Source organism: Hippichthys cyanospilos, chromosome 21 (genome assembly GCF_059441005.1).
Source record: "Hippichthys cyanospilos isolate Australia breed blue-spotted pipefish chromosome 21, RoL_Hcya_1.0, whole genome shotgun sequence".
In the NCBI taxonomy this organism is placed as follows: Eukaryota; Metazoa; Chordata; class Actinopteri; order Syngnathiformes; family Syngnathidae; genus Hippichthys; species Hippichthys cyanospilos.
The window spans coordinates 7,795,804-8,010,210 of NC_142389.1; the positions used below are offsets into that span (position 1 = coordinate 7,795,804).

Here is a 214,407-nt window from a genome sequence, read left to right on the forward strand (position 1 = left end):
ATATAGCTATTATACTGTGTAGTGTATGTAAGTAAAATATTGATTCTATTGTGTAATGATAATAGTACTAATACTACAACTACTATTACTACTACTTTAACAACTACAGCAACTAATAATAAAAATGATAATAAATTTCTCACATAATAAGAAAATGGCAAGCGTACACAAAGTGTAAGAGTAATATTCATTATGCAATATACATATTGTAAATTTTAGTGGCACAACGAGAAGATTTAGGTGCACACCATGTAAATTGACTTGCAACTGTGAAATGTTCGATTCGTGAATAATAATAATAATAATAATAATAATAATAATAATAATAATAATAATAATAATAATAAACAGTAGACTTTTTACACCAACAAGATTTTGGGAGCAGATCAGAAACAACAGTCAGCAAATTTAAAAATAACCAAAAACCAATACAATCACAAGATGTTGCATTATCTATTTTAATCAATTCTTTATTTACTGCATATAATTGTACTTATACTGTTTATGGAGTTTCAACAACATATTTTAAATAAAGCCTTATTGTCATTGATTGACATTGAACAGTCACTATTGTAATGTATGTATTGCAAGGTGAAATGTTTCCCCTCAAAACATTTATATTACATAATTGAACCAATCAATGTCATTGACTGTGTTACAGCCAATCACCAAGCTTATACATCGTGCCAAATATCGCCTGATCATGATCAAGCCGATCAGATCGTTATAAAGTCTAATAACGGTAATAAAAAAAATAATTAAAAATATAATAACAATCATAATAATATTTAGGGATGTTCAATACCACTTTTTTCAGACCGATACCAGTACTCACCTGTTGAGTAGTCATTGACACAATTGTACTAAGCACCAATGCCATTAATACTTCTGCTGTACAATATTTAGCATTTTAATGAGAAAAAACAATTAAAAAAATATAGCATTTTCTTAAAATTTCCAAAAATGGCAATTTTGTTTTCTTCTTATTTGTAATTCCTATTTAATGAATGTAAAACTGCTCAGCAAGAGCCACGTACTAGGACTGTCTGTCATCGCGAATACCAATACATTGAATACATTCGCCCATCTCTAATAATAATACTCATCATCATAAGACAACTATATTGATATAGAATAAGAATAGAAAACATTCATGATAATAATAAAGACATCATTATTAAAGCCTACAAGCATCAGAGGCATTCAAATGACATTTCTGAACTTCTACTCAGGTCAGATGTCAGTAACCTATATGACAAAAGTTTGAATAAAAGGACTAAGTTTGAAGATTATATTTAATGGTGTGTATTTCAAAGGTCACCTTAGTGAGCTTATGTTGTTTCAACATGACAATTACTGAAACTGTCAACTTGTAAACAAAGGCCTCCATTTCCACTGGCCTGCATGCAGGTGGCAGCCCGGCCAACAAAAGCTACTCTGGAATTTGACTTTGTCAACAAAATAAGGGAGACCTTTCCTTGTCTGATACGCGAAGGGGATGCTGAAAATTCCTTATCATTTCTTCTACCAAGTTCCGCTCAAACGCTATCCTTGACCTAATCATGTTTAAAAATGAAAAACAATTAGGCCAGAAGGTCAAATGGTATTGCGCATTGTTTTAATATCAACGTAATAGAAGTAATGCTACTGTCTTGGATAGGCAGTAAATCAATTGCAGATAAAGGAAGTCCTTCAGGAAGCTGGGAAATTCCTGCTATATTCCTTTGAATTCAAGAAAGGTATATCTGATAGTGGCTACTGTTTTGTCATCACTATGACTCAGCTTATTCCCTGTAGATTTTGACTCACGTTTATTGATATTCAACACAGAATAGTTGAAGTTTTTTCCCTGAGTTACATTGACTTGGTTACATTTACTTGAGTGACGTTATTTTTGTGTACGCTTCACTTGTATTTTTAACAAAAAGCCTTTCCTGTGACTTGCTGTCTTGCATGATACGTTTTTGGTTTGTCAGTGAGAGTTGTGTCACAGGAATCCATTCCACCAATCGATCTAAGTTTTAATTGCTTGGCTATTCTACTTCATTTGCATATTTGTGGTCAATTTACATTGCCTAATGTCTCAGAGAGTTGCTCTAACTACCAAAAACAAATTCATTTTTGGACAGTGAAGATAATTCAGATTCTAAATGCAAATTCCAAAGTGATATTGTTGGATAGCTTTTTAATGTGTCTATTCTTATTTTGTATCTATTTTTAAGACCATGTGTTACTCACATTTTTATTTTACTTGAGTCAAATTACTGCAATCTTAAGAAAGGAATTCTTACTGGAGTAAAACTGATTATCCACATCATATTCTGCATTTTGATGAAGGTCAGCATCAACCTTTTCCAGCCTTTTTTTAGCTTTTGTTTATGCATAATTGATTTCTCATTCAAATCAATGAGTGGCAACATTGCACAAAACAAGCCAGATTTCTGCATAAGTTCCTATTTTGTTCATCTCAAAACTTAGCCTAGTGTCAAAACACAACAGATCAGGTTACTGGTTGAGGCATAACCTCAAAGGTTCAAACAAACGCCTGATTACCTCTGACCCCAGACGCACATTTTTCTCTGCTCGTCTTAGGACAGGTTAACAACGAGTTTACTCATAAACTATCAACAGAGGTGCCGTGCGAATAGTTTCCCTTGAAGTCTTTGCCAACCAGTATGATGAAAGAGAACACCAGCATGGAATTGTGCTGCTCTCTCTGCATGGCGGGATTTTTTAATTTTTTTTTTTTAACTTTTGTTCAATGTAGGGCTCACTGTCTCAATGGAAATATCAGGGTCATCTATCTATCTATCTATCTATCTATCTATCTATCTATCTATCTATCTATCTATCTATCTATCTATCTATCTATCTATCTATCTATCTATCTATCTATCTATCTATCTATCTATCTATCTATCTATCTGTCTGTCTGTCTCTCTGTCTGTCTGTCTGTCTGTCTGTCTATCTATCTATCTATCTATCTATCTATCTATCTATCTATCTATCTATCTATCTATCTATCTATCAGGTGTATATCAGGGATATTGGTTTCGGGTTATCGACAAAGGTATGATTTTTTTTCTCAGAAAAACCTATTTTTTGATAAAAATAGATAAATAAATACAATAGAATAATAAGAAAAAATTATAACATATAATATACAATCAAAATAATCATAATAAAAAATAAAAAACAATAACATCCTCCTTCAGGTAATTCTTCTGTGTCATTCAATGTGTTTATCTATCTGTTCTGCCTTCTTGGAAATCATGAATGAACTAAATGCCCGAGCAGGAAAAGGTGCTATGTAAATATTGTAATAAAATTTATATGACAGTATTTCACCATTTGTACTTATCTCTGACCAGATCAATGCACATGCATTTCACCAGGAAACAAATATTCAAATAATGACTGGGGAGGGGTGGGGGGTGGGGGGTGGGGGGTAGTGTGTTTGTCTTTTGGAACTTTGCAGTGCAATATTGGATTTCTGGAAAGTTCTGGATTTTTCCTGAACTGTATCAACCCAACCACAAAATTGATTTTGATTTTCAAGTTGTGAGAAATGAATTGTATGGTTCCACTTTGAAACGTACAGTAGTACTGTATGGATGAGAAATCGCAAGGAAAAAGTGCATGTAAGGTTCATAGCCAAAACTATTTTCCCATAGGAGTGAAGGGACTGGTAGTCCAATCTATTAATGGACAACTAATTGATTAATAAATTCCTCCATAGTTATTTTTGATAATTGCTTAATCGTTTAGATCAAATGCTCCATTTACTAAAAAAAAATCGCATACTTGTCAGATTTTACTCAAAAAACATTCTAAAATTTCTGCTGTTTCTCTTTGTTTCTCTCATTTTTGCCTATTTTTCGATGAACGAAATTAGTAACTGAACGAAAATAAATTAAAATTTTCTGCTATGTTAATTTACAGAATGTCCTCTTTTTTAACTAAGGAGTGGAAAAGATCACTTTGTGTGTGGTTGACATGAGAGGACATCATAAAAAGATGTCATCGGGGATACTAATGTTCTTTATAACATGAATGGCCAGAGAAAAGGTTTGGGTAGCGCTAAATGATCATTAAGATGAGATTAATTAAACCATAAAGATCATGGTTAGTCTGAATGTTCAAAATTGGTTCACTTTTAAAAAAAAATATCTCTCCTTAAAAGAGTTAAAACCTAAAAATATTATTTTATGTAATTCATCAATTAACAAATGTTTTATTCAGATGTCCATGTGTATTTTTTTTTATTATTATTATTCAGCCAGGAAGCTTTTAAATAGCTCTAATTTGAGATGAAATCAAAACATATTCGCATATAAAATAGGGAGGCAAGTGACACACAAGTTTTATATATTATAAAACGTGACATGGCATTGAATGTTGAGATTTCTTTAAGAAACTGGATTGTAGTGGCTACAACCTTTCATTTTTACAAACTAAACTACAAGTATGTTACAAAAATAGACATGCATCAAATCCACCACTACCATTAGAAACAAAGAGAATTCAGATGTGTAGGCAACTTCAAAGTCCCATTTAAAATACCAATTGAAGTTATATAGTAACAACTATAACAAAGTAAAAGAGGCAGATAAAGCATGTATGGCAATAAAGGAGTGATGAGGGTGCCGAATCCATTGAATAAAGTGGACGAACTAGCTGAGCCAGGAAGAAAGTAGGAGGAGACAGACAAGCATCAAGATGGGCTGAGCCTCACCTGTTGTAAAAAAAAAAAAAAAAGTTGTATCTTTAACTGACTGCTGAGCCACAGGAGACGGCCACCGTGCTCCTGTCAGATAGAGATGTGGACATAGGCTTGAGCAAAGCGAAAGACAGCTGAACTTCAGACAGGAGAGAAGAATAGAGAGAAACTGCTCCATTCGCCAAACAATAAAAACAGAATGGCAACTGTCCGGCGGATAACACTTTTACTTTGCATGTTACTGATGGTTTCCCAAGGACGGAGCCTGCTAAGAGTGGCCCGTTCTGAAAATGATGGACGTGAGACTGAGACAAGCAGTGATCATGGGACGACCGCCTCCGATCCTCACACGGAGACCGACAGTGTGACGGAGTCTGGTCATGATGTGACGGGGGACACTCATGGGGAGGGTGGTCATGGAGGTGAGCCTATCACGACACTCCCCATCGTGTCCTGGAAGTGGAGCCATGTCTCTGTACCATACTTGGTGGCTCTGTGGATTCTGGTCTCCTGGATCTGTAAACTCAGTGAGTCACTTTACATTTTGATTGTGTGATGTAGAAGGTAACACAGATTTTTGTGGCCCTTCATCGATGTGACTGATTCATGTTTGTGGTAAAAAACAATAAAAAACATAAAAAAATACAAAATAAAACATCGATAAGCATTTTTGCTGTTTTCTGACACGACCTGGAACAAATGGATAATTGAATCATAATATCTTTATTTTTGCACATTTTCTGCACTGTCAATTTGAAACCATGTTGTTTTAACAAAAGAAAGAAAATTAAAACTTTATTTGGCCCTAAATCGTTGAATAAACAGATGTGTCAATACTTTGTGGAAAATATTGCAGTTGTTGTAAAATGTGTTTCATGGCGATTAAAAATGGAAAGTTTTGAGGTTCATAAATTAAAACCGTTTGACAGTACAAAATAAATACTTGTGATCAAATTTTAAATGTTTTGATAACATAAAATAAATTAGTAGCTACCTTGGATTAAAAAAACAAAGTTGATTTTTTTGCATGCAAAGTTATCGAGATGGATATACTGTACATACACATCACTTTTATTACGCACTGTACTTTACTGTACTTTACTGTACTTTACTGTAGTTCAGTACCTTTATTGCTACATAACTAATTCAATGCTTGCTTAGTTAAAATAATATATTACTTCTATAGCAGTTAGGAGAGCCTAGTAAAAATTGATCTTTGACGTCAATAGTCGGCAATGGCACTGAATGACTGTACAGTGTGTGAGAATTTTTTCTACATCAGCCATTACATACAGAAAAAAAAGCATATTGATTGGACTATAGCTTTGTTTTCAGGGTTGTTGTTGCCACTTTGACTCTTAATTTTACGAAATCGAATAATTGTCTGACAGTATCAGTAGGAGATGCATATACTACCATTTTTTTGTTCAATACTACAATTAAGTGTATTTACACATACATTACAGTAGATGGCAGTAGCACTCTTATCGTCAGAGTGCGTAGGTGTAGGTTTGATGAAAGTTGATCCATATTTGTTTTTCCCCATTTTGTTCTATTTAACATTAACTCATTAAATTCCAAAGAAATATTTATATGTTTTTACTGTATTTTTTTTCTCCAAAATCAAGGATGGGGGGGACTAACTCAAAAGAATTGAGAAGCACCGGTTTAAGTGTTTCTTTGGTGCAGTGACAGCACATATATCGCATTGATCGAGTCGAATGATACCATTTCGTCTGGAGCCAAGGTAAAAACGCTGAAAGGAAATGCAATCAACATCAAAGAAAGGGTTAGACGACACAATTGTTTAGTTTAAGTAGTTGTGCTAGTAACAATATTAAAGAACTGTGATTTAAGAGATCAAATTTGATGGTTATCTTGGCCCAAAATAAGGATTTTGGGCGTCTTGGATAAGGGACATTTGGAAAATTAAGACGACCTGAAATTTCAGACCTTGTCAAAGACTATTTGCACCCTTGTGATCAGTCATTATTTTTGTATACACACACCAACACAGAAAGCACTGTGGACACTATAAATGACTTGCGTGTGTGTCCATGTTTGTGTTCATGACACACTTCATGACTCGCTTCCTGATACATAAATAAGGGAATGCGGTCTTCTTTAATGAAGTCTTTGTACAAGTTAATTATGGCAATGTTATTCTGTGTATGGAAAAAGATACAGTAAGATGATCCAGCATGGAATTGTCACAAGTTGCAACATACACTGTTATGATATTTTTAGATTTAGAGCGAAGTGAGTCATTATTTCCACCTTTCAAACTATATATACATATATATGTGTGTGTGGCGGATCGGCTCAGTGGATGAGTGGTTTGCACGTCTGCCTCATAGTTCCAGCTGGCTTCGGCCTTCCTGTGTGGAGTTTGCATGTTCTCCCCGAGCCCACGCAGGTTCTCTCCAGGCACCCTGGCTTTTTCCCACATGCCAAATACATAGATGGCAGGTGTTTTGGACACACTAAATTGTCCTTAGGTGTGATTGATTGGGTGTGAGAATGTTTTTTTTTTCTTGTCTCCATGTGCAGGTGAGACTGCACGTTTTATTACAGTTTAATGAAGCGAATCCGCATTTAAACACCTTATCTTCCAAGACAAGAAACTACTGTATATGATTAAGTATCATAAAGGCAAACAACAACCAAATGAGCACACCCACACTGCTGACTTTAAGATACTCTTCCTCATGGGCTGAAACCCACATATTGACATCAATTTTCCCAAGTTCATTTCCTGCTCAGAGATTTTAACAATGTTTGCTTTCTTTGGATCTTCACATTGCAGTCAAGTCACGTTAGGTTATGTGTCAGGAAGTTATTTTTTAGATTGGTTTATTATATAGATAATTACTTCCTTACCGTTAAACGAGAGCATTTAAAGTCATTAATATGAAAAAAAAAATCTGTGATGCTTTTATCTGATTAGTACTGTATGTAATAAAGAAATGTGTCACGTTTGTTTCTGAAAGCCTCCTGAACTATGTTCTACTCACCCACTAACCCATTGTCTCTCTTGGAGTGCAACTGCCAAAATGCCAAATGAGTCTTTCGGCTTTCTGTAGCAACCAAGTGCCTATTTTGTTTTGCCTATTTGTGTTTCCAACATTTAAAGATGTTTTCTACATCAGCAGTTCTGTGTGAGGGTTCGTGAAGGCACCTACATGACCTACATGAGATTTTTAAAGGGTTTGTCATGACAAGAACAGTACATTTTTCTTTTTGAATTCAGAGCAAATTAATTGGAACATAAAGCAATCTGTCAAGTTTTTTTTTTCATCCCAAAATAGTTTGTGCCGGTGATGGGATAATTGGCTCAAATATTTCACAGAGAGTAAAGCATCCACATTTAAATGACTTAAACGACAGTTCCCAGCAGGCTGCACTTAAACTTCAATGCGAGCAATTGTTACACAGTAGGCCTGGGCAACACGGACTGAAATCTAAAAATCTCAATTTTCTCCAATCATTCTGTACAATTATGATTTTGATTGGTTTCTAAAGGAGGGTCTCAACATGGCTGGTACTTTAAGAGTTATTTATAGACAAATTATTAACTTTCCATTGCTAAAAATGGCTAATAAATCAGGCAATCCCATCAAATACCACAATTAAGTTGTTAGTATCTATTATAAACATATTTTGTAAACCACCCATCTGGCATTTTGCCACTTTTGCAAAATCTCATTAGCTTCACTCTTCCAACTATTTAAAATTACTCATAAACCGGATTTTGTCTATTTATTGCCCTGGCCTCTTATGCGGCCAAATAACCTTTATCTAAAATGTACACCCCAGCCCCGTTTATGTCTAGTCGTTTTAAAATGATTGATATGACATAGATATATTGATGAGGTTGATGTTTGAGTGTGCAGCCATTAGAAAACAACATACACACTACAATTAATGAGTCAAAGGTCACCAAGGGTGCAATTTAAACACTTCTTTATATAATGCTGACATTCCAGTCAGAACCATAGTAGTTAACAGTATTACTGTATACCTCTCTTGCTTTGCATAAATGTATAACCTAATATATATATATATATATATATATATATATATATATATATATATATATATATATATATATATATATATATATATATATATATATTTTTTTTTTTTTTTTTTTTTTTTTTTTAATTTATTTATATGTAATACTACGAGTCTTAACTTTAGTTGCACACCTGTGGGAGAGCTCACATGTCAAACTAGCAGAGCTTACTAACAAGGCTTTTGTGCCTTGTTCGGCTCAAACAGGATGGAACAGTTAGTCAAATAAAAACTCCAGTCATTCAGTCGCGACTTGAAAGAATCAGCACTTTGTGAATTAATAGACTAGGAGCTCGTACAGGATGTAAAGAAAAATGCAATGAGCAGGTTATATGCTCTAGATTAGCGTTGGCTAATCTAGAACAAAGCATGTTCTGCTTTCTGTCCATAAACCTATGTAGTCAGTTAGTGTTCTTTTTTTTTTTTTTTTTTTAACAAAGAACAGAGGTCACAGTTTCATATGGATCATGTTCAGATTATGCATACTTACTTTACTGTACATACCGGCAAGTGCGTACCATGTAGTATCATAAACCAGTGTGTCTCACAAAAACTAATTGTGGTATGCAAGCTTTTTTTGGTGCTATGAAAAATAATGACTCAATTAAATCCGACATTTAAATCTTGAAATAGAATTAAATGTGTCAGAAGAGCTGATCCTGGGAACGGTATTTTATTTGTGGCCTCGAAACATATGACTTTTGATAAATATTTTAGGAAAAAAAGTTGGCTTAATGATGCAACCCTAAGGTGGTGCAAAAGTTTAGAAACATTGGAAAATATCTTGTTCGACACAATATCTTGTTTGACATATTTCATTAGGGGGAAACTCCTCCAAATTGTCTTGTTGCGTTACCTTTTTAGCATTAAATGTTTAAAATCGTTTTTATAGATTCATCTTAGATTCTCATGGGTCCAACAGTCCCTACACACCATGCTATAGCGACAAATCATTAGTATTTCTTTTAAGTTTAATACTATTTTGGAACACAGTATATCGATTTTTAAACATTTTTAATTCCAGTTTCAGGTTTACCTGAGTGTAGTCTTGTTTTAATTCTGATCTCCATGTCTGTCTTTCTATATGCTTTTTATTTTTTATTTTTTATTCATGCTAATTATAGGAATTTAATAATATCATGACATGATTAAGAACACAAATTAAAAAAGTTTAATTTGAAAAAAAAAAGTCATGTTATTAAAAAGACCAAAGACTATAATATTTTAGGAATTTTAAAGTACTTGGTATTGGTATTATAGACAATACCAACACCGATATTTACTCAGTATCACTCGATACCAAATCCTCAAGTACTGAACAGCTCATGCAAGCCGGTCTTCCAAATAGCATTTATTTTTCCCATTGTTTGGAAAAATAAATGAAGAAAGCTGTAACTCAAGATTATGCAACAGCGGTGTCAATCATTACTTAACCCAAAGCTGCAAGATGAAGCAGTAAAAATGAAGCCAAACACCTCCAGAGCTATTCATTGAACATCCATCAAATTGCTGGTAACATCTTACTTATTACTTAATCTTCCACTCTGTGAGTGTCATGTGTACATGTGACATAAGAGAAATGAATTGTGGGTGTTTGAAATGTGACTGAATAACCGGGCATCTTTTCTGGACATCCGTGACGCTCCATTTAATTCAACCTTGGTCTCAGAGGAGATACTGTACATATAAAAAGGCCGAGTCTGGTGTTCTGCTCACTTCATTGCTTGACCACACAAAGTGTTGGTCCCAAGACACATTTCCAGAAAAATACCAATGCAAAGTCAATAGGAGCCAGTGTAAAGACAAAGTAAACAAGAGTGAGTAAGAAGGAAGAACTTTATCTCATCAAGTAACCAGGAAAAACAAATGTGACGGACTGACTCCACTTCTCGTTTACCTTCTTCACATCACTGGACTTTATTTTCGTTTGAGACCGATCATTTGTGATTTTTTTTCCTCTCCGATGGAACAACGTGGATACGTGCACATTTGGCTTCTAGGGGCAATACTGTTGATTTGTTTCATCCCCGGGGTGGCAGTGGAGAATGGGGACCATCAAAATTCCAGACCTGACGTGAATGATCACGGCCATGCTTCAAGCATCACCGGGATACCCATCGTGACTTTTAAGTGGCATCACGTAGAGGCTCCCTATCTGATTGCGTTATGGGTCTTGGTGGCTTTTTTGTCAAAAATGGGTATGTAAAAAACATTTGTTACATTGATGTCAAATCCAGACTGGTAGATCATACCTACTTGTTTAATCCAATGAGGAAAAACTCAAGGGAAGACACACAAATTCATTTTTGTTATTCTAATATGGATCAGTGATTCAGGACCTTTTCTCAATGATGACACCCCTATGATTTTTTTTTCTGCCTTGTAGCCCCTAACCAAAATATTTTGGGGTTAAACAAAACGAAACAAAAATAGTGGTATAGTGGTATCTCTAAGTGGATTTAATTCAGGAATTTCACAGGAAGTGTAATATCATCTGCTTTATCTTTTTGGCTCATCTGCCACTAATAACAATGCACATCTGTATGAAACCTAACAACATAAAGGCATACAATTTTTCGCAACTGAGTCGCAAAACATGCAATAAGTTGCTTCATGGTCCAGTTAATTTGCTCTTAATTTGAAAAGAAAATTATACTGTTCAAATTATGGTATTAAAAACCATTACTTTAGATTTGCTCAAACCCTATTTAAATCTCACATACCCCATTAAGTGCCTTGGCGTACCCAAGTAAAGTTGCATCATTAGTGAAATTGGATTTTTTTTTTTAAATGCATACAAAGTTTTGCATATGAGTCACAATACAGTAATGCATTTCAGCCACAAGTTGTTTGATGTTACAATTAATTTGCTCTTAGTTGGAAAAGAAAAAAAAAGGAATGTGTCATGTCACAGCATTAAATTTCATTTGCTGACGTCTGCGCTGTTGAAATTTCACATACTCCCGGACGTATCTTCACGTACCCCCAATATTATTTGTAACCCCATTTGAGAACTGCTGCTCAAGATGATGCAAGATTTTAAACTCAGAGTTACATTGTTGTCTCTCCTGTTTTTGACATACAACCCTCACACACACTTAAGACAAGAAGCTAGTTTATTTTACTCAAAGTGTAAATTCTGATTCGTGAACAATAGCACCCTTTAAACAACTCTGAAGGTTTGGAAGAGGCATAAACTCCGATTGAAATTCCGTTTTTTTAGTGCAGTTACATCATGCAACTATATGATTAAACAGGTATTATGTCATTTTGTTTCTACTGGTAGCTATGAGATAAAAAAAAAAAAAGAAAAGAAATCCATAAAGATGAATGCAAATGCAACCCTACAAATCATCCCCACTGACATAAATCAACTTTATGAAAGTGGCTTTTTCACTGGTTCACTGGGCTTGATTATTAAGCTGTAAAGTCAAGTGACCTTAACAAGACGCCTGTTTAGTTATGCAAAGATTTCTGGGCATTCATCAACACATACCCACAATGGTTAATTATATGCCAAGGAAAAAAATATTCAACGGTTGATCATTTGCAAATTTTGCAACTACATTTGAGGTTTAGTTTTATAACTTAGCTATTATGCTGGGTTCACTGGATCTGAAAAAAATGTGAATCAAATACTGTTTTGTTTTATTTATGGCAGATTGCATTACTTTACTGTGTGTGTGTGTATATATATATATATATATATATATATATATATATATATATATATATATATATATATATATATATATATATATATATATATATATATATATATATATATATATATATATATATATATATATATATATATATATATATATATATATATATATAGGTAAATAGATATATATGTATATACAGTATATGTATTATGTAACTTAGTGAAAACAAGGGGTAGGACCTGACAAGTTCTTGAACTTCATCCTACTCCTTTTGAACATGTAAACTACTAAACTGTTACAGTATATCTATTGTTTACTTTTTTTCAACCTCTAATTTTTTTTTAATTTGTATTGTGTTTACATGTTCAATAAATCAAATCAAATAAATCGGTTAAAAAGCCTGGTCCAAGACTATGCTTTAAAATCCAAACGTTGATTTGAATTAAGATTTTAAATAATTCCGCTCTCACATGTCTTTGTTCCAACAGTAATTGAGGCCAATCATCATGTGACTAACATAATCCCAGAGAGCGCCCTGCTCATTTGCTTTGGCTTCATCCTCGGAGGCATAATTTGGGGTGCGGATAAGGTGCAAACCTTCAAGTTGACCCCAACCGTTTTCTTCTTCTACCTGCTACCTCAAATCATTCTGGATGCGGGCTACTTCATGCCAAACAAGTTGTTCTTCAGCAACATGGGGACCATCCTGGTCTATGCTATTATTGGGACCTGCTGGAACGCTGCTACTGTGGGGCTCTCCTTGTGGGGATGTCACCAAGGAGGTGCCATGGGTAAGAAGGGAATCACTATCATATTTATTTAATATGTATGTTAAAAGCACACAAGGACTGTTAACCTTGTATACTATAATGAAATCTGGGATATAAACACATACTGTAACTGCAAAGAGTTATTAAGATATTGCGTGTCTAAGCATTGATTGCAAAAAAAAAAGAAGAAGAAGAAGAAAAGGTCGATAGAATGACCTTATTAACAAATTTCATTGAATTAAAAAAATAAAAAACAAACAAAATTTAAAAAAAACATGAAAAATCTGCAAAATGTGAGTTGGTTAAGTCTTTAAAATAAAATTATGTATTTCATTGGGCATGATAAGTATGGTGAAACGTGATATCACAAAACGAAGACCGGTTCGTTTTGGTTTTTTGTTTAAACATTTTCAACTGTAATTTCTCTTGTCGAACATTAGGTGGCACCCACGTAGAGATGTATAGAATTAGTTGTCAAAAAGATAAAAAAAAATCTGTACTGATGTGATCTCTTAGGGATCTGCTACGCTGTAAATCCGTGAGAAAATAAACACAAGACTAATTATTTAGAACAAGACAATGACCAAACTAGCTGTAAATCCGTGAGAAAATAAACACAAGACTAATTATTTAGAACAAGACAATGACCAAACTAGTGGAGTCAAACTAGTCAAACTAGACAATTTGAGAAACCCTTTGTCGCGATCGAATGTTTCCAACTGCTGGGTGCAATGAAGCGAGATCCTAATGCTATCTGCAAGCTAGCGTATGCGAATTTTAAATAAGCCCTAACTTGTTCTCTGCTCAAAAATTTTCATGAGTTTTACTTGTTTTGTCAATGCTAAAACTAGTGCTATTGATTTAGAACATAAATAACATATTTAATTGTTTAATACGTAATGATTAAGAATAAATGGCCAAAGACGCATTCTTCATGAAATTGACCAATCTATTGGCGCAACCATATTTAAAATACATATTATATATACAAACCCACTGTACATATATATTCAGATCAAAGTTCTAACTTTAGTCTAATGAATAACTCATAATTGAGAGCAAGCACTGCCTAAAGTCCAACTGAAATTAAAAACATCGTTTTGTAACGGCAGTTACAATCTGTATTTTAACCTTTGCAGGTGACCTGAACATCGGCCTCTTGCAGTACCTTCTGTTCGGAAGTCTGATCGCAGCAGTGGACCCGGTAGCTGTCCTTGCGGTGTTTGAACAGGTCCATGTCAATGAAGTCCTCTTCATCTTGGTGTTTGGAGAATCACTCCTCAACGATGGCGTGACAGTGGTTAGTATACTCCTTTCTAGCGTGACTGTTGTTTTGGAACAACAACAGAAAAACACAATTTTGTCCACTTGTATTTATATGCTGCGTGAATTGCTGCGTGAAAAAGTAACAAATTTTTTGGTCTGCCAGCACAAATATTATCATGAACTCAATGAACCATTCCAATATGGCTTATGAACCTACAACAGTAGAAATTGCCCTCAATAAAATCATAAAGGAACTCAGTCAGCATCTCTGCTCTTAACTCTCAGCCGTTAATCGTTTGGCACATTGTGCTGTTTTTGGGCAGATGAGTTTATAACCTTCAATGACTTTAATTCTAAAAAATGTGGTGTGCCACAGGGCTCTATGCTTTTGACCTTGTTCTTGCTTGGCCAAAAAATTTGCTCTGTAGCTTTATTTGGCTCTAGGAAACCACATGATTTCCTCAACAACCAAAAAAGAATGACTCTCTCTTTACTTTAGGTGCTTTTCAATGTATTCGATTCATTTGTCTCCTTGGGCGGATCCCAAATTGATGCTGTGGAGATAATCAAAGGAATAAGTAAGGAGTCTTTATAAAATAGTATGTGAGAATAACATGAAAAACAGTAATTGAAAAATGTTCACTCTTTTTTTCCAGTTTCCTTCTTTGTGGTAGCATTCGGCGGCTCCCTACTCGGCATGGTGTTTGGTTTGCTACTGTCTCTTCTGACCAGATGCACTAAAAACGTTCAGATCATAGAGGCAGGCTTCATCTTCGTTTTGGGGTACCTCTCCTACCTCACTGCTGAGATGCTCTCCCTTTCTGCCATTCTTGCGTAAGTGTTCTTGGAAGAACATTCGCACTTTTTTAAAGGTCCCTAAATAATGTTTTGAATTTCTAATGTCTTTTTTCATTGTAGGATTGTCTTCTGTGGCGTCAGCTGCCAAAAGTACATCAATGCAAACATGGATGAAAGATCCGTCACCACAGTCAAATATGCCATGAAAGTGCTCGCCAATGGCTCAGAAACCATCATTTTCGTTTTCCTCGGAATCTCTGCCGTCGATAAGACGTTATGGGTGTGGAACACGGGCTTTGTTCTCCTTACGCTTCTCTTCATCTTTGTGTATCGCTTCATCGGTGAGATTTTGGTGTTTTTTTTAAAAGAAACTGCTAAACGTGAAGGCGATAGCTCAAGACTTCCTATGCTATATGCAACAGGTGTTTTCTTACTAACATGGATTATGAACAAATTCCGGCTGGTGCCCTTGGAGGTCATTGATCAGATTATCATGAGCTACGGTGGCCTGCGAGGGGCGGTAGCCTATGGCCTGGCGGTGATGCTGGATGGGAGCAAGATTGAGGAAAAGAATCTAATGGTCTCCACAACTCTGATTGTAGTTTATTTCACTGTCATCCTTCAGGTAATTGTTTTTACATCCACAAAAAGAATTTTGCCAGACTTATTATTTCTTTTTTTTTTTTTTTGCACTTGACAACGCTATTGTTCTATTTTCGGTTTGCAGGGGGTAACTATGAAACCTCTAGTCACTTGGCTCAAAGTAAAGAGAGCTGCAGTGTGTGATATCACACTTATCGAAAAAGTCCAGAACAAGGTGATTTTGAGAATTCATCAACTTTTGAAGCCTTTGTTGAAATGATCCTTCGAGACTTACAGAATTCTGTTTCCAGGTCTTTGATCATATGCTCGTCGCCATCGAAGATATATCCGGGCAAATTGGACACAACTACATGAGAGACAAGTATGGCAACGCTTTTAGGATTTGACATTTGACCTGTTTGAATGTGGTTACAATGTTGTTGCTTTCTGTGAAGGTGGTGTCACTTTGAGGAGAAATGGATGTCCAGAATTTTTATGAAGCCGTCCGCAAGGAAGAATCGTGACTATGTCTTCAAAGTTTTCCATCAGCTGAACCTTAAGGATGCTATGAGCTATGTGGCTGAGGTGGGTGACCTCGACATCATCCATTCCTTGTTGTTGCATATTATAAATACAATTAGATTTATAAATATTGCGTTTTTCCATCACAACATTAGAGGTTAAATATCTCAAGTAAGTACAGTGGCCCAGAAGTGCAAATCATAAAAACAAATAACCAAACAAACACAAAACTGTAATGAAAAAAAAGCAAAAATATCCTGCAAGACATGAACAAAAAACAAACAAAAATAATCACAAACAAAAACCAAAAACACATTACAAAAAATAAAACACATCAGCAAATTTAAGAATAACAAAAAAACAAACAAAATAAAATTGTGTTTCATCTTACGTAATGCGTTTTTGTTTGTGATTCATTTTCTTTTGTTTGCTTTTTTTAATTTTGATTCGCTGTTGTTCAATCATTTTCAATCATTTTTTGTAATGTGGGCTTGTTTTTATTTGCAATTCACTTCATTTATTTGCTTTTGCGTATTTTTTATTTGCTCGTGTCGTTTTTTATCACGTGTTTTTGCTGCCTTTATTTTTTAAATGGTTGAAGATATATTTTTTTAAGTTTAGAAAAACCTAAAAACAAGTAGAAAATTGTTAAGTAAAAGTAAAGTAAAATCCTGGAAAAGGAAGCTGTCTTAACTGTTCTCTTGGAAACAAACTATGTTCATTAATTAAGTCCAATTAAGTGGCAAACCTCATGTCATTTTCAAGTTAAGCAGGAATCACTTGTAATCGACCTTGTAAGGAAGTAATCCGTAAAGTAACAGTTACTTTTTCAAGGCAACATAAGTGATGAGTAACATTAAAAAGAATGCTTATGCTGTTTACGCAGGGTGAACGCAGGGGGTCACTTGAGTTCATCCGCAACGAATCGGCATTTGTGGACTTCAAGAAAAAGTATGGTGAAAAATTCTCTGAGGCGATGCCAGACATCATGGCTGACATGGCCGATGACCATGGTTCAATGTCCGCCATGAGGTGAGCAGGACCATATCCAGGTCTCCAAATAAAGAAACATCAATACTCTTGAACGTAAAAAGACCTAACTGTTACGGTTGTACCTCAATAGACGAGACCCTGTGCCGTCAGTGAGCTTGGAAATGCATGAACAGACCATACAAGGAGCGAGGGCAGCAGAGGACATCAACAGCCACCATCTCCTGCAGCAACATCTGTACAAAGGCAGGAAACAGGTAAGTTCTGTTTTATACTCAAAACAGCACAAATCAAGCTTTCCTGTTGCTGGCATTGGTTGAAATCCTCATATCTCATATCATTTTTTTCAGGAGACCCCAAGAATAGATAACTTGTTATTGTTAGCAATTTTCAATGCCATTAGATAAGTCAATAATTTGTCAAATAAAATAAAATAACACCCACATGTGTGAAGTGAGCAATAATAACGTTTTTGAGTAAAAAAGAAGAAAGAAATTAAGAAATCTAAATGTAACTTACAGTATGAGGCTTCAACTCAATGCCAGTCATTTGGAGAAGGATGCTTGGAAAGAGTTACTAACATCCATTTTCAAACTCCTAGCATCGGCACAGGTACAGCCGTAGTCATTTTGAGGTCAATAAAGATGAGAACGAGGTGCAGGAGATCTTCCAGCGAACCATGAGAAATCGTTTGGAGTCCTTCAAGTCAGCGAAGATGGGGGTGGCTCCGCCAAAGACCATAACCAAGCATCAAAAGAAAGACCAGCAGCAAAAGGTCAGATAGGATTGTGTCATTCAGTTCTAAGCTTGTTTTTACTATTTGCTAAACATTGCCATCAAAGAATTAAATTCTATTGCTGATTAAAGATGCAAAGAAATTGCTTCTCAGTTATACTGTCACTGCACGACACAAAACGAGTCTCCAATAGCTGCCAATTTGAGAACACATGCATGGTGCATTCAAATGCAATCTGACCTTTCAAAATCAGACAGAGCAATAGGCAATCAATGCTTAAACATTAATAACCGTCTTCCTAATAATGTTAGGTACATACATTTGCGTAAAATTATACACACTATCATTATTTCATTAAAACCTTGCTTCAGGTCCCATGGATTAACCCAAAACAAATAATGAGAGCCACAAAATTTGAAAATTGCTCCTGAAATTAAGTCAATGATTTACAAAATTGCTCTGCAACAAATAAACAAACTGCAAACAAACTGAGACTACTTAAACTGTCTCATCACTATTTGCATGTAAATACCTCTTTTTTCTATATTGCAGATGTCAACCAGAAAATCAATAGATAAAAGTAAAAGCTACCATTCTGGTGATGAAGGTTCGTATCACTATCACTCAACATAAAAAACCCTATGCAACATGATTTGTACGTATATCCTCATGATTCTGTATTTGTGACATCATTTGTTCTAGATTTTGAGTTCTCAGAGGGAGATAGCGCGTCTGGCTATGAAGCATCAGGAGACTCACTCACCATGAGAGTCACCTATAGAGTGGGAGGTAAAATTAAAACCATCAGCTATTTTTTGTTTGCTCATTTGCAGATTTGTAATTTTTTTTTTCCATTTACAGCCGGAATTGAAAATCCAGCCTTCATGCCAGAGCTGGACTCTACGGCTCCGTTGCAGATCCCACCGTGGTTAGCGGAAGCCGGGCTCGAAAACAACATGGTGGCCCCCTCGCAGAGGGCCCAAGTGAGGCTGCCGTGGACACCCAGTAACTTGCGGCGCCTTGCCCCGCTACGCATCAGTACTCGTTCCACCGACTCCTTCATGCAAGCGGACGCACCTGCAACACGAGAGGGAGACGAAGATGATTTTCCAATACCATTAACGCCGCCTCCGCCACCACCGCCGCCGCCACCGCCGCCGTCTGACAGAAACAGGCGTCACATGTAATCTCTTCAACTCCTTTAACTTGGCTGCCAAAGACACAGAACATTACCTCAGACTTTGCACTGTCTCCTCTGGAAATATTGTCATGGGAATGTGTGTGTGTTTTTTTTGTTTGTTTTTGTTTTGTTTTTTGTGAGATTAGTTAAATCCAACCACTTAATAACATTTCTACTCATAATACTGGGACCCATAGCTCCATCTTCACCATTGTATAAACAAACAGAAGCGATGTATGCTATTTTCCTAACATGTTGAACATTATAGTATACAGTTTATAGTATCAGGTACAAAATGCACACAAGGCACCAAGGCCATTTTCCAAGGTAGGAAATATGTACAGCTTTTTATTTATAAAGATAATCCATTCAATAAGTGATGTGAAGGATGCAGTGTAGCATTTTTTTTTATCTTAATTGTCTTTCCACACACTAGCCCTTGAGAGAAAACATGCATAGCTAAACAACTAGCTGCCTTAATGATTAAGTAATGTATTTATTTACAAATAAATAAAAGTTGTTTGTGTTTTCGTTCATTGGGAACAATAATCCCAAATATTTGAATTTGCAGCAGGTGTTATTTACTTGCTATTATTAGTACTTTGACCAGTTCAAATGGACTGTTTTGAGATGGATGTAGAGTTTTGAAATTAAAAAGAGAAAAAAAAGTGGATGTTTTTTTTTTGTTTTCTCACATATCCATTTGTCTACACTCGCACTAACTTTTTGAAATCAAGGACCCCTTTTTGGAAATCAAGTTTTCCAAGGACCCCAATTAAAAATGATTGCAGAAACAAAACAAAATATATATATATATATATATATATATATATATATATATATATATATATATATATATATATATATATATATATATATATATATATATATATATATATATATATATATATATATATATGATTATTGATGTCAGGTAATGTTAGTCCAGCAGAGAAGGCTTTTCTGTCCCTCACGGCCCACCATACACACACACACACACACACACACACACACACACACAGATAATAATTTGAAGGAAACATAAGTGCCCTTTTTGTTCACCAACATCTTCAATTTGACAACAACCATACTGAAGTTTACTAAATAAAAATTACAAATTGCACACCTTCTCGTAATAAACTGGGCCAATCTCAACAAATATGTGTTACTTTTCAGCCATACTGAAATTAACAAACTAAAAAACTGCATGCCTCCGCATAACAAACTGAGTCAATTTCCTCCTCGCAGATTGCTGCCAAATATTTAATGACCAAGCTCTTTGACGAAGACATGGATTATCGGGTTGTATGACAAATAAAAAATAATTACATTTTTAAAAAATATATTGAACTGGTTAAATTGATTGCTCTATTGATGGTCATGAATACTTTCCCAAGTAAATATAAAATCAAATGAAATTAACACAAAATTATATGGGTTTTTTTATAATTAATAACTCAAATGATGAAATGGACCCTCTGCAGTCAGGCACGGACCCCACTTTCAGAACCACTGCTCAATACTACTTTGTAGTTTACATAATAATGAAACAAGAGTGCTTAATTGTTGACAAACAGAAAACCGAAGGGAAGGGGGAAAGCTGCATTCTTGAGACTAACATCTCCATGTAACGCTAAGAGTACAATTTAGAACGGTTTATTTATTTATTTATGGGCCACCTATTGTCCAAGGGAATCAATTTGAAAGTTGTTAGTGCGATATTTTGAGGGTAGCCTCTGGGAAGTGATTACGTCCCAAAAAGTACAATCGGGTCAGCTTTGACTGTTTTGAAACAATAAATAAAAACTATTTTAGACTTAGGAATGAACACGCAAAAAAAAAACCATGATATGCAAATTTTGTTACACGATACGTAAACACAATTGTCAACGTGTCAAAAAACAAATAAATCACCACTAGGAGGCATCAGAGGATTCTAATTACCAGAAGACGACTGCTGTCGTATGAAAAACAATCACTTTTACTTATGTAAAATTACTAATTCCCGTGATTACAGAGGAGCCTAAAAATACATTTTTCCGTGAAATGAACAAATTTAAAAATAACCCGTTCGTTCGCTACACCGCGTTCTTGAATCAGTACGCGGTGGTAACACAATTACGTCACCACACGAACATTAAAGCATCTTTCTGTGCAAAAGGAATACGTGATTATACTCTCAGACATTTATTACATTTTCTTACTACAACGGATACAAGTTCACAGATGGCGGAATAAAGATGAAAACAAGAAGGGGTGCAAATAAAAGTAAAAAGGAAGAACGTGGAAGAAGCCGGATAACGTTTTAATTTATTAACTGATTCCGTAGATTTGTGGTTCAAAGACACCGAAGTCTGTTTCTTTATGTTTTATTGCTGTTGTGCGTTTTTGCGTCCCTGTATTGGACTGATGAAATGCAACCATGTGGATTTGCATTTATTTGGCTCCTCTGCTCGATGTTGCTGATTTTTTGGGTTCTTGGACCCGCGGGCGCGAGTGAGGATGAAACCGCAATGAATCAAAATTCTAAAGGCCAAGCAAGTGGGAATGGCAGCAAGGTGGTCATTGTGAACGTTCGGTGGAAACATGTGGAGGGACCTTATCTGGTCGCACTTGGGGTACTCGTGGCATTCTTGTCCAAATTGTGTAAGTAAAAATTCTGTAATACATTTATTGACATTTCTTTTATGATCTGTGATACTTCTCTTGCTTAACCCTTACGGAAACAATGGCAAAACCTTTCTGTATAGACAGAGTTTTGATCAATATTGCCTTGATTAATCTGTCACATCTTCCTTAAAAGGTCCAAAACAAAATTTGTTGACGTCTCAAAAATATATCACCATGCAAAAAAAAAAAAGGAAAAAAAGCAGCATTAATTGGAATGAAAAAAAAATGGAATAGTTTGTGCACAATAATGTAATTACTTGTTTATTGTTTGATTAATTGCTCTTTCTGGTGTGTTTGGCCACCTCCCAAGTGGTGTAACAGTCATGTAAACATAAACAAAGAAGTTTCTCACCTACTTTAAATGACTTGGTAAGCTAATGATACTGGCTAGAACACATGTCAAACTCAAGGCCCAGAGGTCAGATTTGGCCCGCCGAATATTTTTTGTGGCCCGCAAAATACTAATTACACTGTAAAAATTTTACTGTGATTTCACATAAAATTATTGGATAGGTTTAGCATTTCTTTCACAGTAATGATTACAGAAATATACTGGGAAGGCATTTACAATCTACTGCAATATCCCAGTGGCAAGATTACAATTTGTTGTTGTAAAAGCACAACTATGCTGTGACTTCACAGGAAAATATTGTTATTTTAGTACTGTAAAGGATATTTACAACTTTTCGCATCACTTTTACATTGTGTTTACAGTACCTTACTGTGGTTTTACGATGTGTACTGTGAAAGTAATGCAAATGAAGACTCCCTTACTGTAAATTTACATTTATTTTACATAATTCCCCCACCAACACACAGCTCAATCAATGGTATACAATGATAAATGACACTTTTATCCTGACAAAAATACCAAATTCGTGCGTTATTTTTCAGCTTTTACACAGTTAAACAGTTTTTAGAGGCCTCTTGTTTCAAAATGTGTAAATGCGTGACGATCATACTTCAAATTTATTTGACTTCAGTCACAACAGCCCTCTGAAATTAACTATAACTACAAGAACTACAATAACTACAAAAAAAAAAAGAGTTTGACAACCCTGGGCAGAAACAACGGCACTGGTCTGTGGATCAACTGGTACCGGGCCGCATGGGCCGCACCTGAAATAATGTTTTGGAACTAATTTAGTTTAACAGTCATAGGTGTCGGACTCCAGTCCTCGAGGGCAGGTATCCTGAATGTTTTCAGTTTTTTTCTGCCCAATACACCTGATTAAAATGATTAGCTAATCAAAAAGCTCTGTATGAGCTTGAAAATGATCCTAATCATTTGAATCAAGTGTGTTTAAAATAGAAGGTTAAAAAACATGCAGGACATCGGCCCTTAAGGACTGGAGTTCGACACTTCTGGTTCATTTGTGCTCTGTTTGGATTCTTTGTTTTTTGGCGCCACCTCTGGCCACTGTTGATATTACATTTTGTATTGAGAAGGATGGTGTGGTTTTGAGAGGAGTCAGTTGGTGACCCACACGTTGTTTTGTCTCTGTCCCACAACTGTAAGTTGTAATTTCTTTGTAAAAATGTTGATGTATGATTAATATGTCCAAAATGTGTTTTCTTTGGTGAACCAACAACTTGTGACTGGATAAAATGTTAGCTAATAATAGTTCTTATCTCCATCATGTTATATAGTGCTGCCCTCTATGCGTTTAGCTCGTTTGGATTTTCATTTCTGCCAGGTATTTTTTAAGCTTTACAATCAAAATCTGTTTCTCCACAGTGATCGAGGCTAACCATCATGTGACCTACATCGTCCCAGAGAGCGCCCTTCTCATTTGCTTCGGCTTAGTACTGGGTTTCATAATATGGGGCGCAAACAAAGTGCACCTCTTCAGCCTGACCCCGACCATATTCTTCTTATACTTGCTTCCTCAAATCATCCTGGATGCAGGCTACTTTATGCCAAACAAGCTGTTCTTCAGAAACATCGGAACCATTCTGGTCTATGCAGTCATCGGGACCTTGTGGAATACTGTCAGTTTGGGGTTAACCCTGTGGGGCTGTCAGACGGGAGGAGCCATGGGTAAGAGTGGCATGTTAGTAGGTTTACGGGCAAGGCTGGACCGTACATGGCCTTGAAGCGCACAACAAATAGATACACAAAAAGGGAAAACAAAAAAGCAAACTGACGAGGCAAAAGAAAAAACACAAGTTAAAAAAACATTCATTTTTCAATTTTTTGGGTGATTTATTCCCACTTTTTTTGGTGATTTTTTTTAGTTTAATGTGTTTCATCTTTTGTCATGTGTTTGTATGATTAACTCCATTTTGTTGGCTTAATTTTGCGTATGATTTTGTTTTGTCCTATGTAATCTTTTTTTGTTGGTGATATATTTTTTTTTCAGATTTTTAGTTTGTTGATGTTATTTTTCGTAATGTTTTGTTTTTGTCTATTTTGTTTTGTTTTGGGGTGATTTTTGATTTGTTGTTTTATCTTGTATTGTGTTTTTGCCTTTTTGTTTACACATTTTTTGTTTAGTTTCTTTGTTTTTGTGTTTTGCACTCAGGGCCACCGTAGAATTGGTTCAGTAAAATGAAGGAAGATGCCAATTAAGTAGCGCTGCAGTGACCCGAATTATATCCGTGACAAAAACTTGTCATAAAAGTTTTTAAGTTTTCAGTTCACAGTGTTGTCCACCTCAGTAACTTAGACAAAATTGAATTTCAAACCAAAATATGTCTCTCCTGTCTTTTTTTCTGCAGGTGATTTGAAGATGGATTTGCTGAATTACTTGTTGTTCAGCTGTGTGATTGCTGCTGTGGACCCAGTGGCTGTTTTTTCGGTATTTGAAGAAATCCACGTCAATGAGGTCCTTTTTATTCTGGTGTTTGGAGAATCCCTCCTCAACGATGGTGTGACAGTGGTTCGTATACATACTGTACTTTGTGAGGTTACTTCAGATATTTGTCATGCTTCAGTTGTTAATATGTTGTCCTTCTTTTCAAATTTGAAAAAAAAAAACATCGACATATGTTGATGAATGACAGTAATTTGTATGACTGGGTTTGATGTGTTGTGTATTATCACATATGGTCGTACTGTATTAGTGCTAGCACCAATTTTACACAAATGACCAAAAAAAAAAAAAAAGGTGTGTACCATATTAGATTTACCATATAATGACATGTTCCGCTTGTGTTGTTTATTGCAGATGCTTTTCAATGTTATTGAGTCATTTATCCCTAATGAAAAAGGCTACATTGATATTACTGATATATTACGTGGAATAGGTAAGGAGTGAAAATCATTGTCTGAAACAGCAAAACATAACTCTGCATGAAACAATGTTAGACTTTTTTTCTTGTGTCCAGCCTCCTTTATAGTGGTGGCAGTTGGTGGCTCGCTCCTCGGTGTCGTGTTTGGTTTGATCCTTTCTCTTCTGACCAGATACACAAGAAGCATTCAGATCATTGAGCCAGGCTTCATATTTGTGGTGGGGTACCTCTCCTACCTCACTGCTGATATGTTGTCCCTTTCTGCCATTCTTTCGTGAGTCCTTAAGCCTGTTTTATTTATTACATATCTAACTGAAAGTCATCTATTTTATTGTTATAGTTTCCTAAAAGACCCCATTATTTGGGAAGGCAACGCCAAAAAAATTCTTTGCAGTGTTTTACAGAGGTGCAGAGCAATGACTGTTGTGTGTGCCTATGCGTCAGAGCATCTACTCTTTTTGGATTTCTTGGAGGGTGTGCTCAACTTGACTACTTCTTTAAAGGGACAACGTGTAAGATTTAGACCGTTTTCATTACGCACAGCAGGAGGTGCTGCATTTACCTTTGCCCGTACCTATAACAAACATGGCAGCCTCCGGAGAAGTGCCACCCCCAAGTAATATAATTTAATGGTTACTAGGCCTACGATTATATTTAAAACATACTGTCGGTTGTTAAGAAAACATTGATTTGCAAGTTTTTGAAATTTATAATCATTTCATTTATTACTTTTGAATAAAAAATGGTCTAAAACTTAGTGTCCCTTTAAAGGACAATGAGTGAAGATTGCGAAGTTTTTCTTGAGAGCACTAGAACTCCTTTACAAAGTAGTAGGGTCATTACAAAGTGATTATATACTGGACGCACAGCAGTTAATACAATTCTGACTGTGCAGTTTGAATCACACGCCATGTGAATAGGGATTTCACGGCTGCTTCAGAGTGCATTAGCACTCCCTGTTGGTGAAATGTGGCTTCTGTTAGCTCCAGAGCGTCAAAATCCCTCAGCATTGCTCGTCAATGAAAATTGGCATTTTAACAGATTGTATGAAATCTTTGCTCCATGCCCCTTTATTCTTGTGTATAATTGTGGATATCTTAAAGGGCCTGGATTGTGCTGTTTTCTACAGTTAACTATCAGTATATCGATTAATATATATCACGTATGTTATAAAGGCGTTTTACATTTTCATAAACTAGAATCTTGTGTGAACTGGTGCTGCTTGCGACAGCAAGTAGCAAACCAGATTTGCCCAATAAAGACGATCATTGTTCCGCCTCCAAAAGCCAAGAAGGCAAAAATGACTGCTGGCATGGTTTCTCCGACAGAAAGTTTCCATTACATCTTATAAACTTGCGCTAATAAACCAGTGCAACCAAAATACAATTGCATAGCATTTTTCCTGATGAAGCATATACAGTATAGTTTCCTTACGAGTAAAAAACCAATACCTCTCACCTAGTGGCTGCTGGCGCCCTTTTATAGATCTCCAAGTGCTCTGCTGACTGCTAGGCGAATGTGAGCATGTATTTAGTCTGTTCTATTAGTTAGTTCAATTTGTATTATGTTTAAATGAAGTACACATTCCCCTTTTTCTTGTTTTGTTTTTCCACTGTAGGGCAGTGTGTTGTGGCGTGTCTTGCAAAAAGTACATCAATGCAAACATGGATGAAAGATCCGTCACCACTGTCAGATATGCAATGAAGGTGCTCGCCAATGGTTCGGAAACCATCATATTTGTTTTCCTCGGCATCTCGGCCGTCGATAAGACGTTATGGGCTTGGAACACAGGATTTGTCCTTTTCACGCTCATCTTCATCATTATTTATCGCTTCATTGGTGAGATTTGATCAGGTTTTAGGGGAAATTAATACAATGTGATGACATTTTTTTTTTTACTAGACGTAGCAGATTTGTGTTTGCTGTGTACAACAGGGGTCTTTTTCCTAACTTGGATCATGAACAGATTCCGGCTGATTCACCTGGAAGTCATCGACCAGATTATTATGAGCTACGGAGGCCTGCGGGGGGCAGTAGCCTACGGCCTGGCGATGATGCTGGATGAGAACAAGATTAAGGAGAGGAAATTAATGATCTCCACAACACTGATTGTAGTTTATTTTACTGTCATCATTCAGGTACATTATTATTTGTTGAGAGAATCTTATTTGATGTGGCTCAGTATTTACATATACTGTTTGCAGGGACTGACACTGAAACCGCTTATCACTTGCCTGAAAGTAAAAAGGGCTACAGATTGTGAGCACACGCTCATAGAAACAGTGCAGAACAAGGTGATGTTTAAAAAAAAATGCTTCGCATGTATACGTCTCTATAACAACAGATTATCTGCACCGTCCTTGTCTGATTCAATTAGGTCTTCGAGCACATGCTTGTTGCAATTGAAGATATAGCTGGACAATATGGTGCTAACTACATGATGGACAAGTATGTGAAATCATTTTTTCAAAATTGAAACTGCATGGTTTTAATGGAACTGTAAGCATTACTTGGTGTGCAGGTGGAATCATTTTGAAGAGAAGTGGGTGGCACCAATTTTGATGAAGCCATCGGCAAGGAAAAATCAGGACTATGTCTTTAAAGTTTTTCATCGGCTCAACCTCAAGGATGCAATGAGCTACGTGGCTGAGGTTGGTGCTGCTCGCTAGTGTTTTCTCATAATTTTGGCGGTGATGCACCTAATGTGAAATATATTTTTATACCAATGCATCCCTGCCTAGTGCAATGCGATTTTGAAAGAAAAGCAAAAAACAAAACTGAAAAATGTCTCTCTCATCTGTGCCTGATTTGTTATTCTTTGGAACTACATGTGTAGTGGTAGCTCATATTGCATTTTTTGCCTAAAGCCTATTCGTGATTTTTTTTTCATGGCAAAATACAGTCTGTATTTTCAATAGTTTGGAATGCAGTCATAGCATAACAACATAATAGACATTAAGATAAAAAGCAAAGTAAAAAAAAAATCCTTCATGATGCTTTAAGTGATAACTGAATTTGTCTGCAGGGTGAACGCAGCGGCTCTTTGGGACTGATCCGGAATCAATCCGGAGTTATTGAACTGGAGAAAAGATTTGCACAGAAGTCGTCTAAAGTGATGGCCGACATCATGGCCAACATAGGAGAAGATGGAGGTGCAGTGTCCACTCTAGGGTGAGTCAAAACTTGAACACAAAATACCAACTGAGTCAAAAAAGAAAAGCTATCTTCCCAAAAATAATGCTATTGTGATTGACCCTGATAATGACTAATTCTACACTATTAACGTCAGGGTAATTTCCAGTTAATTGCATTTTAGCATACTTAGCTTAAATTCTCCACTTTACCTAAGTAGAAGAGAACCTTGGCCTTCAGTGAGCTTGGAAATGCATGAGGGTGCGAAGCAAACAGAAGACATCAGTCACCACCTGCTGCAACAACATTTGTATAAAGGCAGGAAACAGGTAGCATAGTTTGTTATATGCTAATTAGAAACCATACAAAAATGCAGAATGATAATTGATTTGATGATAATGCATTTTCTGTGTCCCAGCACCGGCATAGATATAGCAGAAGCTATATTGAGGTCAACAAAGACAAAAAAGAGGCACAGGAGATCTTTCAGAGGACAATGAGAAATCGTTTGGAATCTTTTAAGTCTGCAAAGATGGGTGCTGCTCCTAAGGCAAATGCAAAGCACTCCAAAAAATTCCAAGATCCTAAGGTAAATCTTTTTTGGAAGGGGGTGTCACTACATGACTTTCGCAATGAAATGTTAGGATTTTTAATACCAATAGAATAGAGCAAGTTAAAGTCAATGAATTGGGACATTGTCATCATAAAATATGGGCTTGAATGTAATCGTTAGCTTCCTCTTGCAGATGTCAAGTGGCAAACTTTACCGTTATGCTAACGAAGGTAAGAAGGTATGTAACTAATTTGATGTATACACTTCAGTATGACATTCATATTTCTTTTCCAGACCCTGATATAGCTGAGGACGACAGTACTTCCAGCTATGAGGCATCAGAAGATTCACTGACCATGAAGGTCCTCCGTCAAGCAGAGGGTAAAATCACACCGTCAGGTCATCCCAGAAGTACCCAAACACTCATTCATATGGAATGTTTGAGAAAGCCATATTATCCTGGACATGAAAAGCACAGTCTTCACGCATGGTTGTTTCTTGGCCATATTTGGCAGTACTCAAGCACCGCTCAGTTATATCCCAGTACCCTTATTTCAGGTGGCTCCGGCCTTCCTGTGTGAAGTTTGCACGTTCTCCCCAAACCCACGTAGCTTCTCTCCGGGCACTTTGGCTTCCTCCCACACTCCAAAAACATGCATAGCAGGTGTATCGGACATACTAAACTGTCCTTGTGTGAATGGTTGTTCATCTCTGTTGTGATTGGCTGGCAACCAGTTCAGGGTGTCCCCTGTCTACTGTCCGAAGCCAGCTGGGATAGGCACCAGCACTTTTGTGACCCTTGTGAAGATAAGCGGCTCTAGAAAATGGATGGATATTTTTATTATCCATACAGTTGTGTCTATACAGGGGTTGTGGACCTCTGGAGGAAGAAATAGTCTCTGCAATGGGGATCCTCAAACAACTAAACAAACGTTTAGTTGGATCCTTTTGTTGGATAGTAAAAGTCCCAAAAAATTGACAAGTGTAACATACAGTACTTGTGAAACTCAAAATGTAACAAAATGACAGCAACTTTTGCTACCTCTAACAGCATTTTTTCCATTTAGCTGAAAATGAGAAGCCAATTTACACTTTGGAAATGGAGGCTGCAGAATCAACACTGACCCCACCGTGGTTGTCAGGGACAGACGCTGACGGCAACACGGCAGCGCCCTCAGAGAGGGCTCGGGAAAGATTACCGCGTACACCCAGCAGCATGCGCCGTTCACCTGACACAGACTCCAACATGCAGGCTGATCAACCAATTATGGAAGACAGTAGCGAGGAAGGAGAGGGTTCGCCACCAGGAACACCACCGCCACCGCCGCCGACATCACCACCACCTTCTGAGTGATAGTGGTTAGCGTGGCTTGTTGACTTTTTTAACTCATTGGCCATCTGGCTTGTGGTTTCCAAGACTTATTTGCCACTTAGCATTTTCAATCGTCTCAATTCTGTGGTTATGGGCAGCCAACTTCCACATTTGGTAAAACACAACGCTCAAGCAAACTACATACAATGGTGTTATTCTTCTACCTCACAGCAAATGAGGCTTAAGAGGAGATCACAATAAATGCAATCCGACAAATGAGTTTTTTCTCTTCATTAGTATAATATCACTCTATGTATGTTGATGCAGTTGGGTGTCAGTACCAACAGGCAAGTGCAGTCAAACATTTATAAATAAAGTAAACTTCACAAAGCAGATTTATTAAAACGGTATGCTAAAAACATTTATACATCCAACAGACCATGAATAATCATAATAAAACGTTTCCATGCACACGTTTGTTACAACTTATGGTTGATTGATAACCACAGTGCGCCTTTTACCTTCAAATTTGTTTGAAATACTCATTTTTTGTTCCATTGCGCAATTTTGTATACAAAATTCATAATCGTTGAAGCAACTCAAATGAGAAAACGTACCATATTTCCGTAAAAATAAATTACTTGGGCCTAAGAAAGAAAAAAAAAAAAACCACCAAAATGATGATTGCTGTTTTTTCTTTAACAATTGTGCCTGTCATACAATTGAAAAACAACCACATTAAAAAATGTAGGAATTTTCCGATTGCAGTGATTCCCTAAAATGCTTCTGCAATAAAACATTACTTACAAACATTATGATTACGTTCACCAAAGCTATTCTTTAAGCTTATTCTTTAAAGTGCCTAATTTGCAGATAAAATTGCCTTAAATTTTACACCCCAAAAATTATTTTGTCAGTTTTATGTTATTTCACTGATCATTATTGGCTTTCATTAACAGAGGAGAACCATGGTGTGCATATATTATCTATAAACACATTTCTTCATAAGTAGTCCATTCCTGACATTTCTAGGTGCTTTGTAATGTAGTCCAATATAATTCTTTCATTTCCAGGATCCTTGAGGTAAAAATGAGATCCATCAAGCATCCTGATGATGAAATCTCCAGTTGTGATGTCTTTCCACGCTGTTGACAAATGATGCAAATAGATGCAAATACAGAAAGCTTGCATCCCATGATTGCATAGCTTTGTTTCAATTGACTAGATTTATTGGTAAACTAAGACTTAAAATTTCTGACTACATAAGCACTTTGAGTAGAGGTAATATTAGCTTTTCAACACTTGGGTGTATGGAAAAATACAATGGATTCTCATCACCCATGAAAGACATAATCACTGCTGTAGTTTTTGCTATAATAATCATCAGAGTACTGACCTTGTAAATCATGAGGAATATCATCCTTCCCGTCAAAGCATGAGACTGGGCAGGAGAGTAATGGGCTTGATGGCTTGTTACACCTGCAGATAAAACAAAACAAAAAATAAAACAAAACAGTTGTTATAGGAAAGTACAGCACTGGTATATTAACTTTTGAGATTTTTTTTTGTCAGTAACATTTGTGAGCCCACTTGTAGTTCTCAACAACATGGAGGTCAGCTTTAAGCGCAGGAAGAAAGTGTTTGAGAACTTCTGGGTTGGCCAGGATCTCAGGTGGGGTCCCTCCGATGGAAATCAGCCACTTGAGAAAGTCATCATCTGTTAAGTCACTTCTCTTTGGGGCTTGGATGCGAGTCTCGGACTATAAAGACACAATGACAAGACTAAATCTGACAAATAGCTATAAATATTTGACAAGAATAATCCAACAAAATGACGGCAGCATTCCTTGCGAATTAAATTCAATCGATATTAAATGTTTTGTTTTAATCCCACCAGGGGAAAGTCAACTTTTTTTTTCTATGATTTTTAAAAGTGTGATCAATTTGCATATGTAATTCAGGAAAATAAAAATATACTGTAGTGCCAAGCATAATTTCATCTAATTTTCACTTACATAAGGTGCAGATGCACCAGACAGGAAAATGTGAACTGGCTCAATGTTGTGGAGTTTCTTCAGAGCATCAGCAACAGCATAGCTTGTATAAGCACCAAAACTAAGGTAAATCAGAAGGATAAACAAGGTAGTATGAGTATATACAGTGAATTTAGGAAAAGACTAAATATAAAAATGCAAATTGTTTAATTTTCTTACCTGTGGCCAAAGAGAGCAAATGGCTTCTCTTTGAGTACTGGCAAGAGCAAATGAAGAACCTCATCTACAATCTGCTGCATGTTCTCAAAGAAAGGTTCTTTTGCCCGACTTTCTCGTCCAGGAAGTTTGACAGCAAACACTGAAAACAAAAGATAATTTCGGTAGAGGTATAAAAACTACAGCCCAAGGCAATTTGCTGCCAACACCCATATTTTTAGAGGCCTGAGGCACACACACTACTGCACAGTATCAATATTAACGAGATTATCCTTACTTTTTCAGATGTTGGCAAAGCAGAACAAAGAAATGTGTTCTCATGAATTATTTTTTTACCCCCACCAATTACACATTATTAAAAAATACTGTAGGAATAAACTGTCACAATGCATGCACGAATAAAGAAAAATAATTTCGTTCCTTTGCTTTGTTTTACATCTAACTACACGATTCTGTTGCTGCACAGTTCAGAGGTCGATCAATCACCATGCTGTTTTTTTTTTTAAATACCGTATAAATAACTATTATAAAACAATATACCGTAACTGATTCTCACACTGTATGTTTCCGATAGAATGACTTTGAACGCTGTGACCGAATCGGGGAGCTTGGCCTTAACACTTGCGTATTTGGTATCAAAGGACACTGACAATAATTGCTGTGGTTACCTTCTATGGAGCTGTTAAGGACGCACCCCCAGCGAGCATAATGTATGGAGCCTCCACCCGCCCAAGGGAAGCAGATCAACCTGGCAACAGCATCTGGCCTTTTTTTGAAACAATTGATTAACTTTTCCATTTTGGCTCTTAAAAGGATTAAGACTCACAAGTGATTTGTGCCTGTGTTGGCTTAGCATGCAGGAAAACGGCTGACTCTACAGCACAAACAAAACAAAAGTAGACGCTTGAAAATTGCACTTTAGAGCCGGGTTTTTTTTCTTCTACGCTCGTGTTTTCGGTTGATGTATTGACAAGTAGAGACATCTGTGGTGTGGAGTAAGAATGCCAATGTAGAATAGACTTGGAGTTCTCAAGTCAGGAAAAAGATAATACTACATGGATTAATGCGAATCGAAGTTGTGAAGGGGGAGGTATGAAATTAAAGGCCACATAACTCTAATTTCGAAACTGAAAAAATTGAGAGGAAGTGACGTTTTTCCCCTCAGGTTGGATTTTCCTGACGGGGTTCCCTAAGTGGCAGCGGGAGCCTGAACTTGTGTCAAGTTAGGTGTCTAAATGATATAGAGAAAACGGAAACAGCAGTCTCTTATTTTTGTACTTGACGCAAACTAACCTCTTAATTGTTTTTAACTGAAATATTAATGTTGGGTAAAAATGTTATTAAAAAACTATGTTGTTGTCAAATCATTGTGTGCTACTCCGTAACAAGATAAAACGTTCAGAGTATGACAGTAGTATATAAGTTTGAAGGGTTTTTTCGGAAGTACATTTGACGCTCTATGCTAACTTGGCAGCATGGGTAGACGAGGGCGCCGCATATCCATTTCACACTGGACTGACTGTCGCTGCTGTCGAGGTGTAATTCGGGATAGGGAAACCTTGGTATAGTCTAACATTTTAAAACGGATTTCACGCAACTTAACAGAAGGACGTATTACATTATTGAGTAAGTATTGCTATGTGTGTGCGCTGTCGCGTTGTCATTTCGTCGTTAATGACGATGGCTAAAGCTAACTAATGTTACCCGAATTTGTTGAGTGTTAGCAGCTAACACTCAGCCAGCCATATCGAGCGAACGCCACTTGTCAACGACGCCAATTTGAGAATATTGTCATTCTCCCCTGTCAGTTTGACCCGGAAGAAAATCTAAAGAGGTAAGCCGAGAGATTTGCACGACTCTTGGCTTACTTTGGGAAAGGCAGCCAAGAGAACGACAGACCCAAGTAAACCCACTTTCCCAGCGGCCCGGTTCCGCATCAGCTGGGGCAAACCGGGTGGCAGCGCTTGGAGCTTCCGTGGAAGACGATCTTTGAGCAGTGAGAGTTGGTCTCTGGGTGCCGGGTCATCCGGGGAGAGAACTCATGAATGGAAAGCGGAACAACAGGTGGGTTGCTCTGGTTAAATCTGACAAGCATATTTAGAAATTGTTATATTAAATAATAATCATAGTTAAAAATAATAATAATCATAGTTAAAAATGCATTTAAAATGTTTCGCTTCCAGGTCTAAAACCACTGACATGAAAATTATTCATATCTAATCAGTGTTGCACTTCTTAAAATATAAAAAAAGAAAAGAATTTGCAAATGCACCAGTAGTACTTTAGAAAAGAATTGGATGTCGCTCCAAAAACATTAGATGGATTTTATTCTCTCATTGTGGTAAATATAATAATGCACCTCTGACTTCACACACGCACAAAAAAAAAACCTAGCATCACAACTTGTTTTCAGAAATGTCTTGTCAAAAAGCATTTGCTTTTCAAGGTGAGGTGGCAAGGAGTGTGTCAGGAAAATTAAAACTTAAAAGCCTCACAAAATACAGGTAAATACTCCAGGGCAAGGCTGAATATTTAATCAAATTGAAATTGACATTGCAATGTAGAAGGCAAATTTTCAATTGAAAAATCTGCAATTCAAAAAAAAGTTTTATTTTGGTTGGTCATCGGGTTTCATTTTTTAATGTATATGTAAATATGTGCACATAAATATGTAAAGACAGTCCATAGTAGAGCTGTCAAAATGAAAAAAATGGACAACTAATCGGTTAGCAAATTAATTTGATAAAGTTATCAGTCAAAAATGTTCAAAATCCACAGATTTTGCCACTGAACATTTCAGTGATTGAATCAAGTTAAAAAAAAACGTTGAGTTCAACATTTTCTTGTGTATTGTTATAGTATTGTTTAATTGCTGTTTTTAATAAATAATGAACAGTTATTGGTAAATAATCTGAGAAAAATGCTGTTGTCATACAGTTTAGTGCAAAATAAAATTGTATTCAATTATTTGTATTCAATTACAAAAATATTTGATAGTGACAGCCCTTGTCCACACGTTTACAAATTATTGATTCATGAACATATGATGCAATCTAATCTATGGTTTACTGACTTGTACTGCACATTTGATGGATTTCCACGAGTAGGGCTAACTCGGGGGTAGGTAACCCCATTCCTGGAGAGCCGCGTACTTCCATGTTTTTTATGTCTCGCTCTTACATCACACCTGATTCATATAATCATTTTACCAGCAAACTCTGCAGAAACCTGATAATGATCATATGCAGGGAAAATTTGAATACATGCAGGTTTGCAGTTCTCTGGAACCGGAGTTGCCTACTTCTTGGCTAACCTATATGACAGTTATACAGGGCTGGGCAATATGCCCAAAAAATAAAATCTTAATTTTCTTCAGTCATTCTGGATGATCACAAATAATGCTTGAGTTTGATTTATTAAAAAAAAAAAATGGGGGGGAAACTATTCAGACAATAATGTGCATTGATTTTAAATCCGTTTTAATGTAAACCTTATTCATACCTTGTGCAGAAAAAAATAGTTGTTCATAGCTAGCGCATAACTAGAATAAATGTCACAATTAGTATTGAATTTGTAACTTTTGTGAACCACCCTGCAGCCCACCACTTTTACGAAACATCAATTTCACAATTTAGCAAATTTTCAAATCTCATGTTTGTTAAAAAATATATCTGAAGAATTTTATTTATTGCTCAGCACTTCCATTTTTGTATGATACATCTGACATTGTTGATTGTTAATAGTAAAACAGATTAATGTATTGCTTATGTCTGTTTAAAAATACATCTGAAGAGGCGCTTAAAAAATAATGGCATATTAAATCACAATTGAAGTGTTTGAGGGAAATAAAAATCAGAGTTAGATGATTTTTCTAAATCATAATGACAGTGTGCATCATAGTGACAAATTCTTGGCGTTGCAGACAAGTGCTCTTATGATTACTTCATCAAAACATTATTGAAGTCCTTGCATAGTGTGCAATTTATTACATCCCCTCTAGGGATAAATACAATTTTAATCAAGCCTCTGACTGGTGCTGTTATGTTCCTTTCATGACATCTTTGCTTGTGCATCAATGAGCTCATCTTTCATTTTGCAGAATTCAGTAGTCCACTATTTTGTGTAAGCTGCTCATTTAATTCTCGGGGTTTGGGTTACTTTAAGCAAGCAGGGGTAAGATATGTGAATTATTACTTCTAAGCCTTGCCAATGCTTGACGAAGCATTCACACAACAGTAGCCGACAAGCATTTATTTCATCTTTGTGAGTGAGTGAGTCAATGAGTAAGTGAAACAGTGAGCCGAAACCAGTTTTTCTGCGTCGTTTGTCTAAGGCAGGTGCTGTGAACCCGTCAGGTGGGCCTGAGAGCTTGACTCACTTTGACAGCTGTGTGTGCGTGTTTCTTTTCAGCAACTGCCATAGCAACCCAAACGTATTGAATAATGGTCAGTTAGCCGCTTCCTGCATTAATTACACACCAACTGAGCATGTCAGGTCATCAGTCAATTTCCTTTGTTACCAAAGTGGCACAATTTTTCAGTTATTGGTGTTCTTTACAACAGTTCCGGGCTGATATTGACCTTTATTGGCTTTATTTTGGACAGGGGTCAAGGAAACCTTTTGCGAATTATAAAATGACTGACCAGATTTTTTTTTTTCAGTCTTGTATTGATTGAAACATAGCCTCGTGGATGGCATCAACATTTTTTTTTAATAGCTCTCCATGTGTCTTACGTTGCAGGAGCCGCTAGTGCCCAAGCCCTTTTTTCACTGCCACAACGACCCGGCTATGGCACTGTTGGAAAGCCCATCAAGCTTCTTGCAAACTGTTTCCAAGTTGATATCCCCAAGATCGATGTCTACCTCTATGAAGTCGACATCAAACCTGACAAATGTCCTCGCCGGGTCAACAGGTAACAGCAAAGCTGTTATCCGAATAAATAACTGTACCTTTTTGTCATAAAACATGAATCAATCCGAAAAAATTTTTGGTCTACACAGAGAGGTGGTGGACTCCATGGTTAAGCATTTCAAGGTGACCATCTTTGGTGACCATCTTCCAGTTTATGATGGGAAGAGAAGCCTCTACACAGCTAACCCACTTCCTGTTGCCACTGGTGGGGTAAGAGAAGTCAGCCACAAATTTCCAATAAGATCCAATAAGATCTAAAAAAATGCATTGTCTGCTTGCCAGAATTACACAATAGTTTTATATTTGGAAAAATAAGCTATAACAACTCCTCTTTCTCAGGTTGATTTGGACGTCACCCTCCCAGGTGAAGGTGGCAAGGACCGCCCATTTAAGGTCACAGTGAGGTTCGTATCATTGGTCAGCTGGCATCTGCTGCATGAGGTTCTAATGGGACGTGCCATAACCGAACCATTGGACCTTGAGAAACCCGTCAGCACCAACCCGGTTCATGCTGTTGATGTTGTTCTTCGTCATCTGCCCTCCATGAAGTAAGATCTCATAACTGGAAATTTTTGTAAATAGGGTATGCTTTTATGCTGCGAAAATATTTGAATGATGTGGAAATTCATAATTATGTGGGGGATTTTTTGGGTGATTTGAGTCACATTTCGATGATTTTTGTCAAGCCTTTGAGGTGTCAACATTTTTCGTGAACATTTTCCAACACCACGTCACCAAAAGACAATTATTATTTATTAAAACATAAACACGATGCTTTTATAATTCTTAAGTGTCTATATTGCTCCCCGAAATAGGTTTCAGTTGACACATGCCAACGCTGAATTTTTTGTTTTTGTTTTTCTTTTTTTAATCGATCAGATACACCCCTGTTGGACGATCCTTCTTCTCCTCCCCTGAGGGTTACGACCACCCGCTTGGTGGAGGAAGAGAGGTTTGGTTTGGCTTTCATCAGTCCGTACGGCCAGCGATGTGGAAGATGATGCTCAATATTGATGGTGAAGAAGCACAAAGCTTTTTTTTTCTCATTGTTTTAACCTTTAGAGAACTTTACTTTTTTTAGATAAATTGTGACTGTGAAGGTGATAATGAAATCAAGTGCTGCCTTTTTGAACACGCCGTAGCATGGTTAGAATGTCCTGGTGTAGTCTAAAGGCTTCATTTGCTGATCGTTTCGAGTTTTCTTAGACTCTGTTTAGTTTTGTTTTTTTCCACAAACGTTTCTTTTTTGCAAATCTGTTTTCTAATTAAAATACATAGTTATCATGTGACTTTGTAGACATGAGTTGGTCTCAAGACAAAATAGAATTATATTCAATCATTCTATTGACATTTAGACTGTCTGGTCAGTGTGGAAAAAAGGGTGGGGGGGATATGTGTATTAAATTCAGTGCATTTAAGTCCCACAATCTCTCATGCATTTGACACCTGGATCTTCAGTTAGCTTTACAAAGCTTTAGCCACCTCAGAATAGCGCTACTATCACGATGCAATTATATAAACCTTCAAGGCTACATTACAAATGCACAAAATCAATATATGTCGAATAACATGATAAAACCATAACATTTAATTAAAAAAAAAAACATACTGGGCAATATAGCCCAAATATAACATCTTTTTTTTTTTTGGCAGTCATCCTGTATGATTGTAATTTTAGGCTATTTTAATTGAAGTAATAAACCCAACCATTATTTAAAGGTTTGGTTCATTGTCTTGTTTTGAATCTATTTTATAGTAATAATAATAATTATAAATTTTAACATAAACTTAACATTCATAGCTTGTGCATAACTTGCTTAATACCCACAATTTAGTAACTTTGGTAAACACACCTCGTAAACTAGAACACTGCTCCTTCCGTAAAACCTCAATTTCACAATTTAACTCATTTTCAAATTGACGATTTTTAAAATGAAGAATTAATGAAGAATTGCCCAACTCTACTTAAGAGTATCATAAATGCTAATGTCTTTAAGGACCAGCGCTCAAGGTTGAAATGTGATTGGACCAAAAAAAAAATTCTATTTATTAAATAGAGTAAATTATTGCAATTTCATGGAAACAACTATTAGAATTTTGATTGTAGAGATGGTCTTTAAATTTCAAGTCCACTAATTTTTAAATTACTGTGGCACGCAAATCCAGTTTCCAGTGTTCACAAAATGATCTGCAAATTTTGACTGTTCGTGAGTTGGCCTTAAAAGTTTATCCCGCTTTAGGAGAGCATCAGTGCAACATTTCTTTAAATAAACACTCCTATCTGTGCTCACAACACAGTAAAACTAATTGTGTCCTTGTCCTTTATTTCAGTGTCAGCCACAGCTTTTTATAAAGCCCAGCCGGTCATCCAGTTCATGTGTGAGGTCCTGGACATTCACAACATTGATGAGCAGCCTCGCCCACTCACCGATTCCCACAGGGTCAAATTTACCAAAGAAATCAAAGGTGCTGAACTTTTCCAGTTATGCCATCCGCTTCTTTTTTAAACACAATGTTTTTCATTGTATTTCCAGGTTTGAAGGTAGAAGTGACACACTGCGGGACCATGCGTAGGAAGTACCGAGTTTGCAATGTAACACGGCGGCCTGCAAGCCTCCAAACGTATGATTTGAATTTGGAAACGTACTCCAAATTATTGGATGACCAAACCTAACAAGTCATTGTAACCTTGAAATTCTCAGTTTTCCTTTGCAACTGGAAAACGGCCAGACAGTCGAACGCACAGTGGCGCAGTACTTCAGAGAGAAATACAACCTGCATCTCAAATATTCCCACCTGCCTTGTTTGCAGGTGGGCCAAGAACAGAAACACACCTACCTGCCCCTCGAGGTAATGAACCATCACGCACCCCCTCTGTAAAATAGGGCAGTGTGGGTTGGGACCCTAAAGTAGGTCACAGAGCCATTTTGGGTGGGTTATGGACAGGTAGTAAAAATTTGCACGGATTTCTCATGTTACAGTGGACAAACGAGATTTACGGTAATTGTATTTGCTGTTGTCCCCTCCATCATCAGTTTTCTTAAAAAATACTAAATTTAGTTTGCTATTTTGAGCACTAATAAGAGAATATTTTGTCTGTACTTAATTTGATAGCGAAATGATTTGAAATACTTTAAAAAACATTTTGCCACTTGCTGTAAACTGAGAATAACATCACATGTACCCAGGACTTGGGTTACCACCAGTCACAGTTTAACTTACAAACATCCCATGATCAAAACCCCCAAAAAAAACAAGTGAGGCAGGATTGGTTGTTAACCAAGCCTTGAGCACATGTAATGTTATTTTCAGTCGACAGCAAGCAGAAGAATGTGTTTTTAAATGTAATTTACATGAAAGATATTTTAGATATCATATTAATTAAAGAAAAGGTTTTTTTTTTTTGCTGAAAACCTCTAAATAGGTTTAGTCTTATTTTAAAGTGTTCTGGAAGAGCACTTTAAGATATAGAATTGAAATACAAGTGGTTTTAGTGTTGGCATGATTTGCAAATAATACCTTTTTGATTGGGGCTGAAACCAACAATTATTTTAATAATTGATTGATTTGCTAATTATTTTATGAATAATGAAATGGATTAAAAAAACACCCTTTCATTAAAAAAAATAGACTTCTTTTTTCAACTTGACTGCATAAAATGTGGTTAAAAAGTTTTTACACCTCAAATACAGAGATAGTTGGTAAGATGTCATAAAATTGCTTGCACTGCTTTCCAAAGTAAAAGAAGACTGTTTTAAATGTCTTATTTTGATTCAGCTAATGATAATCTGGCATAAAGAACTAAAGAAATTTAAGATTATTTACTGTTGAGAGGCTGAAATTCTGAGGGTTTCAACAATTTGTTCCCTGAATGATAATGCTAATCAAAAATAATGTATTCAGATGGGTTTTCAATAAATTACTGATTAAATTTCAAACGCATACTCCAATGATCTAAAAATGATAAAAAATCTTATGCATGATCTATTTTCATTCCTATTTATTTATTTTCTTTCCAGGTATGCAACGTTGTTGCTGGTCAGCGCTGCATTAAAAAGCTGACAGATAACCAAACATCCACCATGATAAAGGCAACAGCTCGCTCAGCCCCAGACAGGCAGGAGGAGATCAGCCGGCTGGTAAATATCCCCCACAGATGGACCGCTAAACCCTTTTGTGATTTTTGTTGACTTGGCAAATTCCCTTTCTTCTTAGGTGCGGAGTGCTAATTACGATGCCGACCCATTTGTCCAAGAGTTCCAGTTCCACATACGTGATGAGATGGCTCAGGTGACCGGCCGTGTCCTGCCGGCCCCCATGCTGCAGTATGGCGGCAGGGTGAGCTCCGAACCCTATATGGTACTTACTACACATCATTTGCATGTGTTTTCCCTTCAGTGCACATTTTAGACTAACAATCTGGATTACCCAATACTTGAGTTCTTTTAAGCATGTGCGCTATTTTGAACGAGCTCTTTACCTTTATGTTGAGCTACATTTCCATATTTTACCTTTTCACATGCTTCAATGTCATTATACTTCTTGCCGTACTCTATGCATTTGTGTGCTTGCTCGCCCCAGCAGATCAACCCTGCGCTGTCATTGCAGAACCGCACCGTGGCCACACCCAGTCACGGGGTGTGGGATATGAGAGGCAAGCAATTCCACACCGGAGTGGAGATCAAGATATGGGCCATTGCCTGTTTTGCCACCCAGAGGCAGTGTCGTGAGGAAAATCTAAAGTGAGCTTTTTGGCACCTGTTGATTATCTCAATAATTGTGTGTGGAGTGAAATATTTGGTTTGTTTTTGACTCTAGGAGCTTTACTGATCAGTTGCGGAAAATCTCAAAAGATGCTGGAATGCCAATTCAGGGTCAGCCCTGTTTCTGTAAATACGCCCAAGGGGCTGACAGTGTGGAGCCCATGTTCAGACACCTGAAGAATACCTATCTGGGGTTGCAGCTAATCATCGTAATCCTCCCTGGAAAAACACCTGTCTACGGTACAAAGATGACCATTTCTACACTTGCTGTGTAATAGCTTAAATAATAGAACTCTCGTATAGGTTGTAACGACAAATGATAAATCTTGCACAATAATAGCAAGAGTGTGGTTTTGACCTAACGTCAACATTCTATTTGTCATCCACAGCTGAGGTGAAGCGAGTTGGAGACACCCTCCTTGGCATGGCCACTCAGTGTGTCCAGGTGAAGAACGTTGTCAAGACCTCACCTCAGACATTGTCCAACCTCTGCCTCAAGATCAACGTCAAACTTGGGGGCATTAACAACATTCTTGTTCCTCACCAGCGGTAAAGTATAAATCTGCAGTGTAGCAATTCGTGTCATTTTATACAAGCATTCAAAGAATAAATATATGTGTATGAATTTAAATGGTCTTATTGTGTAACAGACCAATTTGTTATACGAAAATAATAATGTGTCTTCTCATCCACGCAGACCCTCTGTCTTCCAGCAGCCAATCATATTCCTCGGAGCTGATGTCACTCATCCTCCAGCAGGAGATGGGAAGAAGCCATCAATCGCAGCGGTGTGGAAAATAATTTCAACGCAATCCACATTTCTTCGCACACTACTCTTTGTGGAGATTAAAATGACGCACGTTTTGTAATAAATTTCTTCCGCAGGTTGTCGGCAGCATGGACGCTCACCCCAGCAGGTACTGCGCTACTGTCCGAGTCCAGAGGCCCAGGCAGGAGGTCATTCAAGACTTGGCCTCCATGGTGCGAGAGCTCTTGATCCAGTTCTACAAATCGACCCGCTACAAGCCAACAAGAATCATTTTTTACAGGGATGGGGTATCTGAGGGCCAGTTCAGACAGGTAAACAAAATTGTGAATCTGTAATAAATAACTGTAGTTTAGATATTTGAATGATTAAACGTTTTCTATGTAGGTGCTATATTATGAGCTACTAGCTATCAGAGAGGCATGCATCAGTCTGGAGAAGGAATACCAGCCAGGAATTACCTACATTGTTGTACAAAAACGACATCACACACGCCTCTTCTGTGCAGATCGCAATGAGCGGGTGAGTATCTTGTAAAATCACAAACACAGGGTCAAAACATAGAAAAGGATGAGTTTGATTTGTAATTTCTTGACAGGTCGGAAGAAGCGGAAACATTCCCGCAGGCACAACCGTGGACACTGACATTACCCATCCTCACGAGTTTGACTTTTACCTCTGCAGTCACGCTGGAATTCAGGTAAAATTGTGAAAATTGTATTAATTTTCAGAAAAAAGAAAAATATTGCCATCAACATGGAAAAAAAAAACACTTTTAACTGGCAAAATGTCTTAACGCATCATTTGCTATGTAACAGAATCACTTAAGTCAAAGGTAAAAAATATTACATTTAAAATAATATTATAATATTAAATATAATATAAATATTAAAATAATAATATAACACATTGGTGTTTTTTCTTCGGTCTTTTTCATTTTAGTTTTGATTTCTTCACAAATTTGTTCTCTCAGAATTGAATCACTTCAGTGTGAATGTCACCATAGGCGGTGCCAAAATTAAGAACGGTTCCCGTTTGCTATTAACTCGAGTCTCTCACATCACACCCAGGGCACCAGCAGGCCGTCCCACTACCATGTGCTGTGGGATGACAACTGCTTCACTGCCGACGAGTTCCAGCTCCTCACCTACCAGCTGTGCCACACATACGTCCGCTGCACACGCTCCGTCTCCATCCCCGCACCCGCCTACTACGCCCACCTGGTGGCCTTCCGCGCACGCTACCACCTGGTGGACAAAGAACACGACAGGTAAAGGTTCTATACTGCTATTCAAAACAGTAGTTCTGTACTGTATGTTTTCAGTAGTATTCTCATGTAAGTAATTATAAGTGATCATAGTAAAGCTTTAAATGAATAAACCTTAATATGTTTTTGCTAAGCACTTTCTAGTCTCCTTTAAATTTATTGTAACTGATTCCCTAATGAAAATCTATACAAATTATTTATTTATATTGAATGCGTTCAAAGTAGGGCTCAGCAATAAATCAAATTCGATTATTTCGTCTTTAAAAATCAGTGATTTGACAAAGAATCACACCTTTAGATAAATCTTTGATGTATTCATTATTTTGAATCAAATCATAATTATCCAGACCGACAAGAAAAAAATATGAATGTTTTCTTTTTGGAACATATCCTAAAGTTGTTTTTCTTGACGGACTGAAAGTGATAGGAACCAAATACTAGGGAAATGATTTAATGTGATTGGATCATACATTTAATTCAAGGTTAGGTCCGATCATATTTCTGATAACTGGCACTTTGCGTAAAAATCAACTAAAAATGTGAAATATGGCCATTCAAATTTTATTAACCAAACTTTAGACATATTTTTGGTCTGTACAACACCTAGCATCATCTACTAACCAACATGCCTTCTTACAATTTCTTTTTTTTTTTTTTGGAAGTGCGGAGGGCAGCCACATTTCAGGGCAGAGTAACGGCAGGGATCCTCTGGCGCTGGCCAAGGCCGTTCAAATCCACCACGACACTTTGAGGACCATGTACTTCGCCTGAAGCCGCCTGTATGCAAGTGGAAGCCAGCCAGGCATCTCTCCTCCGTTGTGTTTCAGGGTTGGATGATTTTAATTTTTTCAAAGCTCGTTTAGGGCCGTTGCTCAGATTTCACAGTAGCTCGGCATGTACGTCGAAAACAATAGGGAAACCCAAAGCGCCTGATTATGTTCATTTAGGAATACTAAATCCTGTTTTATCATGTTAATGGTTTTACATGTCTTTAATGGCAAGCTGCCTTAATGTGGACGAGAGTCAGCCAGTCAGTTGGATGACAGTTCTTGAAAGTTGACTTATAGCCATCCCGTGATGCCTTACTGTGAAGTGCATAAACATAGACTGTTATTTATCTTGTTGGTCCTCTAGTGTGTGATGTAGAGTACTTGCTAAAAGTATTCATACAGTTTTGGTTCGACATTACCCCAAAGTGGAATCTCCCTAACTTTTTGTGAGCAGTGTGTGCTTTTCCAACCATCCTTTTAAACGAATATTATCCGTTGATCAGCAGAATTCTGGCAAATATGTCTGTCGGGCTTACCTCAGGGTGTCCTTCAGTGCAATAAGGTTCTGTGATGAGCGATGTAGTTTTGCTTTTTGTCTGTTTGGGATCGTGTAGTGGGGGGATGCAAAGTATATGGTGTGTGAAGGGATGCTACTGAAGTGCCTGATCGGATGAGAGTGCAATGTTTGTGTGCAAATAAGGTTTGTGATAAGCATGTCGGTTTGAAACGTTCTCTAAGCCCCACAGCAGAACCACCATAGTCGCCGGAATGACCGGAACACAACTTTAGCTGCTGCTAGTTTAAGAATGATTTGGTATTTTTCTTGAAAATGCATATTATAGACTCTATCGATACAGAGGGACTTGAAACTTATTATATTCACTGCACTTATGGGTCATTTGCCTGCATTTAAAGCATCTTTAGTCATGTAAATAGTTCCCAGTTTCACATGATTGGAGTCCCCTGATGAGACGTGACCACTCGTTGAGTTTACTTGAACAGTCAAAAAAAAAAGCCTTTTAATCATCTTCTTCTTAAGTGGACATCTGCGTTTTTCATCACACAAGTCCAAAGATTGAAGCATATTTATATTTTAAGGTATTCGTGTCAGAGATTTTTTTTTTTTTTTTTTTTTTTTGGAGGGGGGGTATTATTTTAAAAAGTGTAATCAGTCTACACAAAGCACAAAGTGTGATCTGTAGTAAAAAATCTCCATACTCTGGTCGAAGGTTCGTCCTCTGTGCCTTTTTGTGATGGTGCTGAAGATTAAAAAAGAAAAGAAAAGCAGAAAATCACATAAATATCCTCTCCATTTAATCACAACAATACTGTAAGATGTTTTTGTACTTTGTGACTGTGTGCCTCTGTCATATGCCAAGAACAAACAAATTATGCAGAATTGATCTGTTTTGGAGCTGACAGGACCAAATGATATGACGGAAGTGTTCAGTTGGATGGACAATGTCAATCACAACCCACATACATAGCTGCGGCCCTTGTGATAAATGTAGTAGGTCAACACAAACCTCATGCCGTGTGTAGACATGATACTGTATCCCCTCATCAGTTACTGCCTGATTGATGTGCACATTGTTTGGACAGCAATAATAAAGCAGCCATCATGTGTCTGTGAATACACTTTGATTCTTTTCATATGTGATTTTGAGACGTTTACAGTCAAAAGTTTGTCTCACAGCAAAAATGAATATGATACCTGTTGTTGGCTGCACATCAAACGTTTGACAATGTTCCCGTTTTGCTCATCTTTACGCTAGTCAAGACTGTTTTGTCTTAACACTTGCCTGGTCCTAATTTAAGCTTTTTATTTAGTTTTCATATTTAATTTTTGTATTAAATTCTTTGTTCTAAACAAAAAGTGTATTGTTTTGGTGGTGATAACTTGCTAAATGCAATTAAAATGTGCTCTTATGAATGGCCATTGCCTCATTTATTTATTTTTTTCTTCAAACCTGGTGATAAGTCATTTGCAATGCACATGCATGCTATAAATAAAATAACTAATGTCGATTGCTTTCACGTCTGCTGGTGTAATGCTCATAAAGTTTGATATATGACTTGATGGCATATTTGATTGTATTAAAGGGTGTCAGATTATACGTACTATTCATTTATTACTGTAATTGAATGTTACATAAGTAAACTACATCTGGTGAACAAATGTACTCACATTATGAGACGCTTATCTGAAAACAGGTCCATAAATATTGGGACATGGACACAATGCCAATCTTTTTGGCTACAAACATCACGGTGGAAAGGAAATAGATTTACTTTGAATGGATCAGTTATGGGGTTTATTTGTATTAGTTACTTTATTTAATCAGAGTTTATATTTGTAATTTTGCCTTTCTAACGTTCCACACTCCTTTCCCATAGGTGGCGGTAATGCACCTGTGTACACTGCCAAATAAACACTGGAATAAGATTTATTAACGATTTTTAGGGATGTCAATTTTTGACTTATCTGCCCCTCAATCATGAGTCTGGTAGATATAACGTGAGTTTCTTTTTAATTAAAAAAAAGACGTGGACATAAGTTTAAAACATATTAGTAAACTTTAAAAAAAGGAAAGTCCAAAAGAACCCAGATGAGTTGAGGATTTTATTTTATTCTTTCCAACAAATGTCAAGCTAAAGCTAGCATCCCACCGGCTAGCTCCATCCCTGGGGTCAATGCCAAAAGATGAGAACAAATTCAGCTTAGTGAGTACAACTCGTGTATATGTTTGTGTAGATGAGTGTGTATTTCATTAATATTGCATTCGTGGCTCGTGAATTAAATGAGGGGTAAAAAAAAAGCTTGTTTTATTCCAGGTGAGGGGACGGCCAGTTTGCCTTCTACCGACACACGTTAGCGATTTACAATGACAGGAACAGAGCTTGCGAGCATCAAATGAACAAACCAGTTAACAGGTGAGCCCTGACGTCATTCGCCGACCGAGCGCATATCACAAGCAGCTATAAAACCAGAGAAACAAAAATTAAATGTAATCGTAATTTTTATTTGCCACACACATACCCACACCCACACAAAGAGTGAGTCTCTTATTGGAGTAAAGAACAAAATCCCACATACCTCATCAAACAGTATAGGTCAATTTCTTATAAATAGTGTTTTTTACATTTGATCTACAAGTGATTGTGCTGTACAATAATGTGTTTATGAACCAGGTAGTCTCTTGACAAAAAAATTGCACTGATCATATCATATGAGGTAAAATAATATTGATTAAATCAAAACAGCAGTGTTTACAAACATCATATGAACTAATTATATATTCATTCTATTTTTCAAGTCAACAAATAGATTATTATGTAATGAACTATTATTCACATTTCAATAAAACCCAAATATACATTTTAAAGTCACAAACTGTGTCAGTACTGAGTGTACTGTACTGCATGCAGTAAAGTACATACTTTTATCTGTTTACACTGGCACAATGGAAGGTTGCATTTTCTAATTAAAGCCAAGAAATGGCTCGTATAAATATTGTGTGTTCTTTCAAATCACTTCATACTTCATGAGGCTGATGAGTAATGTCTGTATGTACACACTACATGCGGGCTTTGCTTATGAATTGAATTTATTAGATTAGCATTTGTAAACATTGCAGTATCTGCTTCCTGTCTCAAACAGCCCCCGTTTTTCAATTGCTTTGTCCCTTACAAAACTAACTCTCAAGACGACAGCAGCAGGATCGAGGGGATTTTTTAACAACGCATCAGGATGCTTACGTATATGACATGTCGTCCCCGTACTTGCATCATATTCCACAGGTGTGAATGTGAATAATTGTTGCTGACACCCAGTCTCGTGTGTAGTTTTTTTTTAGGTTGAACCTAAATTGAACCATGACCTTCAAAAAGTTAACTTTTGCCATTTGCTACATGTTATGATGCAAGTGTCCAGATGTTTCAGTATTGTTGAAAGATTGTTGTGCATGTCATACTTCGGTACTTTTCAATATTTCATTCTCCACCACTGATTCTAATAATCAGCACATTATTGTTTGAATTTATGACCTGATGAAGGTGCTGATGTTTGAAGAGGGTTTTTTTTTGGTTCTATTCTAGTGTCCCTCCATGATAGGTTAGTGGCATTGCCGTTTAATGTGTAGTGTTCACCACTCTAATTTTTCCCGTTCTGACCTCAAAGCCTTCAAGGCAAAAGTAGTATACAAATAATTCCCTTTTACATATGAATAAAAAAAAAAATCTCAACTTTAAAGCATTTTGTGTTTGACAGAAGTATCTAAATGCAGGATGATAGCATTGCATTATATGTTATTTTGAGTTATTGCAAAAAATTAAATTAATATAACGATAAAAATGAAATTATGTTTATAATTTTGTCAATTGTATTTTACCATTCGCGGTCTGTGTCTTCATTGGGGTCACCATTATGGAGTGATGTGAGCTTGAAGCTGGTCGATGAAGTTAAGAAAACCTCTATGTAACCTTTATGTTTTTCATTGTCATTCTATAAACATTTTTTTCCATTTTTGTTTTAGTTATTTCCTGAGTTTTCATTAAATATAATGTACGTAACACAAGATATTTTAAGACCTTCCTCGGCTGATGCTATTGTCCTCGGCGTTGCAAGCGCAGTTCAGCGGCACCTCAGCATGTGCAGCTTTGCCGCGACATTCTTAAAGCAGTGTTTTAGCATGCTCCTAACGGCGGCCGACGAGAAGTAAAAGATGAACGGATCCAGGCAGGCGTTAAGTGTGCTGGAAAGCAAGGCCACGTTCCTCCAGTCCTCGCTCTCCTGACGCGCGAAGCCCACCACGTGGGAGGCGTTGTAAGGCCCGAAGCAGACGGCGAACACCACCAGGGTGCCGAGGGCCAGTCCGATCGCCCGCAGCCTCCGCCGCCTGCTGATGTTGGGGAGACGTGACAGGATAAGGATGAAGTTCACGTAGCAGAAGCAGCAGATGACAAAGGGGATGCAGAAGAGGACAAAGAAGAGCTCCAGGCGGACCGGCAGCACAATTTTGAGCTCCGCTTCGGTGAATTTCAAGTAGCAGGTCGATGGAGGCTTGGCCGCCTCGTTTTGCCACTGGGCGTATGGCATGATGTAGACAATGCTGAGGTTCAAGGAGGTCACCACCCAGAAGAGCACGCAGGCCGCCACGGCGTAGCGAGGCCTGCGGCACAGGGCGTAGCGGAGTGGGTAGGCCACGCCCAAGTAGCGCTCCACACCCACGGCGGTGAGCAGCAGGGTGCTGTTGTAGATGGTGACGTAGAAGACGAAGCCGGTGAAAGGACAAAGCGGGAAGGGCAGTAACCAGTCCATGTTGTCCGAGGCCTCCTTCATTTTGAAGGGCAGGAACGCCAAGAATATGAGGTCGGAGATGGTGAGGTTGAGGAGGAGGACGTCGATGGGGGCGGCACGGGTGCGCACCTTGTGGTAGAAGGTGCAGAATGCCAGGATGTTGGCAGGGACCCCCATCAAGAAGGTGAAGATGTAGACAGATAGCAGAAGGTGAAGCATGCCCCTCTCTGACACACACTGTTGAGCACAACAACGTGGTCATTTTTGATACAAATACAGCCACATTTAGGTACACTCCACATAATCATAAATTGCATTAATATTATATGCCATAAAAACAAACAATAGTGGCACAATTGCAAATAAATAAAAAAAAATGCAGATGAAAAGAGTCAAACCTCAGCTCCTCTCATTTCATCAGTACAGCACTAATATTAATTCTTTGCAGAGGATAAAAATATATATAACTGCGAATCCTTTAATATTGTCTTCCGGCATATGTTGTGCAATAAGTTGTCAAAAGGTAGCCGGACTACAATATAAATGCTATTTTGCATTGAGCTCGCGAAGTGAAAGGCTAACCTAGTGGCTGTTAAGATTGACTTAACTTGGACTTGCAATGAAAAACTTGAGGGTTCATTTTCAAAAGCATGACCTATTTGCCTATTACCTGTTTTGAAGTTTCATTCTTTGCCACGACACAACGCTCGTTCTTTTACGTTTTTATTCCTCAAGTCTAAGCAAAATAAATCGGCCAAGTGATTGCTCATATTTTGAAAACTTACAGCACTCATATCTCAAAGCAAATACTGCAATGTAATCTAAAGTAATGTTATGATATAAAAGAGGTTTATACTAAATTATATGAAGAGCTTCTTCCCAAAAACGCTTTTCAAACGCAAAAAAAAAACATTTTTGGGAGAGGTGGAGTTATTCATGCGCTTTAACTATTGGAATCAAATGAATTCTAGTTTTATCGCAATACAAATATTATATTAAAATGATGATCTGAATTGAGAATAGACTTTCATGCAGCTCTTGTATGGGAAATTCTACAACATTCTCTTTGGTGATAATTTTAATTATAATAATGATGATGTTAATTAAAAAAATCCAATGCTTTACATAAAATTATGCCTACCTGACTACTGTCAAACATGACGCTTGAGTGTCTCCATCGCTGTGTTCCGAAATCCTGTCAACAGGCTATATCTCCGTCCAACATCATAAGAAACATATCAAGCTCGATATCTCCTATCTCACCTCTGCTGGCGGAAATTTAATAAGCTTTTGGACACCGTATTTATTGCTCGCGCTCTCCAAACATCATCACCTCGCATCCGATTGTCAGCTCACATTGTTACACGGAAATTTGTTGTAATTACTCAAAGTGTCAAAGGTCTCAGCAAAGAAAGTGGAGAAAGGCTGATGCGTCACTCGTATCTGATAAATAGATCCCCCCCCAACACCACCACTGTATTAGCATAATCAAAGCATAATTCCCCAGTTCAGTTAACATAGATTTGCTAAATCAATTTAAAAAATACTATTGTGCTTGTTGAAAATTCATTTTTGTCATTTTTCATTGTTGTTGAAAACACCTTAACCACACATCAACTTTCTTCCTTGAAATAAATATAAATGCTCCACTGCTCCACTCCACCAACAAAAAACACACACGTTTTTTTTTTAATGTTTCTTTTTAATAATTAAAATAGCACTCTTTAACTTTGTAAAAACAATGGCAAGAATGTTCAGGTGTGCGTGGCCTGGCTACCAGGAAAGAGTAAAATACAGTCAGTGCAATTTTAGAACCGTAAATGACTTAACAACCTTTAGTAATGAATGTATACATGAGAAATCTTGCCTGTGGGTATTGATCATTTCTTTGCCTACATATCTGTTGCTACGAATTTGTTGTTGTTTTAATATTTGGCTAGCAAACTTTAATCCAATGTATGTGCTTGTTTTGAAGACACAATATCTAATTCTACTGGTTGCGTGGCAAATAAAAGTGAGTTGAGTTCAATGTCATCGTACAGTGCAAGTCAAAGAAAAAAAATTCAGAAGCCAAATAATGGCTTGCATCCTGAAAATCTCCTAAGTTGCATCACTTGTATGTCAAGTGTCAACTGAGCGGGCCTGTTTGTCTTCTGATAAAAGACAATTTTCCTCCAGGGTCACTTGATGCCTGACTCAGTTTAGGTACGTCCGCCCCGGCTTGGCTCCCCTCGGTCAGGGTAGCGGGCGACCTGACATTAGCCGCAGTATTTGGAGCGGCGCCATGATGGCGAAACCCTCCAGTCCGACTGAATCTGCTTTGGCCGCTACAAATTCTCCCAACTATCCCCCTGGATGCGGCCGGCGACAACATCAACATGACGACGGGCTCCAGGAAAACATTACAGGAGCTGGTCAGCATGGCGTACATTCTCCATTCGACGTTTTCCCCCAACACGAACCCCACCACGTGCGAGGCGTTGTAGGGCGCGTAGCATACCACAAACACAGCAAGCGTGGACAGCGCCACGGCAAGGACTCGCCTTTTCCCCGCCGGCCGTAAATTGGAGTGCCACACCAGGGTGACGCAGCGTAGCGTGCAGAAGGACGACACCGCCAGAGGCAGCAGGAAGAGGACCACGGCCATCTCCAAACGGAGGGGCAGCAACACAGCCAGTTGGGAGGCGTTGAAATGGTCGTAGCACGCCAAAGCGTCGTCCTTGACCGAGACGAAGTTGGCGCCGCCTTCTGCCACGAGCCCAACGCCGAGGTGAAGCAGCACGAAGGCCCACAGTGCTGCGCTGATAAAGCACGAGATCCGAGCCCGGCGGTACCGCTTGTAGACAAGTGGGAAGGCGATGCTGAGGTAGCGTCCCATCGTAACGGCGGTGATGAACAAGCAGCTTCCATAGAGCGACGAGAAGAGGAAGAAACTATAAACGATGCACACAGGAGCCGGTAGCCACCAATCTTGAAGTAAGGTCTCCAAAGCCTTGATGGGCAACCAGGCCACCAGAACCAGGTTGGCCAGGCAGAGATTGAGGGCATAGACCACGTTGGGCGTGGCGCCGTGCTTGCGGGCTTTGCGGACGTACACGGACAGAACCAGCAAATTGGCGGGAAGGCCAAGAAGGAAAGTGAAAGAGTAGACGAAAAGAGCAACGCAGTCCTTGACCGCCATGCGCATCGTGGAGATACTTTGGACGGCACCAGTGAGACCGACTGGAATTCCTGCCAAAATGTGCCATCTGTTAGCTCTATCGCCGTCTTCGTCTCAAAAATCGAGTCCCCATTTTGCGACTGTACTGACTGAGGTACTGGCGACTAAGGCGGTGTGGCATATTGTCATATGCCACATGGGCGTGAGATACTGATCAGAAGATGCATGCACTCATGCAGAAGTATACGGCATTTAGCAGGCACCAGGCTGTCATAATTGCCCTCTCAGTGCAGGGAAAAGCATCTGGACCTTTAGGTGAAATGATTCAGAATAATTGAGGGTTGCGTACGGTCATCTCTGTAAGGCTGAGGTGGTTGAAATGATCTGTAGGGCCATGCGGTAGTCATGAGGGCCGCGGTGGGGCGAAATACTTAAGTACAAATACTTAACGAAAGGCACAAAGACCCTCAGAAGTGAATTCAGATTTTTTTTCTTTTTCTAAATCCATTCTACACTAGGGCTTTCAATTTCATTTTAGTTTAGGGCTACATGCAGGAAAATCTATGGGCAATAGGCAGGGGACAGCCCGTGAATAAAGAAAAGAAAATTAAAGAATGAAATGGTGCTGTAGTGTCCCATTTTGGACACTGGATGGCACCCACGTAATTGACATACATGACAAAGAAGTCTTCAGAAAAAAAAGCGCTGTGCGCTAACCGCTGTGCTATAAATTAGATACTGTAATTAAAAAAAAAAAAAAGACTGATTGTTTATAATACAACTCAGACCAAAGCCGAATGTCTGGGTAAGGCCCAGATGATGACCCCCGTCTCATTGTGATTCTTCTCGGGGCGATGATCCGTAGCATGACAAAGATAGATGCTAATACTAGATGCTAATACTAACGCTAGTATAGTGTTATACTGTCTGTCGCTGAAGCAAACAGCAAGCTATTTCATGCAAATGTGGCAACTGAGCCATAGCATAACGAAGCTAGGTGCTAATGCTAGTGTACTTTTCCACTTTGTCACTGAACCAATCAGCAACCTGTGTCACACGGCGTGGCAGGTGATCAGTTCCTCTTGTAAGTTGCAGTACTCACCTTGGCATTGCTTGTAAAAGTAAGAATTTTTGTCCATTGATTATGGACCGCAGACTAATAGGTCTTTATTATACTAATAGCTGCTCCTTTACATTTTTTTTGTGCTTTCCAAAATCATATTGCGGGTTGGATTGAACCTCCTTGCGGACCGGATTTGACCCACGGGTCGGACATTGGACAACACTCTTCTTAATTCAGTATTTGAAGGCATTTGCTTAAAACGTAGAAAGAATAGGAACATTGAAGCTCTGATTTGTTGAGACATAGGATTAGATTTTAATAACAAGTACATTTCACATATGGCAAAAATATCAGGGGATCCTGACTGTTGTGGCAACACGTGATTTGCTGTGCTTGTTTGCTCGTTTGGTTGAAGAATCCCCACTAAGCCAGGCATTTCAAAATACTATTCAAATGACGATCATCAATTCTTAAAATGTTTTGCCCAGATTCCAGCTTTGCACATCTTGGTATTTTCATGATATGGGTGATGCTTTAAGACTTGGAATGACTTTCATTTTCAATTGTGAATAGATTTTGTGACATTCCAATTCCATTTGAAAAATTTGACCGATACTTTATTTCATTCATAAATGTGTGAAACGTGTTAACACACGTGTGAAACGTGTGCACACACATGTGTGAAAAGTGTGAACACGCATCAAACCCTCTCAATCATTTTGCATAGCCACACCTGAATACATGATTATTACTATTATTCCCCTTGTCTGCCAAATGTGGCTGTGATCACCCCCATAGCGGCGCAGGCCTCCCTGATATTTCAGATCTGCCAGCCCATCAAAGTTAAGTTATTATTACTTGGACCGGCTTGTTTGGTTGCAAACTAGCTTGTGGCCAGCATGTTGTGCTGTTGAATAAAAAGCCCCATGTTACTTGTTTAAGCTTTTGAAGCCTTATTACATGTACTTTTTTTTCTCTTTCAGATTTGGTAAAGATGTTAACGCTGATGTCAAATTTACAAAATATTTTCCATTCATACTTTAAACAGTCTCAACTTGCCACCTCTGACAGGTAAGTAAATGCAAAGGAGGAGGAAACTAGGCCAGGCTTTAAGATAGAGAATGACTTAAGTTGTTTGTAACACGAGGAGCATCTCATGGTTTTATGGTCAAGCGTAAATGGGTGTTTGTGGAAACGAGTGTGACCGAGGCGTGGGTGTGTCAAGTAAAAAGCTTGTGCTGAAATAAATGGAGCAGAAAATATGCTGATTTGTTGTGGAGGATTTTTATTGACGCACAATGGCAGATAAGAATTTTTTTTCCAAGAAAATCCCATTGTGTGTTTAAAAACAACGCTGGTAGTTGCTAGTCCGGTGACCCAAAATTTCCAATTTACAAATTTAATGTGTCAGATTTTCCCTTTAACGGTGTTGGGGCACATTTATAAGGTAACAGAAAATTCAAATGAAATCACAGTTTACACAGAATCACATAAAATAAAGTCTACAGTATCAATTCTTTCACATTTTTTTAATAAACCGTCTTCACAGTCATTTATAACTTTGTTAAATTATGCTCAAGGTTGGTTACATCAGCAACTCTTGATGCCGAGCCTGTTTTACTTTTTTCTTTTTATATCATATACTTACTGTACATATCTGCATATAATTGTTACGTATAGTATAAACGTGGGAGTGGGGATTCACATTATTCTCTTCAGGGTGTAAACAAGCGTCAGATGGTCAAACATAATGACGAAGTCAAACAAAGCCATCAAAGATAACAGTAATCGTAATGGCCTTCAAACAAACGTGAGCCTTGTAAGCACACACTCGGGACGTTGGGAAAAAATATCGCAAACAGGGCGAGAAACAAGTCCGGGTTTAAAAACAATTTCCATAAACATTTGATCACTTCATGTATTTCAAGTATATTGAACAAAGTGTAAGATATCAACAACTCTACAGAATTGATGTATTTTCAAGTTATACTTCATGTTTAGTGTCAGTTCCTTAATACTTGTAGAAAATGAAATATTTGATGTATTTAGCGGAATTTAGGTAAAAATGAATACAATCTTTTCAGGCGTCAAGATGCGTAGTGCTCCTCCCGCTCGAGCTTGTGAGTAGGAGAAGTGGTACCTGGGTGTCGTCTCCGTATAATATGGGGATGAGGCGGTTGCGGATGTTGATGCATCGTTGCTCCAGGGCCAAAGCGTCTCGTTTTCTGGCGTGATCCTGCATCATCTGGTTGTGATGAAACTTAAGTCTCTGTAAGGAGTGCCTGAAGGAAGAAAATTACGAGTTTGGACTAAATACTGTCGGAAACAAATATGTAAATAAACAAATTATAATCCTTATTGGTGGCCACAAACAGAAAAATGGAAAGATGCAGGAGCTACTCCACTAGACCTAAATCCAGCCCTGCACTGAAAAGCAGCCAAATCCCATCTCCACATTCAGACAAGCAGCAAATTGTAATCATCTGACCATTTTTAAAGCAGTTACTTGAGGATCATTAATGTGAGATCTGTGGTTTGCATCTAAAACTGAATTATCTTCATTCACAACAGTTTAGAATAGAAATTGTTGTGAATATTTTTCCATTGTTTTTGCATATTTAGAAAAGCTCTCCAATATATAAAGTATAAACTACATTTTTAGCAGTAGCAGCACCCTTTTCACACCCTCCCATTTTTTTTTCACTTGTTGCCATTTCACACATTCGGTCATTTTTAAAAACGGCCCTCGGGCCATAATGGACACCACTGTCTTAATTTCGTCAAGTCGCTTCAGTTCTTCTGGCTGGACAGCTCCAGTACATTAGATTTTTTAATTTTTTGGGGGGGTTCCAATCAGACTGCAGGCTTTATGTGATGCCATATCACAATCATGAACAGTTGAAAACTAAAAGCTAGGATCCAGGGTGAGCTCCATATTAGAACTCACTGAGCTTCAGCTAGCTTTTCCTTCAGAATGGCAATTGTAGCCTCCAGCTGATTGACTTCATCAACAAGGCAACGTTGCGCCTGGAAACAGGACAGAAAGACAGTTGGAAAAACTATTTTTGTTTATTGAGATGTCCTTTATGTCCACCTCATCTCTGCAGAGGTCCATGCCGGGCCGACAGGTTCTGTTCTCCAGTCTGGTGTGAGCCAGCTTCAGCGGGGCCCATTTTGCCTTTAGATCCGCATCTAACTTGAATATATCATTCTCCATGTGCGCTATTTCGTCTTCAGTCTACAAAAAGAGAGGACATGCATTTTTTTTTTTTTACCCCGCCCAAAATTTCTCATGACTGCATGTGTATACTGCAATCGTACAGTTTTCAGTTGCCACTCAAGCTCACGACAAGCCTGTTGCTCTTCGTGATTGCGCTTCCGCAGTGCAAATTCTGTGGCTCTCTGCTGGGTCTTCAATTCATTTTGCAGCTAGAGGTTAAGAAAACGTGCATAAATGTTGCATGCATGTTGCATACATATAGCATTGCTTCCAAGTTTGATCACACTTACACTGACTCTAGTGAGACTCATGTCCTCCCTCAACTGCTCGGACATCTCCATTGCTTCACGGGCACGAGCCAAATTCAGCTTGGTGAACTGAATCCAATCGTGTGGCGTGCATGAACTTAGAAGTGGAAGTTAAATGATGAGGATTATTTTTGTACTAGTATATGAATCGATGCATGGAGAGCTAGCTAAGTAGTTTGAGGCATAGTCTACACGTAACCGGGGTTCTTGCAAATGAGTGGTAAATGTCTGGTTTGCTGGAAAAACTAGTGCCACCTAGCAGCTTGGCATGTTTGTAAATGAATAAAACTGCATTACGTGGATTTGTATAGCAGCATTTTTTGAAATAAGTAAAGCTAAATAGACGGAATTTTTTTACACACCAAGAGGGGGGAAATTAACTGGGTTTAAGTAGCCCTGGTTGTGTGTAGCCAAGGCCTGAGTGCTGCCCTAGCTGCTAGCTAGCTAGCGACAGACAGACAAATAGACAAGCAGTTTACCCCGCAGGTATTCTTTTTGGGTCTGGCTTCAGAGAGATCTGAGATGATGTTATTGTCAGTTCAAGACAGGTATTGTCGATATCCAGAGTTTCCACCTTGTTCTGGAGGTCAGCAGTCAGCTGCTGTCGGATTTTTTGCAAAATACTACAAACAAAAGGTAAAATGTGAAATATAATGACTGGAGTTCCAAGTCTGCGTTCTTATGTTCTTACCAGATTTGTTCAAACGCCTGGTCTATGAGGTGCTGCAGGGTTTTTTGCACATTTTCAATTACATGCACTTCTTTCTTTAACTCCTTTTCCACCGGGTCGTGGACCAGTTCATATCCTTGTCGCCCCTCCCTCAGGGTCAGGCTTTCTACGCTGACCTCGTGGGGAACAGCTGTGGCAGCCAAGGTCTCTTCCGTTCGGGTTTTTGACTTCCACACCACACAGTCAAGTTAGGGTTACATAGCAGAGGGACATATGGAAAATTGACTTTTGAATTGATTGAATAAACATGGTAATGGGTCTGATGAGTACCTGCCCATTCGTAACATAAAAATCAAAAATTGGTTATCTGGTTTTGAACTCATTTCTTGGACTGGGCTCTATTACTCAGTGGTTAGAGCACATGGTCTTGTAAACCAGGGGTTGTGATTTCAATCCTAATTGGGGGTCTATAAAGCAGTAGATGTTTACTATTTCTAGCGGAGATTACCAGTGTCAGAGCTTCAATCTCATCATCTACTTTCTTCGCACAGCTTACGAGTAGATCCTTACATCTTGAAACCTCCCAGACCCGATCCCTCAGCATGCGCGAGGTATCGCTTTCATCCCATTCTGTCTGTGGGGAAATAGTACATAATAACAACTGAAAACACCAACCCAATTTCTGAAAAGTGCATTTAAAGGCAATTGTGACGTCATCAAGCTCCCACCTTACAGTTGGTTTCATTGCGAAGTGACCTGCTCTCTTGACGGATTACATTGGAAACGTATCGCTCGTGAACCGCAGTGGCAGACAGCTGCTCGTTGTTGTTGCACCACTCTGGCACACCGTAGTGCACAAGGGGCTTCTCCGGATGTTTGGTCATTATCCTGAGTTAATAAATGATATGTAAAGATTTAGTCATCTGGGGTGGAAAAAAGATGTTTTAAATATGTGTTAAAAATCTTACAGTTAGCAGGGAAATATGGATACGTCTTTACATCCAACACTTAAATGCTTGGGTAATATGATACAGGACTTCATATACCATGAATGAAGGGGCTGATATTCAATAATTAATGATGATTAATTATTTAATTGAATTCAAGCACTAGTTTTGCCTCTGCCTGTCAGATATGTGGGCTTTGTGTTTTTTAGTCTCAATGCTTCAATGCGTTTAAGTGAAATCATTATTTTTCATCTTTATTGTAGTTTACAGCTATATACACGTGCCATTTTTACCCTGGTTGGTTATGATGGTTATTTTAGTATATAGTTTTGTCATTTTACAGTGTTCAATTTTTTTTTTAAATAAAATATTTTCATAAAATATTTTCATATGAAATGGAAATTGTAATTTCATAAAATATTTTCATATGAAATGGAAATTGTAATCTCGCAACTAATAAGAAACTTGAAAGACTTTATATTAGGTTTACGACTTGGGGGAAAAAATGCATGGACTGCGCTTTCTAACGTGCGCTTTCTAAAAACAATTTTCCACAAGGTGTCCTCATCCAAAGTCATCGTGTGCGAAAACGATAACGTGATTTTCCCAGCGTGATACAGGCATCAGATTTTCCTATGGGCAGTCCATTTATGCATCAATTGAATCTTAAATCATTTACTCCACACCGGAGTCTTGAAGTTGGGGGTGTAAATTTTCACTATTTGTAGCGTATGACGAATCTGCGCATCCTGTTTGCAAACTGGCATCGCTGATACATTAGTCAGTTTGGTAACCAACTTATAACCAGGTTTTCAACCTAATTTTGATGCATTTCTTTAAGTACACAATGAAACCCAGTTCGCTTTAAGTGTTTTAATTGTGATTAAAAGTAGAAATCTTTCTTTTAATCAGAAATTCGATGTTCGAAGTCGTGACATGCGGTGGTTGAAATGGAACCACGAAAACTTTGCACGCAATCAAATTTGTGCATTTAATTCACATTTTCCTTTAATTACTTTGCTATTCAAAGTGCTTTATTTATTTATTTTCATAGAATTGGACTCACCTTCGTTCCATATTGATCAGCTCGTTGGCTGGTGCTGGTTGTTGCTGCGCGGTTTCCATAGCAACGACTAAGTTCGTCTCTACGCAACAAGGCGACAACTCCGGACTGAAAACACGACACACGTACTTTCCGCAAATAGCACGTAACGGATCTTGACCTGGGGCATTTATTATAACGTGTTGTCAAACGTAAATCTAAAAGACCAAACATTAATTGTATTAAAACTCTTATTCGGTTTGGTTTGTAATACACAACAATGTTAAAAGCAGCTGTTCTTTTATTGACGCATCACAATTTGCTCTGTTTGTAGTCATCATTCCATGCCGTTCAGACAAAATGGCCTTGATCACTCATACCACAAATATCAGTTCATTCATGCCCATAGTTTATTGCCTCGTCTTAGCCACAAAGGTCCCAAACATTGCTGCGTGTTTAGTGAAAGAGGAACACAATTAAAAAAAATGCCCATGAGGCCAAACGTAGGCGGGTCTCCAAATGAGCCCTCACATTCATTAACCTCAGTGACAACAAAAGAAAACTACTGTATACTAACCTACTACTACTTGTGATGCCCAATAAAACTGATCCAAATGATGCACATTTCTCAACTATCTGTCCATTGCATCCCGAGACAAAAATAAAATAAAATCTACATGTAATAATCTGGGAACCAGATGCCAGTGCACTACCCCAATTACCTGAGCTAGGTTTACACCTTATTTAGGTCTTGCGCTAAAATAATATCAACACCGTCAAAACTGTTCAACTGATTAACTGCCAGAAAAGAATAATTAAATGTGTTGACTTTTGACAAGGTTTATAAATTAAAAGGACAAAAGAGTGAGTGGTACTTCCTATTACATTTGGTAGCTTAAAAAACAAACAAAAAATACACCAACAAAGCTGAGAAATGGGGAGGAGTGGCAGGATTTGAAATGACAGTCAAATAAAGCTTTGTGCAAGTGTGGTGGTGCGCCGAGGTCATGCTCCTTGAAGCAGAGGTGAGGGGGGGTTCATTGGGCTACTCAGTAAATATCAGCCATTGACCAGCAGCATATGGAGGAAGAAACTGTCACTCAGTGGTCCTTCAGTAGGCCACTGGCCCACATTATGTTCAATGGGATCCAGATGGAAGTAGTCACCCGCGGTTATTCCTTTCCTGGTATTGTTCAGGTGAGCGGGAATCTGCATGTTTGCAAAACTACATATGTCCAGTACGCTGATCACTGGGGTGTTGAGTCTCCATTGAGTTCCACGCCGTGCTGTTGTAGCTGTGCTCGAAGCAGCGCGTTGTCACTCTTTAGTTCCTCGAGCTGAAAACATAAGAGAGAGATGAGGAAATGAAGACAATTCTGAATAGCATAAATTTTTACTTCAATCAAAAATGGACAACATTTTTGGTCGTCCCTCTTTAAAAGAAAGAAAAACCCATTGTGATCATTAACAATAACCCGAATCTGACTAAAGTAATGAAGAAAAACATACATATGATGTGAATTAACTAAATAAACTCAGACTAGTTTTAAAATGTTGAAAAGCACCATTTCTAAACTGATATGATTATAGTCTACCTGTTGTCTAAGAAGTTCATTATCCAGCTCGACCCGCTCCACTTCTTTGTAGCTCTCCTGCAATCGCTGGTTATTCTGACGAAGCTCTCGGATGTAGTCACAGGCTTTGGACAGGATTCCTCCTTTACTCTGTGGCGTGATTTTTATTCAAATCGACAAGAAACTGAATCAAAATCTGTGTTCTATCGATGTTGCATTTCAGTTTTTATAGTCTTAAGTTTTTTGCCAAGACTTACAGCACCAGTTCTGTTGTCTATGTTGCAGTCAGGGATGATTTTTGAAAGTGTGACAATCCAGTTGTTAATCTTGTCTCTTCTTCTTCTCTCCACTGGAAAAAAACAAACAAAACAAAACAAAAAAATATGTTTATACACTTTTATAAGCTTTGAAAATTGCTAAATTATATTTGCTAAAAATAACTAAGCTTAATTATAATGTAATTTATGGTTACAGGAGTCCTGTGATTGAATAAGTTAAGACAACATTTCAGTAACTTCTCTTTATACCCTCATTGTGTTGTGCTCTTCTTCTTTCATCCCTCGGCGCTCGTGGACCATCCACCTTCCTGTAATGACACATATTTTTGTTGTGGCTCCAATTGAATCCCGGAAAATTAACTACTAGTAACTATAGGAGTAACTTGTACTTAAGTAAACTTTGTAAAATACTTTTTCTATGATCAATGATGATTTAGTTGAAAAAGTATGTTTCTTCCATAAGACAGGCAAGATGATTGCATTTTGTTAGCCTTTAAAATAGGCGTCAAACCAGTCCTTGAGGGCCAGTATCCTGCATGTTTTCAAACCTTATCTCTCAAATACACTTGATTTAAATTATTAGGATCATTTCCAAGCTCCCGTAGAGCTTGCTAATAAAATACTCAATTGAATCAGGTGAGCTGGGGAGAGAAAACCGCAAAACATGCAGTATACCGGCCCTCGAGGACTGGAGTTTGACACCTATGCTTTAGGGGATTTTTAAAAGATCAGACCTTTTTTTTCTAATTAAATACACTATCTTACATTCACTCCAAGAAAAAAAAAAGACCCATTTAAAGAGGACAAATGACAAAAGTAGGATTTTAAATACCACTGCAGGGGGTAACCGAAAATGAAGTTTATGCACTTCAGGGACAAAGAAACACATCACACCTCACAGCACGAATACAGTATTGTGTATATTTGTAAATGAAGGCAGTGACAGTGGGGGGCAAAGGGGGGGTTGCAGCATTGGTTGGAATGTGAAAGTTCTCCTCACCAGTTTGTGCTGCCATGCTGCAACATCTCGCTTTCACCAAGGTCTCTGGGGATGGCAGGTAAGTAGGACAGTGTGGTTTTCAGATGTTTGATCATTTTGTAGGATGGATATTGTGCTGTTGTCGTTTTATCTTGATTTTTACAAACCATGTTTGGATTTTTGCCAGAAAAGGAACAAAAATAATACCTCCTGGGGAGTTTGATGGAAATAATTCGAAAATGTAGGACTCAAGAGTGTTTGTGTGTAAGTGAGGGAGATGGGTGATTAAAAAAAGTGCAAAGAGGCTGTATGTACTCACGCTTGGTAAGTGTGTGTGCGGGGTGCGATGGTCCGTTGAGTTGCTGACTGGAGGACATCAGGGGAAGTCATCATTACATAAAACTGACCTGGATACAAACAATTAAAAAGTTCATTTGTGTTGCTTTAAGAAATATCAGTTTGTTACTACCCAGCATAGAAATTGATGTCAAACACACAAAATGGATCTCTTTAAATTGTCAACAAAGACAACTTCTAAACAAAACTACCTGCACCCTGTGTGATTGTCGGTTCAGAGGTGTTTTGCACCGACACGGCTGTGGCTGTCCCGTCACTAGCAGCAGCAGTGGGAAAGTAGGCAAAACGCGTCTCTCCCCCCACCGACTCTCCGGCAGGACTTCCCCCGTTACTGAAGGGATTCTGAATAACAGCCTGCACGATAAAGAATTAAAGGGAACCAAATTATAAGCCATATTCATGAGTAATTTTCAGTTTTTAATTTTTGTATGTGTTTGATTACTCGAGTTCATGACTTTATAGAAAAAACAAACTTTCAATAAATTCACAGTAATATTTGTTTTCAGCACACACACCTGAGGCGCTCCTGCAAATGCTGCAGTAGAGACGACGCTAACGGCCCCGGTGGCGTCAGAGGATGTGTCAATGATGTCGTCTGTCACCTGAACTACTCGATAGGTCACCTAGAGAGAGAGAGTAGGAACACATAGGCCATTTGAAAACCAAAACAGAAACAAAACAACAAACTGAGCTCACTACTGTTACTGTCCTTACCTGCCCACCACTGTTCTCTGTGCGGAACTGGTATTGGACATTGTGGTCAGAGAACCCAGCCTGTGGAACAGCAGAAATAGTCCCAGTTGATTGCTCCTCTACTTCTGCAAAACGTAAGAAATTGGAAACATGTGAGTCAGTTAAGTAAATGAGCTCATTACATGTATTCAATTATGTGCATTCAGTGCTTTAGCTTTTTATGTCCTTTAGCTAGAATAAAAGTCATAGTTACTGCATTTGGAAAACAATACTCTTGATTGGAAACTGGAAGCAAACTTCCTACCTTCTTGCAACTGCTCAATGTCGTCGGATTCCTGTTTGTCGTGACTGTAAAAAGAAAAGATCAATATAAATAATAACATAATTGTCTGTAAATAAGATGAAATTCGAAACTAGCATCACAAGCTACAAAAAGTGTTGATCAAAGCTTGTTGCAGATGAGTAACGCCACCCGGTGGTTGCATGAGAAAACTACACCACAAAAATAAAGTACATTATCGTACTGTGTTATTGTATAAAATTACGTAAAACAGATGTGACTTAAAATGTGGAAATAATAAACTGTTATCGGCTACCCAAACTCACACGTTGGGGACAATGATTGTAATTAGAGCTGGAACGTCTTCTTGAAATGACCTTAATTCCTCAACAACTACGCTATTTCTCTCTCCAAACAAAGTCTTTACAATCCCCTAAAACGTCCACCCGGTAAAAAAAATAACACAGGTTGCCCCCCCCCCCCTCCCAAAAACAACAACAACAACAAACCCCAACATGCATAAGTTGTTGCCTTGCTTTTGAATTCGGTCTCGCGGTAGCCGTAACGTTGGACATTCGCTAAACACTAAAAACAACAAACGAACAAAATAATAAAATCAAATGCTTACTCGAATATAAAACTGCAACGTTATAAGCGATACGGAGAACTAAATAGACGTCCAAAAACTCCCGACACAAAGCGGGTAAAAGTAAGCTTGTCAAACAGCTTAAAGCTATAAAGAAGAGCCTTTTGCAAAGTCTAAACTATGGCGGCCTTGCTCGCGGGCGGGCCGGTGGAGAGAAACGGCCGATCGAGCCTCACCTCGCCGAGCTGTCTACACTCTGCTCCAGCATATCCATGAAGGCTCGGTCGGCGTGGGCACGAGCGAAGGCAACAACGCGAATCCGCCGAGATGGAGGCTGTGATCACGGGGACAAACACACGGGTCATGTGAGGCAGACAGGCCAGGACACGTGAGGCGCAGAGCGGCCACGGGAGCTAAAATGGAGGCTTCCGCTTCGTCCCTGCTTCTGCTGGTGTGTGTGTGTGTGTTGCGCCAAAACCTCCGAATGGGGCGATTGCTAACGGATCGACCGGGAGCCGTTCACCGCAGCGGGGTGATATTAGTCGGGAACTTAAAGATACTTTACTGCCGCTATTAGGTCTTTTTTTCCAAATATATTGTGCATTTTTTTGTATACGATTTTCTTTTTTTTTCTGGCTAAACTGAGCCGCTGACTGTATATGCAACGTTTCCCCCTGTATACGGTAAAACAAGGAGTGGACTTCTGTAATTTTTTAGCTCAAAACCAAATGAATGAGCGAATATCATCACGTTGTTATTCAAGTTTAAAATCCTAAAGTTAAAGTTTCATATTTTAGTTTGTCTAATTAACGCATGTCGATTTTACGTCTTCACGCTCATGGATAGCTGTGTTAAATAATGCCTGGCGCGTCCAATCAACGTTTACTTCAACTACAGTACTGTATTTAAACTACAACAATTTGGAGCTCATTGCTGTATACAGCAGGGCACTTGTACGGTACAATATTTAAGAAGGATTTGCCCATGTGATCATTGTGATCCAATACAGGTTTTCTCTCAGACCACAACAACTGAAGCAATTCGATGACGTCACCGTTTGAGGTTTCCCAGTCCAGTAAAAGAGTCCTGTACTTTTATTTTTTTTTGTTAGGAAAATTTAATTCTCACAAAGCCAAATTATTTAGTTTTACTCAGTGTTTAAAGATATTTCTGATTGATTCTGGTTATGATATTGAGTCTCTTAGATTTCAAACAACAAAAAGGTAAACAGATTCATAACATTGATTCTAATTTGCTTTGGTCTGTTACTAAATTACATTTATTTAAATGTTACATGTTATTTTTATATGGTGGCAATGTCATACGATCTGGAATGTTTGATTGTTTACATATGTTTTTTTGTTGTTCACTGTTATATTGACCAAGGAATCGTTAAAGAATTGTAAAGAGAAAATGTGTCAACTTAAAAGAAAGAAAAGCACCCTTTAATGCTCTTTGTGTTACAGGAAAAAAAAGTGTATTTGACAAATTTACGGATAATAATGGCAACATTGCATACACATAAACAAAGATAATATGATTGGTAGGACACTACGTTTTTTTTTCAGAAACAAATTTAGACACTAATCTCTCAAAGAAGCATTTTTTTTTAAATCAAAATACAATTGGAATAATTTGTGCTTGTGTTGAGTCCAATATGTTTGTGTAAATTTACTTCAATTTTCAAATGTTTTTTTTCTTTTAATTCAAAAATGTAATGTACTGTATTGTTATTTTATTACTGGAAGTTTTAGTTGTTATATTTTGTATTATTGTAATTGTTACAGTTTTAGTTGTTGAAAACAAACAAAAAAGTTGTTTCAATCTTGCAACAACTGGAGTCTTTATAGCTGCTAAGACCTGAAACAGTAAAAAAAAAAAAAAAAAGCCATTTGATTGCAGTGATTGTGTCAAAAATTGTGTATCAAAATATCAAGTTGAAGTACCATCATTTTATGTTGTGGCCTGTTTATTGTCTTTCTTTTAAAAAATAATTCTAACCACAAGTCAAGCACTGACTGTTTTTCATTTATTATTCCTTTTAGTTTTCCTCCTCTTTATTATTGATATTTTCTAAAGTGATTTTTTTTTGTGGGGGGGGCAATTTATGCATGTGTGTAAATGGCATGAATTCAATGTCACATGCATGTTTGACTGAAGTCAAACCAGCCATTTTACAGTCACTATTATTCAAAATTTGTTAAAATCAATCCACTCATATAAAATAAAGACCAACTATTGAATTGGGAATGACATGAATAGAAACACTGAAAACGTATCGGTTAATTCAGCTGAATTCTGTGGAGGCAGCTCGGGGTTTAGTTTCCCACTCAGTGACAGCAAGAATGTGTTTTTGGAAGTTTGGTTGGATGTGAATGAAGAAAACATGTAATTGATGTAATTGAATGTTTGAAAACTGAACTGAACCGGTATTGATTTGCTCCCCAACAGGCTCAGCCATCTGGTGACAGATACTCAAAATTAACAGCATTGTTCTTTAGATGCAATAATCCCCAGAAGATGTTAAGACATTAAAAAAACAATACAAATAAAGGAACTCCAATCACAAGAAATAGCTGTAGTGGGTGACTCATTTGTTCAGACCGCAGAGCAAAAAAAAGAGATGGAGAGGAACAACCACCTCGAGTGACTGCCAAACTTTTGAGGCCAACCTCTCTCTTCTTCACCCCTCCCATTTCATTCTTTCCTATGGGCACTCAGATATATTCGTACAGTATACGCATAGCAACTGGCTGAACGGTGCTGGTGACCACAAAGGACCCTGGGATCTCTCACTTGCAAATATTCAAAGTTTTCTTTTCTTTGAGAGACTTCAAAGGGGTAAGTTGTTTGCATCTTCAAAGAGCATCTTTGACTTTGATCCTACATAGATCTTGCATTTGGCTCTTTTTTTTTTATACTTTCCAAACCTGCATGCATTCACTTGGTCTTTGGTCAGTCAGCAGGAGCAAGCTTGAAAGATGGCAACACCAAAAAACACTCCCCGAGGCGCAAGCACACCCCTGTCCCCCAACCGCATCACGCGTCTCCAGGAGAAGGAAGATCTCAGCAACCTCAACGACCGTCTGGCCGTTTACATCGACAAGGTCCGATCCCTGGAAGTCGAGAACGCCGGGCTGCGTCTGCGCATCACAGAGTCGGAGACGGAGGTATCGCGGGAGCTGACGGGCCTGAAGGCCGCCTACGAGACAGAGCTGGCGGATGCCCGTAAGACTCTTGACTCGGTGGCCAAGGAGCGTGCACGTCTCCAGTTGGAGGTGGGCAAGCTGAGAGAGGAATTCAAGGAGCTGAAAGCAAGGTAGGGTCCACCATTATATCAAGCACCCTCACATTCATTCCTGTTAATGCGTAAATGCTCAATGCTCACATCTATTACCCATTTACGGCCTTGGACATGAATTAGTTCATAAGTGATGCTCATGTGCATTTTGCTGCAAATAGCTTTCCTGATAGGGCCACACCCCAAGCAAAAGTCTCCTCATGACTAATTGCAGCTCTTCCATTCAGACATCCCGTAGTCACACATCAATGGCCTGATGACTAAGTTCTTCCCTCGTCCCTCCTCCTCCTCCTCATCCTCCAAAGTAATGACACACTCACGATACGTGGCAGCGGTTGGAGGGCCCCGCTTCTTTTACTCTTCCATAAATATTGGCTTGATGGCTTCAGTGTGTTTGGCAGAGACAGGCTGTTGCCATGACAGCATGGCAACCAAACACCAAAAGCCGTGGTTTGTGGTTAGATGGAGAAGACTGGAAACATTGTAGCTCGCAAGTCATGTGCAAGAGTGGAAACACAAAAGTATATCCCCATTTTTTTCCCCTCTCATAGAAAATACTTACTCAAAATAGCACATTTGACTGCGTAGAGGAAATTTTTATGCAACTCCCAGTTCTTTCTAAAGTTTCCGTGATGTACAGCCTTTTTTATTTTTTTCATCCATTTTCCATACTGGAGTACCTCTGCATGCTCGTGTAGAGCTAAGGTTAGTAGATACCTACTGACTTTTAAAGGTGGACTATACAGTTACTTGATCTCCAGATAATTACAGGGCACAGTCCTGTAGGCCTATTGGGAGTATTCAGACCATTCCGGTCTTCGTCCAGCTACTCCGGGAGGATTCCAAGTTGTTCACAGGCTAGCCGAGAGACATGGTCCCTCCAGCGTGTCCTGGGTTGTCCCCGGGGCCTCCTTTCTGTGGGACATGCCCTAACCAGATGCCCCAACCACCTCATCTGGCTCCTTTCAATATCACAACACGAGACCTTCCCTATGATTAGTGAAGCAGTGGGTTAAACCAACTGAAACACTTAAAACGTTTATTAGGGAAAAATCAGCTTTTCAGATGGAATATTATGGCAAGATGAAACACATGATGTTTTTCAAGTGCATGTCTTTATTCTTTGCTTGCCAACAACGAACAAACATTGTTAAAGTCATGTAAGTCCAAGTCATTGCATCAAAGTCAAAGTGTCACAAAGGTTCATTCAAACTCAAGCAAATTGCCTGCTGGGTGCGAGAAATATGGTCCTAATGCCCGTCACAATATTAACCCTTAGGCATTTCACATTAAAGGGAAAGCATTGAAACAAGACACCAGGGAGCTGAAATTTCACCCAGATGGTGACAACAGATCAAAGTTCAACATGGCACGACCACTTTGTTATCACACTACCAGAAGTGTGCCCTCTCTTGGCAAAAAATTATAAAATAAAATACTGTGAGAATGATATGAAAAAAATGAACCCACAATTATCAAAATAACTAGATAGACACACTGGAAATTGCTCTTTTTATTGACTATTTATTTACTAGTACTTGACCTGATCATAATCTCATTTGTGAATTACATTGTTTTTATTCAATTCAATTTGAAAATCGGAAATGGTAGTCCCATTTTAGACTGATACAATAATAAAAGTAAAATTGTTCATCCCTGAATTTTCAGGTCTGAAAATGAGTCATTCGCAGTCATTCTGCTCATTCGCAACCCTTTCCTGTTTCCATCTTTTGATATCGCTGAGAAAATTCACGTCGAATTGTCATTTCAGGAACACAAAAAAAGAATCGGATTTGGCAGGAGCGCTGCAGAGGCTTAAAGACTTGGAGGCCTTGCTGAACTCCAAAGATGCGTCTTTGACTACCGCATTAGGAGAAAAGCGCAGCCTTGAGACTGAAAACAGAGACCTGAAGACGCAGGTTGCCAAGGTAAATTTACACCACGCTCAATTTTTAAAAAGTCAGTGGAAATACATCTGGGAACTTTTTCTTTTTTACCCTTCAACCTCATATGACATAAATTAGACCAAATTTACGGTTATACTGTCATGTAGCTGGACACCAGCCTGGGCGATGCCAGAAAACAACTGCAGGATGAGATGCTGAGGAGGGTGGATGGAGAGAATCGCATTCAGACCCTCAAAGAAGAGCTTGAATTCCAGAAGAACCTGGCCTCTGAGGTCAGACCTCGTTATCATCTCTATCACTTGTTTAATGAAAATAAAGCTGTGCCAGAAACAGAGTGAATCTCATGTAACACTTCCCACGCAGGAGCTGCGTGAGATAAAGCGACGCCATGAGTCTCGCATGGTCGAGTTGGACAACGGCCACCAGCAAGACTTTGAAAGCAAACTGGCTGATGCCTTGATGGAAATGCGAAGCCAGCATGAGCTTCAAGTTAAGCTCTACAAGGAGGAACTGGAGAAGGCCTACAACTCCAAGGTAAACTTTGTGCAAGCGGGAAACGCTTGCAAAATTGTAATTACGTACCTTCTATTACCTTTTTGTGTTCAGCTGGAAGGCGCACGCCAGTCAGCTGACCGAAGCAGCCATCTTGTGGGCGCAGCGCACGAGGAGCTCCAGCAGACACGGGTCCGCCTGGAGTCCATGTCGTCTCAGTTAAGCCAGTTGCAGAAACAGGTGAACTCATAATACTAGTTACATGAAATAATATGAATTTTATATATATATATACATATATATATATTTGGCCAATCAGAATTGACAGTGTGAAATAGTAATTTAAAGTTTAATTGAATGTAAAAGCAACCAGGAAATCATTTTTACAATAATATGTTTTATGGTGCCAATAGGTTAAACATTCATTAATATTACGACAGTGAAATATAAATTCAGCCACAAAATCCACTATTTTTTTTTTCCATCTCAGAGGGGGGCTATTTTGTAACTTGTTTTCAGTTGAAAATAATGACATCACAGTTGCTCAGTGCTCAATGCTCAATCATGGCTCAATTTGTGAATGTCACATGACCAAACTCAGCACTTAGCAACTGTGATATCATTTTCAGTTGATAATCACTGACAAAATGGACAAAAAGTCATATACCATCAACACAATATCAGAAAACCGTTTTTAGACTATAATTGGGGCATATAGTACATGTTATGTGAGGAAATTTTCTGACTTGACTTCAACTCATTCATTGCCAAATGCGACTTTTTCCTCATTTTATTGCTTATTTTTGCAAAGGATTGACTGATGATCATTTTAGCACTGATTATCCGACTCCAATCATTTTCTATTTCTTTGTGTCATATTGACAGGAAAGAACAAATGTTGTGTGGCATGTAACACATGTCATTAAGTGAGTGTTTGGATCTTGTTGCTGTTATGTATTCAGTAACCTTCAAAACAAATGACACACATCAACTTAGCTGTTATTGTTCATCTAGCTGGCAGCCCGTGATGCAAAGGTGAAGGACCTGGAGGAGGCTCTGTCCAGAGAACGAGACACCATGCGTCGCCTCCTTGGAGAGAAAGACCGAGAAATGGCCGAGATCAGGCAGCGAATGCAGCAGCAGCTGGATGAATATCAGGAATTAATGGATGTCAAGCTGGCTCTCGATATGGAGATAGGCGCCTACAGGAAGCTGCTTGAGGGCGAGGAGGAGAGGTCAGCAGACGGTAGACGTACTGCAACTCTGAATTGGAATAGCCATTGATGTCTTCAACTTTGTCTGCAGGCTGCGCCTCTCTCCAAGTCCGCCACCGACGAGGATGGCGGGAAGTCGTTCCTCCACTACATCGACTCATTCCCGATCCTTCAATTGCGGCGCTCAGAATTCCTCCGCCAAGAGGAGGCGTCCCAACGATACGGACAGCGAGGCCTCAAGCTTCGCTGGAGGCGCTTTGGCTCGGACCCGCGTCACTCAGCAGGCCTCCGCCAGCGGGCGTGTCACTGTGGACGAGGTGGACCAGGATGGCAAATATGTCCGACTCAGCAACAAAGCAGATGAGGTCAGGTTATGTGTTTAACTAGTGCGGTGGTTCGAACCTTTTTTCAATGTTACCTCTGTGAAAAGTTGATTAAAATGATGAATGATGTTGAGTCAAATGTGCAAGAAACACAATGAGAAGGCCAACTTCAAAATAAATTTGTGGACATGAATGCATGCTTTTAATTTGAAGTTGCATCAACTTGACTAGTCTTTCGACTACAACTTTTGCTCCCCACTTTCGATACAAACTGAAAATGAAATCTAACAAATGACATACCGACTTACCGGTGTTTAACCGCGGTTTCATGTTCCAAATAATTTGCTCTTAATTTGAAAATATAATAATCCTTGTCTGATTACTTTCCCAAATTCACACTGTTTCATCCTTATTTTGTGTCCGATTTTTGAACTGCACACTCCACTTATGTTTTCCCATTCCTGTTTTAGGATCAGAATTTGGGGAATTGGCAGGTGAAGCGCCAGGTTGGCTCTTCTGCACCGATTGCATTCAAGTTTCCCGCAAAGTTTGTCTTGAAAGCAGGCCAGAGAGTCACGGTATTTGGCAACCTCTTTTAACAACAGATCTCAAATCAGCGCATTGACATGACACAAGGTGCCTAAAACTGCTGTGACCTTTACGTTTGGACCAGATCTGGGCGGCCGGTGCTGGAGGAAACCACAATCCTCCCTCTGACCTGGTCTGGAAAGCCCAGCCCAACTGGGGCACCGGAGACCAGTTCCAGACCACCTTGATTAGCGCTAATGGAGAGGTAATGAATATTTAATGCATCAAAACTTCTAAAAACATCCATATTTATCTTTTAACCTTATTTTACAGGAAATGGCGATGAGGAAAGTCACTCGCACGCATTTGGAAGATGATGATGATGACATGGTAACGTTATAAAAATACTGTATGACAATAAAATTAAAATGTCAGTGACCAAAGCTGCATTATGTGTTAAAAAATGTTCACTTTTAATTTTCAATAAAGTAACAATTAATAAAAAACCTTATCACTGGTATTTGGTCCATTTTCAAGAAGCTAAAAAACGATACGCTTGTTGAGTCATTTATATTGGTCAATAGTTTGAATCGAGTCAGAGTCTGTTGTTTCCGCAGCAGGTGGCTCACAGCACCTGTGGGGACAGCGAGTACAATCTGCGTAGTCGTACAGTTATGTGCGGCACCTGCGGATTTCCCTCAGACAAACCCAACAGCTGCAGCGCCGTGTCTTCGGTGTCCCGCTCGTTCCGCACAGGTGGCATCTCGGAGGGGTTGTTGCCACATTCCTACGTGTTCAGTAGCAGCACACCTCGCAAGGTTGGGCCAATAAAGCAAAACTGCTAAATACAAAAACAAGGAAAAAAAATGAGGAAGCAGAACTACTGCTGTTATACTAATTGAGGTTTTGTTTTTTTTTCCAGAGTGGAACCCGAGTTGAAAGCTGTCCAATAATGTGAGGCCCTGGATATTTGATCTGAACTTCATACCAATTCATTTATATATTTTTAGGTTACGTTTATACAATTTTCTACATATGCAAATTGTTTATGCTTATGTACATAGGCATGCTTATGCAAATTGGTGAGCCATCAGGCAAACAAATATGAACTATAGGTTCATTTAGAACTAGGACAGATTAACATCCCTGTTAAGACATTTTTCCCTTTAAAATTTAAAATGTACTTTTTTTTATTACTGTTTTAGTACTTTTATTATCAGGCAGTTTATAAGTATATTACTTTTTTCACAGCTATTTTGATTCAAATCTGTTCCCTCCATTTGTGAAATGTTCTTTGATAAAAAAAAATAAAGTTATTCTTCTTAGAAATGAATTGCATTTGTCATTTTTTCTCTTTATTCACTTCTTATTGTGCTTGTAAAACTACTGGGGGTCATAGGTAACCTGACCAGCCGTTTTCAGGGCATAGACAATCATTCACACCTATGAACAATGTAGTGTCATCACTTACCCAGCACGCATCTTTTTGGAATGCTGGAGAAAAATAACCAGAAAAACTGGCAGGCACAAGGAGAGCATACAAATTCTGCACAGGAAGGACAGAGCAAAATTTTGAACCCAGAACCTTAGAATTTTATACTCAAATTTGGGAGCTTCGTTCTATTTGTAATATTAATTTTCTTGTTCTAGCCTGAAAGGAAGACAGACGAACCGCTAAACTATGTATTTTATTAAGATAAAATGAAACTCCCAATTTGTTTATTCTTTGATAAATGTGTTCTATACACACACACTCTAAAAATATTTCCCCCAGGAAATTCTCATGTACCACTGCATTATCCTAAATAATGACGATTTCTCACAGGCACTATCTGTACTTGACTTGAATTCAAACGACTTCAAAGCTTTTATTTTGAAATGTACACACCGCCCCCCCTCTTCCTTTCCTGACCCGGAAGTAACTAATTTCCACGGGCGAAAGACTGACAACATCGCCCTGTGTGTTGTCTCTTTTGTAAGTTGAATTAATGCCTGGCCTTCTGTAAAAGTCTTGCATGTTAAACGAAAATTTGACGTGCGATTGGTGAGTTACTAATCTTGATTAATTTCCAGTTGTCATTAGAGGTTGCAACATTATGTTGCGAAGTGTTTTAGCTGTTTCCAGCAACTGCCTTGATTATTTAAATTTCGTATTGACATTCAAACAATATTTTCCAGATGTGGCACATTACTTCTGTAGAAGTAAAAGTACTAGTGTACACATACAATGATGTGTCAATTGTTGGACTTATTTGAAAGTAAAAACAAAAAATATTTACAGAAATGAAAATTAAACACACTGCGAATGGCTCGTGTTGACTCAAGCAAGATATGCTTGATTTAAGTATTTATGCGTCATTACTTTCCACTTTGGAACTAAGCTGTAACACATTGAAGGATATTTGCATTTTCTGTCTCTAAAATGAAGTTTAATGCTGATTGGTGTGATCTGCGATGTTAGTAGTCCGTGACTGCATAGTGGCTGAATCACATTTGATGTGTATAATTGCAGGACCATCTGAATGCTGAGTGTGCGGGCTCTTTTTGGCATCGGCTTCCTGGTGACCTCACGGGCCGCAGCAGTCTTTGCACAAACAGGGAAATGCCCGCTGTCACCTTCGGCTAGCATTCATCACAAGGACTGTTACATTAGCAGACAGGCTTCCGTCATGGACCACAGCATCAAATACCTTGGGTGTGTTTGAGAGAGAAAATTTAATGCAATGTTTTTTAGTTTGTTTTTTTTAAACTTAATTTAGTTGTTCTGTAGGCAAGAGGAAGCCCAGCGCATTGATGAGGAGCTCTTCAGTGAGTACGGTTTCAGTGTGGATCAGCTGATGGAACTCGCAGGCCTCAGTTGTGCTACAGCCATTACAAGGGTAAACCACAATGTCTTTTTCATTCCAGGTTAGTCGTATGATTTTAAAAGGTCCGTTTGGTTTTCAAATGAAGGCATATCCACTAAGTTGTTTGGTGAAGCCTAAACCAACAGTGCTGGTGATATGTGGACCGGGTAACAATGGAGGAGACGGCCTGGTCTGTGCCAGACATCTTAAACTATTTGTAAGTCTCCTTTGTTTGTTTTTGAGGGAGACATTTTTAGACTTCTCATGACATCTTTATTTCAGGGTTACGAGCCTTCCATCCTGTACCCAAAGAGGCCCAACAAACCACTGTTCCAGGGTCTGATCACCCAGTGCCAGAAAATGGAGATCCCATTTCTTACAGAGATGCCTGAGGTTTGTCTGTACTTCAGTCAAAGGTTACCATGCTAAAATCTGACATCTTAATTTGTTTTGTAAGTCCACCGTGGTTGACGAGGCCTTCAATGTGGTCATCGACGCCATCTTCGGCTTCAGCTTTAAGGGGGCGGTGCGAGAGCCTTTCGGTTCTATCATTGATGTCCTGAAGAAGACCACAGTCCCTATTGCTAGCATCGACATCCCTTCAGGTCTGTCCTTATTCTTTTCCTCTGGAATATTATATTCATCTACACTGAGCAGAAATAAAATGCAACACTTTTGTTTTAGCTTCCATTTCCCATGAGATAAACGTAGACAATTACAATGTACACAAAACACGTACCTTAACTTCCAATGATTAATATGAAATGTTTTGGGGAAAAAACACACAGAATAAAGCCATAGTGTGTACTTTATTGTAGAAGGGTTAACTAATTATTAAAGCAAAAGGGGTTAGCTGACACCCTTGACTCGTGCTTATTTTAATATTAAGCCAATTGAGCGCTGTAGTGATGAACTGTGACCAATGGATGGCAGTGTTGCTCACGGTGGAGAATAGAGCCATACATTACCTACAGCACATTACATACTTGTAATTCTAATTAAGGAATGGATATTAATCTTTCATATGATACCACCTTTATTTACATAGACATATCAAATATTCTGTCGACCTTGAAAGATGAGTGAAAATGCTAAAAATCGGCTGGCACTCTAGAGGTTGCCTTTTCCAATAACGATTTGGACTGAAAGAGTTAAGTATTATGTTTATAATCAATTATTTTGTTGAGTATTTTATCGAATAAAAAATGTTTAATTTCCACCCCTGTATTTAAAAACGACATTTCCTCATATAATACTTTTCTCTAAGACATGGCAGAAAACAAAAACAATTTTTTTTTTTGTATTTTTTGAGTGGTGGTTTGGGTCAGAATTCCAAAAAACTGGCATGAATGTGGATCATAATAATTATCGGTTATATTTAGTGTTGGGTAATTGTTTTACCTTTAATCTTAAATGTGCAGTTGCGATTAAAAAAAAAAGAAAAAAAAAAAAGCATGCACCGCTTCCAGTGTTCCAAATTTGTTGTCCAATGAGATTTCAACCACTGTGTTGCCATGTCAGTTCATAATCACTAATATTTTCTGATATAAACTAACATCATTGTCAATATTGACAAGTTTGCCCTTTGGTTTCTTTTAAGGTTGGGATGTGGAGCAGGGGAGCGTGGACGGATTGCAGCCCGACACGCTCATCTCTCTGACCGCTCCCAAAAACTCTGCTACTCTTTTTAAGGGGCGCCATCATTTCCTGGGAGGCCGCTTCGTGCCCCCGGCCCTGGAGAGGAAGTACCAACTTAATCTGCCTCGCTACCCCGACACTGACTGTGTGCTAAAATTAAAAGATTGAATTTTTCCCAATTGCTAGTCATTTTTAGATTGTTTTTGTTTTTTTCTGACTCATCAACCCTGAAGTTGTTCACGTGATCTTAACACGCTTTAACACCCACACATTACCGCTGACTCGTGAATTTTCTCCTTTTTTATTAGTACATTGAAAGTGTCACTGAATGTACCAGCAAGTCAATTGAAAAGACAATCGATCCACATTCTGTTTTATAAATAACAACATACATGTTGGGATTTTTTTTTTTTGTATCTGACACCGTGAGTTAGTAAAAAGCTTTCTCACATAATTTCAACAGTCTTACAGGCAGTGTTGCGCATGTCATATAAAGATACAGAATATCAACATAATACTTAAATGTGAGTTACAGTCTATGATGGCTAATTAATGCATAATGGACTTGAGATGAGGATGCAGTCTGTTCCACTCCCCAAGTTGGTTTCATGCAATTAGCGGGGTGCGCAAAAGAGATGAGTTTGGTCCAGAAGAGAAGCCTGGGGGTAAAAATTGCATTACAATTACAATTGTGCCATATTAGTTTGCATTTAAATACTGGTTGATGGTTGCATGAATTCTCAGTTTGCAGATTTTCTTTCAAATAAAGGCAACGTTTGTGGCGGGACACATTGTAATCAGATTACCTTTGAACCGGCCTTTGCTATTCTCCAACTTGCACATCTGCACAGTTATCTTTACTTTCCGAGGCGATTGCTAAATACTCAGCATTCCTGTAAGGAAATAACAAAGTATGTAGTAATTTAGTTATCACAATGTTAACCATTTAAAAAAGATACTAAACATATGTAGCCTTTTTTTGGTCATGTGACATTCACAAGATGAACTGTAATTGGTTGTTACCTGAACCTTGAACACATGATGTCATTTTTAGTTGACAGCAAGTGGCAAAAAGGTGTTTTAAAGAGATTAATTGTACATTAATAGAACATTTACTTTTGTAATTATAGCTAAAACATCTAAAGTATAGTATTGCTTTTGAGTATATTTATATAGTTTGAGTATATTGTGACATATACATACGCGGCTTCTCTTAACGCTTCCTCCCCGGCCGCTGCTATTTTCCTGTAGCAATATATCATCTCGATGAGGAGCCACACCTGCAGGCCGATGATGGACACGTACATCATGACTTCCGACACGATGGAGGCTGTACCTCTGGTGGCTGCGCGCAGGGATACGAGAAAGGTAGCACGACACAAATTCCACACTTGGCTCCGAATGACTCTTATAACCAGGAACAAGTTTTGCAGAAGATGAGTTCAAATGCAAAATAAAGTACCTTTGATGACTGTAAATCCGTACAGTACAGTATATGAATGAAAGTGCGACTGAATGCAGAAATGTGCATTTCAGCTCTTAATGCCAGGTCGTAATAGTTCAGCATTTCATGCTAACGTTTATCTGCAAGCAATTTCTTCCAGAACTTTGCACTGAAGTGCATACTAGGACACTGTCAGCAATCCTGCAGCGATGCTGACTACACACCCTTTTATGCATTACGGAATGTATACACATGAGATCAATCATATTAGGGTTGAAAGATTCGGGAAAAATATTACAATTAGTGATTTATTTTCCCTCTCTCAATGTTGTGAAACATTTTCCAACTTCTCTTCCTATACATATTTTTTTAAAGGGAAAGTCAACCCCAAGATTTTCTTTTACGCTCATTTTCTGTGAGCCCCCAATAGTCGAAACACAGCAGTTTGATTTTGATAACGTGTTCGTGGATTATGAATTAAGCAGCAAAATTAACCTGTTTTTATTTCTTTCAGGGAGCGGACATTTTGCCACTTGAAAATGACATCATAGTTGCTTAGGGTTCAGGTACGATCGATGACTGCTCACCTGTTTTTCTGAGTTATGTCAATAGTTGAGCAGTTTTTGATGTTATTTTCAGTCAAAATTAACTACGCATTGAAAAACAATAAGTGCTTTTTGCTCAGATAAAAGTCCATCACAGTTCAGCCTGTGCATGTCACATGACCATGCTTAGAAAACAGGTGATACTTAATAGATCGGTACCTGAACCATGAGCAACTATGATGTAGGGCTGCACAATTAATCGAACTTTAATCGCGATCACGATATTAGCTACCACAATTAATTAAGCTGATTGATTGATTTGTTTTAGTTTATTATTATTCTTTGTAATTACCAAGCCTTGAAGCCTTGTTTATATACTGCTTGTTTAAAAAAAAAAAGGGGGGGCAATAAGTAGACATGTTTGACAAGACATGATGAATAATCGTGATTAATAATTGTGATTTCAATGTTGACCAAAATAATCGTGATTATTATTTTGGCCATAATCGTGCAGCTCTGTGTCATTTTCAGTCGACAGCAAGTGGCTCAATGACCTGACCCTGAGGTGGACAAAAACAGTGTTTCTACAAGTCGTGCTACATAGAATAAATAATTGCTTAAACAATTTGGGGCTTGACTTCCTCTTTAACAAACACAAGCAGTAAATTCATCTGCATTACAAAAAGCAACATCAAAATGGTCTTATAGTGTGGGTTAAGCGTATTCCACAATATATGCAATTGAACCCTGTTTTTCATTCACATAGAGTTAATTATATCGGTGCAATAATTAATGGCCAGCTAATCGACAATCAAATGAATTGATCATTATTTTTGATCATCAATGAATCATCGAGAGATCTGATACTCCCCAAATAATCTGAATTTCATCCTATTAACAGTTCACAGACTGATTACCACGAATTGAAATGAAACATTCACAATTATCAGCTTTAATTTTGAGAAAACTATGATCAACTTGACTGTCTATATTCTGCCATGTTTCGAACCAAATCATAGAAAAAAATACATCTATATTAGTTCAGTTTATGTGCTGTATATCGGAGAAACATTTAAACATCATATCCATCGATCCGTCGATTACGACAATAATCGTTAATTGTTTACTTTGTTGTTTTGAGGACACAGCAGATTGTCGTACCTTTCGCCACCACGTTAAGGTGAACCACTTTGCTGATAACTGTGGTATTCTCGTAGTTTTCATAGGTGAGGATGCGGTTGAAGAAGCAACGGTATGTTCCCGAGTCATTGAAGGTGACGTTGAGAATATAAATGGAAGCATCTTGGATGTCGGTGCTCCTCTTGCTTCCGTTCCAATCCAGACGGTCCATGAAAATTTCATTTTCAATAATCGGGCCCATTTCGTTGTAGGTAAAGATCTGATGACAAAGTGACATTCAGGCGGTTCATAACTCCCACCAATCGACTACAGTACACTCACCGGATTTCTAATAAGAGTTCATCACCTGCACAAAGTCGACTTCTCCTCTGGCCTTAAAGTACCATTCAATAGTGGCACTAGCTTTCACTTCACTCCTCATCTTGCAGGAGATGCAGCCCAGTTTGAAGCCTTGGCCCGCCACCGCCTCTGTGTCTGAGTCTACCTCAGCACACGCCCCATCACACTGGCGCACTGTTTGCAGCACAACAATACACATCCATTACTCCTTACATTGAGGTTATTTAAAGCCAAAGTAAAGATAAAACAGAAACTTACCAAACAATGTGCAGGAGAGGAAAAGGAGCAGAATGTGAATTGCAGTCATGTCACAGACTGGAGCTTTTTATTGGAGTGAGGGGCCTCAAAAAGTTAGAAAATTACTTTTACACGCTTAATCTTTTCTTTTCTTTTACTTTATCATTCGACAGTTATCGATCAACATTAATAATGCTGCAGATTTTAAAAGTTGCAGGCCAACAAAGCACAATCTAGCATCATAAATAAATCATAACAGCTACGCATGTATTATAATGTAAAAAACAGGCCAATGTGAGACCCTAATGTGCTTGTAATATCCCAACTGTTTTACTTCTTCGGCTCAATTCAACCGTCTAATTGATTGTAGCATTCATCACCAGTAGTTATTGCTGCTAGCAGACACATTTAAACGCGCTAAATTGTTCAAATTCAATTGGGCTCCTTCTGTTCTTATTTTGAAAATATAATGAAAAAGAAACTATCCGTGTGAGGACTCACAGTGTTCCCCTTCAAATTCTATTAGATTCTCCCTGAGGTATTTAAGATGAAACGCACAGATACATTGTTCCACCTGCCTGGGAATACATGCACTTATCTCTAATGGAATCGAATAATACACAATACATGAATCGGTTTTTATAACCCGCGTAACAATAAATCTACCTTAAACGCACATAACCACGTATGATGGTAATGGACAACATAACTAATAATCAAGCACAAGACGAAAAGTAAACAGCTCTAAAATAGCTGAAAATATGTAATATTTTTTCTCCTACTGTCGTCAATTTTGAGGCCTCCTTGGGATGAAAATTTGCTCCTCTCCTCCACGATGTCAAAGGTGGAATTGCATTCATTTAAGGACTCCTTGGGTGTCAATAGAACGTATTTGTTCGCGCTCGCATAGCAGATTAATCTCCGAAAGCGCAAACAATTCCGGAGAAATAATAAGGGATGCGTCCTGTGCTCCGTGGACCGTTTTTGCTGCGCCACAGAAGCACGCCTGCTTCTCGGCACACAGGATGCCACTGATGCAGTGCGGTAAACGGTCAATGCACTTGCACTGTTGTATTCCACCACGTCTTTACCTGTTTTGTCTGGACGTATCAAAAACGTGTTATTGTTTGTTTCTTTTGCGTATAGTTCATTCAATGTTAAAGATAGCGTTCCAATTTACAGAAAAAGCAATGCTGTGAGCGTGCGGTGTACTGTCTCTTTAAGAAATTTCCATTTGGGCGGGGTTGGTTGGCTCCGTTTCGATCAATTTGTTCCCACCCAAAAATATAAATATAATAAAAATAAAATTATTAACATGAGTTGATTCGTTTGAAAAGGAAAAAGAAAGTGAATTTCATTTTCTGTCATTAAGGTAACGTTTTATAGTCAGCCAGTACACATTTGCACTAACAAGGTATTAGTAACAGGATTTTCAAAACAGGAAATAAATCATTCATGAGCAACTAGGACTTATCATTATTAAACTTAAAGAATCCGAGCCAGATTTGGCCTTCCTTTTCATTTGTTTTACAAATCTGTTGAAAAGGAGCTATAAAAATGATAGCTTTCAATTTTCTTTAGATGAACCCAAAGCAGTAACAAATGCCACTATTATAATGTGTTCATGGCAAAATTCACCTTTCAAACTGCTGCCGTTTCAATTGTCTGCATTCGTTGTGAATAAATAAACAGGACTATTTTTTTGTTCAATATCATGAAGAGTTTCTTTTGCATTCGCAATGTATTCATTGTGAACTCGTGGTTTTTTTTCTCCATAGCCTTTACAAAAACAAAAATCCCACATTTTCAACTTTTCTTTGTAATTGTGCACTCATAATAACCTTTTTCTATTCTATTTGGAAAACGGAAACGTCTGCTCACTTTTAGTGAGTTTCACTAATCTTTATTAGTCTCCAGTTATTGAAGGTTTGACTCATGCTGTAAGCGGTTGACAGAAAGTGCACACCCTCCTAATAATATCTATGTCATCTAAAACTGACTTGTTTTATGATCATTTTGCAATGAGTTTCTTTAAAAAAAAAAAAAATCAGAATTTTACTCGACAAAGAGATTCACAAAATATGAAAATACTTTTGGTATGTTTCACAGAGAGCGCTTAAAGTAACTTGCTCCAGTTTATGATTAAATATATTTTGCTGACTTGTCATAGAGTATTGAGGGGGTACAGGTAGGTTGAACCACAGTATCCTTGTCATTCCAACCATAATGAGAAAAGGATGAATGTAGTAGTCCTGTGTGTGTGTGTGTTTTTGTTTTTTTTTTCTCAGATGAAGGCGTGTCCACTGAGTTGCTTGGTGAAGCCCAAACCCACAGTGCTGGTGATACGCTGACCGGGTGACAATGATGGCAAGGGCCTGACATCCAAGCAGACATCTTAAACTGTTAAGTGTCCTGTGCTCGATTTCTTTCTAGAGGGGGAGACTTTTTTTTTTTTACAACTCCAAGATGCTTCCCTCATGACTTCTTGGCTTTCTCTCAAGAGTTATAAGCCCTCCATTTTTTGTTTAGGGCGTGAACATCCAGTGCCAGAGAATGGAGACCCCCTTTCTTGAGGCCATGCCTGAGGTTTATCACAGCTTTATCTTTTCAAGTCAAGATAATTTTTTACAACCCCAAAGTCCTACTGGCCAATGCAGTATTGAGGAGTAGCTTATATAAATATACAGTATGTCTATGTACTACTTTTTGATGACTTGAAACAATGGCTCATTAATGCATAATGGATTTCTCATACAGGTGCAGCTTTGCTCATGTGCGTTGCAAGCATTTTTTACAGTGTTGGTACCATGCTGTCTCCCTGTGCTTCATATTTGAGGTCTTTATCAAGGAAAGGGAAAGATCAAACAGAAGACTTGAGATGAAGCCGTAAGTTGTTTTTCATGCACTTAATAAGGTGAAGGAGGGAGCTTTGGAGTCCAGATTGGAAGCCTGAAAATGAAAACACAACTTTAGATACAATAACAGAATTTCCCAAAACAATGGACGGGTGTTTCAATCAAGGTTTTAAAATGAACTCATTCACTGCCAATTTCCAACCCTGCTTTACATAACACTAGAAAAATAAATGAGTCAGTATGCAAAGTAAGAAAGTTAGAAAGTAAGTAAATAGGTTAGAAAGTAAGTAAGTAGCTAAGTACGACTCTTAAAAGATACGTAATAATACGTCTTTGGGATTGAATGAATCTCTTTGCTGGCAGAGGAGGGTCAGTTATTTTTTTATCAAATCTTGTTGCTAAAATATTTGAATTTAGCTAATTCAATACAGTGCACTAATATGATACTTTAAAAACTCATTTAATTTGGCTCATCTGACTTTATGATATGTGACTGACACTTATTTTAATAGGTGTGAGTTTCTGACAATCAAGTTTTAAAATAAATGTTGAAAATATTCAACTTTTTAATCATTTTAATCACATTTAATAGTTTTTATTAAAAACAAACTGCACATTCAATACAGGTAACAAGAAAAAAAACTGCAATTTGAAATTTAAACAAAGCATCATGGTCTGAAACTTTATGTCAATAAGTATGCATCCATTGGTCAACAAAGAAGCCTCCTGTAGTCCCAAAGTTTTTGTGAAAAAAAAATTCTGTTGTAAATTGTGATTGTATTGAACATACCTTGGTTATTCTCCGACCTGTGCTCCTGCACAGTTGTCTTTACTTTCTGAGGCTATTGCTAAATATTCAGCATTCCTGGAAGGAACGGGGGAAAAAGAAAAACAATACTCGAATTAAGTTTGTGATTTTTTTGAAATATCTTCTAATGAATACAATATATACATACGCAGCTTCTCTTAAAGCTTCCTCCCCGGCTGCTGCTATTTTCCTGTAGCAGTAGATCATCTCAATAAGGAGCCACACTTGCAGGCCGATGATGGACACATACATCATGACTTCAGACACAATGGAGGCTGTACCTCTGGTGGCTGCGTGTAGGGATGCAAGACAGGTGACACATCACAAAAATTCCAAAAAGACAACCAAACTCCACTATTCCTGACTTTCCGTCGATGCTTAGACTCCAATTGCAGCGCTGGGTGGCGTACCTTTTTCCACCACGGTGAGGTAGACCACTTTGCTGACGACAGTAGTGTACTCGTAGTTTTCATAGCTGAGGATGCGGTTGAAGAAGCAACGATATGTGCCTGAGTCGTTGAAAGTGACGTTGAGAATATATATGGACGCATCTTGAATGTCGTTGCTCCTTTTGCTCCCGTTCCAATCCAGACGGTCCAAGAAGTGCTCGTTTTCGATAGTGGGGCCCATCTCACTGTAGCTGTAGATCTAACGGCGCAGAAATTTTTGGAATCACACATAGGCTCAGTATGCTTTACATTTGAATTACTTTCACTAAAACAAATCCATAAATATGACTTAAATGCAGCCATTTGTCTAGACAACATGTCTTATAATTTTATCAGGCTTTCTTACGCCAACCATAAATAAGATTATTAGCTATAAAAATTGTATAAGTATAACTAAAAAAACGATCCTTTTTAACATTGACAAAAGGAAAAAAACAATATAAAAAAAACTTAACAACCGTTTACTACTTCTTTTTTTTTACAGCATTTATATAGGTTAAAGTTTTGTCTAAGAAAAAAAATGCATCAAACTGCCTGAAAAAAAGATGCTAATCCTAATTTTTTTTCCGGGAGTTATCCACAACGCTCCTGGCATCACCTTGCGTCCTTCCAGTGTGGGCCGCCCCACTTATTCACTGCCAGTTCAGTAAGCGTAGATTTTTGACGTCTAATGCCATCAATCATAAAGATTTAGTTAACAATTAGTGTTTTATTTAGCATTAACAATTACTCTGGTTAGATATTGCCTTCTCCAAGAACATTTAAATAGAAACATATTATGTAATACATATATATGTATATATATATATTATATTATATAATATGATATATATATATATACATATATATGTATTACATAATATGTAATACAAAGTCAAAAATATGAAGGATAGCGGCCCTCCAGGACCAGGTTTGGACACCTCTGCATTAAAGAGTTGCTAAATTTATTTCTTCATTTTCAGCAGTAAAACACTAATCTTTTGTTGATAATTAGTTTGAAAATGATATTAGTTTTCAATTAATTCCTCTAAAAAACATGTTTTTACACTCGCTGTCGACTGAAAATGACATCACAAATTCTTAAGGCTCAAGTAACGACCAATCACGGAACACCTGTTTTCTGGGTTTGTTCACGTGACTTTTGCAAACCGAGCCACGATTCGTCATTACCTCAGCCTTGAGTAAGTGTGATGTCATTTTCAGCGGACCGCTAGCTGCAAACTGTCTTTTTGAAGGTATTAATTGTACATGGAAAATAATGTAGTCATCAAATTAAGTATAGACAAAAAAATACTGCTGAAAATGGCTAGATAAGTAAAGAATATCTTGAACATGTTATTTTTGTCATCACATTCTCCAAAAACATTCAAAGGGACATTTACACACAATGTTAGTGTTCCGTCATTAAGTGCAAAATTAAACAATGATTTATTTTTTTTTTTTTTTTAATAATGAAATATCTATTTCTTGAAAAAAAAAACATCATGGAAACGCAGATGGTTTTAAAATCCCAACAGGGCACTAATATGTAAATCTCAAATATAGACATTACTTTTGAAATCACGTTTCATCAAGGTCTAATCATTTACCTACAGTCATGCTTTACACTGCCCTGCGATTGTCCATTATTTTCCCGGCATGTTATCAAACAGCAAACAGAGGACAGCACACAAGGTCAACACTTCCTGTGTGTCAAAGATATTGATATCTGAGAACTATCATATATCCGGGCTTATTGCATCCATGCGCAAACACAAACAGGCCTCTTTAAAATAAATACGCCCCAACAATGAAGCTTTCCCTCACCTGCACAAAGTCGACCTCTCCTTTGGGCTTGAAGTACCACTCCACAGTGGCGCTGGCTTTGACCTCACTCCTCCTCTTGCAGGAGAGGCAGCCCAGTTTGAAGCCTTGGCCCACCACTGCTTCTGTGTCTGATTCCGGTTCTGCACACGCCCCATCGCACTGTTGCACTGTTTGCATGTTACAACAATGGACTCTGATTGTATCCACATTGCGGTTGTTTAAGAAATATTAATGCCAAAACAAGAAACCAGGGAGAATCTTACCAAGGATTGTGCAGGAGAGGAAAAGAAGTACATGAACAGGAGTCATGTCACAGACTGTAGCTTGAGATTGTAGCGAGGGGTCTCAAAAGGTTCTTTTACACGCCTAATCTATTTCGTTATATGTTTTTTTTTTAATTTTTTTTTATTTTTTTCTTTCAATAATACTGCAGATAATATAAAGGTACGTCAATAAAGTGCATCCGAACAGCTACTCATGCATTGTAATGTGCAAAATATATCTATCAATAGGCCTTTATTTATATATAATCGGTTGTACTTCTTTGGCTCAATTCAACTAGTTTCCTGCTATCTATATTATTTATTGCGATCAATGTGCTGAAGTTTACACGTTTGCTTTTATTTACACTAAGTAGCACGTGTAACATTCCAATCCATGCACTCACAGTGTCGTCCGGTATTTCACCTTGAGATTCTTTTACCTTTGCCCTGAGGTTGTTAAAATGAGATTTGACATCATTTACACCAGCCTGGAAATAGATTAATTTAGCTCTAATGCTGTCAAATTACAGACGTTAAGATATTACGAGTTATTAGTATGAGAAACCGCTGCCAAAAACGGACTATGCATTACGTACTGCCACACTAATCTACGAAAATGAAATGATGCTGAAGATATTCATCTAAATCTATTCGCTTACTAACGTCTTTAAAAGTCTCCTCCGCAGGAAAACGTGACGTCGTCTCCCACGATGGAAAACGTGAAATTTCAGCGATCTGATGAGTCCTTGCGTCTAAGAAATAATTCCCGGTCGCGCTGGTTTTGCAGATCAAACTGCAGGCGCGCACCCAAATCCATCATCCACCAGAGAAGACAAAAAAGCCACAAAAGATGCGTCCTTGGTACAATCACAGTGCCTTATGCTGCGCCACAGCAGCACTTCTGCCTCAGTTGATGCTGCAGATGTACTGCGGTAAAAATGACCGATGCACGTCAACGACAGCAGTTTCTTGTCCTCAAATTTCCACTGCTCATCATTTTCCTTTTCGTCGCCTAATTTAAACTACAAAGTATCTCATTTATGCATTATTTCAATATTACAAGAAAAAATATGATAGTTGTAAAACAGTATTGCGATATTTAGGCGCACTGGCCCTTTAAGAATCTTCTGACTGGACTCGCTGACCCAGTAGCTCCATCCCTTGTCATTCCCGAATGTCATAATGTCGACCTTATTTTCTGTTATCCCCAAACGATTTAAAACAACCCCCCGATTAATTAAAAAATACGATCTTTACTGTATCATAATGTAATGGTTTCGTTCAGTAGCAAGAGAATTGTCTGTGACTAATCTAATCCACGCTATACACATTTACACAAATCTAGCACTCAAATCTAATTTCAAATCGACCTTACTTTCACACAAAAATGAAAATAACTCAAAAAGCGAATTTAGAACCCTGTTGTTATTTTTCTGATTAATTAATTTCAAGGCAGGAAAATTAAAAAAAAAAACACAGATATAGAAAAGCAATATTAAACTGCTACTCTTTCCTTACAAAATTGAGGAGGGAGGACGCATTCAAAACACGCGCCACAACTTTTTCTTTGCATATTCGAATGCCTTAATTGAGAGATAAGCATTTTTGCGCAAAGTCAACTTTGGGTTGATGTGCATCACGTCATCTGACCAGTGGGAGGCAGTAACACACTTGGCAAGTCCAGTCTGCCGAAATAAAAAAGAAGAAGTGGCCCAATGGCTATTGGCTACATCTTGTCGGTCTTGAGTGTGTTTTGTCGGTCTTACGTTTGTTTTTCACCACAACAATAAAAAATAATCCAAGGCGGATAATCTTGCACACCTTTTAAATTGATTCTCGTGAAGATTTTTTTTCCTAAATTGAAACCTAAGGACGTTGAATGTGGTGCTCTTTAGCTAGCCAGTTAGCATCAGTGCACCATCGTCACAAATAAGATACCGTTAATTGCTTGCTTCATTTCTGTATTTTTAAATAACAACGACAAAAAAAAGTACACGACATACCGGTATGCCAAAAGACGCGACGTATTCCAAATAAAGTGCATCTTAAAGATTTTGCACAGGTAAGTGAAAATACCTAAGCAGCTAGCTAGCGTTGATGATAATGAAAAATAATAATAAAATAAAATAGATACGCCAAAGCAACAGGCCACGGCTTATATTAGATTCCAAAACGGCTTTTTGCTCATAGAATTATGTTTTCTAGCCTACTATGCGTATTTACACTTGGTAATCAAAATAACATGCTGTTTAAAAACAGGCGTGTTTTGCAATACGTGTTCTCTACCCATGACAGAGTGGTGAGTGTATCGGTAGTAAACATACGATAGTTTGGAGGTTACTATTCTGCAGAGTCACGTAAGAATATTTGTTGCGTGACAGAGAGATAATAAGGCAGTGTGTTTCATTTATGAACTCAAAAATAAATGCAAATGTGACATAATTAGAGGTTTTGGTCATTACTGAGTATTTCGAATAAGATATATCTCACATTATGCCTCTGTGAATAGTATCGTGTAAGAATGGAGCCAAGCCCCAGCGCTTCAACTGTTCCAGCAGCGTTGACTGTACAGGTGTGTTTCCCATCTGTGCGTGCTGCTGTTCTGGACAACCTGAATCATCAGCGAGAAGAGGGCCGGCTGTGTGACCTCTCTATCCATGTGCAAGGCAAAGTGTTCAAAGCCCACCGATGTGTCCTCGCTGCATCATCACCTTACTTTCATGACCAGGTAAGCCTGACCAAAATCATGTAAACAGTACACGATTACAAAAGATTGTTTATTGCATGTCGCCCAGTTTTTAAGGGATTAAAACTAATGAGACAAATTTGCTTTCATGCTATTCTTTGGGTCACTGTCTATCTGCACTGTGAAGCACTGTCTAAAGTGTTCTGAAGCATTGGTTGATTATGAGAAGATAATTTGCTAAAAATACTTCAGAATTAAATGTGATGCTTTTATCAGCAGTCATAATCACACAAGCCAATGTCACTATTATACTACTTTCCTATTATAGAGAGCTGTTATTGTGGTATGTTTGGTTGTCCCCAAAAGAAAGAAAGAGAACCCTAACCTGTTTTGTTTGCTCTTTAGGTATTATTGAAGAATGTGACAAGCGTTTCCCTCCCGTCAGTCATGGACCCGGTGGCGTTTGAAAGCGTGCTCAGTTCCGCGTACACGGGCCAACTGAGCATCGTTCACCACGACATCGTCAACTACGTCACCGTGGCTAGTTTCCTCCAGATGTGGCACATCGTGGATAAATGCACGGAGATTTTAAAAAGACCCCGGCCCTCTGCGGAAATTACCCCTCCGGATGCCTCGGCGCTTCACGCCGGCAGCGCATCCAGACAGCAGTCACCGAGCAGCACCGACTGTCTGTATCTCGAGAGAGAGGGGCGACGGAAAGAGGCTAAACCTGACGCCTTGCCTCCGTTAGCTACTTGGAGGCGCCCGCAGCAGTTTTCAAGGTGGGGGGGCTCCCGGACCTCCTCGGCGCAGCACTTGGCCGACTCCCAGCTGGATGCCCTCCCATACGCAGAGAGCAATTACGCCTGCTCAGAAGAGACTTGCAAAAGTGACCATTTTGCCCACAATGGTCCCGGTTCGGAGTTATTGAAGCAGAAACCCAGATGTCAGCTTCGGGGAGCTCTGCAGGTTGTTGACAGACAGAACGAAAAGAACACTGGCGCCGAGGGCGGTGAAACACCACAGAGGAAGAAGAATGAGAAGCGAGAGCTGGAGGCGGACGAAGGAGTCGGAGAAGAAGCAGCGGAGAAGAAGGAAGGATTTGTACAAACGGGTCATTGTGGTAAGATTAAACGCATGCTTTTTCAAGCTTTGCTCTTATTTTCCATTAAGTTGAAAAAAAAACAATAACTTGATTTTCTTTTTACTTTGTCTTGTCTTATTTAACTATGCAAGGGAAAAAATAAAAAAAATGTTTTTGTACATATGATTACTGTATACAAAAGCAATTGTTGACGTGATTGTTATGGGAATTTATAGCAAGAAATTTTTAAGCAATTCAGGAAAATCTTCAATATTTTTGCACAACATTTTTTGGTCTTGTTCTTCAATATGTTTATTTGTTTATTTTTAAATTGGCTGCAGGTTGTAATAGTGGTTGGCGCCTTTGCTTCCTGTGTCTGTTGAAACGTCTCTGTGGAGTTTTCCCAATATTACTGCATACTCTGGTTTCCTCACAGCGTAAAATTATGCAACTTAGATGAAAATCCATTAGTGTAAAAAAATGCAATTTGTTTCTCGATTCATTGCATTGTCACTTCAATATTTTCTCATTTGAATTCTTCCTTTGTCCAGGTGACTCGCAACCCATGCTAGTCGATAACGAAGAGTCAAGACGGGCCAAGGTGAGTTTGGTGGACGCGCGAGATAAAGCGCAGCTGCTGTCCAGTGTCCCGCCTTGCCATAAAGCCGAAAGCCCTTTGGGAGAACCCTGCGCCGTTTTAGCCCGAGTGCAGTGGCAAGCAGGTCCCTGGTCTCAACAGGAGTCCAGACCTCAGGAGGGAGAGGCGCTCGGCAAAGATGAGAGCTTTCAGTGCCTCGCAGAGGGTAAATTCAACTCGGAGACGTACGACGAGATCGAAGACGGGACGGGCCAGGTTTCGCAGAGGCCTTTGGTGCCCGCGTCGCCCGATTTCACCATGGCCGCCTCGGAGGCCGGCTGGCCCTCCGCCGGCATGGTGCAGGGCGGCTCCTCGTTGAGCGTCCCCCCCGCTCGCCATCTGCCGCCCCCCTCGGCCAATTTGCCGCCGCCCCCTTCCCCGCCAACACCGTCGTCGTCATCCTCTGTGACCATGGCCAGCGCCCCCTACTCGGGCAAAGTCCACTTCTGCCACTGCGGCAAAGCCTTCACGCTGAAAAGCATGCGCGATCGCCACGTGAAGATGCAGCACCTCAACCTGCGGCCGTTCGGCTGCCCCGTCTGCAACAAGTCCTTCAAGATGAAACATCACCTCACCAAGCACCTGAAGACGCACGGAGGGCTGCGGCCTTATGAGTGCGGCGTGTGCGGGAAGAAGGTCATCTGGAGAGACAGCTTCTTGAGGCACCAAGCCAGATGCGAGAGGATGGCTTCCTCCGACAGCGGCGCCGGCTCGGCTCGGCCCGACATGGACGACGGCTACGCTTACGCCTTCGACGGCGGGGACGCCTTCCTGTCAATGGGAGGACAAGTGAAAGTGGAGGAAGTCGATTTTGATGGGGAAATGGAGGATGGGATGGGTGGCCTCCTAGGAAGTGTGTCTGGGATCGTGGATGAACTAAGAACTCAACATTTGGACATTGGCGGTCACGTTTACAAAGAAGAGGCGGGAGAAAGCTTCAGTGAAGCTAAGTAGTATTACATTACACTGCAAACATAAATAAGGGAGCACTGAAACAACGCTTCTTAGCTTTGGTACCAAAATGATAGTCTCAGAGCCCTACTGAGACCATACGCTGGTGCATTTGGCCCCTGTGGGCAAAGCGGAGCTGTGGACTGGACAGCCCATTCCCCAGACCTAAATCCAATCGAGGACACAGTCTTCAGGGGGTTTGCGTCCTGGGAGGAGATCCTTCATCAGGAGCATGCCAACATTGTAGGGAGGTCATACAGGCTCATGGAGGCCATCCGCAGTACTGACCCCCATTTTGACTTGTTTTAAGGACATGACATCAAAGTTGGATCAGCCAATACAGTGAGTTTTTCCCACTTTCGACCGTGGCTCCAAATGTAGACCTCTTTTGGTTAAATTGGGTTTCCAGAATTAAACAAGAATATCTTATTCATTCAGTTTTGTGTCGTTTTACTTTAGGGTTCCTTTATGTATTTTGTAACAGTGTATATAAATAGGCCTCTATGTAAAATCAATCAAGAATATTTCCTTAAACTGTTTTTTGTAGTTGAAAGTGAAAGGACCACTTATATCTTTGAAACAACAATTGAACCTCAACAAACGAAAGATCACACCTCTGCGCCATTGTGCTGATATTATTTTTGTCTTGCCTTGCAATCAGAAATTTGATTCTGACTATTAAGAGGCAACAGAAAAAACACAAATGAGGCCAAGTGCTTCCTTCAATGTTTTTATTATCAATCTCAAGTTAAAAGATCAAACAAAATGCGTTGTTAATCTTTATTTCAACAAACCATGTAACATATGACATCTGATGCAAAATGTCCTAATGAGACTAGCATTCATGTTTAATATTTCAACACAAATTGTGCAGAAACACGTTTTGACAGACAACGCATGGTGTGCCAAAACTGTGTTTGCAATTCCACCTCGAAATAAAAAGAAAACAAACTTGAAAGTATTCTTGGTTGATTTGACATGCTGACCCTCGAGCACAACTTACGAGAAGACGTTTTGGAGTGGCTTATGGGTATTTTAACGTCTTACATTTTGGGAAAAATACTTTGGATTGTTAAGAATTTTAAGGCACTTAAGTACATTTCTAAAAAGCACTGTTGTTCTTAACGATTCTTCAATCTTTTAAACCGACATTTTGCACACATTATTTGCCTTCCGCTTGCTGTGGAACATAAAATCTAAACAAATGCAACATTGTTTTTCTGTTCAATGCTATTTTGCACTTTGTAAAGTCAAAAATATCTGTGTATATGTATTAAAAAAAAACATTTACAGTGACATAAAATGTCAACTCAGTGGACACTTCATTAGGGACACCTTCATGGTATAGAGCCAATACAAAAGTGGTATCAAATACCGCATACTACCAGAAAAGATTTTAGAAAAGACTTTTTGTGCATTTGGCTGTTCTTGTGTTGCTAAGTAAGGCAATCAAATTGTACCCTGAGTAAAGGCTCTGTTTAATTAAAACCATTTTCAAGTTTATGTTTTGAAATGGGCTCCCATTATATTGTGCCTAATGTAGCCATTGAGTGTGTTAAAAAATGCTCATTCATCTTTACTTCATTCTCTATTCATTGTGTAATTATCCTTTACTGTGCCTTTGCATTAAAATTTACAGTGTAAAATGATTATGCATTGTGTATTTTTAGCATTTCATCAAACGACACACATTTCATCTTGTTTTGATTCCAAACTCAATCTGCCAGATTATAGTGAACGCCAGAAACATGACATTGAATGAAAGTACATTTTTATTTGATTTTTTTTTTTTGTATATTGTGTCGGCGGTTTGGTAACGAATGAGTGAATGTTTGTGTTGAGATTTTAAAAATGTTACTAAATGAAATGACTGGGCAAACAAGACAAAAAAATCACAAATATGTCATGTGTTTTAAAAAAAAAATGATATTCTTCTAACAACAAAATGGTATTATTGCTAGGAAAAGAATTGAACATTTTGCTACACTTTTTGCTTCAGTTCACTGGATATTAAGTTGCTTTTGGTGTGTGTCCTTCTACAAGCAGTAAATACATACAGATATGTAAATATACTGTAGAATATAAACTACTTAATTATTTTCAGTAATATTATCCATTCAAATGTATATTGTTTAAAGAGTTAGGGCACCTATGCTGTTCGTTATCCCGCCTATGGAGTTTCCCATTGTGTGTTAGCATTGAGCTAACTTTAAGGCAAAGTTTCATTGTAGACTTCGTCCCACCATACAGCACTAATGTCAGATTTATATATTGCGGTAATACAATACTCTAAAATGAAAGTATTAATGTAAAAACACTTGTAATACTTAAGAACATTTAATATTATCTTCAGTTTCATTAATTATCAACAGAGAATGGTAAAGTGGTGGTTATATTTCAGTTAGGCCGCACATTCAACCTTTTATAAATATTTGGACAAAAAAGTCAATTTTTAGCAATGTAACATCAGCACATGCCCTTCTCTTCAACTGACACATTAAGCGCATTGAAATTATAATATTCACAACAAAGAAAAACATCAAATTACGTGTCCTTCCTAGTCATTAAACATGTTTTCTTCCACCTAAATCCTTCTTTGAAGCACTTGCAAACAGACCATCGGGTCAACAAACTTTTTCTTTTTTCCGCAAACCACACAAAAAGTTAACATTTCCAAACCCGATAAACTAACAATAAGCATATCACTTACAGTGCAATTAAAAAGGGCGTGTTCACGACATCTATTCACTTTTGACTTGGCTGTACATGATTAATCATTGAAGTGAAACAATTACAATTCTGCCTACGTTTTAACAATATTTTAAGCACACCTTTTGAGTGTTTTTATCGAAAGTCGCGATGCACACAAGACCACTCATACAAAGCCCGACAACACAAGACGGATACAATATAGAAAACATTTACAAACATTAATTTAGCACCATCAGACTATGATAATCAAATCAGGATTTTTACAGTGGAAGATATACTCAAAGCTTTTTTTTTTAACGACCTGAACAGCTATGAAGGACTTGGACGAGATCGTCTCCATCCGTGGATACACACGTCCGAGTGTTAGTATGTTAACACGCAATGGTCGTTTGGTTGTGAGTCTGCCGCGTCCCCGTGTGTTGCTCCCCCGTCATGCTGACCCATCTGCTTTGATTCCATTTTGTGGGCCTCAGAGGAGAGCTCAGAAGATGGTGCTCCAGCGTTTGGGGGGTGGACGGGACTTGGTTTCTCCCTAGGGGACAAGAATGCGTAAAACTGAGTTTCTATCACCTGAGACCACTGGCGGTGATTTAAAGGACTTGTAATGTGAAATCATAAAAATAGTACGTGTTAGAATTACATTAGTGAATAATAAAACATATATGGTAAAGAATATTTAAAAAAAATCCCTTTAAATTAATCATATACATTTTAGCAGTTGACAATATGAATGCAGTTCATATGTTGGCCTTGAGATGGTGCTGGTGTGTCGGTGAGATAGTTTGGGTTCATGCGACGTGCTTCCTGTTTGATGACATTGCTAAAATGTTAATGACATGCTAACAATGCTAACGTCAGACATGACAGCCCAAAGTGGTTTGTTACATATGTGCTTTTATGTGAATATGTACAATGTTAGCCGTAGCTAATATCAATTTTATGTTTGTTAGTGTAAATTGTTGGGGAGGAAGTATGGATAAAATGAGTAAAGATAACAAGTGAAAGACCACAAAAAACTATTGTTTTGTATGTGGGCAAGCCAGTATATTAATGAATCATAAACATGCATCACAAACTAAAAAATCCGGTAGACATCCCGGGTTGTGATAACGTATTACATTACAGTTATGTTGTCGCTGGTGTCTCGTTTCTCATATTCCAACAATGTCGCCTTTCGTATCTTGAATTTTTTTTCGTTACTGAAGAAAATATTTTTCTGCTGAGGCGTTTCGTGAGCTGAATTTTTTGTAACGAGTAAGGAGAGGTATCATTGTACTAGCTGTCTTTTGCTGCTCCAACGTAGCTAGCTTGTTATTTTTTATTTTATTTTTTTTTTTATCAAGTGGCGCACATATCTTGCTGTACCACTTTGGACTCGCATGGTCAGAAAGCTCGACTCTATTATCAGACTTCATTTCCCATGATTCATCAACGCAGAAGCCGGAAAAGTAGTTCTCGTTTCGGTATGATGTTACAAGAAAGTAAACATTCAATTCTATTATATTGGTTCATAGTATAAATTGCTATGACATCTGTTTGATTGACATTATCATGACCATAACAATTGGCTTGCTGGACTAAAAAAAATAAACAAGATGTCGGAATGCGACCTACGTAAAATTGCTGCAAAATAATGGGGTGGGCAAAATCTATTGGGACTTCGGAAACGAGGCACAAAATCAAGACTGTTTTTCATTACAGACAGCAGGAGGTGCTGCATTTACTGTACCATTGTCTGTACTTATAACAAACATGGCCGCCTCCGGAGAAGTGCCACCCCCCCATGTAATGTCATTTAATGATAACTAGACCCACAATTTTATTTAAAACATACCGTTGGTCATTAGGAAGACATTCATTTGCATGTTTTTGAAATTTACAATCATTTAATTTATTCCTTTTGAATGAAAAACGGTCTAATTCTTACACACTGTCCCTTTAAGTGGATAGATTTTCACTGTTTAAATGTGTAAGGATGTGTATGCATAATGAAGATGATAACAATGAAAATGTGGGACAAAGTAGCGCTACATTTTAAGCATTCTTATATAACAGGATTGTTTAAACTTCTCAAGGTTGTCAAGTTAAGAAAACTCTGATTTTCACTTTACAGGCACATTAAAATTTACTGTCAAACACAATGCTGAAAGCCATGAAATTTAGATGTGATTGTCAAAATTGTTCACATTTAGTGGGATTCATCTAAATGGAACAAATGACATGATGATGTTACACATTAGATTGGTAAATGTGCAAAAAAAAAAAAAAAAGTATAATGGCATGATACTGTGACTCGGCAGCCAAAATGAGGGATCATATTTAGCCATTATGTTACTCACAGATTTGGGATGAGAGCGTCACTGGTACAAACAGATTGGAAAGCTTTCATGAGCTTCGCTTTTGAAAATATCGATTTGGAATGCAGATGGGGGGTAAAAATGGAACTGTCAGGAAGTTCTCACCAGGCTGAAGAGTCTGGACAGCGTGCTTTGCTCCCTGCGTCGTCTGACTGGTGACTTTGTGCTTTCTGCACGCGGTGATGAAGCCTAGAAAAAAATGGCGCGTAAGATCCATCTTTCAGTTTGAATTTGATCCATGGAGAACCGATGTGAGATCGTTTTCTTATATTTGTGGTTCAACATTTACCTATTTACATATTTATTTTTGTTGTTGAGGGGCTTTGTCATCTTATGATATTACGAAGCAGAGGAACAAAATCGTGGTGAATTGAAGAGCTTCATTTAGATAAATATAGTGCTTTCCTGCTATTTTGTCGCGGTACTATGTTGACATGCATCGAGGAGTTTCATTTTGTCAAAAATGGTTTTCTTTCGTCAGATGGCAATAATAAGCAATTATTTAGAAGAAAACTTTTAGGGAGCGATATTCACTTACTTTTTCCACTTATTATAAATGTAATATTTGAACACAATTATATTGATACTGTAGCCAAAAGGTGAAGAGACCATTGTGTACATCCACACGTGAAAACAGGAGAATTATCAGCAGCAGTGTGCTGAAACTGTCTTCATGAATTTCTGATGTAAGATGATGTGAAAAATACCAAATGACAACTCAGATGGCCCTAAATGACTCACTGTGAGGAAAAGGAACAATAATAGAGTGATAGTAGGAAAATGTATGATGAAACCAAACAATACTGATGTATCATAATTTCATGATAATAAATAAGTCCATAATTTACTCCCAATAAACACTAATATGGGCTCACAGTGAGACAACAGCAACCTACAAGGAGAAAGAAAACGAATGGAAGGAAGTCAGTCAGTGTCACATCACAAGTACAAGGCGACATCTGACGTGAGAAGATACAAAGAACATGCAGATGGATGGATGAGTCCTCTGAAGTGAGAGAGAAGTGTGAAATTATAGAAGAGAAAAATGACAAGATGTACTGTAGGCCAGCCGACCCTGAGAGAAAATGTTTACCGGTTGTGGTTCATAAAGAGTTGAGCGGTTTCAAAGTCACCCAGAAGCAGATTGTCACTCTGGGTTGGGAGCAAACAAGGGCAAATTAAAATTGCAATTGGAGCACATCCACAAAAAAGACGAAGCTACTGGCATTATTGGTGAGTCGATGAAATATGCTGGAAATTACTTCTACACAATTTGCTTGTGTGAGTTTTCGTGTAATGAGTATTCTGTAATAAAATAAATACGTCAATAATAAAGACAAAATTACATTTTTTGTCAGTTTTAACATCTAAATTGTAGTTTATCGTTTTCAATAACCTTTGATCTTATTTTATATGTCATTTCCAAACTTTTTTTCTATTTTAAGTTTTAGTTATTTTGTTAGGTTTTCGTTAACTTGAATCAGTGCGTGGCTGTTTGTCTGTACTATACTGCCCTCTAGTGGCCATGTCCATTGACTCCAAGCACAAACTGACAAAACTTTATATTTATATTTCATTGCCCTATGTTTTCATAAAATACAACTTCATTGTGTAATTTTCTTCTGCTTTCTTATAGATACAAGAAAATACATGTTGTAGGGAGGAAAGTAAAGTGGCCAAAAGAGATTGGATGTTAGCAACACTCTGCAAACAAAGCATGCATTTGGACAACATAAACATCGCAGTAAATCACGCACACGCAAGAAAAAGTTAATTTTAAGAAAACGACTTTATGTTGACATACCAAGCGAAAGATTTCCCTCCACTGCAAAAAGAGAGCAGTAATATGAGTTGGCAATTTTGAGACAATTCTCCCTCGGATAACAGTAAATCACAATTCCAATCACTGGGATTAGTTTCGGGACGTGACATGAGTCATTTCCTTTTACAGCATGTTTCCCTTTTTTGCTGCCCTGAAAAAGTAAAACTAATGAAATACTGGAAATCTGAGATTATTAATAAAACACAATAAATAATTCACTTACTTTTGATTTAGGACGAGGTGAGGAAACCTGAGAAGTGACCGGAAACGACAACATAACTTAATGACCATTTTAACAATAAAACAATCATTTTCTATTAATATAATACAGCAACCACGTTTACTGAAATATATATACATATTTCAAATGGCATGGTTATTGCATCTTAAATACATGCCGTTCCCCAGGGAGGCCTTGTTTGCCCACTACATTTATATTGTGTCTTAAATATGATCATAAAGTAATGTCTTTAAAAAGATATGCCTCATGCTCATTTTAGCTCTTAATGGAGAAATAAACATACAATGCTGCGGAAGAACTGAACCACGGCATTTTCATTGGTCCTGCGACGGGCAGAGGACTGCTGGGGTGATGCGGCCAGGTGACCCCGGAATGACCCCTGAGGGACGACAATTGTTAGGTGTCATTAAAAGCAGGAATCTTTCAACAAATGAGACTGCATTTGAAAAATATCACGACGATAGGAGTGAAAACTACATTTGACTCTACAATAAAAGGCATATTTCTTGCTTTATTTATTAAAATCTCATGTGCTGTAAGACCTTTAATAAAATATGTCCTGTTTAGGTTTTTATTGATCTGTAAAACTACTGCATCGTGTCTATTTAAAGCTACAGAGAGCAACATATTTGAAACTACTTCCAGTATGAGGCAAGGACAAATGCAATCATCAACAATAATAAAGTGCCTCTTATAAGAAATAATGATAATATTAATACTAAATAATGAGATTATAAGAAAGTCATTATTTCACACTAAAAGTGTAATATTTTGTATTTTGCATTGTTTTACACTTATGATATTCAATTTTTTTATTTTTTTTATCTTCAGTAATTTTAGTTATACATCTTAGAAATTTTAAGTTTTAGTTTTGCTAGTTTCAGATTCACCTTTACCTCGATTGAAATACAAAATACTATAAATAAGTACATGAGATCAACTGTCTATACTGTAAAGACGTGTAATTACGTCTTTGGGATTGAATGTGCCAGTTATTTTCAGACACTCCTATACCCTTATACTCATGAAAAAAAATACTGTAAATAAGTACTTGGGATTGACTGTTTTTGCTGTTTAATGAGTCACTTGTTCAGATGTTTGATCATCCTGTTGTTTTCAAATATGCTCTATAAAAAGGAAAATTTGATTGGTTTAAATCAATCAAATTGGCCATTATTATACAGAGTAGAGTGTGTGTATATATATATATATATATATATATATATATATATATATATATATATATATATATATATATATATATATATATATATATATATATATATATATATATATATATATATATATATATATATATATATATATATATATATATATATATATATATATATATATATATATATATTTGCCATAAGAGCTGTATCAGAAATAGCATTTTAAAAACTATATACAGTATTCATTTGTTGATTTATCGCACCTTGCTCCTTTTCTTTTTGTCCCCTCCAAAAATCTTGCTAAAAGAATCCATGAGTCCCGGGTTGTTCTTCTTCCTGCCAGTCCCCGAGGTGCTTGCGGTAGCCATGCAAGTTGCGCCGAGCCCTGCTGGGGTTCTTCCTCTTCCAAACTGTCGGCAGCCCGCTCAGGCCCAAAGACTGTGGCGCACTGCTTGTTTGTTTGCCGCTCTTCCGAGGTTCTTGAAGGTGTCGCCCAATCAGTCCAGTTGCACTATGGGACATTGGGTGAGGTCCATCGCTGGCACGGTTCCAAGCATTCTTTGGAGCAACAGTGGCTGTGTCAGTCGCCGCCGCCCTCCGTATGGGTCGGGCCATTGTTCCTCTCCCATCTGCCTGCTCGTCCTTGGGGTCAACAGGGCGCATGGGGTTGACCTCAGTTGTCTTATCAGTGAGCTGAATTGGGTTAGGATCAGTGGTGAGATGGCGCCTATCCCGGTTGATATGATTGAGACACGTGGTACATACTTCAAAATTTGGACCGTGATTCGAATAGAAAGCTTTCCTTGTGCGGTATTTGGTCCAATTTGTCGAGCTTTTCGTCAAAGGCATTTCACATCAAAGGGAAAGTATTGAAAGAAGACGCCCTAGAGCTGAAATTTCACCCAGATGGTGACAGAATGTCAAAGTACCAGGAGGGTGCCATCCCTTGGCCAATATTTTGGAAAAATAATCAAAATACTGCATAAGCGTTAACACCATGACAGTAGCAGTACTTTTAGATTAAGAGCAAATGAATTGGAACATAAAGCATCTTATTGCTAAAGTGTATCATAGTGACTTTGAACTTTATTTTGCTAAGTTTTAGACAGTAAGTTTTAGTACTTAGCTATAAAAATAAGTTTATAATGTTACACTATCAATTGGAGTTGCTTAATACAATATGTTTAGAGATATCATGACAAATGTTCTAAAATGCCACAGCATTGTGTTCAGGGAGTACTTAGCTATAAAAATACGTTTACTTACCCCTATATATATGTATGTATATATATATATATATATATATATATATATATATATATATATATATATATATATATATATATATATATATATATATATATATATATATATATATATATATATATATATATATATATATAATTTTAGTTAAAATTGATTTTTTTAATTAAATCTGATAGCTGTATAATAATGATGTATGTATGATATTGACGACAAACTTGCAAGTATTCCCCATATTTGTTTTTCTACATTTGAAGCAGTTTATTATGATGCTGTTGGTTTGCAAGCGTGCATGCTCCAGCAACCGCCAGACAAAGCCGGTTCTGTTGCGGGGGGGTCATTCAACCCGGGGTTCCACCCAAGCAACATCAGAATATTAATATTTTGGAACAGATGACTCTTTTGTTTTTGATGAGGCCTCCTTTTGCTAAATTGGATAACATATCTCAATTAGGATTCATTATTGATGAATATTACACTTGTTTTGCCATTATTTTTTATTTCAGATATCTGTATATTTTATCGATGTTTTTAGATCATCTAAATAAGTTGTTTCTTTGCTTATGTCTATTACAATAAACACGGCGAGAGGATCTTTGAAAATTGATCACATGTTAAATCACAATATTGAGGGGAAACATTTTTTTAAGAAGCAAATACAGACGCAACCCCTCCGCGAAGCTTCACCTCCAATAGTTTCCTGTCCAAACAGTGAAAATGGGGTTAGCCATGTTTGTTCACTCATGTCACACAGTATACAATCCTCCTTGTGTCTGTCCCACTGGCCTGACAGAGGCAGGACACAGGAATGCCCAGAGTGGGTTGACCACATTACCGCTCGTGTCCTCGTGCCTGTAACAGAGACTCGGATTTGTTCCCGAGGCGGGAACGTGGAGGAAGAGGAGCTCCGAGAGGAGGGGGGAAACAATAGTCCCCTTGGAAGACAGATGTGGGACACAAACACGGCCGATATCTTTGAATCCTGGCAGGAATGTGGATCTCCACCGAGACACCCACCCGGACAGGCAGCTGAATATCTGACCCTGGGGAGGGAGAAAAGAATTCTTTCTTGTTCCTACAGGATGCAAACACATGGGATACTTTGGTGTTTTTCATAGTTTTTATTGGACAGGCGTGTTGGCATGGAGAAGGTCTATAAACATCACGTTTACTCAATGCATCTTCTGCAAAAATGACTAATATTAATGCAGTTCACTCACTCCAATGGAGAAGTGAAACTTATGACTCAAAATTGTATTATACTGCCCCTAGTGGTCAAGATAAACACCACGAAACGAACAGACATTAATTAGTTCACTAATTAAGTTTTACATGCTGTCACTTTGCCAGTGATGGGAATGCTAAAAAATGTAATCATGTAATGTCGTCGTCGGGACGGACACTATGTCAAATGTCCATCAAGGTTCCGTCAGCCTGCCACGCCCCTTTTTGCTCACTGAAATATAATTGATCTGACTTGTTTATCTGCTATATTGTTGCATTTTTAACTGTAATCAGCCTGCAGTCAGTGACAATATTCACTTTACAGTACCACCAAGCAGTGGAGCAATTGAGTGAATAAACTGGGTTGGTTCAATTCCCTACTTATCATTCATAGATATAACACAGCTGATTTGACCACAAATTTATTTGCAGTTGCTCCCTTTCTTAGTCCTGCTTTCAGGTTTCTTGCTGATAAGAGCATTCTGGGATGTATTTCAAGTAACCAATGAATGCGGACAAGATTTGCATCCTTTCTCTGATTGGATCTTGGCCAGGAAAAGCAAGTTTTTTAAAATTTCCTAATTAAAGACCTTTTTCATTAAAGTCAACCTCAGCAATACTTTGTTTCACTTGTAGTATAAGTGACATAAAATGTAAACCTTTAGACAAATGTTAATGAAACTGTCTTCTATAGTTGTAGGGCAGGCAGTTATGAGAACCTACATCCACCATTTGAGCGTCACGCAAAGCATAATAATGCTATCCGGTGGACATGATTACTAATTGCACTCTCTTCCCGTATTAAACTTGACGGTATATTATAACCGAGAGTTAAACCCCTTAGCTGACTTTTTTTTTTTTTTTACATTAAAGTTATGCTCCTGTGTTGTTACAATTGCATTGTAACTGTAGAACCACAGACATGGTGTTAACTTTAAGTGTAAGTACTAAAACTGAAAAAATCATTAGTATGAGTTCAGATAGTAGACCAGCACCTGACGAATAATGGACCGTTAAAAAAAAAAAATCAAATGTCGCCCTCTAGTGAAAAATGCCTTAATAAACATTGTTGTTTAAAAGTTTTGAGGGGTAACAATGCCATACTAAACACTATTAAAAATCATAAGAAAACAACTCCTTACTAAATAGAGTCTTTAATGTCACAGACGTCAATTTGAGATGTCAGCTTTGCATGAAACAACAGCTTGGAGAGACATATAAACACCTTTACATATGAAAGTTTGGTCTTTCAGTTGTATGTGGAGGTTTGGCATATTAATTGTATAGGGAATGTGAGCATTAATTTTTGCTTCATATGTCACAGCATTGTAATTGACAAGCCGGGCAGTACTTTTGGGTTAGAAATCCAGTCTTGTTTTGTGGTCAATTCCACACTCGAAACACATTTTTCCACGCCATTGCTTGCCAGAATAAAGTCTCCATATGCTGTATTCTTTCATTGCTATAGATTGTCGAAGTCCACGAAAAATGTCGAGTCAGTTCAACTAATATACACTAAACATTAACAAATATGAGTGTTCGTAATGCAAAAGGCGAAGTTCACGACCGCGTGGAATTGTGGGACATGACCCTAACCCTTTTGGCAGAAAGGTCAAACAAGCATACTGTCTCATATGTTCAGTAAGAGCAGGCTCTTTTTGTGGCAGCGGCATGCAGTGTGGCGACTGTGTGGCAGCTGCCACCGAGAGCCACGGGTAGCCACACTTGATGCCACTAGTAGCCACTCTTTCCGAGGCATTTCCATGTTCGTCTGTGGCTGCTGCCACCGGTAGCCACACTTGATGCCACCAGTAGCCACTCTTTCCGAGGCATTTCCATGTTCGTCTGTGGCTGCTGCAACCGGTAGCCACACTTGATGCCACCAGTAGCCACTCTTTCCGAGGCATTTCCATGTTCGTCTGTGGCTGCTGCAACCGGTAGCCACACTTGTTGCCACTCTTTCTGAGGCATTTCCTTGTTCCCTCTGTGGCTTGGCTTCACCTCCACGTTATTCTTTTTCGTGTTAGACTTGCAATGTATTGTTGTTGGTTTGTATAGTTGCTTTTATTTCACCCATTATTGTGTGGATTCCTCTTTCGTCGTTGCTGCCATTGCATTTTCCTCGGTCTTTTTTTTTTTTTATAAATGTTTCTCTTATTTTCATTTCATGTTTGTTTTTTAGATGTACTGGTATTGTATCTTATTTAGTGTGGACTGTGTTTTCATTTATTCACATTTGTATTATGTTCTATCACGCAATGACCGGAAGAGGCGTCTCCAGAGTTACTACGAGCGATGCAAACGAGTAGTCACGGTCGATGCAAATGAGTAGTCACGGTCGATGCAAATGAGTAGTCACGATCGATGCAAATGAGAAGCCACGAGCTATCCAATGAGCTGCAAGCAATGGCCGACATTTCACCGGCTATCCAATGCGCGGCAGGTAATGGCTGACTGGGCGTCGCTATATTGTAATACGGGGACTCCCCGTCGCCCAGCTGTCCAGTGAGCTGCAAGCAATGGCGGACGGGGCGTCTCCCGACGTGTCTTGAGCATGCAAATGAGTAGGCTGTTACCAGTATGTTGCTCAGTTTGTAAGTTTTTGGTTTGTTTCCCCCTGGCGTTGTTGTTGTTTTTGTTAATTTTTGCATTGTATTGCGTTCTTTTATATTAATAATAATAATTAATTGTGAATGCGTGTTGCTAAACGTCTTAGTTTCAATTAATATGACATTTTGCTATGTCGGCCATTGCTTGCAGCTCATTGGATAGCTCGTGGCGTCTCATTTGCATCGATCGTGACTACTCATTTGCATCGACCGTGACTACTCATTTGCATGGATCGTGACTACTCGTTTGCATCCATCGCGACTCTTTTTTATTATTATTATTAATATAAAAGAATGCAATACAATGCAAAAATTAACAAAAAAAACAACAACGCTAGGGGGACACAACCAAAAACCTTAAAACTGAGCAACATACTGGTAACAGCCTACTCATTTGCATGTTCAAGACACGTCGGGAGACGCCCCGTCCGCCATTGCTTGCAGCTCACTGGACAGCTGGGCGACGGGGAGTCCCCGTATTACAATATAGCGACGCCCAGTCAGCCATTACCTGCCGCGCATTGGATAGCCGGTGAAATGTCGGCCATTGCTTGCAGCTCATTGGATAGCTCGTGGCTTCTCATTTGCATCGATCGTGACTACTCATTTGCATCGACCGTGACTACTCATTTGCATCGACCGTGACTACTCATTTGCATCGACCGTGACTACTCGTTTGCATCGCTCGTAGTAACTCTGGAGACGCCTCTTCCGGTCATTGCGTGATAGAACATAATACAAATGTGAATAAATGAAAACACAGTCCACACTAAATAAGATACAATACCAGTACATCTAAAAAACATACATGAAATGAAAATAAGAGAAACATATTTATAAAAAAAAAAAAGACCGAGGAAAATGCAATGGCAGCAACGACGAAAGAGGAATTCACACAATAATGGGTGAAATAAAAGCAACTATACAAACCAACAACAATACATTGCAAGTCTAACACGAAAAAGAATAACATGGAGGTGAAGCCAAGCCACAGAGGGAACAAGGAAATGCCTCAGAAAGAGTGGCAACAAGTGTGGCTACCGGTTGCAGCAGCCACAGACGAACATGGAAATGCCTCGGAAAGAGTGGCTACTGGTGGCATCAAGTGTGGCTACCGGTGGCAGCAGCCACAGACGAACATGGAAATGCCTCGGAAAGAGTGGCTACTGGTGGCATCAAGTGTGGCTACCGGTGGCAGCAGCCACAGACGAACATGGAAATGCCTCGGAAAGAGTGGCTACTGGTGGCATCAAGTGTGGCTACCCGTGGCTCTCGGTGGCAGCTGCCACACAGTCGCCACACTGCATGCCGCTGCCACAAAAAGAGCCTGCTCTTTCTCCATATGTTGATTGGACAGATATCCCCTGGTGGTTTTCATTTAATTGCGTTCATCTCGGGAAATAACAAACGAGCACTTGTAACATATAACAATACAGTTTCAAAGTGTGTCTTTCATTGTCCCAACATCAATCTTTGGTACTGCCGTCCAAGATCCCCACTTGCGTCTTCCTTTGCGCTTTCCCGACAGGGTCAACGATGACAACCATTCCCCACGCGGCCAAACCTGATCGTTAGAAATAAATAAAAAATAAATCAATTTTAAGCGCATGTTTTCATTTCGTTGACGTTGCGTCCAACTCACTTGCAGCGAAGGTTATCTGAGCGACAGTCCCCATTGAGGTGGGCCCGCCGAGACGCATCACCTTGCGGGCGGCATTGAATACGTATGCTCCGGACAGGATCAGGCCACTGCCGCAGATGAGTCGACAGCTCCAGCAGCTTTTAAAAGTTTGCATAGACTTCGACATTGCCACTTTTTCTCCTCCCTGCGGCGCCTCGGGTGTCGCCATCTTGCTGCGGTATGCGTGTGCTAAAGCTGACAGCTAAGGCGCCTGAGTACGGCTAATGCAGACGACAGTTCTTTGTAAAGTGTGCGCGAAACGTAGAACACGCATTGCATTTATTTATATTTAAAATTGATAGTTCACACCTGTTTTAAAAATAAACTCGAATGGACGTTCTTCACAATGTTAACTCATAGCCGGTGTTGAGTAACCCGGAAGTATTTTTGAAGCTCATATCGAGGCGTGATTCGCTCATTTGAGTGACGTCACGGCGGAAGTCATTAACCTTTTTAATGCTTTAATATAAAATATTACGGCATAATAGTAGAATAACATGATTGAGGCCAAATTCCAAAAAGCGTTCCTGCCGCTGCTAGAACTGTAGCCATAGGTGGCCATTTTACGGTTTAGTAGTTACACTAGTAACTGTATGGAAGAGCTTTAATATACATACATCTACTACACATTTCATTGGCAAGTCGTTTACTTCCGGTTTAAAGTCGAAGCGTTTCCTATCAGACCTTTCCAAAATTAAAGCATGTGTTTACACTAAGAAGTGAAATAGCACCACATAGTCTCACGCACAATTTCAAACATTAACCTTGAATTTCCGAGAGGACTTTTGACCTATAGGCTTGCTTCACACAGCGTTAGTGAGCGTGAAATGAGACAATTGTTAACATGTTGCTGGATGTCGCCCTCTTTTTCGCTTTGGTTTCAATGTCGGGTCAAACCGACATGACTTCGGACTCCACTTACGTCGCTGCGGTCTACGAACACCGCGTGATCCTCAACCCGAACCCCCGTGTGCACCTTTCTCGACGAGATGCCCTCCAACACATGCGTCAGAACCTGGCCGTTTACGAGGAACAAGCCGCCTCGGCTGCCCGACAGGTATCGGGTTTTGTATGAAAAATCATAATTTTATTCTCATATACGTCCACAAAGGGCAGATGAACTCTTATGTATATTTTTTAAAAAGTGCATCCCAATGTTAGTTTTCTGACGATCACTTTGTCTGCTGATAGTTAAAAGTTCAACTTTAACAAAAATGTGCACTTATGTTCACTTTATTTTACCTTGCAGAAATACTTTATACCCTCCTGCAGTGTAAAATATAATAAACTGGTGCATAATAATAAGTGCAGTATAATAAGCAAGCGCTTTTTGCATCAGGGCGCCCAGATCATCGTATTTCCAGAAGATGGTCTTCAGGGTTTCAATTTTACTCGTTCATCCATTTCCGGTTACCTGGAGACTATTCCTGACCCCCAAGAGGAGACGTGGAACCCGTGCACGGAACCGGGAAAATTTAATAATACGGAGGTGCACAAGAGTTTTTTTTTTTCAAAAGAAAATCTGAAAATATCTCCTCAGCATGTTCTTTTCACTTACTAGGTTCAGCAGCAGTTGAGCTGCATGGCACGCCGCCACAACCTTTACGTGGTGGCCAACATGGCTGACATGCAGCCGTGCCCACTTAAGACAGACCCTACGTCTTCGTGTCCCACAGATGGACACTGGCAGTTCAACACCAATGTGGTTTTCAGGTACGACTCATCTACATTTCTCTCTGAACTGCACTTGGTTGAGAGGCTCCAAAATGTTCTCATGCAGGTCTGACGGACTGTTGGTGGCACGCTACCATAAGCAGAATCTTTATTTTGAAAATGCTTTTGACACGCCGCCACAGGCTGAGATCATCAGTTTCGACACGCCCTTTGCTGGGACGTTTGGTCTCATCACCTGCTTTGACATCCTCTTCTATGAGCCCAAAGTTACTCTGCTGGAGAGGGTGAGAAAATCACACTTAATTGGGATCTCTGCAGGTAGCTTTGTTAACCCCTGGGAAAAATTTGGACCCAACTCGGGCTTTTTGATGTTTTTGACATGTGATATCAAAGAAAAAGCATAAAAAACATATTGTCAAAACATGACCATACGTCATCCCTTATAAATGTTTGCCAACGGGAGGTCAAGAGGCACACCGTATAGTTGTCAAATTTAGCCCATGTCAGGCTCATTTACTGCCATTCAAAATTGGAAACAAATTTAAATTTTGGACATATTGAAAACACAATTTTTTTTATCATGCATTTCCCCCGACCTTTGGATTCATCCTTTCAACAGCAACTCGCACAATCTAAATTTTTGTGTTTACACCCCAAAACCACTGAGTAGCGCTAGTGGTCAACTTATGACATTTGCAAACCTTTCAATGACTTTGTTGAGTGGCTTAGCCTGGACTCCCATAATGCAAAAGTCTTCAAAAGTATAATACTCTTATAATGACTTAATAAATACAGTCTTCCTATTTAAATTTGATAAAAATATAAACATACAATGTAGATACTTCTGCTATTATCGCATTTTTGCAACTTTTATACAAAAAGGGGGCATAGCCCCCCCCAAAAAAAATGTATACATGCCTGGATAAGGCGAATGCCACTGAAGATTTCGAGGGGTTTAAAGTAAATATATATTCATATTTGACGTTATTTGAACCCGTTGGCCCCAAGTAGTCGCTGAATTTCACCTTTCAGGGTGTGCGTCAGCTGATCTTCCCCACGGCCTGGATGAACCAGCTGCCCCTCCTGGACACCATCCAGTTCCAGCGGGCCTTCAGCCTGGGCGCCCACGTCACGCTGCTGGCCGCCAACATTCGCAGCGACCAACTCATCATGACAGGAAGTGGCATATACACTCCTTTTGCGGCCACTTACCACCACGCGCGGAGCGAAGACCCCGAGGAGGGCCGCTTGGTGGTGGCCCGGATCCCCGTATTGGGATACGGCCACCAAATCAAGGGCGCCAAATTAGGATACAGTCACCAAGACGACTGTCCTTCCTCTCCCACCTTCACCTCCAGCATGATGCACGATCCTTTTGAATTTGCCCTCCTCAACGGCTCACGAGGTAACTTGAAGGTGTGCCACGGCGCTCTCTGTTGCCGCCTTCAGTTCCAGCGCCCCCCGCAGAGTAACGGTGAGGAGCTCTACGCGCTGGGAGCTTTTGCTGGAACTCACACTGTCAACGGGCGCTATGCTGTGCAGGTATGTTGAAAAAAAAAAAGAAATGAGAAAAATATGGATTCAAGTAAATTAAAAAAAAAAGTTTATATTGACTTAAAAAACAAGTAAACATTGCATTGATCCTCTTAAAACATTTCACAAACTATACTGCACTCTACTACAGTACCAGTCAAAAGTCAGGATTCACCCTCTAATATTTTTTTTTCAGTTTTATGATCATTTCTTGGATTGTAGAATTACAATGACAATGAAAAAAAATATTGATGGAATTATTTGGTTTAAAAAAATGCAAAAAAACAAAAAATAAACAAAGATAAGTTAGCTGTAATTCAGATTCTTCAAAGTGGACACATTTTGCTCGTACAAGAGCTTGTTTACATTAGTGTTTTTTCTGGTCGCCTTTATAATTTGTTTTTTTTTTTTTACAACCTGAAATGACCTCAGTTCACAATTGTGCATTTTCAAATTATTTGCTAGAATTTATGGACGTCTTGATCTGTTGAGTGCATTCAAATGTGAAAGTTTTTCGCATATATATATATATATATATATATATATATATATATATATATATATATATATATATATATATATATATATATATGCACTGTCAAGAGTGAGTTGAGAAGCTTCATACGGTACCTTGTCCCTATCATGTGACAGTATAAATCTTAAAAAAAAAGAACAACTCAAAAGTAATTACTAATTTAAAAAAAAAACAAAAAAAACAAGCCCATATGTTTGAGAAAAAAAAGTCTTCAAACTAGTACATCTTGTGACACTGTCACTGTCATTGATGCCTGTCTGGTAAAAAAAAAAAAAAAAAAAAAAAACCTCTTAATACCATCTAAGATTTCGCCCTTGACATTTCATCTTTGTAGTTCATTGTCCCATACGTGGTTGTGACCCACCAAACTTTGCCGTCAGGTATGCGCGGTGGTCCGTTGCGCCGGTTCCGAGGCCAGCTCCTGCGGACAGGAAGTGGAAGAGGCGGAGACTAAATTCGACTTTGTTCTGGAGGGAGAGTTTGGAAGCGATTACGTGTACCCGTCGGTGCTGGTGAGCCGTTACGTCTTGGAGCAGCCACGACGTGTGGAGAAAAGCACAGACGGAAGAGTGACCGTGAAACATTCCAACACGGAGGGCGGGCTGGTCACGGCGTGCTTGTACGGACGTGTCTATCACCTGGATAACCAATGACCTGCTGCCCCCCACCCAAAAAAAAAATCCTTTGTTAAGAAGTGTCACATTTTCATCATAAAACCTACCTCAAAAATGGTTCGTTTCCAGCCTGACTAATTTTCATCTTTCTGTTGCGCAATTTGCTTTTGCAAAGCCTTCCCTTAGGAAAGAAAATATTAGTATCACCCCCCCCAAACTCACCGCAATGATTATACAGTACATGGGATTATGTATAAATAAAAATGTACACCTCAAGTTTTTTTTTTTTTAACATTAACAAAAGAAAATAAATCAATTTAACCCTTATGCAGCAAACAAAACTGTAGCAAACGTAGTAAGCAAACCTGCTTTATGAGGGAAATTTCTGACCTGCCACTATTTGATATCTTACTGCTACTTATGATCAATATTAGTCAAGCTGATTTCAATACCCATGACCAAGAAGTGTAATCCTCTTTTTCATGAATGGGAAAATAAGAATTATATTAAAATGTACAAAATGGCTACATTCATCTAGCGTACTGGGAAATCAGCACCCCTAAAAGCTGTCACCCTGGAATCGCCTCAAAAAAGTCTTACAAATCATGAAAACAGTGAATAAAAACAAATATCTTTATTTTTTTCTTCATCTTTACAAACATTGCACCAGATACATTTCCTCCCCTGCAGGAAAGGTGCTTATTCCTGAAAAGTCCATAATCACTGACTAGACACTCATGCACTTACGCACTCAAACATGTAGTAGGGCTGCTGATTCCACAACAATCCTTCATAAAAACACATTTGCATTTCACAAACGTTCTGGCCCCTAACCATTTAAAATCAAACAGCTTCAAGAGGAAGTTTAGTGGTTCACAGAGATCAATGGAATATAACCTGGCGTGAAGAAAAGCTTGTCGTCTACCTGGTCCCATTAAATACTAATATACATACACACACACACACACACATACACACAAGTTTTTGTTCCTCATTTGTTCCCCTTCATTAAAACTTATTGAAGTTTTCTAGGCTGGAGTTGTAATAGTGGGACTCGGTACCAATCGCTTGCCACTGTTTAGGATGGAGGATATCTCATGAAAATATGATGTCGTTATTCATGGGGGGAATCAAGTAAGCCTTGCGTTATTTATTATTTAAAGGATTATGAAAAGATACAGACTTGAGTTTTCTATCCCCCCTATTTTGTGTTGACTAAGCGTCAGTGATTAGTTAAGGCTCCTGAGTGACGCACTGGCCTTCAGCGGTCCGGACGAGCGATAGCAGCATCTCAGTAGGTTTCCGAATCCGAGTCGTTGAGTTCTTCGTCGGTGGTGGCGCAGGACAGCGGGCGCTCGGGTCTGCAGTACGACGCGCGGTCGGGCCTCAGAGAGGGAAGGCTTTCAAAAGCCGCGCCCTTGGCGACGTGGTTGGACGCGGGGTGATGGTTGATGACGGTGTGAGGCAGAGAAAAGGCGGGCGGGGTCGCTATGGTGACCATGGGCGAGGCGGGCATCATGGAGTTTAGGATGAGCGCCAGGCAGTCAGCCACGTCGCGGGTGGGGGCGCAGGCCAGAGCGGGCGTGTAGCCTAAAAAAACGGGGGAGGGGGTGAGTGCCCGGGAGAGCCTTTTTCTCTTAAATGCCAACGCTCACCGTTCTCATCCACGGCTTGCACACTGGCTCCTTTTGCCAGAAGTTCCTGGACTACCACCGTCAACCCGTTTTTGGCTGCAACATGGAGCGGCCTGAGGGGAAAATATGGGAGGAGGACTTGATGAGCGGAGAATCTCCCGGCGGGAGTTACCGCGCCGACGTACGTGCGCAGAGAGGCGTTGGTGCAGTTGATGAGATTTTTATCTCGGATCTTCTCCAGGATCAACAAGGCGCACGTCTCGTGACCCTGATGACGCAAAACGGTGTCCAATGAGCGCATGAAATGTTGCTGACGGAATCGGGAAGCCACATTTGAATTTGACAAACGCACAGGGGAGCCACATCATGCATAAATGACATTATTTCATTTATACGTTCATTTTTTAGACTAATGGTTCTGAAATGGGGAAATAATGTAACTCCAGGGGGCACATTTTAAAAAAATGTACTAAGTAGTATCCATGCAAAAATGTTTTTTTTTTTTTTTTTTTTTACTTCCGATTAAAATATGCAAATAGTTCAAGAAAACGAACATGAGTTCATAAAACGAATTTTCTATTGAGCAGTTTTTCAAAGCTGATGGAGTTCCCCACCATTGCTAAATATGACCCAAAAAATTTCTGAATCCCAAGCAGTTAAAAAAAAAAAATGTTACCTTGCTACAAGCTAAGTGTAAAGCCGTGTTCCTATCAGCATCCTGCAGAGTGAAGTCTGCTTTGCTGCTGCTCACCAACACCTCTGCAACAAATCGACGCAGAGTTACATAATGCAGTGCGCAAAGTCAAAACGCTGAAGATCGTGCCTGGACTGACCCACGGCGTTGGTTTGCCCGTTGACAGCTGCCATCATCAGCGGCGTCCGACGTGTGTGCGTGTCCGCAGTGTTGGCCTGGGCTCCGTGACTAAGCAGCAGGGAAATGCATTCCACGCAGTCCGCGAAAGCGGCCGCGTGAAGCGGGGACCTGCATCATTTGCAAACATCCGCATCCATTAGAACAGTGGTCCGCTACTGGAATCGGGTCGCATCGGAAATAATGATGTTTTGGAACTGATTTAGTTTATCCTTTGACAGTTCGTTCATTTGTGCTTTGTCAGGCTTGATCTTTGTTTTGGCGCCGCCTCTGGTCGCTGTTGATATTACACTTTGTAGTGAGGAAGGACGGTGTGGCTTCAATTGAGAGCAGTGTGTGTAGTTGTACTTTCTTTGTAAGAATGTCGTTATTTATGATAATATGCCCAAAATTAGTTTGTTTGTTGATCCGACAATTTGTGACTGTGGATGACATGCTAGCTTATGTTACTTCTCATCTTCAGCATGTTATATTGAGCAGCCTCATATGCCTCTAGCTCGTTAGCATTTTCGTTTGTGCCCACTATTTTCCTTTGGTATATGCTAGCATATGCAAACGTTTTGCATTGATAAGAACTAATTTGCATCGAATTAATGCTTTTACTTACTTAGTGTTCTAATGTTATGTTTTATAGATTTTTGCTGATCATGATTTAGTTAAATTTAAACTGATTAGCAGACTAACACCTTTCTCCTCTAGAAACGTAAGATCTTCTATAAATCTCTCCCCATGAAATTTTGGTGTATGAGACAAATTTGCTGACTGAGTTTTCTGACGTGTACACTAATAACCTGGTATCCAGGACAAGCACAATAGCCTTGAGAATGTTTTAAACAGAGGTAATAATATTATGAAAACTCCTTTCGGGCATTTCATAAAAAAAAAATAAAAAAAAAATAAAAAAAAAAGGCTCAGAAGGAAATGTAGTCCATAATTTGGTGACAATGCAGTACTAGTTTCTTTTGTCTTTAGTTATAAATATCGCAACCAAAGGATTTGGTTGCAAAAAGAAAAGGCCCTAAAATTGAACCTTGGGGAATACCGAAGGAGAGTGCCCAAGACATATTTTTACGTTTTTTTTTTTTTTTTAATGTGTCCTGATATTCAATTCCAGGTAGTTTTTTTTTTTTTTTCCAAAGTTTTCTCACCTGCCCTTGGAATCGGTGGAGTCGATGATGCTTGCGCCGAGGGAATCGATTAACATTTCGGCCACTCCGTCGTTCTCATTCATACTGAAACACGCAACAGTCACCGTCACTCACGCATCGGACCTTCATGCACACAAACCCAAAGATTTGCTTACACTGCACAGTGCAATGGGCTGAATGTGTTGCCTTTCATCTTCCTGAAGACTTCCTGCTCTAACAACAACTCCACACAAGCATCACACCCTGAAAGACAAAAGCAATCAAAGTAAAACTAAGTCAAATGTGAACTCTGCAACTTTCAGCATCAAGTTGAGCTTGAGTACCGCTATAGCAGGCCCAGTGAAGCGGCGTGTAGCCTTTGTTGTCAGTGAGCTGCGAGAGAGCATTTGCGGTGCCGGGCGCTTGCAACATAGCGCCGAGGACGCCCACGCGACCGCAGGCGGACGCCAGATGCAGAGGGGAGAGACCGCGGATGTCCTTCACACCTGCGCTGGCCCCTCGCTGAAGGAGAGCCTCCACGCAGTCCTCCTGGCCCGTCACCGCCTGCGTCCACAGAGTTCAAATGATGAAGCGGCACCTCGGTGATACGTCTTCATATAAAAGCGGCAGCGCGTTATGTTTTAATGATTCCGCAGCCACTAACATGATTCATCTCACCCCTCGGTGAAGGGCCGTCCTGCCCCAGCAGTCTTGAAGCTGCACACTGGCTCCTTGACTGAGCAGTGAATACACACACTCGGCGTGTCCATTCAGCACAGCCAACATCAACGGGGTCCTTCGTTCACACACGCAAAATGATACCATGCCGATTAATTAGGACTCTGGTCAAGGTTTTGGCGTAAATCTTCTACAAAAGAAGGCCGGTTTGAAGAAATCGGTCTTCCTTAACTCACTGCTTGTTGACATCAAGTGCATCCAAATTGATGTGCTGGTCATTGTTGCTCATGAGGAGACGCAGGCACCCTGAGTGGCCATTTTTCACTGGGACACACCCACACACAAATCATCAAAATAAATGAGTGTTAAAAACTAAGTAAAAATATTTCTGCAAACAGTCCATATGTAAGACAAGCTATTTAATAAAATGAATTAAATAAAAATGGATGAATTAATTTAAAAAAAAATAAGGTAAAATACTGTATATACGTAATAAAAATGAAAACAACTGAATCAAAAGAAATGATAATGAAAAATAATCTAATAAATGGTAAGTATATGAGAATTTAAACTATTTTAAATATTTTCTAAGAATTATGTAAGTTTAGCTATTTAATAAATATGTGTAAAATTGTAAGATTAGCTGTGTAATAAACTAAATCGAATAAGCAGAGAAGAAAATGGATAATTTACTTAAATAAAAAAATACAATAATAAAGTTAATATGCAATACAATAAAAAAATCAATCCATAAAAAAGTAAAACAAAAAATATTCATAAGGATAATTAATTTCAGTAAATTTTATTTTAATTAGCAACTAAACGTTTACAACGCACACTAAAGCTATTTAATAATTTATCCTCTAATTGCATTAGAATGCTATTCATCCTTTTGCAAATAAAGTAATAGTCCACCCACATATTAAATTGCTATTCCCAAATATGCAAGATTAGATTAAAATTTCGTTCTTAATCTTAAATGGCATGTCAGTCCTCTGGAGCTATTTTGAAAATCCTGATACGGAGGCATTCAAAAGCAGACTATTTACTTCTTACCTGCAGCATGGAGAGCCGTCAATTTGTGAGAGTAATCGCAGGCCATGGGTGAGGCGCCGCGATGTAACAGCAGGGAGACGCATTCCTGGTGGCCTCTGGAGCAGGCCAGGCTGAGTGGGGTGCGGCCTTGGGGGTTCCGGACGTCCACGTCCGGCATGGAGGACAAGAGGACTTCCAAGGCGCCGCAGTGTCCGTGATAAGCCTGGATCAAAAAAAAGGGCGTGGTCACCCCTTGCCAATTTGGGCCACCCCCACACCTGTGATTTTTCTGCAATATTTAGTACACGTATGCGGTATTCTTAGATTCTTAGATTTAGATATCTGGCGGAGTAACCATTTCATGCACGGATTATGATGACCTGCATTAGGATCACTAAGGATTTTAATATTTGACTCGTCATTGGCTACTGATTCAGAACTGCTCCAGATGATTTACATGCTGCTAAAGATGAATAATAAAATGATAAAGTGCATATTATAGAAGAGCAACTAAGTATGTGTGTGGACATTGTGTTAACAAAGTTACAAAATGATGGGCAGCATTTCACAGTAAAGTTTAGTAAACTGCTTTAGTTTATTTTGTAATAGTCTAGTTATGAATTATACTTTCATTTAAAATGTTTAATTGATTATTTTAGTATTTATTATTTTTCCCAACCATATTTTTATTTACTGTATATTTGTAATTAGTTTTTCTATTATAAATTTATTTTACCATGTATATTTATTTAGTTATTTAATTTTGAATCCGGATGACTATCATTGTTATCAAAATTGTATTTATTATCTATTTTTATGTTTTTAATTTATTAAAAGAAGAAAATTCAAATAACTGGCAAAAATTCAGCTTTTTTTTTTGAAGGAGTGGGTGTCATTATATTTTTCCTAGCCTCTATGATGTTGATGAAAAGAAAAAGGAAATTTGCAAGAATAGTCAGATTTGTATTTTTTTGCCAGTTCTAAAAGCTAATCGAGCTCGCCGGTTGATCGGTCAAGCCCAAGTGAGGACCATAAACATCAAAACTCCTCAAACTCACCGCTAGGTGTAGTGGACTGACTTGCCCGTGGGACTCAGAATCACTCGGGAAGTCTGTTCCGGATGACTCCATTAGCTGCAAAAGACAGATGCAATAATGAAATACGTATAACACAAATCAGATCCAGGATTGCATTCCACTGCTAAGCCGCAACATTGAGCTTTATTTCATTTACATTCACAGTAATTGAAAACCACAACCAAATAGATTTGTCTTGATTAGATTTTGTTCAAGATCGATTCGCAATGCCAAATCTGTCCAACAGAGGGTGCTATTTTTTACATTACTTAAGTGAATCATCTCACCGCATCAAGAGGCGTTTGGCTTGCCATCTAAAAGTAAACAAAAACAAAGCGCATTCATTAATTTTGGACTCAAGACTTTTGAACAATTTGCAGTTTTGATGATTTTACACACCAGCTCCAGAGAAAGCGTGCGGCCATAGGCTGAGGCATAGTGGACTGCACTGTACCCCTGTTGGTCCCTCACTCCCGGCTCAGCATTGTTCCTCAAAAGGTACTCCACGCATCTACGACAATCAGAAACACAAGGATGTTTACTGAGGAATCCGGCACTGAAGGCGGGCGAGGTTTTAGTCGGATAGCGTACTTTCCATCGGTGTCGGCCGCAGCAGCGTAGTGCAGGGGGCCGCAGCCTCTCTGGTCCAGCTCATTGACGCTTGCCCCGGAACCCACCAGGGCAAACACACAGTGGTAATTACAGTTGGCTGATGCATAATGAAGCGGAGTCCTATGGTGGTCAGAAGGATGACATCATTTATATTCTGAGAGAGTTCACACGTCTTCCTTGCGCCATGCATTTATTTAGATTTTTTGTTTGTGCGAATGCGGGTTGTTCTACCTATTTTTTTTTATTACTATTAAATCTTTTCATTATGCCATATTTTGTCATTGAATTTCTTTGACAATTTTTTGATCATTCACACCATTCTAACTTCTTGCTCTGAAAATGAAGGCTACTGTAATTTTTCTCATTATAACTTTCATAGCGCGCCAATAGTTCATCATTTTTCATCCCCAAAATCCCCATTCATTCCCAAAAGGGAAATTCAAAAATTAGTTTCCATTTAAAATTCGAAATTTTTAGCTCAAGTCACTCAATCATGTGATTAAATTTCAAATATTCATAGTGGGAACCAACATTGTGCAAGATATTATCTTTTCAACGCATTCCAACTTTTCATTCAGCTTTCAGCATTCACACGCAACTTCTCCAGGCATTGCTTCATCCAGCTTTTATTGCAATCATGTCCACACAATTTTAGCTGTTAGCTAACCTTCCATAGTTGTCTTTTCTGTTAAAGTCTGCTCCTATGTTTAGCAGCAGATTGAGGCACTCCAGGTTCCTGAACAGTTAAAAAAAAGAACACATTCCATTAAATTAACTCTTATACTTGCTGCAAATAAAATGGTGAAACAAATATGGACTCACCCTCCAGCCGCAGCAGCATGTAGACAGGTCCTTCCGTAATCATCGGGAGTGTCGATGTCAAATCCTGAGACAAATACGCTATCAATGTGCTGTCAACCAGGTGATTAGGGCGCCTGAGAGAGACGTCAATGTTAAAAGTACCTGAGGACAGGAGCTTCCTGCAGCAATCGGGGAAGCCGGTGAGAGCTGCCAGGTGCAGCGGGAACATCCCGTGAATACCCCTCCTGAAGATAGAAAAGGTAGACAAGGCAATTTGTCACAAGGTATGAACGCTAGAAAGACAAGGACACCAGGTGCAATGGCATATTCCTATTTTCTGTTTAGGTAACACTAATAAGACTGATGCAAATGATAAAAACTGAATTTTCTCTCTGCTCTGTAACTCCAGTTTAGAGGTGTAACACTTAATAGATTAATAGACAACTAATCGAGAATCAAATTATTTGATAAACGATGATGATCAATAAGAAACTTAAATTTTGCACATCCTCAATATTTCTTAAAAAGATAGTCTGCTTATTTTGCTACTTTCAGTAATAAAAAGTTAATATTTTGTCCATATTATTATTGTTATTATTTGCAAATAAAATGTATTGTGTTATTTAATCACTGTAGAAAATATTAATTTGTTCCTACAGAAAATGTCTAAATAAGTGGACTTGCTCTAAGACCTTTCATGAAACAGAGTGATTATCATTGCATTGAATCAAAACAAAACGTTTACAAACATCTGCTTTTATTTTGGAAAACTGTCAACATCTCTGTCAGTTTTTTGAGTTTATGGCTTATGCCAGTAACAGTCATAAAAAAATTACGTAATTGCATTGTCTGCAGTCCATCTGAGAAAAAAAAAAACATACTTTTGAACACAGAGATGGCAGTCAAAACAGATTTTTAAACATGCAATTTATCAAGAAACTACTTGACTTTTCTATTACTGACTTGACAAGGCAGGCCCTGTGTTTGACAAGCGCCGTGATGATGAGCTCATGGCCATAGCGAGCGGCGATGTGAAGGGCAGTGTTTCTGTCCCTGTCTACGCAATCAATCTCGGCTCCTGCAAACGCATAAATATGAGATGCGTTTGCTCTCATTACAACACACAAACAATCATTTGGAGTCCATCTTTACCGTTTTGAATGAGGGCCTGAGAGCAGGAGAACCTGCCATGGGTAGCTGCCATATGGAGGGGAGTCTTTCCATCCTTACTCTGTACAAATTGATACAAATTTGAAAGCTGAGCACAGCATCGGTGCTGCAGTACATGTAGAGGTGCAGAGCAAATGGCTTAAGATTTTCTGCTGTAATGGGTTGTAAAAATTAGCCATTGGTGAATATTTCTTTTGCAAGTTTATTCCAGGGACTCGAATCAGCATTAATTTATTTATTTTTATTATATAATGACAGTTATTCTAAGTATTATTATGGTTATTCTTGTTTAATGCATAGAGGGCCTTTTATTCTGTATGAGTTTGAAATGTCTGACTGCATTTGAATGCGCCACACGTCTCATCCAGCTATCTGAGACTTGGATGTGTCAACTAATCAGAACGCAACCAGTGCACTGAGGAAAAACTTCAAAACAAAAGCCTGATAAAGCTGTTGCATTGACATCTATGCATTTTGCAGGGTTTTTATTTTGAAGTTGGCCAATACTGCACATTAGTGGGATGTGATTATAACTCATTGCTTGGCCCCACACTTGCTAGGCCAACCATAAAAAAAATTATCGATAAAAAGTGTATAAGGATACCTAAAACTCTATCCTTTTTAACATTGACAAAACCGATATATAAAACAACTTTCAATAACTCTCAACTATTTTTTACAACATTTATATAGGTTAAAGGTTTGTCTAAGAAGAAAAAAACAAGTGCATCAAAAGTGCCTGCAAAAAAAAAAAAAAAAAAAAAAGATGCCGATCTTTATTTTCTCATAATCACACGTCAAATGACAAAACCAATCCTTTTCCCTGGGGTCATCCGCACCCCCTCCTGTCATTGCCAGAATCCCCTCCCCCCCGTTCCACTATTTGAGGACTGCCTTAATTTGTGGGGGTGCTTGAAATGATTATTCCACCTCGTCCTCAGACAGCGGCCTGAACCTTTCTGATTCTTCCGTATGGATCACCGATTAAGTCTAAAGAAACCTGGCACTCTTGAACACAAACGAGCTGTCGTTTCAAAACCCTTTGGGACCGTCGGCGGGAGCTTGATTCTCAATTTAGCTAGACCACGTGTTTACTAGCGGAGCAAAGTCCAAATGTTACACAGCGATGCAAAACTACGTATTTCAAGCCTTTATGTGTTGGATTTTGAAACCTACCCGCATGTTGATGTGCGCTCCATGGGCCAAGAGTAGTTCTTGGCAAAGTGCCCCTTGGCGTGAGGAGGAGGCAAAATGGAGGGCAGAAAACCCCCTCTCATTCACCTAAGCAAGGAACAATTCAAAAGCCACATTTAGCAGGTTACATTTTGGACACAGACACCCACATGCACCAACCTGGTTGACACTAGCCCCCGCCTTGATGAGCTCACCGACCACGACATCCTGCCCGTTATAACACGCCAAATGGAGTGGAGTGTTGCCGTAGGCATTTACCACGTTCACCTATGAGAAACACATTTGAATACATTTTCTAGGTGGGAACCGCTGCAAGTGCTGACCTGGACCCCCAGACCCAGGAGGTAGTGGACCGTGCTACTCATGCCGCTGGAAGCAGCTGCGTGCAGTGGCGTGTAGGCCTTCTTGTCCTTACAGTCCACCTCGGCTCCACTGCTTACCAGTAACTTAACCACCTCCAGGTGACCTGCAACACATAATTAGTGGACAAAATCTAGGTTGGTTTTTTTTTTCCATTCACAATGTGTATAAAAAGAAGCTTTGAGCTTAAGGATCAAATTTGATTTTTTAAAACTGACAGAAAAAAAAGAGTTCATTTAAAACATCCACCATAAACTGGAGAGGTTTCTCCTCACTGGCTTGCTGGTGCCTATCCCAGCTGTCTTCAAGGGTATTCTTGTTCATGATATATAAACCAAGTATTTATTGAGAGGAATGAAGAAGAAATATTTGATTTAGCTAATTTTAGTGAAAAAAGGATTCATGGAACAATTATTACAGAACTTGCTTATGAGTAAAGGTAAGGATTTTGTTTCGTTTTGTTCATTAGATTTTTTTATATTTCAAATGAATCTTTAGCCATTTTTCAGCAGAATAAGTTAATAAGTTAAAATAAGTTAATACTTTGCCTATACTGTGCTTAATATGGTAAATATTAATATTAAATATTATAATAGCCCAATAAAAATGAATCTTTGACATCAATAATCATCATTAGCAGTGAATGAGTACATATTCTTATGCGAAATGGCAAAGGAAGTAATTTATTTACTGCAAGCAATGATTTTTTTTTAATATATACCAGTGACATATGGAGTATAAAGTGACACGATGAATAATTCACTCTCAGTAAAAATGGATCTTTGATGTCCTTTGCCTTCATTGGCAGTGAAAAATAGTACCTCTAATGTTTGACTTTGAATTTACAGTGTAGCATGGATAAACAATATGTGTTCCAATTGGCACATAATGGTAAAATTGTGTTCCATATTTACTGTAGGAATGGAAATAAACCCAGAACCAAAACAAGATATAAAATGTTATTGGCAAGTGACGCTGTTGTAATCTTACCCATGTAGGCAGCCCAGTGGATAGCCCTCCTATCTTTCTTGTCAAACGCATTGATGTTAGCTCCTCTGGACAGCAGCAGCTTCACCATCTACAACCCGAAAGTAAACAAACGTCGACTTTTGTACACGTATGGAAGTATGAGAAACCAACCTCGAGATGTCCACTGAAGGCAGCGTGGTGCAGAGCAGTGCGTCCTGCTCGGTCAGACACGTTGACATTGCTAAGCAGCGGGACTAACGCCTCGGCGCAACGAACGGCCTTGTTGCTCGCCGCTACGTGAAGCGGCGTCTGCCAGTTCTTGTCCCTGGCGTTGACATCGGCGCTGTGCTTCAGCAGCACGGCCACTGCATCCTGGAAAGTTGAGAGTAAGGATGAAACGAGCCCTCCAGGAATCCCCCCCCCCCAAAAGTGAGGCATTTTATTCTTGACCTGCTTATTATTGTATTACTGTCAAGCCAAGCGCAGCATATGGACATGAATGCATTAGTACGCTTTAATTTTGAAGTTGCTCCCGACTGCCAATATGAAGAACACTGCATTGTTCAGAAATCACGTCAATCGTCAAATCAGGGTGCTAAGAAAAAACAATACATTGATATTGACATACTGCATTCATTGAAATTTAATGTAGGATACTGAAGATAGCTAATAGCTTAATCCCAGTTTTTGAAAGACAATCCGAATCTCCTTCTTGTGACTTTCAACTGAATGTTTAGTAAATGGTTACCTCACTGCATGAAGCCACGGCACGGTGAAGAGGGGTCAACCACTTGTTATCTTTGGCATTAACTCTGGCTCCTTGAAAAAAAAAAAAAAGATATGGCAAGATTAGAACCAATCAAGACAAATAAACCACCTTCATTAACACTCACTTAGCGCTTGCCAAATTAAAATACACATCTGTAGTTATCAATGGTATTGAGTGAGTAAACTGTAAATTATCTGAATGATAAAAGCTCTCAAAAGCTAATTTGATTTAATGATAAGTCAAAGGAGAGGTTCAATGAGCCCATGGTGCCTGGAGGATTTAAAACTCCCTTGATCCTCGTTGACATGGTACTGGAGGTTAAAATAGCCCTGAAACTGCACCTGTTACTTGCTCTTCTTAATACTGAGGAACAGGACAGCACACATGTAGGCACGTGCGCTCACATGCACACATCCTGCTCAAGTGTTGCAGCTGACATACAGAAAACCAAGAAGGATCCTCTCGGATGATTTTGCAAGCACGAGCAACGTCACCGGTTGCTATTGGACACTGTGATATGTCACAAGGCCATGAGTAGACGGCGATGAAGCATGTGATTGTAAATGATGAAAAACAGGACATTCCTCAGAAGAGAGTTGTTAAATTAAGTGGTTTAATCCCATTTCATGGATCATCTTCATGTTGCAGCTGAAGCTCTCAAGGCCAACTGGCAAATCTTAATATTGATAGTTGCTACTTTTGATAGTAGTATTAAACTTCTAGAATAGATACTTCTATTGATTATTGCACCATATAGTCAGATACAATTTAATTTCATTTGAAGTGTGTTACAAAACCCAAACATCCATTATCACACAGGCTAGGGGAAAACATGAAAACTTAACACATGAAAGCCAGAGGGAGGTCGATTTGAATTTGGGTCCCTGAACTGTGAGGGAGACGTGCTAAACACTGCTCTACCGAGCCGCCATATGACAAAAAACATTTTTTCCAATTAGTTTTAAACAGATTGGTTATCTTATTGCCAAAGTAAATCTTGTTTTATTTTGATTAAAGCAAATGTTTTATTTTGATTAAACACAAAATATAGTCAGCTGTTTTTAAAGGATGATAGAAATCCAAATAAATACTGTTGAGAAGCTGCAATTGGCAGGCTTTGAACATTTATAGGTTCAATGCCAGGGATATATTTTATTCATAAATGCAAACACACACACACACAAAGATAAATATATACATATATAAATTCACATGGTAGGTTAAAGCAGGGCCAGAAAATGGCTGACACAGAAAGAAACCAAGGGCCCTAAACAATCACTTGATTATTCAAATTGGTTAGTTGTCAATCGGCCATTTTGACAGGTCGAAACTGAAAAGCACACTTGGAAATACTTTCAATGGGGAATTTACAGTAGTTACCTGAGAGGATGAGCAATTCAATGATCTCAGTGTCACCCAGGTAGGCTGCAGCATGTAATGGTGTCCGCTTTTCACTATCCTGTTACACAAGCCACAGCCAGATTTTTTTTGTTCAGGAAGGAAGCGAAAATATTAAAAACACAATATGATGCGGCGCAGTTCATCGGCGGCTCCTTTGTTGGATCTTATTATACTCTGAAGGTAGACCCAGTGTTCCTAAGCTAGTGTTGAAAATGAACTCTGGCATTGTACACATTTTCAATTCACTTAGTCGATGCTCCCCTCCATCAGCGCACCCTGCCGCAGCACCTCCCCGCTTCTGTATTTCAGTGCAGCAGTGGGCAATCATCAGAGTGGGGCTATAAACAAGTGTCATGTGACGGCAATAGGTGGGGGCCAGTGCTGCTGACTCCAGGAAGAGCCGGCGTGATGACCCCAGCAATACTGACCATCACAGACACAACTAAAGCAGAATTAGGTGGATAATATGTCCTGAGATAATGTCAAGGTTAAACTTGAGAATGTGGTGCTTTTGGCTCTCAGCCAATCAAATTTATTCTCCTTGGATTTCCATGGTGGTTCTGCGATTTTGCTTGCAAACCCAAAAGTGTTACATCATCAAAAATGGAAGTGCAAAAGAGTCAAATAGAGAAAGTATACTTGAAATACCTGAATATTGACATCCTCTTTTTTGAATATAAGTGCGCGAACTTCATCTGGATCCACATTGAAGATGGCTCTGAGCAAGGATGGCTACAACAAGAAGGACATCATTATTTCCTGTTATTGTCGGCATTACTGTTTTCTGTGAGCGTTACATAAGGCATCTATGTGCAAGTACCACAAGAAAATTCCATGTGGTAGGTCACACATTGTTGCGCATGCCAGATTTGTTTATGGCAAAGAAGCAGCTGCAGCTCAGTGTAGTAAACAAAGCTTCTCACGTAGGTTGAAGCTGCGCTCCGCCGCCGCGAGGGGCGAGGTCAACGTGACTTCACAATAAAGTCCATCGCCTCTATTTATGAATCGATTTATGGTACATGTGATGTAATCTTCCCCAAACGGAAAAATGTGGAAAAGCCAAGAGAAGATGCACCGCGGTTGCTTTATGGAGGTAAGCATTTCATGATAAATTAATACCGTGACCCGAAACAAATTATTCATCGAAAAATTATTCGGGCTGTACGAAGGCTTTCACTTTTGAAATTTTCATAAAGGATTATTTCATTGGTTAATTGAATAATCAGATACAATTTCATTTTGCATTAACGTGCAGAGCAAAATCTTATTTTTGCCCAATTTATGTTTATTGACCATTAACTAATTACTTATTAATTTGTTGTGAACAGTAACTAAACAAGAATCAAGCAATGTCACACAAGAGGGATCATATTCAGTAAACCATTTTTTAAACAATTCAGTTACTCATTTGGTCATCAATTATCAAAATAAAAGCATATGTTTACAAATGACTTATTTTGAATTTACACAAAGGACAATCATTTTGTTTTCAAGAAAGACTAGAGAATTCAGATAATTACTGCTGAGAGGCTGAAGTCAGATCATTTGGACAATTATAAGTTAAACAATAGATTTTAACGATTACTGTTATTAAAATAGTTGTCTTTTGATTTGGTAATCAATTACTTGTCGATTGATTTGACAGCTTGAGCAGCAACTAACAATTTTATTGTTAAATATTTTGTTTATTAATCAGATTAAAGTTTCTATTTGCATTTCTTTTAGTCAGAAACAGGACATTATTACAACTTGACAGTGCAACTAGGTTCAGTTACTAGTTTTGGTCCATAAAATATTCAAAAATTTGGCAATTTTTCTTTCTTAAAGACAAAAGCAAATGTTTTGATTCCACACAAAGATAATAAACCCGCTTCCATGGAGTCGTAGAGTACAGAAACAGGAGAATATTTATTGGTGAAAATTACAGTTCCAAGGATGTGCATAATCAGAAATTAATCGATTATCAAAAATGGTAAGTGGACCAATTTGATAAATGATTACATAGTTACATAGTCAACTAATCATAGCAGCTCTGCATATTTTATAAATATAAAAGTACCCATCAGTTTTCTATACTGCTTATTCTCACGACTGTATTGACATTACCTCAACTTACTGAACTATGCAAAAACAAAATTTTAAATGAATTTTACTAAGAAACTAGTTTTATCCCTAGTGATGCTCTGCCAGGCTTCAACTGCACCTGCTTGCTCTAGGGGCATTTTCCCTTCAGTGCTGCAAATGAAATTCTAGCTCAAAGCACGAAATTCTTTGCTTCAAAACCTCTTAACGCTTAGCTTCAGGTTGTTGTCCACCTGCTTTGTGAAATGCATCCAAACAGTTCTGAAAGATTTGTCTGAATATCTGTAGGTATTGCCCCCAAAAAATGCTCATTTGTCCTGTGGCTCATGACAGCAGTCTCATCATAAATAAATACAAGGGAAGCAGTTCCATCAGCATGCCAACACAATGACACCACCAACACCACGCTTCACTGATGAGGGGGTATGTTTTGGATCCTGAGCGGTTCCTCTCCTTTTCCGTACTCGTCATTCTAGTCGTGAGCTCACAGCACATTGACACACTTGCTCTGCCACTGGGGAATCCTGAGCTCTTAAATGAACTTTTCTCCCAATTCAAATCGCACCCCGTCCCGACTAAAAATAAGTAAGGTATTTTGATGACTGTCGCACGCTAGTTCCACAGATGACAAGTGGAACAAAGCTGGTGTGATGATACATACATCCTGTGCATCCTTTCACTTATTAAAAGCACAGTGTATCCTAGATGCATTGCAATTTTTCAAAGCTGGGCTTAGGGGCCACAATGGCTTTGGCTTTAGTGATAATCTCTACAAACCAGCATTCATTAAACTGTTGCTAAAATTAGCATGAGCGGAAGTGCACTCACTATCTTTTTATACAATGGAGTCACACAGCGGGACTACTTATGTAACGTTTTAACTCAGGTGTGACACGCAAGTAGATGTGACATCTCAATTAATATTCCAATCACATATAGATATCTAATCACAGATATGGAAAAAAAAAAAAAGACCAGGCCACCTCACCTTGTCCTCCAGGGCAGCAGCCCTTCTTGGGGCATGATGAGATCTGCGGTCTAGGGTCGATTTGGGCTGAGGAGGTGGGGGTGAAAAGGAGGGCTCATCCTCCTCCACCTCCTCCAGCACCACGATACAAACACGACTAGCCCGCTCCGACCGCATCAGGAAGCAGCCAACGCAAAAAGCACTCCCTCTCTCACACACAAAAAAACACACTGTTCTCTTTTACATATGTGCCAGATGGGGAGCAGAGGGGTCACAAAAAATTCCCACAGACATCGCCACTTCCTTGGAAAGCACCCGCGCACATCTTGACATGAAATTCAAGCACTCCTGGAGCTCTGCAGCACGCCTCCTCTCTTCCTCGCTCTCTGTCGCTGTAAACAGAAGCAGCGGAGACAGCAGGGAATTCCTCTGCGTAATGGTGTCGGCGGGCAGCATGCGGCAGAATGACGGCGCTGCCTAGCGGCCGGCAAAAAGGTGTGGGTCCTCGCTCACAAAAGAGCGCCGGTGCATGTGTGGGGAATATGGGATGCAATGCGCCTTTCGGACAGACTGCTGAAGCCAGCTCTTTCCGGAGACGAGACCAAGGGGGAGAGAGAGGCACTGCGAGGGAAAGTTGGGAGGAGGGGTGGGGGGTAATTGTGGTCTTGTTACCGGTTCTTAAATGGGTATGCCTGGGGGTGTGGGAAATTTGAAAGCAATTCTGTAGGTATCAGTAAGTCTAATTCAATACTTTTGGAATGCCCAATAGTGTCCTTTTCAAATTGATAGCAAATTAATTGGAACATGAAGTAACTTATTGCTAAAACAAACCATAGCAACACATAATTGAAAAAGGTAGAGAGCCACTGACCTAGAGCCCTACAATCACTGTGTATCCAAAATATGAACGGAAAAATGGGGGAGGAGGCCAGTTGAAAGGAACCCAGTTGATTCATTAAACAAATTGTATATAATAACACTGATAAAAATCTAAAGTGTGACCGATTTTATACACTGTCAGTTCTCAAATAGGAGTGGGAGTATCCCTGAGGGTACAATTAACAGGATTTCCACAGGTATGAGCAAATCTAATTTTATGCTTTCAATGCTGTGACAGGAAAGATATATTTTCATTTTCAAATTCACACAATATTATTTGAGACATGAAGCAACTTATTCATATTTGTGAAATTTCTCTTTCGCAAAACCTTAGGGTCCACGGGCTGATTAAAACGGATGATTATGGTCCTTCAAATATCAACTAAAAATAATCGTCCAAATAGCCAACATTTGCCAATGATTTTAACCTGTTACAGTATTTTTATGTCTTCTTACCGCTTGCAGCAATTGTATATAAATAACACTGGTGTCATTATTTACTACACATTAACCCATAGCATAACCTTGTATCCTTCAAAAAAAAAATGAAATTTTATAAGATGACCTGTCATTTAAAAAAAAAAGAAGCTAATTTAACTCAATTTTTTACAAGCAATGATTAGGTGAGCAATGCAAGTAAGTTGTGCAACGATTTGGTATCCAGACCAAAACTTTACACACAACCTAAGGTCCGTTTTGGTTAAAAAAAAAAAAAAAATCATAAAATACACAGTGCAACATACTGTAAGTTATGCCTCAATGTAATAAATATGACACCTACTCAAAAACAACATATGACAATAATTAATGCTATTATAACTTTATTAATTCATTAGTGATTAATACTTGAATTAATTACCCACACAATGCATTTCATGGACCAAAAAAGGAAAGTTGTTTTTTTTTCAACTTTTCTTTTTGGTTCACAAATATATGGTAAACCATTTTTTTACTGTTAAGCCCTGCAATATGTAGGGAATAGGCCGACGTGGCGATTAATCTGTATTTTCTTCTCGCAAAAATTGGCATGGGTGTTAAGAAAAAAAAAAAAAGGACCTATTCAAATCCCAAATCCTATTCAAGTACCGTACTCGACTCCTGCTAAATAGCATAAATCGTCAGCGCTAACGAATCCCAGATCAACGCTGCCTGTGTGTCCTGGTATCCCCTTTGGGTCGTATTATCAGTGGCATTGCTTCAAAAGTCTCCTCATTATGAAAGCGGAACAAACGGGCTCTGTGCGAGACTGCGAGGGCAGCTAACAAGACCAGTCTGTGCGTGTTGTTGTCTGCGTGCGTCACTCCGCCTCATATTCGACACACATCCTGAAAGGAACAAACCTGCCAAGCCGCACGAGCCCATTAACTCAGAGGGGGCGCGGATGAGACAAACAGAGTAGTACCAAATTATGAGTGGAATGGACTCGCCCTCTGGCACTAATAAACATGCGGAGAGGGGAAATGTATACATTGGTACAACTTTTTGGGATGAAATGACCTCCATGCTGACCCTGTGCCAACATGCGCTGTAATGCGATCCCAGCTAAAAGGCTGCCATGTTGCGCAATGTTGAAGACGTACACGCACATTGCAAACTAGAATTACAGCTGTCCGCATCCGCGTTATAATATTTGTAGCCGTAAATATTAAATAATTTAAATCCTTAATCATTGTCCATGATGGAAATTAAAAGCGAATCAACTTTAGATTAATTTTTGGTATATGTAAATGGGAATCGGTTAACTTTTAATTATTTTTGAAATGTGTATTAAATTGATTTCTATAAGGACTGTTTACTAGAGATGTTCAGACCCTGATCACGTAATCGGAAATATATATATCGGTCATATCATTTTTGTCATCATGTTATTGCAGCTTCTCTCTATTGCGGATTTTCTTTCATGACCATACGTTCTTTTTGTATGGGTTTACATCGCTCTTTTTCTTCCTTTTGAGTCAAACGAGTAGAATAAATGTTTTTTTTTTTTTTGCAACATATCTGTTGCAGGTTTATTTCTACTATTTTTCTTGGAATTTTTGGGGGGGTATTTTTCACACCAGACATAAATAACTTATTATGTGTATTTATTTTTTAACATATAAAAAAATAATCTAAAATTGAGTAACGATAATTAAAAAAAACAAGACAATTTGGAAAAACCGTTACTTTTTTTCTGTCCTAATATATTGCCGAAGTATCAAATCGGGACTTGATATAGGCAGATCCTCAATAACAGGTGATCTAGGCCGGGATTCAGGAACAAAAAATGTGATATAGAATGTTTGATTTTTTTTTTTTTTATATCACTCAATAACGATAATTATTAGGGCACTCATTTAATTAATATTTAATTAAAAATATTGCTTGTAATCTGTCACCTCATTTTAAGTGCTGAATCTCATCAACTTTCTTTCTTCTTTTACAAAAATTCAATGTTTTTTTATGCTTTGTCCTTATATAAATTGCTTCAAAACTTGGTGCATGTATAGCATATAAAAGTTGCAAACAAAAAAAGGCAAAAAGTAACTTAAAATTTAAGAATTTACAAGGCGATTAAGTTATTTTATTTTTTTGCACCCCCCCCCCCCCCATGTAAATCTTGCCATTTATACACTGTATAAGGCGCACTGTATTATAAGGCGCACTGTCAGCTTTTGAGAAAATTGAAGGCTTTTAGGTGCACCTTATAGTATAGAAAACACAGTAACCACAACATTAGATTTAAAAAAAAAAAATTGCAATATTCAACCAGTGAAATTGCTCAAAGAACAATAGAGGGTTCTTATGGCTCCAATTGTTCAAAAGCCCACAGATTTCCAACAAAGAATAAATAAGGCTGCGAGTAAATACAGTTTAGTACTAACATAAACAAGATTTGACACTGCGCTAGGAGGCTGTTTGGCTACTCGCCATTGTCAACACAAACCTGATGTGCGGCATGTAACTGACTGCATCAGAGAAGCTCTCCATCCAACTTGAGGCTCCAACCTCAAGGGGACAAACTTATATGTTGCCCTCTAGAGGACAAACATAAACACATTGTGACAGTGGCATTTACCCCTGAGTCAGTTCCTGTCCTTTCAACGTCTATTTCCAGCTCTTTGTCCCGTTTTCTGTCAGTAAACGCCACAGAGAACAATACAGAATGAAGATAGGGATGTTAGTCACGCACTCTTCCGTCTCTGGAGTAAATAGCAGCTGTTTGGATGAAGCGTCACACACGTTTTTCAATCTGATCTACGATAGTAGTCAAAACAAAATCAAATTTTCTCCGACCACTACAAGCTGTCACTAACTTTTAATAACAATCTCAAAAAGATTATACAGTATACACAAAACAACTTGCAAGTTATTTTATAGTATTTAGGCCATGAAGTGTTTGTCATTTAAAACTACAAAGCCGGACACAACATGGCTGATTAGCTAATAATTAATAAACACACTGGCTTGAACTTCAAGGGGATTAACAATATAACACTTGTGTGACAGTTGTTTCTCTGATCTGTTGACAACAGCTGCTGTAAGTAGTGTCTAATGCCCGGGCTAAGCTAGAGATCATTTCTCATTGTATCACAGTGATGGCATAAATCCTCAGTCTGAATTTCTGTTCACTTTTAACTGTCTTTTTTTGTTGTTTTTTATACAAGGCTCTGTATTTTTCCTTAACTGATAACTGAAATGTACAAAATAAAACATTTTAATCGCCTATTAAATACATAGGGTGACTTTTCTGCATATGAGATGGTTTTCACAGTTTCCCAATGTTTTACAGTGTAAAGTATTCTTGTACTTGGAAGAAAAATGCTAAATGAAAAATAAATCTATTTATCCATCCATCCATCCATCCTTTTTGTAACTGACAACATGAAATAATTCTCTTAAATTAGCTCATGACGGGAAATATCTTTGACCTCTGAGTCTTTTACAGCTACTGCATGTTCAGGGGTCAGTGGTGCCCGTGGGCACCAGGTAGCCCCCAAGGATCACATGAGCATCTCGCAAGCCTGTTCTGCAATAGCTTACAAGTGATAGAACGTTGTGAATTTCTAGGAATTTTACAAACATCCATCCATCCATTTTCTATAGCTGCTTAGCCTCACAAGGATCGCAGGCTCGCTGGCGCCTATCTCAACTGGTTTCGGGACACCCTGAACTGGTTGCTAGCCTATCACACAATTATACAAAAATTACATTTATATTACACTTGATTTATAACTTTGCGACAGCTGTTCCCTAATTATTGTGAGAAATCATTAACATGATCGGTGTCTTCACATTACTCAGTACCAAAGAAGTAGCTCTCAATTTCAAAAAGGTTGGTGACCCCTGGCCTACATAGTTCCTGTTGTCACTGTTGGCCCTGTTTTTTCACCTTATAAGACCCCAAGAACTTTCGCGATAAAGTTGTCAACCCATTTTGACCCTATTTCTTTTTGTGTTTTCGCCCCAAACAGTCCTAAGGTTAAAAAAGAGCAAGACCATTTTGACAAATTAGGAAACACGTCATATATGATAGATATCATTTTTTTAAGGTAGGGAGCTCATGTAAGAAGTCAAGAAAAATAAGTCTGTGAAGATACCTAAAAGGACGGTGACCGCATGACTATTTCTATGGATATATCTGCAAAATATAACCATGATTAAGAAGCAATTATTTGCATCTGTGTAAGTCTATCAATGACAAGCAGAAGAGTAAAATATTGCATTGATGGTTAATTGATGATGTCCATGAACCAAGTACAGTACTGTATTTGCAATCCGTTACTTCAAGCCATTGTTAACGTGATCGACCCCCACCCCCAGCTGCCACAAAGATAAGACAGCTAACAAAGTAAAACCCTTGTAGATGGACAGATCAGAAACATACAAAAATAGATAAACGGCATCTTTCTTTGAGCCTTCTTTGGTCGTAAAACTATTGAAATGTTTGCTAAACAACTAGCGTTAAGAAGTTAGCCGGGTGCTATTCCAGCGGTTTTCATTGACAAAAGAACCATCGAAACATAAACCCCCGCAGCATTCGAAATGACTGTAGTGTTTTAAATAAGTTGATAAAGTGAAAAAAAAATAAAAAATTCAATGAGTTTGAAGTGCCACAATGCAACAGGCATCCTAGCGTAAATTCCCTTTTGTTTGTATCCGTTCACTGATTTGTTTACCGTTAGCCGCTAGCTTTTCATGCTAGCTGTCGTCTACTCCCACTGATGGAACATCTGTTTTATGTTTTATGTCTTCTTTTTTAAAGCACTGCCCACATTCGCGTTGCGAGCTGATTCACGTTCGATAATTATATTATTGACCGCAGAAGCCAGTCTGTGAGAAGGCGTTCACTTCCAAAAACCCAAGCTAGGAGGTCTGAACTTCTAAAAGTACAACTAGGCGTGTCGTTCATTTCAAAATAGCAATAACGTGACAGTACCTGGTCTTGGATCTTCATCACAGCCATAATCCCACTGTTAGAGGGAAGGGATCTTGTAAATCTGCCGGGTAATTGCTCAAGACTAACCCGGGGAAAATCTGAATGAACCCAAGCGCCCCTCCACACACACGCCCCCCCAACTTCCTTCCTGCCACGGACTGACCAGAACTCCATGGCACGAGACAAAAAACTTAAGTAGCCTTTCTAAATTTGTAAATGATTTTTTCTTTTTGTTAAAAGTATCTCAAAACTATAAAGCGGACCAGTCGTACGTTTATGATATAAATCAGGAGACTTACTATGTGAAACGCTGAGCTACATTTACACAACAAATTCTAATATTCTAATACTATATATATATATATATATATATATATATATATATATATATATATATATATATATATATATATATATATATATATATATATATATATATATATATATATATATATATATATATGGTCAGCTTCCAGTATTGTTGCACGTTTCATTGGGAATATTTTAAAATAATTACAACTCGACTATTAGATGTTGTTTGTTCAAAATGTAAAACCAGCTGTATACAAGATCAGACAAGATGAAGGCATGCCTAAGACCCACAAAATTGCAAATGCTTGGATGCTTGTTGCAGGGCACCCTGCACACTTGCAAATGCTATTGATTAAATTGTATTTCTTTAGAATTAGGAGTACATTTTCGGCAGCACAGTGAATAGCACATCCACCTCACAGTTCAAAGGTCCCGATTCAAATACACCTGGCGCTGGTCTTCCTGTGTGGAATTTGCATGTTCTCTCCGGGCGCTCCGACTTCCTCCCACACTACAAAAACATGCATGGCAGGTGAATTGGTAAATTTTGTCCCTAGGTGTGATTGTGTGCGTGATTGGTTGTTCTTCTCTATGTGCCCTGCGGTTGGCTGGCAACCATCCCCGACTACTGCCTGAAACCAGCTGGGATAGGCGCCAGCAAGCCTGCGACCCTTGTGAGGATAAGCAGCTCTAGAAACTGGATAGACGGATTTACATTTTCCAATTGTTCTTAAGTCATAATCACAATTCTGACCATTTTATTCATAAAGACTACTTACAGACACAATAAACTATTTCCCAATCCCTGGTAAAATTTAATCACGGGAGAAAAGGTTTTTAAAAAGGTTTATTCTTTATTTATAAGCCAGAAGGTTTATGATGCATGATAAAGTAAATAGTAAGAAATCGTTCTTCACTGTTCCATTTCAAACCAAAGCCATTACAAGTCTTTACCCCCCCAAAATTTGAGTACACAAACACAGTAAGTGAAAAGCATATGTATCATCACTTCCTATTTCAAAAATATGGATTATTTACAATTGAATCTCAAATTCCCAAAAGATAATTGGTTAGCTGGCAACACTAAATTGTCTATTTGCATACAGGTCTGTAAGGTTATGTCATGCGGGATTTTGGTCTAGGTTAAATGATGTGATATTCATAGTGTGTCTTCTGTGAAACCGCCAATGATTTTTCAACCGGGTGACACTGGAAAACACCTTGCCGCACAATCCGCATTTCTTCCTCAGTGTGTGACTCTCCAAATGTCGCACAAAACTCTGCGCGTCCTTCATTCGTCTCCCGCAAATGCCACAAATGGACTTGTTTCTCAAGTGAGTCCAGGCGTGCGATTTCAGAGTGTAGAGGTAATGGAACACCTTTCCGCACACATGACAGGCGTACGCTCCCAAGTCATTCTGAATGGCAGGTTTCAGTTTTCCATTTAATGTTAAAGGCTTATTGCCAGGCTTCTTCTTCCTTTTCCTTGATATGAGCGGTTGCAAACTTACAGAAGGGACTACTACTTCACCGAACTGATGAGCAGTAGTGTCTACGTAGACAAACTTCATATCAGAGTCGGGGCCCATACATGCCTCTAAACCTTGTGGTCCACTATGCACGACCTCTTCGACTGGAAGTACGTGCTTTTGATCCTCTAAGACGAAAATCTGCTGGCCCCAGGTATCAGAAATTGCTGCGACATCCACCTTGGAAATCGTGCTGATTGCTGTCGTTTTTTCTAAAGAAGGAAGCAGAGGAATGGCTTTCATCATTATGCACGGTATCAAAGTTCACAGTATCAAGTTTTTCAATAATTATTTAATCATGTACGATTACCTTGAAATGCAAATCAAATACAAATGACGAAAAAAAAAGGTAATTGCGATCAAAGAAAAACACATGATAAAATGTGGAAAGAAAATCTAACACAAATGAACACAATACAAAAGATGAAACCCCACAGCACCTACTCAAAAAAAAAAAAAAAAGTTTTGAGCACATCTTTACACTCACAATGTCAGAGGATAAGGTACATAATAAACAGTATTTCCTTTTTTTGTAGATACATCTTGCTACATTTTTGTTTGGTGCTATTACGTGCACCTTGCCAAACATGGATGTAGACGTACCTGACTCTTGGGTTGTACGTTTTAATGGAAAACCTGTAAAATAAAAATGTACGTTACAAGTCAATTAAATGAGCAAGTGTTGCTTTCGTATTATTAAAGGCGTAGGCCAGTGAGTTAACCTAAGAAAAAAACATCTCCCAGTTTTCACCAGGACACAAATGATGGCAAGTTTTGTTTTAGTTTTTTTAAAGTACGTTTAACACACAAAAGGCAAAACCTTCATTGAAATAATAAAAATAAACAGTGATTCTAAGTGAGCACACTGCGAAGACTCTTTGTTTTTATATTTTACAGTTCAACTCACTCGCATGCATCTTTGGAATCAAAACTGACTTTCAGATTGAAATTGCTTTTGTTACACCCCTTACGTACCGTGCGTCTTCGAAATGTGTTTCATAAAGTTTATTCGCCGAGTTATAATCCTCTTGCAGTAAGGACAATGCCAATGACTTCTACCCTGGATAAGATCTTTGCATGAACATGCTATGACGAACTTGTCTAAAAAAAAAAAAAAAACATTGGACATCATTTACATATTAACATTGGCACCTTTATGTACAGACATTTCTGTTTTGATGCCTACTTATTGCATTTTCGATGAAATGAACAGCATTAGAATAATGCTTTCTTTGCAAATGCAAACTATGGGCCAGAATGGGCTTCACGCAGAAGGAGCATTGGTCACCTACTGCAGCGTTTAGAAAGTCTGTGTAGGAGGTGAAGGCACCCTCCACATCTGTAAGTAAATACAGATTCGAGTTAATGTACACATTATTGGGAATGAGAAATCGCAATCTCTCAACAATAACTAGAAGTGTTGAGCACATACGTGAATCGCCTGGTACACTTGGGTCAGAACCAGGGCCTGCCGGAGAGAAGAAAGGAAGAAATAAGAATGATTTCAAGGCCTATACACCAGAAATACTACTGTTGCAAAGAGTTATTCAATACATTGCACAGAGGTCAGCGCATCTTCACTTTGGCTCTGAGGATTGATGGTTTGCATCTGGGCTCCTGCATCCGTGAGCGGAGTCTGTACAGACACCTTGTAGAGTGGCAAAGTTTGTAGGTTTTCTGGAAGTACTTCCACTGTTGGCCACACTAAAACAAAAAAAGTATTAGGGTCATTGAAGAATCAAAATGACTGAAGAATCTAAATCATCCTTAGACTAGGAAATTTTCTGCACTTTTTAAAATATCTATCGGTAATAGTTTGTACTCCTGTGTACACCGTTTAAAGTGACTATGTAAGATTTAGACCGTTTTTGATTAAGAATAAATAAATACAATTATACATTCCCAAAACTTACAAATAAATGTGTTCTTAATGACCAACAGTATGTTTTAAATATAATCATAGGTCTAGTTATCATTAAATTACATTACATGGGGGGTGGCACTCCTCCGGAAGTCGCCATGTCAGTTATACCTACAGACAGTCGGAGGAGGAGTATGTATTGCTGCAAAGCTCCCACGGGCCATGCAAAAAATTTGACATACTCCCTTTACAGGTACGTAAATATGTACTGGGTGTATTTTGGCCATGAACAATTAGTTTCATTTAAAAAAGCAGACTTTTACTGAATAATCCCTTAAAAATGTACTTTACAGGTCTTTGTTCAATTATTGGTAGCTTATTCAGCATTTCTTTGTTAGTCAATTCAAAACCTTCCAAACTATGGTAACAAAGTGTGGAAACTGCCACAAGCATGCTGCTGCCACAAAATGGGACAGCTCTTAAAGGGATAATGTGTAAGGTTTGGATCGTTTTTCATTACGGATGGCAGGAAGTACTGCAGGTGCTGCCTTTACCATTGTCTGTGGCCATAACAAACATGTGCCGCCTCTGGAGAAGTGCCACCCCATGCAATATAATTTAATGATAACTAGACCAATGGTTATATTTAAAACATAGTGTTGGTCATTAAGAACACAGTCATTTGCAAGTTTTTGGATGTTACAATCATTTAATTTATTCTTTTTTTATTATTAAAAACTGTTTAAATCTTACACAGTGTCCCTTTAATGGAACAGCAAGTGGTTGAATATTTTGTAATTGTACATGAGTTTGTTTCAATTGTACACAAAAAGCAACTTATATTTATTTCTAAGATTCAAAACATTCATTTTTTACCGGCTGAAAATGACTACAGAAATTTAGGATGCTTTACAGTCTCAGCGTTGTTACCGGTCTCGATTTCTTTTACTGTACTTTGAATTAGCACTCAGGATGCCAAATGGGACCATGCTGCCGCTTAGAGGTTAGTCTTAGTACTACATCAACCATCGCTATGGCGCGTGGTGTGTTGAAGGCTATCTTGACTACGTCAAATGCGGTGAAAATCAAGTCAAATATAAACTTTGTACCTATAAAAAAACGTCCTGTGTACTGTACTTCAAATGGTGTCGAAAGGAACGTGAATCCATACTACCAGTACTTATTCGCTACGGTAAGGCTAAAAAATTCGGGGTAATGCAAACGGCAATCTTTCAAGATGTTGAGCTTGTGTGAGTTTACGTTGGCGCAAATGCACTTCACACGGTCCACGTGCAAAGTTGAACCAACCTTGTTCCGGTGGGAAGTTATCATCTCTGATGTTTACGTGGGGAATCGAACAATGGCGACGGTTTTCTTCCTTCAAGCGGCATGCTTGTTCCTCGTATGTAGTAACCGTTTTTTCGACGGCGCCCAATATTTCAGAAACAACAGACTGAAGTCGTTCGGCGATAAAGGATTTAAGCTCTTCAAGTGGTCCCATCTTTACACTCTTAACGTAGTCGTGAACGTCCATAACGGGAAGTACTCGCTCAATGACGCAGTACTTCCGTTAGCTCCTTTCAAAACAAAAGTAACGAGCGTGACTGGGGTCCTCGGTTTACGGCTTTGTTTACATTTTTTTGTAATATATAGTACGTACACACACACACACACACACACACACACACACACACACACACACACACACACACATAGTACTTAGTCGTAAACGGAGGACCTTATTTTAATAGGGTAGCGTATATTGTACGGTATGACTAAACAGCAGAAACTCAGTTGTATCTAATGATGTATACATATTTACAACATATGTAATTTATTGAAAAGTACTTTCTAAATAAGAACTGAAACAACAACGTGGGTAAGGAGTGCAAGGTGAATAAACTCTTGGTTTCGTCTCACATGATGAGGAAGAGATGTTGCATGTGTATCCACAATCATAGAAATGCTGACCATTTGCTCATCACTGTAACTGAAAATCACAGGCAGTCTGTTAAGACAAAATCATTCCAGTAAATGCATAGTTAATATACACATTGGGACATTTATGAATTATTTTCTTGAAACTCATCCGTATTTTAATTCAGCTACATTCTGTTGTCTATTTGTTGGCTGTTAATGTCAACATATGCAAGATGTGCTGCAGCAAATAATTTTGAATTTGTGCTCCTTACCACTGGCATCTACTGTAGCTGGTGTAGATATGTATATATACACAAATATACATTTTTTTAATTTCTAATGCTTTCTGTGTGCCAATTAGATCCATTTTTATACATCGGGCTTCTTGTGCTCGAGTCGTTGGGGGTTGGAAAACAAAGGGCAATTACAACCTGGACACTAATTGGCTGTCATTGTGTTTGGAATAACTTGATAGAATTCTGTTGTGGGTGAAAGGGCGGAAGGAAGACATACAAATTGAAGCACTTGTGAGAGATATTGGTCCAATGGAAAAATAAAAAAGCTTCGCTCAAGGTAGAGTGATATGCATTGTTTGCACACTGCAAAACGTGCCGGACCAAACACAAGGAAAATATTCTTAAAAATTAGGCAAATGTTCTTGTTTTAAGCAAAAAAAAATCTGGGGTAAGAATTATTTTCCTGCCAAGAACATCTAATTCAAGACTTTTTTCTTAAAGTTTTTGAGAACAATTTGACTTCAAAAAACAGTCAGAAATTCGCAATTTAAGCAAGTTGCAAATTAAATTTAAGCAAATCGTTCACTTCATAAGGTCTAACTTCAAAATAATTCTGTTTTCAATGGACTTGTATTTACATAGGAGTTTTCTAATTCAGTACTCAAAGCGATTTACTCTGACTTTTTATCTTCTGATAACACAACATTCTTATCAACTGGGTGTTCAGTGTCTTGCTCAAGGACACCTCAACAGGGTCACACTGGTGCTGGGATCGAACACACATTCTCTCGGTTGGCAAGTAACCAATAAAAATCTTCTCGATAAATCCTTCAAAATGGAGCCCAAAGCATTTTTTTTTTCTCAAAGCATTATTTTTCCTCCTAGCCTAGATTGAAGTAAACTGTCCTAAAGTACTGTAAAATGGAAGCGATATTTTCTAAATTCTTTATATTACACCCGTGTAAAATTACAATTATAAAACAACCCTAAAAATATTTCAAAATATTTATTAATTAAAGCAAAGATTGCAATGCAGTACATATAAATAACAATAATTTGAATACCTAATTTAACTTAAATTACAAGAAAACATAAGTGTCTTGCTGAAATTGATAACAACGCTTATGAGTCCGCTCTTAAAACGGAAAAAATGCCTTGGTCTTAAGCTGAATATATTGAATATCACCTTTTTATCTTATTATGAGAAAAAATATGAAGGTTTTGAGCAAATAAATCTTAATAAGAAAATGCTGCATTTAACATCTTGAAATACGCAAAAATGAGCAAATATTTCTTATTTTACGCCTTTTTTTTTTTTTTACATTCTTAAAATGGACTTTTTGCAGTGCATGGCTTGCTTCCCGCAGAAGCCACTCAAGTTTAGCCAACCTCTTCAATGCAAAGCACACAGCTATGAATGCAGCCAAAGCTAACGATAGTAACAAAAAAAAAAATGCTAATTTAACGAGCCATAGGAAAGCCAAAACTCAAAAGCAACGGACACTATGGACCATGTTTTATTTTGATATTACTTTCACATCATTTGATAATCATAGAATTTAAATGGTTCCAACTGCATCTGTTAAGGAAAATACGACGACTGAAGCCACTTACTCAACAACACTTATTTTTTAATCACTCACCTACTCGGTGTTAGTGGAGAACGACATTGTTTGATTTGGGACGGTGGGAGGTTGATCGGCAGCTTTTTTAAGCAGCAACGGAGCGTCCATCCAAGATCTGATTTTATCACACTGCTGGTAAGCCAAGTTACAGCGAAACCCTCGAGGACAGCAGTGGGACAAGTCTGAGCAGCACACAGCCTGGAGGACCCCGGGATTATAAACATTAGTGTAACAATTTCAAATGATCGCATTTACTTACATCGGGGTATCCGCAGCAGCTGTACCCATGCTCGGTCTGGCAGCAGGTCGCGTGATCCGAGCAGATGGTTTGGTCAGGACATTTGATGTTACAAGACACCAAGGCCCCCAATGTTAGCCACAAACCCAGCCGCAACATCTGGAGTTTTATTCTAAAACCACTCGTGAGAAAATCTGAAGTTTTAGTCAACAATTTCAGGATGGAAATTTATACCGAGTAGAAAATGAGTTGCCTTTGTCTATTCCCCCAACAGCTTCCTGTATTAGAATAAGCGCACTTCTGTTTATGACAGAATAAATCTCACTTCTCTTCATTCAATCCTGAAACGTTTACACCACACCTACTTCAGATTACAGTCAGGGCTCCGCCCCCAAATGCAGTTAATGACAACGCTTAAAAGTTGCTTAAAAGTTAACAGTCTTCTAAGGTCACAACCACATAGCCTTGACTTAAGTTGAATTGTTTTGTCGTAATTAAAGTTTAGACTATTGTAAAATAGCAAAACATCGTCCCTCGTTTAGGAACACGATGAAAAATGAGACGCAAACATATGATACAATTCTACAAGCACAAAAAATTATCAGTAAATATGGCTGTGACACACATACACTATCACTGTTCTGTAAACAGCAACATTTTTTTGCAGGTAGGTTGTCTGTATAGCAGTTCAGAATTATGAAAATAAATCAGAAAAAGCATTGAGCTAATTGAGCTACTTATATGATAAATCTTTAAAAGGTCCAACCTTAGTTAATTGCAATGATGGTTAAACTGTGACTTTATTATTGAAATCCTCGTTCATACACGTGCACTGTTGTGCAGCGCTGAACAAAAACATGTTTTATCATACAGTTCCAACTTCAATATGAGGCTGGCGTGACATCAAGCGTTCAGCTTGACATGCGGAAGAGAAAGCAGAGAACGTCTAAAAGGTAGAGTTCAGTCACAAGGGAACGTGACTGCTACTGTATGTATAAACAAGGAGTTGGGGGGGGGGTGTTGATTCACCTGATTCATCAAGGCTTCATAACCTCAGCACAGCACTGTAAATTGTCCAACTCTGAGCTGAATGTTTATGATGGTTTAAAAAAAAAAAAAAAAAAGCAGGGTAATGAGAATTCAAGTCACAGTTAATCCAGCTCAGACTCTGACTGAGATGTTGTCCTCCTTTTCTTTTTCCTGTCGTGCTTCTTGTGCCTCTTTTTCCGCTTTTTCTTCGATTTGTCCTGTTGAAAATATGTTTTTTTTTTAAATTTCTTCACTCAGATGAAAACAGAACAAATATGTGTCAATGTGCGGGGACATTTGGTACTGTAATCTTACTGTGATTTTCTCTTTTTCATCACAACTTCTCTTTTTCTTCTTGGTGTCAGCCTGAGAGGAACGGGAGAAACAAAATTTAAATAAAACCCATGGAAACAAAGGAAGTTGTTTAACAAACCCAATGGAAAAAAACCTTCACTTCATTAGAATGGACTTTTTGATGAGAAGCTTCACCAACAGCCCATGAAATGTACTGTTGATTTTACAGTAAGTGGTACCTTGACTTACGAAAATGTTTATCAGTAGTTTAGATAAAAGGGTTACCAAAACTCGCCTTGATATTGCAGAAGTAATTAAATTATATTTCTAGTATGTTTAAACACAAGTGGAGCACACCACTCATGGGAACGAATTCTTAAAACTTGGCAAAAAAACAACTACATTAATGTAGCAAAATGTGCACAATATATTTATGTGTTATACTGCCCTCTGTTGGCCATGGCGCACAAATCAACCTAAGTAGCAAAACACCACATTGGCTTATCAGAAGCGATTTAGTTTTTTAGTCTTAGAAATTGAAACAAAAGGTAAAAATGAACAAAGCTAAAAAGTAAAACAAACACACTTACAAGGCGTGTGTTATGTGAAACTGAATTATTAGTTTGTCAACACTGGTAAATCCCTGGAATGGCTGCCTATCCATCAAATCAGAATAGGCACGATGTTGCATGCCCTAGCCCTGCCCTAGGTTGTCATGGTAACAAGAGCCAGACAGCATTTGATGGGAGAGAACCTGTGCCCCCAAAAAGAAGTGGCTTTTTAGAGTGCGGCAATTCTAGATTAATTGAGTTTTGGGGCAAAATCTTGAGATGTGGACCTTCAATTCTTACCATTCTATCACCATCAGATGTTTTTGGTTCACATTTTTTTTTCTTTGGATGATTTTTGTCAACAACATTTAGCACCTTAATAGAAATTCATAAATGGAAAAAAAACATGCACGACATCCAAGTATCGGTAGGTGCATTCACATTTGAACAAGCTTTAAATCACCTTATTGTTATCACCTTCTTCCTTGATTCTTTTCTTTTTCTTCTTGGGGCAAAAAAAAAAAAAAAAACATTAAGAGTGAATGTTGGGATGTTGACAAAATAACCTCACATCCTTTAATTCTCGAATGAACAAACTTTGCTATTGGAAAAAAAAAAAAGACCTTTCTCTCGGCATCTGAGTCTTCATCTGAGTCATCTGATGCTCTCCTGGCTGATGACCTCTTTCTTTTTCGCTTTTTCTTTACCGTCTTCTTTTCGAGCTGTGCACACACAAATTTGAGTTCAGATGAGCTCGAGTAGCGGGCCCAAAATTCACTAATTTTGGTCTGAGGTGATATGACATTTTTTAAATGGGATTTTTAACTTGAAAGTGCTCGAAAATGCTAAAAGTTACCTCATCTTCAGATTCTGAGGACGAGCTGCTGGAAGAATCAGAACTCGATGAGGAGGAGGAAGAAGATGAAGAATGCTTGAGCAGAACACAACAAAAGCGGGGTTCGTGAGATTTGAACTTGCTTGTTTGAAGAAACAATAACTTGACTAAATAGAACAATCAATGTGGTGAAAACTGGGGGCCAGCCCTCACCCTACTGGCTTTCTTCTTCTTTTCTTTTTTCTGGACACAGATTAAAAGTTCACCATGAGATATGAGGGATATTTAAGTGAGGTGCATTTCTAATGTGTGTATACCACACCTCCTTCTTTTCTTTCTTCTCCTCCTTTTCTCGCTCCACCTTGTTTTTGTCTTTTTCTTTGTCCTTGTCACTTAACATCTTCTCTCGATTCTTTGCCAGCTCTTTCTTCCATCTCTGTGACAGAGGAAAAAATTCAAAAAGAGTGCCTAAGACAAATGATGTATATCCAAGTTCAAGATGCTTATTTTCATTTGCAAATTCATGTTGGTGAACAAGAGCGACATCCGCTTTCGCACCTCATTCATTTTGTCCTCGAAGTCAGCCAGGGCTCGTGAGCCTTTCTTTTTCTTCTCCAGCTGCTCCTTTATTTCTTCCCTGAATAAAAAACAGAACAAATAATTTAGATTTATTGGTTCTCTGTTATAATATGCTCTTAAAAAGAAAATCAAATAATGTGTAGGCCTTTTAAGAGTATTTATTGTTGTAAACTGAATTACATTCTTCAAGTGTTTTGGGATTCTACTTTGTTTTATTGTTAATAATCCATCCATCCAACTTCTAGTGCTGTATTCTGGGGTCGGGTCGCAGGGGCAGCAGCTTCAGCAGGGAAGCCCAGACTTCCCTCTCCCCGGCCATTTTGTCCAGTTCCTCCAGGAGGATCCCCAGATGTTCCCAGGTCAGCCGAGAAACATAGTCCCTCCAGCGTGTCCTGGGTCGTCCCTGGGGCCTCCTCCCTGTGGACATGCCCGGAACACCTCACCAGGGAGGCATCCTAACCAGATACCGGAAGCAACTAAACTGGCTCCTCTCAACGCGGAGGAGCAGCAGCTTGACGCTGAGACCCTCTCGGATGACCAAGCTTCAACCTATCTCTAAGGGAGAGCCCGGAAACCCAGCGGAGGAAATTCATTCCGGCCGTTTGAATCCATTCTTTCGGTCACGACCCTCAGCTCGTGACCATAGGCAAATTGTTAAGAACAATAACAATAATATTAATAATAATGGTGTCAATTCAATATGTTTATTGTCATGTGCACAGTGTAGAAACAAGTTTATTTGTACAATGAAATTCTTACTTTGTCATCCACGTGAATATTGTAAAATAAGTACGACATTAAGACAAAGAGCAAGGTATAAACAACAAATACTAGGTAACAGAGCACAAGTAGGAATTGTGAATGGGTAGATTAAATACAAACGCCTTACAACCCTGCACAGGGCAGGAAAGCTGCCAAAATACGGAATATTTTGCTCTATCTTCCCTCATATGTATACATTTTCTTCGCTCAATCTACTCCTTAATATGCTCAGAATGTAAGTCTTTTCATTCATCAGGAGTTCATTATTACTGCCCTTCTGGCTCTATTTCTCTTTTTTTGTTTTATTGCCTATCTTATTATTTGCTCAATTATGGAATGTAGTCTGCTCGGGCAAGTGAACAGAATAAGAATTATATTGTGTGGACTATGCTTATGACAGTAAAACTCTTGAATCTTCAATAATCCACAGGATACCTTCAGTCATGTGCAAGTGTGCATGAAAATACTGATAACATGCACGTGTGCATGACTAGTTAGGTAAAGGTTTTTATAAGTGGTGTGAAAAGCAGCGGTATAAGTAAATAAGCTACCAAAAAATGACATTGTGTTCTTCCACCATATACCCACCATGTCGGTCGAGGTCTGCCTAAATAATCCTGTATGGTCGGTCCTGAGTTCTGGATCGGCCCCCTGGATCGTGCGGCGGCAATTGGATTTACATAGGCCTGTAATTTCAAACATAACACGCGTTGAACAAATATCGTCGAAAGAAAATATTAAAGAGGATAGGCAGTTGTATAAATCGTTACAGTAGCAATATTCAGACATAAAAAAACATGAATAATGTCATAATCAGTGTAAATATTTTGATTAAATTACTTCTAGACTATAAATATAACACCAACTGACTATACTAAAAGGAGTGGTAAATGAATGTGACACTTGACAGCTCCTACTGCGTTTGTAACCTCTGGCCGAGTAAATCAAGGATCCCGTTTGTTTCCCCGGGAGCGTCGTCAACAATAACACTGCAACAACCAGTACAACAAGCAAAATCGGCATGCCCGCGCCGAATGTTTTTAAACGTGTACACCTTTTAATCGTAGCCACTTGAATCGCATTTTGTACAAAGTGCTCAAGGTATAGCAAAATGATTCAGTTAAAATGAGTAATCTCGTGTTTTAGAAGCTTCTGCAGATACCATAGCATTGCGCGACAAACCGCAATCAACGCACATAATTATAATTCAATGCCACGGTGTGAAATTAATAAGATTACAGCAGCTCATCTTATATGGTAGTGATGTTAAAAATGTGGCTTTTGTTTTATTGACAATTATGTGAGGGCCTATCAGCGCGTCTGAGCTGTACTTGTCAAAGGCTAATTTGTCTCATTCACACAAAAACATAGTTCGGTAACTTACCACTCGATTGTCCCTCTTGCCCATTTTCTCTTAATTACAAGATAGGGATCTCATCAAACTGCAAGAACATTTGTATTTTCTTGTTGATAGTGGCTAATGATAGCCACATCAAAACGCTTTTCTTGCTAGGCGCTTTGTCTCATTCTGGGTATGGAAAAAACGTCGGGCCAAGCTTACTGTGAAGAGCTGCTGCCCCCGACTGGTCATCTATAGATGACACGCAGACTGATGAACTCGGTACCAAACAGTCCCCCCCTTTTTACTGCTTTATTTTTACTACAGAGCTGGCAAACATAGTCGCACAGTGAACTTAATGATTAGAGGTACTTTAAATTTAAAAAAAAATGTATAAGCAAAGCAAATACTTAAAAATACTTTCAAATGCACCACACGTTTGGCAAATTTCAGTTTATTTCAGTAAATTTCAAGTTTATTATTTGTCTGTCACTAATTTGCTAACTTCATTATTTTTCATGTAAAATGATTGTTTTAAAACGTGCCACTTGCTAGCCACCGAACATGACGTCACATTGGCTCAGGTAATAACCAATCACAGCTGAGTCTCCAAATATCACATGATCTGACACTCAGCATTTGGCACAATGTTTTCGAATGTATTTTTAGAATAATCCAAAATAATGAATTCATAAAATTAGTAATGGACAAAATAGTAACATTTTACCGCTAAAATAGATAAATAAGTCATCTCTTGAAATGCAAAAATATAAAAGAATACTTGGACCCCACCTTGAGAACCATTGTCTTACAGTGATGGCATTATTATCTCCCTGCACTTCATAAAAAGTCCTGGTATGCCAGGCTAAAATTAGGAAGTGTTGGTACACAGCTGTACCGCTGTATATCGGTAAAACGGAAAAAATACTTTAGTATAATAAACATTTGTACTGTTATGTTTTATGTGTGTCTTCTGGAGAGTTTATAGGGTAAAACTACATCCTAGCCAGTAGGTTTTCATCACTGTAAACTAAAATTAAGAATAACTAAGTTAAATGGGTGACAGTAATGACTGAAAATGAACTATGGAAATGCCTTCACAGCTCATGACATGTAGTAGTCTTGCACACATTCCGTGTTGAGCAACAACGATATGCAACCAAACCCCTTTTTTGAGGGTGTCCGACACGCCACAGTTTGTAGCTTTTTGCACGTCTTGCTTCCTTTAAAGCTGCTGTGTCATCACCTGTCCGTTTTTGGTCAAACTGAATGACACCCAGACAAGCTAGACCATTTACTTGCATGGTTATATTGTGTGTGTGCATGTGTGTGTGTATATATATATATATATATATATATATATATATATATATATATACATACACACACAATCAATTCCAACAGATTTTTTTCATAAAAAGCGGCTTTTTATTCAGCTGGCGTAAACAACAATAAGACACCAATTCTTGAATCAATTAAAAAAAGACCATGATTGTTTTGTTCCGAGTCCCAATTTGATGTGCTGAAAATGTGACGCGGGAACATGTGAATTGAGTTACGTGATGGATCAAGCTTTATGCTTCAAAACAGCGAAACCTCTAAAAGCACAATAGCGGAATTCAGTTTTATGTTTGAAATGTGATACTGTTACTGGCTAAGAAAAACAATATACAGTGATTGTATCAAACTTTAAAACACTAAAGCAGTCATTACCAAAAGTTCTATCAATCTAAAATATTTTAAGCGTTCATTGCATTGTATGTCAAGACATCAGATGAGTCATTTCCAAAGAGAATGTTCACACAGTGCTTAGTCAAGCTGAAGTTTTGTCGATTATGTTCACCGATTAGCAATAAAATGTTGCTTTTGTGGCAAAACAGTTCATACAGGCAGTTATATTCAGACAGTAATGACTACAGTAACAAAGTGATAACTAGGACTGACAGTAGGATAGGATCAATGGCATGATCGTCGGATAGCTTGAAGAGAACCTGAAGGAGTTGTATTATGGTCAGTTAGTAGCCGGAGGATGTGCAAACTGTGCAAAAGGTTTGGACACCCATACAAAAAAAAAAAACAAAACCTGAGAAAGAATGAGTTTGTATGTTGGAAAGTGTTTGCGTATGTGTGCTAGCAGCACGACCAGTTAAGAAAAAGTACACCAGTGTTAAAGTATGTTACTGTTCTGCGAGAACTACTATATAGAAAAATACATCTCTGCAACTTGCTATTTTTTTCATTGCTGATAAAAAAAAAAAGAACATTGCGGGACATACCTCTAAAATAATGAAAACAAAAATTTAAGATATTTGTGCATTATTTGAAAAAAAAAAAAAGCACCCAAATTTGCAGCCATTCTCAAACTGAAAGAAATTCAACAAGCACCCGCAGAACCCGCCAGACATTTTCAACAAAATGCTCCTGCCATACAACATTCCACTGACCCTCATTATGCTACCTGATCCGCTTTTGTGACATTTCTACAGGCTGACAATGCAAATATCAAACATGTTCTATCATTTCTTCTGCACTACAAACAGTACAATATAGTCATCTAGCCATTTATACATTCCTTACATCGTCAATTCATCCTTACACAGGTTCAGTAATCCTCTATACAGTTGGTGTAAGAATACTGTATGCCCCGGCATCTTAAAAATCAAGTACAAAACTTGATAAAACATGCATATAAGACTTAGCAATAAAATTAAAATTAAATACAGAATATTGGTTGCGTAATTCTATGCCAAATGTACTGTTGATGCGTGCTGGTGGGACGAAAGCCACCTCTTGCAAGCGTGTGCGTTACTGTCACATGAATATAAAAAAAAATAAAGTTTATATGATACCTTGATGGCTGACAATCAGCGCGTCAGAAACATCAAAGGAGTGGCAAGAACTTTTCATTTTCATCATTGCCGCAGCACCAGTATCAGCCCATGATGACGAATGCCTTTAAGTGTGCTTGAGCCCAAAGTTGCAAAGACCATTAGAATCCTGCTACTGGTCTGCAGTTGCTCGGGGTGTCCTCTGGGTGGCAGTATAATGTTTGTAAGGCCTGCAATGACGGCGGCAGTAAATGGCAGTTTGTCATGACTCATTTTGTTTGGCGTCTTTGGGTACATCAGTGCACACTTGACGTGTCCGTAAATGCGGCCCCGCTTGTGCTTCACAAGTCCTTAAAGTAGACGAAAAGATCTGGCATCGAGGCGCCGTTTGCGTGAGAAAGGGCTCAACAATGGTCGCAGTGGCAACTGATTAGTCCCAGTCATAGAAGTGTCTTTGCATTGATAATGTAGTCGATCATCAACATTTTACAACCCAAAAGCAGCAATTTCAATCCATCAGTTCATGGAAAGAGGACAGCGTTTGTGCACATCCTCATTCCTGGCATCACCTCCTTCGGAGTACTCTCCAAGAAGGGGGTTAAGTATACTTTTCCCACCACCTGATTGTTCATGCTTTGTTCTGATATACCGCAATTAATCACAGTGGATTAACGGTGAACGGAAATGCAAAACACAAAATGATACCGGGATTCATCCTCTTTTCTCGATAATGCAGCCAGATTGGTAATTTATGCACATGTATTCACAGGATCGAAAGTTCAACTTGTAAACGAGGAAGCAGCACTTAATTAAAGGTAATGGCAGACTTGTAGCTAAAAAGAAGTTATTTAGGCACAATCATGTTTAAAAGATACTTAGATGAATACATAAAAGCATAACTTTGTGTTTTATATTTCGACTTAATCCACTTTACGCCTATTTTCCCCGCGCTAGGAGACATGGTTTATATGATTGAACAATCAAGCATGATCAAGATGGGTGGGTGAATACTTTTTTTTTCAGACAAAGATGAGGGGCAAGGAGGACTCTCAGGCTGTCCTCTCTTCAATAGTGGGCTTGTTGCTGGGGATAGGCTGTGCCGCATACACGCTGCGACTGAGGCTGTCCACGCTTTGGAAATAAGGGTGGGTAAGTGCAGCAAATGCAGATATCCTCCTGGAGGGATTGAAGGCGAGGAATTGCTGTACAGAGAATAAAAGAAGAAAAAAATTGATATTTGGGAGACTGTTGGCAATGACCGTCCAGTTGATATTGATTGTAAGTCTCTGGCCCCTATAAAATATTATTTTCAGCCAAGTATCCCTAAACCTGCACAAAAGCATTTTTCAATAAAAAATAAATAATCAAATTCATTAAAACTTTGGAGCTACATTTGTGTAGTATTTTATGGAAAATTGCATCTCAATGCACATCTATATAAAACCCAACACATTAAAAGCAATCTTTTGCAAAGGGGATACTAGAACACAACTTAGCAATAAATTGCTTGACGTTCCAACTAATTTGCTCTTAATTTGAAAAGGGAAATGTAACCTTCCTACCACAGTATTAAAAGCATTACATTATGAATAATTGATAACTGCAGAAACCCTGTTAAGGTCTCGTCCTCCCTGAAGCGGCTTCACATACCCCAAATTTGAGAACCACTGGTATAAACGATACGTACCAATAAGAGGGCCCGCCCTTGCTCGTCTATGTCAGGAACCAAGTCTTCTATTGGCTTAGCAGGCTGTGGGGTGAAGGCACTCTGTGGAAGGGCCACCTCCTGGGGCCAGTCTTCTGCTGAAGGTACCCCAACAACACTGTAGGGATGATAAGCATTGCATTCATTCACTCCGTTTGATGCGAGTAGTCAGTCACACTGATACGTAAATACTTACTCGAAAATTTTTCCCAGCTGATCAACATCTGAGTTACCGCGAAATAGAGGTCTGCGAAGGAGAACAAACATTTCAGTGTGATTCGCTACTGCTCAGTGGTGAGTGTTGAGTGCTGGTCCGTGTTCATTCAACTATAATAAACTGGCAAATTCGACAACAAAAAGCACATTTTGCATCGTATTCATGGTTTCTATAATTGCAATGTACTCGTAATGGTGGGATTAAGACATTGATGATTCTTCTCCTTTCGTCTTTTCATTTAAGGGGGCACCACAGCGAATCAATTCCATCCAAGTCTGTCTCGTGGATTCTCGTCTTACACCAACGACCTTCACGTCCTATTTGGCTACATTTATAAACCTAAACCTTTGGCCTAGGAATTCAAAGATCAGCTCTTCTTCTACTTTCATATTCAAAATCTCTACTCTGTACATTTCTCAACCCTCTCAGAATAAAGACCTGGATTACAACAGGTAGATACATCTCCACTGAACCTGACTCAGGTCCTCAATATATCATCTAACTTGAGATATTATCCCAAGCTTTCTTTTCACAAGTGACGACTGTTGTGAGAGCACAGCGTGGAAGGTTGCCCTTCGCTGTCACCCCTATTGATATCCAAGCAAACGTCCACGAGCTGAAGGAGACAAGCCGAGCCGTCTTTCCCTTTTCATAATGTGTCAAAGTCCACCAAAAAAATGAGCCACACAGCACTTTTTGTTGACAACAAAGAGGCAATTAGTCAGAGCATTTTTGTATTGTTCTGGGTAAACGCTCTAAAACGGATGCATTCTATATCAAATTAGTGGTATGTAAAATCATTTTAAGGCTTGCAAATGATGTGATATTACTTTTCGTATTCGAATAAATGTTATTCAAACACAAATATATGGAAAGAATTGATCTGTTTTGAGTTATGCGGTTATAGGTTGACCCCCCTAATATGGAGGTTGAAAATGAGGGTAAAAAAACTCAACTTGTACTCAGAGAAATAAGGTAATTTTCAGTTGACCACTAGTGGCAAAATGGCCGCCACCTGAGATGAATTAAAATGGGTGGATTTGGCATCTTACTCATATTTCTCAAATACAATATTAATAAGAATAAAATGTTACCATACACTAGTGGGGGTGCATAGAAGATATTGCAAAGATGATTTTTGACTTGACTTCCACTTTGAAGATTTAAAAAAAAAAAAAAAAAACAACCTCACACATGCATCTCTATCTCATGCATCGAGCACTGTGAAAGTAGCATTGGAAACACAAGTGAAAAAGGGAGGAGAGCGGCAGCAAGACTGCTGGTGGTTCCTGTGGCTTTGGCCCGTCTTTGGAGACCCGTGGGCGTCCATGCCTGCTTTGGCATCCGCGCAAATTCCAGTAGTCAGCATCAGACCAAGTTTGCCGTCGTTAGCACGGGATGGAAAAAGCCTAAACGTCCCGTGTTTGCATTCGCTCGCTCTCGCTTTCTTCGTGAATGTAAGTCATAAAATAAGAGGGAGCGGCGTGTGAAAGAAACATGTGATTATCCTAAGAGAGAAAGAAGCATGGGAACTAGAACTTCCTGCTGCAGGAAACAAGGAGGTGTTGATGTCAAAGGCTTAATTTTAACAATACCTTTTGTGCCCAACAAATGTGGTACTTCTGAAAATATGTCAACATGTTCTTATATTAGTATGAAACAGAGGAGAGATCTATTCACATCTTAACTGCTTTCTTGTATCTAAGCCTCAAATCAGACGAAAAAGAAAATTGTTTTACTTGTTCTACCGTTCACCTTGGCAAAGTAAGAGCCACGCTTCAAGAAACGTAAGCAGTTAGACCGGGCAGACTTGGAAAAGTACTCGTCACATGAATCAAAGTGTTCATTAAATGAATACAGAATTTGTTGCGGTTATTCCATTAAGCGTAATTAACGGAAGTCTTTTATGTTTTCTTTACACATTTTGAAAGAAAACTAAATGGATACAGGGCTCTAATTAGTTTTAGACCAATATAAAGGGACACAGCCATTTTCTGCAGCAAAATATGATTTTTCCATAATCAATTTGATAACTTCAAAAATTTTCATCTACAAACTTTAAAAACACATATTGAAACTTGCCGTGGGCTGAAAATGACATCATATGTGCTCAGGGCTCAGGCATTATCATATCATTTCATCATGTGTAAAAATATGTTTTTACTAATATTAATTGTAATTGAAGCGCATGGAAAATATAAGAATTAGTCGACGATGCACACCATCAAAAGATGAATGTGCCGAAACTTGAAATGTGTTTTTCTCAAAACTAGGGGATTTAGCAACATTATTTCAACTTCCTCCATTCACATTCCTCATTTATTGGTTCACTAAGGATAAAATTAGAATATATAAATATCAGAATTTTCATTTTCTGAGACCCAAGCCCGATTTTTTGAAAATGAATCACAGTCAGTATAGACAAAATATTAACTACCATTACCGTTATATCGCAAAGATTAATTTCAGCTCTGCTGGTGGCGAATGAGTTAAAGGGATACTAAGTCTATTTAGTCATTTTCATTAAAAAAAAAAAAATCTTTATCTTTACTTAATTTCTTGATAAAATTAGTTGTCATGGACAATTAATACTGTTAAAAACACATTTTGCAGTCCAATCAGAAAAAAAAAAACAGCAAAAATGCATTTGTGTATGTTTTTGGCTGTATTTGCATGTAATAAGCTATTGGACTTGCTTTTCTTCTTAGTATGAGCACTATGTGAGTTAAAAGGTGAGCCTAAAAAAAACAAAACTTAAAAAAAGTTGTTTTTTTCCAGTTTTCTTTCGTTGTTCATTGTGCCAAGTTATTAAAAGTTGTACTATATTAAAACGACAGGGGGAAAGTCATTTTTACATTTGAATTTTAAAAGATATTTATTTATTTGAACAGTTTTATTTCCAAAAAATACATTTCAAAATGAATCTTGCCACTAACGGTTTAGTGAAAATAATATCACAGTAGCTCCCTCGGGTAACAACCAATCACACCTCACCTCTTTTCTGGGTTTGATCATGTATCTTGCAACCTGAGCTGTGATTGGACGATACCTGATCTTTGATCAAATGCGATTTTCAATTGTTAGCAATCGATTAAACGGGTTTTTAAAAAGTATTAATTGCACGTGAAAAATAATTTAGTAATTGAATAAGGTATTGAAAAAAAACTTTACAGCTGCAAATGTCTAAATAGGCATCGCTTTCTGATCATCTCAAACCAGTTTTGAAGATTTACCTACAGCAAAGCCCATCATGCCAAAACAAGTAGGGCTGATAATTCCGAGAGGTCCATTTTTAAACCTGCTGCGGTCTGCTGGTTTGTTAGAGATGGCCACAGGCATTCGCACACACAAGCAAAAGTCCGGTCTGGATTTGTGGACGTCGCGCTCGCGTTGGAATTGTTTCCCTTATGTGAGATTTGCATGTGCATATACTGTACAGTATATACAGTAATACCCCCTCCCCCTTTTATACACACACAGGAATATGCTTGGTTGGGAAAGTCAGCTGAGTCATGCTTCCTTTTGTGCCAATACTTCTCTGTCCCACATTCCATTGCAGCAACCTCTGGAATGCCTGTGTGTGTGTGTGTGCGTGCATATGTGCGTGCATGTACGATTACACGCGAGTGTCAAGTTGGGTGAGAAATAAAAATAAAAAGAACGTTGACGTTGTGATGCACGTCGACGTTGTGATGCATTTTTTTTGCACCCAAAATTAAACAGTAAGACATTCGCTTGTGTACGAGGTGTTGGAGATTTATCAATAGAAAAGCATCTGGCGTAAGAGACTGTGAGAAAGTCAACATGGATGTGAGGCTTCTGCCGGACCATTAACACAACACGCTCGACCTTTTAAGATTAGCGGAATGTCAACAAGCTGGCGCTTTTCTCTCTTTCATTCACTTCCATCTATGACTCACCCCGACACTATCCTAGCCATGCAAATGTAGACATGTATGATATTTGCTCAAACTCCTTTCACAACAATGTAGTCATTAGAAGAGGTACAGGTATTAAACGTTGGTATGTTTGAAGATGAATGGGGAATTTGCCCAGGGGTGATTGCTGATCTTTATGGGTCTTTGCATTTTTACTACTTATATTTGCGTTGCATGGATTGGACATGTCTTGTGTAGAATGTTAAACTGTTCATTTAAAAAAAAAAAAAAAGCTATAAAGCAAGGTTCATTGTAAAGTAATGGATAAAAACCCAGCAGGAGACTTTGAGTTAGAAACTCAGGTGCAACAAATATGTATTTAACCCTTTCACTCCTGTTGGGACAACGCTTTTCGAAAGATGGAAGTGGGTATAGGAATGATAGCAAATAAGATGAAATGGCAACCCAGCGGTTCGTTACGCACCTATCTACTGGCGTTTAGCAACTTTTCCATACACGACAAGCCAGTGCTGGGCCCACTGTCAACAAGGTAGGTTGCATTGTACGATTTCTCGCAAAATAACGATATATGATAATATGTGTGTTACTATAGATTACATTGATTATTATTATTGATTATTTATTTATTTTTATTATAAAAATACTGATGGGACATTAAAATCCCAGGGTGTGTAACCTAATCTGTGGAAGTGGGAATTTTTTAACACATTTTCAAAGCATCCTAGATTTATAAATAAAAATTGGAAGGGTTGAAGATGATGCCAATTTGCAGGTAAAAATACAGATTACAGATTAATTGGGCAATTATTTGTAACAAATGATCATGAATAAAAGAGAACTTGTTTTCTGTCAATGCAGTTCATTAGGTGTCAATTATGTGAGGTCCTCTTGAATGACTTGGATCAACAGTAAAAATACTGTAAAAAAACAAAAAAAACAAACAAACAAAAAACAAACAAAAAAATTTCAATTCCAGAATGCATTGTGTTGCGCAATCAATTAAGATCCGAGGACATTAATTCCTGTCATACACATGTTTGTGTTATTAGTAGTTGAAGGGGTATCATATTAAAACCTCTATTTTCTTAATTTATGTTGCACTATGTATTTTATGTTTTTTTTTTTTAAAGAAACAGTGACTTTGGCTTGTATGTAAAGTAGTGACATCCAAGTCGCTTCTTTGCACAACTTCCATGCATTGTTTACCTAATCTATGCTTGTAAAATTTACGATTTGCTTTGTTTTAAATGATAGGCCCGCAGAATGAGATTATAAAAAAAAAATCATTATATATATTTGAAGATATAAGGTGTAATTGTGTAATGTGTAATTGATGTGTAAATGTGCTTGTATGCAACTGCTGTAAATGATTAAAGCATATAAGGTAAAAATCATTATATATATTTGAAGATATAAGGTGTAATTGTGTAATGTGTAATTGATGTGTAAATGTGCTTGTATGCAACTGCTGTAAATGATTAAAGCATATAAGGTAAAAAGTTAAAATAATTGGTAAATATCTGCCATTTGGCCAATTATTTTGAGCCAATGTATGGAAGCCCATTTTGGCCGATTAATCAATCGAGCCCTAATAAAAGAAACATAAGCAAACACTACGTTAAAAATTATAACAGTTCACCACATTTACGTGCAGTACCGTGTTCAGTGATTTTTTTTTTTTTCTTTTGCAGCACAAAAAAAAAACCCAAAAGGTTCGGGAGTAGTTATTGTAATGGTCTCCAACAACTCTTCTAGAATTAATTTCACATAGTCTTGAGGTCTGCATACTTTCTTATTTTATATGTATGTTCACTGTTCTTCATGTCTATAGCCTTCATTGGCAGTTAATGAGTTCAAATGAACGATGATCAACACAACTAATTCAGATAGAACCTATTCTCATGGTTCATAAAATCTTCTTTGCAGCTCTTTCTTCATAATACCTGTTTGAGCAGTAAAACTCTTTTGGGGCGGGAATACTGAAACAATAGATTTCGCTTCCATTGTTCTGCCGCACTCTTTACAGCGTTGACAAGGTGCCCTTTAATCTCTAACAGGTGGCCTTTTAAAAAGCCACCTTAATTACCTTGAGAGAGAGGGAGTGTGCAAGTGGGTGTGTATGTCTGTCCATTATGGTGCTCTTAGTCCTCAGGCACAGTTGGACAGTAAGTGCTATCAAAAGTGAAGTCACAACCTTTTTTTTTTTTTTTTTCTAAATGGTACACACATATATATATATATATATATATATATATATATATATATATATATATATATATATATATATATATATATAAAATACAATTACTGGACTACTACATGTATAAGCCTAAAAATAATAGAAGCATTTATTCAAAGGTTTTATTTATCTTTAAAAAAACACAATATATTCTGACAAAAATAATGAATGCAGATTTGAAATTAGTTGTAATGCAATTTTAATATTCATAACGTGCACATAAGTTGCTTAAAAGAATAGCCCATTTAATTAACACATTTTTTACTTGCTGCCAATTGAGAATCTGTTGGTTATGTGAATTAAATAGGCTGAATTCAAGTTGTTTGATGGTTTTCTGAGCCTTCAGCAAATCTGATGTCGTTTTCCGTTGACCGCATGTGAATATTTTGTTTTTTAAAGTATAAATTGTAAGTGAAAAATAATCTAGTTATCAAATTAACTCATTTAATCCGAAAGATGTAAATTTAACGTTTAGAGTTCAATTCAATTCAATTTCACATTCACATTCAATTTCAGGTACTTATTTATGTATTTTTTTCAAATATTTTTACTATTCACTGCTAAAAACAGCTAAATAAGCTGGCGATATCTTTATATGCCAGCATTTCGTGGTTAGTACCTATTGTCAACATGTAGTGTAAACCACCCATCACCACCCACCAAATGCTGATTCAACAATAAAATTAATTTGATTCATTGCCCAGCCCAACTTGTAATTATACAGGAATCCTTCTGGCTATGACAACAGTTGCAGTTTAATCAAGAAGGAATACAAAATACCAATGCCTATTTATTGCAGAGGGAACGGCAATGCTTGGTTTTGTTCAGTTAGGCTTCATTGAGATTTCTCTTTCCTGTACATACTTGTTCACAGTTAGCCACATTTCGCTTTTCCACAGACTCATGCACACATTGAGGGTCAGTGTATGTGCGGTGGCTGTGTGAGGACGGTTGGGGAAGGAAGTATAAGACTACTTCTTTTGGCACAATACTTGTCTTATCTATACTCAAGCAGACCATTGCAGTCAGTAGGTTAAACAAATGGCAATCCTTAATACTTTAAACACAGTTAAAATGAATATGGTGATCCTGAAACGCTTTTATGAATGAGAGGAAGCAAAGCGCTTGAATACGTTGTAGGGAAAATTCTGTTTGGGATTGCTTAGGCTTCCGAGTCAGTTAGACCGCAAACTGACAAACACTTACTGTATATCAAGTGGTAGCGTCTTGACTGGTGTGCTGCAACCACAGCGAGTTGCCAGTCATTTCTGGAATGGTTTGATAAGCCAACTGTAATGACGCGAAAGCTCGCTGCTCAAAATGCATCACAATCACTTAGATGTCATATAAGTTTGGGAAACATTACCAATTAGGGGATTTCTATAAAACAACCAACATGATAACGAGAACCGTAATAGCCTAGAAAAAATGTAGAACTTTAATAGTCAACAAGGCTGCAATCATACAACAGAGTATGACTTGACAGAAAATTGAACTAGAATGGCCGTCAGTATATATGCAGACATTCACTGGGGTTTGACTTTTGATTAAAATAGCTAATAAACATTATTCCGATGTTTAAAGTCCGTATGTGCTATGCTAGGTGTTGCTGTTTTGGTTAGCGACCGGGCACATCAGCTAATTTGTCGATGTGAAATGAGGATTATCAACAAGCGACTAACTGGGGCATGGGGTCTATGGGGTCTATTTCAGGGACAACCACTATTTGAGGAAATACTATAACTATGTGACAGCCATTTATAATAATACTTCCTCCCTTTGAGGTTTCGCACCTGGTACACTCCTAATAAGGGAAGTTGAGTTAAAGAAAAAAATAAATTAAAACAATATATTTTTTCTATGCAGCACATCTAGTCTAAACACAGTATTCTGATAAAAGTGTTGCACATGTGAAATACGAATTGAGCAGCAAAAAACACCGTTTTTTTTTTTAACTACTGCACCTCAGGCAGCAGCCATTTTGCCACTTGTTGACTGAAAATGACATCACAGCTGCTAAGGGCTAAGTTACATACCAATCACGGCTCAGGTTGCTAACGTCAAATGACTAAACTCAGAAAACAGGTGGACGATGACTGGTTGCTACCTGAGCAACTGTGATGTCATCGCCTGAGGTGCTTAAAAACAGGTGGATTTTGCAGCGTAATTCCTATTCCACAAATACAATATTAATCAGATTGCCATTTTTAGACGAGTGGGGGCACATATATATGAATATATTCACCTTCTTCTGAACATCTCAGCAAATATGCAGCCGACGCTCCACAGGTCCACTGGGGTAGCGTAACTTGACTGCAGCAGCACCTCTGGGGCTCTGTACCACAGTGTCACCACCTACAACGTTCATGGAGAACATTTGTCAGAATAAAATGAGGTGAAATGCTTTGTGACATACCCAAACATAACAGGGATAAGTACAGGGCTGGGAAAAAGTTGACCAAATTGGGTAAGTAAAATATTCAATTTAAAAAATAATATATATATATATATATATATATATATATATATATATATATATATATATATATATATATATCTCAAAGCTCCAGCACAACCATGTTTCTCCCAACCTTTCTTACATGAACCTTTATTGCAGATGTATGCACTGCAATGCCGATAAGAGAGAAAGCTTCTCTCAAAAACCACAATATTATATGTTTGGGATCATTTCCATTGAAAAGAACAAATAATGAAAATCATGTTCAATTATTGCAAAGTGGAAAAGACATGCCACACCAGTATTTCAGGAAAAAAATAAAATAAAGATGTGCAAAGACTGAATTGCCTGTTTTGGTGCACCACTTAATGGCCGAATGGCTGATAATTGTGTGCTTAAAAACACTAAATGATTTCATTGTTAGCGGGCTTTCATTAAAGACAATATTTGCAGATGGAACTTCGTAAAATGAATCGAAGAACATCCCAAAAAGCACCAGAATTATTCAAGAATATAACCTGCCTCTCCAGTCTACAGTGGTTCGGTTTTAAGTGTTCAAAACCAGTATGAGGAACCAGTATGAGGAAGTTAAGCACAAAACATGTCCAGACTGCTCTAAAGAAGAAAAAGGAGTTATTAACAAAATAAAAGCGAAAAAGGAGTTATTAACAAAATAAAAGCTAATCGGCAGTTCCACTTTGGTAACCGCTAAAGCGCTGATGCTAATTGCAATTGCTAACTGGTTACCATAGACACATTTTCTCTAAAAATTCATATAAGATAATAATTTGTTTTATCCACTCACTTCAACTAACGTTCCACCTAAGTAGATTTATAAATACAAAAAAACAAAACTACCGTTCAACCTCAGTTGTATATTTTAAAAAGAGTGGATTACTTGATTAATTGATAAAATAATTGATAGCAAAAGACATTTTAAAAAGATTTGATGACAGGTCAAAATAATTACATTCAAAATACAATATTGCATTACAGTCACTTTAAGCAAGATTTTCCAGTTCCATTGTGCTTCTCGATTGGAAGTGATGGGTGTGCAGATTCATACCGTGCACAAAAAATAGTGACACAGTTACTAAAAAAAAAAAAAAGTGTCCGGATAAAACCAGTCGTAATGGAATACTTCCAGGTGCTTTCTTCAACACCAGGATTTATCATCAACCTGTTGCTCAGTTTACTTGTGTTATGATTCTTATCAAATCAGGTTTATTTATTTTTGATCATGCCTGTGACCGCTCAGTTTATGGTACAAGTTAGCACACCTGGCAAAACGTAAATCCTTTGGCAAAGCTGATAAGGCCAATCAACCATTTCAGTCACGTTTCTACTTTTGAACTAATACTATTAATAGAGTCGAGTGTTGCATTTTTGCAGATGTGAGACACTCTCATCTCCTGTTTCCTGCTTAGGTGGAAATGAGAAAGGAAGCTGGGGCAAGTTGGCTCTGATGGCTTGGCTTTGAGAGATTAGTAACCAAATTACATATAGCGATGACTTAAAATCTAAACACATCAGTTTATCTTGTGGGACTTTAACATCGTGAACTTAAAAGAATTTGGCTTTTTTGGGAGATTTCATCACAGTTTGTGTACAGACATGTCAAAACAGGTACTCTACTCTAAATTATATTTTTCCCCCCAAACGCCCATTAACTGGCACAACGCAATATTGGATAGAAAAAAAAAATGCTGTGCAATGTTTATTAAATCTAGGAATAACATTTGCGATGATATCTCAGTGTATTTTATTTAGCAACTCCAGAAGATAAATTGTGTAACATCATTTGTTTTGCATAAGGCACATTAGGCACCAGAAAACTGTGCCGCTAGTGACAATGTGACAACAGCTAGTGACAACCTACCAAAATAAAGCCACACAAACTCACTCCAACACAGTTTAGCAATAAGTTGCAGTTAAAAAAAAAAAAAAAAAAGTGCTGTTCCTGTATATATATGCACACACATTATTGACTATGATATGTCCAAATGGTCTATTTCATTTTACTACATTTGCCACTTGCATTTGAATCCACTCAGTGCATCAAGTATGCGGCGCTTGAGATTTATAAGTAGTATGAGCACATGCATGCACGTGGAGCCTTCTAAGAAGAACCACAGACCTGGAGTTTGCAGTATATCCGCTGCAGTGCAGTTCAGTTATTTGAAAACCTAAAATCCAAGCCACAAGTGCAGATACCACTGACATTTATATCACTAAAGTGGGCCCCCCCCACACACACATGAAAAAACACACCGGAAGAAAGATGGGGTGATTGACGCTCACAAGTTCTTGGATGCCATTTTTGTAGCAGGCAATCTATGGTCGAGCGGTCTTTCATTATGCTTCTGAGCTGCATAATAAACCCAGTGTAAAGGTTTCTATTGTCACCGTGCAATTTCTTCAACTTTGACACAAAGTATTACATGAACATTTAAGTAGAAGAGGAAATGTAATTTGACAGTGTTGAAGGCATAACCCAAACCCTTTCACACACCATTTGTCACTTTCAAAAAATGCACATCATTCTCCAATTAGGGCTAATTCTCTAATGATAAACAGATTTTATGGAGAGCTTTTATGGCAGTAAAAGTTCTTGTGTTTTCTGCATCTATTGCATTAATGTCTGAGTCATTTTATAATTTGGTGTTGTGCTCCATGTCTTCCTGTCCTTGATCAGTGAATGTTGCAAGAAAAATAAATACAGGTAGGACATGGGGGACAGGAAAAGGGAAGTCAGTTTTGTTTTTAAGAACTGCTTTCCTAGGCTGTCTAAGGCTGCAATAAGGATTATTTTAATCACCCATCAATCTGATTAACTCATTCACTGCCAGCCATTTTAAAGAATTTTGAGATTTTTAATAGTTTTATGATATTGTTTATGTTTATTGTCAATGGTGATACAGTGAATACAACAAAAATCTACCAAAATCTACCAGATAAAGGCATATATTTTCTGCTTTCTGACATTTTTTTAATATTTTGTAATCAGCAGTCGAAAAAAAAACAAAATTTCTCCCAATGGACTTTAACCTTTTCACTCCCGTTGGCACAATGCGTCCCACAGCTTTAAAAAAAAAAAAAAAAGTTGCAATAACAAGAAATGGCATCCCAGTGGTTCACTAAAGTAAAGTTGTTTCCACTTTTAATTTACGGTGGAGCAGAATCAGATACTCTACTACCCTACTAAATGTAATTGACAACAATAAATGTCAATGGAAGTGAACGAGCTAATCGATGATTAAAATGTTTAAAAAAAACATGTTTGGATTTCCTTCACTTTGCTAAAAAAAATAGGATTTATTTTTAAGAAAAAGCAAACAAAACGTTTTACGGTTTAGTTACTGGTTTGACAGAAAATAGCCGATGTTGATCTTTGGTTTCCAAAATAAAAGCAGATGTTTGTAAACATTTCATTTTAATTAAAAACAATGATAATGAAGGACTCCAGAAATCCGACATTCAGAGCCTGAAATTCTGAGGATTGTGATTACGTTATGTCTCTTAGGGATTAATCGATTATGAAAAAAACAGTTGACGATTAATCATTGCACCTCTCCAGTTGTTAACCCTTCTTTTGGCTGCTTTCTTCCACACGGCAAAGCAACCACCCGACGGAAGTCAGGCAAAACCGAGGAAGAAAAACCTAAAAAGTTAGTCAGTATGTGTGTGGTGTATGAGGCTGACTCTAGATTAAAGGACAACATTCTGAGAATTCCTTTCAGCTGAGAACATCTTCCCCCACACCACCGCTAACACTGTCCTCAGCTCTCACTGCCGAGCTCTCTGCCCCGAAGGACCTCCAGACCTCCGTGGCCGTACGACTTGCAGAACCTGGACCCGCGCCACCGGTGTTGTGCGCTAGCACGGTGGAGGAGGACAATAGGTTGCATGCATGCCAGCGTGTGGGTGTTTGTTAGCGAATGTGGGAGTGGTTGCACGTGACCGCGAGCACCTGCATTAGCCTGGATATGCTTCAGTGCCAAAAGCGTTCGTATGAGCGTGTGTGGCTTCAAATGAAAGTCGGTTATCTAAAACATGTGCCCGAGGCTAATTGCAGTTTATTATCTATCATCCCTGTGGGAAATTTAACATTAAACATACTCAAGATAGTTGATGGAAAGATCAGTTGACTGTGTGTGTGGCAATGACATAGCGATTGATTTATCTTACACTGGTTGTGAATAGAGTGAAATACAGCGTAAAGCCACACTAATGACGAAGGAACTTGATTGAAATCTTGAAATTATTTACTCATTTCTTGCATGAGAAGTGCAGTAGGTTTGCTGTTGTGACGTTTCTCAGCTTGTCCACATTATCAGTCTTAGGTCAGAATGTGATTACATTCCTGAGCGCAATTCAGCACAAATTAAAGTCTCCCGAAGTGAATCTCAGAGGAAAGGGGATAAAAGGTTCAGGGTGTGTAGCCAGGCCACATATGGGAAGAGCAGAGGATATAGAAATAATTACAATATGAGGGAAAATACAGTCTACGGGGTCCGAACGGGCCCCATTCAGTCCCTGTAACGACAATATTTTATGACTCACTCACTACTTTTCCTCTTGTTCTGCAATTTATAGCCACAACAATCGCGCCGCACCTGGCCAAGAAAGGACATAAAAGAGAGATTAAAGGAGTTATTGATATATGGCTAGGGGGAAAAGTGCTAGAGCAGCAGACAAACTGTATACAGTAAAACAGCCTGTTGCCAAAGTATGCACAGCATACAGGAATGCAGCATGGGGCCCTCAGCAAGTGAAACAAAGACAGCACAGTCAGTGGCTCTCTCTCCCCTGTGCTACCACATCCGCACATCATTAGCTGGAAAATTCCAGATATATGCCGTCATTTTTTCTCTAGCCTAGCCCCCCCCCCCCCCCTTTCCTGCTACGGACACCGCTTCCATATTCCGTTGCACTTTTGTGCACATGCACAACTCCCGCTGTTCACAATCCGCACTTGGTGACCTGGAGCAACGCCAAAGACTGACGAGAATTAATATAGTTTTGGCCAAACATCATATCTGTGAGCTCAAGTTATGGGATAGCTCCTTGGCTCCTGGCCACAGTCAAAGCATAGAGGCTTTTCCTTTTTTTTCCCATGTGGAGCTGTTTGAGGAGATATCTAAACAATCCCAGTGTGTGCTACACGTGCTCTCCTGCGTTGACCCCCCCGCCCCCTCAACCCCCGCCTCCCTGGTGCCTGCCTGGTCTTCATTGTTTCCGTTTACAAATAGCAGAAATGCAATGAAGCAAAACAGATCAATTTATAGAATACTGCACCGACCGGTATTATTAAAAAACCGCAGCAGATATTAGTGTCCAAGTTATTCTTCATGTGCTACCGGATATCTGAAATGGCTCATACGGTGGAGATTATAGATTATAACTGTCGATTGTGCTCTTGAAAACACATTTCGAAGAACTGTCCTTCTGTTTTGAGTGCAGGAAAAACATTTAATTTGTTTATATCGCCTGGGATATGCTTCTATTTCTGTAAGGGCAGAAGGGACGCCTTCATTGGGAAAATAGTGCTGAGAAAAAAAAAAGACTGCTTTCACAAGCAGCTATATTTCATGTGAGGAGCAGGATTTTGATGCAGAGGCAAACAGCACATGGAACTGGGAAAGTAGAAAGTCTTTAAACATCAAATTCCAAGAAACCACCAAAACCAAAGTAAACTAGACTTGTAACTTAGACTCGGAAACTAGACTAGAAACTAGGAAAACAGCTTCACATGGCAGTTTGAGCTGAAAATTGAACTTGAAAATCTTCATTCCCATCAGACATCGATCCTAAAGGACATAATAAAGCCGTCTAAAAGATCACAGCACCTGCACGACAACTAAAACATCAAGGATCGAAACAATCACAAGAGTAGATATAGGAGCTAATATGACAAAGGTGATAAATACATCAAAATGACAATGTTGGCTAATACCTTTATGACAAAGGTGAAAAATAAATGTCCTCAACCGCAGCACTATAAGGGTAACTGCAGTCTATTTCCAAGTATACTTTAATGACTATAATATTTTGTTCAGATCCTGCAAAGATCATTTTTATATTATGACAACAGCATGTTTCATGCTCACACCTTTAAAACAAAACCAAAAGTCAAGCAAAGAACCGAAGTTAATACAAAAAAACAAAACATTTGAACATGCCCGTTGATTTGTGTGATCAGAGTTGTTCAACCCAAATTTATCCAGTTATATTTGGTTAGATTTTAATATGCACGTTTTATATAATCACGTAAAAGCTCCATCGTGATCTAGATTAGTGATTCTTTTTCCAATGATGTACCCCCCCGTGGGGATGTCCAGATTGGTATCAGGTGATCGGAAATCAGGCCCGATCACATCATTTTCAAATGACTGTAATCCTGGGTAAAAGATCGAGATTGGGTGATTGGAAAAATTGTCTCTGTACTATACCCGACATGAAAACATGTTCAAAAACAGCGGAAGTAAAAAAGAGCCAGTGGGAGAAATATTTAAATGTAGTAGGCCATACAAAATCAGTCTCAATTGAATATGACTCGGGTGAAAAAAAAAGTGATCTGGACAGCCCTACTCCCTTCAGCCAAGTACCACATTACCGACAAAAAAGCAGTTTTAGATGGGGAAAAAAATGACTTAAAACAAAATGCTGAGCCGTGTTGGAAGTGCATTTGTTGTGCATTTTATTCAGCAACTCCAGAAGACAGCTTGTAACATCATGTGTTTTTTTTCTGGACAAAAAAATCTGTCTGCTAAAAAATGCACATCTGTAGAAAACGACCAAATAAAGCCGTACGTTTTGCAAATGAGTTACTATGCCACCGTTTAGCAATATTTCATTTTCCAATTAATTTGCTATTAATTTGAAAATCTACTGTTAACTTCATGGCATTAAAAGCCTTAGATTAGACTGATTCAAAACACTGATTCAAAATGAAACTAACACTTTTCACTGTTTCACATTTCTTTCCTCTGCAGCATGTCACTTTAACCCATCTGATTTGCCCATCTGCCTGTCACTCAGGGCAGTTCAATGAAGCTGTAGCCAGACTGGGTCATTAAAATGCCATTAACAAAGCAACTGCCCCCCAGGGATGAGCAGAGGCAGCCTAATCGAGGCCTCTGTACCAGCCCAATGGGTGGTCTGGTCTCCCTTGCTCTCTTTCCAGGGAAGGTCAAAATATGCAAAACTTGGTGAAATGCTGATGTGGACGAGGCTGTCAGTCACATTTCAGAGCAACATTTTTGTCACAATAACCAAACGTAGTTGAGACCAGAGCAGCGCTGATGAACATCATGGGCTTTACCGTGTCTTCTTTTAACCAAAGATTCATGTCCACAGTTCGAGATCTTAACTGAGAAACCATTTTTTTCCTCATTTCAAGCAGAGGATCGAAATCACGTTGATGTTACACTAACACACCAAGACAACCAATGATAGAATATGCGACTTAAAGGTTGATTAGCATGAAACACTAATCTGGTAATAAAGAGCACAGTGTAAGTTTCACTTTGTAAGAGTGAGACCGAACGAAGAGTTGGGGGGGGACTTCTTAAAAACCTTATGCAAATGATTACACCAGACATTGTCATTTTCAAAGTGCAAAATGAATCACTGAGAAAGTAGTGTCTTGTTCGAAGTTAAACAGCAGCAGTTCATAGCCCATCTGTCGGCCAATAATAGTGGCATTCAGTGACTAAATAAGTAACTGCTGTTCTGTGTTGGGCAACTGGGAAGATCCTCTCAAAAAAGTGCGTGGTGTTTTGTGCTCATGCAATCTACTGGTCTTGGGGATTTTAGCTCCATGCAATCTACGGCTCTTGGAGTTTTAGCTTCTATTAGCAAAACGGCTCGGTGTGCTTTAAGGAGTTTGGCGGGGGGATTTTAGATACAGTAACATTCATCTTTAACCTAAGACTCGTGCAGCACTCTACCACATAAAGAGCTAAACTCACAGTTGTGTTTTTGTGGCATTTGCTGTATAATCAAGGAAGGAAATGAGTGTGAGTGCGTGTGTGTGCGTACCAGCTCAAAAAGTTAAATGCCTTTGTGCGCATAGATGATCTATGGGTCGCAATATGTGTCAATCACACCTGAAGGTGAATTCCCCTTATTAGAATGCAACCTCAGAAATCGTCCCATTGCCAGTCATAAACTTTTTCAGAAATGAACTGAACAAAACCCCCCAATGTAAAGGACACTTTGTGGAGTATTATGTAAATTTGAAAGTACATATGGTAAAAAAAATTAAATCTTGATCTTCAATAATTTGATGATTGTCATTTTAGTGGGAGAAATTAAACCCACAAATATTATTTTAGAGGTTTTAAAAAAATACTGTGAAAAGTATTAAAAAAAAGATCAGTTTTAATGTAATGTTTTTAGTAGTAAAAGGTTAATATTGTGTCTATAATTTGATGAAAAAAAAAACATTTTTACAATTACTGTCAACTGAAAATGACATCACGTGTGCTCAAGGCTCGGGTAACGACCAATCACGGCTCACCTCTTGGCCATGTGACATTCATAGGCTGAACTCAGCATATGTGATGTCGTTTTCAGTCAGGCAAGTGAAAAAATGTATTGTGTGATTATAAAAATTGTAATCGAATGAGCTCAGTCACTCCTGAAGATGTAATTTTACGTTTTTAAGAGTCTAGACGTGTTAGGGTCAAGAAATGTCTGACACTAAAAGAGTTAGACTATTTTGTATTGGTAAAAATGGCTAAATAAGTGGACCAGCCTTTTAAATGCCACAATTTTGTATTTTGTACCTATTAACATGTCTTGTAAACCACACACCACCATTCTGCCGCTTTTGCAAAATCTCAATTTCATGATTTAGAGAAGTTTCAAATTTTCAATTTTTCAAATCATGAATTAATCAAATACATTTGATTTACGGCCAACACTTTTTGAAAGTCATTTCATAAGACAACATTCCAGTTATATTACAGCATAAAAGATTTCCACACAATTGTCATCCATAAATCTGTGAAAAACAGTCATGAATATTCCACAAAATTTTTCAGATGCCTCGAAAACAGTGCTTTGCAATTATTTTTTGCAAAGCCCCCCGAGGAAAGAGAAAGCGTTTCACCCCGCCCCCCAATTGTCACAGCAACCATAAATAACATTAATATCTATAAAAATTATATAAGTACACCTAAAACTGTATCCTTCTTTTAAAGTTTAAATTAAAGGTTATTTAAAGTTTGATTAAAGCCGGGGGTGTCAAACCTTCGGCTCGCGGGCTGGTTCTGGCTCGCAAATGTGTTTAATTCGGCCCGCGACATCATTTTGAAAAGTATAAAAATGAGCTGAATTTTTTAATACATGAAAAACTTGAAATGTTTTATGATTAATAGTGATGTTGTGCTTTTACTATTGGGACAATAATAAAAAAATACGAATAAACTTGAAGTTGTTGTTTTAAAGGTATATAAATAAATACCATGATTTTATTTAAATAGATTTTCCTCCATGAGGCCCGCAAGCTAAAACGAGTTTGGCACCCCGGGTCTAAGCAGATAAAACCCCAATTTTATTACAATTACACTTGACAAGGTAAAATCAAATCCTTTTCCCTGGACTCAGGGGGTTCCACCCGACTTTTTGAGAAACACTGTCTTAAAATGTCTGCTAGAATTGGCCTGGTCTTTTGAAATACTGACAAAAAGGGAAGCTACATTTAAAAAAAAAGTTGTGTATCTTTTGAAAGCACAGTTAGAAAGTGACTTAAAGAGATCTGAATGCCAAGATGTTTTTAATTATAAGGCTGGTAAGAAAATATCTGTGCGTAATTCTTTAAGGGTTCATCTCTCCTTATTTGAATGATTTCCAAAGAGCCCCTCAGTCTCCATTTTATCTGGTCATCAGAGCCCACAAACTCAGTAGCGAGACATCAAAGTACCGACAACGGGAAAGGGAGGGGTCTCTGTGTCTCCTCATCTGTTCCATCCCTGTCCACTATTGCTACTGAGAGATTCCTGAGAAGGGCCACAGGGGCCCTTGGTTCTCACTTTACATTGAGAAACTAGATCATGTGACCCATCGCAGCAGAACGGCCCACTCGTGTCCCGTGAACGCTCGCTACAACACTTTTTAGCTAACTCCCGCAGGATGGGAACAGATTTGATGGCAGCGTGTGTCTTATTTGCCGCTAGGTTGAAAAAAAAATGAACAAAGATCTCAAATGGCTTTATCTCTTAAATGAAAATTGGACATTATTAGCCGTGAGAGAAGGACTCACCACTGAGGTGAGCGCCATCTGGAAGCTGTAGATGCGGGCGAGACCAAAGTCAGCTAGTTTGATCTGTCCTCCACTGGTGACCAGGATATTCTGGGGTTTGAGGTCACGGTGGACTACACGGTGCGAGTGCAGGAAGTCCAGCCCCTGGAGCAGCTGATACATCATATCCTGTAAAATAACAATCAGTCATTTTTTTGTAAAGAATTACATTTGAAAAGATAAAATCTCTATGGATAAACAGATGAGATTATGATGCCTGAGTAGATTTGTGTTAACAATGGCCTTAGTGACCTTATTTATTTAAATGAGATGGAATTATTTTAGAAACGCTTTTTTCACAATTACAATATGAAACGGATATTCTAGACATAAAGTGGTACCTTGACTTGTGAATTTAAATTTGTCCCATGACCAAGCTCATATCACAATTCATTTTAGCAAATCAGTTTTGCCCATTGAAAAAAATGTAAATGCCATTAATCAATTTCAACCCCTTCATATCAATTTAACCAAATCCAAAACTTTTCCCCCCATATTATCTCCCATGCAACCCCATTAACCAAAAAACGGCATTCCATAAGTGTATAATATGAATAAACTCATTAATCCTCAAAAGATATTCTTATGTTAATTTTAAGAGACAAGACATTCAATCTCATTTACTATGTTTACATTTTTTTCATTTGTTTCAAGTCTACTTGAAAAATTGTGTCCTAACAAAATCATTTTCTTTCGGCATTAAGGTCGATTAATTGAGGGACTGCAGAACTAAGTAATGACTTTAGTACTTACCTAAAACACTTAAGTAATTTAATACTTCAATTACCTTCATTAATAGAGTAAACCATTACTCTATTACTAACTTCATTTAGTACCAGCCATTTTTGACCCTTCTTTAATCAAACGCTTGAAAAAAATATAAACGTATATGAATATTTACCTGCTTTTGAATGTCTTGACTCTTAAAAACATAAAAATATATCTTTGGGATTAAATGAGTTAAGCCACAGTAAACATTTTTACCCATCTCAGGGGGCGGCCATTTTGCGCCTTGTTCTCGACTAAAAATGACATAACAGTTTCTCAGGGGTAAAAACAACCAATCAAGACTCAGCTTGCAAATATCACAATCCCAAACTCAGAAAACATGTGAGCTTTGATTTGTCACGACTTTGCATAGAGAAAGTACAGTATGATGTACTTTTTAGTTGACAGCAAATTGCAAAATGGCCGCCCCTTTAAATTCATAAATAGATGGATGTCGCTCCTTAATTAATATTCCACAACCACAATATTAATCAGACTGCCATTTTAAACTAGAAGGACGAGCAGCATTATTAACTAAAATATAACTTGAAAAACACTTAAATTTGTGGTCAAATTAAAATCCATTTGAGCATGTGTAGCTAATTTTTGCCCAGGGTTTACATAAAACAGTCAATTACCTCTTTCAAAGCCATTGAGGGCAAAAGATCCCATTTTGCATATTGGGCAATAAATATATATATATAAATATATATATACAAACTTTGCTGTGAGTTAATGAGTTAAAAGATCCTTTTAACAATGACATGGCACACTGACAAAGCTGCAATACATCGGCGACAAAAAGCCTGATTGACACTCGCTTCCCTAAAATAGCAGACACCGTTTGGTAGTAAAGGAGTTAACGGAGGAGGTCTGCGTCTTTTCTTGCCGGCTGTGGCAGATGTTTGATAACTGACACACACACAAATGATAGAGGGAGGCCCCGCTCTATACAAGCACGGAGCTCTGTTTCATAGCAGCTGCTCCGCTTGGAGTTAATTGGCGTTCCCTCTCATTTTATGACCACAGGCTGACCTCAGAAATGGCCATAGGCGCTGCATCAATAATGCTTGGGCTAAAGTAAACTAGCGCAAAAAAGACGGCAACTATGCCCAACCAGCTTGGACTTGTTCTTTTCAAACTGAAATGCTCCTAAAACAGGTCTTGCACCTGTAAACAAGTAACGAGCCATTAATAAAGAAAGCCACGGTTTTGGCTCGAGAATAAAGCTCATCCCTAAAGGGCAGAGCTTTGGTTTTGGATCGTTTATGGTATTCAAATAAAAGACCAGCTGACATCTCTGAGTAAAAAAGGACAAGGCTTAGATGTATAATGTGTAGAACGGTGGTTCTTGACCTTTTTTCAATGATTCTGAAATATTATTACAACCAAGTACCGGCAAACTAGTACAAAGCATTTTTGGGTTAAAAAAAAAAAAAAAGACTTTAAGCTGAGTGCTGAATTTTTTTAAAAACTTTGAATACATTTTTAGACCTTTCTCTTTGTGTTTAATTCAGCAACTCCGCAAGATACGTGTAAAGCCATCAGTTTTATTTCTGGCTTGTGTCACTAATGACATTGTATATAAAAGCATATAAAATAAAGGCATATGATGTTTCAATATTGATTTTTAGCAGAAAATTAAGCAGATTTTGATTAACTTATTAATCCTGATCGATTCATTTTAAAAGATTACAAAAAATAAAATAGTATTTGTTTCCCAATGCATTTGAATTGGTATCAATTATATTCACAAATATATTCACAGTTTTCCTATTCACAGGTAGGCCTGGTAACTATATATATATATATATATATATATATATATATATATATATATATATATATATATATATATATATATATATGAAATACATACATACATACACACACATTCAGTATATATTCAAGGATCCAATTGTTATGGTATGGATTATGTGTCATCTTCCTCATATAATACTGTTTCTTCACTCAATCCACTCTGTAATATGCTCATAAGTCTAGGGCTTGTTGGGCCCTAATGTTTGGAAAAGAAAAGGAAAATATAACATAATTTAGCTATGAGTTGCTTCATGTTCCAATTAATTTGCTCTGAATTAAAAAAGAAAAAAGATGCTTTTTTTTTATCACACCATTAAATTAGATTTGTTGATACCGGCAGAAAATCTCTTCAGGTACCCCCAGCAGTACTTACACCTCCGCTTGAGAATCGCTGGTGTACAAAAGACACTTAAAAAAAAAAAAAGACACTTCTTGAGGGGCTCGGTGCGCCTTATCTCAACCCTTACATACACACTCTCTCCTGTAAATACACACATAACCCTTAGCCCACCAGCCTCCCACCGACCCAAAAAAAGTCTCCAGCCAAGACCTCACAAGTGACATGGAGCTGAGCCCACAGCTCTATTCACTGGCTGACCAGCTGGTGAGTGAGTCAAAGAGGCCTGCACACTCAAGCAGAAAACATTAGCAAGCGGCGCGGGGCTGGCTGCTGTGCGACGCAGGGGACTGGGCGCCCCACCGTGTTCTGTGGGCACGAGGAGCCCAGAATTTGTATACACACAAACTGCGCGTCCCCCTGGCCCCGTATTCACGTAAACACAACACTGCTATTTGTGTGCACCTCAGGATGTCGGGGGTTGAAATTTGTGTGTGTAAAGACGTGCGCATGTGAAAATGTTAAGCGTATGTGTGTGGTAGGGGGGGTTTGGGGTCCTGACCAAGGGCAGGCAGGATGCATAAACAGACCTTCCTTTCTACATCTCCATCCAGCCATAACCTAGTGAGGAGGGCAGCAGACAGACAGGGTCATAGAACAGAGGGAGGCAGTTGGTTATTTTATGGGTGTGTGTGAGCGTGTGTGTTCTAATACAATAGCACCCCCCAGTCAGTTCCTCTCTGCTTTAAATAACCATTTCGCCGTGCTTCCTTTCAGCGGGATTTGCTAGTAAACACTAATTACCTCAGAAGTGTGACTCTTGGACAAACACGCAAACAATGATGGGCCACTTGGCCTCAGCACCTTTCTCTGTGATGTATCAATTTCCACTGTCAGACATGGCAAATAAAATCCGCATCAGATGGAAGTGTTGAAAAGTTCAAAATTAGAATTCAACTCCCGTTCATTTTAATCTATTTGTGAGCAAGTCTATACGCCTTGCTAAAGTCTTGGGGCCGACTCGTCTGGGAAGAGACAAGATCACACAAAAAGGCAACAGGTTTGACCCCCCCCCCCAAAAAAAAAAAAAAAAAAACAGGGGCGCACAGAAAAAAAAAGTAGTAAGCCCTCCACAAGATGCAGCCACAACATGGCTTTCTGGGTATGCTTCCTTTTCTGATGCAAATGTCCCAAAGGCAGCCATATTGTTTATTGTAGCCAGGCACAATATGGGACATCTGCCGGTTAGCGTTAGTGTAATTCCCTCCCCATGCTTCATTAACCTCCCCCCTTTATAAGCTCTGAGAATAGAGCTGTGGTAGCCTGGATGATGGCAGCAGAGAAGGGCGGGTGACACCCAAGCGCCGGCCCCGGCCGAGGCGCGCCGAGCCTGGGCTAGCTGGGCCGCTTGATGTCCTTCCAGCTCATTTAATTCTTGGAGGAGGGCCTCTTCCATCAATGAGCATGTGGTGGGTCTTGAGGCCGAGTGGGAGGTGGGGGTAGAGGTGGACGGGCTGGCAAGGAGTGGGGTGCCTTGGTTTTACGCTGGTTTAGTGTCAGCTCCAACTGAGCTTTGTTAACATCTAGGAGATTTCGTGTAATCACAAATGGGCAAAGATGGACCAAATTTGACTCGATTGCATCCAATGAAATTGCTATCGAGTGGGGGCATTTTGGGGGTGAATCACTGGTCAGTGTCCACCGTCCTAGAAATAACAAGGGATGGAGCCGGTGTCATATTGTCAATCCATCATTGTCCTTTTGTCTTGCAATGGTTCAAGCTGTGTGGATGTTAAGGGAAAGCAAAGAGGGGGTGAAAAGGAGCCCCAAACTAACTCAACAGGTGGCTCAACCTCCACAGATATGATGATGGAAAGAAAAGCATTTGGAAAACTTAGAAATTGAGCATACTCATTAACTTTTCACAGTTAAGTTCATACGTCATATAATTTGCTGAACACGCTGAAAAATGTAAGGGTTACATGACTTATTTAGCATTTTTCAACAGTAAAAGGTTATTTTGTCAATAATTAATTTTAGAACTACACTGCTCATTATTTCATATGAAATCAATGGATTTCAAAACATATTTTGATACCTTGCTGTTCAATGAAAATGACTAACTCATCATTCAATACCAAACATACTTTTTTTGCTTTTTTCAAAGTCTAGGCATTTTATCACAGGTACTTCTTAATATTTTTATTTTACTGTTGTTTTTGGCTAAAGTAGGGTATAAAAATGGCTGGTGACTTCAGTAATCAGGTACTAAAATACTCAATTACTTAAAGTAAGTGATGATTATTATTGTTATTATTTTAGTACCAATTATTCAATTACCCAAAGTAATTGATTACTTTCATCAATCGGTACTAAAGTAATAGATTACTTTAGTATGGTCAGGGCTGATGCCAAACAAAGGGCTGGGGATTGAAAGTAAAAATATATTCATATTTGATGACATTGAGACCCTTTTAAAGTCAGCCCAGTCTGGGTGATAAAAAGGCCAGGTTCGTGAAAAATCCCCTTACACTCAGGTGTTAATCAGAATAACGTTTTAAGATTAGTGAAGGCGCATAGAACATGTTCTTGAAAAGAAAACTTTTGAGTTGACTGCACACTTAAAGCAATGAAACGATTACTGACAGCTGTCATAAACCGCCATTGTCGTACAATTTTGAATGACACAAATTATTAGCGCATTACTTATTTACTTTCAATTACCTATATAATTTATTGAATTCAAAAATTGAAAAGAGCCATACGTGTGTGTGAGATAAAGTAAAACAGAGACAAGGAAGAAATTGCAGTGCGAGACGCTACATTGTCTTTAGCTAAACCCCCGATAAATGCCTCAGGTCAGCTCCACCTGTTTCGTCTATGCTTACACAGTTTATCATCAATATCGCAGCTCGACACACAACATTCACACGTATACTTGGCCCTGGGGTGTAAAAAACTACAGATACTCTAGCTTCCTGAAGGTTTCCATTTCAAAACTGACACTTAAACTCACAGGCCAAAAAATGGAGCCATAACTCCCCAGTATTGTACACGTTAAATCACGGGACCTAGGGGTGAAACACGATTAAGAGTTCTTAAAAAAGGAAATGTTTGTGAGAAAGATGAAAAAAAAAAAGGCAGTCACAGAGGAAGGGTTAATGGCGCGTCCAGTTCCGACCTTTGGGCAAATTGTAAGTGAACACTCAGAGGATTTTATCGAGCGTACTGGAGTAACCGATGAAGGGACTTCCTTCGCCTTATAATGGCCCCCACAGTATAAATGTTACATTCAAACGTAAACCTCTCGGGTAAAAAGCCAAAGCCTTTCAAATGGATTGCTTAATTTACGAACTTGTTTTTTGAACAGAGACTCCAATCTCTCAAAGAGAAGGCCAAGGAAAAAAGAAGGAGCCTTTAATTTGGAGCCCGTTTGCCACATGTGCCAGCTTTAAAAACACCCCGGTAGGGAACTACAGTCTGCCCGCCATGGCTTTGGTCAAAAAAGCTCTGTCAGTACTAAACAGACTTGGCTGTGGTCATGCAAGCCACTGGATTAGCAAATATCTCCCTTTCTATCTAAAATAGAAACTGAAATAATAACTCAGAGGTAAACTTGCCCTAATGGTTGACACTTTTATCAGAAAAACTATTGAAAAAAAAAACTTGGGAGGCACTTAGAGTATTTTCGATATACAGTTGACCTACAGGAAATTAAAATTGATTATAGAGTACTCATATACAGTATATATAAAGTGGGTCCCTCACTATAAAGTGGTTCAATTTTAGTGGCCTTGCTGTTTTTGGTGCAATTTTGATTTTTTTTTTAAACATATGTGTATTCCCAGATAGCAAAATATGTTAACTCAATCTTGAATTATGGTCAAAATGGTTGATATTTGGTTAAGGTTGACAAACTGTGAAATACATGTGAGTTACTATTATTAACTACTACTATTATTAATTTCTTATCTATAACGATTTGACATATGTGAGAAAATGTTAATTCCCATCTGAGAAAAGTGAAAAAAGTGTATTGTGAGGGTTTTAAGAGCCTTAAAACATGTATAATAACTGTCAAAACATAAAGATGGCTTCTTTGTGGATTTCGCCCATGGCGGGATATTTTGAGAATGTAACCCTTGTGATAAATGAGGGACCACTGCGTTAACTTTGAAATGTATTGAACATTTCTAAAGGATTTTAAAAAATCTCAGCTAACTAAATTTTATTTAATTCCTGCGGCAGCTGAATGCTGCTAACTTCACAACCACACTTGGAGACACACCAGCACAACGACAGACAAAGATGGGTGTTTTACTTTAAAAAGTTGCTTGACACTTCATTGGAAATAAAAAAAATGTGTACACTTTGCAAAGATAACTGCAAAAATCTATTAGTTGTACATCTTTGGCATGATATCTCACAGCAAAACACACTTAAATGTTCAATAAGAAAAGTATAGGAAAAAATGCCTGGAACAACGTGTCAGATTTGGTTGTATTGTTCAATAGTTGTATTTTACAGGAAAGAAATCGTTTTTTAAACCATTTTTAATGCAATGATCTTACAATGATTCACAGATTTTACTTAAGTAAATATCTCAATAATTCCCTACAATCTAAATATGTTACAAGTTTTGTCGGAACAAGTTGTTGTGAATGTGATTGTGATGAATTTGTTCAAAATAATTGTTTTGATTGGTAAAAAATATTTAAGAACAAAGAAGACCAACCAAAAGATTTTTGCCTAATTATGACTGACCAACTTTTACAAATCTTTGATCAATTATTTTTCCTACCTAAATTTGAACAGTGCACACTACTTTGCTCCTCCTCCTCTTAATCTCTCTCTACATATTTTGGTCTATGAGACAAGTTTGCCTACTTAAACAGCACATTTGTCAGCATGGATTGTTATAATGTGCTCAGTACAACCGGCAACTGTGTCAGGCTGTGAGCATCAGAGCGCAGAATCATTTGCGTCTATCGTGCCAGCCTATATGGAGCACTCAAAGAGTTCCTAGCTAAAGCTATGGATGTGTAATCGATAGTCATTACCTTGATGGTCTCTGGCGGTACGCCGGGGTCAGGGGCTTTCTCTAGGTAGGTAGTCAGGTCTTGATCCACATGCTCAAAGACCAGGGTGAGTTTGGTTTCGCGGTTAGTCCGGGACACTGTGCACACATCAAAGAGCCTGGAAGAGCAGGAAAACAAGCGATCAATACGGCTGATTGTGCTCAGCGTAGAAAAAGCACCCATGATGTTTGACATCACACAGAACGTCAGCAAATCTTGTGAGGCTGAGCTGCAACTGCACAAACGCGTTGGCTTTTTCTTGGGTGTTTTTGGATATCGTGATGGCAAAGAAAAAAAAAAGTGGGAACTAGAAGTGGAACTTACTGCAACATAGGAAAGACTGGCAGCTCAAAACGCCACAGAATTGCTTTGCTAACACCTTCCTGTTTCAGCTCATTCAATGCCCCTTCTTTTAGTGTCATGTTTTTGAGAGGTATGTTCTTTTTTTTCAAACCGTACATAATATAACTTAAAAAAAAACATTTATTGCAATAACTAAACCAGCTCTTAATCCATTTTGAAGCAATGCTGGGCGATAAATCAAAATAATTAGGTTAACCATTCATTCATGAACTAGCTACTTAATAATGGTGTTTAATCTAAATATGTTAAATTAGTTTTAAATCATTTAAAGTCATTATGCAGTACAGTTGTCAAAACAATAATTGTTTTTCTTGAATAAACCCTTGAATAAATGTTTGTGAGTTTATTACTTTATTTTTTAAAATAAATGTTTTTATTTTGTGAATTACTGCAAAGACGTATTCAATATCCTTCGTAATAAGCCCTCGATAATCACTCCCATCACAAAACAGCAACATGTTTGAAAGTGATCATTTAAAAATTAAATAACAGAACAGTGATAATAAGAGCTTCATTTATAAAATATAGTTTTACCCTCCCATGCACTTTAAATACTGTACCTTGAATCTAGTTGCATTCAACTGGCGTGGTTGTGTGTGAGTAATAGCATGAGGGCAGTGGCTAACAGCAGTTTTTGCATGAGTGTGCTCAAGGTGTGTATCTTCTCCTGGATCGCAATAAATGTCTGAAAGGTGCATTGGTGACTCTAGCTCTACTTTATGGGAAGCCATGATAGTAAATATATATATCCTCCCGAGACCCAGCGCATTCATTTGCGTCCACTGCAGTAGAGGTATGTTTTTGTCGTATATTTTTTTTAAATATTCAAGCTACCTTACTAAGTCCTAGTGTGCTCAGTAGAGGACAACGTGGACTTTCTGCGGATTTCTCATGGGTTTGGGTGGCATGCAACTCAATTTGCTGTCTTGCAGTGACAAAATGGACAAATTCAGGATGATATTATAAAAATCAACAAAAATGAATCAAAATATAAGGGCTTTACATAAGGATGAAGGAATTGAATTCAGTGCATAGAATTAATTACATCAAAGTGGGAAATATATGGTCATTTCTAACAAATTGACGCTTGTAAAAAGAAAGAATCTGTCCATCAAAATCGAACAAATCCGAAACATCAGCGGTTAAGGCCTTGCCAAACTCGGCAACAAGCAAAGGCCAGGAATCCAGATTATGTCAGCAACCTGCCAAAGCAGGCTTTGGTGAAAAGCTATAAGAAAAACTATGCAGTGTGTCCTCTTCAAAGAGCTGGGAAACACAAGCAGCATTCCTCGAGTAGCACTATGACAACTCCTGTTGCTCTTTGGCATGTTAAAGGGGGCTGCGGCAAGGGCGTCATCTTCCATCACAGTAGCACTGGAGGCGAAGGGAACCGTAATGGAAAACCGGTGGCCATGATTGGTTACTGGCATCACATGACCTCATAAAGCATAGTCTTTTTAAACCAATATCAAATATTAGCTCAGTGCAAGTGAATGATTAAATATGACATTGCAGACACCAGAAAATGACAAGGAGTATTTAAATCAATCTATGAAATAAAAACATCATGGATGGTGAATCGGAATCATATTTAAATATAATTTCAAGTCCTCGCATGTAGAGAAAAGCCCGAATTCCACTTTGGCTTTCAACGAGGCTTGAGGTGTCCATGCCAACGTTGTTGTAAGAGGAGGACTGAAAACGCAGGAGTCAGTGCTGTGAATGAGAGGTGATTCGTTCAAGGTATTAGTAGTAGTGATGTCAAAGAATTGGATGACGCCCTCCTCTTGAAGCGTCGAGGTTAAACGCCCCTCACAGCTCGATTGTCGGCCTACAATGGGGGCTCTCGGCAGACACTGAACATATGGAATGAATAATGGAGCTCATTACCAACATCCAGGGTTGGTCGGGAGTCTCACACAAGGGGCACAATGCACCCTTCCTGGTTTGTGCTGCTCGCTTATATCCTTTGGCTAAACTGGAGGGGTCCCAGCACCGTTTCCAAAAGCTTTCGATGATAGCAGTTTTCAGACAATTTTCTCATTTATGCACTTAATTAAAACGACCCCGAAACTGTTTTAAAACTAGGCAGGTCTGGAATAAAGTTAAAAATAATCCATTGTAATTTTCAGTCTGCAACGAGGGATTATTGTAACAAGGAAGAATCCGAATGCAGTATTTCTGTCATGTCCGTGGAGGATTTCCCCAATGTGTAATACAGGCACAGATAACTGACTGGTTGATTGTGTGAAACAAAAAAGCCTCAGTAAGGAGTTGACAATGGAATTAATCAAAACCTCAGGGGTGAAGCATGGGACAAATGGAAATGGAAACACACACTAAAGCCAATAATGATTCATATCCTGGTCAAACTTTGTTTTGTTTTTTGAAAGGTTCGTATTATTGGGAAATGGAATGACAAAATAATGCCGCAACAACTGTTAAGATGTTGTGTTTAGCATGTGGTTAGAATACTAATTCAAATTGATGTCATAATCCCTCCGTATTTAGACAGTTTCTTCACTTCTGTCCGTTTTGAATGCCAGGTACAACTAAATGTGTGTTTTTTTTTGGACGAAAGTAGTTGACAACAAAAGCAGAGAACATTTTCTTGATGATAAAGAAGCTCTCACATAGAGAGCTGTAGCATTGTACTATTAAAACATTGCTTTTAGACATTGTTTTCTTTTGCATTGTTAGTCACTTTATATCATTTTCGTGATACCAGAACATGAAATTGAAGAAAACATGATGCTTTCAATTGTAGTGTGTGTATATAATATATACATATATATATATATATATATATATATATAATATATACATATATATATATATATATATATATATATATATATATATATATATATATATATATATATATATGGTTAATGGGATAATTATTTACCCATATCTGCAGCAAAAATGTTAATATTTTCTCTAATTCATTCAATAACTTCCATATTTAATGTACAATTAATAGCTTCAAAAACACATTTTGCCATTTGCCCTCTACAGAAAATGACACCGCATGTATTCAGGGGTCAGGTTACAAACAATTATGGCTCACCTGTTCTCTGGGTTTGATCATGTGATATTTCTAAGATGAGCCATGATTGGTTGTTACCTGAGTCCATGTGATGTCATTTTCAGGCCCCGGCAAGTGGCAAAATGTATTTCTTCTTTTAGAGGTTTTAATTGTTCATGAAAAACAATGCTATCAAATTAGACAAAATAGTATTTTTTCCACTGAAAATAGGTAAATTAGTAACAACTCCCTTTAACCCTTTCACTGCTGATTCTTAAAAAAAAACAAAAACAAAACTATATTACTTGTTTGTACAGGAAGTCTAGCACACTTGGAAAATTAGTTTTAAAAAATCCCACTTGACGTATAATAATTATATAAACGTGCCAGACAAGTGAAAATGACCACCAATATGTAATCTATAGTAACACACATTTATAGCACATATTATCAATATATTTCCGCAGTACTAGATGGTTAATTCACGAGAAATTGCACAATGCAACCTACCTTGTTGACAGTGGGTACAGCACTGGCTTGTCGTGTATGGCAAAGTTTCTAAATGCCAGTAGATAGATGCGTAATGAACCGCTGGGATGCAATTTCATCTTATTTGCAACACTTCTTATACCCACTGCCATTTTTTGAAAAGCTGTGGGACGCATTGTCCCAAAAGGAGTGAAAGGGTTAAAGAGTTATGGCACCACTCCATGATCCAATCTAAGGTGTTTTTCATTGATAGTGGATTAGCAAATATACTCAAAAAAAAGCTAAATTTGATTTGAAATGCACAGCATAATTTTGAAATGCCGTTGACAATCTTTCAATATGAGAGCAGGTTCTTTTTTTTCCATGTCTGTTCAGACCACACAAGCACACCTTTTCTCCCCCACACTTACCTGACAACATTGGGATGCTCAAACGCTTCAAGCTGCCTCAGTACCGCCACCTCCCGGATGGTTGAGAGAGGCATCCCTTCTTCCTCCGTCTGAACCCGAACTCGTTTTAGGGCAACAAATCGTCCGCCGTTCTTCAGATCTCTGGCTTTGTACACTTTTCCGTAAGCGCCTTCTCCAATCTCGGCCACGGGCTCATACTGCGTACCAATCGTTTCTTTGTCCATTTTTGCTTATTTTCTTCCCTCCTCCTCGTCTCTTGTTGAAAATAGTGCGGGGATTCCCAGCAAGGCTGACGAGCCAGACTTTCTCACCAAGACATTTTCACAGGAAAAAGTCGGCACGTGCAATGCCTAAATGACAGAAAGACACGGATGGAGGTGGACACCATCTTTGTCAGAGGTCATCAAAATGTGTCCCAGGTTGCAATCAAAGGACTGTCATCATGTTTTATTCCGATTATCACTACAACAGCCTCCCAAATTGCACTCCTCCTCTTGTTGCGTTTAACAAGTCATGTCCTCCTCCTCTTAAAATAAAGTTAAAACTCAAGGAAAAAAAATGACTTCATTTTCGGCGTTTTTTTAAGCTAGCTCTACGTTAAACATACAGTCTGGTGCGTTCAAAGACTCACCGCACATGCAACTGTTCCAAGACAGACTGTCTTGTGTTTAAGGAAATTGAGCAGAATTTGGAGAGAACAAGCAAAAATAAAAAGCTGACCTTACACGCGAACTCGTTTCAAGGGCTGTAACTACCTGCTTGACCCATGTTCATTTTTAGCAAACTTTGTTTCGTGCTAAAAGTTTGTCACTGAGGCCACGCAAACGTAGCGAGCACGTGGCTGTCTCCTGGCTGCATTGTCTAAACTTCAACAGCTTCAGGTCCTTTTAAAACACTAAAAAACTCGACCTTCACACATCGAATCTCGTATTACCACCTCGGGCATTGCATTTTCGAGGTTTTAATGACATTTCCACTCGCAATATCGGCTACGATCATTTCCACTCAATTTAAATGATTAAAAATTAAAATAAATTCAATCGCGCTGTCAAAATGCTCAATTTTGCCAGCTAAATTTAAACGGACACCAGGGCAACATGATCACATACTTTTGGTAGCAAATTCAACACAACTTTTACTGTTTACCTCGGTTTATGTTGTCAACAATATGTCGCAACGTCGGCATATCCGATAAAGTGAGGAAGCACTGGGGTCTCCGACCCAAAAAAAAAAAGGTGGCTCAAAACGCATCCCTGTCCACTGTCCTCCATGCGGGGGCCACACAGGTAGTTGTCGGACGGTGCATGCTCTAACCCCCCATCCCTCAAACTGCACTAACCCAAGCAGGGACACTCAAACGGGGGGAGGAGGAGGAGGGGGTGGAGGCGGAGGGTTGTTCGAAAGCTACACACACACATTGCCTACAACAACTGGGTGGGTATTGGGGGGGTAGGACAAAGGCAAACGCGTGATACAAGCCCTCCAAAGCCACGCTCCTCTTTAGATTTCCCCCTTTCTCTCCCTCTCTCGCCCCCCCCCCCCCCCCCCCCCTTTCCCCCCCTTCCATATATCCCCCAAACAGGCCCATGCACCAGCAGCCCCGCTCGGCCGTGTGAGCTCCGTCTCCGCCTGGCTTTCCCACGCCGGCTGAATGTGGCCTGACCCCCTTCAGAGAGGTTTGACACGGAGCGGGGACATTTCCGCATTCCTCCCCGACTACAAAGGCACACCGCCTCCTCTTTGCTCTCCCCTCGGCCTCCTCGGTGCTTTACCATTCATAGTGCTCCTCGCGGGCGGGTTTTGTCTCCCGTGTCAAACTCGGGAGCGCAGCAGGGGTCGGGGAGGAGAGAGTGGAGGTTTATTGGATGGACGGCCACACTATCTATCTCCCTCGAGCAGCAACAATGCGCCAGCGGGGGGTGCAAAGTGGAGTGCTCAACCTGGATGGTCCCATAGGGGTCAGGTTCAAGGCCCCGGGCTTGATCTGTGACATGGGGACTACTCTGCTCTGGTGGTCATTTGGACCACAGCACTTCTGCAGCAGGCCTAATATGGACAACAGTAGCCCATGCAGAAGACGTAAAAAAAGTACTCACTCTGTAGCAGTTCTTGATCTGGAGGTACGTGTAAAAGGGTTTCTGCAAGTATCAGCAAATCCAATTTAACGCCTTTGAATGGTGTGACAGGATTTAATTTCGAATTAAGAGCAAAGTAACTGGAAAAAGAAGCCGCCTATTGCTAGTGACTCCATTGCAAAACGCTGCATGAATTTATTTTCTTGTTTTATACGATTCCGCATTGTATTGTAATTCCCCAAATATAAGACAAACTTTTTTCTCCCAAAAATAAAGGCTAAAAGTAAGGGTGCGCCCTATACTTGGCAACATATTATTATTATTGCAGATGTGCATTTCTATATCGGCCGTATTCTTACTGACTTACTTACAGATATGAACACGGGAGATCGTCTTTCTTTTACACAGTAAACATAAAATATACCAGAATTTGACACCCAACTTAAGCACAGATGAATCTTATATTGGGGGCATTACGGTAATTAATTAATTAATTAATTATTCTTTAATTTTAAGTTGACAACTGAATTATTTTCAAGCATGAATAATAAATTTAACAACAATATTTCCACTGACTGGCGACCTCTAATGCTCAGGAAAACGACGGCTCACGTATATTCCAAATTTGATCATGTGACATTCACAAGCTGAACTGCGATTGGTCTGACCTGACCCTTGAGAACAACAAACACAAAAATGTGTTTTTAAATATTTTAGTTATCAAATTGATTACAGGCAATATATTACCATTTTAATGCTGAAAAATAAAAAAATGATTGGGGTTTTGCATGAATCAGTGTGACTCAAATGTAGTTGCAAATTGGTTTTAAAAAATGAATGCTGAATCAGAGGTTTCCAGTATGAGTTCATATGAATCATAGCATATTATCAGGTGTGCTAATGTCACAAGAATGTTAAAATGGCAACCTATGTTGCATATATCATAACATATTGTATGAGTGGGTTGTGCGGTGAGAGCGATACATTTACAGTCATAACTGATCAATATAAAAAATAGTGAATGAGAAGATAACAAATGTTCTCATAAGATTTAGTGAATATTTTTTGTGCGTGATCTATATGGACAAATATTTTCTTCTCATGGGAGACAAAGTTGAGACATGACAAGACCTGATTAATCCGATTATCTCAATGATAATAGCTTTCTACTGGAGTATCAGGTTCATGATCATAAATATTGAAAAGTATTTACGGAATAATACCAGGTATGAGAACCAGAAAAGACACTTCAGGACAAGCAAGCTGCTTGATTGATTTATTATGCTGAGTTATTCTACACATGACTATGTTGCCGCTCAACTTTTTCGGCAAACTAATTTGCATAAAAAAGTAGACAATGTACCAATTACTGTACATGTGAAAATGTAGATTTTTTTTTGTCATCATTGTTTGTGTGAAATTGTCTTTGAAAGCCATCCCCCGGGCTGAATATATTAGCATGATTACTACTTTTCTTGCGCTGCAAAACAAACCAATTATATTCGCTGTGTGTGGTAAAGAGACCTTAAAACATTTATGCAAACACATTCTGAAAGTGAGTGTTGGATATCATTTCCCACATCAACTACCATGACAGTGTTTGACAAAGTCATATATTTTGTATCAACTTTCCACAGTCTGTGTTTATCTTGCGAAAGGGAATCACTTTCTGGAGAAGAGGGAGGAACAAGACAGTCGTTTGGGAGCACACTGTCTTCTTTGTCTTCATCATTCATTTTTGAACTTGTGAAACTTTTGGAATTGCTGATTATACTGTGGATGATATATCATGCCTGGCTAGTTTTAAGTGGCCAAAACAAACCAACCCGCAAATTCAAAGCTAATCCAAAATGTGATCCAAATGTACATAAATCGCCATAACACAACTTGACAGAGCTTGCGATCTGAAAGAAGGGAAAGAAATTCCACTGAAAGTTTGTATGGTTATTCAAAATCCATCAAAATCTCAAACACTCCCATCCACAGTTATGATTCACAATGCAAGTTGCTGCAAGGTCTCATCTGGCAAATCAGCCCTGTTGTGAGAACCTGCCACTGGCGTCCCTCGTGTGGAGGAATGCTGCTTGACAGAGCCACTCCTTTAGATTTGATATAAATGTAATCTTAAAAATGTGCTGTGTGCATGTTTTCAAACAGTCAACATGGTATTAACAATTAATGGATGCATGCTGCATATATATATATATATATATATATATATATATATATATATATATATATATATATATATATATATATATATATATATATATATATATATATATATATATATATATATGCAGCATGCATCCATCAGTCTGTCTGTCTGTCTGTCTGTCTGTCTGTCTGTCTGTCTATCTATCTATCTATCTATCTATCTATCTATCTATCTATCTATCTATCTATCTATCAACTACATAGTTGCAAATGTGCATCTTGCATTGATGTCATTCCTTGAAGCAGTCATCATTCAGAAATAATCCAGGAACCTTTTAAGCCCCGACTTCATCAATCTTGCACAGTTTTTTAAAATTCAAAACAAGTCAAGCCGAGTTTATTTATACAGCTCGCAACCAAATAAACAAGCCCTTAACCCTCTGTCTGGGCAAAGAAAAACTACCCCCCCATCCCCCCGATTAAAAAAAGAAAAACATTTCTTTGAGGGAAATAAAACATACAACAAAAGAGGCTAGGAGCGAAGGGAAGTGGCAATAAAAGAGGCAAAAATCCAAATGTGAAACAACAAAACCCATGAGCGGAATTAATTCTGATGGACTTTACATAAATCACAGGGCGAATTAACATGGTTACCTATTTTCCGAGTTTGGTCTTGTGATGCTTGCAAGCTGGGCCACAATTGTTTGTTACCTTAACCTTGAAATATGACGTCCTTTTCAGGAGAAGGTGAGTGGCAAAATGGCTGTCCCTGAGACAGATAAAAATGAGAGAATGTTGCTGCTTATTTTCCGCAATTCAATATTAATCATTTTAAAGGGCCTAAATTATTGAGTTTTAAGCATTCCACTGTTAAACAAATTACATAGAGATGATGATGGAATCTTACTTTTCGCACATTAAAAATTCAATTCTAACCAGGAAGTAAAATGACTTGGTTACTGAAACCCTACTCTCACTGTGTGGCTTCCGCGCCACCTTGTGGTACTCCAGCCAACCACCAGGACGAAACGACAACAAAAAAGCAACGACTGTATGATGGTCCAGTCGTGTGCTCCCAAACACACATTTCACCACCTTGACATTTTCTACAGTAAAACTTTCTAACTAACGAATAAAATGTTGCAATGTACTCGGCCAATTCGGTGCAAAATCTCTGCTCCCCAACTGTTAAATGAAAACGAAAGTAAAACGTGAACGACTCCTCAGATAAGGTGGGAGTGTGTTTACTCTTGCACAGGTGGTACGAGGGGAGGTCCAGAGGTGGTTCATAATGCCTCAATTTCTATAGCTGCTTCTCCTCAGTGGGTGGGTGGCTTGCTGGTGCCTAACCCAGCTGTCTTTGGGCAGAAGGCAGGGGACAACCTTGAGTGGCTGCCAGCTACCGTAAGGCACACCAAGACAAACAACCATTCCTTCTCCCAATCAAAAATAAGGACAATCGAGGGTCCATTATACCTACCATGCATGTTTTGGGAATGTGAGGAGATGCCAGAGTGCCCTGAGGGAACCCAAGCAGGCACGGGGCAAATATGCAAACTCCGCACAGGGAAGCCGGGGCCAGGATCTAACCCAAGACCACTGAACTATGTGGCACACGTGCTAACCACTCTTCCAAGGTGCCACCTGTCCTAATGCTCGGGCAGGGCGGTGCTCGGAGCGTAGAAAAATCAAGGATGTCTTCAAAATGCACCAATGAAGGAAAATAACACTTTGGGGGTGTTTAGGGTGAGAATTTATTATTGTAACATGGTTAAGATCTTCAAAAAGTTGACTTTCCCTGATCGGGGCCCTCTAACTTCCTCTATTAAAAATGCAACAGCTTTCATTTTCACTAATTTCCAAGAGCAAGTGGACAAAAAGACAGTTAATATGGCTAATACACTATCTTCAGTGTTTGATTGTGTGTGTGTGTGTGTGTGTGTGTGCGTGTGTGTGTGTTCCTGTACAGCTGTACTTGTGAGAACCGATTTGAGTTTTCAACCAATCAAATGAGGACATCTTGGAGAAGTGAAGACATTTAGACCGGTCCTCACCTGTTCAGATCTCTTTTTGAGGGTCAAAACTTGCTTTTAGAGTATAGGTAAAAATGGAGTTATGGTTAGGATTAGGGTAAGGGTTAGGGTTAAGGCAATTATTTCTGTTCAGATCTCTTTTTGAGGGTCAAAACTTGCTTTTAGAGTATAGGTAAAAATGGAGTTATGGTTAGGATTAGGGTAAGGGTTAGGGTTGAGGCAGTCATTTCTGATAGTTATGGTCAGGGGCTAGGAAATGCATTATGTCAATGTATGTCCTCAGAAGTACAGCCATACAAACGTGTGTGTGTGTGTGTGTGTGTGTGTGTGTTTTGTGAGTGTGCCTGTGGCAGCTGCTCATCAGCTCAGCCAAGAGAGAATTACAAGCCTCCCATGGGGGACCAAAGAAGCCAACAAGGGGCAGGTGACTCACAGTCGCTTCCAGATCTCCTTACACACGCGCACACACAAATGCACACACATGCATACAGACGAGATGAGATTGATTGTGAGTCTCCTGGTTGGGGTGAGGTGGGGGTGGGGTGGGGGGGCAATGCAACAGGTAGAGTGAAAAGCTAGTGGACAGCTGTCACATCTGAGGGCGGGATCTACAGTGTGATATTGGAGTCATTTTAAGAATCTAAGAGGATACATTTGACGTGATCAGCAGCCTCGTTTTTTTTGTTGACATCACATGTTCCCAGCCGTGCTTTTTATGTGCCCCCCTCAGTTGATTTCCTATCTTCCGCTTTCTTGTCAAGCCAGACTCGTCTGTATGGCGCACGTAAAGCCTCACCCTTATCCTTGTCCTTCTCGTCTCCCCGGCACAGGCCCCCAGACACAAGCCTCTTTCTGTTGGGCCATCGCTATGACAACCAAGCCACTAGCTTGAGGAGGCGACATAAAAACCTGCTCTTTTGCAGGGACACAGGAACACCTGCCGCCTCCAGAGATGGGGAGGGCTATGGCTGGACACACAAGTGCAGGCTGACACAAACATACAAATCCATGTGGTCACTGAGGTCATACACACACGCGCGCGTTTGTACGGCTATACTTGTGGGGACATACTTTGGCATAATGTATTTCCTAGATCCTAACCATAACTATGACTGCCTAACCCTTACCCTAACCCTAACCATATTCAATTCTTACCTTTGCTCTAAAAGCAAGTTTTGACCCTCAAAAAAAGATCTGCACAAGCGAGGACCAGCCTAAATGTCCTCACTTCTCCACAATGTCTTCATTTGATTGGTAGAAAACTCAATTCGGTTCTCACAAGTATAGCTGTACAGGAACACACACATTCTGTACACGTGCACTACTGTACATGCTCACAAAGTTAAACTGGAGACTTAAACAAGAGAGCAAGACTTTACTTCCTTCTTCTAATTAGCTGGCTGCAGCCATTGAATGATATAATCAGAGGGTGCAGAATATGGCATGAACTAATTATCAAATATAATTCAGGTTGGTCAGGTTTCAGGTTCAGACTTCATTTGCCGAAATAATTGTGGCTTTGCTGCATATAGAAAATTTTAATTGACGATTGTCTGAATTTGAACGAGAGCAAAATATGCACATAGACAAAAAACATGACTGATTCTGAGTTTTAGGTCCTACGATTGGATTCATAAACGATTTTCAATTCAGTATATTTTTTGTTCAAGATGATTTGACTTTTGCTTCAATCTATGGATGTGTAAAAATTGCCGCAATCTAGTTTAGTCTGGGTTTAAAAGTGTTCTTATCTATACATTTTGTTTTTCCGTAATCCTCCAAATATAAGGCGCATCTGAATAAACGAGTAAAATGGATTTCATTTCTGTGTTCTCTTAATTGAATCAGCTGGAGACATCATAACTTTTTTCTCTTGGTTTGACTAATATTCCTGTGTGTGAACAATGATGGATTCGGACATTGGTTCAGTCTGCCCGCTTCTTTTATTGAAAATACTGCCCTAACGACCTCAACTAACACAAGCTGCTGTTTTGAAGGCAATAATATCAGTCGCGAGGAGGAGTAAAGCTAGCTAGCTGGTAGCAACCTTAATCATCTTAGAACTATACTACAGCCATTCCACTCATGTCCATGTATTTTTTGCTGTACTTATTTTTGTTGGCCTCCTTGTCTTTTATATTTTTTTCATTTGTAAAAATTCTATTTTGTGATATTTTTATTTTTAATCTTGATTCTTTTGTGAATCACATTTTTTTGGCAGTCTAATGATTTCATGACAGCAAAGCTACATTTGTGGGGCATCACACATGGTAATCCTTCTGATTTGCTAGCTGTATTGTATATCTTTCTAAATACTCACCAGGTGTGAATAAATACCTGACACATATCTCAGTGTGAAACACTGCAACTACAAACAACAAAATTAGATGCTAATGAACTAAAGCAGTACTTCTCAATGTTTTTTCATTTAAAAAAAAAAGACTTAAAACTGAGTGTTCTGACATCTATGCCTCATTAATTAAACTTTGGAATAACATACTGTATGTAATAGTATCTGTCGATGCGAACCTGAATAAAATTTACCAAAATAGATACATAAATTATATAGCAAAGGAGTCACAATAACTCAATTTATTAAGTTGATTCATATTCTCATTAATTTGCTTTTAATTTGAAAAGACAACTGTACTGCTCCTGTCACGGCATTACCTGCATTTGCAAAAAATAATATTCTCTGTTACTTAAACTGTTTATACATTTAGAGCAAGCCAGCTCTAAATGTGCTTCAATCTGAATGTAAATTGGAATATCTGAGAAAATCCAGATGTCCACTGAGGTTCTGTGTGATCATATGTATGCATGTGTTTCTGAAGTTGCGGTTAGACTGCGCGTCTTTAATTATTTAAACAAAACATGGATCCTGTCTAAGTAAACAATGTGAACTGTTTGACCCCAGAAATGAACAATAATTACATCCCCTCCGGTTGAATACAAAGACCAGATGTTAAATGTGTGTTTGGGCTTTTGTTAAGCGTGAAAACGGAGTTAATCGCATGTCATTCATTACTCAGGGGTCTAAATCTCCCGCATCCCCATTAACTCAATCAACAAGTGTCGGTTTAATAAGCTGAGGCTGCTGGCTGGCGTCCTCCTGTTCCGGGCGGATTTTTCTGGATGGACTGGCAAAAGAACCTTCGGGCCTAGCTGCTGTTCATTAAGAGTATTAATGATTAACTGAGAGTGCTATTGTCCCCTTGGGTCCAGCTGTCCTTCCTCTGCCTGATCCACTTCGATGCCTCTGGGCCGCTGAACTCTATTCATGTGTTTAAGTGACAGCTGCTCCTCACTGCGTGCTGGTTCAATCACCTGCAGAAGCTGGTAAACAATGAAGCAACAAGTGGATGATAGAAAAGATTGGCTCTTTACTATTTAATGAACACCTGGATAATTTTGCATTGCATCACACGATATATGAGAAAATGCGCCCGGGATGACTTAACAGAATGTGGAGAATTATTGTCACATGTATAAAACGAAAAGGGCACATACTATATAATCGGACATTTGTTCTATGTCATTTGATCAGTTCAACAATCCAGAGAAGATTTTTTGAAGGATTTAACTCACAACACGCAATGTGCACCTTTTGATGGGTGAAGAAGTTGCACTCCTTAAATGTGGTGCATTTACAAAAATTTGAGTCAAAAATAAACCAAAATAGGTAAAAAAAAAAAAAAACGAAACAAGAATATGTAACAGAAGCACACATGTCTTTATATATATATATATATGTATATATATATATATATATATATATATATATATATATATATATATATATATATATATATATATATATATATATATATATATATATATATATATATATATATATATATATATGTGTTTTCTTTTTTCTTTTCTTTTCTAATTAAACTTTCATTTTTAGTTCTTATCCATGCTATAATTTATTAAAGCTCTAATTGTAGAGCTTTAATTAGCTTACAATTAAAGTAAACAAAAATGATATAAATCTGGAGATCAAGAAGAATAGAATTAAAGCAGAAATACACTCAGGTACACCAGTAACTGGAATAAAAAAAATTGTAAAAATTAGCTGCCCCCAAATTAACATACTGTATGACAATACTGAAAATACAAATGAATTATATCCATAGCATGGCTGGCCGGCAAGTGCGTCCCATGCGCATGGACTACAAAAAAACCGAGAGAAGGACCTTGAGAAATCATAATAAATAAATAAAAGATCAGCACTAACTTGGTAGTGTTAATATGATACCGATTAGTATCAATTCTATCAAAAGTTGGCTCAATCTGCAAAGCCCTATCTGCAACTGATGTAAACTTTGTTGACTCCTTCAAGGCATTCACCATATATCATAGCCAACCAACCAGTGGATCAATGTGTTTTTATTTACTTCACACCCCTCAGTGATTCCATCAGATGCTTGTGGCCTTACATTAAAAACAAAGAATACCTCTGTCTTATGTTATTGCAGTGTGATATCCTTATCCATTCATCTCTTTTTTTACAGGAACTATGGTATCTCTTATCTGAGCAATGCGCTGGTGGCAACCACCAAGATGCATGTGGGCAGACCTCAAGCTGTGACGTTTGGCCTTGGCAAAGAAGTTGTTGAACACTGGGAATGATGCTGCATTCAATACATTGAACTTTTTTTTCTCGTGTATGCACACGAGCGCCCATACTGGTGATGAAAACCTTTAGCGCCTTTAAAAAAAAAAATCCTTTTTGTGTATAACTTCCATAGCAATGTGTTGTTGTGTTTTATTTGAAGGTGGTTAAATGAGTTTAATGCCCTCTTCTTCTTGCTATTTGTGGCAAGTTCAGTGTTGTTTTCCCTCATCCCGCGTTTTATGATAGTGAGAAGCATAAAGGACAAGCACAGACCTGAGCAAAGGGAGTACTGGTTTTCAGACTCTGATGGCAGTGTGTCTTAGCAGCCAGTTTATTGCAGGCGCGAGCATAGAGGTGGCTGTGTCCATTCAACTCTTTATGCGTGCACGTGCAACCAGCCGCACAAACACATGCCCTCAGACACCAGTCCAGTTTGTGGCATTTGAACTGAGGTAAACATCACATTTTTCAGAGATGTGCGCGTGTTGGGTTTTCAGTTCACGCTGCGATGGAATAAATGTTCATTTTTATTTCTATGCCCGTGGTAAATGTTAACTAAGATTTTCTACACCAGTGGTTTTCACCCTTTTCTCAAAAATGGACCCCCTGTGAAATGTTATTTTCCACAAGTATCCCCTGTGCAAATTATTTTTGGATGAAAAAAAAGTCATAAAACACGGCGAGGTATCCATGCCTAAATTTTATTAACAAAACTACATGTAACATCAACTGTTTTATTGTCTGGCTCATCTATAGGTAAATTGGATCACCAATGACCATCCATATATAACTTAAAGGTAGACAATATTTTGCAAAGGAGTCACTATAGTTCAATTTAGCAACAAGTTGTTTCATCAAATTAATTTGCTCTTAATTTGAAAAGAAAATGATCCTTTTCCTGATTCCTTTCCATACCTAAGTTACCATATCGGCGCATATAAGACAAAATCACACAACATGCCATATAACACAAACTTTTATCTCAGATCTTTTTATTTTTTCTACATAATATTTTTATTATGTTGTTGTTTTTTTTAATACAGCCCTTGATTCACATCTTTTCCAGCTCTATTTCATAGTTGTTCCACAAATTGACAGATAGATAAAAACATTTGTTTTACTGGTGGACTGCCTTCTGGTGACTAGCAAAAAAAACAAACAAACAAAAGCCGCACTGGGCTATAAGCCGCAGGCCTCAAATCATGAGAAAATAGTTGCACTCTATAGTCCGAAAAATATGGTACACATTTTTATCCATGTCAGTGGTCGGCTATTTTGTCTCCTTCTGTGGACTGAAAATGACATCAGTTGGCCAGAGCTCAGGCACCAACCAATTACAGCTTAGCTTGCAAGCATCACATGACAAAACGCAGAAAACAGATGAGCCGTGACTGACCAAATGTGATGTCAACTGTGATCGGGCAATTGTTTAGACCAGGTGTCCTCAACACCTCTTTAGCAAGGGGTGACCAAGTCCAGTCCCCGAAAGCCACAATCCAGCCTGTAATTGATGTTCATTGATCATTCATATGATTAGCTCATTGGTACACTTGGCAGAATCCTGATAGTGACAGTTATTTGAATCAGGTATGTTGGTTGAAGGAGAACATCGAAAACAGGCTGGATTGTGGTTCTCAAGGACCGGATTTGCCCCCCCGCCCCCGCTCTAAAGTACCCTCTTACTCAATTCGTCTGGAGTTGACAAATTTGATATATAAAGGCTTTGCTGTTTCCTCATTTTCTCCACATTTCGCACAGTAAGAAATTGAGTGTTACACCTGTTCTGCGTGAGAACATTTGTTGTTGGACCTCTGAGCCAAAGTAAGTGAACCTCAACACTAATGCATTTTAGCGGTGCCAAAACGTGATGCAGTGACTCGGGTTCGTAATAGACAAAAATTCATAATGTGTGAGCGTAGCCTTGCAGTGTATTGACATTGAAATGTTTGACTGGAGACAGAAGAGGATCTGGGTCATAGACAGAAGGATTTGACATTGGCTTACTTCCTGTCATTGACTGCGGGTCACATGGTGTGAGTGCGTGGGCGCGAGATAATGGAATGCGTTAAAAGGGTTAGGCTCCTTCCAGCAGACACAGTGTCACATGCACACAAACGCGCAACTTACAGCCGAGTTCATGCGTGTGTTCCATTCAAAAGAGAAGTGAAACGAATGTGTGCTTTTGCTTTGACATTCACTGGATATTGACACACACACTTTAACTTGTAAGATTGTTATGAATGAAGTTCAGTTCCTGTTTGGGCACTGGGTTCATGAGAGCAAAGGAGCCGCCTCCTCTTAGCGAGATACAAAGGTTCAACGGTGCGGCGGTCAACAAAGTGTCGTTCCTGTGCAAACTTAAGCATGTACATGCATACACCCACACGTCGCACAACGTGTGCATCCAGCATTCCCAGTTTCCTTCTGTTGTAAATCTTAGCGTGTGAATGGAACTTTGCCATCCAATTAAATCACTCACACACCATGCAAACGTCCCCACCCCTTTTCATTGCTGCCCGGTTACCTCTGTTAAATCTCTCGAGCATGGGAAGCCCAAAATCATTTCGACTTGTAATCAGAAACGTGACATCCGCTTATCAACAACCTCAAAGGAACTGCTGCATGCGCCCGCTTTCACTTTTCACTGAAGAGTAACTACTAATAGGGTGCCTGTGAAGGACTTTGTAAATGTGCTCGTCCTTTTCACTATCAAAGTCCATTTGTTAAAAATATACAGCTGTATTTATCTTCTATATACCAGAGAGAGAAAGATATGTGAGGCTGTATCAGAGTGGGCCAGTGACACCCCATGCGGCCCCACTGTAACGACTGCACCACACACTCACACATATACACGTGCCAATGGTGTGGCCTTGATGTGGGCTGCTGTGCTGTGTCTGCTTTGAGTGCATGCAGATGGACGCCAAAGCTTCCAGTGAGCAGGAATGATGGCAGGGGAAAACAAGAATCCGCAAAAGAGAAAATGGTTTTAGCTGCGAGGATTTGAATGTGATGGAAGACGATTCAAAGTGGATTATTCGATGACGACGGTGATATTTTATAAAGTGGTGCTGATGAATCTTTTTTCATTTTTTATCTCTTCTGACGAGCAAATAGTTGAATGCTACTTTTGTCATGCGGGGAGGTTTGTATCCCTTTGACAGGAGCTAAGTAAATTTTAGAAGGGTGGCAGGAATCCTGCCACACAATAAACTACAAATATGGTGATTGCTATATAGCATATCTCAGTGGTTGTTAACCCTTTTTCAGTGATGTACCCCCTGTGAAATGTCCTTTCAGCCAAGCATCCCTCAACCAGTGCAAAGCCTTTTGGTGTTGAAAAAAAAAAAAAAAAGACTTAAAACATGCCATCAGTGTCTGATTTATTAAACTTTAGACCCGTTCAAACTTTATTTGCATTGCATTTGCATTTATTAGCATTGGTCCACCTGTTCTTAAAAAAAATATATTTTTTTTTTTCAGTGGACATATATATTTATGTATATATATATATATTTATATATGTCCACTGAAAAATATTCAACTTGAAGTGTCCTCTTCTGGGAACAAAATAAATCATTAACTTGACAGGTAACGAGAGGGGGCACCTAACAAGTTGATTTGAGCCATCCTAGTATGAGAAGAATCTGGCTTTTTACAAAAATGAAATTGAATACTGAATAAAATAAAACATGGTTTATGAACATATATTTTCCTGAAACAAATAATTGATTCAATAATTATTTTTAAAGGATTTTTGCATGCATTTGTTTGTTTTATTTAAAATCTTGCATACCCTCTGAAGTTCCTTCAAGTATCCACAAGGGCATTACCCCCATTTTTGCCCCTTTCTTTACAAAGATTACTGCTGAAAGAAAAGAAAATAGGAGTGGACTCGTAAGTAGCTTTTGATGCTCATCTTAGCTATCAAAAATTTGTGTGGTAGTAATGAATAGATAACAACTTGATGGCTCGGAGTTCTATACTGACACACAACAGGCTCAAAAGTATGATCAGGTTCAGACATCAATGGTCCATTACCTTATATCGATTAATTGCGTCATGTTTTTAATTATGTCTCAGTCTCTAAAGACAAAAGGATTGAAATCTTTGTTTGCTGGAGGGATCTGGTTCAATTCTTCAACACTCCTATATGATGATGCCTCGGGCAAGGCGTTGGCCCACTCCCAAGCCACTCAGTTGCGCAACAGATGGTCCCCGGACACTGGATTTTGGGCTGTCGGTTTTAGATTTAATCTAGTCCAGAAATAGTCATTGAAAACTGGGTTGTATTATAATCTGTTCACTATGGTGCTAATTTAGTTTGTTGAAGATTTACTCGATTAATAGAGCTAGTGTTTCCCATTTCTATCAGAAAGAATTGCAGGAGTGAAATGAATGACAACATTTATAAGTTGAGTTCAGAGGTGCGCGGTTTGATTCCTGGTCAGGGCAAACAGTTTAGTTGGGTAAGTAAGGCCTTAAGGGTTAACAAGATCTGCACTAGTAGTTTGGGAACAATTACAAGAATGTGAATCCTTCAATGCCAGAGATGTTTTTTCACGTTTTTTAAAGTCTGGACATTAAATCCCAGATATTTACTGTAAGTATTAAATCGACACTAGGGACATTAATTCTAAAAGATTCTTATGAACAAAATTGATACTCAAGTATCTGGGATTGAATGTCTGGACTCTTAAAAAAACATGAAAATACGTCCCCGGCATCGAATGAGTTAAAGATGTCATTCTAACTACTTGAAGAAGGCAGTTTTTCACTTTTCAAACAAATTTAGACTGTAAACAGATGTCTGTTTAAAGACATATTTTTAACTTCCACTTTTTAACCGGATTCCGACATTTTTTGCACAAACACGTGATGTCTGTTCAATGTATTTTCAACCTTGTCCATTATGTATGCTGAAAGTAGTGAGTACTTTGACCTCATGTAACAGGGCCTTCCTTAGTCAAAGTACCACCGTGCTACAAAATTGCAGAAATAGGGCTGATTGTTGTTACAAAATCCCTTTCATAAAAAAAAGATAGTCCTTGCTAAAGACTTAGAGATATAAATGTGCCAATCACATACGTCCAAAAAAATATTGCACCACAAGGACATGACAGGATGATGAGAATGAAGATGAAGAGCATGAAACTTGCAGTCCACTCAAGACGAGCAGTGGCGAAATGTGGCGGCGGACACGGACTGACAAACTGGAAATGGAAAAAGTGACATTTTCAAGTACTGCAAGAGGGCCCCCGTTTAAGGTTGGGTCGCGTGTGCATGACTCAGCTTTGGCGCCCTGCTTCTTGGAGAGCTGTCACGCCAGGTCACGTTGTTTTACATCTGATAAAATGCACAGACGTTGTGATAATTAGTTTGAGTCCTTTGATGAACAATTGAGCGATTACTACAGTCATAAATAATCAAGACAATTCCAGAGTTTAGGGCGAATTTAGAAATTCGTCCGATACATCATAATGGACCAAAGTATAGATTATTTAAGAGCTATGATAATTGTTGTTCTGCTTTTTTGGCTTGCATTCACCAATACCATAGGGCACAGCATTGGGTTGCGTTTGTGTTCGTCCAAATTTTTCCTTCTTGCGAAATAAGAACATTGTTTTAGTTAGACATTGTGATAGTCATCGAAAAGAGTCCTTCAGGTTCAACTAAGATTAGAAAAACATTTCCTGATTTTATCACGTATCTTCACAAGATCTTCAAATTAAGAGAATGACAAAATAACCCCCAAGATTAACCAGTAAAGCCTTTTTCCTTTTTTTTTTTTTTACAGTCATATGATGCCCACCCCCCTCCTCCTCCACAAAAAAAGCAAATACATCTATAATATGCCTTTTTATATCTAGTCTCAAGGCATCACAAGATCAGGAATTGATGAAATGATAATTTTGTTTTTCCAATTTATCATTGTATCCAAGTGCAAATTGAACCTATTTAGGACAGGATGCATAAAGGTCCTGACTTGAAAAAAAAAAAACAAAAACAAAAAAAAAAACCCTTCACTTTGACGCATAAACCTGTTAGGTTGGCTTGGGAAGTGTACAATGTTATGTAAATAGTTGGCTTGGTCTAAATGTGATGGAAAAACCAACACACCAGAGTGTTGCAATCATGATTTGGTGGCGTTTTGCACACAACGGGAATGATGCAATGACTCCATCTATTGGATAAATAGTAACTCGCACATTAAAAAAAAAAAAAAACAACATTACTTCAGTAATGAAGTAAAAAAAATGAATATGAACATTTTTGTTTTCAGTCTGCACGCTTTAAAAAACACTACTACTATCAGAACTATAATAAGTTTGGCTTGAATAAGAATAAAATTAGGTTTTCCAGAATCGTAACATAAACAATACAACAGCCATTCAGTAGACATGTTATGAGCTGCACATGTAAATTCTTATCAAAAGCATAATTGCAACCAAATTCACGATTGCCGCAGTCTATTAACATTTTGCCCCAAGTATTGTCTAGATTTATTTATACGGTGTGCTCAGAAAGTCAAGTGGGCCACTGAATATTTTTATTTCATTTTTTAAAAATCAATGACCATGTTTCAAGGACTCATTTAATACATTTTAATTGCTCAGACACGAACGTGTATGCAGACACATGAAAGATGTTCGAATCAATTTTTCCGAGTTAATGAAGTGGTACAGTATTTGATTAGCGGTTGACAGTTGGGTTGGGTGTGGTTTTAGCACATTCAGCAGACACTCTTTGGCCACTACCATACTACCATCATAAATATTTAATACCTGGATTTTCTGCCATTTTTACGTGCAATATTCCTATATCCGGTGACAACTGCCAGTTATTAATATGAACTGCATATTTACATTTAAATTGATATAATAAAAGATGCGTAATGCATGATGTTATTTAAAGAAACCCTGAAGGTATATGGAATGCCCTTATTACAACGCCCTCACTATCACTATCATGTTCCTCCTATCAAAACAGTCCCCGTGGAAACCCAGTACTCATAGCAAAAGTTCCGAGCAGGGTGAATTACTTACTACTGACCTTAATTGTAAGACTGTGCTCCCAAACATGCATTTAGGCCACATCTGTATTCAGTCCTTTTAAAACAATAATGTTCAATCGGTGATTTTTAAGAATTCTGATTTACATTTATTTGAATGTATATGTCTGGGTGTATTTTACTCTCACTCCAGTAGGTAGTGTTGTTTTACTACTCTTGCTAGATTAGTTGTTTTACTAATGCTCTGTAAAACACTTTGCAAATATGTTCGTATAAGACACTTTAGCCGTGGCTTCATGTTCCAATTAATCTACTTTTAATTTGAAAAGCCACAACATTTACAGCATTAAATTCGATTTGCTGACACCTGAAGACACCCTGTTGAAATCTCACATACCCCCTGAAGTATCTCTATGGTTGTATCTCTATGGGGTAGTAGAATTTGATTATTGGATTTATTGAATTTTTTTTCATTCAAATTTGGCAATATTGATAACAACGTTCTTATTTGTTTGTGGTGCATCAAAGTTAGACAACATGTTTAATTCCACTTCACAGGAAGTTTAATAATGTCTAAATTATTTTTTAAAACAATGCATGTACAATCAAAAAATGATTTAAGACTGTCCGGAAACCGAGAATAGATAGTTCAAATGACATAAATCCAATAAATTGTACAGTGCTGAAACTGTAAATATTTCTGAGTGTACATTGCAAGTGTGCGGCTGTGTACTGTATAAATCGACACTCCTGATTGTTCATTTTTGCTCCATGGTGCCATCACCAAATGAAGCATTCATTTACACTGCCAACAATGGTTTCATTCATTAGGTAAGTGCCAAGTTTCATCACGTTTTCAATAACCAAGATATCCATCACAATTTACAACAAAAACCGTGCAGATCTTCTCTTCATATCGTTCTTTCTATTGATATTTCTCACTTCCCGGGGGGGTGGAAACTGCATAAAAATGTTGTCAAGCCACATATCTCTTTCAGTTTGATGAAAGCCTGTATCTTGAGGGCAACTTGAAGGTCAGTGACGTAGACACTTGAGCACCGCAGTATAGAAAATCATTTAACAGCGTGACCACTTTATACGATGTAAGAAAACAAACTTCACTTACAAACTTGCAGTCAAACTGCTTTTTCACTTGAACACGCACACACATTAAAGGGTCGATATCAGCAGGTGTTTTTTTTTTTATTTTTTATAAAGATTCGCCTTGTTGTCCCAACTATTAATTTACATGTTCATGTCTCAGTTTCTCGGACGAAATGAAACCCTCATTTTCGGGGAAGCTCGACGTGTATATGTGTGTGGTCTATACTATCCTGTCACCCAGCCAGGTGGACTTCTTCTTCCCCAACCTGATGTCACATGGGAGGGGCCTTGCCACCGAAGCTCGCTCCGCTCATTTTCCTGGCAAATGAAGTCACCACAACAAGTCAGACTTCTCTCCTCCCTCCTCTGTCACCGCTCTACCACCTCCTTCGTTCATCCCTCATTCCTCACAAGTCCCAAGAGGATAAGATGCCATGGAGGCCACGGCGGGAATGGTACTTTATGTCTGCTCGCTTCTGGTCCTCCTAACAGGTGAGCGATGCTGTTGGGATGATGTGATTGATGTAGAATGTTGACATTTAGAAAGTTTTGTTGACTTCTTATTTTTTTCATGAGAAAATACTATGTGAGACATTTGTCTACGACAGTGCGGGCGCAAGTACCCGTGGGGGATCATGAAGGCACCTTAAAGGGTATGTGAGCTCAAAACAGAGTTCCTGAAGATGTCACCAAATCAAAAGTAATGGTTTTTTTTTTCAATGCTGTAACAGAGGCAGTACATTTAGTAAAAAGATTGCTTGGTTCTCAAATGAGGGTATGTGAAGGCATGTCAATGGATTTTAATTGGACAGGAATGGAACATTTTCTTTTCGAATTAAGAGCAAATTAATTGGAAAACAACTTACTCAGCCAGTGACTACTTTGAAAAAACATGTATGCCTTTATTTTGTTACGTTTTATACAGATGTGCATGGTGCATTAGTGAAGCAATGTTTTGGCAGAGGAGTTTGAAATGAAACCGATAATGTTACATGATCTAGCTTCTCGATTTTCTGAGACAAATACACCTAGAGATATCACTACAAGTGTCCATTAGCTTCAAAGTTTAACAACTATAAGAATATAGGAAAAACATTGAGAAACACACTAAAAATGGGATGCTTTCAGATTCTATCAACATGAAAATTCAGCTTTATTTACAAAGGTGTATATTATTCTACATTGTAATATGTTTAAAGTAAAATGTATGGCTGGTATTTACTTTATTTGCACATGTTTCCCGTCATGCTCTCAGTACAACTTTGCCTTTTGCATGAAACAAGCTCAATAATAATAATAATAATAATAATAATAATAATAATAATAATAATAATAATAATAATAATAATAATAATAATAATAATACGTGGAAATAAAAAAGTGAGAAACACATTTCCCAGCGACTCAGTTTCAACCTTACACAAACACACCGACTAAAAAAATGTTAATTGTACCCGGATTTAAAAAAAAAAAAAAAAAAAGACATCCTTAAGGAGATGTGTTGGTCTTATCTCTGAGCAAGATGGTACACTTGCATTTTGACACGCACCGGCTGACTTTATTTAGTATCCAAACAACTTACATGGTTGTGAAGGTGATAAGAGGCAGGTGTGTGTATGTATGGGCCTTCACTAGCTATTGTTTGAAAGTGCATGTGTGCCCCTCCTTACCTTGAAAGTGTGTGTGCATGTGTTTGCGTGCACATGCGAGTGTGTGTGTAGTACAATCTCCACCATCACTGCAGCAGCTATGACCACAACAATGACCACTTTGTTTGGGGAAAACAGTTAAGCAGCGGGCTAGGCACACTTATCCTCATTTTGTCTTTTCAGTGTGTCCCAGCTGGTGTAAACGAAGGCACACGCCTGCGTGTGACACTGCGCGCACACACATGTGCACACAAACTTGCCTGCAGGCTTGGGAGATTTGAACGTGTTACAAGGGTGTGGGTGCTGCATCTATTATTTAGTACATAACGGCCAGCAGAGTAGTTAAGCCTTTGTGATAAGCTGCGTGGAAACATAGGCGTAACATAGGAGGAAGTAGCATTTGGGTAGAAAGGAGTGTGTGTGCGTGCGTACGTGTGTGTGTGTGTGCCTTGGTTTTTGCGATACGGTGTGAAAAAAAATCCCAGGTTTTCCTGTCTTTGTGGGGACTTCTAGCACTTGTTAGGACCGTTTCGGGACACCACGAGTTCAGACCTCTCCTTGAGGGTCAATAATTAGGAGCACGGGTGTCAAACACAAGGCACGGGGGCCAGATCCGGCCCGCCACGTCATTTTATGTGGCCCGCAAAATGCTGATTTGACTTCAAGTTTCTGGATAAAATACCAAACTTTCGTTGTTGTTTTTGATGAAGTCTGAAAAAAGTCTGGAAAAAAAATGTTCCCAATCTGTGTTTTGAACAGCCTCTGATTTGAAAACTATATAAGTGTGTGACGAATAGACTTCAAATTTATTTTGAGACGTCTGACAGAAACAAACACCACAATGTGGCCCATGATAAAAATTAGTTTAACACTCCTGCTTTAGATTCTACAACATAGGTGTCAAATTCTAGTTTCGGGGGCCAGATCTGGCCCGTTACATCATTTCATGTGAAATGACTTCAGGTTTCTGGCTAAAATACTGAACTTGGAAGGTGTCCTAAAAAAAAAAGAGTTCCCAATCTGTCTTTTGAACAGTTTTTACCAGCTTCTGATTTCAAAATTAAGTACGTATGTGACACATACACTTAAAATTTATTTCGGCCCTCTGACAGAAACTATAATAGCAATGTGACCCACGATAAAAATGAGTTTGACGCCCCTGCTTTTGATTATAGGTTTGAGTTGGATTTTGGTAGAGGTTAAACTTGTTCATATGTGAGCTTGCTAACAGAGTGGACATTTTTGGCTAATCTTGGACTTTCATTTCGAACCTTCACTTGGCAACAAGATTTAGTTGGCAAGCTGAGATTGCACTGTTTAAAAATACATTTCAGAACATTTCAACGATAAATGATTGGCCACTTATATCAACTCCTAAGTTTAAATTTTCATCTATATTTTCAGGCAAAGTAAATAAGTTTGATGATGAAGCTCAAGCCACTTTAGAGTGATACTGACCCAACAATAGCTTGATATACCGTACACATAATGTTGCAAGCAGTTTTGTGGAGCAGATTGCCGAAAAGACAAAGAGCATATACGGTATACTGCCATTTTTTTTTTTTTTTTTTTTACTTGTTACTGAAAACTGGGAAAAAGACATTTCGAAGATCCCAAAGTGAGCAAACACAGAGTGTCTCTTTGCAAGTTAGTGCCTCGCAGTACCACCACCCCCTCACATGCTGCTTGCTCTCAGTCTGGCATCCAAACAAAAACAAAACAGAAAAAAAACTACTCCATTACACTTTTCCAACTTACGAGACAAAAAAATGTGCGGAGAAAGCAAGCTGTAGTTGTGAAGTCTTTTGCCAAAGGACACCAGCCAGATTAAATAATACTGTTGCTTATGTAAGACAATAAAACACAAGGAAAAAAAAAACAGGAGACCTATTATTTTAGTCGTATCAAGCGTGCTGAAATCGCGATACATGTACGGTTCGAAACATCAGTTGTTGACATGTTAAGGCGTTAAGCATCGTATTATCTGCAGACAAGCGTCCCTGGCAACTACCCTCAACAGCAGACAGCGAGGTGCTACGGATCAACAGTTATCCTGTGCCTTTAGACGAGCCCCTGTGTTTATTTTGTGCGGCGTTAAGTTGAAAGACAGGTCTTGTCCTCGTCAAACAACAATGGCCGCTGCAGTGAGCTGTGTTAATATTTACTCATTACAGTTTGAGGATCTGGATAACTTGGAGAAAAGGATGCAGATAGTCCAAATAACCTGAGACCGAGTGTATATTTGTTGATAAAAGAGCAATTACAGATGTAACATGAGTCATTTACACTCACTGGAATTTTTGTGATGTATTCCAGTACATCTCCACGGCAGAAAAAAGGGAAATGCAAAATTTTACTTTACAAAGTCGTTAGTGTTCAATTCTAATGAACCCTGTGGGAGAAGTAGTGTACGGTAATGCGGAACTACCCGTTGTTTTATTGTTTCTCTTCATGGTGGAAATAATCATTTCGATAAACGGATGTGTCTGAATGTAACTTCTTCTGTTCAATTCCCTAATTTGAAATACAATACTTTTGTCAAATCGAAAAAATTCCATAGCAGATTTTCTCATTTTGGTCACATGAGCTGAAGCCTGCCCTTGATGATTTTGGCCATGAGGCGGTGTACATCCTGGCTCCTTACTAAGTTTTGTGACTTTATGTGATGACAAGTTTATATACTGTAATATACAAAGCAATGAAATTTTGACTTAAAGGGACAGTGTGTAAGATTTAGGCCGTTTTTCATGATAAAGGAATACATTAAATGAATGTAAATTTCAAAAACTTGCAAATAAATGTGTTCTTAATGACCACCAGTATGTTTTAAATATAATCATAGGTTCAGTTATCATTAAATTATATTACATGAGGGGTTGCACTTCTCCGGAGGCGGCCATGTTTCCTAAAGCTAAGCACAATGGTAAATGCAGTGAAAGTGAAAGGTAGCATACATCCTGGACTTAAACTAAGTCCAATTTTCTTCCTCTATGTCACTCGCAGATGTCAGTTCAAATTTCATCCACGTCCCCTCTTCAACCCGCCACGGCATCGAGGGGAAGTCCCTACGTCTGCCCGTTGAGATGTACTTCCAGTTGGACGAGGCGGAGATTCAGGGAACGTGGTCCCACACCACAACGGGTGGCATCAGGACCACGCTGGTGACATTTACCAAGGAGTCCACCATCACTGACATGATGCACCGCAACCACATCCTTTTCAAAGAGCCCAATATGTCTTTGCTGATACGGAAATTAAACCAGCACGATGAGGGAGATTATCACCTCAACCTCAACATAGAGTTTCTAAACAAATCCGGGCAGGTTTACAAAGAAGAGAGAACAGTGCACGTCACTGTGGATGGTGAGTAAACTCTCGCTTGATTTTTATCATCTCTTGTAGAAATCTCTCAGCACACTTTTCATTTTTCTTCTTAGTTCCCGTGTCCACACCAGTAATTGACAAAATCCCATCTAACGCGGTCGTTGAGGACAAGGCCAACGTTACGTGGAGATGTTCGGTGGAGAGGGGAACACGAGTTGTGTTTCAGTGGTACAGAGACGACAGCCTTTTGGGTGTCAGTGACAGATATCACTTTTCCAAAGACAAGTCCACGCTGCTGATCAGTCCTGTGAAAAAGCAGGACAAGGGAAATTACCGCTGTGTGGCAAGCAACCCCGTCAGCCAGGAGAGATGCAGAAAAGCCGCAGAGCTTACCGTTTACTGTGAGTCGGACGTTCTCCTCAATCTTAACAATTTGACAACTCACAAAAATGTAGGGATATGAAACTTTCTCAGGAAACCACAGTGAATCTAAAATGTACTTTAACCCATTCATTGCCATCACAGTTTAAAAGGTGGTGAATTAATGAATTAGTGAATTAATTACTTCTTCATTTGACCTTATCTAAACTTTTCAGCACACATTCCAATTGTTCAATGTTTTTGGCTATCATCTTTAATCAACTCAGTCAATCCCAAAGATATAATTTTATGTTTTGTTTTTTAAGAGTACAGCCTTTCAATCCCAGGTATTTATTTATTTATATATACATATGTGTTTTTTTTCTCTCATGTGGCTGAGGGAGGGTCTAAAAATGGCTGTTACGAAATCAATTAAGCACTGAAGTAGGCAAGTAACTAAAATAAATCATTACCTTAGATATGTACTGAAAGTAATTTAATACTAAACTAATCAATTAATTTTTGTACTTAAGTACTAAACCTAAATTGGGCTAATAACCCGAAAGTAATTGATCACTTTAATACTCTAGTTTCTGAAGCAAACACTTTAGAACTTAATTACCTCAGGTTATCAATTTTGGACTTATTTCATTGAGTACCAGCCGTTTTCGACTGTCTTTTTGCCGAAGACTTGAAAAAAACAAAAAGAAATGTGGCAAGTTTTGCTGTTACATTTGACCAGCCATACCAAGAAGTTGCTATAAAATAATCGACTCAAGTCAAAAGTCTCCCAAATAAATATTTAAACAAGGGTACAGTATGTATAAAATACTACTCAAGTACTAATCGACTTGTGAGATCTTTTTTACTTTGACTCTTTTGACTTTTTAACCAAATTTTTGTTCTTGCCTAACCAATTTTCGTCCGACAGATGGTCCATACAATTTAGAGGTGAACTCTGATCAAGGCCTGCGCACAGGAGAGGTGTTCACCATCAACCCCGGAGAACCGGTCTCCTTTGACTGCCAGGCCGATTCCAACCCTCCAAACAGCTACGTGTGGATCTCCAAGAGGCGCAACAAGACGCAGGTCATCACCGAGGGCCCGCGATTGGAGATTCTCTCCTACAGACTGGCTCAGGCTGAGGAGTATCTTTGCCGCGCCTTCAACAATGTGACGCAAAAGCAAGATGAGACCCAGTTTACCTTGGTGGTCGCCAGTCTGGGAACAGGTCGGTGGAAAATGTCAGGGATCAATGTTTTGATGATTGCATGAGATTAACACACTGTATGTTTCAGCGCATTATCGCGCCCAAAAATCAGATGAGGTTTTATTACATGCGATGTAGTACAAGCGATTCTGTGCTCAGCGGAGAAGTCAAACCTGATTATGACGACCATGAAACATGAACACCGCATTTTTATCTTTGTTGCTAGGTTTCACTGCCAGGAGTCTGTATTAAAGTTCAGTGTGTGCCTGTGTGGGAAAGTAAACAGAGCATAACAGCTGTTGTATTTGTTGACTGGGTTTTATAGCATGTTGGGATACTGTGTGCCGAATGGTACGTTGATATGTTGTCACGGTGATGTGGGGAAAAGGCTCAGCGATGGCTCCTGCTGATTACTGGTTAGGGTTTAACTAATCTACAGAAGCTGTGGTCACTCGAATTTCTTTTTTGTTTTTCATCAACAACTCACAATGACTAATTACTGAAATTCTGATTACAATTAAGATGGTGTATATACATATATATGTATGTATAATATATGTATATACAGTATGTGTGTGTGTGTGTATATATATATATATATATATATATATATATATATATATATATATATATATATATATATATATATATATATATATATATATATATATATATATATATATATATATATATATATATATATATATATATATATATATATATATATATATATATATATATATAACCTCCTTAAGGTCTTGCCTTTACTTTCCCAGAAGCCAAAGCTCAAACTGTAATTGAAGTTTACGAAAGTAAGAGATTAGTAGATGACGCGTGCCATTGCTAATGACTTTCTTTTTAATCCGACAAGCTTGTTGGTGTGCTGCTGGGAAGCTGCCAATAGATAAGACAGGGATCCTCACCTCTAACATCATTCCCAAATGGATAAAACTGACCAGTCAAAGTTGAAAAAAAAAGATGTTTTTGGTATATTTACTTGAGTAAAATCTTCTTTTCAATAATAATAATAATAATAATAACAATAATAATTATATATATATATATATATATATATATATATATATATATATATATATATATATATATATATATATATATATATATATATATATATATATATATATATATTTATACACAGAGAAAGAGATTAAGTATAAATGTTATTACAAATAATATGCCCATCCTGTGTTTGTTTGCAGGAAAAGAGAAGCACACCCAGGATAATAATGCTGTATCTCCTCTGACTGTTATTACTGTGTGTTCTTTGTTCATCATCTGCGGCATGCTGCTTATCTTTTTTAGGAAAGGGAAAGCCTGCCACCCAAAAAGAGGTTAGATGAACTGTCCTGCTACTGTCATAGTCAGTTATGGGAAAAAATATTCTCTATTTTACCTATTGCTGTCTTTTGTATTAATTTGTCCTTTTTCCCTCATTTGTAGTACTCATGAGGATTTATAACAGGTGAGAAAAAAACAGTCTGTTAAATTAGATTCAACGAGATTCAAATAACGTGCAATGTTTTAGTAACTTGAACTTTTTTGGCAGACCTATCGCTGATCAGAAGCGACCCCATCGATCAGGTAAGACCTTGATTTTCTTTTACTACTCTTCTGGCTGGATTGGTCATCTGCCACACAGGGCAAATGCCCAATGGGCTAATGTCTTTTGGGGCTAACGTAATGCTAATTATGGCAATTTATCTATTATTTGCATCCATTTTGCTCAAAGATACCACACCATTAATCAATTTACAATACAAACAGTAAAAAAAACAATGTCTCAGTAGGTCAACCTTAGTCAAAATGCGAGCACCTTAGCCTGTTGGTGGAATTTGTCCATTTTTTGGACTTATATTCTTCAAAGAGGGGAACATTTTTCATATATGTGGCAAGGCATGATAATGTAAAAAAAACAAAAAAAACAAAACATAATTGGCTTATCACACTTAAAGCACAGGGGCATTTTTTGGCTCAAAATTCAAGTCATAAAAAATGCCTTGAATATAAATAATAGAATATGTTTATTAACAGGCCATGAGGATGCCACTGAAGACTTTGGCATCTATGAATTTGTCTCATTTCCTGGAAAAATTGAATCTACACAGGTATGTTTTTGCCTTCTTTACATACTTATAGATTTGTTGAAAATCAACCCAAAACAAAACAGCAAAAGCTATTTTGATGTTTCTCTTCCAACTCCCGCAGGCATCATGCAGATCTCTGGCTCGGCTGGAGTCGGTTCAGGATATGCACACTACAATCTACGATGTGATCAGACATGTTCCCGAAACCCCTGGGCAGAATTTGCTCAAGTGACTTTTAAGTCCTCAGTTAAAAAAAAGAAAGCTTTTTGTGTATGTTTTTAGACTTTTGTCAAAGCTCAAGGCACTGCTTTTCGTGACTCACTGTTTGCACAAGAGCAGAGAGAGACCTGTGCGAGTATACACAATTACTGTGCACTTTTGTGGTCCACATTTGATACTTTATTTGATTAAGCTATGTCTTTTTTAAAACTCGTTTTAAAATTAAGATGTAAGGGGTCATCACTGTAAGCATTCTGAACTAGATTTCACATTTCTTTCTTCAGAAGAAACATTGGACACGCTGAGGTAAATAATAATATTCCTATTTAAAACCTGTTTCTAATTTAAATAAAACATAATTTGTAGTTATTTGAAATGGCCGAGTTTTGAGGCTGATGTTTGAGGTATTTTTGCAATATGTTCATGAAAAATTGAGATGGAAAATTGTACATATTGTACATAAGTTATACTTAGATTCATTCAAAATATGATTCTATTTCTATGTTTCCTTTCAATCTATTTATTCTTATTTGAAACTCTTATCATGTTTCACTCCATGTAGCATTTGTCCGCATGGATAAAGATGAATGCTGAATAAGGGAAATGATTTTTTTTTTTGGATTAATGTACAGTTTGCATTTGCATCTTTGTATTTTTATTGAATAAAAATGATGATATTGTTTTTTTTCAACATGATTGAATGATTACATAATTCTTATGACTGTTCAGACTGAAAATGAACACTTTCATCATGACAAATGGACATTATGAACCATTGTCAATTGTTCTGTCACTTGTGAAAGATCTGCAAATGTTGCAGACTTGTCTTCTTGGTTCTAGACATGATATATTGGTATGCAGTGTACCTGCTGTGATGGTGAGACACAGACGGGAACAGACGAAAGCTTTTGCATGCTGAGTGCACTCCACCTGCCACAGTGGCAAAATTGAAGTCCCTGTTTGGAGTTGCATCCACTAGAATATGGTGCAATTGTGATACGTTAGTTGGGTTGGTTAGCTAGTTGTGATGCTGCGGCTACTATAGAGCACCTTGTATGAGTGAGTGAATGTCACAGAGGGAAGAGTGAGAGAATTTTTTGAAAATATATTCAGAAATTAATAGAATGTCTTTATCGTTCATGTATTTTATATTAGAGGTACTTTAAAGCGACAATTTCAAAGTGGGGAACTACCTCCGGTGTTGTTAACCATGTTTGGTATCATAATTAATCTCTACTGTTGAGGAATGGGAAAATTCAGGACATTTTAACACGACAGGCCCCAAATAAAAAGCACCTTATTAAATCAAGCCCTAATTGCCTCGTAACCTTATGAGTGAGTGAGCTTGTAGTGTCTCCGATTTGGGTCACGCCATCTGTTCCATATATCGAATGCTTGAAGAGAAACACCGCACTTTGGCGGAATGCCTAACAAACAACCAAGGAGATCTTACTCACCTTCATTTGACTGGAAAATAGCCTAAGGCGTCATTAACCAGGAAATATAGCTCATTGTGTTTGTCTAAACAAAATAAGACCCTAAAGGGACAATTACAAGGTTAGTATAGTGGGTCTAATGTTGTATTTGTTATTTTCATCATCCAAGTTCTAGTTGAAGTGTTCAACATAATTTAATAAATTACTAACAAATATTCACACATAGACAAGTTCGAGTCGTCAATTAAAGGGACAGTGTGTAAGATTTAGACCATTTTTTTTTTATTAAAAAGGAGAAAATTAAATGAATGTAAATTTCAAAAACTTGCAAATGAATTCTGTTCTTGATGACCAACAGAATGTTTTAAATGTAATCATAGTTCTAGTTATCATTAAATTATATTACATAGGTGGTGGCACTTTTCCGGTGGCGGCCATGTTTGTTATAGCTACGGACAACGGCACCTCTTGCTGTCCGTAATGAAAAACGGTCTAAATCGTACACACTATCCCCTTAAAGTGCTAATAAAGTACTTTGAGTGCACTCTCATCAGTTCTTGTTGTTGTTATTTCATTTGCCTCCGCTAGAGGTCCCTACAGCAAGTCTTTGTATGATTTACTTGGCACAAACCAAGTAAATTAATTTATTAGGTTGTTTTTTTTAAACAGTTTTGCTAGTTTACTAATATTCAGAAAACAAAAAAATAAAGTATGT

General features: G+C 38.4%; 21 protein-coding genes and 1 long non-coding RNA gene across 42 annotated transcripts; 9 read left to right on the forward strand and 13 right to left on the reverse strand.

Moving 5' to 3' along the window:
* Positions 1-4,772: 4,772 nt before the first annotated feature.
* On the forward strand, positions 4,773-19,977 carry LOC148406434 (sodium/hydrogen exchanger 3-like). The gene is made up of 16 exons (XM_088404897.1): positions 4,773-5,247; positions 12,951-13,253; positions 14,372-14,532; positions 14,998-15,076; positions 15,155-15,332; positions 15,417-15,637; positions 15,719-15,921; positions 16,024-16,113; positions 16,190-16,260; positions 16,334-16,463; positions 17,287-17,432; positions 17,524-17,647; positions 17,992-18,165; positions 18,679-18,733; positions 18,829-18,915; positions 18,988-19,977. The coding sequence occupies exons 1-16, from the start codon at positions 4,920-4,922 to the stop codon at positions 19,311-19,313; spliced, it is 2,676 nt and encodes an 891-aa protein (XP_088261023.1). The 5' UTR covers positions 4,773-4,919; the 3' UTR covers positions 19,314-19,977.
* A 1,501-nt stretch (positions 19,978-21,478) lies between these two features.
* LOC148406435 (sodium/hydrogen exchanger 3-like) lies at positions 21,479-30,486 on the forward strand. Of its 2 annotated transcripts, XM_088404269.1 has the most exons (16): positions 21,479-21,952; positions 23,715-24,017; positions 24,698-24,858; positions 25,147-25,225; positions 25,307-25,484; positions 26,829-27,049; positions 27,146-27,348; positions 27,415-27,504; positions 27,588-27,658; positions 27,732-27,861; positions 28,236-28,381; positions 28,563-28,671; positions 28,761-28,931; positions 29,089-29,125; positions 29,190-29,276; positions 29,963-30,486. In XM_088404269.1, the coding sequence occupies exons 1-16, from the start codon at positions 21,721-21,723 to the stop codon at positions 30,247-30,249; spliced, it is 2,505 nt and encodes an 834-aa protein (XP_088260395.1). In that variant the 5' UTR covers positions 21,479-21,720; the 3' UTR covers positions 30,250-30,486. The 2 variants fall into 2 exon arrangements, with proteins under 2 accessions (XP_088260395.1, XP_088260396.1); XM_088404270.1 differs by lacking the exon at positions 23,715-24,017.
* Positions 27,302-33,360, reverse strand: olah (oleoyl-ACP hydrolase). 3 transcript variants are annotated; one of them, XR_015863924.1, is made up of 7 exons: positions 33,086-33,360; positions 32,421-32,559; positions 32,223-32,322; positions 31,798-31,967; positions 31,604-31,686; positions 28,555-28,638; positions 27,302-28,392 (listed from the first exon to the last, which is right to left on the reverse strand). XR_015863924.1 is itself a non-coding variant. In XM_088404272.1 (6 exons), the coding sequence occupies exons 1-6, from the start codon at positions 33,213-33,215 to the stop codon at positions 31,210-31,212; spliced, it is 765 nt and encodes a 254-aa protein (XP_088260398.1). In that variant the 5' UTR covers positions 33,216-33,360; the 3' UTR covers positions 30,585-31,209. The 3 variants fall into 3 exon arrangements, 1 of the variants encoding a protein (XP_088260398.1); XR_015863925.1 differs by having other exon boundaries at positions 27,303-28,392; positions 28,555-28,635; XM_088404272.1 differs by lacking the exons at positions 27,302-28,392; positions 28,555-28,638 and adding an exon at positions 30,585-31,352.
* Positions 33,361-33,928: 568 nt separating this feature from the next.
* ago3b (argonaute RISC catalytic component 3b) lies at positions 33,929-46,935 on the forward strand. 6 transcript variants are annotated; one of them, XM_088404263.1, is made up of 20 exons: positions 33,929-34,043; positions 34,226-34,481; positions 37,159-37,330; positions 37,419-37,539; positions 37,669-37,877; positions 38,209-38,345; positions 39,661-39,795; positions 39,864-39,951; positions 40,032-40,179; positions 41,349-41,468; positions 41,545-41,688; positions 41,911-42,071; positions 42,148-42,332; positions 42,482-42,641; positions 42,790-42,880; positions 42,978-43,172; positions 43,246-43,380; positions 43,457-43,558; positions 43,929-44,128; positions 44,788-46,935. In XM_088404263.1, the coding sequence occupies exons 2-20, from the start codon at positions 34,463-34,465 to the stop codon at positions 44,894-44,896; spliced, it is 2,631 nt and encodes an 876-aa protein (XP_088260389.1). In that variant the 5' UTR covers positions 33,929-34,043; positions 34,226-34,462; the 3' UTR covers positions 44,897-46,935. The 6 variants fall into 6 exon arrangements, with proteins under 6 accessions (XP_088260389.1, XP_088260390.1, XP_088260391.1 ...); XM_088404264.1 differs by having other exon boundaries at positions 41,914-42,071; positions 44,788-46,934; XM_088404265.1 differs by having other exon boundaries at positions 41,545-41,667; positions 44,788-46,934.
* A 349-nt stretch (positions 46,936-47,284) lies between these two features.
* Positions 47,285-65,148, forward strand: LOC148406438 (uncharacterized). 2 transcript variants are annotated; one of them, XR_015863966.1, is made up of 4 exons: positions 47,285-47,619; positions 47,731-47,829; positions 55,401-55,488; positions 64,299-65,148. It is a non-coding gene; the product is annotated as an uncharacterized LOC148406438 (long non-coding RNA). The 2 variants fall into 2 exon arrangements; XR_015863965.1 differs by lacking the exon at positions 55,401-55,488.
* LOC148406439 (free fatty acid receptor 2-like) lies at positions 49,529-51,353 on the reverse strand. The gene is made up of 3 exons (XM_088405179.1): positions 51,336-51,353; positions 50,324-50,431; positions 49,529-50,230 (listed from the first exon to the last, which is right to left on the reverse strand). The coding sequence occupies exons 1-3, from the start codon at positions 51,351-51,353 to the stop codon at positions 49,529-49,531; spliced, it is 828 nt and encodes a 275-aa protein (XP_088261305.1).
* LOC148406440 (free fatty acid receptor 3) lies at positions 52,323-53,381 on the reverse strand. The gene has a single exon (XM_088405572.1). It carries the CDS (start codon positions 53,379-53,381, stop codon positions 52,323-52,325), a length of 1,059 nt encoding a protein of 352 aa, XP_088261698.1.
* Positions 55,930-60,733, reverse strand: tekt2 (tektin 2). Of its 2 annotated transcripts, XM_088405048.1 has the most exons (10): positions 60,629-60,733; positions 59,344-59,503; positions 59,124-59,249; positions 58,637-58,842; positions 58,425-58,568; positions 57,928-58,042; positions 57,739-57,846; positions 57,512-57,655; positions 57,365-57,444; positions 55,930-56,699 (listed from the first exon to the last, which is right to left on the reverse strand). In XM_088405048.1, the coding sequence occupies exons 1-10, from the start codon at positions 60,685-60,687 to the stop codon at positions 56,498-56,500; spliced, it is 1,344 nt and encodes a 447-aa protein (XP_088261174.1). In that variant the 5' UTR covers positions 60,688-60,733; the 3' UTR covers positions 55,930-56,497. The 2 variants fall into 2 exon arrangements, with proteins under 2 accessions (XP_088261174.1, XP_088261175.1); XM_088405049.1 differs by lacking the exon at positions 60,629-60,733 and having other exon boundaries at positions 59,349-59,496.
* usf2 (upstream transcription factor 2, c-fos interacting) lies at positions 60,888-66,011 on the reverse strand. Of its 2 annotated transcripts, XM_088404723.1 has the most exons (11): positions 65,588-66,011; positions 64,790-64,833; positions 64,507-64,610; positions 64,308-64,415; positions 63,984-64,146; positions 63,755-63,842; positions 63,457-63,501; positions 62,706-62,764; positions 62,436-62,527; positions 62,200-62,328; positions 60,888-61,941 (listed from the first exon to the last, which is right to left on the reverse strand). In XM_088404723.1, exons 1-11 carry the CDS (start codon positions 65,623-65,625, stop codon positions 61,852-61,854), a joined length of 960 nt encoding a protein of 319 aa, XP_088260849.1. In that variant the 5' UTR covers positions 65,626-66,011; the 3' UTR covers positions 60,888-61,851. The 2 variants fall into 2 exon arrangements, with proteins under 2 accessions (XP_088260849.1, XP_088260850.1); XM_088404724.1 differs by lacking the exon at positions 63,457-63,501.
* On the forward strand, positions 65,318-74,449 carry LOC148406443 (lamin-A-like). 3 transcript variants are annotated; one of them, XM_088404722.1, is made up of 14 exons: positions 65,318-66,574; positions 67,803-68,192; positions 68,315-68,670; positions 70,424-70,580; positions 70,706-70,831; positions 70,923-71,093; positions 71,166-71,291; positions 72,066-72,286; positions 72,357-72,630; positions 73,059-73,166; positions 73,262-73,381; positions 73,450-73,506; positions 73,737-73,934; positions 74,039-74,449. In XM_088404722.1, exons 3-14 carry the CDS (start codon positions 68,333-68,335, stop codon positions 74,072-74,074), a joined length of 1,932 nt encoding a protein of 643 aa, XP_088260848.1. In that variant the 5' UTR covers positions 65,318-66,574; positions 67,803-68,192; positions 68,315-68,332; the 3' UTR covers positions 74,075-74,449. The 3 variants fall into 3 exon arrangements, with proteins under 3 accessions (XP_088260848.1, XP_088260847.1, XP_088260845.1); XM_088404721.1 differs by having other exon boundaries at positions 65,319-66,574; positions 68,311-68,670; positions 73,734-73,934; XM_088404719.1 differs by having other exon boundaries at positions 65,319-66,574; positions 73,734-73,934.
* A 578-nt stretch (positions 74,450-75,027) lies between these two features.
* Positions 75,028-78,402, forward strand: naxe (NAD(P)HX epimerase). Of its 2 annotated transcripts, none has more exons than XM_088404633.1 (7): positions 75,028-75,091; positions 75,629-75,811; positions 75,887-75,995; positions 76,069-76,179; positions 76,245-76,355; positions 76,420-76,567; positions 77,563-78,402. In XM_088404633.1, the coding sequence occupies exons 2-7, from the start codon at positions 75,639-75,641 to the stop codon at positions 77,766-77,768; spliced, it is 858 nt and encodes a 285-aa protein (XP_088260759.1). In that variant the 5' UTR covers positions 75,028-75,091; positions 75,629-75,638; the 3' UTR covers positions 77,769-78,402. The 2 variants fall into 2 exon arrangements, with proteins under 2 accessions (XP_088260759.1, XP_088260758.1); XM_088404632.1 differs by having other exon boundaries at positions 75,029-75,160.
* On the reverse strand, positions 77,883-82,510 carry LOC148406445 (sodium channel regulatory subunit beta-1-like). The gene is made up of 7 exons (XM_088404634.1): positions 82,088-82,510; positions 81,327-81,410; positions 81,076-81,242; positions 80,751-80,988; positions 78,804-78,945; positions 78,407-78,493; positions 77,883-78,259 (listed from the first exon to the last, which is right to left on the reverse strand). Exons 2-6 carry the CDS (start codon positions 81,373-81,375, stop codon positions 78,424-78,426), a joined length of 666 nt encoding a protein of 221 aa, XP_088260760.1. The 5' UTR covers positions 81,376-81,410; positions 82,088-82,510; the 3' UTR covers positions 77,883-78,259; positions 78,407-78,423.
* Positions 82,511-82,672: 162 nt separating this feature from the next.
* LOC148406446 (sodium channel regulatory subunit beta-1-like) lies at positions 82,673-88,621 on the reverse strand. Its single transcript, XM_088404635.1, has 6 exons — positions 87,487-88,621; positions 87,224-87,390; positions 85,379-85,616; positions 85,117-85,258; positions 84,951-85,025; positions 82,673-84,254 (listed from the first exon to the last, which is right to left on the reverse strand). The coding sequence occupies exons 1-5, from the start codon at positions 87,530-87,532 to the stop codon at positions 84,956-84,958; spliced, it is 663 nt and encodes a 220-aa protein (XP_088260761.1). The 5' UTR covers positions 87,533-88,621; the 3' UTR covers positions 82,673-84,254; positions 84,951-84,955.
* A 578-nt stretch (positions 88,622-89,199) lies between these two features.
* On the forward strand, positions 89,200-94,494 carry zbtb22a (zinc finger and BTB domain containing 22a). Its single transcript, XM_088404778.1, has 4 exons — positions 89,200-89,548; positions 89,996-90,214; positions 90,578-91,295; positions 91,808-94,494. The coding sequence occupies exons 2-4, from the start codon at positions 90,008-90,010 to the stop codon at positions 92,845-92,847; spliced, it is 1,965 nt and encodes a 654-aa protein (XP_088260904.1). The 5' UTR covers positions 89,200-89,548; positions 89,996-90,007; the 3' UTR covers positions 92,848-94,494.
* On the reverse strand, positions 93,562-101,649 carry mbpa (myelin basic protein a). Of its 3 annotated transcripts, XM_088404779.1 has the most exons (6): positions 101,415-101,648; positions 100,260-100,355; positions 99,959-99,985; positions 99,718-99,738; positions 98,019-98,102; positions 93,562-96,088 (listed from the first exon to the last, which is right to left on the reverse strand). In XM_088404779.1, exons 1-6 carry the CDS (start codon positions 101,517-101,519, stop codon positions 96,038-96,040), a joined length of 384 nt encoding a protein of 127 aa, XP_088260905.1. In that variant the 5' UTR covers positions 101,520-101,648; the 3' UTR covers positions 93,562-96,037. The 3 variants fall into 3 exon arrangements, with proteins under 3 accessions (XP_088260905.1, XP_088260906.1, XP_088260907.1); XM_088404780.1 differs by lacking the exon at positions 99,718-99,738 and having other exon boundaries at positions 101,415-101,640; XM_088404781.1 differs by lacking the exons at positions 93,562-96,088; positions 98,019-98,102 and adding an exon at positions 98,988-99,065 and having other exon boundaries at positions 101,415-101,649.
* Positions 101,650-106,338: 4,689 nt separating this feature from the next.
* On the reverse strand, positions 106,339-108,332 carry LOC148406449 (distal membrane-arm assembly complex protein 1-like). Its single transcript, XM_088405719.1, has 2 exons — positions 107,890-108,332; positions 106,339-107,811 (listed from the first exon to the last, which is right to left on the reverse strand). The coding sequence occupies exons 1-2, from the start codon at positions 108,095-108,097 to the stop codon at positions 107,714-107,716; spliced, it is 306 nt and encodes a 101-aa protein (XP_088261845.1). The 5' UTR covers positions 108,098-108,332; the 3' UTR covers positions 106,339-107,713.
* A 25-nt stretch (positions 108,333-108,357) lies between these two features.
* Positions 108,358-112,459, forward strand: btd (biotinidase). Its single transcript, XM_088405718.1, has 6 exons — positions 108,358-108,985; positions 109,268-109,417; positions 109,490-109,641; positions 109,709-109,886; positions 110,635-111,144; positions 112,051-112,459. Exons 1-6 carry the CDS (start codon positions 108,773-108,775, stop codon positions 112,321-112,323), a joined length of 1,476 nt encoding a protein of 491 aa, XP_088261844.1. The 5' UTR covers positions 108,358-108,772; the 3' UTR covers positions 112,324-112,459.
* Positions 112,460-112,903: 444 nt separating this feature from the next.
* LOC148406451 (serine/threonine-protein phosphatase 6 regulatory ankyrin repeat subunit A-like) lies at positions 112,904-135,449 on the reverse strand. 2 transcript variants are annotated; one of them, XM_088405013.1, is made up of 29 exons: positions 135,329-135,449; positions 126,630-126,713; positions 125,961-126,039; positions 124,560-124,630; positions 123,983-124,183; positions 123,833-123,920; positions 122,806-122,948; positions 122,642-122,749; positions 122,465-122,569; positions 121,271-121,349; positions 121,082-121,196; positions 120,281-120,363; positions 120,140-120,203; positions 119,985-120,053; positions 119,297-119,437; positions 119,105-119,216; positions 118,993-119,019; positions 118,688-118,762; positions 117,651-117,852; positions 116,831-116,918; positions 116,595-116,712; positions 116,261-116,480; positions 116,093-116,180; positions 115,938-116,021; positions 114,752-114,900; positions 114,595-114,677; positions 114,104-114,186; positions 113,940-114,031; positions 112,904-113,874 (listed from the first exon to the last, which is right to left on the reverse strand). In XM_088405013.1, the coding sequence occupies exons 1-29, from the start codon at positions 135,353-135,355 to the stop codon at positions 113,576-113,578; spliced, it is 3,177 nt and encodes a 1,058-aa protein (XP_088261139.1). In that variant the 5' UTR covers positions 135,356-135,449; the 3' UTR covers positions 112,904-113,575. The 2 variants fall into 2 exon arrangements, with proteins under 2 accessions (XP_088261139.1, XP_088261138.1); XM_088405012.1 differs by lacking the exon at positions 135,329-135,449 and adding an exon at positions 129,052-129,604.
* A 1,022-nt stretch (positions 135,450-136,471) lies between these two features.
* On the reverse strand, positions 136,472-140,662 carry LOC148406452 (uncharacterized). The gene is made up of 7 exons (XM_088405260.1): positions 140,339-140,662; positions 138,724-138,873; positions 138,602-138,637; positions 138,356-138,508; positions 138,145-138,270; positions 137,773-137,805; positions 136,472-137,381 (listed from the first exon to the last, which is right to left on the reverse strand). The coding sequence occupies exons 1-7, from the start codon at positions 140,562-140,564 to the stop codon at positions 136,762-136,764; spliced, it is 1,344 nt and encodes a 447-aa protein (XP_088261386.1). The 5' UTR covers positions 140,565-140,662; the 3' UTR covers positions 136,472-136,761.
* A 3,168-nt stretch (positions 140,663-143,830) lies between these two features.
* Positions 143,831-148,643, reverse strand: fam133b (family with sequence similarity 133 member B). Of its 3 annotated transcripts, none has more exons than XM_088405262.1 (10): positions 148,484-148,643; positions 147,688-147,785; positions 146,317-146,395; positions 146,081-146,194; positions 145,972-146,001; positions 145,780-145,854; positions 145,547-145,645; positions 145,387-145,425; positions 144,394-144,444; positions 143,831-144,296 (listed from the first exon to the last, which is right to left on the reverse strand). In XM_088405262.1, exons 1-10 carry the CDS (start codon positions 148,505-148,507, stop codon positions 144,201-144,203), a joined length of 705 nt encoding a protein of 234 aa, XP_088261388.1. In that variant the 5' UTR covers positions 148,508-148,643; the 3' UTR covers positions 143,831-144,200. The 3 variants fall into 3 exon arrangements, with proteins under 3 accessions (XP_088261388.1, XP_088261387.1, XP_088261389.1); XM_088405261.1 differs by having other exon boundaries at positions 145,387-145,428; XM_088405263.1 differs by lacking the exon at positions 145,387-145,425.
* Positions 148,644-150,763: 2,120 nt separating this feature from the next.
* On the reverse strand, positions 150,764-185,731 carry cdk6 (cyclin dependent kinase 6). Its single transcript, XM_088405299.1, has 8 exons — positions 185,534-185,731; positions 184,388-184,737; positions 180,080-180,215; positions 172,055-172,222; positions 161,572-161,681; positions 153,168-153,218; positions 152,954-153,089; positions 150,764-152,468 (listed from the first exon to the last, which is right to left on the reverse strand). The coding sequence occupies exons 2-8, from the start codon at positions 184,609-184,611 to the stop codon at positions 152,316-152,318; spliced, it is 978 nt and encodes a 325-aa protein (XP_088261425.1). The 5' UTR covers positions 184,612-184,737; positions 185,534-185,731; the 3' UTR covers positions 150,764-152,315.
* An 11,306-nt stretch (positions 185,732-197,037) lies between these two features.
* Positions 197,038-212,952, forward strand: hepacam2 (HEPACAM family member 2). Of its 2 annotated transcripts, XM_088404973.1 has the most exons (10): positions 197,038-197,094; positions 203,631-203,881; positions 208,042-208,401; positions 208,476-208,763; positions 209,654-209,953; positions 211,153-211,284; positions 211,394-211,415; positions 211,500-211,534; positions 211,985-212,058; positions 212,159-212,952. In XM_088404973.1, the coding sequence occupies exons 2-10, from the start codon at positions 203,824-203,826 to the stop codon at positions 212,267-212,269; spliced, it is 1,380 nt and encodes a 459-aa protein (XP_088261099.1). In that variant the 5' UTR covers positions 197,038-197,094; positions 203,631-203,823; the 3' UTR covers positions 212,270-212,952. The 2 variants fall into 2 exon arrangements, with proteins under 2 accessions (XP_088261099.1, XP_088261098.1); XM_088404972.1 differs by lacking the exons at positions 197,038-197,094; positions 203,631-203,881 and adding an exon at positions 203,894-204,042.
* The last annotated feature ends 1,455 nt before the right edge of the window (positions 212,953-214,407 follow it).

Coding starts and splice junctions, on each gene's coding strand:
- LOC148406451 (XM_088405012.1), bottom strand. CDS start 129,207: ATGCGGTCGGAGCGGGCTAGTCGTGTTTGTATCGTGGTGCTGGAGGAG. Junction 120,204..120,280: donor CAGGAAGCTCCTGTCCTCAG/GTACTTTTAACA, acceptor TATTTGTCTCAG/GATTTGACATCGACACTCCC. Junction 119,217..119,296: donor GCGGCCGACACCGATGGAAA/GTACGCTATCCG, acceptor TGATTGTCGTAG/ATGCGTGGAGTACCTTTTGA.
- LOC148406449 (XM_088405719.1), bottom strand. CDS start 108,097: ATGGCGACACCCGAGGCGCCGCAGGGAGGAGAAAAAGTGGCAATGTCG. Junction 107,812..107,889: donor TCAGATAACCTTCGCTGCAA/GTGAGTTGGACG, acceptor TCTAACGATCAG/GTTTGGCCGCGTGGGGAATG.
- hepacam2 (XM_088404972.1), top strand. CDS start 203,961: ATGAGAAAATACTATGTGAGACATTTGTCTACGACAGTGCGGGCGCAA. Junction 208,764..209,653: donor CGCAGAGCTTACCGTTTACT/GTGAGTCGGACG, acceptor TTCGTCCGACAG/ATGGTCCATACAATTTAGAG. Junction 211,535..211,984: donor GAAGCGACCCCATCGATCAG/GTAAGACCTTGA, acceptor GTTTATTAACAG/GCCATGAGGATGCCACTGAA.
- tekt2 (XM_088405048.1), bottom strand. CDS start 60,687: ATGGAAACCGCGCAGCAACAACCAGCACCAGCCAACGAGCTGATCAAT. Junction 58,843..59,123: donor AGATTGAAGCTCTGACACTG/GTAATCTCCGCT, acceptor GTGGTGTGGAAG/TCAAAAACCCGAACGGAAGA. Junction 58,043..58,424: donor CCAAAAAGAATACCTGCGGG/GTAAACTGCTTG, acceptor TCCACTTCTAAG/TTCATGCACGCCACACGATT.
- fam133b (XM_088405261.1), bottom strand. CDS start 148,507: ATGGGCAAGAGGGACAATCGAGTG. Junction 146,396..147,687: donor GGCAGACCTCGACCGACATG/GTGGGTATATGG, acceptor TTTTTTATTCAG/GGAAGAAATAAAGGAGCAGC. Junction 145,855..145,971: donor AGAAGAAGAAAGCCAGTAGG/GTGAGGGCTGGC, acceptor GTTCTGCTCAAG/CATTCTTCATCTTCTTCCTC.
- LOC148406439 (XM_088405179.1), bottom strand. Junction 50,231..50,323: donor TCTGCACCTTCTACCACAAG/GTGCGCACCCGT, acceptor TTCAAAATGAAG/GAGGCCTCGGACAACATGGA.
- LOC148406446 (XM_088404635.1), bottom strand. CDS start 87,532: ATGACTCCTGTTCATGTACTTCTTTTCCTCTCCTGCACAATCCTTG. Junction 87,391..87,486: donor CCTCTCCTGCACAATCCTTG/GTAAGATTCTCC, acceptor ACATGCAAACAG/TGCAACAGTGCGATGGGGCG. Junction 85,026..85,116: donor GAAGCTTTAAGAGAAGCTGC/GTATGTATATAT, acceptor CGTTCCTTCCAG/GAATGCTGAATATTTAGCAA.
- usf2 (XM_088404723.1), bottom strand. CDS start 65,625: ATGGATATGCTGGAGCAGAGTGTAGACAGCTCGGCGAG. Junction 63,502..63,754: donor CGCACACACACTTACCAAGC/GTGAGTACATAC, acceptor TGCCATCCCCAG/AGACCTTGGTGAAAGCGAGA. Junction 62,329..62,435: donor TAGACAACAGAACTGGTGCT/GTAAGTCTTGGC, acceptor ATCACGCCACAG/AGTAAAGGAGGAATCCTGTC.
- LOC148406434 (XM_088404897.1), top strand. CDS start 4,920: ATGGCAACTGTCCGGCGGATAACACTTTTACTTTGCATGTTACTGATG. Junction 15,333..15,416: donor TCCCTTTCTGCCATTCTTGC/GTAAGTGTTCTT, acceptor TTTTCATTGTAG/GATTGTCTTCTGTGGCGTCA. Junction 15,922..16,023: donor ATTTCACTGTCATCCTTCAG/GTAATTGTTTTT, acceptor TTCGGTTTGCAG/GGGGTAACTATGAAACCTCT.
- LOC148406435 (XM_088404269.1), top strand. CDS start 21,721: ATGCAACCATGTGGATTTGCATTTATTTGGCTCCTCTGCTCGATGTTG. Junction 27,050..27,145: donor CATTATTTATCGCTTCATTG/GTGAGATTTGAT, acceptor TGTGTACAACAG/GGGTCTTTTTCCTAACTTGG. Junction 28,672..28,760: donor TGTATAAAGGCAGGAAACAG/GTAGCATAGTTT, acceptor TCTGTGTCCCAG/CACCGGCATAGATATAGCAG.
- olah (XM_088404272.1), bottom strand. CDS start 33,215: ATGGAAAAGTTAATCAATTGTTTCAAAAAAAGGCCAGATGCTGTTGCC. Junction 32,560..33,085: donor CCTTAACAGCTCCATAGAAG/GTAACCACAGCA, acceptor TTTTGTTTTCAG/TGTTTGCTGTCAAACTTCCT. Junction 32,323..32,420: donor TTTGCTCTCTTTGGCCACAG/GTAAGAAAATTA, acceptor GATTTACCTTAG/TTTTGGTGCTTATACAAGCT.
- LOC148406440 (XM_088405572.1), bottom strand. CDS start 53,381: ATGCGCATGGCGGTCAAGGACTGCGTTGCTCTTTTCGTCTACTCTTTC.
- LOC148406445 (XM_088404634.1), bottom strand. CDS start 81,375: ATGACTGCAATTCACATTCTGCTCCTTTTCCTCTCCTGCACATTGTTT. Junction 81,243..81,326: donor CCTCTCCTGCACATTGTTTG/GTAAGTTTCTGT, acceptor TGCTGCAAACAG/TGCGCCAGTGTGATGGGGCG. Junction 80,989..81,075: donor GAGAAGTCGACTTTGTGCAG/GTGATGAACTCT, acceptor CTTTGTCATCAG/ATCTTTACCTACAACGAAAT.
- btd (XM_088405718.1), top strand. CDS start 108,773: ATGTTGCTGGATGTCGCCCTCTTTTTCGCTTTGGTTTCAATGTCGGGT. Junction 109,642..109,708: donor AACACCAATGTGGTTTTCAG/GTACGACTCATC, acceptor GTTCTCATGCAG/GTCTGACGGACTGTTGGTGG. Junction 111,145..112,050: donor ACGGGCGCTATGCTGTGCAG/GTATGTTGAAAA, acceptor CTTTGCCGTCAG/GTATGCGCGGTGGTCCGTTG.
- LOC148406452 (XM_088405260.1), bottom strand. CDS start 140,564: ATGGACGTTCACGACTACGTTAAGAGTGTAAAGATGGGACCACTTGAA. Junction 138,271..138,355: donor TTTCATCGAAAATGCAATAA/GTAGGCATCAAA, acceptor TTTTTTTTTTAG/ACAAGTTCGTCATAGCATGT. Junction 137,806..138,144: donor ACACATTTCGAAGACGCACG/GTACGTAAGGGG, acceptor TTTATTTTACAG/GTTTTCCATTAAAACGTACA.
- ago3b (XM_088404263.1), top strand. Junction 40,180..41,348: donor ACACCTACCTGCCCCTCGAG/GTAATGAACCAT, acceptor TTTTCTTTCCAG/GTATGCAACGTTGTTGCTGG. Junction 42,881..42,977: donor AGAAGCCATCAATCGCAGCG/GTGTGGAAAATA, acceptor TTTCTTCCGCAG/GTTGTCGGCAGCATGGACGC.
- LOC148406443 (XM_088404721.1), top strand. CDS start 68,333: ATGGCAACACCAAAAAACACTCCCCGAGGCGCAAGCACACCCCTGTCC. Junction 70,581..70,705: donor TGAAGACGCAGGTTGCCAAG/GTAAATTTACAC, acceptor ACTGTCATGTAG/CTGGACACCAGCCTGGGCGA. Junction 73,507..73,733: donor AAGATGATGATGATGACATG/GTAACGTTATAA, acceptor TTGTTTCCGCAG/CAGGTGGCTCACAGCACCTG.
- mbpa (XM_088404779.1), bottom strand. CDS start 101,519: ATGGCTACCGCAAGCACCTCGGGGACTGGCAGGAAGAAGAACAACCCG. Junction 100,356..101,414: donor ACAAAAAGAAAAGGAGCAAG/GTGCGATAAATC, acceptor GTCGTCCCTCAG/GGGTCATTCCGGGGTCACCT. Junction 99,986..100,259: donor TTCAGTTCTTCCGCAGCATT/GTATGTTTATTT, acceptor GTCACTTCTCAG/GTTTCCTCACCTCGTCCTAA.
- cdk6 (XM_088405299.1), bottom strand. CDS start 184,611: ATGGACAAAGAAACGATTGGTACGCAGTATGAGCCCGTGGCCGAGATT. Junction 180,216..184,387: donor GAGCATCCCAATGTTGTCAG/GTAAGTGTGGGG, acceptor CTGCTCTTCCAG/GCTCTTTGATGTGTGCACAG. Junction 153,219..161,571: donor GCTGAGATGTTCAGAAGAAG/GTGAATATATTC, acceptor TCTCCTTCGCAG/ACCTCTATTTCGCGGTAACT.
- naxe (XM_088404633.1), top strand. CDS start 75,639: ATGCTGAGTGTGCGGGCTCTTTTTGGCATCGGCTTCCTGGTGACCTCA. Junction 75,812..75,886: donor CACAGCATCAAATACCTTGG/GTGTGTTTGAGA, acceptor GTTGTTCTGTAG/GCAAGAGGAAGCCCAGCGCA. Junction 76,356..76,419: donor TTCTTACAGAGATGCCTGAG/GTTTGTCTGTAC, acceptor TTGTTTTGTAAG/TCCACCGTGGTTGACGAGGC.
- zbtb22a (XM_088404778.1), top strand. CDS start 90,008: ATGGAGCCAAGCCCCAGCGCTTCAACTGTTCCAGCAGCGTTGACTGTA. Junction 90,215..90,577: donor CACCTTACTTTCATGACCAG/GTAAGCCTGACC, acceptor TTTGCTCTTTAG/GTATTATTGAAGAATGTGAC. Junction 91,296..91,807: donor TGTACAAACGGGTCATTGTG/GTAAGATTAAAC, acceptor TCCTTTGTCCAG/GTGACTCGCAACCCATGCTA.